Source organism: Podarcis filfolensis (genome assembly GCF_964270895.1).
Source record: "Podarcis filfolensis genome assembly, chromosome: 9".
Taxonomy (NCBI): domain Eukaryota; kingdom Metazoa; phylum Chordata; class Lepidosauria; order Squamata; family Lacertidae; genus Podarcis; species Podarcis filfolensis.
Genome location: NC_139610.1, coordinates 7,144,841 through 7,433,198, shown reverse-complemented (window position 1 = coordinate 7,433,198; position 288,358 = coordinate 7,144,841). Strand labels below are relative to the sequence as shown.

At 43.3% G+C, this 288,358-nt stretch overlaps 1 protein-coding gene across 4 annotated transcripts; it reads left to right on the top strand.

Moving 5' to 3' along the window:
* Nucleotides 1–51,546: 51,546 nt before the first annotated feature.
* On the top strand, nt 51,547–277,984 carry LDB2 (LIM domain binding 2). Of its 4 annotated transcripts, XM_083630693.1 has the most exons (9): nt 51,640–51,959; nt 142,559–142,661; nt 221,178–221,350; nt 232,811–232,933; nt 235,448–235,531; nt 265,672–265,795; nt 266,737–266,888; nt 269,427–269,569; nt 275,955–277,984. In XM_083630693.1, the coding sequence occupies exons 1-8, from the start codon at nt 51,825–51,827 to the stop codon at nt 269,529–269,531; spliced, it is 999 nt and encodes a 332-aa protein (XP_083486819.1). In that variant the 5' UTR covers nt 51,640–51,824; the 3' UTR covers nt 269,532–269,569; nt 275,955–277,984. The 4 variants fall into 4 exon arrangements, with proteins under 4 accessions (XP_083486816.1, XP_083486817.1, XP_083486818.1 ...); XM_083630690.1 differs by lacking the exon at nt 269,427–269,569 and having other exon boundaries at nt 51,547–51,959; nt 266,737–266,894; XM_083630691.1 differs by lacking the exon at nt 269,427–269,569 and having other exon boundaries at nt 51,631–51,959.
* Nucleotides 277,985–288,358: the final 10,374 nt, after the last annotated feature.

The window sequence follows — 288,358 nt, the reverse complement described above, 5'->3', positions numbered from 1 at the left end:
GAAAGTCTGGCGAAGAAATGATAGATTTTGGACTCAGCTACAGTAGTTTTTAAAAAAAATAATTTTAAATGTGTTATAACACTGGGGCACCAGATGGCGCTGTACAGTACGACCCTCATGAGTTTTACAATGTGTTTTCCTGAAACGTTTTTTTGGGTCTGTCTAGATCCAGCCTTTATTGCTGTTATTTTAGCAAGCCGCTGGTGCCTACAAAGAGCTCTTTCAAGTGGCTAATTTCAATTTTTTAAAAAATAATTAGTCTTTTTAACAGTCTCATTGATTTTTCAGTGTTGCTTCTCCTTGCCCGCATGGCTTGAGGGATGGTTCAGGTTAAAAAAATAAAAAATTATTTGGAAATGGTTCTAAATAAATGAGGAGACTGGAGCTAATTAGAAAAACAGCAGTAAAGAAGCACGGAAGCCTCCATCCGATTTTACCTCAAGCACCAATATATTTTAAAGATGTTTACTGAAATAGAAGTTGCTCCTCTGAGCTAACCTGGCGTTGCCTGCAGTGTTTGGTAACTGATTAGATGCTAGCTAGCAGCCCATGCTTGAATCACTCCTGAAGCTGCAGTTCTTCTGCAGTAAGTTATTGATAGAAAGCAAACAACATTGTGCTCCCGCATGGCCATTATGGATGCAGATATACAGAGACACTATTAGCAAAAATCCTTAAGCCAGTGAGGTCTATCCTCCTGGGTTTCTCTCTCGTACGCACACAAACATTTTTGTCTGGTTTCTCTCTCTTTACAAACCGAATGTTATATACAGGAGTTGCATGTGGTGACACTGTTGTGCTTCATTGATGCCCCCCAAATAGTTGATAACCTTACAGTCTGTGGGTGCCAGACCTCTCTAATTAATCCCTGGGTCCAGCAAGTGTTAGAATTTGATCAAGCCCAGCTAGCTTCTCATGAGACGATAGCCTGGGTGATGAGCCATTAATGAGGATTAAGGAACTCAGGGCAAGATGGCAAATGGGAAGGGCCTCTCTCAACAGATAAAGCCAACATTTAGAGTAGAGAGGGGTGTGGTGTTTGTGTGTGGGTGTAAGAAGTAAAGCAGCAAGCTACAGAGTCAGAGCATGATGTTTGATTTATCTTTGAATCCGAAGCTGTGGCTATGGGAGAAACAAGACCCTTTTGGGTTGTTGATGCTGTGCATCCCTCCATTGTACGCTCAGATTGGATATCAAAGAATAAAAGAATCATAGAGTTGGAAGGGACCCCAAGGGTCATCTAGTTCAACCCCCTGCAATGCAGGAATCTCAGCTAAAGCAACCATGACAGATGGCTGTCCAATCTCTGTTTAATAACCTCCAACGAAGGAGAGTCCACCACCTCTCATGGAAGTCTGTTCCACTGCCAAACAACTCTTACTGGTTCTTCCTGCCTCAACGCAGAACCTTACATTTGTCCCTATTGAAATCCATTTTGTTAGTTTGGGCCCAGTTCTCCAATTTGTTAAGGTAATTTTGAATTCCGATTCTGTCTTCTGCAGCATTAGCTACCCCTCCCAGTCTGCTGTCATCTGCAAATTTGATGAGCACCCCTCAATTCCTTCATCCAAGTCATTTACAAAGACGTTAAACAACAATGGGCCCAGGACAGAACCCTGCGACACCCCACTTGACACTTTTTTTCCAGGATTATGAGAAACCATTAATGAGTACTCTTTGGGTTCAGTCAGTCAACCAGCTACAAATCCACCTAACAGTAATAGTAATAATAATAATAATAATAATAATAATAATAATAATAATAATAATTTATTTATATCCTGCCCTCCCCAGCCGAAGCCGGGCTCAGAGCGTATAACAACAGTAAGAATTACAGTTTACATAAAATCACAATCAATTAAGTGAAATACATTCTAAAATCAATTCATTCTAAAATCAATTCAGAGTCAAATTAATGGCAACCATTGGGCTAGAGGATTACCAAAGGAGTGGGTCAGGCTGTGCCTTGGCCAAAGGCCTGGTGGAACAGCTCTCTCTTGCAGGCCCTGCAGAAAGATGTCAAGTCCCACAGGGCCCTAGTCTCTTGTGACAGAGCGTTCCACCAGATTGGGGCCACAGCCGAAAAAGCCCTGGCTCTGGTTGAGGCCAGCCTAACCTCCCTGTGGCCCGGGATCTCGTTCAACCCACATTTTACCAGCTTCCTTGCAAGAATATCATGGGGGGCTTTGTCAAAAGCCTTACTGAAATCAAGATACACTATGTCTACAGTATTTCCCTGATCCACCAAGTTTGTAATTCCATCAAAAAAAAGAAATCAGATTGGTGTGGCATGACTTATTTCTGAGAAACCCATGCTGGGTCTTTGTAATCACAGCATCCTTTTCTAAATGCTCACAGACCGACTGTTGAATTATTTGTTCAAGGACCTTCCCTGGTATCAATGTCAAGCTCACTGGCATGTAGTTACCTGGGTCTTCCTTTTCCTTCTTTTTGAAGATGGGGACAACATTTGCCCGCCTCCAGTCTGTAGGGACCTCACCTGTTCTCCAAGAATTTTCAAAGATAATAGACAAAGGCTCTGAAATTAGATTCGCAAGATCCTTTAGTATATCCCTTGATGTAGCTCATTAGGCCTTGGAAATCTGAATTCATTTAAAGTAACTAGGTGTTCCCTAACTACCTCTTTTCCTATCTTGGGCTGCAGCTCCCTCCTTACATCATTTATTCTGTTACCACCAGGTTGTATGTGTAAATGAACCATCTATCACAAAGACACCACTGTCTCTGCTGTGCCTCATTTCCAAAAGAAAACATGGACCCTGGGAAAGCACCTAGAACCCCTAGAACCTTGCCCTGCTCTGAGATTGCAGTGCAATGCAGCAATATCTAACTCAACCAATGTATTGATCCAGTCCACAGACCTCACAATAAAAGCTATGCATCCCTTAGCATACAAAAACAGAATACAAAGTCAACAAAATCCCCGTGAAATGTTCACGATAAAGAAGAGTGGAGTCGAGTGGAACTGAGTGGGGAGCGGAGCATAGAAACACTGAATGCTAAGATATCAGGACACAAACAACTTGGAGAGACTGGAAGCTGATCGTGCAACTGCTATTTTTGGCAACAGCCATGATAGTAACCTCTTGTTTAGCTTCAGCTTTGCAGAGAAACAAATGTTAACTTACTTCTCTTATACTCTTCTTGTAAAAACATTTTTTGGAGCTCTAAACAACCTTGTACCCCTTTGTAGACAATTAAGATAAAGAAGAGCAATGTACAAAACATAGTCCCCCAAACAAGCAAAATGTAAGTTACATGCCTCTTTTTCTGTTGTTGAATTCTGCCGCAGCAGGTATTTAATATTTTATCATCTTTGTAAAAACAGCCTGAGGAAGCAGGTCGTCCATAAGCTAATCATGATGCCAATTAAGCCTGATAGGTTGATTTAAATCGCTGGAATTTAAACAATAAATCTTAATCATTACTTAAATCAGCAATTCACAACCCTGTGTATTAATCATGCCTTTGATTTTCTGACTTGGTTATTTTCCCTAAAAAAGAATCATTCAAACATCTTGTCTTGATTATTTAGCACAATATATCAGCATTTCCTCCTGTTAACCAAGACCTGCATGTCAATGTATAAGCTGTTATAGATGTGTTTAACACACACTTATTTCAATTCTTAAATTTGCTCTCCCCCTCAAAAAAAATGGCATTAGAAATACATCTAATTAGAAAATCTAGTTAATAGAGCTGGAGTCCTGCAAAATAATATTGCAATATGTAATATAATAAATTATTATTATTATTATTATTATTATTATTATTACTACTACTACTACTACTACTACAACAACAACAACAACAACCACCTTGGGTCTCCTCCTCCTTGAGTTGTTGGACTACAACTCCCATCATCCCTAGTTAGCAAGGTGATGGAAGTTGTGGTCCAATAACAGCTGGGGACCCAAGTTTGAGAAACACAGGTGTAGCCCAGGCTTCTTCAACCTCAGCCCTCAAGATGTTTTTGGCCTACAACTCTCATGATCCCTAGCTAGCAGAACCAGTGGTCAGGGATGATGGGTATCAAATAGTATGGGAAAGGGCTTTATTAGAAAAGCTAACCAATAAACTGAAACTGACATGGGGACAAAGAGAAGAAGACGCCTTTACCCCAATTTGGTTCCTCTTTATCACATACAAAGCCCAAGAAGACAGCAACGAGAATCCCCCGACAGCATACGAATCTGGCTAACCTGATTCAAAAATACACACTCATACTCTCCTCTCACACAAAAACAATTCTCACTACAGCCAACCAAAGACAACCAACCGCACCCTAAGCCACCCCCAACATCTCTCATCAACAAGGAAATACAAGTGAATAGTAAGAGAACCCATAAAACCCCCCAACAAAGTAGAACAATAGAAGTAGAATAATAGAAGCATAGCCACCCAACCCCATCCCACTCACCTCACCTCTCCCCCCTTTTTTATTCTTCTTCTTCCTAATTGTTTAAACCAATTCATGAACCAAGAACATATACACTGACCACTAATAATGAAACATATGTTGTAGATATTTTTCCACATTTATCATGCTATTTTTGTGATATTCAAACAACACGAGGAAACTTGGTATACTTCTTTGTATAACATTATTCTTGTTTATAAAACCCAATAAAAGAAAACAGAATAAGGAAGAAGAGTGTGAGCCAGTGTTTGATTCTGAGGGAATGGAACCCAATACCTGAAGCAATATTCAGACAGGCAGTTCCTCCAGAGCTCAGTTTCCCTAAGACACCATATCCAAACATGCCAGGTCCCTCTTTCTCCAGTTTGGAAGCATACCAGTTTGGAGATGAAGTGATGGAGTGCTTGACTCTAGGCCTACTGGAGAGTTGTCCCTTTGTATGATCTCTTCTTCTCCTCCATCAGGGCAGAATGGGGCCTGGGAGGTGTGGTCAGGGCCTAGAAAGGTTTAAAGTGTGAGCTAGACATAAAATTCTGTTGGTGCTAACTGCTCACACTGAGGGATCTGTCAATGAACCTGCAAACCATCTTCTCTGGACCTCACTCTTCTGCATTTGCATGTCCGAAGGCTCTGCAGCCTTTGGCCTCTTGAGTCATGACCACCTCCTCAATCACTTTCTTTTCTCCAGAATCCCAGACTGCAGACAGGACCTCTTGCATCTTTGGTTGCCTGACCCAAACCAGGCACTGGACAGATAGAATTCCTGGGGGCTGATCTAAGCCTGTGGAGCCTGTTGTTGTTGTTGAATACTGAAGTATTTCTCTCCCCCCCCCCCAGATTTCTGTGTTAGTTGACGATTCCCCTTCTCCCTGAAATTAAAAGCCAGGGATCACTGAGAGAACAAAACTTGCAATCCTGAACATGGATCCCTGTGGGCCCTTTTATCACTGAGTGTCCCATATAATGAATCACAGGTGCCCACTCTGAGGGTCCTTTCTACTTCTGGGAATTGAGCCTGGACTCTACTGCATCGCTGCTAAGAGAACTTCCGGTGATTCTATGAAAACATGGAAAGTGTCCATACTAGCAACTGTCGCTAAAAGCATTTTAGAGAAGAGGCTCTCAGAACAACTCAGAGAAACAGAAGAGTGACAGGTGTCTGATCTGAACATGTGGACCTGCTTTCAACTAAATCAAACCACTGGTCCATCTCACTCAGTTGTCTGCTCAGACCAAAAGCAGCATTCTTCTAGGATGAACGTTTCCCCAGGTGAGAGCCTTTGTAAGCAGAGAGGTCAAGACTTGAATGTGGGCCTTTCTGCTTCGAGAAGCATGTGCCCAACCTACCAAGCTGTGGCCATGGGACACTGAGCCTGGGAGTAGAATCAGCTGAAGCGTATGCGTTGCTAAACGCCTAGGGAACTTGTGCCAAGAGGAGGCTTATACATCTGAGAAACAAGCAAACAAAACAACATTGTCACTGGTGACCCTAAGAAGACAACCTGGGGCACGGAGCAAGCAGTTGACGGAGACTGGATTTCACATATTGATTTGAACCAACTGGTAATGCTTTAGCTGCAGCTTTCCAGTTTAATTTCAACATTAGCATGACAGATGTTATTAACACCGTAGCAGTTCTGTTCTTCTTTTCTTTCTGGTGTTTATGTAGGATTGAAGTCAGCAGCCATTCCTGTAGCAACAGGAATTGTAGCTCGAAAGCGAGCTGTGTAGATCAGTGAGCCCTACAGTGACTCTCCTCCCTTGCATATCTGCCTATTTAAGTGGGCAGGCATTATCATGAGAAATCATTTCTCATTCTTTCCCATCTGCTCAAGTATAGAGCAATGTGTCAAGGATGGAGTAGAATCCAAAGTGAGGGGAAGCTACCAGTTGATAGGAGTGAGGGGGTGCACGGCAATGCCTGACAATGATTCAGAGATATATAAATATATATATAACATGTACATTCAATTCAAGGATATTAGAACAACAGTTTTGATACAAAGTATAAAAAGTAATGGGTCTATGGACATATCACTTGTTGATGCAGCCTTGACAGTGCAGCTCTGCAGAGACTCATCAGCTGTTTTGCCCAAGCCTGCAGGGAGTTCAGTGTTACCATCAGCTTGATGAAGACCAATATCTTGGGTAGAGAGGGAAAGCTGCACAGCGCCCCTTCAGCGAAGCAGGAGGAGAAACGGAGCCCCTTCCGTTTCTTCTTCCGCTTTGCTGGAGAGGCGCTGAGCAGAGAGGGAGAGAATTTCCCCCCCTGTTCTCCTCCTCTAAAACTAGGTGCATCTTATGGTCGGGGGCGTCTTATAGAGCGAAAAATATGGTACCGCCTGTGTTGGTCTCTACAGCCACAGATGGATGCCAACAACTGCACTGCAGGAGACGTGTGGAAATCAGTAGGATTTGCAAGCTCTAATTCAGGGGAGCTTGTTCCCATTGCCATCCAAGAAATCTATGAAATAAAGAAGTAAATTACTGATTCTCATTGAAGAACCAAAGAGTTCTCCAGAATAGTTTTGAGATCTGATCCTGTAGCGGATCAATCCTGTAGTCAGATTCTGGCTCTGATGCTTCTCACCTTGGGTCCTGCTTTGCAGCAACAATTTGGGGTACTTTCAACCAATTGTATCTATTTCTTAAAAAAAAAACCTGTTGAAAGATTATGAAATAATGTGCAATTTGTTTATGGCCAACACACATGAACACTTCTGTGTTGTAAAATTTTAAGGGTATACACACACACACACACACACACACACACACACACTTAATTTATGTAATTACGATTGCTAATATAAATTGTATAGCTAGTAGGAGTCTTCTTTCAGAGTCCTGCACTGCTAGTCTGGTGCTACACATAAATTATTTTCATTGTTCAAACCGGGGAAGGGAACCTTTTCTGGCTGTAATTGGTTACAGTGGAGAAATACCACCCACTAGGCAAGATCCATTAAAAATATTTCCTGCAGGTGGTGGAACGGGACACACCGCCCCTGAAAAGGCATGATAGAGGCTTACGGTTATTAATGTTGTGAAGAGAAGACCTAGAGGCATTTTATCCTTTCAGAATAAAGGTCACAAAAATGAAAACAGACTGGAAGCAGGTCCAGGACTGTCAGAATCAACAGGACTGTTGCACACAATTAACATGCAGAATTGAGGATGTAGTCACGCCCTGTGGAGTAGATGGCTTTATAAGGAAATTAGACAAATCCATGGGAGATAGACCTATGAATGACTCTTAACTATGAAAACTAAATGGAACTTCCATGGTCAGGAGCAATGCATCACTAAGTACCAGGGGATTCTACCCCCTCAGTGCCTTGTTTTTAAGATTTCAGAGGCACCAGACTAACTATGCTTGAAGAAAGAATTCTGTGCCAGGTGGGTATTTGGTTTGATCCAGCACAACAGTCCTTTTACATTCTTAACTTTATTCTATATATTCTATATATTTATTACGTAACAATTTTATGCATCAGCATCGCTCTTAAATGTGTACCGTATTTTTCGCTCTATAAGACGCACCAGACCACAAGACGCACCTAGTTTTTGGAGGAGGAAAACAAGAAAAAAAATATTCTGAATCTCAGAAGCCAGAACAGCAAGAGGGATCACTGCACAGTGAAAGCAGCAATCCCACTTGCTGTTCTGGCTTCTGGGATAGCTGCGCAGCCTGCATTCGCGCCATAAGACGCACACACATTTCCCCTTACTTTTTAGGAGGGAAAAAGTGAGTCTTATAGAGCAAAAAATATGGTAATTGAAAACCAGCAGCTTAAGTTTCCTTGTCACACATACAGATATACTGGAAATATGCATTATTAATGCTGGTCTTTTTTGACATCGCATTGCTTATTTGAGTAGCAGGAGTGACTGCTGTCTCTGAATCTGCTGGCTTGTAGGTAATGTGCGTTTATGTTGAGGTTGGTAGGGGGAGAGAGAGAGAAAGAGATGCTTGGAATCTCCTGCAGATGTCTCAAGCAATCTTTGTTCCTGCACAACCTTAATGCCACATGGCTCACCCACCCACACAAACCCTGTCACAGCCTCACATTTTCAGCAAATAGAGTTTGACAGCAAGGAAAATTGGGGAGGGAAAAATAATGTCACCAGCAGAGTAAGGGATATCCACATGCTTAAAATATATCAATTAGAGTCAGGAGGATTAGGAAGACATTTAATGAGTGCCTTTTTTTTTTTTTTTTGTCTGTTCAGAAGAACTTAGGGAACCATCTTCTGGGATGTTGTGCTGCACAAGACCCCTTTGAAAGCAGCTGTGCAAACTCATATTTATTGTACAGAGGCTAGTGCAAGAAACCTCCCTTGCACTAATAATTTAGAACTGAGATCTCTCTCACTGGCTGTGTACGGACTCCTGCTTATTCTGCATCTAGTTCATTCCCACAACTTGTTTAGGAAGCAGTGCACATACAATGTTAGTCGCAATCCAGATCTATCTGGCTGTGCCTTGTGAAATATTGCATTTGATGTGTTTTCCCCCCTAAACCAGCTTCAATCCAAATTGAAAAAAAGAACAACATAGCTGCTGTTTTAGCTGGTAGTGTGTATACTCTGTGTGTGTGTGTGTGTGTGTGTGTGTGTGCGCGAGAGAGAGAGAGAGAGAGAGAAAGAGAGAGAGAGAGAGAGAGGCCCTTTCCTCCTCTTACTTTCTGGGAGAAAAATGCAGAAGACACCTCTTGCTTCACTTATCTCATTTTTATTGCTTTGGATGAAAGCCAGGCAGTTTTCTTGCCAAGCTGTCCTGTCCACCAGTATAGAAATTCTCAAGCCAGCAAGAAAAAGAAAGATATTTAACATTGATGGTTAGACCTCAGAATCAGCCAACCCAACATCTCAGCATACTTAGTAAGGAGACCTGGAACATGGTCCAGAACTACCGGATACTGCAGCATTTATGAAACAGCTTAGAAACCTAGATGGCACACCACTGGGAGCTCCAGAGAAAATAATTATTTTTCAACAACCTAAACCCTCCTTGTCATATTAATCACTGAAAGGTTTATCAAATGAAGCCACGATTTCAAAGCGGCTGCTTCTCTAGATTTCAATTATCTGCTGCAGTTCTCCCAAACGTATTCCCCTCATGTACCCACTACAAGTGGGCTTCTCTTTTTATACCAAAAGGCATACCACCTGTGCCTTACCTCGCCGTGCTTTGCTGTTTAAAGACATTTTCTCCCTGTGTATGGAAGTGAGAGCTGGACCATAAAGAAGGCTGATCGCCAAAGAATTGATGTTTTTGAATTATGGTGCTGGAGGAGACTCTTGAGAGTCCCATGGACTGCAAGAAGATCAAACCTATCCATTCTGAAGGAAATCAGCCCTGAATGCTCACTGGAAGGACAAATCCTGAAGCTGAGGCTCCAAGACTTTGGCCACCTCATGAGACGAGAAGACTCCCTGGAAAAGACCCTGATGCTGGGAAAGATGGAGGGCACAAGGAGAAGGGGACGACAGAGGACGAGATGGTTGGATAGTGTTCTCGAAGCTACCAACATGAGTTTGACCAAACTGCGGAAGGCAGTGGAAGACAGGAGTGCCTGGCGTGCTCTGGTCCATGGGGTCACGAAGAGCTGGACACGACTAAATGACTAAACAACAACAACAACAGCTCACTTCCACGCATGAGCCTGGGCTGTAGAGGAAGCAGTGAGGAGGAAGAGAAATCCAGTTCACATTTAAAGGTGAGCCTACTGAAATGGCACTTTGCGCAACAACACATGAATTGAAACTCAGTCCGTCTTCAAAATTCAAACTTCCCTGAATTTTGTAGCGCAGTTCTCCAGTCAAGTAATGTGCAACAAAAATGCACATGCTTAGGTGGATATGAATGCGTATAATGAAAATAGCATTCTATTTGGGGAAATTGCTTTGTAAAAATGTGTTTATCAGGCAAAATCGCATACAAGAATATGTGTAGATTTTGAGAAATTAGCAATAAAATGATGATGAATTTTTGTAAAGACTTTTTTTTAAAATGCATACTGAAATGTGGAGAACCAGACTTCAGACTGGAAAGATGAGAAACTGAGATAAACTGAAATTGGCATGTTTATGTATTGCTAATGGTCAGGGAAGCTGAGTGAGGGCGGGGCTTCAATCCTCCCTCTGCAAGACCTTTTTGCTAGGAAAAGTTAAATCCCACCCACTCCATTTTTTTACCTCATGGGCAAGCAAGTGCTTAATAATCTGAGGTGACAAGGATTCTTTTCTGTCAGTTATGCTATCAGTCACTTTCCTGGAAAAAGGAACTCATTATATGAGGTAAACTTTCTCCATAAAAGCCTCACAACGGGTAATGTATAGAACAGATGTCTTAATTCCTTTAAGTATTAAAGTATTAAATGTGTTTTAGACATTTAATAAATTGATCCTCCCAGCAAAATAGATGTGGTGCTGTACTTTTATCCGTCAAAGAACCCTCTGAAGTACATTGGGCTCAGAGAGATTGGTGCAAGCTCACCTAGCAAGTTTTGCAGGTAATAATAATAATAATAATAATAATAATAATAATAATAATAATAATAATTTATTATTTATACCCCGCCCATCTGGCTGGGCCTCCCCAGCCACTCTGGGCGGCTTCCAAAAGAATATTAAAATACTGTGATACATCAAACATTAAAAGCATCCCTAAACAGGGCTGCCTTCAGATGCCTTCTAAAAGTCTGGTAGTTGTTCTTCTCTTTGACATCTGGTGGGAGGCGTTCCACAGGGAGGGCGCCACTACCGAGAAGGCCCTCTGCCTGGTTCCCTGTAACTTGGCTTCTTGCAGTGAGGGAACCACCAGAAGGCCCTTGGTGCTGGACCTCAGCGTCCGGGTAGAACGATGGGGGTGGAGACGCTCCTTCAGGGATACTGGACCAAGGCCGTTTAGGGCTTTAAATGTCAGCACCAACACTTTGAATTGTGCTCGAAAACGTACTGGGAGCCAATGTAGGTCTTTCAAGACCGGTGTTATGTGGTCTCGGCGGCCGCTCCCAGTCACCAGTCTAGCTGCTGCGTTCTGGATTAGCTGTAGTTTCCGGGTCACCTTCAAAGGTAGCCCCACGTAGAGCGCATTGCAGTAATCCAAGCGGGAGATAACCAGAGCATGCACCACTCTGGCGAGGCAGTCCACAGGCAGGTAGGGTCTCAGCCTGCGTACCAGATGGAGCTGGTACACAGCTGCCCTGGACACGGATTTAACCTCTGCCTCCATGGACAGCTGTGAGTCCAAAATGACTCCCAGGCTGCGCACCTGGTCCTTCAGGGGCACAGTTACCCCATTCAGGACCAGGGAATCCTCCACACCTGCCCGCCTCCTGTAATATCTTAACTGTGTTGTAGCTGATGCTTGTAACATGTTCTAATTTTAATAATGCCAGGTTCTAGGCAGGAGGAAAGTGCCTCATGCATTGGTTACCTAGCTCCTCATTTTAGTTTTAATTCATTTAGTTTGCAGTTGGTGAAAGAGAGGCAGGCCTCCTAAAGTGGATTAAACAGTCCACAGTTTGTTTGGGGTTTTTTTTTTGAAAGATGTAAAATTTTACTTAACATAATTATTACAAAATATAAGCAAAATATTGCAAATACATACATACATATATATTTCAGATGAGCACACATATATAAAAAAAGAACAAAAAAGAAAAAGGAAAAAAGGAAAAAAGAAAAAGAAAAAGAAAAAGAAAAAAAATAGGAGAAAAAGAAGAAGAAAAGTTGGAAGAATATCTCAATAATAAAATTTCATTGATTGACTTCCATCGTTTACACTGCACTTCCTATATACATTTTAAGCAAGATTGTATCTGTTATTCTGTATTTTCCCCATACAATCTCACACAAATATCCTAATCAATAAGTTTTCTAAATCTTTCATAAATCTATTCTAAACACAACCAAGACCTTACATTTAATCTTTGTCTACATAAATAATCATTTAAACATTTCTATTGTTTGTGGATTATATTTTTTGGTTTTTGCTTTATCAAATCCGTCAGTTTTGCTAATTCCAAGTATTTGCATAATTTATTCAGCCATTCTTCTTTGGTTAGAATGTAATTTCCTTTCCAATTATTGGCTATTAACATTATCGCTGCTGTTGTCGCGTACAAGAAAATATTATCTAATGTATGGGGAAATACAGGTACACAAAAGATTTAGGGACCATTTAGTGAGAAAGGCTCTATTTGAAGTTTGGGAGAGAACAAAGGAGAAAATCGTAGAAAAAACAGTCCACAGTTTTGTTCAACTTGGGAAAATTACACTTGCAATGAAATGATGAGGAGCACTGCCTGGAATGAAAAAAACTGGGAAGAAAACTGTCATAGCTATTGTTTCACTTCTCATTGCCACAGCTTTCTTCTTCTTCTTCTTCTTCTTCTTCTTCTTCTTCTTCTTCTTCTTCTTCTTCTTCTTCTTCTTCTTCTTCTGCCTCAGTGCACTGGAACTGAGCTCTGGCACCTCTCAGATGAGCAGTACCTGACCAGCCTCAGCAAAACTTCACTGCACATCAGCTCTGCAAACCGCCCTGTCCCTCCTGTTTGCATGCAAGAACCAGAGAGGCAGGGCTGCTCTGTGGACCAGCAGAGCTGAGGCACAGGGGAAAAGCCTCCGTGTGCCTCACCTGAACATGCCTCCCTGTTGCTTTGGCTCATGTGAGCTTTAGCAGTGGTGGTGGTTGAGCTTCCTTAAGCTGCTCAGCTGAGGTGCAGAAAGCGCCCAGCGCCCAGCTGTCAGGGACTGGACTGAAGGGGACGATATTGAGGAGGAGGAATGGTGGAGATCGCTCCCCCTTCTCCTGAAGCTTCCAGAGACAAGGAAGGCAGTACAGTCATACCTTGGAAGTTGAACGGAATCTGTTCCGGCTTCCGAGAGCCAGTGTGGTGTAGTGGTTAAGAGCAGTAGACTCGTAATCTGGTGAACCGGGTTCGCGTCTCCACTCCTCCACATGCAGCTGCTGGGTGACCTTGGGCTAGTCACACTTCTCTGAAGTCTCTCAGCCCCACTCACCTCACAGAGTGTTTGTTGTGGGGGAGGAAGGGAAAGGAGATTGTTAGCCACTTTGAGACTCCTTAGGGTAGTGATAAAGAGGGATATCAAATCCAAACTCTTCCCCCTCCTCCTCCTCCTCTTCCTCCTCCTCCTCCTCCTCCTCCTCTTCTTCTTCTTCTTCTTCTTCTTCTTCTTCTTCTTCTTCTTCTTCCAATTGGCTGCAGGAAGCTCCTGCAGGCAATCCAAAGCCCTGGGAGCCCCGTCGGACGTTCAGCTTCCAAAAATAGTTTGCAAACTGGAACACTCATTTTGTGGTGTTTGGGAGCCAAAATGTTTGAGAACTAAGCTGTTCGAAGGAAGGCGAACAGAAGACTTGGGTGGTGTTGGGAGAAGAGAAGGCAGAGACAGAGCAGCCAGCTGACATGTTATCACTGGAGAGTATTTTTTACCTCCCTTCCCCCAGAACTCGGCATTCATTGAGAGTGCAAGAGCAAAGGACTCAGAGACAATTAGTCCCAGGCAGCCACCATAAGGGGAAGTGCTGTTGCTAGGAGGGGAGGGGGAGGAGCTTAGTTGGAGCAACTCCATTAACGGGATACAGACTGCATTCCTTTGTCTCTTGCTGTGATGATTGAATAACCTTATTACAGTTGTACCTTGGTTTTTGAATTTAATCCGTTCCATGAGTCCATTCGACTCCCAGAACAGTTTGAAAACCAAGGCACGGCTTCCAATTGGCTGCAGTAGCGTCCTGCAGCCAATTGGAAGCCGTGCTGGACACTCGGCTTCTGAAAACCATTCGAAAACTGAAACAATCACTTCAGGGTTTCGATCCTTTGGGAGCTGAAACATTTGAGTTCAAAGGTGTTTGGCTTCCGAGATTCCACTGTAGTAAGAACTCGTCTTTGTTTTTCTCTGCTTCCTCCCACCACCAGTGGAGGGAGAGAATTCCCCGAAGCCTGACATCATCTGAGCAAGCTTCCATACCACTACAGAACCTCTACTTCTATCTATCTATCTATCTATCTATCTATCTATCATCTATCTATCTATCTATCTATCTATCTATCTATCTCTATCTATATCTATCATCTATCTATCTATCTATCTATCTATTTATTTATTTATTTACGGCTATTAGCCCATAAAATATGTACAAACATAAAAACACAGGGACATAAAAACAGATATATCCGACAACAGAAGGTGAACACCACGATGCAAGGGTGGGTCATTGAGCAGAGCCAAGTGGCGGCTTGGGGCCAGGAGAGCTCCAAGGGATGGATCACAGAAAAGGAAAACTAAAGACGAACTCCGACATGCACTCTCAACATAACAGTCCAATTAGTTTTGATGTTGTTGTTGTTTTTTGGTGGTTTTTGAGTGTGAGATAACCGCATTCAGAAATCTCGCCACCTGCAGAGTTACAGAAGGATCTGTATCCTGCAAAAGCAGTGCGGTGTGTATCTATCTATCTATCTATCATCATCTATCTATCTATCTATCTATCTATCTATATCTATCTATCATCTATCATCTATCATCTATCTATCTATCTATCTATCTATCTATCATCTATCTATCTATCTATCTATCTATCTATCTATCTATCTATCATCTATCTATCTATATCTATCTATCTATCTATCTATATCTATCTATATCTATCTATCTATCTATCATCTATCTATCTATCTATCTATCTATCTATCTATCTATCTATCATCTATCTATATCTATCTATATCTATCTATCTATCTATCTATCATCTATCTATCTATCATCTATCTATCTATCTATCTATCTATCTATCTATCTATATCTATCTATATCTATCTATCTATCTATCATCTATCTATCTATCTATCTATCTATCATCTATCTATCTATATCTATCTATCATCTATCTATCATCTATCTATCTATCATCTATCTATCTATCATCTATCTATCATCTATCTATCTATCATCTATCTATCTATATCTATCTATCTATCATCTATCTATCTATCATCTATCTATCTATCCATCTATCTATGCACTGAGTCTCACACTGGTTGGTGTTTCCCACTTATTCTGAACCACTGCTATTTTTCTAGAAAAAGATGTGACAGAACTCACCACGAACACCTCCCTTGTTCTCTTCTAATGGCTATGGCGCCTACCTGAGCAGTGCCGGAATTGAGTTCCAGCAAGCTCCAGTTGCAAAAAAAGCTCTGGTCTTAACTCTAGGCGTGGCACACCCCTGTCACCACTTGGGCAAAGCAGGAATCTCTTGCCGTGCCCGCGCCCTACCCAGGGCTGGATTTAGGTTTGATGAAGCCTTAAGCTACTGAAGGTAATGGGGCCCTTTATATGTCCAGCTGTCCTTTGTCAACAACAAATTGTCGCTGTTTTTATATGTTGAATATATGCTATATGGTCATTTATGGACCCAATAGGTATCTAAATCCATTCGCATTTGTTGCCATGCTACCAGTCCATGGAGAATGTAGGCACCCTACATATAGAAATGAGCAAACCAGTGATATTTTAGGGAGCAGGCTAGCAGACCTACATCATAGGGGCCTTGTTGTTGTTGTTGTTTAGTCGTTTAGCCATGTCCGACTCTTCGTGACCCCCTGGACCAGAGCACGCCAGGCACTCCTGTCTTCCACTGCCTCCCACAGTTTGGTCAAACTCATGCTGGTAGCTTCGAGAACACTGTCCAACCATCTCGTCCTCTGTCATCCCCTTCTCCTTGTGCCCTCAATCTTTCCCAACATCAGGGTCTTTTCCAGGGAGTCTTCTCTTCTCATGATGTGGCCAAAGTATTGGAGCCTCAGCTTCATGATCTGTCCTTCCAGTGAGCACTCAGGGCTGATTTCCTTCAGAATGGATAGTTTTAATCTTCTTGCAGTCCATGGGACTCTCAAGAGTCTCCTCCAACACCATGATTCAAAAGCATCAATTCTTTGGCAATCAGCCTTCTTGATGGTCCAGCTCTCACTTCCATACATCACTACTGGGAAAACCATAGCTTTAACTATATGGACCTTTGTAGGAGCCTACACAACACAAAACACTGTTGCTGTATGTAGGTTTTATTTTATTTGTTTTTTATCTTATATTTTGGTAATGTACATCCAGTGTTGTTTTTTTCCTTTAAATTTTTTGGGGGCCCCCAAGAGAGTGGAGCCCTAAGCTATGGATTGTTTAGCTTATATGTATATAAATTTTTATTAATTTTCCAACATATATTAAGACACAATACAACTGACAATACATAAACAAACAAACATATAAACACGTATAATTTCATAACCTCTTTTTCTTAAACCTTATTTCAACGACTTCCCCATACCTCCCTTTTCTGCATCCCTGTTTAAAACTTTCCCAGCAACCCCTAATTTCAATTACTTATAATTCACTTTCTTTAATCCTTTTTCTCTTACCCAATTATTTGTCACTGCAATTCTGTTTTGCATTACCCATGATATTTTAGCACTCATTAATTTTACAACAGTTCTTAAGATAAACTTTAAATTTCTTCCAATCTTCTTCCACCGTCTCTTTTCCTTGGTCACGGATTCTGCCAGTCATCTCGGCCAGTCCCATATAGTCTATCACCTTCGTCTGCCACTCTTCCAGCGTGGGTAGTTCTTGTGTCTTCCAATACTTTGCTAAAAGAACTCTTGCTGCTGTTGTAGCATACATAAAAAACGTCCTATCTTTCCTTGACACCAATTGGCCTACCATGCCCAGGAGAAAGGCCTCTGGTTTCTTATGAAAGGTACACTTAAGTACCTTCTTGATTTCATTATAGATCATTTCCCAGAAGGCCTTGATCCTTGGGCACGTCCACCAAAGGTGGTAGAAAGTACCTTCAGTTTCATTACATTTCCAACATTTATTATTGGGCGTATGATAGATTTTTGCAAGCTTGACTGGGGTCATGTACCACCTATAAATCATTTTCATAATGTTCTCTCTTAAGGCATTGCATGCCGTAAACTTTATACCGGTAGTCCATAACTGTTCCCAGTCAGCAAACATAATGTCATGACCAATGTCTTGTGCCCATTTAATCATAGCTGATTTAACCATCTCATCCTGTGTATTCCATTTCAACAGCAAGTTATACATTCTTGACAAATTCTTAGTATTGGGTTCCAACAATTCTATTTCTAATTTTGATCTCTCCACCTGGAAGCCAATTTTCCTGTCCTGTTTGAAAACTTTGTTTATCTGGTAATAATGAAGCCAGTCTCTTACTTTAGACTTCAATTTCTCATAGCTCTGCAGTTTCACTTTTCCCTCCTCTTGTTCTATAATTTCCCAATATTTTGGCCATTTAGATTCCATATTAAGTTTTTTCACTTCCTTAGCTTCCATTGGTGACAACCACCTAGGGGTTTTGTTTTCCAACAAATCTTTATATCGAATCCAAACATTATATAGTGCTTTCCTAACAATATGGTTTTTGAAACCTTGGTGAATTTTAACCTTGTCATACCATATATATGCATGCCAGCCAAACCTATTATTGAACCCTTCCAGATCCAAAATGTCTGTGTTTTCAAGAAGCAGCCAGTTTTTCAGCCAGCAAAAAGCCGCTGATTCATAATACAATTTTAAGTCCGGCAGGGCAAACCCCCCTCTTTCTTTTGCATCAGTTAATATCTTAAATTTTATTCTGGGCTTTTTGCCCTGCCAGACAAATCTGGATATGTCTTTCTGCCACCTCTTGAAACAATCCATTTTATCCACAATCTGCAATGTTTGAAACAAAAACAACATTCTCGGCAAAACATTCATCTTAATAACAGCAATTCGGCCTAACAAGGAAAGTCTCAAATTTGACCATATTTCTAAATCTTTCTTAACTTCTGTCCAACATTTCTCATAATTGTCTTTAAATAAGTTCACATTCTTAGATGTCAAATTAATCCCCAGGTATTTCACTTTCTTTGCTACCATTAAACCAGTTTCACTATGAAACCTCTCTCTTTCAGCAACTGTTAGATTTTTATCCAGTACTTTCGTTTTCTGTTTATTCAGCTTAAAACCTGCTACTTGACCAAATACTTGTATTAGCTCTAAAACTCTTCTTGTACTAGTGTCTGGCTCTTGTAAAGTTAATACTAGATCATCTGCAAATGCTCTCAATTTGTATTGTTTAGCTCCGACCTGAATCCCTTTAACCAGCTGGTCCCCTCTGATCATGTTTAATAAAACCTCCAAGACAGATATAAAAAGTAATGGGGATATTGGGCACCCCTGTCGTGTCCCTTTTTCAATAGCAAATTCTTCAGTAACCACGTTATTTACAATTAGTTTTGCTTTTTGTTCAGAATAAATTGCACCTATACCATTCCCAAAACCTTGGCCTACCCCCATCCCTTCAAGATTCTTTTTCATAAAGCTCCAAGAGATATTGTCAAAGGCTTTCTCCGCGTCCACAAATATTAATACTGCCTTAGTATTAATATTGGCTTCTAATAATTCTATAATATCTATTATGTTTCTCACATTGTCAGATAAATGTCTTCCTGGAAGAAAGCCCGCCTGGTCTTTATGAATCTCTCCCACCAAAACTCTCTTCAGTCTTTTTGCCAAAATGTCTGCTGTAATCCACATTAAGTAATGATATAGGGCGGTAGTTCTTAATCTGATTCTTCTCAGTCTCCGATTTTGGTATAAGTGTAATATACGCTTCTTTCCACGATTCGGGTGCCTTCTTCCCCTCTAAAATTTCATTACAGACCTCCTTCAGCGGTTGTACAAGCCATTCTTTCAAAGCTTTGTAGTATCTGGAGGTCAATCCATCTTGTTTAGCTTATATGTAAATCCGGCACTGGCCGTACCACTTCCGATGCTGGCAGAATGACCCCCCACTCACTGAACTCAGAAAGGTCCTTCTGTGAATCTTTTCTATCCTGTGTGCCAGAATGCCTCCTTCTTGGTGGTGAGAGGGGGGCATTTCTCTGGTGGCAAAACCGGCGGGGTGGGAAAGGTGGTTCCGCTGCCTGAGGCGGGTGCTGTGCCTCACCTCATCAGTGGGCTGGCTCTGCTTAACTAAATACAGTGGTACTTCGGGTTAAGAACTTAATTCGTTCTGGAGGTCCATTCTTAAGCTGAAATTGTTCTTAGCCTGAGGTACTGTTGGAATCAAGCCCTGTCTTCAGAGGAATTTGGCACTCTATCCAGGTGCCCGGCTTGATTTCTTGTTGGCCTCCCCCGTCAGCGACTCCCGGCAAGACAAGGCGAGGTCTTTATCGGCCGATCCTTCTTCAAACGTGAAAGAAGAACACAGCCACTCCTCCTCCCTCACTCCCTGCCATCCCCAGGGAGGGGAAAGAGACAGACAGAAATGTATTTACATGCCTTTATTTCTGTCTTTCCTCAGTGCAGAGAAATCATGTCTGCACCCTCTCACATCAGCAGCCAGAGAGAGAATAACTCCACCCATGTACTTCCAGTACAGGGTCATGTGACACTCTGAGCTAACATCCGGTGCTCAGAGCACATAATAGACTGTTCCTTCTTCCCACGGTACAGTCCCATAACATAAACATCCTGTTTGGCTTTCCAGCCATCTGGAGCACTCAGCAGCATTGCTCCTTTTTCGTAACAACCTCCCCCAAAAGAATCAATGCGTGTTGCGGCATGCATAGCGTGATCCAGAGAAGAAAACAAACAGTTGTTATACACATAACACTCCCCTGTTGTTTCAGTTCCACCCTTGGAACTCCCCGCCACTGGTTTCCCCAGTGTACCTCTCTGGTTGTCTGGCTTCCAAGGAATGAGTGCATCTGCATTACCTTGGCTAGCAACTCTCTGTTGTGTCTTTGTCTCTGACTTAGACACAGCTCCAACCTGTCCTCGGTTGTGTACAACAGCAACACACGCAACAGCTAAATTAGCATACTCTTCTGAGTACCTTTTGGGTGGTTCACCCTTTGTGACTCTCTCAGACCTGCGTATGAGGTGCTGATCCTCTTTGCTCACTGGTTCAGTCTCAGGACTCTTAGGAGAACCAGTTCCAACAGTAAACAGTGGTTCATCCTTCACTTGTGAAGGTCTATCCATTGTGTGAGACTTCCTCTCAATGACTGTGACAACTGAGCTCTCCGAGCTATCAGTGTCATCACTCTCAGTACCACTGTACTCTGTGAAATCATCATCATCAGAATCGTCCTCTGTGGGAAATGTGTGCACTATCACTCTCTCCTTTTCAGGAGCACTCTCTAGAAATTTTGTGAGAATCACCTGACCAGATTCAGACAAAATTACTCTGTAGAGACCCTTTTCATACCCCACAAAAATGCCTCTGGCATTCTTTACTCCACCTGGAGCTTCTGTCCTCACATGAGACCCAAAAACCTTGAAATGGGCAACAGAAGGTTTTCTCTGGAACAGTTTCTCAAAAGGAGAACTTCCCAACTCTTTCGAAACCTTTCTCACCCATGCATGACAATACGACATGAGTGACTCCGCCCAGAACTCATGTGGCAGATGTGAACTAAGCAATTGCGCATTCATTCCCTTTTGCAATTCTCCGTTCACCCGTACACAGACACCCCTGTTCCACGCTTCCGCTGAAACAGCAATCTTGTGTTTGATCCCCTTCTTCTGCAGGAACCTCTGGAAATCCTGTAAAAGAAAAATCTGCTTCTCATCTGTCAAAAGACAATCAATGTTAGCATCATGCATACTCTTAACCTTGTCACAAAACTCCTGAAACCTTTCTAAGGCTTCCTGTGGCTTCTTTAACACATAAACCCAGACAAAGTTAGAGAAATGATCCACACACACAAGATAAAATCTTGCATTGCCTCTAGATGGTTCTAGAGGACCAATCACATCAGCATACACCCGCTGAAATGCTCTGTCGACCCTGGCCACCTTCTTGGCGCTCGTTTTGGTCACACCTGCAAGAGAAATCAAGTTAGACTCAGAATTACATTCCATGTAATCACTTTGCTCAAAGTCCAACAAATACAGTCCACCTTTCTGTCTGGCAGAAAGATATAACTCTCCATCTTTGAAGATCTCGCAGCTCTTATCATCATAGGACAGTTTCAGTCCTTTCTTTGCAATCTGCGAAACACTCAGCAGATTGAACTTCAGTTCAGGAACCAAGTAAACATTGTTTATTGTTAAGTTCAGACTCTTAAGATACACAGAACCAACCCCAGTCGCCTCCAGCTTCTGACCGTTGGCTTGTTCCACAGCGAAGCTTTGCTTCTTAAACGTCGAAAAGAGTCCTCTGTGCGGGGACATATGAAAATTACAGCCCGTATCGATTACAAAAGAGTGTCCAACATCTGGCGTGGTTCCTTTCGCCATCAGGGCCTTTGCAGGTTCCACCATAGGCTTGGTATGACCTTTGCCTGACGCCTCAGGCTTTGCGGAGCGGCCCTTCGCTCCTTTCGGCTGGCGTGGCTTCTTGCAGTTCCGCTGAAGATGCCCAGCCTGTCCGCAGTTGTAGCATCGGACAACGTTCAAAGCTACAGCATCCTCTCCAGTAGCAACATCAGTGGGGGAATTAGGACTCCGTTCTTCCCTCCCCCTGTCCTTCACCTCCAGTGCAGCAAGCCTGTCGTGTTCATTCAAAACAACGGCACACACCCTTTCCGTGGTCAAATCGTTCGCGGGGAGGGAACCCAGCTGACTGGCAACGGTTTTGTAAGTCCGATTTAAGCTGTTAATCATCATGAAGCAAAACACTTCCTCCTGCAGACGGAAATTGCGTTCCACCATCTGTTGGCGCAGATATTTCATTTCCGTCAGGTGCGCTTGAACATCTCCATCAGGCGCAAGCCTCAGATTGGTCAGCTTCTCAAAATACAACAACGCTGAAGAGCCAGCATCTCTCTGGTGTGTTCTACGCAGCGTTTCCCAAATCTCACGCGCATATTCCAAATCCTGAATATGCACAAGTTGATCATCCGAGACACACAGAATTATAGCCGTCCTGGCCTTCACATTCTGTGATTCCCAACCTCTGGTTGGTGCTTGAGGGATGGGGTTCTCAATCACCCCAAAAATCCTCTGATTCTGCAGCAGGGCCTTCATCTTTACAGACCAAGATGAATAATTGTCATTAGTCAGGGGAGGCGGGTAAGGCAAGGCTCCCCCCTTCTTGGGATCCATTTTGAATCCAAGTCTCAGCTCTTCACCCTCGAGCTAGTTAAAATCCAAAAGCTCCTTTTTGAGCTGTTTTTCTGCCTCTCACTCAGGCAGGCAGGCAATCTCCACAGTCTCACAGTCAAAACAACTTTCGCTTTCCCAGCTCTGACTGAGCCAGCCCCAGGTGTCAGTAGTTTTCCACTGCCGACTGTCGTTGCTTAGCAACCTTCCCCGGGACGGGAATCCTTATCTACCACAGGAATTTCTGGTATGTAAGCCTTTCTTTCAGAGCTTGTTTTTCCAAACGCAGCTCTCTCGTGAACCAGAGAATAAATCAATCTGCATTCACACTTTTAGCCCGATATTCAGCATACCTTTTTAGGGCTCCGTTGCTTGGAAAACACCCCCTCTTGGGGCCAGCCGTCTGTTCAGCTTCTGGCTGCAATTTCAGACGTTATCTTCTTTCCTTGGTGCAGAGGATGGCACACGATCCATCAACCTCTCACCTCTCATGCTGATTCCCATGGATCAGATAACCAGCAGCTTCTGCTACCATATGTTGGAATCAAGCCCTGTCTTCAGAGGAATTTGGCACTCTATCCAGGTGCCCGGCTTGATTTCTTGTTGGCCTCCCCCGTCAGCGACGTCCCGGCAAGACAAGGCGAGGTCTTTATCGGCCGATCCTTCTTCAAACGTGAAAGAAGAACACAGCCACTCCTCCTCCCTCACTCCCTGCCATCCCCAGGGAGGGGAAAGAGACAGACAGAAATGTATTTACATGCCTTTATTTCTGTCTTTCCTCAGTGCAGAGAAATCATGTCTGCACCCTCTCACATCAGCAGCCAGAGAGAGAATAACTCCACCCATGTACTTCCAGTACAGGGTCATGTGACACTCTGAGCTAACATCCGGTGCTCAGAGCACATAATAGACTGTTCCTTCTTCCCACGGTACAGTCCCATAACATAAACATCCTGTTTGGCTTTCCAGCCATCTGGAGCACTCAGCAGCATTGCTCCTTTTTCGTAACAGGTACCACTTTAGCTAATGGGGCCTCCCTTTAGCTAGTGGGGCCTCCACTTTAGCTAATGGGGCCTCCCACACCGCCACCACGCGATTACTGTTCTCATCCTGAAGCAAAGTTCTTAACCCGAGGTACTATTTCTGGGTCAGCGGATTCTGTAACCTGAAGCGTCTGTAACCCGAGGTACCACAGTAGTGGCCTTTCAAGGTGCTAACACTAGAACACACAGTCTCCCTCATCCCACATGTTGCATCATAGCGGTGAGGGATTCTTCTATAGTTTTTACCGTATTTATCATATTAAAAAAAATAATCATCAGGGGAAAGTGGTAAAGGCCTACATTTGAACGTTTTCACGTAGTTGCCTCCACACCTATTTAGTTTTTCAATTATTATTTTTTCAGACGTATATAGTAATTTATAGCACTGAGCATTAATCTTTAGGGCATGTTGAAACATTCTGGAACATTGGATTTCACTGGTTTATATAACAAAATATTAATAAATGGTATTCGTGCCTTAAATAAAGTATCTAATTATTGTCTGGGAGTTTCTGGATATGTATGTTGTTAATTAATTTTGATATTTGTGGCATATTCCCATACTTCATTTAGCCATTCTTTTACAACTGGAATATTTGCCTCTAATATCTTGCAAAAACAGTTCTAGTGGCATTTCTTGCAAATGCTGATGAGGCTCCAATTCAGATTTAATTCTGAATAGACATATATAGAACCAGGCTGTAACTAATGCAGGATTTAAACACTCTTTAGATGTATTTAATAATAATAATAATAATAATAATAATAATAATAATACCTTTATTGTCACTGTACAACGAGCCTCCCCCCCAACACTCAATCTCTTATCGAACAACGCACCACCTCACAGTCAATTTCGCTATGTTATTTTCTGTTCTGTTAGGCTGAACAGCCCACGGACAGAAGCTATTTTTTAGCCTGTTGGTACTGCTGATTATACTTCTATATCTCCTGCCCAAGGGTAGAAGATTAAAGAGGTGATGGCCAGGGTGTGAGTCATCCCTGAGAATTTTTCTCGCCTCTCCTAAGGCAACGATTCCTTGCGATGTCATCTAGCGGACTCAAGGGACAGCCCATGATATCATGTGCTGTATTCACCACCCTCTGTAGAGACTTTCTGTCCATGGCTGTCAGGCCAGCATACCACACTGTGATACAATATGAAAGGACACTTTCTATTGTGGACTGGTAAAAGGAGTTCATCAGTTGTTGTTTAACATTGTTCTTTTGCAAAACCCTGAGGAAATGGGGTCTCTGTTGGGCCTTTCTGACCACCTGAGTTATGTTGATTTTTCAAGTGAGGTCCTCACTAAGGTAAACTCCCAGGAATTTATATCCCCACCACCAGTACTGCTGAACAGCATCTTTTATTTTCCTTTACAGTGTTTATGTGACTTAGATCCTTTGTGTCTCCAGCTTTTAGACTTGTTTCGAAAATAAAAATACTAGTACGTTTGCCAAAATGCCAGTTCTTGAGAGAGCCACAGTGCAGCTTCTTTCTCCATAACCAATGCTTCAATGCTATATGTGCACACTAGTAGATTCCATTAGCTACTGTTCGACACAACAAATGTTTGAAAAGGGAGAAGAGAAGACATCTTATGGTTTAGATACATTTGCTGAGCAGTAAATGGAAGTGCAAGTATACAGTTTTTTTCAATCTTTCAGAAAATAAGCCTGGTTTTCAAAGGCAGCGATATTTCAGTTTTGCACTGCAGTGCATGTGTGATGCATCTAATTAAAATGACCTGCATGGAATAATATAAATGAAGAAGACAATCAATTATGTTTCAATTAAACCTCATATTAGCACTCTGAAATAAATAGCCAGCTAATCCTTATTTACAAAGAAGAAAGAAAGAAACCACATCTGTAATTCAAAACAGATGAAATTCTGTTTAGAACAGATTTCTAAACTTTCAGCTATCTCAGGAGAATTTGTGCATTTCTAAATAAAAAGAAGAATGTCTACAATAAAGCCCAGATACTATTAAAAGTTGAACTTTTTGTGTATTTTGAATCACCCAAATATGTTTTTAAACACACACACTTTCCTCTTACAGTACTATATTGGCAAGTGCATTTGTGATTTAAATTATTTTTTTTATCGCTGGGAAAGTATTTTAGCAATAAAATAAAAAATAAAAAGGGGCTCAGAAAATGTCACCCACACACTGCATGTGTCCCAAGCTGCACAATGGCCTTACCCACAGCAGCTGTGTCAAGCACCCTTGTGCAGATGAAACCGGTAGGATATACAGTACACATGTACTCCCAATGGTGTGGAAAGTTAACTGCAATTTGATTTGGAGCTTAAAATGGTAGATGAATAATTGGGCAGGTCTAGGAGACTCCTGGGGACGTGGATGGTGCTGTGGCCTAAACCACTGAGCCTCTTGGGCGTGGTGATCAGAAAGTCGGCGGTTTGAATCCTGTTGCTCAGTCCCAGCTCCTGCCAACGTAGCAGTGCAAAAGCACGCCCAAAAGTGCAAGTAGATAAATAGGTACCGCTCCAGCGGGAAGGTAAACAGCATTTCCGTGCGCTGCTCTGGTTCTCCAGAACCAGAGTCATGCTGGCCACATGACCCGGAAATACTTTCTGCGGACAAACATCGGCTCCCTCAGCCAGTAAAGCGAGATGTGTGCCATAACGGGACTTCCGGGTTGGTTCCACTGTTTAATGGCGGATTCCCTCCGAGCTCCGGAGGGAATCGGCTCCGTAGCGTCTGGGTCTGGCCGCTGCGGCGAAGCGGGGACCCTTAAAATCACAGGCGCGGATGCCTGTGAACACAGAGACTCGGCGGGCACCATTTGCGCCCCCCCAATCCGCGACGGAGCCTTTTTAAAGGCTTCGGAACGGAGGCAGGGTAAGGCGTGGTGCTGAGAGTACTCCCTCGTCTACGGAGTGAAGCCGCAAGCCATTGACAGAGAGCGCCAACTTCTTCTAAGATTGATTGGATCCTAAAACATCAACCCGTGAGTAATACGGAGATTGGAACTTTAAAAAATTTCTTATCTTGGATTTGGAACGAGCGGGAAGGGGCTAAAAAGGAAGTCCACCCCCCCCCTCTTTGTAAACAACTTAAAGCAAAGGACTGGGCAGCTAAGGTCGAGAGAATCTGTTTCTTGCTTTTTTTAACAAAAGATCCTGACCTCACGGTCTGGACATTATAAGAAGATATTCTGGAGGATAAAAAGAATTTTGGGAGCTGAAACTACACCCCCCCCTAGACCCGGGAAAGTCCGATGAGAAAGCCTGTTGCATGGAAGATTTTGACAGCTGTCAAGTGAGCTGCTAGTCAGCTAGTTGTCAGCTGGAAAAAGAGAACATTGTTTCTGCTGTTTTTGCTGGTTTATTCGGGATAACTTGTTGAAAATAAGGTTGATACAAAATAACTGGACTTTTGGTTTTTGAGCTGAAAGGAAGATCAAGGAATTAAATCCCCCTAGAGGGGTAACAAGGATACTACATTACAAAAATGGCTGGAGTGTCTAAATTCCAAGCAGAATTGGACAGAGCACTTGTTCTCTTGGGAAACTTACAAGATGAGTACGATGCTTTGTCTACAGAGGTATCGCTATTACACTGGACAGTAAACAACAGCTTGGAGTCTGATAAGGATTTGAAACAGGAAGCCTATTCAACTGAACAAATAAATGAAACCGAAAGCGTAGACATGATGGAGCAATATGTTCTTTTTGAAGAAAACGAAGGAGGAGATGGAGGTTTGCAGGAGTCAAAGGAGAGCTACAATATGAGGCCTGACATGATGATAAAAAAGGACAATAAAAACTGGATGCGGAAAGCCTGGTTTGATTGGGAGTTTGGAAAATGGAGAGATCCTCTTTTGAGGAGATCTGAAGACCTGAGGATTATAAATTTGTTGAAGGTGGAAGCTGGAGCTGTGGGGACATTTGGATTTGAAAGAAATTTGAAACAAGAGTTGGAATACCCCATAGGCTTTGCTTTTGCTTTTAAGTATGGAGGACTGGCTAGAAGCAACACCGATCCTGTTGGGCCGGAGCCCCTCCGAGACCTGGGGCTTAACATCAAGGTCTATCAAAGAGACCGGCAGAAAGGAACTGAGAGAGACATAAGGGCCTCGGACCTGAGATCTCCAGGCTAAATAAATAATATAAAGACTGATGGATATTGGTTGGGGACTGGAACCGGGAGAAGGGTGGGTGGAGGTTGGGAATCCAAAGGCTACATAAGGATAATTTGCATTGCTTTGTTTGTTTTATATTTTGTTAGTGGTAAGGAAATTGGGTAAACCGTGGAAGGGAAATTTTGGTCGACCTTAGGAAAAAGGTTTAAGAATAAATTAATGAGGTATAAGTATTGATGTGTAATTTTAATAAGGTGAAATTGGTTTTTTTTCCTTTTTTTTTAAATTAAGTGAAAATAAGGCTGTTAAAAATAAATGGAGGAAATGGAAAAAAGAAGTAAAGTAAAATAACAGTATGTTAGAATAAATGTTTAAGTTAAGGTGAAGAAATAAGTTAAGGACTTGCTGAATTGACAATTTAAATTGGAATACAAGAAGGGGAGGTGTGAGGAGGTCTGAGAAACAAGGTTGAGGAAAATAAGTATCAGAAACTGTATGTGTTTTTTCTATTTTTCTGTTTAGTTTCGAATATGCTTTTTTGTGTTGTTTTTATTTTGTTTATTTTTTGTTTTTGTTTTTGTGTGTTTCTCGAAAATACCAATAAATATTTAATAATAAAAAAAAAAGAGATGTGTGCCATAACCCCAGAGTCGCCCACGACTGGACTTAACTGTCAGGGGTCCTTTACCTTTACCTTTTAGGAGCCTCCTATCTGGAAGCAGCCCTGGTTCCATGATCCTGATCAAAAATGTCCCCCCACTTCTTTAATATATTTTTAAAAATAGGTGATCCTGTTTGACAATTGCCCATGTCACATTTAATTTGCCCTCTACTGCCTTCAGTCCTAAAGAAGCCCACACTGGTCCCATTGGTCACAAATGCCTCTTTTCTGGCAAAGATGTTGAGGGATGTAGTGGCACAACTGCAGAGATTCTTGGGGGATACTGATTGTTAAGTTGTGGGCGAACATAGCAGACGACACAGCGATTTCTCCAGAGCAGTTCTTTACTTGTAAGCTGGACAGAACTGAACAGCAAACAGCTCAGCCAGCCTGCTTTTATAGGCAGCCGGCTGTCAACATTGTAGCAACAACAACCCAGGGTTTCCCGCCTAAAATAACTGACGTGGACCTGAGTGAAAACTATCTACAGTATCCCCCTGCTGGCCCAGGGTGAGAACTTCAATACATAACACTGATTACCTCAGAGGACTAATTTCAGACCCAAATTGGCCTTGGTCACCTTGATGGGTGCCTTTTTTGGGGGGAGAAGAATATCAGATTATGCTCTGGCTACCCCTTTACTCTTGAATTGTATATTTTCGGAATCCACCCTATTCTCTGTGTTTGCCTGCATTCATTTTGTTGCTAAGGATAAATGCATTACCATGAGTAGTCTATAGGTTTTAAACTTACTTTTCAGTCTGTAGCCTGTTTCATACCTAATTCTTATGCTTTCAATTAAAATGCTTGAGAAAATGCTGAGTGGGCTTTCTCCCATAGGAGACTTTTGAAAAAGCCTTGCAGCTGCGTTTTCTATTTGTCTCAACACACACGTGGGTCTGTAGAGGGATAAAATATAGTTAATAGATTCCCTCACCCACCTAATAAAGCCCACCCGTTTTCTGGTGTTAGGCTGAAAGACCAGGCCAGGTATACCTTGAGACAAGGTGCGTTCCAACAGTGTGTTGGCGCATGATGTTCTCTTGAGGGTGTGTTGGATTTCTCTGCTTTACGCCAGGTTTTTCTCCTGTCTCAACAACAGAGGAAAATAAAAATAAAATATTTCAGAAGGGGAGCTGAGAGGATAAGTCCATTAATGATGGATGATTGTGCAGTACTGATGATTGTGGTGAAGTGTATCCTTGAAAGAAATCAATAGTTCTGTGTACTAGGCAGTTTGAAAGGGGGTTGTAAGTGTTCTGAGTCATCAAGAGGGTCTCTAAACCAAGTTTCGCTCTGGTACTGGGCAGCAGCTTCAGACTCCCTGTTGGAATCTGGAAAGTGTGACACAGTAAAAAAGAAAGAAAGCCTATAGATGTGCTCCTTAGCTTCTATATTGAGATTCTAACAGTGATGGGCATCATTTTCCTCTGCAATGTGAGCCTGACTGCTCAGTTTGCATGATAGGCAGGCAGGCAGACAGACCAGCAAGCTGAACTTGCTCCAGCTAACACATACAAACACAGACACACACATTGTGAGGCTGCCCCTGTGCTTGATCTGGATCTACAGAATGCTGCAGCGCAATTGCTGACAGGAGTGAGGCCCTGTCAGCATAGAACACCTGTGCTCAGAGACTATACAGTGGTACCTCGGGTTAAGTACTTAATTCGTTCCGGAGGTCCGTTCTTAACCTGAAACTGTTCTTAACCTGAGGTACCACTTTAGCTAATGGGGTCTCCCGCTGCTGCCGCGCCGCCGGAACATGATTTCTGTTCTCATCGTGAAGCAAAGTTCTTAACCCGAGGTAATATTTCTGGGTTAGCAGAGTCTGTAACCTGAAGCGTATGTAACCTGAAGTGTATGTAACCCGAGGTACCACTCACTGTACTGGTTTCCGATTTGCTACCAGGCCAAGTTCAAGGTGTTACTATTAGTATATAAAGCCATTAAGAACTTGGGACCAGTTTACACCTGAGATTGCCTTGCATAACATCTGCTACCTCGACCTCTTCAATTGGTCCAGTCATGACCGACTCTTGGGTTGTGGCGCTCATCTCGCTTTATTGGCCGAGGGAGCCGGCGTACAGCTTCCGGGTCATGTGGCCAGCATGACTAAGCCGCTTCTGGCGAACCAGAGCAGCGCACGGAAATGCCATTTACCTTCCCGCCGGAGTGGTACCTATTTATCTACTTGTACTTTGACGTGCTTTCGAACTGCTAGGTTGGCAGGAGCTGGGACCGAGCAATGGGAGCTCACCCCGTTCCGGGGATTTGGACCGCCGACCTTCTGATCGGCAAGTCCTAGGCTCTGTGGATTAACCATAGTGCCACCCGCATCCCTCTCTAGCCAAGGTGTGAACAGCTCTGCATAGTAAAGACATCCTGGCCCATCAACATTTGCCCCCTCCCCGTGTAGCCAAACAGAAATGAAACTGACACCAATGAAGCTCTGCTGATGTGAACAGCTGTGTGTGTGTGTTTTGCAGGGGTGTGAGGAAGAGCTGTGAAGTGCACTCTGGGCGAGGGCACCTTTCCTGCACTCTGAGGCGATAATGTGAACACATCCTTAGTTTTTGGACCTTCAAGAGTCGGCAAGTGTGGAAGATGACAAGCATAGCAGCATTTTTGCTCTCCTTTCAACTCCGTTGGCTTAGCCACCTCATGAAAGCATCGGTTCTGTAGCACTTTAATTCCCACAAAGATTCCTGGGGAATTATAATTGGTTATGTGCTGTGTTTGTGATCTTCCCTGTCACAGAGCTGTATTTCCTAGCGTTCTCTGGGAAAAGAGAGAAGGGGGTATCAACGGCTAGTTTAACTTTGTTGCGAGGAGTTACTCTCTGAAGCAGGAGGGTTGGAAACTGGAAACCACGGAGGCCTGCGTATTGCAGATGCCAGCAGTGGCTATTGGCAAGGAATTTACTGATGCCTCTGCTTCTCCCATAAAAGGAAATGTTAATGCTTTCCATCTTCACCTATTAATACAACCATTTACATTAGTGAATGTTTAGGAAGAATCTACTGTGTGAAGATTGTTAGCTGGATTATTATTGTAAGTCATCCCCGCCCACACACACACACACCGTCCGCCCGCTTACATGGAATTTATGGCCATCTAATTCTGATGGGAAGGTGCAATTCCCTCCTCACCTATGATAAAGACATTTAGCTAGCTGTTAATTAGCAGTTGGCTAAAATAGCTTGAAAGCCAAGATTTGCCACCTGAGTCCAAAGCAGCCTTCCTGTTGATTTAAATTCAGCAGCAGGAAGGAAATTTGAAAATGCATTTCCATCTCTAGACAGGCTTTCCCAGCGTCAGGGTTGTCTGTTTACTTGGCTACTTTTGTTGATCAGGCTTCCAAACCTCTTCACTTATTTCTCTCTTCAATCCCTCTCTCCATTTTCCTGGCAAAAATGCAACCTTCTTGCAAAAAAATAAAAATAAAAAAATGCAAACTTGTCTTCTCAGATGCTGAACATGCAGGAGACAAAATGTTCCACTTCCACCTTCTCCTTACTTTGGCCTAGATTCAGGTAGGTAGCCGTGTTGGTCTGACATAGTCAAAATATATTTTTTTTAAATTAAAAAATTGTCCAGTAGCACCTTAGAGACCAACTAAGTTTGTTCTTGGTATAAGCTTTCATGTGCATGCACACTTCTTCAGATACACAGATACACTCTAAGTACTGGACATTTTTAAAATTATTTAATATATTTTACTTTGGCCTGTATTTAAACTTCATTCAGTTCCAAACCTTCCCCCCCCCCCCGTTTTGTTTTTAAAGAGGGGGAGGCATTAAGCATTGACTTTCTGAGCTCCCGTTGTTCGGTCCCAACTCCTGTCCACCTAGCAGTTCAAAAGCATGTCAAGTGCAAGTAGATAAATAGGTACCTCTCTGGCGGGAAGGTAAACGGCGTTTCCGTGCGCTGCTCTGGTTTCGCCAGAAGCGGCTTAGTCATGCTGGCCACATGACCCGGAAACTGTCTGCGAACAAACGCCGGCTCCCTCAGCCAGTAAAGAGAGATGAGCGCACAACCCCAGAGTCATCCGCGACTGGACCTAACGGTCAGGGGTACCTTTACCTTTACCTTTTTCTCTCTAACAGATGTGGTTCTGTTTGCCAAAGAAAGCCAGGAAAATGAGCAGAACAACCTGTTAGGAAGCAAAAGTAAAAAAAATCTATTCCTGAACTGGTGACGCACTCAAAACTGAGGAAAATGTCTGATATGTTATTTGAACAAAGAAGGCAAGTAGTGTAAGGGTACAAGGAAGAAGGGAAGAGAAGAATAGTGGAAGGTGATGGAGAAGGAGCCAAAATCCCAGAGTGCTTGCCACAGAGTTTGGAAACAAACCTTGACTACTAATTATGATTGATGAGGAAAGTATTGGTTTTGATTATACAAATACCAGTTTGGACGATGCAAGTATCAGTTTGGATAATGCACTAAGCCAGCCCTTGACTTTGTGCACAGGCTGTTAAAAGGATTGGGGGGGGGGGAATCAAAGTGGCTGTGAGCTGCTCTCGAGGAAACCACACATCTGCATGGTTGTCCCAGCAAGCCATGGTTTGTCTTACTGTGTCATGCAAACCAGCTTGATGTGTGATGTGAATAAGGACTTCCTTTTGTCTGTCTTGGATCTCCTGTGCTCAGTTTCATTGTAGTTGTTGTTGTTGTTGTTGTTGTTTAGTTGTTTAGTCGTGTCCGACTCTTCGTGACCCCATGGACCAGAGCACACCAGGCACTCCTGTCTTCCACTGCCTCCCGCAGTTTGGTCAAACTCATGCTGGTAACTTCGAGAACACTGTCCAGCCATCTCATCCTCTGTCGTCCCCTTCTCCTTGTGCCCTCCATCTTTCCCAACGGCAAGCTAGAACCCCCCAAATGCTAATACTGTGAGAGGGAGAGAAAAAGTCTCCCTGTACACTTTCTCCACACTGGGTTACACATCTCTCAATGCCTGCCCTTGCTTGTCTTCTGAACTAAAAATCTCCAAATGCCTTACAAATATACAAGATGAGCAGGCAGCTTGCATGTCTATCGAGAAGCAAATCCAGTGTTCTACATCTGGCTCCAGAGAGGCAGACCCCCAACCACCCCTAGGCTTTCCAAAGCTTAAAACCAGCTCTCTTATCTTTTCTCAGTGTCACTCAAATAGCTTCTTCTCTTGTTCCTTTATGCATAGACATACCTAGATGACATCATCCTTGGCTAGAGAGCTGGATGTTATGCCGCATGCCAACTTTAGTTGAAATATATTAGGTCATTTGCATTAAAGATGTTTGCTGTTTCCCACTGACTTGCGGTGTCTTCTTAGTACTGTATACCCATGTCCTTACAGAATTTCTAGAGGCCTGGTAGTATTCACCTTGCATGAACAAGTCCATGGTTTGGATGTGTGACCAACACACAGTGGTTCATAAATTTGACCAGCCCTTAATCACTGGAGGACAAATGAAATCTAGTGATGGATATCAACAGGGGTGTGCAAGGTTCAAATTTCCCATGTATCCATAAATTTCAATGGGTGACCCTTGGCAAGTCGCACTCTTTATCTTAGCCTGGCTTAGTATTGGTAAGGTAAAGGTACCCCTGCCCGTACGGGGCAGTCTTGACAGACTCTAGGGTTGTGCGCCCATCTCACTCTAGAGGCCGGGAGCCAGCGCTGTCCGCAGACACTTCCGGGTTACGTGGCCAGTGTGACGAAGCTGCTCCAGCGAACCGGCACCAGAGCAGCACACGGAACGCTGTTTACCTTCCCGCTATAAAGCGGTCCCTATTTATCTACTTGCACCCGGGGGTGCTTTCGAACTGCTAGGTTGGCAGGCGCTGGGACCGAACGACAGGAGCGCACCCCGCCGCGGGGATTCAAACTGCCGACCATGCGATCGGCAAGTCCTAGGCGCTGAGGTTTTACCCACAGCGCCACCCGCTTCCCTGGCTTAGTCTTGGTACTGTAACCTAAAACACAGATAAAAATGCACATTGCACCCTACATGAACATCACAAAATGGTGGGGAAATGTTCTCAAGCACTTTATTTATTTTTGAGATTTATATTTATTTTGAGATTTGTACTGTAAAATGGTCGTGTCACAACAAGCACGTTACATAAGATCAATCCAGCAATGTTGGATCCGTGATGATCCGGATATGTCAGAGTTGAAGTAAAATCAATCAATGTGTCTGTCCATCTGCACCAATAACAAAGTTAAAACAAACTGAACTTCAGAGGTCCTGGCAAAAAAGAAATGTTTTCACCTGGCATGGAAAGCTCATCAGGGTCAGCACCAGTCTACTTTCTGGGGGTAGACTTTGTGGTGGTGGCACCACAATTGAGGTGCCACCACCAAGAAGGCTCTGCATTGTATGCATTTAATCAGTAAAAACTTGCTACACAAGAACCTGTATCAATCTTTTGTTATTTATACTACACTTCAAGAGGCAAGGCACATTTATATGGTAAGAACACCAAGACTATGTCGTGACTGCACAATATAAAAACATTATAATATTTCTGTTTCCTTTTAATTTAAAACACTTATATTGTGCAAATAAACTGGGTTAAGACAGACATTCTGACCTTCTTCAGGGGACAGTTAGTGTAAATTAAGGCTTCACTAAATTTTCAACCAGTTCCGCTTTGGGGCTGAAAGCTGAAGGGATATATTTTCAATAGCTCATTAATGTAAACCTTTTAAAGGCATTGTTTTCCCATGCTGCTGCAACTTTGGCACATTCTTGCTTTCAGATTTTTGTATCTGATCTTCCTTGTTAATCAAACAAACATTCCCAGCCTATCAGGGATTACATAGCAGATGAGATGATGTTGCAGTGCTATGTAGCCAATCAAATTTAGTTACACGACAATGTCACTGAAGACGAAGCCTACTGAGAGTGAGGCAACTCTTCCTCATTGGATCATTGACTGCTCTCACTTCATATGCTCAAACATTTTCAACCCCTTTCAAAGGAATCCTAGAAACATCGTCCAGGGAGTGTGGTTTTTAAGGCTGTTGAAAGTGTTTGCTAAATCCAAGTGTATATGCTAGGAATTGGAAATACAGTGGTACCTCGGGTTAAGTACTTAATTCATTCCAGAGGTCCGTACTTAACCCGAAACTGTTCTTAACCTGAAGCACCACTTTAGCTAATGGGGCCTCCCGCTGCTGCCGCGCCAGCGCCACAAGATTTCTGCTCTCATCCTGAAGCAAAGTTCTTAACCTGAAGCACTACTTCTGGGTTTGCGGAGTCTGTAACCTGAAGCGTATGGAACCTGAAGTGTATGGAACCTGAGGTACCACTGTACTGGGAATTATTTTTATATTTTTACTATGAATGTTGCTAGTAGGTGGCATTGTCCATGAGAACAACCCAGATAGATGGGTGGGGTACAGATGTCATCATCATCATCATCATCGTCATCATCATTATCATCATCATCATCCAACCTGGTACCTTCCAGATGTTTTGAACGACAACTCCTGTCAGCTCAACCCAGCATGACCATCAGCTGTACTAGCTCAAAATGACAGGAGTTTCAATGCGAAAACATTGGGAGGGTATGAGATTGGGGGAATCTGCACTGGACAGTAGACAATCTCCATTTTCTGCCATTCACAATAACATACAGCTTTAATTTATTTAATGTACATCAGTTATTTGTTTAACTTCATAAATATGGGCAAAAACCTCCACATTTTTCTCCAGTGTTGTCCCATTATAAAATCAATAAGAAATTTGGTGCCTAGATTGCGGTTGCAAGATGAAGGGAAAGTGAATGGAGGCCAAGTTGTGGTGCCTGTTGGATAAACCTGGATTTTTATAGAATTAAGCAACCTGTAAATTGAGGCAGCAACCGTTACTTAGATTTTCCATGCAGTGGTGAATGTGAAAGCACTTTTGCTCTTCTGTTAAAAATTGAAGGTGCACTCTCAAACCTTTAGGGCATAATATTTATATCATGATTCATATATGTAGAGCCTTGCATAGTTTCCCAAAGCTTCTCATTGGAGAGCTCTTCTTATTATACAGTTTTGCAGGCAAAGTGTTTCCTTTGACAGACGTCTTATTATGGAAAGCTTGCAGGTTTTTCTTCTTGACATCGCTTCAGGCAGGGGTGGGTTGGAGGATTAGCCGCCATCACAGACCTGTTCCTGTGGATAATTGTCTCTTATGTCAGGCAATTACTTAACAATAGGGGGCAGGGCAGGAGTTGATAAGGTTATCACAGAAACCTCTCAACAATCCAAGAGGAGAAACTACCCGAATGCTCCGTCTTTGTCAATCAGTTGCGCAACATGTGAAGAAGGCCCGCGAAGCCTCAATCCATTAGGAATCCCCTTGACTCTAAAGGGCTCTCCGAAACAACATCCAAGTTTAAGAAGAGCAGACCCATGGTCCTCAATCTGGTATTTAATGTTGTTCCTTGCGTATGCTATCAGTTTGCCCCAGGAAAGATGGGCAAATGATACAAAATTCCTACAGAACTTTTATGTACAATAGAAATTTTTGATTCATTCCCTTATTTTGCATGCAGATATCTGATGGGGTAGGGACGCAGGTGGCGCTGTGGGTTAAACCACAGAGCCTAGGACTTGCCGATCAGAAGGTCGGCGGTTAAAATCCCCATGACAGAGTGAGCTCCCATTGCTCGGTCCCTGCTCCTGTCAACCTAGCAGTTTGAAAGCACGTCAAAGTGCAAGTACAGTGGTACTTCAGGTTAAGAACTTAATTCGTTCCGGAGGTCCGTACTTAACCTGAAACTGTTATTAACCTGAAGCACCACTTTAGCGAATGGGGCCTCCTGCTGCACCGCCGCTGCACTATTTCTGTTCTTATCCTGAAGCAAAGTTCTTAACCTGAGATACTATTTCTGGCTTAGTGGAGTGTGTAACCTGAAGCATATGTAACCTGAAGCGTATGAAACCCAAGGTACTACTGTAGATAAATAGGTACAGTGGTACCTCGGGTTAAGAACTTAATTCATCCTGGAGGTCCATTCGTAACCTGAAACTGTTCTTAACCTGAGGTACCACTTTAGCTAATGGGGCCTCCTGCTGCCACTGCGCCGCCATCGTGCGATTTCTGTTCTCATCCTGAAGCAAAGTTCTTAACCCGAGGTACTATTTCTGGGTTAGCGGAGTCTGTAAGCTGAAGTATATGTAACCTGAAGGGTCTGTAACCCGAAGCATCTGTAACCCGAGGTACCACTGTACCGCTCTGGTGGGAAGGTAAACAGCATTTCCGTGCGCTGCTCTGGTTCACCAGAAGCGGCTTAGTCATGCTGGCCACATGACCCGGAAGCTGTACGCCGGCTCCTTCGGCCAATAAAGCGAGATGAGCACCGCAACCCTAGAGTCGGCCGCGACTGGACCTAATGGTCAGGGGTCCCTTTGCCTTTACTTTTATCTGATGTGGCAGCTTTGTCCTCAAAGTCAAATGACCTTCTGCTGTGTTTCTACCTGGAACTATGTACATCATTTGCCTCTTCCCCATCTACAGCCCTGTGAATTCCAGAGAGAGAGAGAGAGAACACAAGGAGTCGGAGCTACTCCTAGACACACAACAATAGAAAATAGGTGAGGTTTAATCCAATCATTTTCTATTTGCTTTGGGGCCCATGTGTTTTTGAGTTACAGAGATAATTTCTGTTGGTAGAATGGACACATTTGTACCCTTTTGTACTAAATATGAGACTTAGCTGCTGTTGCATTCTACCCTTGTTGTTGCAATAGTTACATAACAAAGTGGCTTCTTGTTCTTAAATCTGTGTGTAAATCTGGGGGTTGTCGGCTGGAATATCTGCTGGAATAAATGTAGAAGTGGAGGGCCACGGGTGGCGCTGTGGGTAAAACCTCAGTGCCTAGGGCTTGCCGATCGCATGGTCGGCAGTTCGATTCCCCGCAGCGGGGTGAGCTCCTGTCTTTCAGTCCCAGCTCCTGCCCACCTAGCAGTTCGAAAGCACCCCTAAGTGCAAGTAGATAAATAGGTACCGCTTTCTAGCGGGAAGGTAAACGGCGTTTCCGTATGCTGCGCTGGTGCTGGCTCACCAGAGCAGCTTCGTCACGCTGGCCACGTGACCCGGAAGTGTCTCCGGACAGCGCTGGCCCCCGGCCTCTTAAGTGAGATGGGCGCACAACCCTAGAGTCGGACACGACTGGCCCGTACGGGCAGGGGTACCTTTACCTTTACCTTAAATGTAGAAGTCGCTGTATTCCGTATTTACTCTGGCACCTAGTGGATAAACCTGGATTTTTATAGAATTAAGAGTACAGTCCAAGAGGCATAAAGACGGAAGAGCAAAAGTCTTACTGGGGCAGCATCCTGTTTCCTACCTTGGCCGAACAGATACCGATACCGCACACCCAGCCAAGAAAGACGAATGGCTGATGGTTAATTCCTTATTGACAAAAGCACGGACTTACAGCAGCTCCTAAACTGCACTGGATACACATGCACACATGTTTCTAGTGTTTCTGTATCTGGCGTTAGCTTTTCTGGGTTTGTGCCTGGCGTAGCAGTTGATGTAACTGTGGGACCATGCCCCTCTTGGTTCTAGGAGGCAGCAGGGCAGGGGATAGCAAGGATTCAGCGTGTCCTGCGCCCCCTCCTCTGTCTCTGACTGCTTAGAACATCCCTTTCCCCCCCAGCCTAGCTCCTGCCTCGCAGGTGGCAACAAATCCTATAAATCTCTCCCCATCTCTCCTGGATCAGCACCCACCCTCACTTGCCTCTGTCATGCACTTGTCATGCCCCTGATGCCCTAGCTATGAAAATGACCTACAAACCTAACACTGCTTTGCTCCTTTCCCTGCTTCCGTGAGACTTGTTAATCTAAAGCGCATTCGAGGCACATTGAAAGCGCATGACTTCCCTGGAAGAATCCTGGGAAATTTAGTTTCCCCTCACAGCACCACAGTTCCCAGCCTCCTTAACAAGCTACAGTCATGGGCTTTAAATGTTTGATGGCTATTCTTTAAATATCCATGGAGTGGATCTGCCAATTGATTTCATCCCTGGGCCCTTCTACCTGTGTTACAGGTACCTGTTGTAGGCCAGTTCAGTGTATTTAGCCAGCAGCAGAAACAACTGCTTCTAAAATATCTTATAAAATAATGCTACAGGTGACTGAAAGTTTGAACAAACAACTTTGCTCAATGCCTTGCAAATGCTACCATAAATACAGTGGACGCTTGGGTTGCGAATGTGATCCATACAGGAGGTCATGATTTGGTGCTTCTGCACATGCGCAAAACACAATTTAGTGCTTCTGCGCATGCACAAAGCACGATTTAGTGCTTCTGCACATGCACGAGTGCCGAAACCCGGAACTAACCCGTTCTGGTACTTCTGTATTCGGCACGGTGCGCAACCCAAAAACGCGCAACCTGAAGTGTCTGTAACCTGAGGTATGACTGTACTGATTTTGAAATAGCTGCTGCCATAGGTTTTCCTGTGCTCTCTTCTTTGCTGGTGCTCACTAGACCTCCCTGTTTCATGCACTCAAAGTTTGCTTTGTTTCCCACTACCATTTAAACTAGCACCATGACAAGTTCTGCTAGCGCACTGCAGCACAGAAATTCCCCTGGGTTATGTGGGTAAGAGTCCTTCTCATATTTTGGCACCTTTCTTAAGAACAGGAATGTGCTGCTGGAGTTATGGGAAACTGGTTTTCTTTAGGATGCAATATCAGTGCAAATGGCATTAAATCTTTTGAGGCGGAACCCAAGGACGATTGAATATGTTTGTGAGTTGCGCTTAAGTTCAAATTAAGACCTGAAAGATAGTGGCCTGCTTTATCTAGCTTGTGTGAGTAAGCCCTATGTCATTCAGCTATAGAATACCACATTGCTACTTCCCACACAACACAGCTGAATCAGATTTCCTGCAATTTCACTGGGTTGTTTTTTTATTTTCCCTTAGCAACTCCTGAACTTCTATTTGAGCATTAATGTAATGCAACTGTGAGTGAGTAGTTGCTATTGAAGAGAGACAGAGGGAGAGAGAGAGAGAGAGAGAGAGAGAGAGAGAGAGAGAGAGAGAAATGGCCATCAGCTCTATATGTTGACTGCCAGCTGTGTCCTTCATGACAAGTATCTGGAGGAAAATACCTACCAAATAAGTCTATACTTTGATAGATGTTGTTTTGAACAATTAGACTAAATCTGCAATGCAGTTTTACCCATGATCTGATTTGAGAATGCAGTCCATGCTATATTCCAGAATACTGGTGGTCCAAAACTAAAGGGGCTCACTTTTTCCTTGTGCAGGAAATGTCAACGACATCAAGAGATGCTGTCAAAGAGTCAACATCTTCTTCAGTCAAGGAGGAAGGTGAGAGGTGGGGACCACTGGAGGAGCGTGGTAGCAACCACACCATGTGCGCACCATTGGAAGGGCAATGCCCATCAACTTTGAGGGGCCCCCTCAAATATTTTATGGCTGAAGTGCACACATTAGCACTTACTTCATATCCATTGTGCTCCCATTGCTAATTTTGAAGCCACATACAGATGATGTTAGGCACAGTTCATGCCCTTGGGTGTAGCCAGGATCTATGCTGGGGGGGGGGGGAGGACACACACCAGCCATTGTCCTTTGTCTGGCTCTGTCTAGCAGATTTGGAATGAAATATCTCAACAACAGTTGCTTTAAATTACTGTATTTTTCCGTCTATAAGACGCCCCCATGTATAAGACACCCCCTATTTTTGGAGACTCAGATGCAAGAAAATCCACCCTCGGCACTATCCATGTATAAGACGCCCCCTAATTTTGGACATAAAACCTAGTCTTATACACTAAAAAATGGGGTACAGTGGTACCTCGGGTTACATACGCTTCAGGTTACAGACTCCGCTAACCCAGAAATAGTACCTTGGGTTAAGAACTTTGCTTCAGGATGAGAACAGAAATCGTGCTCCGGCGGCACGGTGGCAGCAGGAGGCCCCATTAGCTAAAGTGATGCTTCAGGTTAAGAACAGTTTCAGGTTAAGAATGGACCTCCGGAACAAATTAAGTACTTAACCAGAGGTACCACTATACTTTCTTTTGACCCCAAGTGCTCAAAAAAATCTGTCAAAACTCTTCTACAATTTCTACTTTTAGTTAAGTATTTTTATTTATTTACTTGACTCTTGGGGGGAGCTGCCCCCTGCCATCCCCCGTGAAATATACTCAGAGTCGCAAAGTGATTCCATGCTCTTTATTCAGCTCATAGTGGTGAGGAGGAATGAATGAATGTCCCCTCAAAGTATCTGCTTTATATACATTATTTACACAATGGGCTGCACATGATTGGCAAATTCCGGAATTCTACTGTAAGCCAATCAGGTTGTGGATTCACTTCTATCTGGAGCATGATTGGGTGGTTCCTGCCAACCAATCATACTGCTGCATTGTTCTAGGACCAATCAGACTGCTGCATTCTGAATCCTATTGTTCTAGGACCAATCAGACTGCTGTCTTTTGGATCCTATTGTTCTAGGACCAATCAGACTGCTGCATTCTGAATCCTATTGTTCTAGGACCAATCAGACTGCTACATTCTGAATCCTATTGTTCTAGGACCAATCAGACTGCTGCAGTTTGGCTCCTATTCAACTCAGTACATAACACCCCGATATGCTCATGCCCATGTCAATCCTGTGTAGTTTCTTGAGAAATACTGCTGCTTGGTGGGAGGTTTTCTCAAACCAGCTCTGATCTGGATTCACTTCATACTTGAGAATGGTGTGTACCAATAGATTAAGTTGAGGTTCCCAATCTTCATTTTAAATTGTTCAACTATACTTCATATATATTATTCAGTTATGATTTCATGTTAATTCATTTTTTTGATATCTATATTTCTGTTCAAAAGCTTTTTCGTTTCCCCGTTTTCCTCTTATTTGTACACTGAACTTTGCTTTGGTTTTGCCCTTATAATACACACCTTTACTTTAACCCAAAAATTAACCTGATAGCTTCCACATTATTATATATTCAAAACAATTCAGCAAGTCTAAAAACTGATAAGCTAAAATAACATTTATCAGTCTTGTTCAGTATACTAATCAGTGTTTTTCAGAAAACGTCATTTGTTCAAATTTAAGTCAAAATTTAAGGTATGTATTATAGTTATATAATGTTTACGCACCAATTTGCTAAGTCTCAAATTCTGTCTTGCTCTCTTTAGCATTTAAAAAATATTTTTACTCTCCTCACAATCTCATACAGCCTCTTTATTTTTGTCAGGGTCCAATTCTGTTTCTAATAGACTTGACTCATGTGTACTTCCTTTTTTTTTTAGAATTCACTTCAGCAGACACCATTATTTTTCAAGCTACATTTGCAATCTCTATTTCCAGTTCACTTTCCTTTCAACTTTAAGTGCACAGTTTCTACTAAATAATAATCACCACAAATTGTTATAATCCAGCAATGCTGTTTTAATTCTATTTCAGTCCTGTTTTGGTCAGCTTCTCTTTCTTGCTAATTCACTTACACTTTTATTTTAAAAAAAATCAAAAATCAGGGCAATCTTTCACAGCCTTAACTCGCAAGACTTCTGTCACTCTTAATCACATTCATTCCCATTCAATTTAATTTAATTGTTCAGTTTAGACATGTTTTAAACTGTATGGGTGATAATCCAGCATTGCAGAAATGGATTTCTACTTGTCCCCTCTGCAAATACAGTGGTACCTTGGGTTACATACGCTTCAGGTTACATACGCTTCAGGTTACAGGCTCCACTAACCCAGAAAATATTACCTCGGGTTAAGAACTTTCCTTCAGGATGAGAACAGAAATTGTGCTCTGGCGACGCGGCAGCAGCAGGAGGCCCCATTAGCTAAAGTGGTGCTTCAGGTTAAGAACAGTTTCAGGTTAAGAACGGATCTCCGGAATGAATTAAGTACTTAACCTGAGGTACCACTGTAATCTCCAGAGGTTCCCCCAGTGCCCCCCCTTCTGAGCAGACATATGGAAGGGGGGCTGTTGAGGCAATGATGGGAAAGAGAAGCCCCATTGCCCCAGCAGGAATCAGTGAGGTTGGGCAGCCCCAAATGAATCCGGCCCACGGACGACCCAGGAATCAGCATGTTTTTACATGAGTAGAATGTGTCCTTTTTTTGTGGGGAATAGGAATTCATTCATTATTTTCCCCCAAAAAATATAGTCTGGACCCCCCACAAGGTCTGAGGGACAGTGGACCAGCCCCTGCTGAAAAAGTTTGCTGAGCTGACCCCTGTTCTATATTATAAATTCCCAGATTGCACAGCAATAACTGCTGTTATTGCACTGCCCTGGTTTTATTACACAATACATTTTGCACATGTTGCATTCAATGAGTGTGCAATCTGTGTAAACCTATACACAAAGAGCTGCGCTGCACCAGTGGCGTAGCGTGGGTTGTCAGCACCCGGGGCAAGGCAAGTAATTTGCGCCCCCTAACCCGTGGATTTGCGCCCCCTAACCCATGGATTTGCCCTAACCCCAGATGTTGCGCCCGGTGCGGCCCGCCCCCCCTGCACCCCCCACGCTACGCCACTGCGCTGCACACCTGTACTGTCATTCACATGTGACTTCTAATGTACACCCTCTCACACAAACACTCATATACGCATAGAGAGAGCTTGTACCTTGCGTCATGTGTTATTTGCATAAAGGTAAAGGGACCCCTGACCATTAGGCCCAGTTGTGGCCGACTCTGGGATGGCAGCGCTCATCTCGCTTTATTGGCTGAGGGAGCTGGCGTACAGCTTCCAGGTCATGTGGCCAGCATGACTAAGCCGCTTCTGGAGAACCAGAGCAGCGCACAGAAACGCCGTTTACCTTCCTGCCGGAGTGATACCTATTTATCTACTTGCACTTTGACGTGCTTTCGAACTGCTATGTTGGCAGGAGAAGGGACTGAGCAACGGGAGCTCACCCCGTCGCAGGGATTTGAACTGCCGACCTTCTGATCAGCAAGTCCTAGGCTCTGTGGTTTAACCCACAGCGCCACCTGCGTCTCTTGTGTTATTTGCATAGAAACTGATTATTCTTGTACTGTACTTCTTAAGAGAATAATTTTCAATGTGGGGAATTGTTTGCTGCTGTTTTTCTCTTGCCCTTGTGTGCGCACGTCCATGTGTGCCAGGAATTTGTGCATTAGCCTTGAACCAGCAACTTTCCCATGCCCTCATCCCTCCACCTGCAATATGGGGGTGATGATAATATGGATACACCTTAGAGACATTACGGGATCAAACATGTGAAGTACCCAGGGTGCTCAAATGAAAGCTCTCCATAAATGCTAAATTATGATTAAATCCGTTCATTATTTCAAATGGACCGTTTCCCTTTCATAACATAAGCCAGACTTGGGGTGGGGACTTGTGCTCAAAAGTTCTGGCTAGTTGGGTGTTTTGTTTTGATTTGATTTGTTTCTGTTTTAACCCTGCTGGTTATTATACTGTGGCGATCACACAGGGCCCCCGGACGTTTCACGGTCTGTTGGAGCCAATTTGATTCCCTCCCTCTCTCTCTTTCTTTTTTCTTTTCCTTCTCCTCCTGCGATGAGGCTACATTTTAATATTTTAATTTTTCAATATTTTAATGTTGTATTTAAATTTTGTTTTTAAGTTGTAATCATTCAACTACTTTTTATTATTGCTTGTAAGCCGCTCTGAGCGCGGCCTTGGCTGGGGAGGGCAGGGTATAAATAAAAATTATTATTATTATTATTATTATTATTATTGACCCTGTGCCACCACTGCAGTCGCATTCTTTGCTGCCACCACCCCGTTTCTCACGGGGACACACGGAGTCCAGACAGTTGTTAACATAAACAAATGATCAAGTTTATTTTTAAATGCAGGAACAAGCGTATGGATACAGTTTATTTTTCTCGTGTCAGTTTCCTAATCTTAGTTCCTAACAACTCCAAACTGATTATTCCAACTATCTATCTGACTCAACCTAACAATTCCTCTCACTCTCTCACAATACAACTCAACCAACCCACTGCCTATTCCACCCAACACCAGTGGCGTAGCGTGGGTTGTCAGAACCCGGGGCAAGGCAAGTAATTTGCACCCCTAACCCATGGATTTGCGCCCCCTAACCCGTGGATTTGCGCCCCTAACCCTAACCCCCAGATGTTGCGCCCGCTGCGGCTGGCCCCCCCTGCACCCCCCACGCTACGCCACTGCCCAACACCCAAGCCTCAACTCCCAGCTGACAAACCTCAACTCCCAACCCTCAACTGACTTTTTCAAAACCTCCCACTCTATTTTTTACTCCCCCCTTGCACTCTCACTGGCCAATCCCATCACACCCGTTTTAACCCTTTCCTTGACCCATTCCTAGGAGGCAAACGCCACATATACCAATAAGATTCCTTGGAGGATATCCAGGCTTCATTCCACAGGAGAATATCTAGGCTCTCCTACGTAATCCAGCCCCTACTTTGCTGATTTCCCTCAACAAGTGGTTTACATTCTTCTTCTTCAGCTTTGAAGGATATTTACCAAATTCATATTTCCACCAGGATCTGAGCCACGGATGAACCCCCTTTGCAACTGTCACTACTCTTAATCTGCTGCTCTGGCCACCTAAACACACACGCACAAATCCGGGGGGGGGGGGGGGCTAGAGAAGATCACATCCGCTCACCAGGTCAGATGGTGGACAGGGATTGCGGCCTGGGTTCCTGCCCAAAACTGTTTTTAAACCAGCCAGTTTGCCCCATGGAAGGTGGGCAAATTATACAAAATTCCTATAGGACTTTTATGCACAATAGAATTTTTTGATTCATTCCATTATTTTGCATGCAGATATCTGATGGGGTAGGGATGCGGGTGGCACTGTGGGTTAAACCACAGAGCCCTTGAAATGCACCAGAAGACTTCCAAGTCTAGGGGTGTCCATAGCACAAGATTAGACAGGACATTTTGGAAATGGGGCTGAATGAAGAATGATCCAATATAGAAACATGAGCTCCAAAAGAGAAGATTCACCTGCAGACGGAACAGCAGGTGCTTCAAAGTTCTGAAGTTCTGAAGAAACATTGGGGGGGGGGAGTTGGGCCCAGGGTCAAGGTGGGTGGGTTTTGCCATGGTAACAATGGCCTGCCCTCCTTTGTGACATCTGCTGCTTCTCCCTTAAAAGCCACCAACTACAGGTGTCCATTGTGGGTTCGTGAGGAGAGAGAGAGAGAGAGGTGTGTAGGTGCGGTAAGAGAGAAAGCAGAGGATTCGGATTTTCTTCTGATTTTGACTGCTTAAAGAGGAGGCGGAGCCAGCAGCAACCATGCGGTCAGTTCCAGACCTTCAGGGAGAAGGAAAGTTCAGCGGACTTGTCCTTCGCGGAACAGAGTGGCCCAGGAGACTGAGAAGCGTAATGCAGCTCAAAAAGAGCAATAAAGTGGCCCCGCTCCGGCCCAAGGAGCAGCCTCCTCTGGCACCAGTTGTGACAAAGCTCTTCGAGAGCTTTCAAGAGCTTGAGAAGGCAATAGCCCAACACCAGGCCAGCACCTGAAGAAGAGGACATAATTGTAGAAGATCTAGAATGAGCTGCTGGCGTGACGGATCAAGGGAAGGTGCTCTGCTTTGGAAGAGTTAAAAGGGAGTAAGGGAAGAAGGAGGGAGATGAAATCGAGGTAACCCTCCAGCCTCTCCTGAGCTGCAGAGGCTCAGGGCAGAGAGGTGGAAGGAACTAAGTTCCCGCAGGAGGAGTGCTTGCCTCCAGACCAGGAGAGGCGAATCACCAGAGGATCGTGGCCGCCCTATGCCTCGGGGCAGATAAAAGCCAGCCAGCCCCAGTCCCAAGATGTAGGAGCAACATTGTTGGTTGCTAGTTCCTGCCCGAACCCTATCCTGCTTTCCTGCCTGAGCTCCTGACCCGCCCTGGTTCCCTGCTTGCAAACCTGTTGCTGACTTCACCCGACTCCCTGCCCTGCAACCAGCTTCAGCTACTACGGACTGCCTCCACGTTGCACCTTTTGACTTGGACCTCGCCTCTTGGGTAACCCACGGGACCAGGACAACGGGGAAGGAGGGAGAAAGGATTGAAGAGAAATGAAAATGGTGGGGACCAAAGGCTGACTCCTGACTCACCCTTGCCGTGCGAGGAAGAAACCAGAAACAATGAAAAAAAATTAGGCCCTTTGGGGATGTCTATTTCTTTTTGTGTATCTTGTTGGTGCGTAAGCATAAATAAAGCAAAAACAATATGTTTTTCGGGTTGTTGGTTGTTTTTTTTTTGTATTCTCATTTTATATTGTTATGTTGTGAACCGCCCTGTGATCTTTGGATGAAGGGTGGTATAGAAATTTAATAATGAATGAATGAATGAATGAATGCTCTCCCCAGGGAAACATTAATGGCACCCACACGGTCAGCCTCAGATACCAGGCTGAGAAAGATGTTTAGGTAGGCTCATTAATTGATATTAGATTAATATCTGCTATGATGGTTGTTTTTTTTTGTTCAATTAACTAGCACAAAATACAAAATCTAGAATCTAATATTAATTTTCTTCTTAACTATAAGGATTTTGGTCAATATATTGAAAAATTGCACAGTGCTAAAACAGACCAGTACATGACCAACTAATTAACTAATTAACTGATCAGGAGTAGGCCTGCGTAGCCTGTGTTCTGGTATTTGCAGCCAATCTGGACATGTTTGATATATTTTTAAAAATTTAAGAAAAGTCCAGTAGCACCTTAGGGACCAACTAAGTTTGTTCTTGGTATGAGCTTTCGTGTGCATATATCTACTACATCAGACCAACACGGCTACTTACCTGAATCTAGAACCAAGTATATTCAGAAATGGATAGTGAACAGTACTACCTTGGCTCTTTGCAGATACGGGATCCTTTTACTTCTAGTTGCCATGCCGCTGCGTTTGCTAGCTGAGTTCTTGCTCCCACCACACCTCCAACAAGTATTCGCTAAATTTTTTATACATCTTCGATAGTCTTGAGGGGGTGAGGTACCATTTGTGCTGCATCTTTAACATATTTAAAATGCCATGAAATGTTAATCAGCCAAACATTTTTGCCCGTCACCTAAAGATATGAAACAAAGGCACCCAGGCAAGACTTCCGGAGGAGATCATTCCTCAAGTGGGGAGCCACTGTGGAAAAGGCCAGTTCTCTTGTTGCCACCCTCTGGACCTGTCATGTAGGAGGCACACAAAGAAGGGCCTTAGATGATAATTGCAGGGTCCAGGTCAGTTCATATTGGGAGAGGTGGTCCATTTCACGAAGCAGTATCTATTGTTTTGTGACTGACCCTGGAGCTCCTAATAATCTGCACACACCCTGTCAAATCCTGTCCAACTCTGCCCCGACCATGATTCTCTTCCACTTGCCTATCCTGACTCCATCCCCTCCTCGCCAAACCCTGATTTGAACTTCATTTCCTCAGACAAGGGATCTCAACCTTTCCCCTGAGGATCCTTATACATTGTTATAAGTGGAGAGGAGAGAACTCTTGGACATGTGCCCCCCAAAAAACTTTCAATAAATTACGGTATTTCAGGTTGCGTATAGATTGATTATATGTCCATCCCCTCGTTCTGTTGCTCTCCAGCCACCATTGCCTACTCACCTGTCCAGGCAATAGGCAATAAGTGAATGAGCAGATGACAACAAATGTTCTTTCTCCCTTTTCCACACTTGCTTGCTCCCTCTATCACTGAAGGAAAAACCTGGAGGAGCAAACAGGTGGTGATGCCAAGCAGCAATAACTGGCAGTATGACGACCATGCAGTGGGAGGGTCCTTGTTCAAGTGCCCGGCAATGCCCAACAGTGCCCTGAATCCAGTTCTCAACCTGTGGGTCCCCAGATGTTGTTGGACTACAACTCCCATCATCCCTGACCACTGGTCATGCTGGCTAGGAATGATGGGAGTTGCAGTCCAACAACATATGGGGACCCAGAGGTTGAGAAACACTGCCATAAGTTGAAATCTCAGCTCTTCCTGCTTGCACCTAGTTCTACTTCTCAATTACAAAATTGCATGAAATAAGAATGTTGGGGAATGCTGGAGAATATGGCATTCTGAGTCCTGTTCTAAGAAATTCCTTGCATATAAACCCTGGTGTCTAGGACAGCCTAGGACTTGCCGATCAGAAGGTCGGCGGTTTGAATCCCCGTGATGGGGTGAGCTCCCATTGCTCGGTCCCAGCTCCTGCCAACCTAGCAGTTCAAAAGCACATCAAAGTGCAAGTAGATAAATAGGTACCGCTCCAGCGGGAAGGTAAACAGCATTTCTGTGCACTGCTCTAGTTCGCCAGAAGCGGCTTAGTCATGCTGGCCACATGACCCGGAAGCTGTACGCTGGCTCCCTTGGCGAATAAAGCGAGATGAGCGCTGCACCCCAGAGTCGGTCACGACTGGACCTAATGGTCAGGTGTACCTTTACCTTTACCTTTATCTGTGGTGGCCTGGGGGGCAGGGCAAAGGGACTAGACCGGAAGTGAGCAGTCTTCACTCTAGTCCACTCCTAAAGAATAAAAGGGGACTTGCACTGAAATCAAGCATCACAGTTTGCCCCCAGAGCATCACCCCCCGAGCCCTCCCTGTACTTGTATCTTTTTTTTTAGGCTCACCTTTCCCTTTCTAGGTTCCTGGGCAATGGCTGCTGTCTTTCGGAGCAGGGAAGAGATTTGCCCTGCTCCGCATGTTTTCCCTTCCCCACAGCAATTGTCACAACTTTGGCGGTTTTAGGTCTTGGGCGGAATCTTTTCGCCCCATATTCAATGAGGGGTTGATGTGGCGAGTCATCCCTTCTGCGATATCAGGTTCCCCATCAAAGGGGTCTTGAGGGGAGCGGGGACGGAGCAAAGTGGGTGCGGCACACCCTGGGTGTCATCACCTAGGGGGGTGATATCCGGCGTGCTGCCTGCCCCCTCCTGCCTACCCCAAAAGCTCAACAGCAATGACAATCACAGCCAGCATTTTTATACAGTGGTACCTCTGGATACAAACGGGAACCGTTTCGGAGCTCCGTTCGTCTCTAGAAGCAAACGTAACTAGTGATGGCACGTCTGCGCACGTGCGCGTCACTTTTCACCGCTTCTGCACATGCGCGTGAGGTCATTTTGAGCATCTGCGCACGCGGCGAAACCTGGAAGTAATGCGCTCCGTTACTTCCAAGTTGCCGCGGAGCGCAACTCAAACGTGCTCAACCCTAAGCGCATTCAACCCAAGGTATGACTGTACTGTGAGTAGATCGCAGTCCCTTGGGAGTCCAACTGGATTTCAATGGGGGGGTGCGCAGTGGCGTAGCGTGGGGGGTGCAGGGGGGGCCGGCTGCACCGGGCGCAACATCTGGGGTTAGGGCAAATCCACGGGTTAGGGGGCGCAAATCCACGGGTTAGGGGGCGCAAATCCACGGGTTAGGGGGCGCAAATTACTTGCCTTGCCCCGGGTGCTGACAACCCACGCTACGCCACTGGGGGTGCGTGACAATAAATTTTCTGCACCGGGTACCACCTGACCCTGCTACGCCACTGGAGGGGAGTCTCTGGCCACAAGCCCACAGTTGTGGGTCACAGTCCTCCCCTCAGCCAGTGGCGTAGCGTGGGTTGTCAGCACCCGGGGCAAGGCAAGTAATTTGTGCCCCTAACCCGTGGATTTGCGCCCCCTAACCCTCAGATGTTGCGCCCGGTGCGGCCGGCCCCCCTGCACCCCCACGCTACGCCACTGCCCTCAGCTGTGGGGATAAAGGGGGCCAGCTGTGTAAATGCACGTTGTGCAGTCTCCAGTTCCTGACTGACCCGTCTACACGCCCAGGTTTCCTACATGCGAAACTGAACAAAGTTGTGGCCATTTTAATCCGGCAGAAGATGCTGTCCTGTGTTTCCCTTCTGCCTCCCTGAGGGACTGCGCCTGGGCAGGCAAATCAGGAAAGAAGCCAACAAACTTTGAAGGGGCAGGATGCGTCTCTCGAGGCACGTTTCTGGTCGGGGTTGCGCTTGTACCGTGTGTGTGTGTGTGTATGTGTGTGTGTGTGTGTGGTGTTGTTGGCGACTTGGCTGGGTGGGGAAGCCGGGGAAGCGCCGACCCTGTTGCCCCCCACCCTGCCCAGTTCCTCACAGGAAACCCCCTTTTGTGTCACCCTGAGGAGAAAAAGAGAGAGGGGGAGGGGGGGCAAAACCCCGCGTTGTTTTCGCAGGAGGCGGACAGGAAATGACCCCTTCTCCGCCGACGGCGCCTTGAAAAACAAGCTCCCCGCCAGTCTCGCGCCAGCCTCGCTCCCCGCCGCCCAGCCTCGCCGGGCTGCCCGCCTCGCCTTCCCCTCCCCGCCGGCCTCGCTCGCGCTCCCGCCCCGCGCAGCAGCCGCCCGCCCCGCGCAGCCCATGTGCTCGGCGCGGCTGTCGGCTGCCGCTGCCGCCGCCTCCCGCGCGCCCTGAGCCTCGCCGGCGAGCGGCGGCCAAGATGTCGAGCGCGGCGCCGCACGACCCCTTCTATTCCTCGCCCTTCGGCCCCTTCTACCGGAGGCACACGCCGTACATGGTGCAGCCCGAGTACCGGATCTATGAGATGAACAAGAGGCTGCAGACTCGCACCGAGGTGAGTCCCCTTCCTTCTTCCTCCTGGGGAACTCGGACGCGCCGCTCTCCGCCCGAGGGGCAGCGGCGCATCCCGGGCACCGCCGGCTCCTATGCGGCGCAACTCTTCGCAAAAAAGCGCAGGCTGCACGGTGGGGGGAAATGCAAGGCAGCCCACGAGGCGGCTCGCTTTCAAATGCCCCTTTTGTGCAAGCGCGCAGGTTGGGGCCAGGTAACCTGACCTCTCTTTTTTTTTTTTGGCATTTGCAATCGCAGCGTTCTCGAGGTGTTGCGTGCATTGAAGGAACGTGTGTGTGCGCTGTGCGCGCGTGTTTAAAAACAAACAAACCACGTTTCGGCGGCGGTGGAGGTTACCTGTACTTCTTCCCACCCTGGTTATCAGCACTGAGCCTACGAAGGCAGAAAAGAGGGCTGGAGTTGGACAAACTTATTGCCTTATGCTGATGGCAAATACAGACAGACCCTTCCATGTGTGTCTACTTTCCAGGGACGTCCCTGATTTAGAGAAGCCGTCCTGGTTTCTGATTTGATCCAGGAATGCCTGCTTTTCCTTAGGATGTCCCTGTTTTCATTGGAGAAATGTTGGAGGGTATGGAGGAAATCCTGTACAGGGAAGATTTTTTTTTATAAAAAAGATGTTTAATGTTTTATTATGTATTTATATGTGTTGGAAGCTGCCCAGAGTGGCTGGGGCAACCCAGTAAGATGTGTGGAGTACAAATAGTAAAATTATCACTAGGGAATGGGACATCCCTGTTTTCATTGGAGAAATGTTGGAGGGTATGTATGAATGAATGAGGTTTCTATTATTCTGTTAACGGGAGGAATAAACAGTCCGGCATTTAACCCCACAAAGGATAACAGAAACTGCATCCAGTGTTTGTCTTGCTTTGTAATGTAGAATCTGCTGGTTTTGTACCACAACATGAGTATGTGTGTGTGCATGTATGTGTGTTTGACTTGAGTGATGTATAGCTGAGTAGAGAATCTCTTCACTGAAAAGAAGAAAAGAAACATTAGGTTTGCCTTTCATCTAAAGCTAAAACTGCTTCTCTTAATCAAATGATTCAAAGAAGTCATAATTCTGGGGTGTTCTTACATGAAGAATGTGTGGGGTGATAAATCTAGCAGGAGGGCTTCATTTCTTCCCTGTGTGCCTTCAACTATGCACAGTTACTTTTTGTTTTCCTCAAGTGGTTTTTTTGAATGGGCTCAGCTGGGGAACAGAACACTTCAGAGAACTCAGACTTTTGGAAGTGAAAACGTTGTCAATGTTACTGAATAATTTTGGCGTATTTTGTGAGTTCGGCTGGTGGTTATAATAGCATAACTTTTCAAGGGATCCCAAGGTTGTTGTAAAAGAAGCATACTTCTTAATTGTTCACTGCAGCTATAGTCTGAATGTATGGGATCCAGGTAACCTGCTTTATGATTGTTGAATTGGTAGGCAGTAATTGAGTTCCAAGCACTAATAACATTACTGTTTGGATCACCCTGCTCCTGCCCTTTATGTTTTAAACTGAGGTTGTGTTTTCCATTTTGACTCTGGTTGTTGCTCCTGCAGTCTAGTTAATAGTTATTGGGTTGCTGGAAGCTTGCAAGAATGAATGCTTTAAGAAGGTGACTTGCTTTAGGATGTTGTTTGTCAGTGTTCCTTGAATTTTTATGAATTGCCTCTCAATTTTTCCTCAAGTTAAATTCTGATGTGATTTCGGGGCAGCCCCTCTGACATATTTCAAGGGGAGCAAAAGTAGTTCTGAAATTTCTCTGGGGTGTTACGCACAGGATAGCAGACTCTCCACTCCACCTCTTGGCTTCTTAAACTATAGTTTAATTATGGAAATTAAGATCAATTTTGGCTGCTGCAGTTTTCCATGATTGTAGCAAGTTTGCTTGAGTAGACCTACCCTTTCTTATGCTGGATGAATGTTGTTGTTGTTGTTGTTGTTGTTTAATAGGACTTGTAGGAAGACATTTCCCTGTAATTTGATTCATGAGAATAGATTCAAACTAAGACAGTGGCTGGCTTAATTTGTTTGCTGTGTCCACAGGTGTGCCACTTTGTATTTATGATAGTTTATTCTGACTTTCACAGACTTCTTAAACTTTGCCCTTCCTCTTTGTGGGATTTGAGGTTTACCACTACATCCGTTCCCATGTGCATGCAACTATAAAGAAACAAAGAAAAAACCCGACATGACATTCCCTGCCCCCCCAATAAATGTATATTCAAGATCATATTGGTTAAACTGAAGAACCTAGGAGATACTGCCCAACAGAAGTGGACTCAGGTCTGTTCTGTTGGAGCAACTTCATATTGCAATCCTATATTAAATGTGTGGATGCAATGAAAACATTCTAGCGAGTCATTTAAATTTTGCATCTAGTAGTGACTCTTTAAGATACACGCAGCAGCGGTTTCTTCCATGCTAAAGAATTCAGGGTACAGTGCCTTGTAAATAAAATACAGGAGTTTTTATCAGTATCTGATCTGATGTCAGCAGTAAATTCGGTTAGAGAACTCATTGTATTTTGTATGGCAAGATAAATGTTTGTCTTTTAAAAATGAGTATCTGCGCATTCATTTTATAATGGGAATTCTCCCCTGGGATTTAACTTTGGTGAATTTCTCAGAAATCTGTGAGCCCATTTTGAAAGCCCATTTCAGCAACTGACCGAGCCCTGGCTGAAATTGAGCCTCCACCCTGGTTTTTATACTGTTTTTTATGTTAAATAATGATAAAGTGTCTTTATCAAATAGCAAATAGCAAAGGCCAGCATGCATACTTCTGGAAACAAAGCTTTCTGAACCCCTGTGTCTTTTTACTTTACTGGCAAATAACGTGGAACGAAATCTGGCCAATGATACTTCATATTTTTCCTTAAAGTGTGTGCCAACATGGCTTGCCACCTAACTGATGTGCTAAACAATGGTCATAAACTTATTCCCCCATGGTATGTACCCTGTTCCAGACTTCTGGACTGCCATGTACCGTATTTTTCACTCTATAGGACGTACATTCAGATCATGACATCTTCTCTTGATAGGGGCAAGAAACCCAGGTTTACCACAGAATAGTCACTCAGGAGTGAGCTGTAGCCAATTTCAGTTCTGGAAAATAACACATTCTGTTTGAAATATTACTTAGGTGTATATCTAAGAATATTTATATTTACATTTATCTACACACACACACGACTGTATTTTTCCGTGTCTAAGACGCCCCCATGTATAAGACACCCCCTATTTTTGGGGACTCTGATTTAAGAAAATGGAGGGAGATGGACCCGTGTATAAGACACCCCCTAATTTTTGACATATTTTTTAGGGGAAAAACCTAGTCTTATACACGGGAAAATACGGTATATGCTCTTAAAACGTATACTCCTAAAAATGAAAAACATGAAGAGCTTCTGCAACAGTTTGTCATGGTGATGAGCAGTTCCAAAATATTACCTGCAGGGTCAAGAGCTGGTGTAGCTTTATGCCTAAGGTGTGGAACTGGAGAATCCCCAGGTTGAAGCCTGTCTCTGCTAAGTACCGTATTTTTTGCTCTATAAGACTCACTTTTTCCCTCCTAAAAAGTAAGGGAAAATGTGTGTGCGTCTTATGGAGCGAATACAGGCTGCGCAGCTATCCTAGAAGCCAGAACAGCAAGAGGGATCGCTGCTTTCACTGCGCAGCGATCCTTCTTGCTGTTCTAGCTTCTGAGATTCAGAATATTTTTTTTCTTGTTTTCCTCCTCCAAAAACTAGGTGCGTCTTGTGGTCTGGTGCGTCTTATAGAGCGAAAAATACGGTACTTACAAGATGATCTTTAGCAGGCCGTTATTCTCTCAGCCTTGATGCTCCCATCCCACCCGCTCCACTGCTACGTGTGGATAATAACTGATGTCATTAGAATTAGACCATCTGATGTTATTAGAATTAGACCAATCCATAGAGTTGGAAGGGACTCTGAGGATCATCTAATCCACCCCCTGCAATGCAGGAATATGCAGCTGTCCCTTATGGGGATCAAACCTGCAACCTTGGCGTTATCAGCACCACACTCAAGTGAGCTAACTGTTAAGTTGTGGGCGAACATAGCAGACGACACAGCGATTCTTCCAACAGCTCTTCTTTATTCAGATGTCAGAACAGAACTTAGCTGAGGGGCTCAGTCAGCCTGCTTATATAGAGCTCCAGAACAATGTAACTGTTGCCATTTTCTAAAACTATCCAATCACTGAACGTCACTTTTCGATCCTTCATTTGCATACAAACTATCCAATCACTGAACGTCACTTTTCGATCCTTCATTTGCATAACTATCTACAGTATCCCCCTGCTGGCCCAGGGTGAGAACTTCAGTACATAACACTAACCAACTGAGCTTTATAGGTTTGTTACGCAGAAAACAGATGGCATTTGCGAAGTGCTTTGAACACTGTATAGAAGTAAAGAATTGTGATTAAGAAAGACGTTTTAGCGATCTGTTTTAGCTAAGTATGGAACTCTTGTGGCAGAAGTGGGGAAGGTTCACGGGGGGCCCATTTATTCATGCCTTATCCCCTGACAAGTAGTGCCTCTACTCTTCATTGTCATCAAGGATTCCTCCACACCAAAATGTGCTTTGTAGTATTAAGACTACCATTTGTAATGTTGAGCATAGAATTCTGGGAACCTGTCCTACGAAGTTGGACAAAACACCTGAAAATAAGGTCAGATGGAATCAACAGGACTGGCTTCAGCCAAAGGACTTAGAAAGGAGATAAAGTTTACACCCCCCCCAATGTTTAGATTTAGGGTTTTTTTTGGTGGGTATTTTCCCCCTGGGGGGGCGGAATACAGCAAATGAAATATTTGTGTTTTTAATCTTTGTGATTCATTTAGCTAAACAATTTGGACATCGACATTGCAGTAAGCCCACAACTTGCATGAGGGTTATGTTCTGGGAATCATGCCTCAAGCCCAAATCATGTATAGTCAAAACACATTGCGTGCAGTGGTGGGTGGGATTGGCAAATTCTCCCCCCCCCCCGGACACCAGCCCCATTTCTGCCCCCCTTAATTTTTTAATTTCCCCCCCCCCAAGCACGTAAAACTGAATGTGTGCAAGTTAAATGCACATAAGTTTCAGGTATACTGTAGCAGGGGTCAGCAACCTTTTTCACCGTCCCTCAGACCACATGGTGGGCCAGACTACATTTTTTTTGGGGGGGGGAGAATGAACGAATTCATATGCCCCACAGATAACCCAGAGATGCATTTTAAATAAAAGCACACATTCTACTCATAGAAAAACACGCTGATTCCTGGACTGTCTGCGGGCTGGATTGAGAAGGCGATTGGGCCACATCCGGCCCACAGGCCTTAGGTTGCCTACCCTGGTACGGAGGAATCCCTGTTTATGTAGGCACTCTGTTCCCGACTGCCGTGCGTGTCAGCCCGTTGCACCCCTCCCCCTTTCGGCACTGAAAACGGCTCATGTGTGCACAGTTGTGCGTGACACGAATGCATGCGAGTTGGGACTTGCCTGTACTTGATATAAATTGAAGAAGAGTAAGTATTTTACCTATACAGTCGTACTTTGGTTGACAAACGCCTTGCGACTCGAACATTTTTGCTCCCGAACGCCGCAAATCCGGAAGTGAGTGTTCTGGTTTGCAAAAGTTCTTTGGAACCCGAACGTCCAATGGGGCTTCCGTAGCTTCTGATTGGCTGTAGGAGCTTTCTGCAGCCAATCAGAAGCCGCGCCTTGGTTCCCGAATGTCTGGACTTCTGGAACGGATTCCATTTGACTTCTGAGGTACCACTGTATAGGAATTTTACAAAGGTCTGCTATCCAGGCTTCACAGGAGACTTGCAAGTTGTACTAACAGGAAGTTGGACTTTGATAGAGGAAATGCTGAACTTGCTACCAATTATGGGACCACTTGTGCACTAATGCGATCTTTGCAGCTCTCCTCTGGGCGTCCTTGCCGTCTGGAGGGAGGTGGGTGACGACCAGGAGAGCATCTTCTATGTGATAGCACCACATCTGTGGAATCCTCTCCTCAGGGTTGCTTATTTGGCACTGAATGTGACAAGCCTGTGGGGAAAGGGCACGGTTCAGTGGTAGACCGCATGCTTTGCATTCGAAAAATCCAGGGTTCAGTCTCTTGCATCTCAAAGTAAGGCTGGGAGTAATCCCATCTGAAATATTGGAGATCTGCTGCCACAACACTGGCCTAGATGGTCTGATCTGGCATAAAAAACAGCATCCTCTGGCTTCAGTCCACCGTTTTGCTTTCACGTCGTTTTGTTGTAATTAGATTTTATGTTCAAGTTACCCTATTTTTCTGTCTATAAGACACCCCCATGTATAAGACACCCCCTATTTGGGGGGACTTAGATTTAAGAAAATGGGGGGAGGTGGCCCCATGTATAAGATGCCCCCTAAATTTTGACATTATTTTTTAGGGGGAAAACCAAGTCTTATACGCAGAAAAATACGGTATATCAAGAATTATTCCATACGGAAGAATAGCAAATAAATGGCTAACATAGATCAACAAATGAGAATGTGTGTGTGTGTGTGTGAGAGAGAGAGAGAGAGAGAGAGAATGAAGGGTTGATTTTTGGAATGGTTACACTCACATCTTAAGACTATGCAAGCACAAGAAGACTCTGGTGGATCAGACCAATGGGCAATCGGATGTAAAGCAAAAGGATGGCCTTGCATGTCTAAGATTCATTCTTCTTGTATTGTGGATAAGCTCACAAGAACTGCCAGCCTGCAGTTGTTTTACTAGGCTGCTTAAAAGCCTGCTAGCTTGCATTTCCACACTGGAAGGAAGAGAACCCTCTCTCTCCAGCAAGTCACATGGAAACACAGGCTGTAGCCACTGATAAAAACAAAAAGCTTCTTCCGACCTGGTGCAGGATCCCTCCTCTTTACTTGCATGTCAGCAGTTACCAGATGAGCTACTAAATACTACACAGGCTCACACGTTTCCTCCTGCTATAGTTAAGTTTGGGATAGAGGGGACATCTTTCACTAGCCACTGTTCCAAATTTTATAAACCCATTAGTAACATTTCCCCTGAACTAAACCCCCCCCCCCAAGTGCTTTAATTTAGGAATATCCCTTATACTGAGCCATGCCATTGGTCCTGCCCTTTGTCCACATTTGAAGGGCTGACCAGTTTGCTGTTGCTCATGAACAATCTGACTGGGTTGGGTGTGTGTGATCTTGGCAGTCCATATTTTCTTCTTTCTCATTGTTTGGTCAGCATATTTTACAGCTGTCTTTCCTATAGGATTTGTTGTTGTTTAGTCGTGTCCGACTCTACATGACCCCATGGACCAGAGCACGCCAGGCACTCCTGTCTTCCACTGCCTCCCACAGTTTGGTCAAACTCATGCTGGTAGCTTCGAGAACACTGTCCCACCATCTCGTCCTCTGTCGTCCCCTTCTCCTTGTGCCCTCCATCTTTCCCAACATCAGAGTCTTTTCCAGGGAGTCTTCTCTTCTCATGAGGTGGCCAAAGTCTTGGAGCCTCAGCTTCAGGATCTGTCCTTCCAGTGAGCACTCAGGGCTGATTCCCTTAAGAATGGATAGGTTTGATCTTCTTGCAGTCCATGGGATTCTCAAGAGTCTCCTCTAGCACCATAATTCAAAAGCATCAATTCTTTGGCGATCAGCCTTCTTTATGGTCCAGCTGTCACTTCCATACATCACTACTGGGAAAACAATAGCTTTAACTATATGGACCTTTGTCGGCAAGGTGATGTCTCTGCTTTTTAAGAAGCTGTCTAGGTTTGTCATTGCTTTTCTCCCAAGAAGCAGGCGTCTTTTGATTTCGTAACTGCTATCACCATCTGCAGTGATCATGGAGACCAAGAAAGTAAAATCTCACACTGCCTCCATTTCTTCCCCTTCTATTTGCCAGGAGGTGATGGGACCAGTGGCCATGATCTTAGTTTTTTTGATGTTGAGCTTCAGACCATAGTTTGCGCTCTCCTCTTTCACCCTCTAATCTGCAGTAATAAGCTTGTGGTGAATTAAACATTCTTAATTTGGTTAAGGCGGTGACATTGTTTTGTTTATTTTGTTTATTTTGTAGGACTTTCCTCCCTAGCAATTCTGTACTTGTATTTTCAACATTACCGTATTTTATACGTTTAATCAATGGGAGTTTATTGATCTCAGTTGGGCCACTCTAACAAGAATCAGATTTCTCTCCAAACTGAAAATGAGCAATTTGAAATGTTCGTAAATTCTTTCCTACCACATTCAGAGATTCTTTAAAAAAATGAATCTTAGCTGTATAAGTATGTTATATAGACTAAAGGGTAGTGGAATCTGGTTTTTCTTTTTTACCTCTGCATTCTAATCATGCTTGTTTCTGGAGTAATTCAGAAGCGAACAGTAATAACGCCACACTTGCCTTTCCAATTCCAGTATGTTTCATTGCAGTATGTTTGCATTTCTGCAACTTTTTGAACTTGCCTCCCCTTTGAATTTGCTTTTCCTGACAGTAGTACCTTGTATAAGATAAAGCACACAATCTTTGAATTGCCTAGGCTTATCCCTCATTGTACGAACACTAGGCGGATTCTAGGAATGGGATTTCTCAGATCTTTTCTTCCAAGGCTTTAGAAGTTAGCCCACACAGTTGGGTTTTTTGTGTGCAGCAAATGTGTGTGATCAGTTTGTGCACACAACCTGCTTGCCTGTGTAAAAATAAATTTTATTGTTGTCAGAATACACTCCATAGTGTGAGCACTGCTACCCTAGGACTCAGAAGAGCCCATTTCAAAAACTTCAATGTGGCCAGTCTTCCTACATAATGTAGGATTATGCAATGGCTGGAGTGGTGTCTGGCACCTTTCAGTGAAGGCAAAGCTTGCAGTTGGAATACAACTGCTGCTCTTATATCAGGATTGGGCTGGATCTAGACTCACCCATAAAGCGTTGCAGGAAAACATGTTCTAAACTTCATTAAGGGAAATCATGTTGGCGAAAGACGGGATTCGCCAGCGCCACCTGGTGTCACAGTTTTATAACACATATACCGTATTTTTCGCTCTAGAAGACGCACCAGACCATAAGGCGCACCTAGTTCTTGGAGGAGTAAAACAAGAAAAAAATATATTCTGAATCCCAGAAGCCAGAACAGCAAGAGGGAACTGGCTTCTGGGACTGTCGTGCGAAGCCTCTCCCGGGCAGCGGGATGAAGGCTCCTCTGCCCAGAAGAGGCTGTGCGGGGCTAAGCCAGAAGCCAGGACAGCAAGCAGAATCTGGCTTAGCCACACGAAGCCTCCGCAGGGCTGCGCAGCGCTCCCTCTCGCTGTTCTGGCTTCTGGGATAGCTGCGCAGCCTGCATTCGCTCCATAAGACGCACACATATTTCCCCTTACTTTTTAGGAGGGAAAAAGTGCGTCTTATAGAGCAAAAAATACGGTAAAGTGCTTTTTCTTTGTCAATGTAGTTTGAGTCCTTGGTCTAAGTCTGACCGTTGCTGAAGCAACAGCAGAGCTTTGCTCTCTGTTAGTATTCAGACTGAATGTCGCAGAAGGTAGCCTCACCACAGAGCAGAACAGGGGGGTTATTATTAGTATAATTAATCAATGAATTAAATTTGTATACAGCTTTCATCCAAAGATCCCAGGATGGGTCACAGCAGACTGTGAGAACATCCAATACTTTTACTTAATGGCGTCATTTGCTAATTTAGCAGCTAGAACATGTTACAGAATTGGAAGGAATTTATGAATTAAAATTACAATTCAGCTGTGATGGCAGTATCAGTATTTTTTAAAAACAGCTGCTACAGCTTAGTTTTTAAGATGAAAAGTTCCCCAAGTTTATGTTTGCCTTTTATTCTATAGATTTATTCTGTGTTCTGATGCCGTCACTGTGAAACTAAGGTATCCTCATGTATGGCAGTGTTAATGCTGGAATAGCATATTGTTACATAGAAAAGTACAATATTTTCTCTAGAGTGGTCATTCGTTGCTGCTGTGTTTGTTGGATGGAATGTGGTAACACAATCACCTATTTGTTTGTTCTTGTATTATACATATGGCAAATTAATAATAATAATAATAATAATAATAATAATAATAATAATAATTTATACCCTTCCCTTCCCGGTTCATAGTATAACACAGAATGGAGAGAATGGACACTCTACAGGTGGAGGATTTTAGTTCTGAGTGCAGCTCCAGATACACAATATTGTTATGATTTTGTGGGTCCCAAACCTCTCTAATCCCTGGATCCAGCAAGTGTTAAAATCTAAGCCAAGTTTGTTTATTTAGTGCTCTCACCAGAGCAAAAAATGTACTTGCTAGTGGTAAGGTAGCCACATGTGGATTATGTGGTTATTCCCCCCCATGTTTGGCCCAGTTGTAGTGATTCTACACAGTGGATGGACACTGTTATGAATGATTCAATAAGAGTTATGTTGTGAACTGCCCTGAGATCCGCGGATGAAGGCCAGTATACAAAAGAAAGAAAGAAAGAAAGAAAGAAAGAAAGAAAGAAAGAAAGAAAGGTGTGCAGGCAAAAGGCAGAATTTTTTTTTTGCTTAACAGAGTTCGTCTTGCATTGATAACAATGCTATAGGTTTCTTTAAATCCTCCCATTTCACATTGTGGAGTATTATATGTTTTCGTTTTCTTTGGAAGATAGCATGTTGGGATCTTATAATTTATTTCTAATATTTTCTTTTTCAGTAGAGATGTACAAACAGAGCACAAGTATACTCCCTTAAGCAGACTCCACAGCCACTGATCCTTCCTTAATCTCCCAAAGATGCCCCAAGGATCCAATTTTTAAATTTATTTATGATTTTCAGTTTTATACATTTCAATAACTTAACAGTCATTTTAACATTTCAAAACTTGACTCCCTCTCCCCTCTTTCTGCGGTTCCTTTATTTATTTATTTTTATATTTTCTGCATGTTCCAAATTAACTTAATTTACTCATTTTTTCATCTACTTTAAATATATACTCTTATAAAACTGCAGGTTGTTACAATAAGCCTGCCACTGCTCTTATCTGTTTACAGTTTATTTGTAAATATTCAATAAACCATCTCCATTCTTTTATAAAAAAGTTTGTTATCTTGATTTCTTCTTTCTCTGGTAAGTTTCGCCATTTCTGCATATTCCGTAACTTTTTGTATCCGTTCTTCTTTCACTGGGAATTCTTCTTCTTTCCAATATTTGGGCAAGTAGCTTTCTTGCCACTGTAGTCACATAAATGAATAAATTTCGATACGGTTTGAGTACTTCTATTCCTATAATTCCCAAAAGGAAAGCTTCTGGGTTTTGTTTTTTTTTTTTTAACAAATGTTATTTTAAACACCTTTTTCAATTTATTATATATCATTTCCTAGTAAGCTTTTACCTTACTACAAGACCACCAATGCCCCAAGGCAACTCACACCTGATGGAAGACTGGCACAAAACTTTGTCACTTCCATTTAGCCGTGCTAAATTTGATAGGTATTGGATTCCAAGGACTGGAGAGAGATTTCCTGTAATCTCGGACTACCAACATGCTGCTGTGAAATCCCTGATCTCCATCAGGCAACATCGTAGGAAATGATAATACAGTGGTGCCCCGCAAGACGAACGCCTCGCAAGACGAAAAACCCGCTAGACGAAAGGGTTTTCCATTTTGGAGGCGCTTCGCAAAACGAATTTCCCTATGGGCTTCCTTCGCAAGACGAAAGCCCATAGGGAAATCTCCAGGACAGCGGGGAAGCGCAGTGCGTCTTCCCCACTGTCCTCGGACCTCCTCCGAAGGCTGGCGGTGGGGCGGAGAGACCTCCTCCCGCCGCCAGCCTTTGGAAGGCTCCTCCGAAGGCTGGCGGTGGGGCGGAGAGACCTTCTCCCCGCGCCAGCCTTCGGATGGCTGTCCTGAAGGCTTGCGGTGGGAGGAGGGTTTTCCTTCCCACCGCCAACATTCAGAATGCTGTTCTGAATGTTGGCGGTGGGGAGGAAAAACCCTCCTCCCACCGCAAGCCCCGGGAAAAGAGGAGAAGCGCTGCGCGCCTTCCCCTCTGTTCCCGTACCTGTCCTGAAGGCTTGCGGTGGGGAGAAAAGCCCTTCTCTGCACCGCCAGCCTGGCAAGCGGTCTCCATAGGAACGCATTAATTGATTTTCAATGCATTCCTATGGGAAACCGTGCTTCGCAAGACGAAAAACTCGCAAGAAGAAAAAACTTGCAGAACGAATTAATTTCGTCTTGCGAGGCACCACTGTAGATCCATTTGCAGCAATCAAGAATCTCAAACAGTTTCATGAAATTCTCTCTTTGCTGCAAGTGGGCCCTCAGTTTTGTACGGCTGCTATTGCAAGGTTGTTGCTGGTCTTCTGAATTTATCCCAACACACTATTAGTGTGTTTACCGAGTATGGCAACCTTCACTATCGGTTTCTTTCCAGTTGTTTGGACCCCAAACAGTCAAAGGGTCACCAGTTTGGTGAATGCCACAATACAGGAACTTTAGTTTCAGCCTGAAGTTTGACATTCTTCTAACCATTACTTGCATTTCGAATAAAATATATCAAAATTCTTACAGCAGGCAACTGGCAAAAATACAGAGATTAAACAAGGACTAGTGGCGAGGGAGGGGAATTATTCATAAAGTCACAGGAGGAATCCATCAGTGGCTGTTCTGTGAGAAGAAAGAATTGAAATCTATCAAGTATGCTAATTATTCTGAATTAGGTTTCTGCTTGAATATACTTGGCACCTCAGAAGCCAGCAAGTGGGCTTTTGTTTGCCCTCCCCCCAGTGTATTTTTATAATTGCTTAGCAAGAGGACATTAAATGAGTAGATTGGGGAATAGAATATTTTCTCTCCCTCCCCCTTTTAGGTCCAGTAAATTGGTTAATTTATTGATCATATATGCTAATCCCAGAGAGATTCTTTCTGAGCGTGCAGAGCTTTGGGAGCCAAAACTGCACCCGTGCACACAACAGACAAATATCAACACAAAAATCTTTAGTGAATGGAAAGACTCTGAGGGGGCAAAACACCCGAAAGCTGCCCCATAATAATTCAGTGGCATGGACTGTTAATTGGCCAAGTGGACAAAAGACTACCAGGTAAGTAGGAAGGGTGACTCAAACAGAGTTGCTGGATAATAATAATAATACAATCATACCTCAGGTTAAAGACGCTTCGGGTTAAATCTTTTCAGGTTGCGTCCCGTGGCGACCCAGAAGTACTGGAAAGGGTTACTTCCGGGTTCTGCTGCTCACGCATGCACAGACGCTCAAAATGACATCATGCGCAGAAGCGGCAAATCATGACCCGCGCACGCGCAGACGCGGGTTGCGTTCTGCTCAGGTTGCAAACGGGGCTCTGGAACGGATCCTGTTCGCAACCAGAGGTACCACTGTAATAATAATAATACCCCGCCCATCTGGCTGGGTTTCCCCAACCACTCTGGGTGGTTTCCAACACATATAAAAACATCAAACATTAAAAACCTCATGATACAGGGCTGCCTTCAGATGTCTACTAAAAGTTATATAGTTGTTTATTTCCTTGACATCTGCTGGGAGGGTGTTCCACAGGGCAGGCGCCACTACCGAGAAGGCCCTCTGCCTGGTTCTCTGCATCTTCACTTCTTGCAGTGAGGGAACTGCCAAAAGGCCCGCGGAGCTGGACCTCAGTGTCCTGGCTGAACGATGGGGGTGGAGACGTTCCTTCAGGTATACAGGGCCGAGGCCGTTTAGGGCTTTAAAGGTCAGTGCCAGCACTTTGAATTGTGCTTGCAGCCAGTGTCGATCCTTTAGGATTGTTCCCAGTCACCAGTCTAGCTGCCGCATTCTGGATTAGTTGCAGTTTCTGAGTCTACTTTCAAAGCTAGCCCCATGTAGAGCGCATTGCAATACAGTGGCACCTTGGGTTACATACACTTCAGGTTACAGACTCCGCTAACCTAGAAATACAGTGATATCTTGGGTTAAGTACTTAATTCGTTCTGGAGGTCCGTACTTAACCTGAAACTGTTCTTAACCTGAAGCACCACTTTAGCTAATGGGGCCTCCTGCTGCTGCCCTGCCGCCGGAACATGATTTCTGTTCATATCCTGAAGCAAAGTTCTTAACCTGAAGCACTATTTCTGGCTTAGTGGAGTGTGTAACCTGAAGCGTATGTAACCCGAAGTACCACTGTAGTGCTTCAGGTTAAGAACTTTGCTTCAGGATGAGAACAGAAATCATGCTCCAGCGGCGCGGCAGCAGCAGGAGGCCCCATTAGCTAAAGTGGTGCTTCGGGTTAAGAACAGTTTCAGGTTATGAACAGACCTCCGGAACGAATAAGTACTTAACCCGAGGTACCACAGTAGTCCATCCTGCAATACACAAAGAGAGAGAGAGAGAGAAAGATTGAGATTCTCTCCGTATAAAGCACCAGCTCATCTCTTCCACATTGAGAAGCTATTTTTAAATGCAGGACTGAAAGAGAGAGCTGCCCAAAGATATTGATGAAGAATGTGGCCCCTCCCTCCATTCCCCAAAAGGCAGCGGCAAACTAACTCGGACATAGTGTGAAACGTTTTAAAAGGAAAGCCCTTGCTAAGGGAAATTCCAAGGCAAACAGAGCTCATTGTCCCCAGATTGCAGGTTCGAAGGGGCAGCTGCTGGAAAAGAGAGACTTATAGCACCCCAGCTGTGAGAGCTCGCAGGGAAAGCTGCAGGTCAGACTCACTTGTGCTGCCCAGAAGTATTAGGTTGGGTTGAAACTGGTAAAATAATGTATACAACAAACCTGCGTTGCTAAATATCTCCTTAGACCTACTTCCAGACCAAAACAAACATTTAATTGCACGCAAAAGCCTCATGCACCATCGACTTGCTAGCCGACAGGTTGCACTATTGAAATATTCGATAGCTAAAATAAATAGATAAATTTTGCACAATTCCCCCTGTTACTTTCCTCTTGCAATATCCGTGTCCTAAGGTGTACACACAGTTTGTGGAAGGTGTCAGTGAGGTTGTAGAGGTGCCCCATTTCCCCCCCCCTTTTTTTCAAATTCATTTTAAAACACAAATAAAAAACACAGACAGAAAAGACAAACAAGACAAACAAATTCTTCTCATATCCTTATTTTTCTAAATATTGTTAAGTTGGCTTCCTCAAGTCCAACCTATCTGATTTTCATTTTACTTCATCTTTAGCAGTTTACATATATCATAATTTCTAACCATCTTTGTTTGTTTAGTCATACTTAAAATAACTTCACATTTTATCACTTACAAATAATACTATTTTAAAATACCCTATCTTCTACTTCTAACCCTACAGCCTATATCCACTTCCAAAGCTATTCTAAGGTTTAAATATTAACATATTTTTTCAAATATTCCTTAAACTTCCAGTCTTCTTCCACCGTCTCTTCTCTCTGGTCTCGGAGTCTCCCTGTCAGTTCGGCAAGTTCCATATAGTCCATCATCTTCATCTGCCATTCTTCGATAGTTGGCAAATCTTGTTTCTTCCAATTCTTCGCTAACAATATTCTCGCAGCTGTTGTGGCATACAGAAAAAAAGTAACATCCTTTTTGGGGATTTCACCCCCCACTATACCAAGTAAAAAGGCTTCTGGCTTTTTAGTAAATGTGTTTTTCAACACTTTTTTCAATTCATTATAAATCCTTTCCCAGGAATCTTTTACCTTGGGGCACATCCACCACGTGTGGTAAAAGGTTCCTTCTTTTTCTCTACATTTCCATAGAAGTGCCCCATTTCAATGGGGTTTGCACTTTCGAATTTGCCTTGCAATTCTCTGCAATGTGCAAGGATTCTGTAGCAGTTGCTCAGGGGTTTGTTGTAGAAAGTGTTCTGTGAATTGTGGCAACTCTAGGTTGCAGATGACAGTTGTATGTTGGGAGGAAGGAACCTAGAGATAGAGTGGGATTGCGGTAGCAGCCACACCCAACCTACCGTATGTGGTATCACTAAATTCTCTATATAGGGCTGTACATGTCTTATATAAGTAGAACTTAGAACCATAGAATTGGAAGAAGTTTAAGGAATACTTGGAAAAATATGTTAATATTTAAATCTTAGAATAGCTTTGGAAGTGGATATAGGCTGTAGGGTTAGATGTAGAAGACAGTATACTTTAAAATAGTATTATTTGTAAGTGATAAAATGTGAAGTTTTTTTATGGTTAAAGTAAATGTGACAAAAAAAAGATGGTTAGAAATTATGATATATGTAAACTGCTAAAGATGAAGTAAAATGAAAATCAGATAGGTTGGACTTGGGGAAGCCCACTTAACAATGTTTAGAAAAATAAGGATATGACAAGAATACGTTTGTTTTGCTTATTTTTTCTGTTTGTGCTCTTTATTTGTGTTATAAAATGAATAGAACCATAGAATTGTAGAGTTGGAAGGGACTACGAGGGTCATCTAGCTCAACCCCTTGCAAAGCAGGGATCTTTTGCCCACAGTAGAGCTCAAACCCACAATCTTGAGATTAAGAGTCTCGTGTTCTGCAGACTGAGCTAAGTGCATCGTTTGGTGTGCCCTGAGTTTGCTGCAACAACCCTCCTGTCTGTAGGAGATTGTCACTTGAAAATGGTGTGACTGCTGCCCGTCCCCCATTGTGATCTGGAGACGTTGAAGCAGACACAACAGTTGTGTAGCGAATTTCAGTAGGTGTGGCTTTTTTCACTCCTGCTTACCAAGCTGATCCTGAAATTGCATTTCCTTGTCCACAACAGGCAAAGGTACAGGGAGCCTGGCTTTCTTTGCATCTGGCTGTGCTATGCTGGAGGCAGAGCAGGGGGTGGGAACTGTAGGGTAAAGGAAAGCAAAATGTCATTGCCACCTGATTTTTAATTGGGACGAGGGTGGAGCTGTGGGTTAAACCTTACATGTCTCCACTGCATACACATTTATGGTTGGGCATGATTGATAGGGTGGTTTTAGTAGACCAGGAGCTCCCAGATCCTGACCTCTGTTTGAGCAATGTTACTTTTTCAATAAGGGACGGGGGTGGCGCTGTGGTCTAATCCACTGAGCCTCTTAGGCTTGCCAATCAGAAGGTTGGTGGTTCGAATCCCCGCAACGGGGTGAGCTCCCATTCCTCAGTCCCTGCTCCTGCCCACCTAGCAGTTTGAAAGCACGTCAAAGTGCAAGCAGATAAATAGGTACTGCTCTGGCCTGGAAGGTAAACGGCGTTTCCGTGCGCTGCTCTGGTTCGCCAGAAGCGGCTTAGTCATGCTGGCCACATGATCCGGAAGCTGTACGCTGGCTCCCTCGGCCAGTAAAGTGAGATGAGCGCTGCAACCCCAGAGTCGTCTGCGACTGGACCTAATGGTCAGGGGTCCCTTTACCTTTACCTGATTTTAGGCACTTACCTGGAGGCCACTATCATGTCACATAGTTTTACCTTTACGCACAATGTTTGTATATTCCGTGGCAGCAGATGAAAGTTTCCAGCATTGAAACATCATCATTTGTAGCATCTTCCAACATGGTAAGAATTGTACTATGTCCCTGCTGCTAACCAGGCTCCTGGTGAAAATTCTCCTGGGGGGATGCTGCAGACAGCTGCAGACATGGAACCATTTAAACACGGAACCAGGCAAAACATATGGAACTGACAAAGTCATCCAGTTTGGCTCTCTCCTGCACTAGGGTGCCAGAATGAATTAGTGCATTCTTCATTGTGGCACTGCTGCTTTTGAATGCCTATCAATGCTTGCATCGCTCCACCTTTCTCTAGTTTTAGGGAAATGGTGAAAAAGATCTGCCTGTTTGGCTAAGCCTTTAGAAATACTTCGAATTTGTGGCAGCTGCTGATCTTAAATTGAGCTTTAGTTCTGTTTTTAAGGTTTGGCTGTTTTGATTTGCATGTGTCCCTGCACTTTGTACCTTGCCATGGGCAATTAGTAAAGCGGAAAAGCAATAAATAGAATTGGCTGTGTTAACTGGGGGGTGCCTGGATAGAGATTTGGGAGGTGAAGCAGGGAGGGTAATAGACCTGATAAAGGACAGGGGAGAGGAGAGCAAAAATAAACACACTCTTGAAATTTAGTAAATGTTATCCTAGACCCTTTAACAACTTTTGGATCATGTTGATCCCTGTCATAAAAGGAAATGAATTCTGTTCATCAACATCTTCCTGAGAACGTAATTTTAACTAACAGGCATTAAATGCAGCATTGTAGGAAAAATTCAAGAAGCTCTTCCCTTTCCTTTAGAAAATATGAACAGTGCTATCAATGAATTGGCAAAACGCTTCTCTGGATTTTTCCATCCAGCTCTGCCTGTGCACTTGTTCAAATGGGATTTGGAAGGCTACGTTGCTGATTTTGCATTGGCAAATGATCATTTTTGCCCGTCTTATAGCCTGCCCTCCCTCTGCTGCCTCTCTCCCTCAGTTTTCTCAGCACAGCATCCAGACACTCAGATATTTTTCAGCTTATTTCTAAGGCATCAGCCAGAGTAGCCTGGTGCTTAGCTGCTAGGGGAAAAGGCAAAATTCAATTAAATGCCTAGCTTCTTAGACTGGGGTTCAGACTTTGACTGGTAGTATCTACGGCTTGTTGCTGGTGACTTGGCAGACCCACAGTCTCTGCAATATATCAGGCAATAGACACTGTGGAATTTTCTGTGAAGTTAAAAATAGATTTTAGAAAATAGAGTCCTAGGAGTATGTATGAATTTACGTAAGATAAGGGAAACTTAAAAAAAAAAACAAGCTGATGGTTGCAGTATCAGTTTTGAATGTATTATTGAAAGGGAGTTTATGGTTGAATTTTACATTTTCACAATTATGGGGGAGGCAACCTCCTCCCAAAATGATGAAGGGGGGGGGGAGCTTCAAGGATAACCTTTGATAGGTCTAAATGCCCCCCTCCCTTCCACAAGTTCTCAGTGTGGCTTGCAAATAATTAAATCAAATTAAAATATAAACACTGAAGCAACACCATTTATAAGAGAAGTATATGCACAGCAGTTTTGTGGAAAGCAGCTTGCCGTCTTGGTTAAAATAAATTTTGTCGAGCTATCAAATGACCCCAGTGTAAAGTTGTGTTGCTTTTAATCGCAGAACTGATCAACTGATCAAATAATGCTACACTTTTACATATATGACATTTGGGGCTGTTTTAATGAACATTGTTTTGGAAGTCCTTCTACGTTTATACAGATAAATAAAACTTTGGAAGATTGCTCTGACTTCAAATCCATTTTTTTTTACCTTACAAATCTATTGCTGATTCATTGATCGGTGCATTTCACATTGCTCTCAATAGGAAAGAAAGGGGCTAAACTAAAGAAATTGATGTGTGTATGTGAATTAGTAGCATAATTTGGACACCATAGCTAAATGTAAGAGTTGCTACTTCTACCAGAGGGGTGTATGTGTATGCAGGACAGCTAGTGTTAATTCATTCACATTAATTCTCTTAAACGTATTAAAACTATAACTATTCACTGGCTGTTATAAGCTTGAAAGAAATGGTCACGTGGCAGTTCTGCTAATAGTATGATTTGGATTTCTTTGCACTGAGCTATCATTTTGTCAAGATAATACAGTGGTACCTCGGGTTACAGACACTTCAGGTTACAGATGCTTCAGGTTACAGACACTTCAGGTTACAGACTCTGCTAACCCAGAAATAGTACCTTGGGTTAAGAACTTTGCTTCAGGATGAGAACAGAAATCGCGCAGTGGCAGCGGGAGGCCCCATTAGCTAAAGTGGTACCTCAGGTTAAGAACAGTTTCAGGTTAAGAACGGACCTCCAGAACGAATTAAGTTCTTAACCTGAGGTACCACTGTATACTCATTGAGATGGAATTGCCAACATCATAACCAAGCCTGAATGTTGCCATACAGCTGTGGTTCAGCTACCTGGAGACCACATTGCTTGATGGGGTTCCGACATAACCTTTGTGGCTTCCTAGTAAGTAGACATTCAACTAGCTGTAAGTAGTTTGAATTGGGACCTTTAATGATTGTGCCTGTAAAATGTATGGCAGTTATACTTGTGCATCTTGGAGGGGTTCAACAGGGCAGGGGATACGTATGGCATACCTATAAAAGAGAAATGGGTACATTTCTCATTTTCAGGCATGATTCAGTCCGGTGGTTTGCGAGGTTTTTACACTAATTGTACCCCTTTCACATCCCTTTTCCTGCTAAGTAGTTTACCTTCCCGCCAGAGTGGTACCTATTTATCTACTTGCACTTTGACGTGCTTTCAAACTGCTAGGTTGGCAGGAGCAGGGACCGAGCAACGGGAGCTCATCCCGTTGCGGGGATTCAAACCGCCGACCTTCTGATCAGCAAGTCCTAGGCTCTGTGGTTTAACCCACAGCGCCACCCGTGTCCCATTATTATTATTATTATTACTATGTGCAAAATGTAGTTCCTCCTTCACTGAGGAGCCCAGAATTCTTAAGAACGCTGTTTGAAAATTACAGTACTGACCAAGTCAGAAATGGACTGGTTGATACTAGCTCTGTTGTCTGTGCCAAGGCAATTTCACATAGGCTCTGATGTTGTACAAACACTAGGGAAGGAAGGCTTATTTTACGAGAGGATGTGAACAAGAAGCTGACATAGTTTTGTAGGCGATTAGCAATCCTTGGTGAGAAATACGGTGTAATCGAAGGAAACTTGACATTGAGATAGGGGAAAGGAGAATTTGTGTATTAATGAGCAACGGTTACTTGTTGGCCTCTGAGCGTTGAGGAACAGAAGCTGTGTTTTTATGGATATTGGAACACTTCTAAACAATTGTACACCATGGAGAAAGAGCACAAGGTTAGAATTCTTCCTGCAAATGCTAGTGTGTATGTTATGGAAGACACTTGTAACACAACAAAATACAATGTGCAGGCATGTACAGAATGAGGATACTGGCAACATGCATGTGGATTGGTGTTTTTAAATTGTAATCTAAGTGACAACTTGACCTGTATGTTTTATGAATGTAAAACATATTTGTGACATGTTTGTGCCTTTATTTGCTCTCTTCATAACTTATTTCTGAAGCATTGTAACTTTTGCTACACTTTTTCTCATGTCTTGTTTTAAAAATTGCCATACTGTTAGTTTTTAATTTCATATACCGTATTTTTTGCCGTATAAGACTCACTGTTTCCCTCCTAAAAAGTAAGGGGAAATGTGTGTGCGTCTTAGGGAGCGAATGCAGGCTGCACAGCTATCCCAGAAGCCAGAACAGCAAGAGGGATTGCTGCTTTCACTGCGCAGCGATCCCTCTTGCTGTTCTGGCTTCTGAGATTCAGAATTTTTTTTTCTTGTTTTCCTCCTCCAAAAACTAGGTGCATCTTGTGGTCTGGTGCGTCTTATAGAGCGAAAAATACGGTAATTTAGTAGCTATTAAGTGGAGAAGGAAGAGTGCAACTTATTTCTGAAACATTGTAACTTTTGCTACATTTTTTTCATGTCTTGTTTTAAAAATTATCATACTGTTAGTTTTTAATTTCATATAATTTAGTTGCCATTAAGTGGAGAGGAAGAGTACAAATGTTGCAATAGATCAATGAAATAAACACTGCTTAACTTTCCTAGTCTTAATAGGACTGGGCTGGGACTAGGAAACACCATGCGATGGGAACTCCAGCCCCTTCATGATCACCCATGGCTAGTTTAGTTCACAAGGTTGTTAAGATAAAAGGATAATCCCACAGCTGTGGTGGCTCTGGAATACAGGATGGGAGACTTGTTAGGATCCTGAGATCAGCAAGGGAGAAGTGCATTGAGAACCTGGACCATAAACCAAGAAAGCTTTGCTTTCTAGTCTTATCTAGGATTGTTACTGACCACACTTGGGGAAAAAATGGATCCCAAAATGGTACTCAAACATCCAAAACTGTATTGTATTTGGTGTGAAGCTTGGACTGCATTGTTGAACTTGGCACATAACTTGACCAGCTTGCACAGGTTATCTGGAGAGAGTACATTCCTGTTTAAAAACTTTAACTGATGATCTTTTGTTCGAGGCTTCAAAATCTTGAAGCTGGCGTTTGCTGCCCAGATTAGTGGAATATAGATGTGGTAAATACAGTTTTTGTTAATAACAAAAATCCCTTACACATACATACATACGCCTTCTTGGTAGTGGCGCCTGCCCTGTGGAACGCCCTCCCATCAGATGTCAAGGAAATAAGCAACTATCCTATTTTTTAAAGACATCTGAAGACAGTTTAGGGAAGTTTTTAATATTTAATGCTGTATTGTTTTTAACACTTGCTTGGGAGCTGCCCAGAGTGGCTGGGGAAAGTCAGCCAGATGGGCGGGGTATAAATAAATTACACTGGTCAACAACAAATTTGTTGTCTGCGTTTTTTCAGTTGATTTAGGATGAATCTGATGCGCTGAATCCAAAAATCACATTGCTTTTGCTCAATCAGGTCAGGTTTTTGAGCAATGGCCACATGTCGTTTTTTAACGTTTTTTTTCACATGTACGCTTGTGTGGAGCATTTTAGAAGAAGTTGGTGGGGGTAAAATGCCATGTCAAATAATTGTTTTGATTGGAAATGATTATTTTAATGACAAGAAGTATTCAGGTCCGATAGTTCTGGGTGATTATGTCGAAAAGGGATCAGTTTGAAGTCATAAAACCTCGAAATCTTCCATAAATTGGTGCGGCAAAGCATAAAGTTGGAGGATCAAAACTAAGTTAATGGGGCAGCCGCCCCACGAAGTTTCCTGATCTTCAATCAGCACGTCGTCCTGTAGCTCATTGTGATGAAATTCCAGTGCCTATCTTTGGAGAACTTCCCGACATTAGTGACGAAGGTGCCTCCAGTGTTGAAGGACGTGAAGAAGAAGTGGTTCTTGAAGATGATGCTCCACATCCATTTTCCCAAAAGGAGTTGAATGATCTAGTTCGCGACCTCAGCTTGTCAAAGGACTCTGCCGAACTGTTGGCATCCAGATTGAAGGAAAAAAACCTCCTCTCTGACAGTGCTCGCATCAGCTTCTTCCGCAACAGGTATCAAGAGTACCTCCGTTTTTTCTCGGAAGAGATGGACTTGGTGTACTGTGCAGATACTGTGCAGTAAACCTGACCTGATGGAGAGAAACGGATGCCATTTCCTGATTCAACAGTGCAAAAATACCCTAAATCAGTTGTAGAAATCTAGACAACATTCAAAAAGTAAAAAATTGTTGCCGAGTGTCATCATCATCATCATCATCATTTACATTTTTATGTCTATCTGTGCATGCTTCATTACAATATCAATATCAATGTGGAAAAAGCCCTTTCTATGTTTCTTTCAAGGTGCTTCCTTGAAATTTCCCTCCCTTTTCTATCATTACAGAGTACATATAATGTTAACCATGCAATGTGCATGAACTAATGCCTATGGCTAAGCACTGTTTAGTAAATCACATATCAGATCTTTCTTATCTAAAGCGCCTTTAAATTTGGGTTGTGAGCATACTGCTATTAAAGCGATCTGTTGAATTGCTTAATTCTTAAGGGGGAAAATGTGATAAAAGCTAAACACATTCCTGATGGCAGAAGTTGTATTACTCACTAGTGACTCATAGCTGTTCCCCCACCCCCCACCCCAATCTCTGAAACATTCAGCACAAATGTGGAAAATACACTGAGCTAATTGCTAGGAAGTGTGCGCACAAACACCCTACCTCTGCCACTTTGAGATGCAGCAGGAGGAGGATGGTTATGGATTGAATCACTGAAGCGATTCTGGATTCTATGGCTCTACCCATCTCATGTTTGAGCTTTTGCATGAGATTCACTGGTTATGCTAGGAAATACTACTGTTGCAAAGAAGAACCACTATCGAAAATAGTGCTGCAATTCATCAAGTCTAGATTCTCATAAATTTGCATAATAGAGTGCAAAAGGACTTGTGTTCATATGGACAGGTTCTTGCCGATTCCTGCAAGTCATGCGTATGTGTAGCCTCACATTCTGGAGAATAGAGTTGTCTGGCTCTGGATATACCATGGTGGATTCAAAACAGTGCTGATTAGGAAGAAGGGGATCACCACATTCTTTTTCTGGAGTCCTCTACTGGGGCACACATACAGTTCCTTGCCGTGGTAAAACACCACATAAAAAGGAATCTTGTTATATATAATTACGTCCAGAAAAAAAAAAAGAATTTTGCTATGTGCTGCTATATACTTTCGGAAGCACTCTTAGTGCTAATACAGTGGTACCTCGGGTTGCATACGCTTCAGGTTACATACGCTTCAGGTTACCGACTCCACTAACTCAGAAATAGTACCTCGGGTTAAGAACTTTGCTTCAGGATGAGAACAGAAATTGGGCTCCGGCGGCGCGGCAGCAGCGGGAGGTCCCATTAGCTAAAGTGGTGCTTCAGGTTAAGACCAGTTTCAGGTTAAGAACAGACCTCCGAAACAAATTAAGTACGTAACCAGAGGTACCACTGTACAGTGAATCAGTGTTTTTGCAACTTTCTCTTCTTTACACAAAAGCTGATCTGTGGCACAGGAATCTCTGGGCGTTGCCAAGTTATTCACAACTTTGATGCGAGCTATAGCAAAACGTGATACAGTGAGATCCGTATGGAACCAGTCCGACCTGGAAACATACCCGGGAGGACCATCTTGGGGTTGGGATCAATTAAACCTGTGCGTGTGCTAATTTTATAACGTATTTCATTCCAAAGCCGAAATATGAACTTGCCTTCTCACTGCATGTGGTAAACTGTGCCAGATGTTGCACAACCCCCCAGTATGTTAATTTCCAAGTGTTTTTCTTTCTCTCAGAAGAAACAGATGCACGAGGGAGTGGTGCTAAGTGTGCTATGGACTCCGTTGCCATAGGCCTCTCTCCCATAAAGCCTTTTAAACCCATACTCCTAGTGAAAATCCTCACGTAAAGCTATTATTCAATGGCTGCCGAACCATTGGGTGCCAAGTGAGTGTATTTGTGTGAGGACACCTTTGTTACCTAGTGTCTCCTTCATCTGCCACTAGAGCCAGCAGCTAAGAGAGATGGAGAAGCAGGCAAGGGATGAAGCCATCAGAACGGCAGCTAGAATACCTGATACGTAAGGGAGATACCTTTGCTCCAAGCAAGTCTTGGCCTTTTCTTTCTTTTTTCAGTGCATTCTAAATAGATTGTGGCGCTGTGGTCTCAACCGCTGAGCCTAGGGCTTGCCGATCAGAAGGTCAGTGGTTCGAATCCCCGCGACGGAGTGAGCTCCCGTTGTTCGGTCCCTGCTCCTGCCAACCTAGCAGTTCGAAAGCACATCAAAGCACAAGTAGATAAATAGGTACCGCTCCGGCGGGAAGGTAAACAGCATTTCCATGTGCTGCTCTGGTTCTCCAGTCATGCTGGCCACATGACCCGGAAGCTGTACGCCGGCTCCCTCGACCAATAAAGCGAGATGAGCGCCGCAACCCCAGAGTCGTCCGCAACTGGACCTAATGGTCAGGGGTCCCTTTACCTTTACCTTTAAATGGATTGTAAACCACCTTGACAGCTTTTGTTAGGATGTGGGTGTAAAGTCTGACTTTGCCACAGCTGCCCTGTAATGGAGGCCAGTCATAGAATAGAACCATTGAATTGTAGAGTTGGAAGGGAGCGCAAAAGACATCTAGTTGAACCGTTCCCTGCAAGGGAAGCATCCATGACAGATGGCCATCCAGCCTCTGCTTAAAAACCTCCAAGGATGGAGGGTAAATCACTTTCTGCTTCTTCATCATCATCTTCCTCTACTACTGCTACTACTACTACTACTACTACTACTATCATTTTCTACTCTTCTTCTTCTTCTTCTTCTTCTTCTTCTTCTTCTTCTTCTTCTTCTTCTTCTTCTTCTTCTCCTCCTCTTCTTCTTCTTCTTCTTCTTCTTCTTCTTCTTCTTCTTCTTCTTCTTCTTCTTCCTACCTGCCTGGTGTGCTCTCTAATGCATTTAACATCATGTCTGAATTTGGTCCTCGAAAGAAATCCTCAACTATCCCTTCTTCGTTTATGGTTTAAATGCCTGTTATTCACCTTTAAGCAGTTCTCTGTGTGTGAAAAGAATTCCCATATTGTATCTTCATTGTATATAATTCCTGTTTAGATGTCTATGGCCTTGGTTCACAGAAGCAGATACCCGCAGAAGCAGGATATGCCTACAGTCACAGCCCGATGATTGATAAGTCCTCCATTGAACTCCATTGAACTTGCAGAGCTTTTCCTTCTTCTCTTCCCACTCTGTGTATCTTTTCCTTTTCCGTTTGACGACATCATGTGGGACTAAATTCAGAATTTTCGTCATTTGCTCTCTTCAGCTATTTAAGTTTGGCAATGAAGGGAAGGGTGGGTAGATAAATAAATGTGTGTTCTGTTCCACTTGGTCTCTTGTTTAAATGTATGTTGTTTCCCCCTTCATTTTCCTGAACTTCCTTGGGAAAGAGGAAATTTGAGGGACAGGCTTGCTGGATCGGGAACATGATTTGGTAAACATGCGTATAATATGCAATTTGCTTGAGTCTGCTGCCTCTCCTCTTCACTGCCCTCCTTTCACTCCCTCCCTCCCCCAGCAATCTCTAACACAGGAATAACAATTCTGAGCGATGTTGCAGAGTTGTTAAGATTATTGAAAAAATATATGTGAAGGACTGTGAACACTCGATGAAGCACTCTGTTAATGCTAACCATATATGTGCATGCATGGGAAAGAAGTGTAGTTACATTCCGAAGCATCGTCAAAGATTCTGCTGTAGGTGTCCATTCATGTAGCTGAATGGACAACTCATTTTGAAACAGAACCTATGCTTGCCTGTTTTGCTGTGCAAGCTACTGCATTAAAAACTCTGGCATCTCACTCCATCAAAGCTTTCAAAAATGTATAAAAATGTCTCGAACAAATGCTGGCGATGTTGGGAAAGTGAAGGAAATATGTACCACATGTGGTGGACATGCAGGAAAATCAAAGGGTTTTGGAATCTTATCTATGATGAAATGAAAAGAAAAAGATTTTTAAATTAACATTCATAAAAAAAACTTAGAAGATTTCCTGCTTGGAATCATTGGCAGAGACATACCAAAAAATGTAAAAGAAATTTTTCTATACGCAACAGTGGCTGCCCGAATGTTAATCGTGATGAACTGGAAAGGGGAAAGGGTTCCAGCAAGATTGGAATGGCAGAATAAATTACTAGGATACGCAGAAATGACACAACTGACTAATCGGTTGAGAGGTAACACAAAACAATCATTTAATCATTTATTAAAAAATGGGACATGTTTAAGAGATATTTACAAAAATACAACAGTGGTGTGACACCTATGGCTGCATTTGAATGACCTCTGTATAAAATAATAACAAAGAAATAAGGAAAATTGGTACAATACGTTGTAAGAATGTATTAGAAAATATGAAAAGATGAAGGTAATAATCATATGTACATTTGATATTAGAAATTTTAAATGCACCGGGAGTTGATGGGAAGTCTATCACACATTAGTAAGAACGTTGAACAAAAGAGACTGATAAGACTGAATCAATTTTTATTTGTATATTTACATAAGAATACTTACACAAGATTGTTTTTTGTTTATATAAGTTTGTTTTTGTTATGTATGAAACTTAATAAAGCATGGAATTTTTTTTTTTAAAAAAAGACTCTTGTAATTCATCTGCCATGTGCATGTAAGTTGCTTTGCAGAACGGCAGCCTAGGCTGTTAAGGATGAAAGTTGCCATTCTGTGCATTGAGTATCCTTCCCTTGATGCCATCACTGTCGCCTGAGGTTTTTGACTGACTTGGAAGCAGTGTATATAGTTCTCGTGCATTTTTGTTTGTAATCTCAGAGCACCTCGAAGTATGAAGTCAAGGGATATTTGGTTCAGCTCAAAAAGCAGTGCTAAAAAAAAAATCTCTAAAACGGCACTAGCATTCTATGTTTTGATGAGTAGGAGTTTGTGATTAGTTGAATATCCCGCTTTATCACTACCCCAAGGAGTCTCCAAGCGGCTAACAATCTCCTTTCCCTTTCTCCCCCACAACAAACACTCTGTGAGGTGAGTGGGGCTGAGAGACTTCAGAGAAGTGTGACTAGCCCAAGGTCACCCAGCAGCTGCACGTGGAGGAGCTGGGAGGCGAACCCGGTTCACCAGATTACGAGTCTACCACTCTTAACCACTACACCACACTGGCAAGGATGTAGACTTTTTCCTCTTCCACACTGCCGTTCTGCCCTACAGGGCCAGATAGGTTTCATGAGACCCTAAGCTACTGAAGGTAATGGGGCCCTTTATATGTCCCGCTGTCCTTTGTCAGCAACAAATTGTCACTGTTTTTTGTGTTGAATATATGCTATATGGTAATTTATGGACCTAATAGGTATCTAAAGCTATTTGCACATAACAAAATACGTATTTTGTTGAACTGAAATACAGTTAAGAAGTATATTAATAGTGAAATAATTATTAAGCTCCAACTTAAAATGATAACAAACTTAATAATGCAAACACACTGGCATTTGGCAATAACAAAAGTTCCTTTAGAAACACATTTTTTTCCTTTAATTTTTTGGGGGGGCTCCAAGAGAGTGGGACCCTAAACTACAGCTTGTTTTGCTTATACGTAAATCCGGCACTGCTGCTCTAGTTGGAACGGGCTCTGGATACAGCGATGCCTCTGGTACTTTCCTACTGCTGCCTGCCAGGGGTTAGGATGCTACCAATAAACTGGAAGTCTAATTTGGATTTGCATCACCCTTAGGGGCAGAAGGATCTGTCAATTTCTGTTTTCTCACCTTCTCATTTTTCAAGTCTTAAATTCCATTTTCCAGATTTGCAACACATTGTGTGTTTTTTAAAAAAACAAATCCTTATCAAAATTCATCAGTAGTGTGCGTTTTGCCTAAGAAACACATCTAACATGCCATTTTGACTAATGTGCACATATTTGCAAGCAACTTCCCCTTATTTACCTGATTTTTTGGGTGTTGTTCTGACCAATATATTCATATTTATGCACACTCTCCTGTATCATGTGCATTTTGGTTGGCTGGCTAATTACACAGCAAAATTTGGAGAGGTGTGAATTTCAAAGGATAGCAGCGTTTATGTTTGCATATTGTTTCACTTTAGATGAGACCTGAATCAAATTTCTTCCCCAACCTCAATCACTGTCCCAAGTGAGAAAACAATACAGATGTGTTCAGTATCATATAGGAATTAATATAATGAGTTTACATTTTCTAACATCTGGTATTGTATTAGGAAAGCCAAAAGCTAAACATGCAAGATAAAAGGAGATAAAGTTTGAATCAGTCTTCGCTTATATAATTTTTTACTAACGTAGCTAATACACAATAGCAGGTTTTGGTTTTTATTTTATCACCCTTGAATATATTCAGTTGTCAATCCCAAATTGTTTGGGTGGCTTGATTTCGTATCAAGAATAAGTAACAAAAATTCTGTAATGCGGGACAAACTGAGAGATGCAGTGGTCTAAAAGTGGGTGCTACCAAACTTAATGGCAGAATGGTTATTTAAACGCAAATCTCCCTGGTCTCATGCATGCACTGTATACATTATGTTACACTGCCCCACAGGCTGCATTAGCAGGGTGAGGGACGCGAGTGGCGCTGTGGTCTAAACCACTGAGCCTCTTGGGCTTGCCGATCAGAAGGTCGGCGGTTTGAATCCCTGCGACGGAGTGAGCTCCCGTTGCTCTGTCCCAGCTCCTGCCAACCTAGGAGTTTGAAAGCACACCAGTGCAAGTAGATAAATAGGTACTGCTGTGGCAGGAAGGTAAACAGTGTTTCCGTGCGCTCTGTTTTCTGTCTTTGTGTTCTGTTGCACCAGAAGCTGTTTAGTCCTGCTGGCCACATGACCTGAAAAGCTGTCTGCAGACAAACACCGGCTCCCTTGGCCTGAAAGCAAGAAGAGCGCGCAACCCCATAGTTGCCTTTGACTGGACTTAACTGTCCAGGGGTCTTTTACTTTTATCTTTACCTATTAGCAGGGCCTTGGGCATGGGCAGCTGTTCCAGAAGGATGCCATTGTTGGTGGCATCAAAAGGTAAATCAAATTGACAACACTTCAAACAATACCCAAGGGATTATATTTTTTAATATATGGTGCAGAAGGATGGAGAGAAGGAGAGGGAGATGGAAATGCAATAAAGTAAACATAAAGTTAAAAAGTGTAGCATGTAGCCTCTGCTATCGTAACTGTCTCTGATGGAAATAACATAATTATGACACGGTGTGATAGTGCACTTAAATTCATGAAAAGATAACAAAAAAGCAAAAGGAAAACAATGAGCTAGTCTTCTGACCATCAGGAAACACCAACAATGGTCCCACCTTTTTCCTGTGACTTACCCAGAGTTCCTTCCAGGCAATATGAATAACTGATAATACTTTGACCTGAACCGAGTGCCAAGTGGAAATTGTTTTTTAAAAAATCACATTTCTATCTGATCAACACTGGGTTTTGGCAACACCCTTTCCTTTCTGCTTTGCCCTGCAAAGAAAAGCACAGTTGGCCAACTTACTGGCTCCCTTTGTTTTATATTTTTGTCTTCCAGCTAAAATCCTGAATGCCATAGGTGTGTACTTTTAGGAAAGAATTTCCCCTATTTTTTCTCTCATGGTAATCTTTATTAGTTTTGTAATTACATACTATACATACACATATTAAATTACATTTTACATTTATACTTGCTCCTAAGAGCTGACTTCCCTCCTTCCATCTTCTGGATTTTTTATATCATCTCTAATTTTTTTGCATTGTCTTTATCCATTTTGTATATTGTTGTTCTTCTTCCATCTGTGTCCATATGGTGTCTGTATACAAATAAATCTTTCTGTATAAACGAATCTTGTTGTTTGTCTATATTCATTTACAAATACTTGATTGCACTTTACATTTTAGTTCATATTGTCATTAATGTCCAGTAAAATTTCTTTTTATTTTGCCATTATGAGGTTTGTTTCCATTCTACTGATTTCACTATTTCACCTTATCCTATATATAGGACATAAATTTTTCCCATTCTTTTTGAAATGTTTCATCGCCTTGTTGTCGAATTTCCCCCGTTAATTTGGCTATTTCTGCCTATTCCATAACCTTGTGCTGCCACTCTTCTACTGTTGGCAATTGTTGCTGTTTCCACACCTGATCCAGCAGTAGAATCGCCGCTGTTGTTGCGTATAGGAACAATTCCTGGTCTTTCTTATCAATATCCTCTCCCACCATTCCCAACAAGAATGCCTCTGGCTTTTTCAAAAATGTATGGTATACCTAAAGATCTTCTTTAGTTCATTGTATATACTTTCCCAATAAGTTTTCACCTTGTCGCATGACCACCACATGTGAAAGAAACTACCTTCTTTCACCCCACACTTCCAGCAATTCTTGTTTCCTGTTTTATACATCTTTGTCAATTTAATTGTCGTGAGGTACCATCTATACATCATTTTAAACTGATTCTCTTTTAACGATGTACACGCTGTAAATTTTAGCCCAGTGTTCCATAATTTTATCCACTTCTCATATTTAATGTTGTGGCCAACATCCATTGCCCATTTGATCATGCCACTCTTAATTTCTTCATCTTTTGTGTGCCATTCTAATAGAAATTCATAAACCTTAGACAGTATTTTGTTATAGTTTTGTATTACTGCAATTTCTAATATTGATTTTGTTTGTTCAAAACCTCGGTTTTTTGTCTTTTAAGAAAATGTCGTTCATTTTGTGGTATTCCATCCAACTTGATAGTTTATCTTTTAATTCCTCATAAGGCCTGATCTTAATTACGTTATTTTCTTCCAACAGCATGTCTCTATATGTTAACTATTCTCCTTTCATATTTAATCTTTTCACTGAGAAGGCTTCTTGGGGTGACATCCACCATGGTGTCTTCCTTTCAAACCATTTCCCCTATCTTTCAGCATGCAACGAGCTCTCCCAACAACTAACAGCCTGATCTTATGCATGTTTACTGAGAAGTAAGTTCCATGTTGCCTGCTGCTACCTGCTGTGAGGTCATAGCATTGTACCCTAACTACAATAAAACACCCAATCACAAGCATTAAGAAATATTTAGACGCTTGCTGTCCTGGCCTACTGTCTCACCAAGTTTGAACTAGGAGACATCAGCCTTGTGTATGGTTGCCCCATGTGATGAGTTACCTTGAGCCTCTCCTTGAGCCATCATTTATTCCCACGTTCTGGGCTAGCCACATCCATCAAGGCTCCAATATGGGGAGGGAAAGCTACAAAAGACCTCCTTTTGTGTTGGGCCTTTCTCTGGGCTACAGCAGTCTATAGAGACTGGCTTTGTACTGGCTTCTGGCTTGATGAATCGGGTCCTGGCTCCAGTGGCGTAGCGTGGGTTGTCAGCACCCGGGGCAAGGCAAGTAATTTGCGCCCCCTAACCCGTGGATTTTAGTAGGGGCAGAGAGCTGCGAGTGCGAGCGCCCCCCCCCAGATGTTGCGCCCGGTGCGGCCGGCCCCCCTGCACCCCCCACGCTACGCCACTGCCTGGCTCCCAGCTCTGACCTGTTTTCTAACACAGAGTGGCATTGGTGGGACTTAACTCACAACCACTAGGAACCCGAGTCGTCCAGAGAGTGGGAGAAATGAAGGAAGTGGAACTGAATGACCAGCTTAACAATTATTTAATCATTCGCGTGTTTAGAGGCACCTTTCTTTAGTGTGTCTAAACAGAAAACCTGCTCATGCATTATCTTGTTGCACTGGTAGTATCTAGCAGGAAGACAATATTATTTTTAGTATGTGTAAAATTTCAGAATGTAAATATGATTCTTCTTTGGCTATCAATTACAGTATATTGACCCAAGTTGTGGTTTTCAATATACAGTAGTCACAAGATTATTATATTATTATTTTAAAAAAACATAACTTTACTTGCGGACCCTTCTCTTGTAATAGAGAGAATGGAGCTTGCTATCTTGTTCAAAACTCAATTTAATCTTGGTGTTCTATAAATAAGGGACAATAATGTGAGAGGAGTCCCACTGGTTTTCTTGATAGTAAGAGCCAAAGTATACATTACACTAATACATGAGTCATGTCCCACTGGCTTTTTGTTTTTTGTATATAGATTTTCTTGGTTTACAAAAGTGCATGCCTTGTCTCTTTTTTCAAGTTGTACAGTCTTTTCTACAGATGAGCTACATTTGTTATGAGACATAATATGAGTGTTGAGTACAGTATAAGGTAAGGGAGAAGAGAGAGGGAAAGAAGGGGTGAAATTAATATTTTTTACAGTGTACGTGTGGGGTTTTGTGTCAGCGTCAATTAGATAGGTTCTCTTTCTATTTGCTTGTTTCCTTGGTACTGAGAGAGGTTGGGGGCCCAGGGTATGGTTGGTTGTATGGTTGGCTGCAACCAGAGCATGGGGGTGGGGCTTGTTGAGTCATGTAAGCCAGATTGATTCATATGCTGTTGGTGGGTTCTTCTTGTTGTCTTGTTGGGCTGTGTATGTGATAAAAGGGAGTCATACCAGGGTGAAGGCATCCTCTTCTATTTGTCCCCGTGTCAGTTTCAGTTTATTGGTTAGCTTTTCTAGTAAGGCTGTTTCCCACATGATTTGGTACCACTGGTCCATGTTCACCCCTCACAGGTCTCTCCAGTGTCTGGCTGTGATCCTTCTGGCTGCTGAGAGTAGGTGGGCTATAAGCTCTGTATAGTGTGAGTGGTCATTATATACAAACTACAGTGGTACCTCGGGTTACATACGCTTCAGGTTACGTACGCTTCAGGTTACAGACTCCGCTAACCCAGAAATAGTACCTCGGGTTAAGAACTTTGCTTCAGGATGAGAACAGAAATTGTGCTCCGGTGGCGTGGCGGCAGCAGGAGGCCCCATTAGCTAAAGTGGTGCTTCAGGTTAAGAACAGTTTCAGGTTAAGAACAGACCTCCAGAACGAATTAAGTACTTAACCCAAGGTACCACTGTATACATTACACTAGGATATGAGTCATGGTAGCTAGGTGGCAACTTTTGTACAGGAAGAAACACTTCCAGAGGAGACAGTTGAGTGTGGAGACTGTCAGGAGTTCAGCCTACACTCGAGTAGGACCCTGGCAGAGACACATGCCCGACTGGCATGTTCCCTCTCTCCTGGTCGATCGTTCAGGAGCTTCAAAAGCTTTCTTCAGCCCGAACATCACAGTGACTGATGCCAACTGACACCGGCACACTTAGGTATCCGCAGAGTTTGCGCATCATGCACGTGACAGACCTCAGCATTTTGGCTAATCTACTTTATTTACATATAAATACACACGGAGCACTGCAACATGGCTCCCTCTCTCTCTAGCATCAAAGAGAAAAAGAACAAAGGACAATAGTCCCACTTCACGGAACACAGTAACACAAACATCCTGTCTCCGTCACTTCCCACTCTGTGGAGTCAAAACATGCACCGTCATGTGAAAGACAACAATCCCATGACTGCAATCATAGATCAGGAATTCTAACAGAGATGTGAGAGGAAAGTGCTTGATTTCTGCCCACCTGCTATGCACCTGCTCCAAAATGATGCTTTGAAGACATGAGTTGAAGCTAGAGTGAGGAGAGGCTCTTGGGAGAGCAGCTCTGAGCAGGGCAACAAAGGGTAGGGAAAGGGTTAAGCACCCCTTTTCCTCTCTGTTGCTTAATTCTGCTCTCAACTCCCAACCACCCCCTTGGGAAGCATCCTTTGCTGTGCAAAAAAAGGCAGTGTGCTTGCCACTCTTGGATGTCGTTTGGCTGAAAGTGTGCAGTCTTACTCCCTGAACCAATTACAGTGGTACCTTGGGTTAAGAACTTGATTCGTTCTGGAGGTCTCTTCTTAACCTGAAACTGTTCTTAACCTGAGGTGCCACTTTAGCTAATGGGGCCTCCCGCTGCTGCACGATTTCTGTTCTCATCTTGAAGCAAAGTTCTTAACCCGAGGTACTATTTCTGGGTTAGCGGAGACTGTAACCTGAAGCATCTGTAACCCGAGGTACCACTGTAAGCTTATTCAGATGCCTGAAAGCAGAACACAGAGATATGGTTGCCAATATGGTCCTATCAGCCTCAGCCAGGATGGCCAATGATCAAGGATGATGGGAGTTGTAGCCGGGTAACATCAGAAAAGCAGGTGCATGTTCTGTGCCACTGAAGTGAAGAGATGCCAGCTGAAGCTGCCTCCTGTCTTCAGCTATCAGCACAGAAGTCATCAAAGTAAACCTGTTTTATTTAGACATCTGGAAAATGTACTTTGACAAAGATCCACCTGATGACTGTCAGTGTCTTTTATAAAGAGATTTTCAAATCAAAGATTCTTTAAAACCGTCGGTGTAAATCATACCATCTTTATGACACAGACTTTTCCTTCTCCCAAGCTGTGGTTTGGATTGTTTAGTCACAATATTTGCATCTATACAAATGAATTTCTTACCATCACTTCAAGTGAGTGGTTTGGGATTGCTAATTTTCAAAGCTGCTCCAAGAGGTGGACCATAACTTTGCCCTGTCTCTTTGTACATACGTTCACATATATTTTATGTCCTCCGTGGTTTTTTGTTTGTTTTGATCTATCTTGTAATAAAGCACCAAACTTTGCACACACTGTTACTTTGCTTACAGCTTCCATATTGGGATAAAGCAGATGTCTTCAGCTTCTTCAGAATGGGATCACATCTCTGATATTAGACATAGAATTCCCAACCCCGGTATACTGCTAATAGACATTTGCTGAGGATAAACAGTGAGATGCGGGAACAGACTTCTCCCTCCCTTTTGCTTTGCACAATTGATGGTAAATACATAGTGTCTTGGGAATAATGAATATGCCTGTTTCGTATCAGAAAGGCAAACTGAAAGTATTTCACTAGGAAAATACGTACTGCGTTGCTACAGTGTCAGTGATTAGAATGATTTCCTCCTCTTTTATAATTAGTACGGTTGTGTGTTAACGGTATAACACTCTTTTGTTTCCCTGGTACTTCTCGAATTTTATTTTTTAATTATTTAAAAAATGCATCAGAAGTGTTTAACTAGGGAAAAACATACACACTTTGATAAGATGACCAGAAAGGGATTATTTTTTTCTCTGCCAGCCTGGCTCAGAAACTGGGAATGAGCTGGACTGGGCAGCAAAGTGTTTGAAGAGAAGGTGTAGAAGGAGAGCTTCAAGTTTCTATCACCTGCACTCCCAATTTTAATGCAAATATTAGACTCTACCCACCACTCTGGTTTAGTCCTTGATCATGTACCAGTTTTATGCATTTTTATGTCCACATGATATACACATTTAATAAATAAGCAGGTCTTTGGAAAAAAATTTGGCAGATGCCATGACTCTGGGTGCCCAGAGGCCAAAATGGTTGATGCCAGTGCCTGAGCCAGGTTTTCGGCCTTTTGACTTTTAAGAGATGCTGCCTCCTAAAACTTGCATTGTGTTTAGAGTCCTAAGGTGAGCTGCTGGATCCCTTTCAGCTGTATGCATTTTTGGCATTTGTTCCCAAAGATCCCCTTAGCTTAAAGCCTTTAAACTTTATTACCAACAGAAGAGGATCTTGTAAATGTTGTCGTCTTACCTATCTTACCCTCTTCCCTCTCTGAGGAGGAACAAGTAATGCTGCGAACATCATCTACAAGAGAACAGGGCTGCCAAATCTCAGCTGTTCTATTTAGTTTGCCGAATATTAGTAGCTTAAATAAGAAGCATTAAAGGAAAGAATAGCATGTAAAGGTGTGCCCACAATTACAGACTCTCAACTAGCCAGCCAATCCAAAGCCTCGCCACATGATAGAAAACTATGGGGAATGAGCTTTGTGGAGAGGACAACTTTAGCTAAAAATTCCATTACAAAGCTGTATTTCATGGCTCCCCTTTATCACAAACACACAGCCCAGCAAGACAACAACAAAAACCCACTGAAAGCATACAAATCAATCTGGCTAACTTGACCCAACAATTCTCCCTCCCCCCCAAACACACACACACAAAAATCTCACTGCAGCCAACTAAATACAACCAATCATGCCCTGGCCCAGGCATAGGCAAACTCGGCCTTCCAGATGTTCTGGGACTACAACTCCTATCATCCCTGACCACTGGTCCTGCTAGCTAGGGATCATGGGAGTTGTAGTCCCAAAACATCTGGAGGGCCGAGGTTGCCTATGCCTGATCTATGACAGATGGCCACCCAGCCTCTCTCACTACCAAGGAAATACAATAAACAAGCAAAAAGAGAACCTACCCAAATGATGCTGAAATAATAATAATAATAATAATAATAATAATAATAATAATAATAATTTATTATTATTTATACCCCGCCCATCTGGCTGGGTTTCCCCAGCCACCCTGGGCGGCTTCCAACAAAATATTAAAATACAGTAGTCCAAACACTGAAAGCTTCCCTAAACAGGGTTGTCTTCAGATGTCTTCCAAAAGTCTGGTAGTTATTGTTCTCTTTGACATCTGGTGGAAGGGTCTTCCACAGGGCGGGTGCCACTACTGAGAAGGCCCTCTGCGTGGTTCCCTGTAACTTGGCTTCTTGCAGTGAGGGAACTGCCAGAAGGCCCTCGGCGCTGGACCTCAGTGTCTGGGTAGTATAAAAACCCCACATACATACCAAGTATAAAAAGCTATCATATCAACAAGGGTCCTAGGCCAGCTTTTATCCCTGGTATGTGAACCTTACAGGAGGGTTTTTTGTTCTTTCTTTTTCTACATAAGGGAGCATTCAAACGTGGAATTTCCCACTTGAACTCTGAAGTGCCATACAATTCCAGGACAGCGGGACCACATTCCATTTCTTAACATGTAGAATGACTCTAAAGACAAATGCTACGGACTTAAATTACAAATTCTTTCTTCCCAATTAATATTTGGGACTGTACTTCTAGCACTCAGAGTCACACAGACAGGGTTGTCTTAAGCATATGCAGTGCCGGAGTGCAAAGATCCGCCGCCCCCAGGTTGCCCTGTCTCAGGCGCGCAGGAGGGTGGAGCCAGCCGGCCTCCTCAACGTCTCGCTGGCTCGATCGCCCCCCAACTCGTGGTGCAGAGCTACCCGCAGAAGAAGAACCCGTTGCGGCAGTCCAACCGATGGGCGGGCTCTTTCCCAGACTCAAATCTTGGGCCCCGGACTCTGGGCCTGGTGCCCCTGTGAGCCCGGCGCCCGGGTGCCCCGCACCCCTAGTACCTAGGGGTAAGACAGCCCTGCACATAGATACGACTTCCAGGCCCTCTCTCATCCGAGCACTACTCAGATCCACCCAACACCCCCCACTTCCACCTGTGATCCACTTTAGCTTCAGCAGTTGGATCACATCATGTACCTTTGGAATTATTCACTGGTGACTGCTGTGGCAACTATCATGCTGCAATACAGCTTTGTACTTCTTTTTTTTAAAAAAAACGAAAACAAAAACAAATTTTCATTAAAGATTTTATTGGTTTACAAAAGTACGTGCATTGTCTCTTTTCTCAGGTTGTAAAGTCTTTTCTATATATCAGTTACATAGGATGCGCGACATTAGTGTTGTATACAGAATAAGGTTGGGGAAGAAGAAAAGAGGGAAAAGTAGTAAACTTACATTTCTGTGCATGAGGGAGATGCTCAAGCATATGATTTTCTCATTTCAGTTACTGCAGAATTTAGTGTCTAATGGGAACTGCTAAATTTACCACATTGTGCCAGTGGTTTTTTTTTTTTACTTTGTTTTTTTTTTTAAATTCCCTGGCTTCCCTTATGTTTAGGGCATAATTCAAAATGAAATTGAAGTTTCAAACAATATTCAGTAGAGCGCTATGTCTAATGCATTACTGTAATTCTGTAATTCAGTCTCGATTTATTGGAATGAATGGCAAGACTTCATGCCAAATGCCATGACAGCGAAGAAGAACAACTTCTGGTTTCTACATACTCAGTAGACTTAACCTTGCAAACAGATACAACCTCAGAGGTAATACTTTGCATACTTGTACCTACCTATATTAGGGATGCGGGTGGCGCTGTGGGTTAAACCACAGAGCCTAGGACTTGCCGATCAGAAGGTCGGCGGTTCGAATCCCCGTGACGGGGTGAGCTCCTGTTGCTCGGTCCCTGCTCCTGCCCACCTAGCAGTTCGAAAGCACGTCAAAGTGCAAGTAGATAAATAGGTACCGCTCCGGCGGGAAGGTAAATGGCGTTTCCGTGCGTTGCTCTGGTTCGCCAGAAGTGGCTTAGTCATGCTGGCCACATGACCTGGAAGTTGTACGCCAGCTCCCTCGGCCAATAAAGCGAGATGAGTGCCGCAACCCCAGAGTCAGCCACGACTGGACCTAATGGTCAGGGACCCCTTTACCTTTACCTGCCTATATTATATTTGCACTGTAAAAGAAAACAAAGCCAACTTTTGTAAAGAATCTCTTTCTGGTCACCTGGAGGCAATTTCTACTCACAACGCATAACAAGGCAGGCGGTTGTTTACAAGCTTGCATTAGATATCACCTCATGGTACATGAGAAGCAGTCAGCAGCAAGAAATGTTTACCACCTAAGCAGTGCGGGCTATTTAATAAGTGGTTTGTTTGCCAGGCATCAATAAATTCTGGGTTTTTAATTGTGGTCTTTTCTGGCGAAGTAGCTTGCAGGATAGTCTGTTTCACAGTGTCTCTCTAAGGGCAGTCTGGATTGTGGGTGGAGAACTTGTGGTTCTTCAAATTTTGTTGCACCCCAACTCCCATCGGCTGAGCAGCACGGTTAGGGATGATGTGTCAGGGATAGGACTGAGGAGGAATGGTGGGGACTGCCCCCGCTTCCTGAACGTCCCGAGAAGAGGAGGACAGCATAGATTCACAACAGTGGTTTGCAGAAGGTCGTAGTTCAGAGGCTGCAGAGGGGAGAAGCTGGGAAATATTGGGAGAGCGGCAGGAAGAAGAGAGACCGCTGACAGACTCAGTGTCTTTGGAAAGCATTCCAGACCCCCCTTCTCCCGGGACCCGGCGTGCATTGAGAGTAGTAGAACAGAAAGCTCAGAGGCAGAAAGCACAGATCAGCCGGCACAGGGATGATGTAGAATAGGAGAGACCAAGGGGGTGGGACTTTACTCAGAGCATTATATGAGAGGCGCCACCATCCGTCTCTCTCTGTGAATATTGAATAAAATATCATGGTATGTTTTCCCATTTCTGGGTTCCAGCTGTGAGGGAGAGGGATCGAATTCCCTGAAGCCTGACATGATGCGAGTTGCTCAACAGTGTATGAAGGGTGAAAAATATGTTGTGATTGTTTTCAGTCACAGAATCATGCCATTGTAGAGTTGGAAGGGACCCTGAGGGTCCTCTAGTCCAACCCCATGCAGTGCAGGAATCTCAGCTATAGCATCTGTCAGGGAACTGCCATCAGTGCCGGAGGGAGAGAGCAAAATCCAGAGAGATTCCAGAGAGCGTCCCGGGATTGGGAGAGGCAGCCCATCTTCTGGGGAAGAGAATCAGCGTAGCACCAGTGGAGAAGGGGGGCAGATGGGGGAAGCGGCGAGGCGGTCCCGTGACTCCTTGCCGGGGACCAGCGGGGAGAGTAAGGGTCCTCCGCTGCCTACGCCCTCCTTGCGCAGAAGGCTTTCGCGCAGGGAGAGTAGGAGGAGACTAGGCTTCAAAGAGCTTCTTTGCTGGAAGAAGTTTAAGAAACACCCACTGACGGATTCTGCCAGCGACTGAGACAGCCACGGGTGAGTGGCTGTCCGGACAGAAAAGGTTCACTCAGGCAACCCAGCCAGGTGTTTGCACCGGCTTACGCATGAGCAACCCCTAGAACCATTACAGCATCCATGGTCCCATCATGGTCTACCAGCCCAGGCTGCTGGACTGCAAGACTCTGCTTGCTGCACCACCGTTTCATGTCATGCACAGGGCTGTCCCTATATATGTTGGATAAGTACAACTATGTTTGCTTTTTATGGGGTTTTTTTCAAACCTGTAAAATCCTTACACTAATCTTCCCGTGTCTCGCTGGCTGTTTGGATTGAGCTACAAGTCCAATCTAGTTTAATACAATATTTAATCAATCCAAAATTGCGACAAAATGTCAGCATTTCCCCCTCAACATTCCATTTCCCTCCAGTCCATGTGACTTAATTTGCTTTTCTGAAGTCAAAGGGGGGGGGGGGAGAAAAGGAAATGCACAAGTTTAAATGAAACCAGCTTGTTTAACTGTTTACAGCAGCAACAAAATAGCCAGGCAAACTAGATTTCGAATAGCTTAGAACAAAAGCCTCCTCTTAAAACTGCTTGCTGAAAAGCTGAGATTAAATTTTAAACTGCGTTTGCAGAACCTGATCTATTTGTAGGATCTGCAGGAAAATGTTGTGCACCAAGAGAGAGAGGGATTTTAGTGCATGCAATTGATATTGCCCCTTGCATAACAATTTACCTGCGATTGCTGCTGCTGAATATTCATAATGCACAGTAAGGCTCTTCCAGTGTGAGATGCCATCAAGCCCTCTAGCGTTTTGTCAGGGTAGATAAGTCTCTCTCTCTCTTTTCTGATTACTCCTTAGCATCATGAACTAATATCACAGTCCTGTTCTTCAGTTACGCCTCCTGGATAGGAATAGAACCATCTCCAAATCCCTTGGCACTGACCAGCCCAAGAGATGCCATAGAAAATAACGATAGCAATACCTTGCATTTATACAGTACTTCCCAATGTTCCAAGTACTTCTCATACATTATCTTGTATTACAACAACCACGCATTAGTCCCATATTGCAGATGGAAGATTGAGAAAGAATAGCTTGTCTGAGGCCACCTAGTGATAAATGGTATCACCAAGACACATATAACCATAGCTGTCAACGTTTCCCTTTTTTAAAGGGAAATTCCCTTATTCCGAATAGGATTCCTCGCAAGAAAAGGGAAAAGTTGACAGCTATGCATATAACCGGGTACAGAAAAAGGAATATTACTGACTTCTCATGCTCACCTGAAATAAGGGGTAAGCATTGACTCCCAAATCTGGAAGTTTGTTCTTCTCCGCTACAAAAGGTGAAGGCAGTGTTCAAAATTAGCCAGGTACCAGGTGCATTTTGCACCTGGCTATCAACCATTTGCGACCGGGTGAAGATGCCAGGGCGCCAGGATGAGACCTGACATCTCTGCCATCTGGAGGTACACGCCTGGGGATCATTGGATCTGGAATGTTTTCACACACTGAGACCACATCCTGTAGAATTCTATCCATTTTATTTTATCTGCACAATCAGAATGAATTTCAGGAACCAAAACGCTTTTTCTGTGCAGCCTGGCCAGGAGCAGTGAATGATGTTATAGTTGATTGCTGTCGCTTGTCTTCACTTTCCCCCCCCACCCCACCGCCCTGCTCACAGTTGTGAAGAATATTCTTGCATTACGAATGGTCTGCATCACCATTAAGAAACATAGGTAGAAATAGGACAATATATATGTGGCCTGTCCCTGGATCAAGTGACTTCTCTTCTTTAAGTTCTCAAAGTTCTGAACCTAATTCACCATTGTCCTCTGAACCAGCCAGATGTTTAACTGAGAATCAATCACAGTCCATCCATCGTTTGAAAAATAAGACTTCAGAGCTGCCTTGCCGAAAAATGGCAGCTAGATGACTAGACATTCCATTCTGGCGTCTGTAACTTTGGCTTAAGGAGCCATTTGGCACCTTTATACACCTGATCCCTGTGGCATCAAAGCCCCCAGCGTAATACGGACATGTAACAACTATGATTCTATATGTTGAATATTTGTGTATGTTGGTGTAAGAGCAGGCCAACAAATCTGCACCCACATTCTTGCATAGTGCAGGTGAAACACAATGCCATAACTTTTCCCAGAGCTGGAGCGATAAAGGCATCTGCTGGAATACGAGGGCAGTCAATAGAATCTCTTTACTCCTGCAAGTCAAGGAGGGGATGATGAATTAGTTTCAGACAAACAAGCATACAGGAAATCATAGGATGAGGAAAACCCATAGGCCGAATACTTCTTTCTTTTTTCTTTGATAGGGTTCCTACTTTGTGCATATTTGTTTGGGCAGCGCCGTGAACTCCTGCATCTCTATATATATATTTATTAAAGTTTTACAACACATAAAAACCGAACAAATCCACAAAGGAAAAAAAAAAAAACAAAGCCAGAAAAAACCAAAGAATACACACTTAATCAAAGAAAAAAGAAAAAAAAAGAATCCACTTTTAAACTTCAAGGTTCTATAACCCTCTTTCCTGACCTCCTCACATCTCCCTTTTTTGCGTTCCTCTTTATTCCATCAGATTCAGCAAATTCTAACCCTCTTTCATATCTCATTTATAATTATATACTCCCACTTGTTATATCTCTAATTTCCCCTATTTTCTTTTTTTTTTTCATAACTCTTTTAACTATATCCCAAATGCCGTGTTACCTTTAAATCCCACATCATTTTAACATTCAAACAATTTACAGTGTTTCTGTAGATAGTCCTTGAACTTTTTCCAATCCTCTTCCATCAATTCTTCTCCCAGGTCTCGGATTCTGCCGGGAACTCCTGCATCTCTAAATGCACAAGTGCTATTGCTGTTTGAATAAATTGCTTCTCCAAAGCAAAATTCCTGCTGGTTGCTGCTGCTGCCTAATTATGAGGGCTGTGTTAAGTTGCAGGCTGATGGCTAGTGAAAAGTGGCAATAAATCCTCGCTGCCTGGCTTGCTGTTCCCCATCAACCTCTGAGCAAGCTACCACAGTATTTGGCTCTCCACCTACCATTTTGGAAGCAGGCCTAATTATTCAATTCTGGAAAACATTAGTTAATCTAATGTACATAGTTTTAAGTAGTGCCTATGTTTTGAGACCCATTATTCCATTATGCAGGCACATGGTTCTGTCACTCCTCCCTGGAAAACATTGTGTGTGTGTGTGTGTGTGTGTGTGTGTGTGTGTGTAAGATTGAAGCAATGGTACTTGGCTTTTTTCCCCAGCTAGTTTTCTTCTTCATTGCTAGCACCACTTCAGCCATTAAGGGATCAACCTATACGACCGCGCCTCTTTCCTTTTATCTCAGATGAGAAAAAGAAAGTATCAGGAATCACGTTGCACTAGTCTGGCTGCTGAGCATGTATACAGCTGTCTGCCACTTTCTCTGATCTACAGACCCACCCCCCACCCCCTGGCGTTTCCCAGTTCAGGGCTTAGCAGAGGCCAGCTAAATTACATCACTGAAGAAAGCTACAAGTAGAAAACATGCAAATGCTGTTCTTCCCCTCTTCTGGCAAAAGCCTTGCATTTATAAGCCTGATTACATAACCACGGAAAAGGTGAACAAGACAGGCTAACATGCAGATGGGATCTCTGGCAGGGGAGGTTCTTTAGTGGAGGAAAGAGGTGGACGCGGCTGTGCATTTAGGAAGAAATTATTGTTCTCTGGCTTTGAGAGAGGGAGGCGGGAATTCCAGGAGTAAAGGAAAGCACATAACCTGACGGAAGCAGAATTCAGGCTGGCTCTGGCGCAAAGACTGTAGCACATGATGTCTTGACTGGACACAGGAAACCTGTGAATAGGCCGAGAATTTTATAGTTACTGTTACGGAAATTACGGGGGGGGGGGGCACATCTTTAAAGTTAAATGTTACAAATATTATGCCTGAATGTATCCTTTCAACTTGACAGCTCAGGGAAGTTACCTGGCTTTAAAAATAATATAAAATCAACTCCTTTGCCAGTTTCCTTCATTCCAAAGCTATTTTCTCCTTGAAAAAGGACTCCAGGAAGTTCCCAGAGGTGACAATTGCTGAGCTGATCGTTGGCCAAGGAAAGCCTAATCCCATCACCAAACTTGCCAAGGGGCCAGACATGTAATGGAAGTTCTATTGTACTTTGGGTGGTGGGACTTCAGAGGTGTTTGCCTATGCTAATCTGATACCCGAGTCTTGCCCTGACATGTTTGCTTATGCTAATCTTGTACAAAGGACTTGTCTCGACATGTTTGCCAAGGTTAAACTAGTGTAACCCCTGTCTACCCCTCCCCTTTTGTGACATGTCAGTGATGTAGCAATGATGTAGCAATGATGCTGTACGAACTGTATTCTGGGATATGGTGGGAAAGTTTTAAAAGTCTTTGTCACCCCATCCTCGGGGTTCAAAATTCCTCTTTGAATCTGTTGCGCAATAAACTTTGATCTACAGCTGTTTGCTCCGGTTGGTGGCTGGACTCCATCCTTTATTCCGCAGGGACCCGCGGGCTCTGCCCGACGAGCTGGGTGACTGAGCAGCCTCACACCTAGATTTTTCAGTAACATTTACGATCACAAGCACCCTGCTTGGATTTTTTGTTTTGCAAATGATAAGACAAGATATTTTATAACAAGCAGTTTCCAGGCTGGTGCGTGTGAAACGGATGAGAAAAAACACAGAAAAATATACGCATGTGAAGTTGTTCTCATACATGCCCATTAATGGGTGTGGATGTTTGTGGGTTGCCCTCACTGAGTGACAGCTATAAATAGTAAACACTGCTACAAACTTCCAAATGCATGCTGTGTGTATGTAACTACTTTAGAGCAGCCTTCTGGTTTCTGTGAAGAAATTGTGGCATTGCTTCTTTGACCTATCCAATGCATGTGCTTACTCAGAATTAAGTTCCACGGGAGCTTCCTTCCAACCAAATGTGGACAGGGATGCGGCCTTTGTAGTCCTTCCCCCCTATTTATATAAAAGCCAGCTTCTGTCTTCTAGCAAAAGGGTGTGTTCTGTGTTCTAGCTCAGCGGTGGAATTGTGCTTTGCAGGTCTACACGTGCGGGAGAATGAGGCAGTAGCATGTGGATTGCTGAATTATTATTATTATTTCACTATTCTCCTACCTTTTAAACTCTCTGCAAGTAGAAAGTCAACAAAGCAGGCAGAAGGGAGGATGCTTTTTTAGAAAAACATGGGAAGCATTCAAAAGTGTTGTTTGCAAAAATGGGGGGGGAGCTAGCTTAATAAATAATAATCCCTGGAAAATAGGGACACTTGGAGGGTCTGTGCCCCCAAGCCTCTTCTGCCTGAGGCAGCTGCCTTACTCTGGCCCAGTTTGCACGTCACAGTAAACCATAGTTAAAGGTAAAGGGACCCCTGACCATTAGGTCCAGTCGTGGCCGACTCTGGGGTTGCGGCGCTCATCTCGCTTTACTGGCTGAGGGAGCCAAAGTACAGCTTCTGGGTCGTGTGGCCAGCATGACTAAGCCACTTCTGGCGAACCAGAGCAGCGCATGGAAACGCCGTTTACCTTCCTGCCGGAGCGGTACCTTTTTATCTACTTGCACTTTGACGTGCTTTCAAACTGCTAGGTTGGCAGGAGCAGGGACCGAACAATGGGAGCTCACCCCATTGCGGGGATTCAAACCGCTGACCTTCTGATCAGCAAGTCCTAGGCTCTGTGGTTTAACCCACATCGCCGCCCACGTCCCTACGCTTTGTTATAAACCTGCCTTTCTTGATTGTTTATCTCCTCCCTGGTTATGATCCCTGGCTTAGTGTTATACTCTAACTGTGGCTTTTCACTCCAGTATACCAGGAAGCAAAGAAGAAACTTTGGTTACAGACCATGGTTTGTTGGGGGCTAAACATGTTATGTACTGAAGTTCTCACCCTGGGCCAGCAGGGGGATACTGTAGATAGTTCAGGTTCACATATGCAAATAAGGGATCGGAAGTGACGTTCAGTGATTGGGTAGTTACAGAAAATGGTTACTGTTGCATTCTAGTGGAGCTCTATATAAGCAGGCTGGCTGAACCCTTAAGTTCAGTTCTGTTCTGGCCTGTGAATAAACAAGAGCTGTTTGAAGAATCGCTGTGTCATCTGATATGTTCACCCACAACTTAACAAAACAACCCACTGTCCTTAGTTTGGACATGATTCTGAGCCAGGGATCTTGGTGTGTACCCTTCCAGCACGAGTGGGGAGGAGCAAAGTGGCTGAGATTGACACATTCAGGGGAAACTTTTATTTCTTACCTATGCTTTACTGTGGCATGTGAACAAGGCTTCAACTGGAAGCGGCCCATTAACACCCTAACACTCTTTCAGCTTCTGCCTTCTGGAAGAAGGTACATGGTTATAAAGACTAGGACTAGCTGCCTGATAAACAGTTTCTACCCAAATGCGATTTTGGTTTTAAACGCAGTGTAAGGAGTCTCTATGGGAGTATATTGTATTTTAAAATGGGGTATCAGAGTTTTTAGGGGGCTAACCAGGTTGGGATAGCTGGGATAGCAGGCTTGTTGGTTTTTGAATGTTTTATGTAGATTTTTCAATTTTGTTGTTCTGTATGGGACAATGACAATAAAGATTATCGTATCGTATCAACACAGTAAAACACTAGCATTTAATTCTTCTGCATGTATACACTCAGCCTAGAGCATTGTACTTGAGGCTGCAGCAAGACCACAGCTTTTTCATCATCCCACCCCAAGTTCTACTAACAATGCAATTAATAGGCTCTCCACGGTGCACTTATCACAGTGGAAAACCTCTCTGGTTCCTAATGTCAATCAACCTGTTAAGATAGAGGGGCTGGAGATCTCTGTGAAATTTAACTGTTCAAGGAGTTCTAGGGACCGTTGTGCCTTTCATGATCACAACCTTGATATTTTTTGTTTCGCTTGTGGATACTTTTAGTCCTAGCTTTTACAGAAATTACCTATAATTAATTTCTATTTCTAAATTAAGTTCTAATTTCTCAAAATGTTTTGATATTGTGTTAAGTCTGCATGCAATTCTCTGTTAGATGTGCTGCTTGATTTTTTTTATTCCCTCTCTTAAATCTGTTTCAGGTTTTGTTTTGGTCCTAAAAAAAATAAAATAAAGCCAGATTGCAAAGGTTATTAAAACATTCAAATATAACTTTGAGCACCTGAGTGCCAAATCGTAACCTGTCGTTTTGTGTTTTGGAAGCCTGGTTTTCCTCCTCTTGTCAGCAAAATGTGAAACTAAACTACCAGTGGCGATGAGCTTGCCTGCTTTAATGCTTTCTCATCACGATAATTTCACTTGGCTAATTGAAATGCTTCCCTCATACAGCCTCTGTAGAGCGGGAGACTGATGAAGTCTCAAAACTCTTAACTATGAGTTCAAATGCAACCCTGCAAAGCCAGTGTAGTTGTAGTGTTTGGAGCAGTGGACTAAGATCTGGGAAACCAAGGTTCAAATCTCCACTTAGCCTTGAAGCTCACTGCGTGACCCAGGCACATTCTCTAAGCCTAACTTACCTCACTGGGTTGCTGTGAGCATAAAATGGAGAGGTGGGGAACCATTTATGCGAACTTGAGCTCCTTGGAGAAAATGTCATAAAAAATAAATAAGCCCTACAGATAGGAGTAAAATACAGTCGTACCTTGGTTTTCGAACAGCTTAGTTCTCAAACATTTTCGCTCCTGAATGCCACAAGCCCGGAAGTGAGTGTTCCGGCTTGCGAACTATTTTTGGAAGCCAAACGTCTGACGGGGCTTCTGCATCTTCCGATTGGCTGCAGGAGCTTCCTGCAGCCAATCAGAAGCTTCACTTTGGTTTTTGAACGTTTTGGAAGTCGGACGGACTTCCGGAACGGATTCCGTTCGACTTCCAAGGTACAACTGTAATGGAATTTGCTCCTTAGTAAGTGTCACCCCAAATACAGTGGTGCCTCGCAAGACGAAATTAATTCGTTCCGCGAGTCTTTTCGTCTTGCGATGTTTTTCGTCTTGCGAAGCACGGTCAGTCGCAACTGCACCTCTTCAAGCGGCTTTAAGAAAAAAGGAAACAAACTCGCAAGACGTTTTCGTCTTGCGAAGCAAGCCCATAGGGAAAATCGTCTTGCGAAGCAACTCAAAAAACGAAAAACCCTTTCGTCTTGCGCGTTTTTCGTCTTGTGAGGCATTCGTCTTGCGAGGTACCACTGTAACCTCTTCATTTTAAAAAAGCACTTTAGTTTTTCTTCAGAGAAGCGTACACCAAAACTATACAAAACTTATGTGTCATGTGTTGGTTTTTGGTAATTGGGTTAAAGAATAAAATGAGGATTCCCTGGATGCCTAGATCCAGGTTTGGGGGCAAGTGGTCTTGGGTGAAAGAGCCCCAGCAGAGATTAGAATCACAAAACACACAGCAAAGTATAGCATGGAAATATAGGCTTCTAGGTCTCAAACATTAAAAGCTTTCCTAAACAGGGTTGCCTTCAAATGTCTTCTAAAAGTCTGGTAGTTGTTTTTCTCTTTGACATCTGCTGGGAGGGCGTTCCACAGGGCGGGTGCCACTACTGAGAAGGCCCTCTGCCTGGTTCCCTGTACATACTCAAATTTCTGCTGTAAACCGCTCCTTCCATGATGTATGTATAATATGTTGGGAGACATCCTCCCTTTTTCATTATTATTCCATAAACATACTGGACAACACCTGACAATAAAAACTATACAGGGTGCAGGGGACATGTGAATGGAATTATATAATTATAAAATGACATGATACGCAATTGCACTGTACAGGGTACCTTTTGATAACCTAAGATAATGAAAAGGGAATCCGACTCTGTCACTAAGCAAACCGCAAGTGTAGGTAATTTTGCATAGGTTTGCAAGCCGCCACTTGTCTGATTGCCTATGGTGACGAAAAATCAGTTCCAGGAAAACCAGAGGATAGGCTGGAGAATAGGTGGTCCTTGTTTTCTTCTTTTTTTCTCCATTAATGTGACACTGCTATGTCCTGGCTGGTATTCTAGCCAACCTTTTTGCATTCCTAGCAACTCTGATGAATTTATTTCCGAAGTTGGCTCTGACTATCACGGTATACCGTATTTTTCACTCTATAAGATGCCCCAGACCATGAGACGCACCTAGTTTTTGGAGGAGGAAAACAAGAAAAAAAAATATCCCAGAAGCCAGAACAGCAAGAGGGATCGCTGCGCAGCCTGCATTCGCTCCATAAGATGCACACACATTTCCCCTTACTTTTTAGGAGGGGAAAAGTGCATCTTATAGAGCGAAAAATACGGTATGTCTCTGGTGAACATTTTGAATTGCTGTCAATGTTTAATAACATTTACACTCGCATGAAATCAGAGGAAGCTGCCATTGAACAACAAAACCAGTCTTTCTCCTTGATTTCCAATGCCCCCCCCCCCCGCAAAATCCCGTGGTCCTTTCATCCTGACAGAAGTGTCACTTTGTCTGGTTTCGGAGTTCAGGGTCTAAAGCTCTGTTTTATTTTGCTGCTTGTTTGATTTAATCTCATCCTTCCCCTCTTCGAGGACACAGAACGCTGAACACAAAAGGAATGAGTGGAATCTCTAATTGTACTATTAGGCTGAATACAAAACACCAGAAAACTGTATTAAAGCGCAGCTAAATTGAAAGCTAAATATTGAATGGAACAGAGCCGATTAGGGTGCAAATATTCTATTTTCTCATTAATTGCGCTTTGCTATTAAAAATTCTGAGTAATTAATCAACCTCGTAACCTTAAAAAGGAGAGAGAACGTATTACTGTATGTTATTAATAATTAGCTTATGACTGGATCACATTTTATGAAATTGGAACTGTAACTACTGCCTCTCAGCGGGGGGTTCTGTATAAATAAAACCGTGTGGTGTTGACGAAGCGGGTGCCGAGATGTTTCTGCAAATCCTAATCATACTGGAAGGTTTTTGTTTAAATAAATAAAAAATGTAATCAATTAAGCCATTGCAGGAAGGAAATGGAAATCAAGCTTGGGCAAATGCATTCTGGAGATCCTGAAGAGTTTGCTGAAAAGCATTAATCTGCTTTTGTCTTCTTTGATCCCCTAGACATTGGCCCACTGTTATGTACATATTTATGAGTATCTGTTTGGCTTTGGTTTGAGGTCATCATCATCATTTTTAATTTATATACCGTCTTTCTATCTTACAATACTCAAGGCGGTTACAAGCTGAAGAAACAGAAAATGTACACCTGATAACAATCCAATGCAATACAAAAAGGTGATAATAAAAGAGAACTTTAAAATAAGCAACCTACATCAAAAAAGTAACATTCAACAATCATTAGAATAGTATAAAATAATAATATCAACATATGAAAGTTAAACAGAAGGTCCTGCTTACAAATGCTTTCAAATGCTCTTTTGCTATATTGCATTGCTAATCTTAGAGAATCGTGATGGTTTTAAACATAGTCAATGGTGAGTAGGAATTGTCTGCAGGGGACCAGGTAAGAAGGCTTTTATGGAGAAAGTTGGCTCTTTTTCCCATGGAAGATGATCCTATCTAGTCCACCTCTGGCAGTGCAGGAATCAGCAGTTGTGCCGTATGGGGATTGAACCTGCAACCTTGGCATTATTGATGCACATAGAGACCTATAAGTTCAGCTAACTAGCCTTGTGCCTCTTGTTTCTTTGTAGTGCCTTGTCTTGTGCTAGGAGCAGCTTTACTCCCAAGGTTGTAAACACATTCCTAAGTGTCTACATTTGAAAAGGAGACAGTGCTTGGCTCAAACGTCCTAACCCCCTCAGGTAGAAAGGAATGCAAAGAGATCACGTGCAGAACTCTCTCTTAGAAAGAGTTCTTTGCTCGCTTCCTCAATGAATAGGCAATGAAGGAAAGACCATACATGGTATAATTAGTACTGTGTTGTAGCTTTAGATTGGAGGAAGTTTATGCATATGTATTGCTTTAGTAGGTAACAGCTATGTATATTAAGGAGGCCCCACCCTTTTGGGGTTTTGCTCAGCTTCTGGAGAGTGATCCCACTGAGCCATTATTGCTAGCAATAAACAACCTTTGTTTTCTCACCGCTGCGTGGAGATTTCCTTCAGCATCAAATTTTTGCAACATTTCCGTGGGTAGGCAAACAAAGGCCTGGGGGCCAGATGTGGCCCAATCGCCTTCTTAATCTGGCCCGCGGATGGTCCAGGAACCAGCATGTTTTGTTTTTACATGAGTAGAATGTGTGCTTTTATTTAAAATGCATCTCTGGGTTATTTGTGGGGCATAGGAATTGGTTCATCCCCCCCCCCAATATAGTCCAATCTGTGTTTTTGTTTTTTTTAAATAATTTTTATTGATTTTCTTTTCTCATAACAAATGTTCAGTGTCCTCATTTAACATCCATTTTCTAATTTCCCCCTCCCCGTTGACTTCCCCCAACTTCCATTTCTGGTTTATTAGACCAAATGTTACGTTCTGCTGTTTATACATAATATTCTATTATCACTAATTATATTTCTTGTTCTCTGTAAATAAAGTGGTAAATGTTTATTTAAATCCTGCTAACGAGTCTATTTTGTTTTGTTTTGTTTCTGCGAGTGTGTTGTAAAAGGTTCCCATTCTTTTCCAAGGTCACTATTGTCCTTTTCACACAGTTTGTCCGTTAACTAGTCCTCCTGTGTTTGATAAGATAGTCAGCTGTTGTGCAGCTGGCCTTGTGGGCTGGGCTTCTAGTGCCTTAAACAACATGCAGGGAAATTATTTAACTGCATGTGCATTAGCAGAGTGCTCCTAATCTTCAGATGAGACTTTTCAATTGATTGCAGGTGAGTAGTGGCGACGGTTCTCTACTGAGAGATTGGTTAAAGCTCTATTTTGGAAGAGTTTCATTTGGAAAGTGAGCCCAGCAGCCGCTCATTTAGACCATGAACTGTTTGTCGATACTGACAATTAGTGAAGTAAAGATCCCATTGACCGCACAACAAGAATCGATAGGCGTTGTACTTGTTAAGTTATTTACCGCAGAGTGTATTAAAGCTTGTAGATTTCCCATAAATCCTTTAAATCTCCCCTGCCAAGTGAGACCCTAAATGCCTCCACGGCATACACATTTATGGTTGGGCACGATTGATAGGGTGGTTTTAGTAGACCAGGAGCTCCCAGATCCTGACCTCTATTTGAGGAATGCTACTTTTTCAATAAGGGGCGGGGGTGGCGCTCTGGTCTAATCCACTGAGCCTCTTGGGCTTGCCAATCAGAAGGTCGGTGGTTTGAATCCCTGTGACAGGGTGAGCTCCCATTGTTCGGTCCCTTCTCCTGCCAACCTAGCAGTTCAAAAGCACGTCAGAGTGCAAGTAGATAAATAGGTACAGCTCCAGCAGGAAGGTAAACGGCGTTTCCATGCGCTGGTCTGGTTCGCCAGAAGCGGCTTAGACATGCTGGCCACATGACCCGGAAAAACTGTCTGTGAACAAACGCTGGCTTCCTCAGCCAGTAAAGCAAGATGAGTGCCACAACCCCAGAGTCTGCGACTGGACTTAACGGTCAGGGGTTCTTTACCTTACTTTTTCAATAGGCCAAGCTAAGCAGTTGACTCCTTACCTCTCTCACCCTGACCTAGCCACTGTGATCCATGCAACGGTCATCTCCAGGCTTGATTATTGTAACTTGCTGTACGTGGGGCTGCCCTTGAAGCTGACCCAGGAACTCCAGCGGGTGCAGAATGCCGCGGCAAGACTCCTTACGGGGTCCTCGCCGCGGGATCACATTCGCCCGGTTCTATACCAGCTGCACTGGCTCCCGGTGGAGTACAGGATCAGGTTTAAGGTGCTGGTTTTAACCTTCAAAGCCCTATACGGCCTAGGACCCTCGTACCTACGGGACTGCCTCTCCTGGTATGCCCCGCAGAGGACCTTACGGTCTTCAAATAAAAACATCTTGGAGATCCCGGGCCACAGGGAGGTTAGGCTGGCCTTGACCAGAGCCAGAGGTTTTTCGGCCATGGCCCCGATCTGGTGGAACGCTCTGTCAGAAGAGACTAGGGCCCTGCGGGGCCTGACATCTTTCCACATGGCCTGAAAGACAGAGCTGTTCCACCAGGCCTTTGGCCAAGGCACAGTCTGACCCAGTCTCTCCTTCTGTAATCCTCATAGAACTCTAGCCCGATGGTTGCCATTAATTTGATTCTGAATTGACTCTAGAATGTATTTTAATTAACTGTGTGATTTTATGTGCACTGTGCTATTTTTACCTGTTGTTAGCCCCTCTGAGCCTGGCTTTGGCCAGGGAGGGTGGGATACTAATAATAATAATAATAATAAAATAATAATAATAATAATAATAATAATAATAATAATAATAATAATAATAATTATCTTGCTGTTAGCGTCAAACTGGTGGCAAAGGACATTGTTTGTGTGTTTGTGTTTGTGTGTGTGTGATTGGGTAGTGGTTTTATATTTTAATTTTGTTCTGTGAACTTCCCTGAGACCTCCAGGTATAGGACGGTATATGAATTCAATCAATCAATCAATCAATGGAGTTACAGATAGGTAGCCGTGTTGGTCTGCCATAGTCAAAACAAAATTTTTTTTTCCTTCCAGTAGCACCTTAAAGACCAACTAAGTTAGTTCTTGGTATGAGCTTTCGTGTGCATGCACACTTCTTCAGATACTTTAAGGTGCTACTGGAAGGAATTTTTGTTTTTGTTTTAATCAATGGAGTGTTTGCCATGGGTTGCATTCAGCAGTGTCCCATTCATGAACAGCTCTTTTATCTAGGGGAGAGTTCCCGCAAATGAAAGTCGGGGAAGCTGTCAGGGAATTTGCGAATAAGGGGAATTTGTGAAAAACATCTCCTTGGCCTGTTTGTTTTCATGGAAGCGCCTCCTGAATCAAGGAACCTTCCATCAATGGAAGAGAACACAAGAGAACATAACCTGACACATGTCCCGGTTATATAGACCGTGATGAGTGAGATTTTGAATTTAAAAACCTGAGCTTTTAGACTAGTCCAAACCAAGAGTCCATCCCACTGGCTTTCAGTAATTCTCTATGGTAAATACAGTAGATTTTGTTCTCTCGGGTTTTTCTTTCACGTGGCATCAAGAGATACTGGAATTCTTTTTTTTTTTTTGCTGAAAGTCCCAATGCACACTTGAAACTCCCATTAAGTCCTGGATTTATTATAATTTCCTCTAACATCTACTTGGTTTCACAAAATGAATTCATTTATGCCCACCTTATTTCCCGTAGCTGTTGAAAATGTTTGGATTAGAATCGTCAACATCAGTTCTGGCTGTTTGATGTTGCAAACCTCAATGTTATTCTTATGAGTATAGAAACAGAGTGCATGGCTGTTTTCCTAGAAAAAATAATACACTATAGACTGTTACAGTTTTATAATTTCTTTATCAATATAGTAAAGTTTGTAAACAAAAGTTTGCAAACAAAATTTCCAGAGTACCAGAAATTTATATGCTGTTGCTCCTTATCTCATTAGGTTAATGGAAAATGTACAAAATATTGTGTTATTTTTCTAATAAATATAGTTGTCAGCCATACTATAATAATAATAATAATAACAATAATAATAATAATAATAATAATAATAATAATAATAATAATAATAATAATAATTTATTTATACCCTGCACATCTGGCTGGGTTTCCGCAGCCACTCTGGGCAGCTTCCAACAAAACACTAAAATACAATAACCTATTAAACATTAAAAGCTTCCCTAAACAGGGCTGCCTTCAGATGTCTTCTAAAAGTTTGGTAGTTATTTTTCTCTTCGACATCTGGTGGGAGGGCATTCCACAGGGCGGGTGCCACTACCAAGAAGGCCCTCTGCCTGGTTCCCTGTAACTTGGCTTCTCACAGTGAGGGAACCACCTGAAGGCCCTCGGCGCTAGACCTCAGTCTCAGGCAGAACAATGGGGGTGGAGACGCTCCTTCAGGTATACTGGACTGAGGCCATTTAGGGCTTTAAAGGTCAGCACCAACACTTTGAATTGTGCTCGGAAACTTACTGGGAGCCAGTGTAGGTCTTTCAAGACCGGTGTTATATGGTCTCGGTGGTTGCTCCCAGTCACCAGTCTAGCTGCCGCATTCTGGATTAGTTGTAGTTTCCGGGTCGCCTTCAAAGGTAGCCCTTTGGCTGCAATCCTGCGCACACTTATTTAAAAGCAACCCCCCGGGAGCTTCATGAGATTTCCATCTAGATAAGTTTGTACAGAATTGAGCAGTGTGACCTGGACAAGTTACCTAGCCACCAGCTCACTCTTGCAATTTGGATTATGAACTCCTGCTCGCTTGCGGTGTTGGGGGAAGAGGGTGAGGCATGAAACAGGTTTGCCAGTTCTACACGTGGGTGTGGACAATGTTGCAGGAATTTATGTATAGGTTTGGGGGGGGTTGCCCCTCCAGCAGATATCATGCACATGCAGCCCACTACCAAAATCAGCACAATCACTTTTGCGACTTTGGTGATTTGTCCCCACAAAACACTTCATCACAGTTTCTTCCTATATTCACAGGGCCTCTGCAGCACAATACCAAATGTAAGAATTCACTAATACATGTATCTATGTACTGGCTCACTGGGAAAACTTCAGAAATTCATATAGACATGCTCAGCTACTCAGCAGCCCCTCTGCCTGAGTGATAGTTCCTGGCATCCTGATACCTGAGTGCCAGACAGGTAGCCATTCCAGAAATAACAAACCCAGATGAGGACAAAAGGGTGTGATTAACTTGGCTGGGAAACAGGGAAATGTAAATATCTCTTTCGTTACACTTGATGGGTGTTTGGTGGAGGGCAAGGGGAACCATGGGGCAGGGTCCAGGATGCTCAGATTACTGCCACCAGACCTCCCCTTTCATGATGTAACCATGATGTATTAGTGATGTAGTTTGTGGGGGTGTAACATGGGGGTTTCTTGAGTCCCATGGACTGCAAGAAGATCAAACCTCTCCATTCTGAAGGAAATCAGCCCTGAGTGCTCACTGGAAGGACAGATCCTGAAGCTGAGGCTCCAATACTTTGGCCACCTCATGAGAAGAGAAGACTCCCTGGAAAAGACCCTGATGTTGGGAAGGATTGAGGGCAGAAGGAGAAGGGGATGACAGAGGACAAGATGGTTGGACAGTGTTCTCGAAGTTACCAGCATGAGTTTGACCAAACTGCGGGAGGCAGTGGAAGACAGGAGTGCCTGGCGTGCTCTGGTCCATGGGGTCACGAAGAGTCGGACATGACTAAACAACTAAACAACAACAACAAAAACATGGGGATTAGCAGCTAATAAAAGTTTGGGTTCTCTTTTGTTCCTGGCTTCCATCTTGTTCCACCTTGAGGCAGGTGGGAGTCCTGTCGCGACAGTCTTCAGTAAAGGCCAATCCTACTGGCTGCTGATTTGCTCTGGTATTCCTGGCTGGTGTCTTTGTTTTTTGTCTAAGGGAGCCCTCAGATTTCTCCGTTAACAACAATGAAACCTGGAATGGACACAGTTTGATTGTCCAGTGGATAAAGAAAGCAGTTGTAGGCCTCTTTAGAAAACCAACACCTGTTTTGAGATTACCACCATCTGCCTGTATAGCTTCTTGCATTTTACCTTTTCAACCTGTATGTTTGTAACCAGGCAGTTGCTAGGAAGCACTAGATAGGTCTTCTATATGCTTGCCTCCCTGTAGCAGAATCTTGAAACTGCAAACACCTGGATAACAGCAAAGATGTGTCTACTTGGCTCACCAAAGTGAGGAGCAAACATAACAAAGCCGGTCAAAATTGGGAGAACTCTGGACACTGTTATAAGAAAAAAACTGCTCCTTTTCCCTTATGGGTTATCCAAAAGCCCGCATAGAGTCCTTACGTAGGTTCCCTATCAGGAGGAGAAAATAACAGAGGCCAACCAGAGAATATTGAGAAGCAAAACAACTAGGAAGCCTGATCTTTATTAAACTGTTTCAACAGGGTCCCCCACTCACCCCACACAGGGAGGGAAGAGAGAAACCCCGAACAATGGTGTGCGAGCCCTTATATAGACTTTTGAAACTGCCCAGCCTGTAGCTCAAGACCACCCCACAAAACATCATACATACATCACAGAAGGAGGCGTTCTCCAACAAAAATCCTGTTTGTTAGGATACCTGATAATGGCCACTGGTTGCTTTGCCTGGGCAGCCTGGGCCTTCTTTTGTGATGGTAAATACAGTGCTTAGTTTTAAATCCAGGTCACAGGCTCACCCTATTCATACACAAATACACCCTTAAGACAGGATTTGTGAGCAAATAGACAATGGGGAGGTTTTCCCCATTTGCCTACCTTACTGCAGAGGAATATTTGAGGTCACTGAAAGACTGAAAGGGTCAAAATGGCTTCAGGATTGCTCTCCTGTACTATTTCAGACATGTGGTTTATATACTTATGTATGTGTTTACCTTGTACATTTATGAACATTTAATTTTTATATATAAGAAATTAGATTTCCTATAACAACACCAAGCACATTAGCAAAATCTGAGGCCACCTGATTACCTCCAAAAGCTCATGACACCATAACCCAGTTCTAAGAACTGACGTTTGTTCATGTCCTGCATTTTTTCTTTTTATTTTAATTAAACACTTTCAACATACCAAATTATCAATCCAAATAATCAATTGCATTATTTTTCCCCTCCCCCCCCAAGGATTTCCCTCATCTCCCCTCTCTGATTTCTTTGCACATATTGTTCTCTGCATGTTAAAAAAATTGTACATATCCTTGCCTTATCTGTCATGTGTTCAACTCATAAATTTGTGGATGTTTATTCAAAACCTGTCAAGGAGTCCAAGTCATTTTGTTGTCTTTTTAGATAGTTTGTAAAAAGTTCCCATCCTTCCTTGAAGTCACGATTGTCTTTATCACGCAGTTTATATGTCAATTTAGCCAGTTGAGGAAACCCCAACGAAAGAACAGTGGCAAGAAAAACTGATGAGCTATGCATTTACTGCATTTCTGTCTGATAACCAAAGTCTTCTGGGTCGTTTGCAATAAAGGTTGAAATCCTAAAGCAGAACGATTCCTAAAAATTCAGCAGAGCATAGTTTAAAAGTGCTAAGGAACAATAACACGCTTTCTAAAAAGCCTGAAAGAATAAGGAGGTATTCCCTTCATGGTGCAAAGGTGACAACTTGCGTGCTGGGCATGCCTGTCTGGAGATGGAATTCTACAGCCAGGGTGCCACCACTGAAAAGTCTTCCTCTTCACTGGCCACCCAGCTCGCCTCATTGCTGCTGTGTGACCTGTCAAACTGCAGGTCTACATTCAAGTAGCTTTCTTACACACGAGAGCATTCCAAACCATGACCCTCCACTCCAGTTCAAGGTGGCATAGTACACTCTCAGACTATCCAGCTTCTCCTATTTTCCAGGGACAGTCCCATATTTACAGAAGCTGTCCTGGTTTCTGATTTGATCCCAGAATGTCCCATTTTTCCTTAGGGCACCCCTATTTTCATCAGAGAAATATTAGAGGGTATGGAGTTATCAGACCCCCCCCAAGCCATCTGAAGGCAGCCCTGTATAGGGATTTTTTTAAAAATGTTTTATATGTTGGAAACTGCCCAGAGTGGTTCTGGCAACCCAGTCAGATGGGCAGGGTATAAATAGTAAAATAATTGTTGTTGTTGTTTCTACTCCTATTATTATTATTATTATTATTATTATTATTATTATTGAACAGGACGTCCCTGTTTTCATCAGAGGAATGTTGGAGGGGAGCTGGTGTAATTTGTGAATTAGCTAATGAATTAATTTCTGCGAGGTAGTATACTTTTTAAAACTTTTTTTTTTACTACAACGTTAATCAGTCTGTTCCTCTGGATAGAGTGCATTGTTCTCCAAGGTTGTATTTTTTTTAAAAAAAGTACTGTTTGGAAATCCGCATTTTAAAAACCATGCATAAACAGAAAGGTGTTAAAAGTGCTAATGAACACAAGGCAGATGCTGTTTCATAATATGTTAGCTCCTAAGGTTAAAGCTTTGCCTCATTTAAATTAACAGAAGGGTTTGGGTTGTTGTTTTTTATTTTAAAAAGGCTATTTACTTCACAACAGCTAACACTGCATTTCCAAATAGCAGCCCTTCCTGGAATTCCCCCACCCTCCCCGTTTCTATGCAGACACCAAGTAATGGTCCTCTTCTATCTCAATAGTTTATCATGGGTCTCTCAGCACACAATAAGAGATTCTTCCGTCTGTGTTTGGGGTTGCAAACTGAGAGGTGAGATAAGGAAAAGCAGTCGGAATGAAATCCTCCCAAACAAGTGAAGAACAGCCATTTCTGAATGAAAAACAAGGTAGCTCTCAGCAACAGATAACCCAGCCTGCCTCTGATCTTGACAGTCTCTGACAGGGTTGCTAACCGAAGGGCAAACTCCTTTAGTGGTTTCCCCATCATATCAAGGCTCAGCCTTGCTCGTTACTTTAACCAGAGCTACACTGGTCCAAGCGCTTGTCAGACTGGTATGCTGCAGCAATGACAACGTGGCTGTCTTTGGAGTCAGGCCACACAAGTAGATTATTATTTATTCTTCTTGTTTATTAAATGTGCACACTGCCCTTCACCCTTAGATCCCAACGTAAATTCACAACATGAATTGGCATGTGGGTTGAGTGGTTATCCATAGGATTTTGTATGTGGTCGTCAAGGCAATGCCATTAAAGCACACTAAAGGTAAAGGGACCCCGGACCATTAGGTCCAGTCGTGGCCGACTCTGGGGTTGTGGCGCCCATCTCGCTTTATTGGCTGAGGGAGCCGGATTACAACTTCTGGGTCATGTGGCCAGCATGACTAAGCCGCTTCTAGTGAACCAGAGCAGCGCACGGAAACACCGTTTACCTTCCCGCCGGAGTGGTACCTATTTATCTACTTGCACTTTGACGTGCTTTCGAACTGCTAGGTTGGCAGGAGCAGGGACCGAGCAACGGGAGCTCACCCCATCGTGGGGATTCGAACCGCCAACCTTCTGATCGTCAAGTCCTAGGCTCTGTGGTTTAACCCATAGCGCCACCCGTTTCCCTAGTGTGGTGCATTTGCCCAGTCGCTGAGTCTGCTGGATGTGGCTGGTTCAAGCGTTTCCTTGAAATTGTGGCTGCTGAATCTGTGGACATGGGCAGGAGTATGCACGCCAGTCCTGCCACATTATCCCTCTGCCCATTGCCCTGCCCATTCCGTCTCCAGCCTTCTGCATGTTGAGCAGTGAAGCTCTGTGGGAAGTTGTGCATGCTTGAATTTGCGCCCTTTGTGTAATTGTGAAACCTGAAAAAGTGTGTTTGTATCCCTGGTGGGCTGGGAAGGGGCTGTTTGCCCTGTCCTAGCCGTGCTAGGAGAACTGTCTTGCCAAATGCAAGGAGGTTCTTTTCAAAAGAGATTCAGAACCAATACAAAACACAAGTGAGTGAGAAGATTAAAGATTTTATTCTAAACAGCAAGCAATACAGTGGTACCTCTACTTACGTTCACCTCCAGTTACATATCCTTCGGGATACGTACGTGGCAAATCTGGAAGTATTTTTTCGGGTTTTGCCATGCTCACATGTGCAAAAGCACTAAACCGTGCCGCGCACATGCACAGAAACGGCACCTCCATTTGCGAATTCCTCGGGATCCGACCAGAGCGCCGGAACGGATCCCATTCACAACCGGTGGTACCGCTGTATATACATACCAAGCATTTAAGCACTTCCACCTGCCACTTGGGACACGGGTGGCGCTGTGGGTTAAGCCATAGAGCCTAGGACTTGCCGATCAGAAGGTCAGTGGTTCGAATCCCCGCGACGGGGTGAGCTCCCATTGCTCGGTCCCTTCTCCTGCCAACCTAGCAGTTCAAAAGCACGTCAAAGTGCAAGTAGATAAATAGGTACTGCTCCGGCGAGAAGGTAAACGGCGTTTCCGTGCGCTGCTCTGGTTCGCCAGAAGTGGCTTAGTCATGCTGGCCCCATGACCCAGAAGCTATACGCTGGCTCCCTCGGCCAATAAAGCGAGTCGGTCACGACTGGACCTAATGGTCCGGGGTCCCTTTACCTTTACCTTTACCTGCCACTTGGAAGCTGTCAAGAAGCGTCAAAGCAACTCCCCAGGTAGCCTCAGTTTGCACGGCCCTGAGGCCGGATCAGTCTGTGCACAAGCTTCTCAGAAACTATGCCCCAAACCATCCGCTTTATAGCTAGCTAGCCTGTTAGCCTGTGTGGCTTGCTGGGCTGGCTGTGTGTAGATTATTCATTAGCCACCCTCTCCCGATGCCTCACTTTCTCCAGGCAATGTCCAGCATCAAAGAAGGTACCCAGCACTATTGCTTCCTTCCAACAGATTAGGACAGGGGTCAACAAACTTTTTCAGCAGGGGGCCAGTCCACTGTCCCTCACATCCTTGGGGGGGGCTGAACTATATTTTCCCAAAAAAATAAATATGAACGAATTCCTATGCCCCACAAATAACCCAGAGATGCATTTTAAATAAAAGGATATATTCTACTCATGTAAAAACATGCTGATTCCTGGACCGTCTGTGGGCCAGATTTAGAAGGCAACTGGGCCAGATCCGGCCCCAGGACCTTAGTTTGCGTACCCATGGATTAGGACATTAAAGGCTGTTCTTGTGCCATCAAAGAACTTAAGAGATAGGCAGGGGGAAGGAACAGGGGGCAGGAAACGGTAACCATGTCAGATCACTTAACTCCTGTGTGTGATGGATGCTTTTAAGAATTAGAATTAGGACCTGATAGAGTCACACCTGCAGTGCAAACCTGTAGAACTCTATTCAGGAGTAATAGGGCTTAATCCCAGGTGAGTGTGCATGTACTAGGAATAGGCAACCCCTCCAGAGCCATGTGGCACTCAGAAATCTCCTTGTCCGCGCCACGTCTTCCAGGCTACATCCCTCACCAGCCCTGCTTTGCACCCTCCCTCTTGGCCTGCCTAAAATGTGTGAAAATAGATGCTGCTGCTGCTAGTAATGTTTGCTTGCTTTTTTTGGTGAGCTGGCCAGTAAATTACTAAAATGGCTCTGGGTCTGTGTGGATAGCACACCAGCAGGACTCTACATCCTCTCGTGATTAAAAGACCAAGGTGAAATTTTCAGCCCTATCAAGTTAGAATGTTACCAGTTGCCACTGACCACAATTTTTCTTATTCTAATTTTGAATCTGTGGTTGTAATTTAAATAATGGCCTATTAACTAGAAATCATTAAATGTGTCTTGAAAGTGGCTGACTTTGGAATTACATTTTTTGTTTGATTGCTTTATAGCTTATACAAATATCAATAGCGAACTGGGCACATTTATAGTTAGTTAAGGCACTGATGATAGTAGAAGTGTACAAGATTTTCTGGGCTAGTACACTATATGTGCACTGGCCCCGCTGACCCACTTACAGAAGAGGATATATTTGCATATAATTTGCATATGCATGTGTCATACACAAATATGTGTCCTCTTTTGCAGGTGAGATTGAGGAACCAAATATAAATCAATTGCTCACGTGTAAGAAAACGTCTGACAGAAAGAATGGGAATTGGAAAAGCTTCACTCACAATGGCTTTTCCAGACTCGAAAGGCTTGACCTGTTGAAGGTCTGCCTGCCACGCAGCTGTTAAAGGCACAACCCCCCCCCCCAAATGCCAACTCCAAATCAAATATTAGAAAATGAGACAAAAGCAAGAAAAGCCCGCTAAAGGGGAAGAGAAAACATCAGCTCTCAAGGAGCCTGGGTATTCCTCTTAACTGGTGTCCAAACAACTTACGCATCAATCAGAGCTCTGACTTTACTCATTGGCAAAAGATACAGAATGGCTGGAGCGGCCAGGCTGGCTCATTCACAGAAATCACTTAGAAATTTGCCTGTACAAATTTTCTTCCTAGGAGGGCAAGAGAATCACTGTCTTTTAAACTGGAAGCTCAGAGTTTGGGGGCTCTGTTGTGGCCTCTACATCAGTTCTTGTGGTCGCACGTCAGTGGCATGTTATAATACATATATGCTATTAATTATTTCTCTTGTTTTAGAGAAAGTCAATTTAAGCGTTTCAATTAGGAATTTAGAAAACTCTCAGTCCCTCCTTGATTCTGAATTGCCTGATCTCTTTTGCAAGGTGGCACTGGTATGTCAGCAATCTGTTGTTCTTTTCTTTCCAATTTGTTGTCTCGGTTCAGACCATTGTAGAGGCGTAGTTTGCTACGGTGTACAGCTCACATACTTCTGTTACTTATGTGCCTGCACATTTATGCTTTGATTGAATCAAGGCAGAAAAAAAGTACCCTGCTGAGAGTATGCGATCACATCAGGGTTCCTTTTTGCATAGTATATAATCAGCGCACACAGGCAGTGGTGCACATCAGTAACCTGTAAGAGAGAGAGAGAGAGAAAATGACAGCTGAATTGAAAACTGTGGCAAAGTAGGTATGCACCAATTCAGATATTAGTTTAAATGAAAAACCAGTAGACATGCAATTGCCTTTGGTAGCATTGCACGTGCTAAGTTTTTGCAGTTTCTCACAAAAGTCCACATGGCACCATGCAATCGAAGTTCTTTTGTGGTAAAGATTGGTTATTTATCTATATAGAGAAAGTAAACACACATGCTAATCCCTTTTTCTTGGCAGCAAGAATACTGCTCAACAGAAATGAGACCTTTCAACAAGTAGCTATTTTGCAAGCTGACAACATGATAGAACAGCTAGAACAGAACTTTATCCCCAGCTTTTAAAAGACAATTAATGTTTTTAAAAAGAAGAGGAAAGAAAGGGAAACCAGCACTGAAGTCCCATTAAAGCTTTAGTTAAAACTGCAAAGCCAGAAAATTCAAAAGATCAAGTTTGTAATTCTGTCTTTAATTCCTCTTCTTGCAATTATACACTTCATCTCAAGAGTCCTTAGAGCAGTAGGTGATCTTGCCTAACCTGTAATTTCCATTTACCTTTGCACAATGGGTAGGAAAAGGACAAACTTGATTCTGAAATTCCTTGCTGTTGTAGGCTTCAAGCAGCCAACTTCTGCTATTAAAATGCACTTCAAACAACTATGATCCTGTGCTTTTGGAAACAATCTAACATGCCCAGGCACTGGTTATTATTTGCTTGAAGCTATTAGCAAGGTGGATGGACTCATTAAGCTTTGCTTTTCAGCTCTGATGGGAAGCACTTTTTCATTTTAATAACATGTTACCAAATAAAAAAAATAAAATATATTGTTAAAGTACCATGGAATTCAACTGCTACTTAATTGCCCCCGTTACCAAAATCTGTATGGTGCATGCATTGAAATAGTGAACATGTGGCTTTTAGTACATTTTATTTTCCTTGAAAATACATAGCTTTTCCTTTCTCCAACCCCCTACAAAGTGTTAGAGCAGGGTGTGCCAAAGTAATGCCCTTCAGATGTTGTTGATCTACAAACCCTATCATCCTATGATGGCTGGGAGTCTGATGGAAGTTGGATTCCAACAGCTTATGAAGTGCACCCTCACATTAAACTCTAGGGAGTCTTGGGTTCAAAATGCAGCTCAGCCATTAAACAACTAATTGCACCATCATATGCATGCTTACTTAAAAGTAAGCCTCGTGTGTTCAGGTCCTACCCTTGAATCTGGAGGCACTTGGCTGAAAAAGTGGTATCAAAATAAGAGATGAAGATGAAATCTCTGAAGGAATCAAGGTATGGAAGAAAAGGCGGCTATGAGAAAATTGTGTTCTGAACTGTTACTTTCCTCTGAGTGGTTATTTACTTATGTAGAATATTTTCTTCCTAGATTTCCAGAGATACTGTAGCATTTGTGCGAAGAAACTAACCTTTGAACCAAGAGGTCTATAGTTCAAACATTATCTCTGCCATGAACACACTAGAGAAGACACCAGAGTCTTGTGGCACCCTTCAAAGACCAACAACTCTTATCATGACAAATGCTGTGAAAGATTAGAGCTTTCATGAATGTTTATTCCATAATAAAATTTCTAAATCTATATTCTCTGACTTGATACTGGTGAGAGAATACTGTACTGTATCCGCCTTGCAGATAACACAAGTGTTTGTTGTTGTTGTTGTTTAGTCACTTAGTCATGTCTGACTCTTCATGACCCCCTGGACCAGAGCACGCCAGGCACTCCTGTCTTCCACTGCCTCCCGCATTTTGGTCAAACTCATGTTCGTAGCTTCGAGAACACTGTCCAACCATCTCGTCCTCTGTTGTCCCCTTCTCCTTGTGCCCTTCATCTTTCCCAACATCAGGGTCTTTTCCAGGGAGTCTTCTCTTCTCATGAGGTGGCCAAAGTATCAGAGCCTCAGCTTCAGGATCTGTCCTTCCAGTGAGCACTCAGGGCTGATTTCCTTCAGAATGGAGAGGTTTGATCTTCTTGCAGTCCATGGGACTCTCAAGAGTCTCCTCCAGCACCAGAATTCAAAAGCATCAATTCTTCGGCGATCAGCCTTCTTTATGGTCCAGCTCTCACTTCCATACATCACTACTGGGAAAACCATAGCTTTAACTATACGGACCTTTGTTGGCAAGGTGATGTCTTTGCTTTTTAAGATGCTGTCTAGGTTTGTCATTGCTTTTCTCCCAAGAAGCAGGTGTCTTTTAATTTCGTGGCTGCTGTCAGCATCTGCAGTGATCACGGAGCCCAAGAAAGTAAAATCTCTCACTGCCTCCATTTCTTCTCCTACCTTAATACCTTTTATGAGATTATATATATATAACGGTGGCACTGTGGTCTAAATGCTGTGGCACTGTGGTCTAAACCACTGAGCCTCTTGGGCTTGCTGATCCAAAGGTTGGCTGTTCGAATCCATGTTATGGGATGAGTTCCCATTGCTCTGTCCTAGCTTCTGCCAACCTAGCAGTTCAAAAGCATACTAGTGCAAGTAGATAAATAGGTATTGCTGTGGTAGGAAGGTAAACGGCGTTTCTGTGTGCTCTAGCTTCTGTTACGGTGTCCCGTTGCACCAGAAGCAGTTTAGTCATGCTGGCCGCATGAACTGGAAGGGGATGCTATTCTATTCTGCATCAACAGAAGTCTAGTGTCCAGGTAAAAGGAAGCACAGTAATAGTACCTTGGACTATTTTGCCTTGGTCAGACCACACGGGAATACTGTGTGTAGTTCTTGGCATCACAGTTTGAGAAGGATATTGACAAACTGGAATGTGTCCAGAGGAGGGCAGCCAAGATGTTCAACGGTCTGCAAACCAAACCTATGAGGAATGGTTGAGGGAGTTGGGTAAGTTTAGCCTGGGAAAGAGGACACTGAGATAGCCATCTTCAAATATCTAAAGGACCCGAATCAATGGCTTCAAGTTATAAGAAAGGAGATTCTGACTGAACATCGGAAAGAACTTTCTGACAGTGTTAGAAAGTCAAACCTCAAGGTTCCTTCAAACCCTACAATTCTGTGATTCTACAATTCTGTTTGTTTGTTTTTGTTTTTAATGTACCGTATTTTTCGCTCTATAGGACACACTTTTTCCCCCTCCAAAAATGAAGGGGAAATGTGTGTGCGTCCTATGGAGCGAATGCAGGCTTTCGCTGAAGCCTGGAGAGCGAGAGGGGTCGGTGCTCACCGACCCCTCTCGCTCTCCAGGCTTCAGGAAGCTATCCGCAAGCCTTGGGAGCCCGATGGGAGTTTCCGCCGGGCTCCCATGGCTTGCGGATAGCAGCCTGCTTCCTGAAGACCGGGTAGCGCTTCGCAGCGCACCCAGGGCTTCGGGCAGATGTCCGCAAGCCTGGGGAGCCCGGCCGGAGTTCCCGCCGGGCTCCCAAGGCTTGTGGATAGCAGCCTGTTCTGCGGCTGGGGTCGGGGGAAGCTCGGGCTTCCCCCGCCCCAGCCCCACGCCTGGGGGGAGGAAAATAATTTTTTTTCTTTATCCCCCCCCCAAAAAAACTAGGTGCGCCCTATGGGCCGGTGCGCACTATAGAGCGAAAAATACGGTAAATTGTAGTCAAAAGAACTTTTTGGTACGTTTTACAGATTGTGAAAATGTGGAGCCAGTATTTGATCCAAGTTTGTGCTTGAAATTTTGGGCCTGTCATTAATTGCCTTCCTGAGCCAAATATGTGCTTTGCCTTAAAGACAGCAAGCGTTTAAAAAAGTTCATACCACACTTCTGCAGAGTGTGGCAGAAGGTGTTAAAGAAATATTGTTCTACCGAGGAGATGCATTTCCCCCTCAAACACCAGGCAAACTGCCGTCCAGCATGCTGAGTAACTGCCTGCAAATAATTAGGCCAGGGTGTTGGGAAAATAATATCTAAAATCTCAAGTAGACTCTGGTGTTTATAAATCAATACCAGCTGTTCCTGTTTATGTAATAGCTTGTAACAAAACAAGAGGAATTAAAAAGATGATTTGATAATGCATGCACCCAAGTTTTAGTCAGCTGCAAATACAAAGCAGACAATGTACTGAAGCTAAAAAGAAAAATGTGTGGCCTGTCCTACAGACTGGTCTGTAGCTGTGTTAATTTTGATTATAATACCTAGGGCAGTGGTTCTCAAACTTATTTCTCTGGGCCACCCTTTCAGAATAAAAATTTGCTTGCACCACGCCATTTTTAATTTTTTTGGAATAACAAATGCATTGGAAATCAGAATGAATCAACTCCTAGCAGTGCTTGATTTAGAACATAAAACGCCCTACTTTATAATATGATCATGGGACAGCCAGTGTATAACAATCCAGCTTACATAAGAACATGAATCATTCCTAAAATATAATTATAAATGAGTCTACTCCTGCAGTCTGTTTGAACGAGGATTTTGGATCGCAGGTAGGATTGTCGTCGGTCTCACTTGATACTCCTGCTCTCATTTTGAAATGTTATCTTATCTATCTGTGTTCTGCAAATAAAAAAATAAATAATAATTTGATACTATCCTGTACTACAGTGGTACCTCGGGTTACATACGCTTCAGGTTACATACGCTTCAGGTTACAGACTCCGCTAACCTAGAAATAGTGCTTCAGGTTAAGAACTTTGCTTCAGGATGAGAACAGAAATTGTGCTCCGGCGGCATGGCGGCAGCAGGAGGCCCCATTTGCTAAAGTGGTGCTTCAGGTTAAGAACAGTTTCAGGTTAAGTACGGACCTCCGGAACGAATAAAGTACTTAACCCGAGGTACCACTGTACATTGAAATGTCTAAATGCTTCTTTGATTGCCCTTGAATCTTCCCACCATACGGTGGTACCTCAGGTTACATATGCTTCAGGTTACAGATTCTGCTAACCCAGAAGTGGTGCTTCAGGTTAAGAACAGTTTCAGGTTAAGTACGGACCTCCGGAACAAATTAAGTACTTCACCTGAGGTACCACTGTACTTGCCATCCACTCTGGCCACAGCCTTTGGGAACCACTGGCCTAGGGTGGTGCAATGAAACAACAACAATGCCAATGAGAATTTCAAGTTGTCAGAATTCAGAATGCAAGCAGTTCAGCAACATCGCATGAGCAACTGGTATAGGGAAGGGCTAAGAGCAGAAACTGCACCCAGGACTCAGCAACCTTTTCCAGCCGTGGGCCAGTCCACCATCCCTCAGACCAACATGGTGGGCCGGACTATATTTTGAAGAGAGAGAAAGAAGAACAAATTCCTGTGCCCCACAAATAACCCAGAGATGCATTTTAAATAAAAGCACACATTCTACTCATGTAAAAACACGCTGATTCCTGGACCGTTTGTGGGCTGGATTCAGAAGGAGATTGGGCCGCATCTGGCCCCTGGGCCTTAGGTTACCTACCCCTGTGCAAGACCCAGCACATCTCCAGTTCACATCATCCATCTTTCAGTGACTGGATTTAGACTCTGCCTCCTGCCTTCTGCCAAACATATTGCTCTGCTTTCCGTTGGACCACATCAATGAGGCTGCCATCCGGGCAGCCCCTCCACACACATTGCCCAGGCTTGCACCCTGGGAGGCCATTTTGGTTCTGCTAGCGCAGAAATTTGACTTCATCCCTGGAGGCGCACTCCATTGGCTCTCCAGACAGACAGATGCCAAGAGCAGCGGCTTGGAAAAGGATTTTGAGCACCAAGATTCCCAAGGATTGCCATTTCCTGTGGCTCCTGGGCTTTTTCCTAGGAGCAAGAAACCCTGGTAAACTAAAGGCGACACACCTCAACTTTGCTGCTGCTACTTGGATAGTTTCAGCAAGGGGGCCAGATGCATAGCTGTCAACTTTCCCCTTTTATTAAGGGAAATTCCCTTATTCTGAATAGGATTCCTCACAAGAAAGGGGAAAAGTTGACAGTTATGGAGATGTTCTGGAGACGGCTGGTTGTAGAGAAAGGGTTGAGGGCATTGAGCTTTTTCAATTGCGCAGGCATAGGCAAACTCTGGCCCTCCAGATGTTTGGGACTACAATTCCCATCATCCCTAGCTAACAGGACCGGTGGTCAGGGATGATGGGAATTGTAGTCCCAAACATCTGGAGGGCCAGAGTTTGCCTATGCCTGCACTTGCGCTTCTTTATCTCTTTATTCATCTTTTGCAACCTTGAGAAGACGACCCGGCATTTAGATAACGCAAAAAGAAAGATTCAAAACACTGTTTTATCAATTACTGCTAATTGGGCATTCTGTAAAGGGATTTAGTAAACAAGCAGAATGTATTTGATATTTGACACCATTTGACACTTTGTAAAGATTACCAAACTACTGGGCGGATAGGGAGAAGAAAGGATTCCTAATGATTTGCTTGTCGTTGTTTAGTCGTTTAGTCGTGTCCGACTCTTCATGACCCATGGACCAGAGCACGCCAGGCACTCCTGTCTTCCACTGCCTCCTGCAGTTTGGTCAAACTCATGCTGGTAGCTTCGAGAACACTATCCAACCATCTCATCCTCTGTCGTCCCCTTCTCCTTGTGCCCTCAATCTTTCCCAACATCAGGGTCTTTTCCAGGGAGTCTTCTCTTCTCATGAGGTGGCCAAAGAAAGTATTGGAGCCTCAGCTTCAGGATTTGTCCTTCCAGTGAGCACTCAGAGCTGATTTCCTTCAGAATGGATAGGTTTGATCTTCTTGCAGTCCATGGGACTCTCAAGAGTCTCCTCCAGCACCATATTTCAAAAGCATCAATTCTTCGGCGATCAGCCTTCTTTATGGTCCAGCTCTCACTTCCATACATCACTACTGGGAAAACCATAGCTTTAACTATACGGACCTTTGTTGGCAAGGTGATGTCTCTGCGTTTTAAAGATGTGCTAGTCAAGTGTAAAAAGCAATGGCTTCATAATATTGGTAATCAAATAACGGTATCTCGGAAACGCAACCTTCAAGCTGCAGTAGCAGTTCATATGAAATCATATGTCTACAAGCTCTGGTTAGATGGTATCTTGCCATGAAACAGATACTATGACGGGCATAATATGGTGATAAAAGTGCTATAAGAGATATTGGTTATTACCATTGTTGGAAATCTTGCTATAAAATTCACTGTTGGGGAAGGGGACATGCAAAAATGGTCGCAGATACAACAGGCTATACTTTCCTAAATTTATTTTATTTTATTTTAATTCTATACCGCCTTATACCTGAAGGTCTCTGGTTGTACTTTCAGGATATCTGGAGTGGAGGGAAATGAAATGCCTTTGATATTAATATTTCACCTAGAAAAGAAACAAGGTGCTAGAAAAGAAGACATATCAAATTTCTGAAAGGGCTTAATGGTTGCCAGTACTATGGTTAACGGATGAATTAACAAAACTTATTTTGTAGGCTTAGCAAATGAAAAATACTTTTGAATTGTTTTCACCGAATGTGGGACGTGTTTCTTTTAGAGGAGAATCAATTTGTAGATTATCAAGTAGCATCGAGCGGCTCCCACACGGTCATATTATTTGTATTGTGTCATGAAATGGAAATTGTAATCCTATTTTAATATAGTAAAAAAGTGGGGTTTTAAAATCATGGTAAATTCCTTCTTTGAAAACCTTCTAGCGTGATTCCTGTGCTGGACCAAACTACACCAAAGGAAGGTTGCTCTTATTTATTTACTATTCGGCAGACTTCTAAAGGTAAAGGTGAAGTCCAGTCACGAACGACTCTGGGGTTGCGGCGCTCATCTTGCTTTATTGGTCGAGGGAGCCGACGTTTGTCTGCAGACAGTTTTTCCGCGTCATGTGGCCAGCATGACTGGCGAACCAGAGCAGTGCACGGAAATGCCATTTACCTTCCCACTGGAGCAGTACCTATTTATCTACTTGCACTTTTTGGTGTGCTTTTGAACTGCTAGGTTGGCAGGAGCAGGGACCGAACAACGGGAGCTCACCCCGTCGCGGGGATTCGAACCGCCGACCTTCCAATTGGCAAGCCCAATCGGTGATTTAGACCGTCTGTGGGCCGGATTGAGAAGGCAATTCGGCCGGATCCCGCCCCTGGGCCTTAGGTTGCCTACCCATGGACTATGATTCTGTGATTCTATGGTTCTATCATCATCATCATTTTCAACATCAACATCATCATGGCAAGTATAGGGAGTGGGTTTGTGGAGAGCTTGCTTTGATCCTTTGATTAAACTAATGTACATTAATGGATCTTGATTCAAAGAACAATGGCAGTGCTTTGCATTTCTGTTGTTTGGGTTCCTGTCTCCTAATACTTAACATCCTTCAGCAGTGGTTTAAAAAAAATAATAATGTAAAAGGGAAAGCCTTACCAAAGAGGAATGGCCAAACACATTTCATCAAATGTAAAGAAATCTCACGTGAGTTGAGCTTTCCTGCTGATTTTAACACATCTAGGCACACCTTGAGGCAGTAGGAGACTGCTGCTGTGGTGAACTGACATTTAAAATTTCATGTGATGTTTATGGACCCGGGGTGAAGTTCTAATAGAGCCTGAGACATAATGTAAAGAATTACTATTTTAAAAATATCCTGCTAAAATCTGAACTCTTGTGATCCTACATCTTAATTATGTAAGTATTTGGTAGCAAAAATGTCCTTTTCGTGTTCAGACCCAGAAACCTCCCCCCTAAATAAATTCATACTTGACTCAAATTTTGGTTTTGGTTTTTGGCAGAATTTAGGCCACAACTTTGTTGATTACAGAAAGTGTCTGGTTGCATAGGCTCTGGTTCGACTAGCTCCCTGCCATGCAGGTAGCTCTGACCCAGGGTTCCAGCATAGGTCAGCCAAGGGTGAACATCTGGATAAGCAGAAAGCCAGGAACAGGCTATCTCCGCCACCCAAATGTCCCCCTGGACTCAGGCACGGGCACAACCCCCTCACATGGGTAGACCAAACCATCGAGTCCCTGGATTCCTTTAACAGAATACCCTTCACATAGGGATGGCGAGAGTGCTCTCCCATCCCTGTCACCTGAACCAGAGCCTATCTGCAACCTTACAAGTTGAGATGATTTGCTACGCAGCAGGTGAAACCCAAATGGCAACAACCAGTCAGCCAAGTGGGGAAAATTCCTGCCGTGCCCCTGTCCCAACGACAGACAACACACGACAGCATAGCAATGTCAAGCGCAAAGCCCTAAATATAGGGAGAGGTGGGCGGGTGATCCGATGCACACACCGAAAGAGGAAGCTCTGGGTCACGTGCATGGGCATAAATAGGGGCCTCAGACCGTTTGGACTGCGTCCCATTGGCCAGATTACACCCAGCTATGAAGGACCTACCAATTGTGCGTTGTGGCTTACCAGTTGTACCCACCCACAACACAGGGTGTCGGTTTCCAGGTCTCACCACAATACGTGCCCTCTTTAAGGGAGGACCCGATTTCTGAGTGAATTTGCCAGCAAATGATTTACATTTGGCCTAGTATCATTTCTTAAAATGCCCTAGACGTTTTTCATGGTTCCTCACACTGGAACAGCGAGTAACTGAGCTTTTTTGGTAAGTAGTTTCTTGGGCTGCCGCTGTGTGAGTGGAAGGAGCTGAAGGATTTTGTGCATTTCAGTGATGGTGATAACTGCTAAAGTGGACACTTGTTACAAGACAGCTGTGTTTGGCTAGAATTTTAAGTTATTCATTAAATCATAGTTTTCTCTAATTGCTTCAGTGGCAGCCAAACTCTACCCGATGGAATGTGAGAGCAAACAGATTTGTGTCACACTCCATCTTGATGTTTGTTTTCTTAAATGGGTCTGCCCTCCAGGGACTCTCATAGAAATTTCAGGAGTTTGCAGTGGGTTATAGTATTTAACAATTGGCTTCTGTGAATGGAGGGCTCTCTGATGCCTTTGACTTTACTGTTATGACCCCATGTTGTGAAACTGAGAATATAATGAGCTGAGGCCTCACTTAGTGAGGGCCAGGGAGACTGTTGCCCGCCATCTTTGCTGGCTTCAGAATACGTGTGATTATTCCCTAGGATCGACTATATTTTTGCTTAATTAACCTGTTTTTCTTTTCATGGTGAGTGACTTTTGTTACACACATGGCCAAGCTGGAACTTCATGGATTTTGGAAAGCATTTTGGCACTTCCCTTTTCAAGATTTTCAACAACCCTTGTCTCGTCTTTTCTTCTAACCTCGCCAGTTCACGGTGCTGTCACCTAGTAACACCTGAGGGAAACCGCAGAATCCTACAGGCTGTACTCTGCCCGTATGACTGTACCAGTAGACAAAATCCTGCAGCCCGCACGTTCTATGTAAATCGAGCACGTTGAATCATTTGCCTTACTTTGCATAATTCATTCTGGTTTTCCTTATCAAGCAGAGTGTAAAGCTATTCAGGGAATAAAAGCTCCACGGTAGCTAGTCATAATCTTACTTAGCCACCTTTCTGGCTTTTGAGATTTCAACCGGCATAGCCATGCTGGTTAACTCCTTCTTGAGCATATTTTCACAGCTATAAGGACCAGAAACTAAGGATTATTATTTTTTGAACACAATGTAAGCTGAGAATTGACATAGGAAACTGCCTTATACCAAGTCGGGGTATTTGTCCCCTTAGAGTTTCAGACAGGAGACTCTCCTGGTTCTACCTAGGGTAGCTCTACCACTGAGCTTTGACTCACTGCAGGATGAACTATACTTTGAATTCTACACCTGTCAGGGACTGGGCAGATGAGGAATGGTGGAGACCACCTCCCCACCCTGACCCTTCCAGGGAAGAAGAAGAGGAAGGCAGTATAGATTTACAACAGGGGTTTGCAGGAGGTCGCAGCTCAGAGGCAGATGAGGGGAAAAGTTAGAAGATCATGGGAGAGCCAGAGCAACACTCGGCTGACACGTTGTCATTAGAAAGCATCCCAGACCCTCCATCTCCCAGAACCCGGCGAGCCTTAAAAGTAGGAGAGCAAAGAGCTCAAAGACAGAGGGCATGCAGCAGCACCCGTAGAGGAGATGATGAGAATGTGGAATGAAGAAATGGGGTGGCGGGTGGAGATTCACTCGGGACAACGCCATTATCCAAGAGGCTGGGTTCTATAGCCTCTCTCTGTAAATATTGAAATAAAAAAGGACAGTAGGAAACTTTTCCTTGTCTTTATACTTTCCTGGGCAACCAACCGGGAGCCGCTGACAGCATCTTGACAATACCCAAAACTATACCCTTCTTTTGTTATAGTGTATGAAGCTGCCTTTAAGGGACGCGGGTGGCGCTGTGGGTTAAACCACAGAGCCTAGGGCTTGCCGATCAGAAGGTCAGCGGTTCGAATCCCCGCGACGGGGTGATCTCCCGTTGTTCGGTCCCTGCTCCTGCCAACCTAGCAGTTCGAAAGCACGGCAAAGTGCAAGTAGATAAATAGGTACTGCTCCGGCGAGAAGGTAAACGGCGTTTCCGTGCACTGCTCTGCTTCGCCAGAAGCGGCTTAGTCATGCTGGCCACATGACCCGGAAGCTGTACACCGGCTCCCTCGGCCAATAAAGCGAGATGAGCGCCGCAACCCCAGAGTCGGTCACGACTGAACCTAATGGTCAGGGGTCCCTTTATGAAGCTGCCTTTAGTTGCCAACCAATAATAGGAAAGTGAATTTGGAAGCTACAGCTTTTTAGGGAAAGGATGTGTGGTGCACATCTGTTATTAAGCCTCACATCACAGCAATTTCATATTTATTCCTTGAAACATGTTGACTCCTAAAATTTTGTTGTCTAGTGTGAGTGACTTCATGGAGTATATAGGCTATAGATGGGGCTGTGAGTTTTCCTGCAGAAATTGAGGCAAGATGGAAAATCAGATTAGACCCAGCTTAGGTGTCCCACTGTGTGTCATGGGAAGTTGTGAAATGCCAACTCTTATCATTGTGTTAATTTGTCAGTTAAAGTGGCAGGTTTTTTATGTTCACAACTGTTTGTTAATGCTTCTCAGCATGCAAGTGTTCAGAACAGCATGCTAAACTCAGTGGATAACACCGGCTTAAAGATACACAAAGCAGAGTCACACCTGTGCAAATTGAACTCTAAATTACTACTTCACCACAAATACTGGGTTGTGCTTCCCCCATTTGATCTGTGCAGTGGGGGTGGTCACATTATGGAAAGGGAGAGGTTGTTGCTAGGAGTTTTTTTAAGGGGCTAGACTTGAAAGATATGACTTGTGCTGGGAGGTTCTTTTGAAATAATTTACTTATGAAAGTGTAATGGTGAAATGGGCTTCAGGTATTTTTCAAATTTTTGTGTGTGACAAATATTCGAATTAACATTTGAGTGCTTTGAGATATTTCCAAGCAAATAATCTAACCATGCAACAGTATTCCCTGACACCAGGACAGCACTAAATGTTTGCAGCATTCGATTTTTTGCTACACACACACACACACACACACACACACTCAGGGAAGAGGGAGCATTGTAAACAGAACTTGATTCTTTCCTCCCTCTTTTTTTCTTTTTTTTTGCAGAGTGGCTGCAATTCATAGCATTTTCTTCAAAACCTTTTTTTTTTTTGCTGTGATCTTTAGCAATGACTTCCTCAAATAGCAACTCATGTGAATAGACACTATGGCACCTACAGAACTGCAGGCTGTCTAGGGAAAATCTCTGTGCCATATTCCGTGGGTACCCCCACTGCTTCCACTCATGTAGACAACTTTTGCAACTGACAGCTCTAGGTTTAATCAGAGGGAATGATTAAGGAAAGTTCTTGTTGAAGTCACCTCTTCGTCTCCACCTTGTCTGTTCAGTTCCCTTTTCTGGTTCCGCTGGAAAGGAAGAAAATGCCAAACATTGTGCTTCTGCTTTGATGCCATGGGCCCACACATTCTCTTCTGTCAAATGAACATTGCATATAATTTGGCTTTTAGTGCCAGTTGAGAAGAACACAAGCCCAAAGCTGCTTTTTTCCTCCATTCATCATAACTCCCAAGCCTCTAGTCCTACATCCTTCTGATATTTTGCAGGTTATTTTTCTGGTTGCACCTCTGTGATATGTGCTATTTTCATAATAAAACAGCCGCCTGCAAAAATTGATGGAGGGGGAGCAAATCCATTTTTAATGATCCCCCCCTCTATGTCTTTAGCTGCTCTTATTTTATCTGTAAGCTGCAATGAGTCCTTGCCAGGGAAATTAAGGTAAAGTTAAAGGGACCCCTGACTGTTAGGTCCAGTCGCGGACGGCTCTGTGGTTGCGGCTCTCATCTCGCTTTATTGGCCGAGGGAGCCGGCGTACAGCTTCCGGGTCATGTGGCCAGCATGACTGAGCCGCTTCTGGCGAAACCAGAGCAGCGCACGGAAACACCGTTTACCTCCCTGCCGGAGCGGCACCTATTTATCTGCTTGCACTTCTGGCGTGCTTTCGAACTGCTAGGTTGGCAGGAGCAGGGACTGAGCAATGGGAGCTCACCCCGTCGCGGGGATTCAAACCGCCGACCTTCTGAGCAGCAAGCCCTAGGCTCTGTGGTTTAACCCACAGTGCCACCTGTGTCAGGGAAATTGGCAGGGTATAAATAAGTAAATAATAAATAAAATCATGCACTCCCACCAACCTGGCACAAAAGCTCCTGGACCTGTTTGTCTGTAATTTGGCATACAATATTCACTTAGGAGGGGTTAATATGCCTGCGAATTTCATGCATTTCCGTCAGATGGGAGAAAAATATGGCCATTTTTATTTTCCCAAAGTGACTGGGATAAGCATGAAGCTTTATTTTTCTGAATCTGGATTTAGACTCTGAGCCAAGTTGGAGAGCCTCCAAAGCATTTCAGGCAAAATCTTACTCTATTCCAAAGCACCAAAGTAAGACTGCAGTGCTATGCCCACTTACCTGGGAGTAAACCCCAATGAGACTTACTTCTGGGTAATCATCTATGGGATTTCATTGTAAATGTTGTAGAAGATAAGCTAATAGCTTTATAAACCTGGTGACTTCACTATATGCTGTCTTGTAATCTTGGAGATGTCATTTTTGATTACAGTTTCCCCCAGTTCCTTTCTAGTCCTGTTCTATTCTGTTCTACACATATGTGATTTAAAAACAATAACATCACCTTCAGTCCACTGGGGGAAAGGCACACCAAATCAAAAATAGCTTGGTCTGTGACATATGCTTTCATTTAGCAACTCAGGTTATTGTTGGTTCCGAGTAGCAGATAATTCATTCTCCTCTTGCCTGTCTGCGGCCCTGAATTGTAAGGAGTCAAAGCGTACTGGAAACCAACCTTTCTTCAGCGTTGCCCATCATATGTCTATCTAGATCTATGGCTTCATAATAAATAAAGGCAGAACTCTGTGGTATAAGAGAGGTTGCATTGCTGCCAAGAATAGTGGGCTTCTGCGGAGTTGTCCCTCCTCCTGCGTAGTCCTACTCATATCATGTTCTGATTCAAGTTTCTCACAAATCAAAACAGATAAAACCTACCGTATTTTTTGCTCTATAAGACTCACTTTTTCCCTCCTAAAAAGTAAGGGGAAATGTCTGTGTGTCTTATGGAGTGAATGCAGGCTGCGCAGCTATCCCAGAAGCCAGAACAGCAAGAGGCATTGCTGCTTTCACTGCACAGCTATCCCTCTTGCTGTTCTGGCTTCTGAGATTCAGGATATATTTTTTCTTGTTTTCCTCCTCCAAAAACTAGGTGCATCTTGTGGTCTGGTGCGTCTTATAGAGTGAAAAATACGGTAATTCTCAGCATATTTAGCAAAACAACAGGGCTACATCATGTGTAGGCAAACTAAGGCCCAGGGCCTGGATCCAGCCCAATTGCCTTTTAAATCTGGCTGTGGATGGTCCGGGAATCAGCATGTTTTTGCATGAGTAGTATGTGTCCTTTATTTAAAATGCATCTCTGGGTTATTTGTGGGGCATAGGAATTCATTCATTGTTTTCTTCAAAATATAGTCTGCCCCACCCACAAGGTCTGAGGGACAGTGGACTGGCTCCCTGCTGAAAAAGTTTGCTGACCCCTGCTCTACATCCTCCCTGAGGTTGCATTTTAGATTTTGCCATTTGGAAGATTTCCTGTTTGAAAGAGACTTAGCAAACCTAAGTGGGAATAAACCAAGAAAAGGCTATTTTGTGCATTTTTGATACTTCTTGATGGCATGTTCACCATGCCAGTTTATCAGTCGCAGAAAAGTATTACTGTCTCTGAACGTGCAGAGTGTCTGTTCCGGAAATATGTTCCATTTTTTCCATTGCATTATAGAGTACTGCTGCAGTAGTTTCCTTTGCCAGAATATGGTGATGCAACAAGCCAGATTGCATGTAATAAGATTATTTACTCCCTGAAAGGGTAGCTTGTTTCAAGCACTTGATTATTTCTCTCAGTGGTATTCTTTTTAAAAATAAAAAAGTTCACACAATACTGGAGGTTAAGTCTTTAATGGGTTGATTTGTCTAAATGTCAGTGTAATCATACTGACATTTCCGGAAACATAAATCCCTTGGAATTGCCTTTTTGGGGCAAGCACACAAATAGGGCATAAAGAGATAGTCATTCTTTGTTTTCATACCAGGTATTCATATGTACAGTTATTCTCAACATGGAAGTTCAGTTTTGTTACCACAGTGAACAGCCATTCATAAACCTAATCCCTCAAAAGGAATCAATTCCTTTCTTTAAAAATCATATAGATTAGGCACTATTGCATCTTGCGAGAATTAATTTAAGTATTCATTGTTGAAGAAGAACTTCGTTTTTTCTGCTGGTACTTATTGTCAATCCATTTCACCAGGTGATCCCAAGCTGTCGTTTTAGTTTACTAGTGAGCATGCACACAGAATTACATGCGCAGAGAATTACAGGCGATATCTCAGAGTGCTTTGAGAGATTTCATATAGTGCCGATTCAGGATTTTGTTTTACTTTTTTTTAATGAAACCTGGAACCATTTTTCTTGCAGAAAGCTCAGATGGATTCCAAGTTGGAACCTAAACAAAAATGTAAGTTAATTAATAAGGCACTTACAAAACTGGTGTTGTGTTCTGAGTATCAAGTAGATTTTCTGGCAGGAAACTGGATGAGTATCGTTAAATAGAAAACACATTGCTCCTCACGCCAAGCCTTCAGATCTTGCTGCCTGTTTAAACAGACATTGTTCCAGAGATGGCATCTAGCCATGCTCCAAAACAATATGAACCAAGCACTGGCACTCAAGCCAAGCCATATCAAGAGATATGTGGAACAATGATCAGGAGGAATATAATCCAGGCTGCTGCTTCAGATTTTGGGATAGGCCCCAAAGATTTCAGTTCACGTGTGATAAGGGATAAGTTTCAAAGACTTGCAGTTGGATGTGCTCAAGATTGAATTGCGTGTCAAGGAGCCCCAAGACACCCCTGAATAAAAACACGGTTCACACATCATTTTTCTTTTGGTTTTTGGCATAATTTTGGCCACAACTTTATTGAATTACAGTATGTGAGTGGTTGCTTAGCCATTGGTTAGTGACTATCTGTTCCCACTTGGAGGTAGGAACAGAACTGACAACCACACCTGTGTGGAAGTCAGTAAGGGTAAACAATTTTGGGGAGAAAATAAGCTGGGTGTCAGACTCACACCTCTCCCCAAATGCTCCCTGGGGCTCTTGCGTGGCCCTAGCCCCTTGACAGGGGTTCAGACAAAAGCATGGCAAGCCCCTGGATTCCTTTAACGGAATTCCCTTGCAGCAGCAGCATTGGAGGGGCAGGCACAGCCAACCCTTACCCCTCCACCAACCAAAAAATTAAACAATGCCTAACCGCAACCTTACACGTTGTGACGATTTGCTACGCAGTAGGCAAACCCAAATGGCCCCAGCCAATCAGCCAAATTGGCTACCTACCAGGACCCTACCCCAAAGCAGACGACCCCATGACAGGCATAGCAAGGTCAGCACCAACAAACCCTAAGATCATGGCCACTGGTCCCATCACCTCCTGGCAAATAGAAGGGGAAGAAATGGAGGCAGTGAGAGTTTTTACTTTCTTGGGCTCCATGATCACTGCAGATGGTGGCAGCAGCCACGAAATTAAAAGACCCCTGCTTCTTGGGAGAAAAGTAATGACAAACCTAGACAGCATCTTAAAAAGCAGAGACATCACCTTGCCGACAAAGGTCCGTATAGTTAAAGCTATGGTTTTCCCAGCAGTGATGTATGGAAGTGAGAGCTGGACCATAAAGAAGGCTGATCGCCAAAGAATTGATGCTTTTGAATTATGGTGCTGGAGGAGGCTCTTGAGAGTCCCATGGACTGCAAGAAGATCCAACCTATCCATTCTGAAGGAAATCAGCCCTGAGTGCTCACTGGAAGGACAGATCCTGAAGGTGAGGCTCTGATACTTTGGCCACCTCATGAGAAGAGAAGACTCCCTGGAAAAGACCCTGATGTTGGGAAAGATTGAGGGCACAAGGAGAAGGGGACGACAGAGGACAAGATGGTTGGATAGTATTCTCGAAGCTACCATCATGAGTTTGACCAAACTGCGGGAGGCAGTGGAAGACAGGAGTGCCTGGCGTGCTCTGGTCCATGGGGTCACGAAGAGTCGGACATGACTAAGCGACTAAACAACAAAAACAACAACAACAACAGGCGGGTAATCCAATGTGCGCAGCGAAAAGAGGAAGGTCAACGCTGCGCACAGGGACCTATATAGCACCCTCATCAATCCAACAAAATTGCAACCATCAATGTCCCCCAGCAACATTGGGAGTGCCCAATCAAATTCGTGGCCATCCAAACTAACCCGCCCGACAACAGGGGATGTCATGGTTGCTCCCACCGCAACACGTGCTCTCCATGAAGGAGAACCCGCTTTGCAAAAGCAAAACCAAACTAAAGGGAAAAAAATTAAGAGCATTTGTTGTAGTTGCTTTTTTTAAAAAAATATACTATACCTCTATGAACCCTAGCTCTTGACACAAGTCAGTCATTTACCCTTTTTAAAAGTAATGTTACTGAGACCTTGGCATGCATATTTCACCACAAAACTAGCTCCTCTTACACATCGGGCTCTGAAATAAAGTTTACATATGTATACCTCCCCCAAACCCAGTGCTTATTAAAATCCATAATTTGTTTTTATTCTTAACAAAACATAATGATAATTCTTGAAATAGTCTGGCCGTTTTCAACAATGCAAGAGCCAAGTTAAGTGGAACAGAAGCATAGAATCATGGAATTGTAGAATTAGAAGGAACCTCCAAGGATCATCTAGTCTAACTCTCCTGGTCTGCCCCGCAGAGGACCTTAAGGTCCATGAATAACCATAGTTCAGAAGTCCCAGGCCCTAAGGAAGTCAGACTATCCAGGGCCAGGGCCTTTTCAGTGATTGCTCCGACCTGGTGGAATGCTCTGTCCCATGAGACCAGGGCCCTTCAGGATTTAACCTCCTTCCGTTAGGCCTGTAAGACAGAGCTATTTCGCCTGGCCTTTAATTTGAATTCAGCCTGATCTTTTATTTCCCTTTTCTTCTCTTCTCTTATCTTCTCTCCCCCTCCCCTTTTATGAAGATTACCCGCTCTGAGACCCCACAGCTAATTCTCCCCTGGCCTCCTCGTTGGCCCAAGTAGGACCAATTCAGCCAGCTAGCCCTGGGGATTATCTAATGCTTATTTCCCCTAAATTGAATTTTGAATTTTATTGTTATTCATGTTTTCATACTGTATTTTATGCTGCTTTTTTATAATTAAGTGTTTTAAATTTGTTGTTAGCCGCCCTGAGCCCGGTTTTTGAACTGGGAAGGGCGGGGTATGAATAATTTTTTTATTATTATTATTATTATTATTATTATTATTATTATTATTATTAACTCCTTGCAATGCAAGAATCTCAGCTAAAGCACCCGTGACGTGACAGATGGACCCCCCCCAACCCAAGAAGGACACCCACGATCATATTTCCCGCTTTTAAAACAGAATAGGAGAGCACTTTGATCCACAGTGCTAGGGCAGAAGGCCCCTTACATTGTTTCCCCAAGTCATTTTCGTGATGAAAATTGCCATTCTCTCCCCAGAATTATTATTATTTATTTGTAGGGCAAATCATACAGATACAGTGGTACCTTGGTTCTCGAACAGAATACGTTCCAGGAGTCCATTCGACTCCCGGAACCATTCGAAAACCAAAGCGCGGCTTCTGATTGGCTGCAGGAGCTTCCTGCAACCAATCGGAAGTCGTGCCGGATGTTTGGCTTCTGAAAATCAATAGAAAACTGGAACACTCACTTCCGGGTTTCGATCATTTGAGAGCCGATTTGTTTGGAAGCCAAGGCATTTGACTTCCAAGGTACGACTGTACCACCAACAAGGGTTGCCCCTCACATAGTGCACCAGTAGTAGCCTACTCTGGAAATCACCAAACATGACCTTCATGGTCTTCAAGACCTTTTGCCTTGGCCTCATCCAGCAAGGGGAAACAGCCTTCTGCATGTAGATGCACACTGGAAACATATCTGCCTGTATTGTAACCAGACCCCAAAGAGCTGACTGACTGTGCCTTTTGAGTGGTACCTCTGGTTGCGAATGGGATCCGTTCCAGAGGCCCATTCGCGACATGAAAAGAGCGCAACCCGCAGCGGCGCGTCTACGCACGCGCGGGTTGCTATTCACTGCTTCTGCGCATGCGTGTGATGTCATTTTGCACTTCTGCACATGCACGAGCGGCAAAACCCGGAAGTAACCCTTTCCGGTACTTCCAGGTCGCTGTGGGATGTAACCTGAAAGAACATAACATGAAGCAGACGTAACATGAGGTATGGCTGTACATTTAAAGTCCACAGTTGTTACCCATGACTCGCAATGAGAGCATGATTGCCATAAAGAGCTCTTAAAGAGGCAACTTCTTCATATTATACATTAAGCTGAAATTGCAAAAGAAAAAAAATATGGGGGTAATTTAACAGTTTTAAGAGTCAAACTTTATATCAGCAGTGCAGAGTAATTCTGCATCATCCAGCATTCAGACGTTTGCGAAATATGGTAACAATGAAATCCAGCATTTCTCTAAAAATCCTCTAAATAATTTTTATTTGAAGAAAATTCATGACAGAAAATAAAAGGAAAAAATTAACATGGACTAAATGGAGTGCAATTTTTACGGAAGAAAAACTGACGTGTAGTAGATGTCAAAGATCACTGGTCACTTCTCCTCTCCTGACCCTTCTGTCTAGTTTCTTCTGCTCTTTCCTTCCTTTTGTCCTCTGCTTTAAATGCATTTTTAAAGTACTTTTCAAAGTATTAATTTTTTGGTCCATTATTTCAACGTTTGAGAGCAGGAGTGTGCTATGTGAAAGGAGTGTTGCCATGGTAATATCTCATTATTGCTGAAATGGAAAATAATTACTTTGCCAAAATCCCAGGTAACCTGTCAGTGCCTGAGTTGAGGGTGCCTGGGGGGGAAGCCTTGACTCTTTGTTGGAAAAGTGGAATTTTAAAAACCGTCTTTCCTCCTTATAATTATACTTCCCCACCTACCCCGGCTTGGTTTCCTACACCATTTGGCTCCGAATGCCATTTGGCATCCTGGCAAAATTCAGAACATATGATTCTAATTGGGAATAGGCCTTCCCTACCGAACTTTTTGCAGTTTCTCTTCTTCTTCTTCTTCTTTTTCTTCTTGATTTAAAGCATGCCGAAAACATCTGATTAAAAATCTGGGATAGCTTTCAAATTGCAATAGAAAATGGATGTTTATACTTTTTTCCATGTAGAACTCCATAATTGAATTACTACACTTTCCAGCCACTAGAATTTTTATATTTATGCATAAATGAAAGCAAGAAATACATGACTTGACCAGAAGCCGTGTGAGTTTTGTTTCCCCTGGGGCAGAATTCTCAAACTCTGCTGCGGAACCACCACTTGAAGGCTGCTGTGTGGTTTAGCAGACCACTTACTGATTTTCCCTTTGCATCATTCAAACCTGCGCCATATTACAGAGATCCTGAGCTGTAAGTCAGGGCCTTTGTAGCCTTTTTGATAAATTTGATCTTTGTCTTAATGAACTTGATCGTAATTGTGAGGGTGTGTAGGTGTGAAAACAAATCAAATCAAGAGCAGTACCAAATACATATACTCTCAACTCTTCCACAATCAGTTTGATAACATCTGCCCAACAGTTCTCTTTTATTTTTTAATAAATATTTTTATTGGTTTTGACAAAAACAAATCCGAAATAATAAGAAGAAAAAGCTTTTACCATATCCATATACGAGATTCTCTGAATCTTGCGACTTCCCCCCCGTCCCCTGCATGGGTCCTTAAAATAATTCTTCTGAAACTACATCTCATTACATTCTCCACATTTTCCATTTCTCTAATTTGTCCATATTTTTCGTTTCTTTACCAGTTATTTTTACAGTCCAGCTAACTTGTTGTTGTTTACAATGGTCTGCTAAGTAAATTAGAATTTCCCCCCATTTTTTTTTAAAGTCCTTATCTTCTTGATTCCTGAGTCTCCCAGTCAGTTTTGCCATTTCAGCATAGTCCAGCAATTTGATTTGCCAATCTTCCTTGGTCGAAACTGTTGGTTCTTTCCATCTTTGGGCTAGTAGCATCCTTGCAGCTGTTGTCGCATACATAAACAGTCTTTTCTGGGCTTTGGGGATATCGGAAACTGTAATTCCCAACAGTTCACAAAGCCCAATCAAACTGACTGACTGACTCTGAGAATCTTCCAGTTGTCTGCAGGACTCTGACTAGCTGAAAGACCCACACCTAGAGGTGTAAACTCTCTGGAAGTTTGAAGCCATGAGTTGCGGGGCGAGGATCAAGTTTATATTGCAAACGGAAATTTGTGGCTAATGGAAAGATATGCAATACTTGCTTATTTTTAGCACCCTTCACTTTATTTTATCATTTATTTATTTATTTTATTTGTCAAATTTCTATCCTAGGATCACAGGGTGGTTTAACAATATAAAAACACAAAAATATGACCAATAGCCACATTGTTACTTTAGGAACACAAAATGTATAAGTTGGTTTGCCCACAAAATTATAATGTTTGGTATATCAATGGTACATTTTATTCAGTCAATATTTACAAATTCAAATGACCTTCTGAATGCTTTGTTAAAAATGGAGCATCGAGCAACTGAACTGCAAGGAACTAGTGTGTCTTTGGTTTTGCCAACTTATGAGGATCGGGCAAAAAACAATAATAAAAAAGAACCTATCAATATTATAAATAATAATAATAATAATAAATATGCATTTTGAAAATCATTATCTCTTCTTCAGCGTTAAGCAACCACAAAGCACCTATTTTCATTCAAAAGTGCTGGGAAAGACTACATGGAACTTGATCAGCCTCAGAGCATCACTATCAGTTTCTGTTTCTTCATATTTGTTACCATGGACTTCTAAAAATTGAGGGTTTACCTGGATTGAAAAAAGCTTCTCTACCTTTTCGCATATCAGTTCATTTTTTGATTTGAGCATTTCCAAACATAGGCCAGTTTCTTTTATATGCTTCAGAAGATGGAAGAACCTAAAGCAGATGAGAAGCAGACAGAATCAGAGGCTGTGTTGTGCAAAGAACTTGTCACCATGTTACAATGTGTTTGGCAGAATCCCAGACTGCATTCCTGGTTATGTTCTGTGCTCTGCAATGTTCAAAAGTTTAAAACGTACTTTAGGCATATTTTTCAGCTCCTTCATGTTACTCTGTACTTCCTTTCACTCCCTGTCTTTCGGGGTCTGTTCAAGAAGACAGAAACATATCCACCTACAATGGCCACAAGCAAAAAGGCACCAATTCCTTCTCCCTTATCTTGTGACGATGGTAAGGGTAAAGGGGACCCCTGACCATTAGGTCCAGTCGTGACTGACTCTGGGGTTGCGGTGCTCATCTCGCTTTATTGGCCAAGGGAGCCGGCGTACAGCTTCCAGGTCATGTGGCCAGCATGTGAACCAGAGCAGCGCATGGAAACGCCGTTTACCTTCCTGCCGGAGCGGTACCTATTTAACTACTTGCACCTTGACGTGCTTTCGAACTGCTAGGATGGCAGGAGCAGGGACCGAGCAACGGGAGCTCACCTCGTCGCGGGGATTCGAACCGATCAGCAAGTCCTAGGCTCTGTGGTTTAACCCATAGTGCCACCCGCGTCCCTGTGACGGTGGTAGTGCCCCCTAAAAATGCATCTTCCTCTTGCATTTGAGGATTGTCATCTTCAGGACTTGCTTGTCCTCGGCATACAGGATTTGGAACGATCTGATTCTGCATACCGACGTCCCGAAAAGTCTTCCCAATTTATGAGAATCATTTTGGAGCAGTCAATTTGGGACACCTCGTCTTATTCTCATCTCATTCATCTTTCTCAAAGAAAATATTTAAACCACAGAGCCTAGGGCTTGCCGATCAGAAGGTCAGCAATTCGAATCCCCACGAGAGGGTGAGCTCCCGTTGCTCGGTCCCTGCTCCTGCCAACCTAGCAGTTCGAAAGCACATCAAGTGCAAGTAGATAAATAGGTATCTCTCCGGCGGGAAGGTAAACGGTGTTTCCGTGCGCTGCTCTGGTTCACCAGAAGCGGCTTAGTCATGCTGGCCACATGACCCGGAAGCTGTACGCTGGCTCCCTCAGCCAATAAAGCGAGATGAGCACTGCAACCTCAGAGTCGGCCACGACTGGACCTAATGGACAGGGGTCCCTTTACCTTTAAGATTTTGGGAAGGAAATGAGGGAGGAAAGCTTTCTCGTCTGATTTTTTTCTTCCTCCACCCTCAGGCCTTCACATCTGTACCCACAGCATCACACATTCAGAATGAGGTGCAGAGGTAAATTCATTAATGCCATCTAGTCTCTTAGATGCCCAAAGAGGTCTGCCACCAGCGGGATTATAGAATAGTCTTAATGGCTGTCAATACTCTAGTTCGATGTTCAACTTTATGGTAAACTCCTTTTTATGTAAGCCCTCCTCAGTTGTTACAATTTTAATAGTTTAAATATATGTGTACAGTTTGACTTCTATCATTGTTTAAATCAGGGGTAGTCAACCTTTTTATACCTACCGCCCACTAATGCATCTTTCTTGATGGTAAAATTTCCTTACTGCCCACCAGTGCTCGATGGAAGGACTTGTGCCGTAGAACCCGCTACCGCCCACCTAGAATCCTGAAACGCCCACTAGTGGGTGGTAGGGACCAGCTTGACAACCCCTGGGTTAAATGTTTTAAAATTATTTTTATGCGAAATGATTTACAGTCATACCTCATGTTACGTCCGCTTCATGTTATGTTCTTTCAGGTTACGTCCCGCGGTGACCCGGAAGTACCGGAAAGGGTTACTTCCGGGTTTCCCCGCTGGCGCATGCGCAGACGTGCAAAATGACGTCATGTGCAGAAGCGGTGAATCACAACCCGCGCATGCACAGCCGCTGCGGGTTGCGTTCTTTTCATGTTGTGATCGGGCCTCCAGAACAGATCCTGTTCACAACCAGAGATACCACTGTATAATGAATTGAAAAGGATGTTTAAGATAACCTTTGTTAAGAGACCAGAAGCTTTTTTGCTAGGCATTTCAGGTCAAGATTTGCCAAAAGATAAGAAGAAACTATTTATGTATGCCACAACAGCGGCTAGGATTCTACTAGCCCAAAGATGGAAAACTGATAAAATACTAGCAAAGGACCAATGGAAAGAAAAACTGATAGAATATGCTGAAATGGCAAAGCTAAGTGAAAGACTTAAAGATAAGGAAAATAGAGACCTTAAAGAAGACTGGGAACCTTTTACGTTGTATTTACAGAAACAGTGTAAGGAAATGGACTCACTAGCAGGGTTTGACTAAAAACACAACCAGCAAAACAATTGTCGAAAATATAAAGATGAGGTTAAAAGGATAAGAATATAACAATGGTTAATGTAAAGCTTTTTATACTTAGGGACAGATAACAAGCAGGACAAGTTAATATGTTACAAACCAGAAAGGGAAGTCGCTGGGGGTGGGGGCGGCGGCTGGGAATTTATTTTGTGATTATACTATAAGATGTAATCTTGTTAAAGATGAAAAACCCAATAAAAATGATATTAAAAAATAAAATTATTTTTATGTTTTCACTTTTATGTGTAAGACACCTTGGGGTGTAAATAAATATAACAACAACAAAAACAACAACATTGTCTGAAGCAGATTTGGTGGGGTGGGCGCTTAGTCCTGTCAGGTAATGTTGGATATCACCAGTGCTTTTTTTCTGGGGGTGGGACGTGGGGGGACTCATACCCCTAAACATTTTGTGAATCGAAGTTTGGCCTCATTGCGGGGCAGTATTTCAATATGAGTAGGAAAATGAAAGTACCCCGAAACATTTTTTTAAGGGGGGGGAGCGCTGGATATCACCCATATACTTTGTGGAGAGAGAGAGAGCTTTGATTGACAATGCACTGTCCAGGTTTAGAAAATTTATGCTTCGGAGCTGATCTAGGGTTGCCATATTTCGAAAAGTAAAAACCAGGACACCATGAAATTGTTGAGTTTTTTGTTTGGTTTTGTTTTTTTTAAAACAAAACTCTGCCTTTCCCCTCGGACGTCAATTGAAATCCTGGTAATGTCCGGGAAGATCAGGATGTATCACAGCCCTAAGCTGATCAGGAATTATTTCACTGTGGCTGTCTTCTAAGATGGAAGTGAAATTCACAAAGGGAAATAATTGTCTGGAAATAATTTTTTTCTGAAGGGTGTGTGTGTGTCATTAACATTCTTTTCTCAAGGGGGCCAATTAGTAGGGAAAATCACTGAATTTGGGATTCTAATCTTGAGATTATCATTGTAATTTTCATTGTTTTTAAGGGACGGTGGGGTGGTTAGGTCTTGCAGAAATATGTGGTTGATAGTGGTAGCGATAAATAATTATTATTATTAATAATAATAATTATTTACTAGTAGTGATAAATAATAACTGTGGGGGGGTTATTTTGTTTGTTTGATACTATGTTATATATTTTTGTGTTTTTATATTGTATAATCGCCCTGTGACCCTCGGATGAAGGGCACTATAGAAATTTAATAAATAAAAAGAAATAATATTACTTACGATGCAGATAACACCATTTAAAGTGTTATTACAGTGTTAGTGCAGTGCTTATTCTAGTGTGATTTTACATTGTTCGGTGGCAGATTATTTATAAATGTAAAAATAAATAAAAGTTAAAAGTTTTTTTTAAAATAAATAAATAAATTACTTAGCAACCTTACCTTATGCACCACAGGAACAGATTGTAGGGACAAAGTGATATGGTAGTATTGATGGTGTGAGGTAATTTTTGTGGAAATGGCAGCCAAGGCTGACCACTTGTCATACAGTTTTTACAATCCTGGGCAAAACACTATGTGACCAGGCTTAGCCAAAAATTAAGCCAAACTTTGAAGTTGAGGGATGCCAAAAATTGGTTGAGTTTGTGTCTTAAATTGTGTTTTGATTTAATGCAGAATTGCTGTTTTACGGAAGGTGCTTATTTCTACACGTTTGCAAATGAGATTCTTATTTTCAATACCCAGCTATACTGAATTACTGACAGTAGTTTTTCATAATTTTCCTTTGCTGAGAATATATTTTAAAAAGAAAGTGCACTTGAAGGGGGAAAAAGAAGGCAGATTACAACTGATTTCTTTCTGTTAAAAGAATGATTTCTTCCCTCATAGGACAGTGACAACCTCTGGTGGGATGCCTTTGCAACGGAGTTTTTTGAAGATGATGCAACCTTAACTCTTTCATTTTGTTTGGAAGATGGACCAAAGCGATACAGTAAGAGGCAAATGCATTATAATGTTCACTTTTGCTTCGTTGTATTTATACAGTCTCAGAGGGCAGCTGAAGCATGCCACTGTCATGACACTCTTTCAGTGTGTATCGAGTTGCAAATAATAGCTTGCCGTGGAGAAGAGCATTAGACTTCAGCTTTAGACTTCAACGTTTTTTGCTCAGCTACGAAGCTAACTTGGGAAAGTCACTTGCTCTTAAACGGTGTCACAGATTTGAGAATAAAATGAAACAACCCCTTGGAGGATCGGTGGGATACAGACGGAACTTTTTGCTCAGAAAAATAGGCATTTTGAAATACATACTCATGCTCTGATCGTCATCTGGGGCCATGTGCTAAATCCTCTGGATTGCCTTGCTGACCACGGCCTATTGCTATGCTGATAAAGACCTGGTTGTTGTTGTTTTATTTACATCTTTAGTTAGTTTTAAGATTTTGCTGTCTCAGTCCTTTGTTAGTTTTGTGCTGCTGAATTTTCTTAATGGATATTGTCAATTTCTTAATTTGAATATCTACTGGATTTAATTTTGAGTCTCTTTAGAGAAATGGGTATGATAGAAAATTTTAAAATAAGCCTTTCTTCTCTCTCTCTCTCTTTGGGGGAGGATGGGGCACTGTGCTAGGGAGATGTTTGATTAAACGGTTACCTGGGAATGATTGAGCATAGAATACCATACCCTCCAACATTCCTCAGGTGGAAATAAGGACATTTCTCACTCTCCTGCAACTGACCCTCCTCAACCCCCCATTTTTGCCCCCCCAGCACAACATTTCCTATTGGAAGAAGGGGGGGTCCACCAACAGGATATGGCACCCCCCCTCCACCATCCTGAGAAAACATATAACAAATATGTTATTGATGGTACAAGAAGGTAGAACCCCTGAGTGAGGGGTGGCGAACCTGTGACCCCCTTGTTTGACTACAACTCCCATCATCCTTGACCATTGACTGTGCTGGATGGAGATGATGGTGGGTTGAAGGGCATTTGAAGAGCACCCTGTTGGCTACCCCTGCTCTAAATTCGGGTCAACAGATGCCCCCACCATCAACAGATGTTGCTGGAATAATTGACCTCAAAGCAGGGAATTATGGGATATAATAATAATGAATAAATGTAACTGATATAAGTAGTTATGGAAGGGAAGGATACAATTAGTAGCTCTTGTAAGGCATAATTGGTTAACATTTTTGTTGCATTTGAATCACCAAACAAACAGAGCCATAATTATGGGCATATTAAATACGATTTGCTTAACTATACATTTGTATATAAAACACACAAACATAAGTAAAATAATATTTCTTCTTTAAAAAAAGAACAAGAACACGGAACCATCCACTGGCATTGTCGGTCCTCGTCTGAATTGAGCTTCCCCAGTTAAGGAGAAAACAAAAGCTGTACAAATCACAACAACAATTTGTTCTTAGATCACCAGCTCTCAAGGGGGTCTTGCAATTATTTCATCTTTCAGTCAGGGCTTTGGTTTACAGGCTTGCTCTGTTTTGAACTCTCCACATTTAGCAGACAGCACAGTCATTAGAAATTAGTTGTGGCGACAGGAATCTTTTTTACTCTTTGACAAATTCTGCCGTATGTAGCGGCCCTGTTTTGCAGAAGCACAGCCCTGTCCAATCTAACTGGACATTAATTGCTTTTTTACTGATATATCTTTGCCTCTTAGACTGATAATACAACTAGCAAATTTGATATCTGACAAGTTGACTCAACCTAATTGGGACAGATCAGCCACTACCAGTTTTGCTGGAGGCTGTAATTTGAAGGTCTGTACAGTTATCACTTGCTTTGAAACGCGAGAAATAGTAATTCTGTCAACAATAATCCTTTAAATGGTGTTCATAGTAGCTTTTCCTTTGCTCCTCCGGAAAGAGGCACCACTTGTCAAATAAACACCCAGAGATAACTGATAAAATGAATTAAATGTGTGTGGGTGATGCAGTGACAGCCAGTCACTACAAGAAATGTAAGAATCTTCTAAGATGTTGAACTCAAAACATGAAGGTGTTGCAGGTGGGAGAGAGGGAGAGAAAAGAAACGGGGATTGTTCCGACTGAATGTGTTGGAAAGTATTTGCTGCATGGCTTTGTAAGTTTTTAATCTGCCTTGTTTCATGATGATGTGAATCAGTTAAATACTTAAGTCATAGCAACAGAGCGACTCTGGCACTGCTGCCCAGACTTACTGCACAGATGGGCTGTTCTTCCACCCAGCTCAGGCAGCCTTTGCTAGCACTTGGGGGCCAGGCACCCCTCGACCCCTAAATGCACCTGCCCTAGATGCAGGCAGGCACAAGCGACCACTTGTAGTAGCTATCACAAATCTCTGATATGGGAAAAGGAGGGAGAGCTTCACTGGATCCAGCGGCGGAGCAAGCTGATCGGACCCCTGGGGTGGCGCATGTGCCCTGCGCCCAGGGGTGGGGTCAGCTGCCTGCGGGGCCAGCCAGGGCAGGACGCTCTGTGGGGCCTCCGAGGCGTCTGCCTGTCTCCTCCCACTCAGCCGCCCTACAGCTGAGGGGGAGGCGGCGGGCAGACCGTTTGGGGCAGCGCAGAACCTGCAGGTGCCCAAGCCACTGTGTCACTCCCAGGTGTGCTGGTCCCGGGGAGTTACCGTGCGGCGTGGTCCAAGTCCAGTCCGAGGTTAAGGGTGTGGTATGGAGGCTGAAGCAGGGTCCAAGGCAAGGAGTCAGGTGAGGTCAGGAACTCTGGCAGAAGAGCAGGGCAGGGTGCCAGCAGGAACAGGTTGCCAACAAGGTTGCTCCCGCAACCTGGGACTAGGCTGACCGGCTTTTATCTGCCCTGAGGCACAGGGCGGCCTCTGTCCACAGGTGACTCTCCTCTCCTGGCCTGGAGGCGAGCACTCCTCCTGCGGGAACTTAGTTCCCTCCGCCTCTCTGCCCTGAGCCTCTGCAGCTCAGGAGAGGCTGGAGGGTTACTGGACCCAGAGGCAACCTCACCTTCCCCTGACAGGGCTGGGAGAGGAGCACCTGCAGGCAATGGGTCCTCCATCACCTCAGGAGCCAGAGCAGACTCAGCTGATGCCTGCACCTGAGGATCCAGCACAGGTGAGGACCCTTCAGGTTCAAGTCCCAGCCTTGGCTCAGCTGGTCCTGGAGGCGGGGACTCCTGTGCAGGCTGGGATTCCTCAGGTTCAGCCTCTGAATCAGATTCCCAGGCCATCACACCAGGAGAGACACGTGGCTCAGGTGTGCTGCAGGCCCCGTGGTGAGTGTTGCCTGGCATTTTGTCACCCCCCTCAGTGATGACACCCAGGGCGGACCGTCCCCACCACACCCCCTTCCTATGCCCCTGACTGGATCCTAAGCTGGACCTGCTAATAATAATAATAATAATAATAATTATTATTATTATTATTATTATTATTATTTATATCCCGCCCTCCCCAGCCAAAGCCGAGCTCAGAGTGGCTAACAACAGTAAAATAATACAGCATTCTAAAATCAATTCATTATAAAATCAGTTCAAATCGGATTAATGGCAACCATTGGGCTAGCGTTCTATGAGTATTACCAAAGGAGGTGGTCAGGCTGTGCCTTGGCCAAAAGCCTGGTGGAACAGCTCTGTCTTGCAGGCCCTGCGGAAAGATGTCGAGTCCCGCAGGGCAGTGGCGTAGCGTGGGGGGTGCAGGGGGGCCGGCCGCACCGGGCGCAACACCTGGGGGTTAGGGTTAGGGGGCGCAAATCCACGGGTTAGGGGGCACAAATTACTTGCCTTGCCCCGGGTGCTGACAACCCACGCTACGCCACTACCACAGGGCCCTAGTTTCTTGTGACAGAGAGTTTCACCAGATCGGGACCACAGCTGAAAAAGCCCAGGCTCTGGTTGAGGCCAGCCTAATCTCTCTGTGGCCTGGGACCTCCAAGATGTTTTTGTTTGAAGATCGTAAGTTCCTCTGTGGGACATACCAGGAGAGGTGGTCCCGTAGGTACGAGGGTCCTAGGCCGTATAGGGCTTTAAAGGTTAAAACCAGTACCTTAAACCTGATCCTGTATTCCACCGGGAGCCAGTGCACTGGGTGAATGTGATCCTGCAGCGAGGACCCCGTAAGGAGTCTTGCTGCGGCATTCTGCACCCGCTGGAGTTTCTGGGTCAGTCTCAAGGGCAGCCCCACGTAGAGCGAGTTACAATAATTCAGTCTGGAGGTGACCGTCGCGTGGATCACAGTGGCTAGGTCAGGGCGAGAGAGGTAAGGAGCCAACTGCTTAGCTTGGTGGAGGTGAAAAACAAGTTCTGGGGACTCAATCTGGGCTTATTTTCTGGCCCAGTCTGAGAACTGGAGTGGCAAAATGACAAGGTTTTCAGGGGGCCCTCCTGCCCTGGGGGATATGAATGGCAGGGTTGCAGACAGAATATGGGGGGGCCACCACCCCATTAAGTCCTGATACTGCCTTGACAGAATTAGGACTGCATCTTAACTTGTCAGTGGATAAAAACATTTTTATTTTTACAATTTAAATCAGGTTTTTTTTAAAAAAATATATAGTACATATTTAAAAAGGAACCATGGAGAAAAATATCATGCTGTTTGGTTAAGCATTATAAACACTACAAGAACTCATGTATTGTATTTAGCATTGTGGAGTTTCTATGGGTACTAGAACCTAAGAGATTCCATTCTCTATATCACCAGCACCTAGATCTTGTATGTTATGGCCTTCAACTATCAGAGCTCCGCAAAATACATAGTTCTCAAATTGTGATTTATTTATTTTTTTAAATGCCTCTGCAAATGTAAAGCAAAGACATTTATTTTCCATCTTCTCCACAAACACAGTTTTGCTCAGGAACTACTAGTCCAGCGCTCCAGTAATCTAATTATTAATTTATATATGACTTAAGGCCAAAATAAGCTTATTTATTCACCAAATTCCATATAGGACTTCCAAATAGGGGCATGTAGGATTGCAGCCTTAGTTGTCATGTTTGTGATCTCAGTTAGTAAAAAGGTAAAGGTAAAGGGACCCCTGACCATTAGGTCCAGTCGTGACCGACTCTGGGGTTGTGGCGGTCATCTCGCTTTATAAATACAGGGAGAGCGAGATCTGTCCATTTCTAAGCAGACCACACAAACCTACCTTCTACACAAACACATACACCATTCATGGCCCCTGAAGGACCAGTTGTGCAGCCTAGGAGTCATTTTGGACTCACAGCTGTCCATGGAGGCGCAGGTCAATTCTGTGCCCAGGGCAGCTGTCTACCAGCTCCATCTGGTATACCGGCTGAGACCCTACCTGCCCGCAGACTGTCTCGCCAGAGTGTTGCATTGTCTGGTTATCTCCTGCTTGGACTACTGCAATGCGCTCTATGTAGAGCTACCTTTGAAGGTGACTTGGAAACTACAACTAATCTAGAATGTGGCAGATAGACTGGTAACTGGAAGTAGACACCAGTGGCTCCCGGTACGTTTCCAAGCACAATTCAAAGTGTTGGTGCTGACCTTTAAAGCCCTAAATGGCCTTGGCCCAGTATACCTGAAGGAGTGTCTCAACCCTATCATTCAGCCCAGACACTGAGGTCCAGCTCTGAGGGCCTTCTGGCGGTTCCCTCCCTGCAAGAAGTGAGGTTACAGGGTACCAGGCAGAGGGCCTTCTCGGTAGTGGTGCCCGCCCTGTGGAACGCCCTCCCACCAGATGTCAAGGAAATAAATAACTATCTGACTTTTAGGAGACATCTAAAGACAACCCTGTTTAGGGAAGTTTTTTATGTCTAATGATTTACAATTTTTTATGTGCTATAAGCCACCTAGAGTGGCTGGGGAAACCCAGCCAGATGTGCGGGGTATAAACATCATCATCATCATTACTTCTCTCTCTCTCTCTCTCTCTCTCTCTCTCTCTCTCTCACACACACACACACACACACACACACACAAGCACCAACTTGAGCAAAACAAAACCTTCAGAAAAGCTCCTCCATAGGTGAAGGGAGTGCCTGTTATCTCCTCCCCCCCATTAAAAAAAATTACAAGGACAACCCAACTGATGCCTGCCTTCAAGAAAATCTGAGACTGGGAGACTCAAATCTTGGGCACTGAATGTTGCACTTCGCTCTGCCATATATGTTCATTTAGATAGCTGACTAAAGGTGCAAGCCAAATCCTTTTTTGAGCTGGCATCAAGAACTGACCACTGCGCCAGCTGCCGTCTGGCACAATGGGTGGCCTCTCTCCCCCTCCCGCCTTTTCCATGCAGGGTTCGGATTGTGCCCAAACCCATCTCACCAATTCTTTTACCGACTTGCCTTCCCATGTGGACCTCCGTAAGTTGTCTCATTCGCATCTCATTGCAGAGGACTGCAAGGAATAAATTATCTTCCAATTTATCACCATCTATATCGGATCCCTTGAAGTTGATTTTTACTGCAAGCCACTGGAAAAGTGACTATTTCAATGCCTCGATTTATCCAAAAAATTGTTAGAAACAAAAGCCCCTCAACAATGGATACCCATATTTGCTTTCGGCAAAGCACTTCCTTCACAACTCCAGATTCTCCATGGTTAAATGGAAATAATAGTGATCCATTTTGGTGGATTGCTGGGATAAATGAGAAATTATCCCATGGCTTAGGCAATGTTTTCCTAAACAATAGATCTTAAATGTTAAATCATTGCCTAAACGCAATTTTACTTCATTTGTTGCACTCTGCTGGTTCAAAGAAATAATTATGTATGCAAAAAAGGACTGACGATAAGGTACAGAGAAGAAATCTGCAGTTATCCCAATAATAAAACATCATTTTTCATGGAAGAAAAACATGTTAAGAGTTTCCTAATCATTGTACAAGAGTAAATGCTAGACTCTGATCCACTGTTGACCAGGTCCTTTGTTTCTCAGAGACAAAATATTTCCAGAACAGATAAAAGAAGCAAGCTTGATTGACAGTCCTTAGCAGAGTCTCATCAGCTGCTGTGCTGACAGTGTATTGGCGTTCATTTTGCTGATGTGGTGAGGGCTGACAGGTGATTGACAGCCCAAGACTGTGGAGACGGGAAAAGATGAAGCATGCTCAGTAAGAATAATCTGCAGTGTTTGTGCAGCACTGCAGAGAAGGAGAACTGGGAAGGTAGCAATTTCAGAGCCAGTTGGCAGAACACAACACATGCCCACAAGTGCTGAGAATGAGAGTTTGCAAAGAATTTTCCCCCACCTCCCCTCGCAGTTGTGTTTTGTGATTTATATTTTATTGTAGGAACTATAGGTTATGTAACACTCTCAGCGAAACACAAACAAGATTAATAAATTGCTAACAATGATCTCCATAACAATTGCTGAGACATTTCTGATGCTGCTTCAACACATTGCAAGCGTTGCATCATTTTTTGTGATTGTTTTGACTGCGCTATTAATCCGTTTTCTGATTTCTGCCACATAAGCTTGAAATTGAAACTAGCCAGCAATTGGAATCAAAATTTGGATGTGATTTCCTTGTAAAGATGAGAATCCTGTTAAACAGATATGTGTCACACATGACTGCTAAGAATGTAATGTTTCTTAAAGCACAGAGATGCTAGTCTCGATGTTTTTCATGTCACGTTTTCATTGGTACTTAGAAAATTTGTAGAGCGACACCCCCTCAAAAAAATCTACCCCCCCCATCCACAGGTAGTTAATTGGAAGGTACATTTTATCAGTTTTCAGGGTGGAATTGAAATTTCTAGGATGATTTCAGAGAGACGTTCCTCCCATGGCAGCACATGGCAGCAGTTTCCTCCCTCTTTCTTCACTTTAAGCTGCTTTTAGAAGAAAAGAAAGAAAATCAAGTATTTTTGCCGCTGCCTGTTCTGCCTTTGGCAGCAGCCGGGTGTTTCTCGTCTGCTATTTCTGCCCTCAGATTGCCCCTGGGATGACACTATGTGATGTAGGGTTATTCTAGGGGCAGTCTGGCAAAGGGCCACTGGGCAGCCACCGCCATAAATAGCGGTAAAAATACTTTTCTTTTCTTTTCACAGTTTAAAGTGGGGGAAAAGAGACAGAGAAAACAACTGCTATGGTAAGTGCACCTCCCCAAGCCATTCAGGGAATTCCCGCACCCTAAGAATTCCACCAAGATTTCAAATAGTTACATTTTCAGAAACAAATGCTTTGTTTTATAGCGGATGGCTGTCAATTTCATAAGAGGGAGTGTAATGTACTTTGCATAGGATACCCAATCATTTAGCTACAAGTCGATCAGGGCATTCAAGTGAAATATATTTTCCAGTCTTATCCCTTGTATTATTATTATTATTATTATTATTATTATTATTATTATTATTATGTGTGTGGCAAGACACAGGAGCAGTTTAATGTATTCGGGTCTCAAAGCACATTCTCAATAGTACCAAAACAGCATGCTTGCTCTTTTCTGCTGCCATGAATGTGCAGATTGTGGTCGTGTCCAAGGGAAGGGTATTTTTAAGTTTCCCTACACAAGCCCCATATATAAATAGCTGGGAGAAGCAACTGCGCCCTTGCATTGCTCCCATTCATTTCAAATTTGTGTCTTTCATCAGTTTTTGTTTTCAAAGGAATGTGTGAAACCTACCCTTTTATTTCCTTGACTAATGGCTGCATCATCACAAAGATCTATATTGGCTCCCAGTACGTTTCTGAGCACAATTCAAAGTGTTGGTGCTGACCTTTAAAGCCCTAAACAGCCTCGGTCCAGTATACCTGAAGGAGCGTCTCCACCCCCATCGTTCTACCCGGACACTGAGGTCCAGCGCCGAGGGCCTTCTGGCGGTTCCCTCACTGCGAGAAGTAAAGTTACAGGGAACCAGGCAGAGGGCCTTCTTGGTAGTGGCACCCGCCCTGCGGAACGCCCTCCCACCAGATGTCAAAGAGAAAAACAACTACCAGATTTTTAGAAGACATCTGAAGGCAGCCCTGTTTAGAGAAGCTTTTAATGTTTAACAGACCATTGTATTTTAATATTTTGTTGGAAGCTGCCCAGAGTGGCTGGGGAAACCCAGCCAGATGGGCGGGGTATAAATAATAAATTATTATTTTCCAAAGATGGAAAGTACAAGATATACCAACTATTCAGGAGTGGCAGGCGAAGTTGACAGAATATGCAGAACTTGCCAAACTGTCAGGGACGATCCGGGGCCAGGGAGATCAAAGATACCAAAATAACTGGAGTAAATTTATTGAATATTTAAAGAAGAATTGTAAAGAGGTCAAGACACTAGCAGGACTGACATAATACCTCCAATGTATAATAGTACTAATATGAGAATGATGTGCGTGATGGAAAGAGGATAAATATACCAGTTGTGGGGAGGGAGGGGGGTCGCGACTCGGCAGAGTCAAAGGGAATATATTGCAATTTGTTGGAAAAGAATATGTAAGGAAAACAATAAAAATTCACTTGGCAAACAAATAATAAATTATTATTATTATAAAGTGGCCCCATGCATTGTTCATGAGGAAGAAGCAGATGTTACACTTCCATTAGGGTGGGATTTTCCCCAGTTCCTCAAATAATTATTAGTGCCCATTCTTCTCATTTCATGGACAGACACTTATTTTATTCCCCCCCCCAAAAAAACCACCCCTGTACATATGCCCCTCCAAATAAACATAAAATAAAAACAGCTGTGGGGGAAAACAACTTAATTGTGAGTGGTTTCTTATTTAAGGCACTGACACCTACAGGTTAGCTATTGCACCAAAGAATCAACTAGTAACTGGGGTACTGCATAAAATTATCACCCATGTTTCTTCCCATGGTAGTGCTTAAACTCAAATCTTTTCCGCAACTGCAACCAGGCACCTTGCTGCTGTTTGAAACTGCCCGCTCACAGATTTCTTCTAGCTCCAAACCCATTTTTTCTTAATGTATACATGCACATTAATCCTGGGAAATGCAGATGGTTGCCTTCAGCGCAAAGACTGGGACTCCCCTGGCAAGGCATATTCTGGGATTTCCAAAGATCGCATGCCAGCAGCCATCGTTCTTGCTTTTTGTACCTGCTTCCATTGTTGGACAAAACCATTTCAAGTCTCTGCCACTCATTTTCTGTCCCTGTTACATGACAAAACTGTTATCTGACATTCCTTGCATAATTTTCTAGACAGAAATTGCATTTGCCAGAAGTAATAAATTGCTACTGTTTCCAGGGATAGGCTCGTGCCTATTCCTTTTCATTTCAGCAAAGTCCCAATAATTAAACATCACTCAATAATTACTACATGGCAGAATAATTCCTCCTTTTCTACTTTTTGAGGCTATTTTCTTTGTGTTCCTACTTATCCTCACCCCCCCCCCTATTTTTTGCCATGTTTTGAGATAATTGCTGTGCAGTCTGTGTTATGTGTTGCATGCATAAAGCTGGAGTCTTTGAAAGCCGTAAAAAAGAAAAGCTGAGTTTTCTTGACCCCTTGCTGTTTTAGCAGTTGCCTCTTGTAGTAATCGTATCACAAATCCATCTATAGTGTTTATTTGTTTGAAACATACTGCTAGATCCTTCCAACCAACAAAATCTAAGTGTGCCAGGGCATTAGGAAAGAATTACGGGTGATTGTCTAGCTGTTCCGATTCCCACATTGGCTCCTGGTATCGTGTTTTCTAGCTGGCAGCGAACCCCATCATTTGCCCTTGAACGGGTACACAGTGCTTGCCCAACTCCTTCCCCTTAAGGCATTCTCTAGGTTATACATGAATTAATGAGCCTAAAGTTGCTGTATGCTGTGAGTGCACATGTTCAGAGGGATTGGTTGAATGATGGGCAAGACCATGAACTTAATGGAAGAAATAGCTAGGCTGCCACTTTTCCAATCAAATTATGCTAATAGGACTCAGCAAGGACTGATGTCTTGGGATGGGGAAGGCTGGAGTTGGGAACAAGCTGCCTGCTGTGTATACCCAAGGCAATAGTCCCCTTAATCCCTTCTGGCTACGGAAGGAATCTTGCTACTGAAGGAGCTAAAACTGGGCTATTCTTGGCTTGAAGAAGCTGGGCTCATAGTCACCAGTTGTGTGCAGGGAGTAAGAGCAAAACGGTAAATTAAAAGTCTCCACTTCCCTCAGCGGGTGGCGCTGTGGTCTAAACCACAGAGCCTAGATCTTGCAGATTGGAAGGTCAGCGGTTCGAATCCCCGCAACGGGGTGAGCTCCCGTTGCTCGGTCCCTGCTCCTGCCAACCTAGCAGTTCGAAAGCACGTCAAAGTGCAAGTAGATAAATAGGTACCACACCGGCGGGAAGGTAAATGGCATTTCCATGCGCTTCTCTGGTTCGCTAGAAGTGGCTTAGTCATGCTGGTCACATGACCCGGAAGCTGTACGCCGGCTCCCTCGGCCAATAAAGCGAGATGAGCGCCGCAACCCCAGAGTCATCCGCGACTGGACCTTACGGTCGGGGTCCCTTTACCTTTACCTTTACCTTACTTCCCTCTTACAGGAGCAGCTTATGGCCTACATTGGTCATATACATGTGTGTATGTGTGTGTACTCTGTGTGTGTGTACACATACACAAATGTTATACACATACACAAACACAAATATCCTAAAATATACATACATACATACATTCTTCTTCTTCTTCTTCTTCTTCTTCTTCTTCTTCTTCTTCTTCTTCTTCTTCTTCTTCTTCTTCTTTATTGAATTTATTTATTGCCCTATAGATCTCAGGGCAGTTCACAACATAAAAATACAAGATAAAAACACAAAATAAACAACAACAACAATAACAAAACAAAGCAATATCTCCACCTTCCCACCCTCATACAGACATATGGATTGTATATTTATTTTAGTAAAGGAAATAATGTGTGTTCCAGTTTTTTGGAAGCAATATATATTGAAACTATTCAATAGAGGAGGGTGTTTCTCTCTCCAACACATCTTTTCCCTCACTCGGTTCACTATAATACCACAACTACACACATCCTTATCTCTGAAATACCACAGTATGTCATTGCAGCGACCAAGTGTCAAGATTCTAGTACTTGGATCGATTTCAGAGTTTAAATTTCAAGGAGAAAGCTAGGGTTGAATCAAGCCTAATGATAAAACAAAACAAAAACAAAAAACGCCTGACACAGTTTTCTCCACATCGAAAAGATGCTTGTCATTGCATTGAGCAGATATCCTTTGTTGAGCTTTATAGTTCTTTGGGGGAAAACAACTGTTTCAGTTTCCAATAAAGGGGGAATTCAGTTGGCACGGGGCAGGGAACATTTTTCAGCCCGAAGAACATGTTGCCTTGTGAGTAACTTCTGCCGTCTGAATGACAGCGATGGGCAGGGCACAGACAAATTTGGACAGAGCAATGGGTGTAGCTGTTGACTTTTGTACAAGAGGCTACATTGCAGCCGCATGTTTCAACTCTGCCCGCACCTCTGTCCAAGCAAATGAGAGGCATTCAAGAACACTTGCCAGCCTGGCAAACATATTCACGGAGGGTGCAGCACGAGGGGCCTCAGCCCACTATCAACATGTCAACTGTGTTCCTCCGATTTTGGCAGAGAATAGAGGCCAAAATTTCCAGGCACAATCCATCCTGGGCAAATTTGGTGTGGCCACAAAGCAGCAACTGGGGCAAATTTCCTCCCACATCTTGGCTCCTGTGGTGCCTCACGGGAGGGAGAGGAGGGGAGAAGTCTTTATAATGCCCCCCTTCAAGATTTGGGGGGTCATTTTGCCCCGCAAGCTTCCCACCCACCCACTCTTGGGTTAGAGCTGTCAGTGAGTGACCTGGGTCACTGGTTGACAGGGCAGGAAAGAATGTTCCCCCTCTCAACCTGATTGGCCCTCGTTGGGGCTGTTTTATAATAATTCTTATTAAGTTTTCAATTTCACATTTCAAAATAAATGTTTTACAAACATATCCAATGACTTCCCTTCTTCTCTTTCCAAGGTTCGTTTTATGTATCATACATTCCTGCATATTTTACTATAACCATTCAAATCAGTTTTCCACTTTTACATCCATCAAAAATTATTTACCCTGTTGAGTTTATCTGAACGCTGCCAGCGTTTTCAGCTGGGGCTTTTTCGCCTCAGTGAAACCTTCTGGCTGCCTTCTGTTAGGAGGAACAACGCAGTGTATGTATATGGGCAGAAATGGCACTGGGCATGTAGTGAAAGGGGGTGGCGGTTCACCATCCAGGGCCTGAGGGGAAGATTGGACATAGCATGACCCATGCTCAGGTTGGGGTCTCTGCCTGGCTGGAACCCTCACCCCGATGGCCCAGTGTGACTTTACCAGCTTGCACCATGACAGGGTTCAGCACTGGGTGACTCATGTGGAACAGATTTGGGGATGGTCCAACCCCAGCAGATCCCATTCCACCAGTAAGGGACAAATGGATGGTGGTCCTAAGGTAAAGGTAAAGGGACCCCTGACCATAAGGTCCAGTCATGACCGACTCTGGGGTTGCGGTGCTCATCTCGCTTTATTGGCCGAGGGAGCCAGCGTACAGCTTCCGGGTCATGTGGCCAGCATGACTAAGCCGCTTCTGGCAAACCAGAGCAGCGCACGGAAACGCAGTTTACCTTCCCGCCGGAGTGATACCTATTTATCTACTTGCACTTTGACATGCTTTCGAACTGCTAGGTGGGCAGGAGCAGGGACCGAGCAACAGGAGCTCACCCCATTGCGGGGATTCGAACCGCCGACCTTCTGATCGGCAAGTCCTAGGCTCTGTGGTTTAACCCACAGCGCCACCCTCCTTACCCTTCCTGCTACAGTCAATAAAGATTTGGCCTGAGTTTATCCCAACACCCTGGTGTTCTGTAGGGCCATTTGCTGCTCTGCTGGGTCATAGAATGAGCCTGCCAGAGCAACAGGAACTTACCTGTGAGAGAAAAATGTAGATGATTTCAAGCTCTTAATTTTCTTCCGAGTACAGTCGTACCTTGGAAGTTGAATGGAATCCGTTCGACTTCCAAAACGTTCAGAAGCCAAAGTGTGGCTTCTGATTGGCTGAAGGAAGCCCCTGCAGCCAATCGGATGCCACGGAAGCCCTGTTTCAGATATTCGGCTTCCAAAAAGCGTTCGCAAACTGGAACAATCACTTCTGGGTTTGCGGCGTTTGAGAGCCAAAACATCCGAGAACTAAGCTGTTCAAAAACCAAGGTACTATTGTACAGACATAAAATATGTACACAAACATCTTCCGGGAGTGAGGTTGTGTGTGTGTGTGTGTGTGTGTGTGTGTGTGTGTGTGTTTTCATTTATTGCTGATGTACTTAACCTGTTTTGTTTTATATATTTACACTGAAAATTAATGAAAATAGATTAGAGTAATGAACAAAAGCAGTAAGGCCAGGCTCCTAGCATTTATACAGTGGTACCTTGGGTTACATACGCTTCAGGTTAGATACGCTTCAGGTTGCAGATTCCGCTAACCCAGAAACAGTACCTCGGGTTAAGAACTTTGCTTCAGGATGAGAACAGAAATCGTGCTCTGGCGGCGCAGTGGCAGCAGGAGGCCCCATTAGCTAAAGTGGTGTTTCAGGTTAAGAACAGTTTCAGGTTAAGAACGGACCTCCAGAACGAATTAAGTACTTAACCTGAGGTACCACTGTACTGGCTACATGTTGCGCACCCTTCTTCATATGTAAGCCTGAAGAGTGCTTCAGGACAGAGATTCACTAAAAATTTGCAAGTTCATCATCTGGGCATCTGATGGCCACTAGGGTTTCACCCATAGCTTCAGGGTTTGAACCTCCTTCTGAAGGTTAAGAAGCAGCATAATCTGGGGGGTAAGGGGGGCAGGTGTTTTGGCATCTGTTAAGTTGTGGGTGAACATATCAGACGACACAGCGATTCTTCAAACAGCTCTTCTTTATTCAGATGCCAGAACTGAAGGGCTCAGTCAGCCTGCTTATATAGAGCTCCAGTACCTTGTTACTGTAACAGCTTTCTAAAACTATCCAATCACTGAACGTCACTTTCGATCCTTCATTTGCATACAAAATATCCAATCACTGAACGTCACTTTCGATTCTTCATTTGCATAACTATCTGCAGTATCCCCCTGCTGGCCCACGGTGAGAACTTCAGTACATAACAGCATCCATTTAGCACCTCCTGTTTACCAGGCTCCTCCTTCAGGCATCAGGAACAGACAGGCTCTTCCCTGACATTTCAAACGTCTTCCTCTGCCCCAGCAGTCACCACTCAGATCTGCTGCATCCCTCCAAGTTCCACCAGTCACTTGAGAACAACAGTGTTACAAAGCTACTGTACTGACTTCATGTCCTGTCATGTGGTTGATATCTGCGGGAAAGAAGATGCAGGACTAGATAAACCTCTGTTCTGATCCAGCAGGGCTTTTCTAATACTCCTGGATCTTCAGCCGCACTTGCTTAACACCCAGGCTCCTCACAGCGAGAAGCAAAGTTAGAGGGAACCAGGCAGAGGGCCTTCTCAGTGGTGGCACCCGCCACCCATCAGATGTCAAAGAAATAAACAATTATCTGACGTTTAGAAGACATCTGAAGGCAGCCCTGTTTAATGTATTTTTAATCTTTTGTTGGAAGCCGCCCAGAGTGGCTGGGGAAACCCAGCCAGATGGGCGGGGTGTTGTTGTTGATGTTGTTGAGCTTCACGACACCTTGAAATTCTCTCCTGACTGGCAAAAATAAAGACCTGCACTACCAATGATAAATTATTATTATTGTTGTTGCTGTTGTTACAATTAATTTATTAATTGCATTCTAAACCACCATCTCAAGGTGATTTGCACATAAGGTTATTAAAAACAGTTTAAAAACACCAAAACAACAAATAAATTTAAAACAATCCTGAAACTGTAACAAGTGGACACTTGTGGTAAAGACTAATATATCCAGTTGGGAAAGCCTGGAAAGACAAAAATGTCTTCAGCTGTTTCCAGAAGCTGCAGATAGTGGGTGCCTGTTGTAGCTCATAAATGTTTTTAAGAAAAACGAAACACTAAAGAACTGTTTATTTAATCTCACACATTTAAAGCAAATTATATTTGCACTTGCAACCAGATGCCCCGGGGCTTTATTGCAATGCATCACACGTTTTGGTTTCATTTATTTACATCTAAAGCAGTTGACGAACAGATCAATATTTTGGCTATGCGTGACTTTTTCACATTTCAAATACCTCTTTTTAGATGTATTTCTCTTTCAAATACAAAATAAATACATCAGTTTTACAAGTGTGGCTTCTTATGTTCCTTCAAAGTGTCCATACAATATTTTTTTTCCCCTCATCAAAAGGTAAAACTCCCTAAAGAACGACAGCTATTTGTTGGGCTCGTTTATGATTTTTACTGCCCACCCAAGGTGTGTAGCTGCTATACAAATAACAACAAAAATAGGTCCCCAAGACCAGATAAAATGCAAACAGATATTACAAGAATAACAGAAGGATTAGAGGGAAGTTATTCATTGGACAGAAAGCAAACAGTGAAACAGTGCTAGTTATTTAATAGGCTGTGGACTTTTTAGAAAGCTGCTTATTAGAAGTGTTTTTATAGCCATTGCAGCAGAGCAAAGTTGTAAAGCGGGAGCTTTCTGAAGAATATCAAAGTGGCGCTGTGGATGTTTAAAGGGAATGCGTCCCATTACAGGATGCTGTTCACTGGCTTTCTTAATTACTCTTATCATCCATGTGGATTCTGCAAAGCCACAGAAGCCCTGGACAGACATTGGAAATGGGAACGCAAGGGAAATGAGGTTATGCCTGCTAGTGTACCCCATGCGTAGGACACTTTGTGTGTACAACCTCTTGTACAATGTCTCTGCACACAGAATTTGAATGTGTCAGTTTTGCTGGGTACAGATCTTTGCTAACATGGCCTATGCGCTCTGAGCTGTATATTCAGGAGTCCTCAGATGCATGGAACCAGGGTTAGAAGTGCAAATCCATTCCACTCCCCACCCTTCTGCATTTATTTGCACCATGTTTAAACATCTTCACAGTCATGCTGATCCTGATCAGATGAAAACATTCTGAAGTTTCAGATTCCTGACCTTGCAGGCTTCTAGCTCCTCAGGGTAGATGACTAGTTAGGCTGATCTTCTATTTCTAAAGACAAACCTGCCTATCAATGACCTTTTCAGGGCTTTTGTGGCTGTGACAAGATGAACGAGGCGCCCAACTGAAACACAGAGCACCTCGAACTCCAGAAAAACAATTTACAAAAAAAGCAAAGTAATATTGAGAGGATGTGCCATAATTTTGAGAAAGGTGTTGATGCACAGACTTGAGTCTCTTAATGGCTCCTCAGATCACCCTGCAAAGCTCACACAAATCCTTTCCAGTTTCACTCCTGGAATGTGTGACATGTATACAAACCATACGTTTGGGGAGAGGGGCCATATCTCTATGAAAGACTACAAATGATCTGTCTATTCATCCATCCATCTATCTATATGGAAATTTTGCTCTTCATTTGTTTTTACCCACCCCAATCCATACTTACCGGCTCCATTTCCTGGGTAGGATAGAAAGAAATAGGTGCTTAAATGAAGACCATTTAAAAGAATCACTCAGTTGTCTCATTTTGGTCCTAAATGGCACCATCTGTAAAGGAAACCAAGACCAGGAGGGAAGGAAAATTTGCTAGTGAAACAAAACCAGGATTAGCCAAATTCTCAAAAGTGTTATGCTGATGGAATCACACTAGACCTGCAATCAGCTGGGCAAGATGAGAATTGATGTGTAAGCAAGTAGACAATGGTGACAAAAAACAAGTACAGTCATACCTCGGGTTGAAGTAGCTTCGGTTGAGCATTTTCGGGTTGCGCTTCGTGGTGACCCAGAAGTAACGGAGCACGTTACTTCCGGGTTTCGCCACTCGCGCATGCGCAAACACTTAAAATGGCGCCATGCGCATAAGCGACGAATCACGAACCACGCAAACGCAGGTTGCGTTCACTTCAGGATGCGAACGGGGCTCCGGAACGGATCCCGTTCGCATCCAGAGGTACCGCTGTACTCTTGCACTATAAATCTGTTGCCAAACATGGTGGGAGGGCAGAATGTCAACAGAGTTTAATGCATTTCCTTTCCTTTATTACAGCAGAAGGAGAGATGGATTGATTGCATTAAATACATCCTAGTACATGATGTAACTGGTAGTAAAACAAGGCTATGCAAAAATAATCATATTTACTAGGGATGGAAGTTCATGCCATTATTTATTTCTAGTTATAATCACAGTATCCTGAGTTGAAGATTTCACTGACCTTGGTGGTAACAGTTCTAAACAGAAAAGCTTGTGGCTATATCCATTGACTTCTTCAAAGGGCTGCCTGCCTTTACGTGTGTTCTGGATCTCAGCTGGCTGTCTCACATATATTTCACCCTCACCACCTTCCCTATAAAATAAAGGTTATTGTAATTATGTAGCATTTATCATCTTGTATTAAAGTGATGTCCTCCCCTTCACACCATGGCATGCTCCCCAGATTGCATTTTATAAAGAAGTGCATTGTGTAGGCATGAAATTGTAAATGAGAATTACTGAGTTTTGGAGAGCATAGCAATTCAAATTATGTCAATTTTTTCCTTTCATGCAGTTTTGAACAATACATTCTAAGGTTATACAAGAAAAAGAGTTAGAAGCCTGGGGTGGGGAAAGGTGTCTCTTGAAAGGCTGTTTTCCGTGCACTAATAACAGGACATAATATAACATGTATAGCAAGAAACATTACCTTTTATCACATATTCAGCAAAAGTACATATCTTTCTTTCTTTTGTATTTCCACCTATTTGAGAAATCATTTCTGAGCATTGGTTGTTTTGCATTGTTGCATTTTGGAAATGACACCGTTTGATATGTAAAGCTAGAATAACAGAACTGAGAAAAGAAAAGAAAAGAGAAAGGAAGGAAGGAAGGAAGGAAGGAAGGAAGGAAGGAAGAAAGAAAGAAAGAAAGAAAGAAAGAAAGAAAGAAAGAAAGAAAGAACCAGCTTCTCCATGAACTAATAATAGCGCAAGATGAGTCAATAATGCTAGGGGGGGAATATCTTATATGTTCTGTAGTGTGAAAGAGCAGTATCAACTATAAGGGTTGTGTATAAAGGAGAGAGGTTATTGCAAACTAGGAAAAACCCAGGATAGTTTTGTGAGAAGTGCTTCTGAAATGTTCTTTTTGCAAAGTACCAAATGAATGAATTAGAATTGTATACAATACTAGCAAAAAGAAACAATCTGCTTCCACAAATTGCTCTCGATCCATGATACCTTGGTGGTACCATCAAGTGCTTCTATTAGTTTTTTGTGCTGGAATTTTTGAAAGAAGCTTAAATGTCTGTGGTTACTGGTCTTCTTCACACCAGTGTGGGAGGCTGAAGGCTTTTCTGTTGACCTGAAAACAAAATATTAAAAGAGAGCCTGTTTGGTATAATGCATAGAGCTGGATTTGAGGCTGGAGTGGGGGTTGAGGAGCAGTGAAGCTTACTGGGTGTTCCTGGTCCAATTGCTGCCTTTCAGCCTGCGAGGATAAAGTGGGGAAAATGTCCTGAGGTCCTCAGAAGAAGGCTGGCAATAAATAAATATCCTTAGATTTACAAATAGTTGCTTTTGCTTTGACAGATGCTAATAAGGAAGGCTTTTATGGAGTGAGGGAGGCTTTCAGAATAATATCTCTCATACATTTCACTCTTGCCTCCTATAGGTGAGTCAACTGTCGTAGCACCAATTTTTTAAAAAGGGATTACACTGTGTTGCCTCACACTCAGTGAAAGTGTGAGGTGGAGTGCCCCTTGAAATCAGTGTGTCCATTGGCCATGTCCATTGGTCAGTGGCGGTGCATTTATTTATTTATTTTATTTTATTTTATTTATTTCTAACCTACCCTTCATTGTAATCAATCCTAGGATGGGGTAAAGGTAAAGGTAAAGGTAAAGGTAAAGGGACCCCTGACTATTAGGTCCAGTCGTGGCCGACTGGGGTTGCGGCGCTCATCTTGCTTTATTGGCCGAGGGAGCCGGCGTACAGCTTCTGGGTCATGTGGCCAGCATGACAAAGCCGCTTCTGGCAAACCAGAGCAGCGCACAGAAACGCCATTTACCTTCCCGCTGGAGCAGTACCTATTTATCTACTTGCACTTTGACATGCTTTCGAACTGCTAGGTTGGCAGGAGCAGGGACCGAGCAACAGGAGCCCACCCTGTCACTGGGATTCAAACCGCCAACCTTCTGATCGGCAAGTCCTAGGCTGTGTGGTTTAACCCACAGTGCCACCTGCGTCCCTTAATTTTTATTATACAACCTCCCATTTTAGTAGGGAAACAAACACGTGCATCTACTTCAGTTACAGGATGATAAAATAATCTCTGAGATTTTAAAGTTATTGCCCACAATAAGTTTTCTATAAATGCTTCATGCATTAGTACTTTTAGTATGAGATTTTGCTGCTGGTTGTAAAGAAACAAATTCATAATTAAATAGGGTATTCTGAATTACAAAACTACTCACTAACTTCTTCATGAATGCTGTTTCTAGTAATGTTTTGATTGCTGTGTAAATTAATAATAATAATAATTTAATATTGTTAATTGTATTTGTATAACCAATTTAGATTAATTTTGAAACACTTCCATAAGCTGGATTGCAGACATCTAACCTTATATTTAAGCACTCACATAAAGGATTGTTATTATTTTGTACCTCAGGAACAAAAATAGAAACCATTGATTAATAAAATGTTTAGGGAAGAGATTTCAGTTGCATAAAGTAAAAGTGATTGACTTAACTCTACTGAAAGTATATCTGTGGTATACCTGAAGTCTCCTAAAGTACTATCCTGCAGTTGAATTACTATTTGACATGACCAGGTGATTTTTTTCACATTGAGTTTGTTTGTTTGTTTATAAAACTATATATTGGCAGGATGGAAGATGGATGTGGCTAACAGATTGAGGTTGAATCCTGACATGACAGAAGAACTGTTTTGGGGGGACAGGGGGCGGGCAGGTGTGGAGGACTCCCTGATCCTGAATGGGGTAACTGTGCCCCTGAAGGACCAGGTGCACAGCCTGGGAGTCATTTTGGACTCACAGCTGTCCATGGAGGCACAGGTTAATTCTCTGTCCAGAGCAGCTGTCTCCCAGCTCCATCTGGTACACAGGCTGAGACCCTACCTGCCCGCAGACTGTCTCGCCAGAGTGGTGCATGCTCTAGTTATCTCCCGCTTGGACAACTGCAATGCGCTCTACGTGGGGCTACCTTTGAAGGTGACGTGGAAACAACAACTAATCCAGAATGCAGCAGCTAGACTGGTGACTGGGAGTGGCCACCAAGACCATATAACACTGGTCCTGAGAGATCTGCATTGGCTCCCAGTATGTTTCTGAGCACAATTCAAAGTGTTGGTGCTGACCTTTAAAGCCCTAAACAGCCTCGGTCCAGTATACCTGAAGGAGCGTCTCCACAACCCATCATTCAGCCCGGACACTGAGCTCTAGCTCCGAGGGACTTCTGGCAGTTCCCTCGCCGCGAGAAGTGAGGTTACAGGGAACCAGACAGAGGGCCTTCTCGGTAGTGGTGGAACGCCCTCCTAGCAGATGTCAAGGAAATAAGCAGCTATCTTATTTTTAAAAGACATCTGAAGGCAGCCCTGTTTAGGGAAGTTTTTAATATTTAATGCTGTATTGTTTTAACACTCGATTGGGAGCCACCCAGAGTGGCTGGGGAAACTCAGCCAGATGGGTGGGGTATAAATAAATAAATAAATTACAATTATAATTATTATATATTACCCTCATAAAATACCAGGGTGGCAATAAAAATGTTGTCTTGTGGTCAATAAGAAGCTGCAGTGACTTAGCAAAATGTTTTAAGACTTGAATTTATTCTGATGTGGCAGATGTTTGCTTTGACCATGTGAGAACACATGCAAACTGCGGAGGATTTGTTGATAAATTTGGCAGCTCCTGAAATGCCCACCAAGTAGGGCTTCTGTTGTGCACACGCAGAAAGCCTTTGCCCATCAGTGGCCCAATATGTGAAGAGGCCGGGGCGGTTGACGCGTTGGCTTTGGCAGTCCCAGTTCTCATTGTGACGGCAGCACTATTTCAGACAGTGTTTTACTTGGGCCACACTTTCCGAATAAAAATTTGCTCATGCCACACTGATTTTTTTCATTGCTAAGAAATACACAATAGGACAGGGACACGGGTGGCTCTGTGGGTTAAACCACAGAGCCTAGGATTTGCCGATCAGAAGGTCGGTGGTTCGAATCCCCTCGACGGGGTGAGCTCCCGTTGTTTGGTCCCAGCTCCTGCCAACCTAGCAGTTCGAAAGCACACCAGTGCAAGTAGATAAATAGGTACTGCTCTGGCAGGAGGGTAAACGGTGTTTCTGTGCACTGCTCTGGTTTGTCAGAAGCAGCTTAGTCATGCTGGCCACATGACCCGGAAGCTGTACGCCGGCTCCCTCGGCCAGTAAAGCAAGATGAGCGCCACAACCCCAGAGTCGGTCATGACTGGACCTAATGGTCAGGGGTCCCTTTACCTTTATCTTTACACAATAGGACAATAGGATTGTCCTCAGTATCACTTGATGCTCTTGCTTTCTTTTTGAATAGATATCAGGGGAGGAATATTTTGAAACGATGCAATACAATACCATACTGAAATGCTTAAATGTTTCTTTGATTGCCATTGCTTATTCCCGCCACACTTGCCATCCTCTCATGCCACACCCTTTGAGAACCACTGCTTTTGAACATCGCCATCACAGCAACTGTCTGAGCCCCAGATCTGTTGGCGTGTTTGTGTTGCTCTGTTTCTTTTACAGAGAGCCAGCGTGGTGTAGTGGTTAAGAGCGACAGACTCGTAATCTGGTGAACTGGGTTCGATTCCCCACTCCTCCACATGCAGCTGCTGGGTGACCTTGAGCCAGTCACACTTCTCTGAAGTCTCTCAGCCTCACTCACCTCACAGAGTGTTTGTTGTGGGGGAGGAAGGGAAAGGAGATTGTTAGCTGCTTTGAGACTCCTTTGGGTAGTGATAAAGCAGGATATCAAATCCAAATTCCTCCTCCTCCTCCTCCTCCTCCTCCTACAGAGGTTGAGGGAGAGACTGGGAGGATACAAGGCTGGGCTTGCTCCATAGTGGAATGCTGGCACCAGAACCCTCACTATAGATTCATTGTCCCTTAAAAAATCAGCAATCTTTACATAAATCTACCTTGCTAAATTTCTCCTGGATTTTAGGGCTCCAAATTTAGCAGTGGCCAGGATCATACTGGGATTCTGTTTGCCAGTAAGTGTATTTACAGAATTTGTGCTACAAGTAGTCATATGTGGATTCACACAGGACGGGGAGATGCTAGTTCATTGAGCTAAGTTCTCTGGGCAAGCCTTCTGGAGTAAAAAAATTTGAAAATTTGAATTCAAAATTTGAAAAAGTACAAAGACTGGAGTTTGTCTTCTGTGGAAGTACAGACTTTCAAATGTCTTGAAACAGATATATTTTCTGGGGTTGAAGAAATGTTGCACTGCACACTTGCAGAAATATTTGTGTGTGTGTGTGTGTTTGTTTATCTCTAGATAGGTAGGTATGTATTAGTTTACCAGGAAGTTCTCTCAAAAAATGCTGTAGGGGGAAAAGGTAATGCAATATTAATTAATTATTTAATTTTAAAAGCCCTGCTTCCCCAGAAGATAATACACCTTCTGTAATTTATTTATTTATTTTAAAAAATTGTTTCTGGGAAGGGAAAGCTTTTTAAAAAAAACATTCTGGACTGCAGGTGTAGTGTAGAAAAATTTTTTGAAGGAAACTTCAAAAGGAGAAAATGTGCTGCAGGCAAATTGTGAGGGTACATGTGCAAATCCATTATCTGCAGTCCAAAATTCTCTTTTCTCGCTTGGGGGGGAAACCAGAGTGAAACCCGAGGCATAACGGAACTGTGGACTAATAATAAGGTAGGACTGGGGGAATTCATTCATCATTAGTAAAATCCTGTTTCCAGAAAGCTTTGTCTGTAAGCTGATTCGTTTGGATTTTTGAAGGACCGCAGTTGTCCTTTATGCAGGCAGTGCCTTGCTCTTTGTTGATAAACTTGAAATTAGAGTACTTTTACCATGCAGTAGGGACGTGGGTGGTGCTGTGCGTTAAACCGCTGAGCCTAGGACTTGCCGATCAGAAGGTCGGCGGTTCGAATCCCTGCGACGGGGTGAGCTCCCGTTGCTCGGTCCCTGCTCCTGCCAACCTAGCAGTTCAAAAGCACGTCAAAGTGCAAGTAGATAAATAGATATCGCTCCGGTGGGAAGGTAAATGGCGTTTCCGTGCACTGCTCTGGTTCGCCAGAAGTGGCTTGGTCATGCTGGCCACATGACCTGGAAAAACTGTCTGTGGAAAAACACCGGCTCCCTTGGCCTGTAAAGCGAGATGAGCGCCGCAACCCCAGAGTCGTCTGTGACTGGACTTAACTGTCCAGGGTCCTTTACCTTTACCTTTTAATGTCAGACTGCTGTTGTAATGATGCATTCGTGTTCATTTTTGCTGCCGTGTTGTGAGACGCTTTGGGCACATTTATGTGGAATAGCAGCTTACCAATTAAAAAATAAATAGCTAAACGTCTGTGAGTGACCTTGGGGTGGGCGGGCGGTCTTTTCGGCCAGAAGGTGCCTTTGAAATCAACTGCAGCTAACTGTGCATAGGACTCCTTTCGTCATCTCTCCCGCCGGAGCGGTACCTATTTATCTACCTGCACTTCGACGTGCTTTTGAACTGCTAGGTTGGCAGGAGCAGGGACCGAGCAACGGGAGCTCACCCCGTCACAGGGATTTGAACCGCCGACCTTCTGATCAGCAAGCCCTAGGCTCTATGGTCTAGACCACAGCACCACCCGCGTCCCACAGCATATATAAAACATAGTAAAACATCAAACAATAAAAACTTCCTGATACAGGGCTGCCTTCAGATGTCTTCTAAAAGTTATGTAGTTCTTTATATCCATCTCTTCGCCTAACCTACTTCCCAGAGCTATCGCGAGGATGAACTGAGGAGGAGAACAACGTATAGCACCTTGAGCTCCTTGGAAGAGATGAAAGAAAGAATTTTACTTCGAATATTTCTACCTTGAAATAAATTTTCAAGATTTGCTCTTGCTCTGCCCCTCCTTTCAAACCAGATAGGTAAAGGACACATTTAAATGGGTGGCTAACAGTTTTATTATAGCTTATTTGTGAAACATCTCTCTTTTTGGCCCAATATAATGTCGCCTTTCATAGAGCAGGAGCCAGTTTAACACACACACACCGGGATGAGAATCACTTCTGTGGTGGAAGCAGCAAGAAAATATAAGGCATTATATGAGCTGAGGGGCTGGGGTAACCCAGTCAGATGGGTTGGGTACAAATAATAATAAAACATTATTATTACTGAGTGCTTCAGACTTCGGCCCACACATAGGTTTCACTTTCATGATCTTTCCAGTGGAGCAACCAAGACACACCATGATAAAGCAATTTGGCACATGCTGGTTTTATTTTTATTTTTACACACACACCTTTTAAAGGGATATGTTCAGCATGCAGGACGTGCTAAATTGGGGACTCCCAAAGTCAGCTCCCAGGTAACCATTTTGGTATCCAGACCCAGCAATTTGGGTTTCAAATCAGGGGTGGCTTATACAGTTAAAAGGCAGGATAAGACACAAACTAATGAACACTTAGTTCTTATATAGCTTCGCATCAACTTTTCTACCGGTAATTAAGGTACTGTAACATACAGGTGGTTGTGAATTTCAAATGGGACCTGTGCTTTTTTCCAATGCTTTTCAGACAGAAACATTCTTACCTGTCAAGCATAGCTTCATACCAGGAAAGCAGAAGACGAGTTTGTCATTCAGGCTAATTGGACTTGTGTACCATTATCCTTTTCCTCATGTCATGCAAGATGTTCTAGAAGACAGAAGTCTATTGGAAATTAACCTAACAAGTGTGAATTACCTTGCCAAGATTCTAGTCTTCCCCTTGCGGTGGCTGATACAGACTGAATCTAATTCACTCTGTTACCACATCACATTAAGCCGATGTCACTTTTATTTTACCTAGTTATTCATTTATTTGAAGTGACTGCATAAAAATAACAGAGGGCCCAATTCATCTGTGGACAATAATTTTGGAATTGTGTGTTTAATCTTGCCATGGTTTAAGTTTCACACACACACACACACACCCCTGCTGTAATTTAAATGTTTGCATCTATATTATAACTTTGAACTCTTTCAGCAGGTGGAATCTTCTTCGGAGGAATGAAATGTTTGTTTTGCTTTTTTTCATCTATGCTGGATGGCCTGCAGAAAAAACGTTTTAGAATAACTGAAGATGTAAAACTGTATATAGTTGAATGGATAGGCAGACAGATATTTAAGTGAGCTGCACTGAGTCTTTAAAATATAAAGCTGCACTCAAGGTTTTGCAACAGCGATAAAAATGCAAATTTAAAAGGGCCAAACTAGATGAGACAGTGGGAGATCAATAATTGCATCTCTATTTAAAGATCTATAAAACTACCATTATATCAAATGATCAAAACAATTCATTAAGTATTCATTACTAACTGGAAGAGAGCGAAAAACCGTTTGGCTAGGAGTTGACAACAGTGAATTGAGACCTTTGGAGGAGCCATGGAGGGAGATGAGGCTGGTCCTCAGTCCAAGGTATAAGCTAGAGACCAAAGTGAAACACCCTCTGGCCAAGATGATAAGGGGCAAGTAGCAAAGCTTGCTAATTAAGCAATTGTAGTCAAATCAGAAGCAGCAGTTCAAACTGCAGTGGAAGGTGGGGCCCATCTTCAGTATCAGATGTTAGCAGGAATGGAATAAAACCCTCTGGCCAAGGTCGTGAACAACAGCTATAAAAGCTCTTTCCACGGGCACAAAGGGGATGGGCCAGATTTGTCAGGGCCAGATTTGATGAAGTGAAGGGCTGTGAGGGCCAACCAAAGTTTTTTTTAGGGTTGAAGTTGTTAACCCACAGGGGCCGGATTAAACCGACCGGTGGGTCGGATTATGCCCCCAAAACAGACTTTGGGCATGCCTGGCGTAAGATCACGAACATGGCATTGATTTGAATTGTACCTGTGAAGCTGTTTTCTGCCCCATGGATGAAAATATGTATTCCTTTCATATTTATACACCCCTTAACTGTAGTTTCTAAGCAGCGAACACTGAGGTTTGCGAAATATAAAACCAGATAAAAATTAACCACTAAATCAGTACCTGCATGTGTTGCGCAGTGTGTATGTTTCTGAGGCTTACTGCTGATTTATATTTTTCATTTAAAAAGGGAGTCACCCACTGAATGTGGGACTAAGCACCCTGCCCCACATCCAGTGGGGAACAAAGGATAGGGAGGTTTCCTGGTGTCTGGTGCTGAGTTCACTGATCACAAGGCTAAGGCTTCCTCCGTCCAAGGCTATCGGACAGGATGAATACACACCCTTTTGTACGTATGATAGTGGGAGAGATTGATGTCTGGATTACAGTGGTACCTCGGGTTACTGGCGCTTCAGGTTACAAACTCCGCTAACCCAGAAATAGTACCTCAGGTTAAGAACTTTGCTTCAGGATGAGAACGGCGGCGGCAGCAGGAGGCCCCATTAGCTAAAGTGGTACCTCAGGTTAAGAACAGTTTCAGGTTAAGAACGGACCTCCAGAATGAATTAAGTTCTTTTCTTTCAGAGGCTCACTATGTCAGGTTCCTACTGGAAGACCGGACAAATGTTAGAACATTAGCAGTGGCAAAGTTTTTATCGGTGGCTGCAAGATAAAATGAGCCCTATATTCTAAACAAAATGCTTGTTTAACCTGGAGGTAGGCTGTATGAATTGTTTTGTAATGATTTGTTGGGTCTCTGGCCCGTAATAAAGATTGATGGATTAAGTTCTTAACCCGAGGTACCACTGTACTTCTGGAGCAGGACGTTATGAGTTCCTGCCTCGTGTCTCCATCCCAGGTTTTTGGTACCTTTAATAAAAGCCTGAAGATAACATTCTAATGTTGTCAGTACTGGACTCTCTCAAGTTTTCCTGACAAGATGGAGATGAACCCAAATATTTGCTATGGTGATTCACTGTCTTACAAACTCCCTGAGGTGGTGCCATAAATCAGAACTGATGCCAGAGGTCTTTTCTCTTTGTTATTTTAGGAAATCCCCAGAACAAACAAGCGTAAGTTAGGGTGTGTGCTCAGCTGTGAGGCTTTGAAGACTGTGCTCTCTGGAGACACAGGAATGCATTAGATACATTTAGCTTCTTTTTAGCTACAGCCGTGTCCTCGTGTGTGTGCACACTCGCGAATGGAGTGTGTATATTTATCAGCTCTATTGGAAAGGCTTCATCTGATTTGTGCAGGGATAATAAGGAGAGACCAGTGAGCTGATTTCTATAGTCTGTTCATAGCTTAAACAAAGATCTGGGATTTTGAGGATAAAGACTGACTGAAATACAGCAGATTATGCAGCTTTAGTTTTGCAAAGATTCATTAAATTTCTCTCTGCGCCGCATTGTGGCCCCTCCCCTCCGTTAGTATTCCAGATAAGAATTTTGAGCTTCTGAAATAAGAAGTATTTCAGGACTATCATGCTGGCCTCTGCTACCTTCCTTAACTCTTTGTGCTTCGGCAGAATATAACAATTGTGCCGTTCTGAAAAGCACGTGAGGTGGGGGGTTGGGGTTCTCTGCTGCGAATGAGGACAAGTACGAATATCTGATGTAAGCCTGAACAGAGATCTGTCTTCTGTCTGGGAATTTAAAACTGAAATTAGCCTCGTCCCGTTGTAAAGCCCTCCCGCATCGCAAGAACCACCTCATTGCTAGCTTGTCTCAGTGATCACCTTTCAAGATAATTTCTAATGCAACAATTGCTCAGTTGTAACTCATTTGTAAAATGTCAATTCCCCCCCCCCACCTTAAGCCATAGTGTCATTTGTACCTATGAGTGCTCTATCTGGATTGCAGGAGTGTAAATGTTTCAAAAATGCTATCGGCAACGCTTGTGATCTTTTGCTCTATAGGATGTACCTGACCATAAGATGCACCTGGTTTTAGAGGGGGAGAAGAAGAAAAAAAATTCTCTCCCTCTCTGCGCAGCGTCCCTTCAGCTAAGCGGCAGGAGAAGCGGAGCCCCTTCCATTTCTCCTCCCGCTTCGCTGAAGGGGCGCTGCGCAGGAAAGCAACGCGAAGCCTCCGGAGCACAGCAGGAGCTCCCACTGCGCTTCGGAAGCTTCGTGCGGCTATCCCTGGAGCCAGTAGAGTCTTGCTCTCCAGGCTTCATGTTGCTTTCGCTGAAGCCATGGAGCCTGCATTCACTCCATAAGACGCACACACATTTCCCCTTAATTTTTGGAGGGGGAAAAGTGCGTCTTATAGAGCGAAAAATACGGTAACTAAAAGTAAGAATCCTTTCTTCCAACCCCCCCCCCCTACATTTTAAGAATTCTTTAGCACTACCTCACTGGAATTTAGTGTAAAAAGTCTTTCAATTTCCCCACATCTTGGTGGACTTCGTTACACAGCAAATGTGGGCTAAAATACGGGGTAGATGCTATGGTAGCCAGTGATCTGTATGGACTTTTACTTAGGGCAGATCGCATTGTGTGTAACAATGTTAAAAAGGGCCAGATAATCTGTAAACAGGGTCAAAGAGAGGTAATATGTTTGCATCTGAGCCTTGACTAGATTAAGGCAGCTTTCTCAAGTGACGTGGAATGCATGTTTTGTACCAGACACCATTGCAAATATTGTGTAACAGATTTTTTTTAAAAAAAATCCTTTATTTGGAATACGCTTCCTGAAGCTTGACCATTTAATCCAGTTGTCCTGATCTCGTACATGAATAGCTTTACATGAATTCAAAAAGATGATGAGGGTAATATTTCTAAAAGTGCAGCTACATGTGACACAAGAACCAGGATGGCAGTCAGGTCACCTGTCCACAGTCGACCTCACTGTTGTGAGATGTTGTATATTTCTATTTAAATTATAGATGTTATAACTATATTTGTATCTAGACAAATCTGGTGGAAGACAAGACTTCACCCCCGGAGGCTCATTCCATTGTCTTTTGAAACAGACGGATGCCAAGAACAATCTAGACATGTAAATTAGCATATGCAAATCAGTGTCCTTTTTTACTTTGTGCTTTGGTGATGTGGACATGAAACTCCTACACATAAGCCAGTGTAACATGATTAGAGTACAGGAATTACATAAATAACCATCTGCCTGAATTCCTTTTAGTTGCCCATGTGCCCAATAGCTGAAGTGTAATCACATATTCTATTCTATTCTATTCTATTCTATTCTATTCTATTCTATTCTAGCCTTCCTTGAAGGTTTTTAAGCAGCGGTTGGAAGACTGCCTGTCATGAATGCTTTAGCGTATATTCCTGCATCATAGAATCATAGAATCATAGAGTTGGAAGAGACCACAAGGGCCATCGAGTCCAACCCCCTGCCAAGCAGGAAACACCATCAGAGCACTCCTGACATATGGTTGTCATCTCATCTCATATGGATGGCATCTCGGGGGGTTGGACTGTACAACCTTTGCGGTCCCTTCCAACTCTACTATTCTGTGTTTCTGTAACCCACTTTTCTGCATCAAGATGTGTCATACAATAAATCATCTGGATAGGAGACATGTGAAGGTGTGCCAGCTACTGTACCACTTGAAGATGAGCACTGGTTCATGTAAATAAAACACTGATTTTCCAAAGTGCAGTAATACCTCTGTGAAAGTCTGCCTCGTCTAGCGGTCATACGGCAAACGTCTGCGGCAAACCCAGAAGTACTGGAACGGGTTACTTCTGGGTTTGCCACTCGCGCATGTGCAGAAGCACTAAATCACGCTTCGCGCATGCACAAAAGCGCAAACCGCCTCACGTGCATGCGCAGACGCAGCGCTTTGCCCAGCGTCCTTTTCGGCTAGCGTCCGGGGCTCCGGAACGGATCCTGGATGCAAAGCAAGGTACGACTGTATACTAAATCCCCACTCATGTTCTCCTAACCCGGAATGGTCCTGATATACTTTGAAGGAAGCTGGTAAAATGTAGGCTGGATGAGGTAACTGTTAGGTGGATTTGTAGCTGGTTAACTGACCGAACCCAAAGAGGGCTCACTCATGATTCCTCGTCGTGCTGGAAAAAAGTTACACAAGCTGAGTGCCGCAGGATTATGTCCTGGGCCCATTGCTGTTCAACATTTTGATAAACGACTTGGGTGAAGGTATTGAGTGGATGCTCATCAAATTTGCTGATGATGCCAAAATGGGAGAGGTAGCCAATGCCGCAGAAGGCAGAATCGGGATTCAAGATGACTTTAACAAATTGGAAGGATTAGGCCAAACTAACAAAAATGGAAATCAGTAGGGACAAATGTAAAGTTCTTAGGGAGAACTTAGGGAGGAATAGCCAGGTGTGCGTGATGACAAACCTAGACAGCATCTTAAAAAGCAGAGACATCACCTTGCCAACAAAGGTCCGTATAGTTAAAGCTATGGTTTTCCCAGTAGTGATGTATGGAAGTGAGAGCTGGACCATAAAGAAGGCTGATCACTGAAGAATTGATGCTTTTGGATTCTGGTGCTGGAGGAGACTCTTGAGAGTCCCATGGACTGCAAGAAGATCAAACCTATCCATTCTGAAGGAAATCAGCCCTGAGTACTCACTGGAAGGACAGGTTGTGAAGCTGAGGCTCCAATACTTTGGCCGCCTCATGAGAAGAGAAGACTTCCTGGAAAAGACCCTGATGTTGGGAAAGATTGAGGGCACAAGGAGAAGGGGACGACAGAGGACGAGATGGTTGGACAGTGTTCTCAAAGCTACCAGCATGAGTTTGACCAAACTGCAGGAGGCAGTGGAAGATAGGAGTGCCTGACATGCTCTGGTCCATGGGGTCACGAAGAGTTGGACACGACTAAACAACAACAACAAAGGGACTCCTAACCATTAGGTTCAATTGTGGCCGACTCTGGGGTTGCAAAGCTCATCTCGCTTTATTGGCCAAGGGAGCCGGCGTACAGCTTCTGGGTCTTGTGGCCAGCAACTAAACAACACAACTAAACAACAACAACACCCAGGTATGCAAATATAAGATGGAAGGTCCCTGGGTTGCCAGTATTACATGTGAAAAAGATCTAGGGGGTTTTAGTAGAACTTCAGCCCCCAGCCTTCCCAGTAAAGGAGGGGTGGCTATTTGAATGCATATCAGTCTGTGGTATGGATGTGCCTTGTCTGTTTTCTTTGCTACCTTGCTTTTAAAATCCTGTTCATCCTTTCTTTGTTTAAAATAAAAACTACAACAATTGCAATGCTGGGTGTTTTTTGTTTTTGTTTTAATTATAATGACACTTAATTTTTAATGCACAACCCTATTAGTGAATGTTAACATGCTGAGTGTTTGCTATTATTAAATCTTTTAACACAATATTTATCCTTTCAAATGATCTCTACCATAGTAGCACAGGCTGAAATAATTCAGTCTGAAGTATTGTAGAAACAAAGCACCCCTGCAAATATGAACTAATTATGCACATATTATTTGAGGGTTAAAAAGAGCAGTTTATTTACATTATACTCTTCTTAATTCTATCCACTGTTTCACAGTTCAGTTCAGAGCATCTGTGAGGGAAAACTGTCAATGCTCTGACAATATGCACTTGATTTCTGGTTGGAACACTTCAGACAGCTATCTTGTGAAATCATTGAGATGACAAGACTCTAGAAAACAGTGAGAAGATGTGTTTTTGACATTATTTTTTATTAACACTGTCAACTCAATAGTTTTGTTTTTTTAAAAAATGTTTTTACTGTGAATGCAGAAGATGGAGGGAAACAGAAACAGAACGATGTATGGAATGAGGGCGGCGGGAGTGTTTTTGCTTTTAAAAATATATATAATATTTTGGTCAGCAACAGTTTAACTTTAAACAGAAGGTGGTAAGCTTTAACAGCACCTATCTTCTGAATTTAACCAGACCCGAGGGGCCAAAAACACCACCCACCACCCATCAAGAAATTCAAGTCGTTTGCCCAGCTTCCATTTACCGTATTTTTCGCTCTATAAGACTCACCAGACCACAAGACGCATCTAGTTTTTGGAGAAGGAAAACAAGAAAAAAAATATTCTGAATCTCAGAAGCCAGAACAGCAAGAGGGATTGCTGCACAGTGAAAGCGGCAATCCCTCTTGCTGTTCTGGCTTCTGGGATAGCTGCGCAGCCTCCATTCGCTCCATAAGACGCACACACATTTCCCCTTACTTTTTAGGAGGGAAAAAGTGAGTCTTATAGAGCAAAAAATACGGTATCTCCCGAATAGATTAGTTGGTTAGAGTGAGCTGCTCTTAGCACAGTGGTGTCCAAACTTTTTTCAAAGAGGGCCAGATATGATGAAGTGAAGGACCGTGAGGGCCAACCAAAGTTGCTAACCTTTTTTTAGGATTGAAGTTGTTGAGGTCTTTTTAACGATTGTACCCCAGGAAATAAACTGCCACGGTTTGGCCAACCTAGCAGTTTGAAAGCACGTCAAAGTGCAAGTAGATAAATAGGTACTGCTCTGGCGGGAAGGTGAACGGCGTTTCCATGCGCTGCTCTGGTTCACCAGAAGCGGCTTAGTCATGCTGGCCACATGACCCAGAAGCTGTACACCGGCTCCCTCAGCCAGTAAAGCGAGATGAGTGTCGCAACCCCAGAGTCGGCCACGACTGGACCTAATGGTCAGGGGTCCCTTTACCTTATATATTTTAGCTAGTTTGCTAGAGGTTAAACACCAACGATACATCATTTTCATACCATTTTCTTTTAAAGTATAACATGCTGCAGACTGAGTCTGATGCAAACCAAGCCTGCACACAATCTCTTATCTTTCTTAGACTTTGCCTTGACATAGCAGTGGGAGAGTTTGTGGCCAGTACTGTAGTAGGGCTTCTTTTAAGCCCTGCACACTTTTGCAAGTGTACATAAGTGCATGTAGGGACATCAGCGGCCACAGATACTACTACTCTCATGTTCCTGGCTGTCCTGGATTCTCAGCAACATTTATAGCTCAACAGAAGCTATAGCATGGTTCTCACCTTGAACCCTCTCTGCTAGAGAGCCAGTGTGGCGTAGTGGTTAAGAGCGGTAGACTCGTAATCTGGTGAACCGGGTTTGCGTCTCCGCTCCTCCACATGCAGCTGCTGGGTGACCTTGGGCTAGTCACACTTCTCTGAAGTCTCTCAGCCCCACTCACCTCACAGAGTGTTTGTTGTGGGGGAGGAAGGGAAAGGAGAATGTTAGCCGCTTTGAGACTCCTTCGGGGAGTGATAAAGCGGGATATCAAATCCAAACTCTTCTTCTTCTTCTTCTGCTACCCTTTGCATATATCTTCAACAGTGTGTAGACAGTGGTTGTTGTAGAGCTGTTACAAACATATTCTTACCTCCTCTGTGGCAGCTTAGAGCAAATTCAGCTCTGGAGAATGGCGAGGTTAGGCATTTGCCAATGCCTGATAGCATTTGCCTTTCACATGGAACATGGAAGAAGGAATGATGAAGATGGTGGTGGTGATAATTTATTATTTATACCCCGCCCATCTGGCCGGGCCTCCCCAGCCACTCTGGGTGGCTCCCAACAGAATATTAAAAACACGATAAAACATCAAACATTAAAAACTTCCCTAAACAGGGCTGCCTTCAGATGTTTTCTAAGAGTCAGGTGGTTGTTTATTTCCTTGACATCTGATGGGAGGGCGTTGCACAGGGCAGGAGCCACTACCAAGAAGGCCCTCTGCCTGCTTCCCTGTAACTTGGCTTCTCGCAGGGAGGGAACCGCCAGAAGGCCCTAGGTGCTGGACCTCAGTGTCCAGGCTGAACGATGGGGATGGAGACGCTCCTTTAGGTATACTGGACTGAGGCAACACAAAATGAGTTGCACAAAATGGAGTTTCATGTCCCATTTGAGGGATCTCACAGAGGATGCCTTACCAGGAGGCGTGCAAAATGCTGGAATCAACAGCAGGTGAGAGAGGATATGCCTTTGTTTTACTTGCCTCATAGCACAATCCCACAAGAACAACTGGAGATGGTTAAGATCAAGTTACAGCTTTTTACACAGCACTTGTCTTACATTTTCCCCATCTTCCAGGCATTTCCAGGAGCTCAGCCACCCTATTTTCCCCTCCCCAGGGGGCGCTGAGGCAGCTCTCAAACCCCAGGCTTAAGGAAACTCACCATCAAGCTATTCAACTATCACTAATCTTAAAATGTTTAAAATAAATAAATAAGGGAGATCAGAGTGAAATAATTTAGTAACCCACAGAATTCATTTGGTTTAATTTATGCTAATCACAGCCTATTGGTGGTTCTGGCAGATAAAATAAAGCTGGTGGAGAAGATTGCATTGAATAAGCTGCAACAATTAACCCTAGAAATTATCGCTGGGAAAGTGGGTTCATCTTGTTCCTGAAAATAATATGGCCCGTAAATTCCGTTAATTGCTGGTGATTAAAGTATTGATTAAATGCTTAGAGTGGAAATTATATGTATATAATTACATCTATGTATATACTTAATCTAAGATATTATTTACTTGAGTGTGTGGATATATATATATATATACCAATATTTCTATTTGTATAGAAACCGTATCATAATTCATAAGTGAATTAATTGCTATTGCATCTCTCTCTCACACACATACACACAACCTTGGGATAGTTAGTTGTCAAAGTGATCCAAAAAAATGTTACTCACTACATTTATATTCTTCCTTCAGGATGGTATACATGGGATCATGCAACTCAGTTTTATTCTCAAGACAACACTGTGTGAGTTGAGTTAGGGCTCATAATAATAATAATATAATTATTATTTATTATTTGTACACTACGCATCTGACTGGGTTGCCCCAGCCACTCTTTTTTTTTATAATATTTTTATTCAAGAATTTTTTCCATATAAACATAACATACATAAACATACAAAGACAAAAACAAAACAAAAAACATGTACCATTTCATATCCTAATTTCTTATACCTTTCTTCCCCGACTTCCTCATGCCTCCCTTTTCTGTATTCCAAATTCTTATCGATTACTCAGCAAATCTTCCCTTATTTTAATTTAGATTTAAACTAATCTTCCTTATTCTCCTTGTCTTAACCATTGCTAATAGTAACCATTTACTTTCCAGTCCAACATCATTCTACCTTTCATTAACTTTGTGATATTTCTTTAAATAGTCCTTGAATTTTTTTCCATTCTTCTTGCGCTGCTTCTCTTCCCTGGTTTCGGATTCTGCTCGTCATTTCTGCCAAGCCCATGTAGTCTATCACCTTCATCTGCCATTCTTCCAGTGTGGGTAGTTCTTGCGTCTTCCAGTACTTCGCAATGAGTATTCTAGCTGCTGTTGTAGCATACATAAAGAAAGTTATATCCGTCTTTAACACCCCTTGGCCGACTATACCCAAGAGAAAGGCCTCTGGTTTCTTGGGGAAGTATATTTAAATACCTTTTTAAGTTCATTATAGATCATTTCCCAGAATGCCTTAATCTTCGGGCAAGTCCACCAAAGATGAAAAAATGTACCTTCAGTTTCTTTACATTTCCAACATTTATTATCAGGCAAATGGTAAATCTTTGCAAGCTTGACTGGGGTTATGTACCACCTATATATCATTTTCATAATATTTTCTCTTAAGGCATTACATGCCGTAAATTTCATCCCGGTGGTCCACAACTTTTCCCAATCAGCAAACAAAATATTATGACCAATGTCCTGAGTCCATTTAATCATGGCTGATTTAACCGTTTCATCTTGTGTATTCCATTTCAGCAGCAAATTGTACATTTTTGACAAATTCTTAGTACTGGGTTCTAACAGTTCTGTCTCCAATTTTGATTTTTCCACCTGGAAGCCAATTTTACTGTCTAGTTTAAACGCTTCATTTATTTGATGATAGTGCAACCAATCTCTCACCTTCCCTTTTAATTTCTCAAAGCTCTGCAATCTCAGTTTGTCCCCTTCCTTTTCCAAAATTTCCCAGTATCTTGGCCACTTGGACTCCATGTTTAACTTTTTAACTGCCTTAGCTTCCATTGGCGACAGCCACCTTGGAGTTTTATTTTCCAGCAAATCTTTATATCTAACCCAAACATTTAATAGTGCTTTTCTGACAATATGATTTTTAAAACTTTTGTGTGCTTTAACCTTGTCATACCACAAATATGCATGCCACCCAAAAATATTGTTAAAACCTTCCAAATCCAAAATGTCTGTGTTTTCAAGAAGCAGCCATTCTTTCAGCCAGCAAAAAGCTGCCGCTTCATAGTACAATTTAAAGTCTGGCAGGGCAAACCCCCCTCTTTCCTTTGAATCCGTTAATATCTTAAATTTAATTCTGGGCTTTTTGCCCTGCCAGACAAATTTAGATATATCTTTTTGCCACTTCTTGAAACAATCCATTTTGTCCATTATTTGCAATGCTTGAAACAAAAACAACATTCTTGGCAATACATTCATTTTTATAACTGCAATTCGGCCTAACAAGGAAAGCTTTAAATTAGACCAAGTCTCCAAATCTTTTTTCACTTCTCTCCAAGTTTTTTCATAATTATCTTTAAACAAATTCACATTTTTAGCTGTCATATTTATACCCAAATATTTCACTTTTTTAACCACAGTCAACCCTGTCTCGTTCTGAAACCTTTCTTTTTCTATCTGTGTCAAATTTTTCTCCAAAACCTTTGTCTTTGACTTATTCAATTTAAATCCTGCCATTTGACCAAACTCTTGAATTATTTCCAAAACTCTTTTCGTGCTAGCTTCTGGCTCTTGCAATGTAAGTACTAAATCATCTGCAAATGCTCTCAATTTATATTGTTTAGCTCCGACCTGAATCCCTTTAACCAACTGGTCCCTCCTAATCATATTAAGCAAAACCTCCAGGACCGATATAAAAAGTAGTGGGGAGATAGGGCACCCCTGACGTGTCCCTTTTTCAATCTTGAACTCTTCTGTAACCACATTATTTACAATAAGTTTCGCTTTCTGTTCAGAGTATATTGCACCTATACCATTCTCAAACCCTTGGCCTACCCCCATCCCCCGGAGGTTCTTCAACATAAAACTCCAAGAAATGTTGTCGAAGGCTTTCTCGGCATCCACAAATATCAGAACAGCCTTAGTGTTTATATTCACTTCCAGCTTTTCCAAAATATCAATTATATTCCTTACATTGTTCGACAAATGCCTTTTTGGGAGAAAGCCCGCTTGGTCCCCATGAATCTCCTCCATCAAAACTCTTTTCAGTCTCTTTGCTAAAATATCAGCAAAGATTTTGTAATCCACATTCAATAACGAGATGGGTCGGTAGTTTTTAAGTTGAGTCTTTTCAGTCTCTGTCTTTGGTATAAGTGTGATATAGGCCTCACTCCACGTATCAGGTGCCCTTTTCCCCTCCATAATCTCATTACAGACTTCCTTCAAGGGCTGTATCAGTCCTTCCTTCAAAACTTTATAATATTTGGAAGTCAGTCCATCCGGCCCGGGGGATTTGCCCAGCGTCATGCCTTGAATGGCATCTTCTATTTCTTGTGCTGATATCTCCTGATTCAAAATTGCTTTACTTTCCTGCGAAACCTTTTTCAGCCCGTTTTTCTCGAGGAATTGTTGTATATCCATTTCATTCTGCGGCCCTTGTGTGTAGAGTTGTCTAAAGTAGTTCTGGAAACAGTTCCTAATTTCCACTGGGTTGCTTATATTCTTTCCTTCCACTTCAATATTTGTCACCGTGTTGCCCCAGCCACTCTGGGCGGCTTCCAGTATATATAAAAACATTGTACAATTTTAAACCTTAAAAACCTTCCCTATACAGGGCTGCCTTCAGATGTTTCCTAATTACTCATCTCCTTAACATCTGATGGGATTCCACAGGGTGGGCGCCATTACCGAGAAGGCCCTCTGCTACCACAGTTAACTGTCTTCCACTCTTTCCAGGCATAGCTTTTTCTTTCTTTTTTCTTTTGCTCCAGAGCTTCCCCCAGAAAAAACTGCTCTGTAAAGCTGAATTGGAGCAAACCAATTCAATTCAGGAGCAACACTGAATTGATGTTTGCTCCGATTGAGTGCAAAAGAGTGGGGTTTTTGCAGTGAAAGCTCAGGGCAAAAAAACTACACAACCGGACATGGAGCATTAAAGCTCAGAGCTGTGGCAGGAAAGAGCAAGGCAAAAGATAAGTGTGGATAAGTCAGTCATTCACCACACTTGCTCAGGAAGTGGTCAGGTAGGACTAATGGATGACATCTGATGTAACAGAACTGGGGGCTGATCTAAACTCAGAAGAGCTTCCTAGCCCAGGAATATAAATTGCCTCTCTACCCTACATAAAGTAACTCCCTAAGACCCACTGGGTCAATTATAACACAATTTTGATCTCTTGCAGGATAAGAGGTTAAATAAAGGGGGAAAGGATTTTGGGAGTAAAGAATGATGAGAAATCTAGAAAAACAATTGAAGGAGAAATTTAATTGGAGAAACGATTGATTTAAAAATCTAGTGATTACCAATATGATGAAAACAACTACGAGTCTTTATTTACTTAAATAATGTACGCCACTCATATCACAATGGGGAAAAGTTATATTTGTACATTTTAGGAGGAATCTCGACAGTTACAGTGATAATATTAACTAAGATAAACTTTCTGTGATTATCAACTAGAATATCAATGTAACTTTATTTATTTAGTCAATCAGTCAGTCACTTTGTTTTGCCCAGGGCAAACCAAAGTGACAAACACACAGACACAGAGAGAGAAAGTAAACCTCATATAAGTACATTAAAACCAAGAGTAAAGGGAAATACATTTTAAAAATCCGACACACTGGGATGGCAACAATTAGTGCTGGAATTCATTTGGATAAATAAAAAAGGGAGAATTATGATGAAAAAGACAGAAAGAGGGGCTTAACAGTTCTACATGAAAGGTGATATTGCACTGATAACTGTATCAATTAGCTTTTAGAATGTGTGGCAGATCTGTACCCATTATCTAAATTTGAGAGAAATTTGGTGAAGGTCCCATTACATAAAATATTGCAGGATGAGAGCAAAGTTAGAATGAAATATACAAAACAAAATGCATTGATTTCAAACTGGTTCAGAATTTGGGATGAATTCAAAAGGCTGTTGAGCCCCAATAATGATAAAGAGATAAGAGAATATAAGTGATTTCAACAAATGAATCTAGTGTGTTCAAAAAGTAAAGGAAGTTTAAAAGAAGGAAATTCTATCATCATGAATACTTTCAAATGAGAGCTTCTGTAAATAATTATCTGAGAATTAATCAGCCGGTAAGAAACCTAACAGAATTTGAGAAAATACTAATGCAGAAGATGGATTGCTTGCTGTCGACGATATATAAGCAGCTGCTTAAATATACTACTGCAATGACAAACATAGACAGCATCTTAAAAAGTAGAGACATTACCTTGCCAACAAAGGTCCATATAGTATAAGCTATGGTTTTCCCAGTAGTGATGTATGGAAGTGAGAGCTGGATCATAAAGAAGGCTGATCGCCGAAGAATGGATGCTTTTGAATTATGGCGCTGGAGGAGACTCTTGAGAGTCCCATGGACTGCAAGAAGATCAAACCTCTTCATTCTGAAGGAAATCAGCCCTGAGTGCTCACTGGAAGGACAGATCGTGAAGCTGAGGCTCCAATACTTTGGCCACCTCATGAGAAGAGAAGACTCCCTGGAAAAGACCCTGATGTTGGGAAAGATGGAGGGCACAAGGAAAAGGGGACGACAGAGGACGAGATGGCTAGACAGTGTTCTCGAAGCTACCAGCATGAGTTCGACCAAACTGCGGGAGGCAGTGGAAGACAGAAGTGCCTGGCGTGCTCTGGTCCAGGGGGTCACGAAGAGTCGGACACGACTAAACGACTATAAACAACAACAATAAAAACAACAAATATAATACTGAACCTGAACAGGTGAAGGAATTCATGATTAAAGAGGCAAGTCATGAGACAGAATTTATATCCTCATGGTGCTAAGGGAAAACTTGTTAGGGGGCGGATCTTACAGGTTTCTCTAAGTATGAGTGTAAGAGAAGATATCAGTATGCTGATATTAACACACCACAGGGAATAAACAGAATAAATAAGAATTATTTTAGTGATTGCTGGAAATGTCAGGAAAAGAATGGAAATTATAATGTGATTGGACTGTCAGTTGGTTAAAAAGGGGCGGGGCAGGAAAAAGGTTAAGGAGTTCGGAAGAACTATAGGATGTGAGATTGTGTTAGAACAATTTTTTTTTCTTATATGGACAGTTCAGCAACGACTGAATATAAGAAAGACATTTCATATATGTTGTTAGCAGAAAGAGCACTACATACCAGTAAGTGGAGAATGCAAATGGTACTAACAGCAAATCAATAAATTCATAAATGCTGGGATTGCATTAGTAGTAAGATTGAATATAAGAACAAAATAAAAAAGATAGCTTTTTAAAAAGCTAGAAGCCATGTATTGATTATTATAAAGTAAATGTGTTACTTTCACAATCAAAGAGAGTTTTAAAGATTATTTTGAATTATTCTGAAAGGACTGAGCAAATGTCTTAAATTTTAAGGATAAAATCTTTTTATTTAAGCAGTGGATTAGATCTCTATTCATGTTGTATGCTGTGTTCTTCTGTTGCACTTACAGTAGGTTATACAGTATATGCTATACAGTATGTTAGTAAAGGTAAAGGGACCCCTGACCATTAGGTCCAGTCGTGGCCGACTCTGGGGTTGCAGCGCTCATCTCGCTTTATTGGCCGAGGGAGCCGGCGTACAGCTTCCGGGTCATGTGGTCAGCATGACTAAGCCGCTTCTGGCAAACCAGAGCTGTGCACGGAAATGCCGTTTACCTTCCCGCCGGAGCGGTACCTATTTATCTACTTGCACTTTGATGTGCTTTCGAACTGCTAGGTTGGCAGGAGCAGGGACCGAGCAACGGGAGCTCACCCGGTCACGGGGATTTGAACCGCCGACCTTCTGATCAGCAAGTCCTAGGCTCTGTGGTTTAACCTACAGTGCCACCCGCGTCACATATAATATGTTATACAGTGCTATTTTTCTAGAAAAATAGGTGCTGGAACTCACAATGAACACCACCCTCGTTCTCATATAATGGCAATGGTGCCCACCTGAGAGGTGCCAGAACTGAGTTCGGCTTTAAAAAAACCCCTGCTTTTGAAATGTATCATTAAAAAAAAACAACTTTCTGCATACTATATAGAAAACTAACACCAGGAGGAAGATGGCTACACTAAATCCATCTCCTTAATGTGCTAAAATTACTAGTTTATTTTGTTCTATACTATTGCAGTAATATAGCATTTATAATAGATTAACTGCCATGGCTTCGCCCGAATTAATCCTTACAAATTAAGAATGTTATGAATTACAGACACCCCATTCACAGAACTACAAATTCCAGGATTCCATGGGGACAAGGACAGAATACTGAGCCAGTTTAAACCAGTGGCATAGGCATCACTTCCTATGGCCATTTTTGCAGCCGCTACTGCAATGTGTATAAATTCTGTGAGCATTCTGTAAATGATCAACTCATTTCACCATTTTAAAGTTTGACAGCGTTACTAATTAGTATCTGGAACTTAATGATTAGTTTAGGATATTACGTTTGTCTTAAGTTCTTGAAAATCATACGGACAGTTCGTATGGTTGTTTCTAAGTATTTGCAAGTCAAAGGCGGAAGGCTGCAAATTCTTTCAGGTAAAAAAAAAATGACTCCTTTCAGGTAAAAAATAAAATAAAAAAATAAGGAAAGGAATGGAAAGGAAAATTCCAAACTAACAAGAGCTTCACTTTCTGCAGTGATGTGCTTGGGGGAAAAACTGTACTATTTCTTTCTAAGGCAAAAACGAAAAAATTAAAGTTGTATGAATGTCATAAATATTACATGTGCCAGGGTACCAGGAGTACCTGTAGTTCTCTGGTTTCTGAGGGTATTTTTTAAATTAACCCTTTTGTACATCTCAGGATTTTGGCACAAAGTATATATAAATATTCACATGCTGGGACTAAGGGACATCCTCTTTGAAAAATGCATTCATTCATATGAGGGGGAAACAAGTACACTATATTAAATATTCCTCTTTTGCTGCTGAATCTTGCAACTTTCAACAAATATTAATTAAGCTTCATTCTATCTGTTCTTCCCCTGTTACAGAGCCCTATGTTATTTTATTTTATTTTTAAAAAAACTACTTGTCTTAGCTGAGCGTCGTATGTTGTTGAAAGACTACCATACCACTAGTCCCATGTTAGTATTTCCAGAATCGTAATGAGATAACATTTCTCACTACATTTCAGAGTTACATTTTGAAATAACTTCTTGTTCTTCTTTCCTGGTACCCAACTCCCTGTGTGGACACCATGGCAGTGAAAACAAGCCAACTACAGCTAGTAAACCATTCTGAACTAGATTTTCTTTTCCTTCTTTTTTTGTTTGGCTTGCTATAAATTCTGGGCTTGACCTAATTTTCCCCGGAGCTTGGTTTCCTGCGGTGCACATGCTCATTTATTAAATCCCATCTTCATCCCTAGCAAATAAGTTTGACAGGTTTTTAAAGTCCCGCAAAATCCCTCCACCTGGGGACGATGGTTTCATATTACATGGAAAGCAGTAGAAAAACCAAGGCACTTTCAAGAGCATGAGTAGGCAAACTAAGGCCCGGGGGCTGGATCCGGCCCAATCGCCTTCTATATCCGGCCCACGGACGGTCCGGAAATCATTGTGTTTTTACATGAGTAGAATGTGTGCTTTTATTTAAAATGCATCTCTGGGTTATTTGTGGGGCATAGGAATTCGTTCATTATTGTTTTTTCCAAAATATAGTCCGGCCCCCCACAAGGTCTGAGGGACAGTGGACTGGCCCCCTGCTGAAAAAGTTTGCTGACCCCTGTTCAGGAGTCTGAAAACAACTATTCACTGGGAGGGGCGCTTACCCTCTATGGGAAATCACACCTTGGTTCTGGAACGCTTTGGTTTTGGAACGGACTTCCAGAAAGGATTAAGTTTGAGAACCAAGGTACCACTGTAATGGGCTGCGAAAGCATTTTAAAGTTCACAACCACATTTGCGAGGCAAACCATTCAAGGCGAAACCAAAAATCATCACCTCAAGCATGAAACTCCCAGAGTGGCTAGGCATACTCTTTGTTTTTTGAGGTTAGGCCTCATAGTAAAATGCGGAGCACATTTTCATCTCTCTGTATTCAGGGTATATCTAACAGTCCATGGAAATGACCCCTTCATGAATTTAATGAAGTCAATTTGGCCCATGAAGGCTTCTGCCCAAAGTACAGTGGTACCTCAGGTTACATACGCTTCAGGTTACAGACTCCGCTAACCCAGAAAGAGTGCTTCAGGTTAAGAACTTTGCTTCAGGATGAGAGCAGAAATAGTGCTTTGGCAGCGCAGCAGCAGCAGGAGGCCCCATTAACTAAAGTGGTGCTTCAGGTTAAGAACCGTTTCAGGTTAAGAACGGACCTCCGGAACGAATTAAGTACTTAACCCGAGGTAACACTGTAATTACCTTACAGGTTTCCGGTTCCTCCCCGCCTGAAGGGAGGCAGCTCCCCTCAACACCACAGGGAGACACAGACGAAGGAAAAGAGAATGATAGGAGCTACCGTATTTTTCGCTCTATAAGACGCATTTTTCCCCCTTCAAAAATCAAGGGGAAATGTGTGTGCGTCTTATGGAGCGAATGCAGGCTCCTTGGCTTCAGTGATAGCAATGCGAAGCCTCCGAAACGCAGAGGGAGAGCTCCCCCCATGCTCCGGAGGCTTCGCATTGCGTTCGCTGAAGCCGCCTGAAGCCCCCGGAGCGCAGCGCGAACTCCCACTGCACTCCGGGGGCTTCAGGCAGCTATCCGCAAGTCTTCGGAGTGCAGCAAGAGTTCCCGCTGCACTCCGAAGGCTTGCGGATAGCTGCCTGAAGCCTGGAGAGCGAGAGGGGTCAGTGCACACCGATCCCTCTTGCTCTCCAGGCTTCACTTCGCTGGAGAGGCGCTGCACAGTTTTCCCTCTCTGCGCAGCGCCCCTTCAGCGAAGCGGGAGGAGAAATGGAAGGGGCTCTGTTTCTCCTGCCGCTTTGCTGAAGGGGCGCTGCGCAGAGAGGGGGAGAATTTCCCCCCCTGTTCTCCCCCTCCTATGGTCCGGTGCGTCCTATAGAGCGAAAAATACGGTAACTCACTTTCTGAAATTCCTCCCATGGATGGGAAGAAATGGCTTCATCCACAGATCGTCTCAGTACCTGGCTCTCGCATGGAAAGTGGGGGGCAGGGAGGCTCTGGGTGCAAAAAGCAATTTCAGACCACCATTCAGAAGCAGAGGTTCTCCTGTTATTTGAACTTTCTTAATTGTCTTAAAGTAAGGCATGCTCTGGAGAAGATGCGATTGTCAGAAATGCAAACTATCCAGCTGCATTGATTTGAGGTTTGAAACGGAGAAAGGATTTCATTCTGTGTGGGAGGTGGTTGGCGGAGAGGGATGCCTATGGCTATTGTTGATTCTGAGTTTTTATATTTATGATTCAGCAACCCTCTCCAAATGTGTGCTCTAAAAGATATACAAGCGAGGATGGGTTGTTGGATGGATAACATTGACATTAGAAGAATAACTGAAGGTGTGTGTGGTTGAAAGAGATGGAACGGGGGTGGGGGGAGCTTTATGACTCCCACCCCCACTGAGAGCCAGTGTGGTGTAGTGGTTAAGAGGGGTGGACTCGTAATCTGGTGAACCGGGTTCGATTTCCCGCTCCTCCACATGCAGCTGCTGGGTGACCTTGGGCCAGTCACACTTCTCTGAAGTCTCTCAGCCCCACTCACTTCACAGAGTGTTTGTTGTGGCAGAGGAAGGGAAAAGGAGATTGTTAGCTGCTTTGAGACTCCTTAGGGTAGTGATAAAGCGGGGTATCAAATCCAAACTCCTCCTCTTCTTCTTCTTCTTCTTCTTTCTTAAAAAAAACAAAAAAGAAAAGAGACATAGAGGAGTTGAGATACCATCTAAGAAGAAGGACACTGACCAAAAACATAGTCATGAAGATGAAAGGAATTTGGGGCTGTGGACAAAACCGGCGCTGGGGTAAGGAAGATGGTGGTGAATCAAAATGAAAGTGCTGGCAGATTGTCTGCGGCTGGGCTTGAGTTCCCCCTTCCCAGGCTGAGGCAGCTTTGAGTCTTTGACTGATCAGCAGGAAGGAGTGGATTATTGGATTATCGGAGTCTGTTGCTTGTCAGGAAACGTAGGATGGAAGTATTATGGGATGGAGCTATTGAGAACTCTTGAGGAAGCATTGGTTTTCTCACCTGCTTCACCCCTACCGTTAAGATCATCAGGCAGCAGCAGCGCCAGATTTAGGGCAGTGTGGGCACAAAACAACAACAACATTGCCTATATTTATTTGGGTATCTACTGAGAAGATCAATTTAAAAAGCAACTGTACCAAAAATGAATGATTGTGAAAATAAGAAATATTTAGTAGGGTCCTGGACCATCCACGGGCTGAATTGTGGAAATTTTTGTCCTCGCTCAGGGCACCGTCTTACCAAAGTCCGCTACTGACAGCAGGTTTTGGCATGTGAGAGAGGCACTGGCTCCAGATCTTTGGGCCATTCCTTCTGAGTCCCCCTGTCCCAGCCTGGCACTCTCCTCTCTGTGCCATTCACTAGCCCTTTGCCTCCTGATCTAGTTGGCTGTCTTCAGAACTGGTGGAAGATACTGTTCCATCACTACTGTTGATTTACTTGTCAGTCCAGTTGGCCACATTGGGGGTCCACATTGTCATTGACCTCAGACCTCTTAGCTTCAGTTAAGTTGTCCGCCAGCTGTCACCATAAGACCACCTCAGAGCCATCTTGTCTTGTGGAAAGAGAGGTTTTGTAGTTAGTTGGTACACTATAATCTTGAAACGTTATGTATATAGAGTCATACCTCATGTTAAGTTTGCTTCATGTTACGTTTTTTCAGGTTGCGTCCCACAGCGACCCAGAAGTACTGGAAAGGTTTACTTCCGGGTTTCGCTGCTTGTGCATGTGCAGTAGTACTAGTGTGGTGTAGTGGTTAAGAGCAGTAGTCTTGTAATCTGGGGAACCGGGTTCGCTTCCCTGCTCCTCCACATGCAGCTGCTGGGTGACCTTGGGCCAGTCCCACTTCTCTGAAGTCTCTCAGCCCCACTCACCTCACAGAGTGTTTGTTGTGGGGAAAGAAGGGAAAGGAGAATGTTAGCCGCTTTGAGACTCCTTAAAGGGAGTGAAAGGCGGGATATCAAATCCAAATTTTTCTTCTTCATCATCTTCTAAATTGCGCCGCGCACCTGCACAGATATGGCGCTTCACGTTGTGGGCTTTTCATGTTTCGAACGGGCCTCTGGAATGGTTCCTGTTCGCAACCAGAGTTACCACTGTATAATGGTTGTTAACAGCTTTGATATTTTTTATGAAACAGTGGTATATAAGTATTTCTAAAAATAAAGTAAAATAAAATGGCTTGTGAGTCACCTACCATCCAGTTCCACATGTTCCTTCTGAGGCGGCATTTCCCTTAACTATCCACCCCAAGGCTACTCAAAAAAAAATCTTGTTTTTAGCAGGGAAGAGATCTAGCTTAAAAAACAAAACCAGAAGACCATATAGTTTGTCTCTGTTGTTTTACTATATATTTTTAAATTTATATTTATTGTATTATTGTTGCTAGTTCAGTTGTTGTAACTGATTACTGCTGCGTTGCATTTTATCATTTTCTGCACGGCCCTGTACTCCGTCAGAGGAAGAGTGGCATATACCATATTTTTTGCCCTATAGGACGCACTTTTTCCCCTCCAAAAATGAAGGGGAAATGTGTGTGCGTCCTATGGGGCGAATGCAGGCTTTCGCTGAAGCCTGGAGAGCAAGAGGGGTCGGTGCGCACCGACCCCTCTCGCTCTCCAGGCTTCGCGGACCTCTCCGCAAGCAGCGGGAGCGCTCCCGCTGCTTGCGGAGAGTTGCCTGCATGCCGAAGCCTGCGCGCGCTGAGATCAGCGCGTCCAGGCTTCGTGGACCTCTCCGCAAGCCGCGGGAGCCAGCGCTGGGCTCCCACGGCTTGCAGAGAGCTGCCTGTTTGGGGGCTGGGGTCGGGGGAAGCTCGGGCCTCCCCCGCCCCAGCCCCGCGCCTGGGGGGGGGGGAAAGAATTTTTTCCCCTTTATTTCCCCCCAAAAAAACTAGGTGCGCCTTATGGGACGGTGCATCCTATAGGGCGAAAAATACGGTAAATTAAACATCTAGTACTGCTACAAATTTTATGTTAACTGTTTTGTGAGTTTTGCCTGAAAAGTGAATATCGTAAATAATAAAATAACAATTCTGAGTTAAATCCTCCATGATTTTCACATTTTAGACTGTTTTTAGAGCTGATCTGAAGATATCTTTATTACATGTCCCAGCTATCCTTTATTTCAAAACCCCCCTAAATTGCCACCTAAAAGCAAATCCTTTTGTGGCTCCTTAGACCAACACCTCCCTGTTTGCTAATTCTGCTCTCCCTGCTCCTAATCGACCTAAGAGATGAATGCTTAATTACAAGCTGAAAATGTGGCATTTGCAGAATGATTCCCTTCCCTGCAAATGTCTCCGATGATACTGTTTGAAACTCATCTCCATATGTCTTTACTATCTACTAACAACAGAGTCCTGCAGCAGCTGCTGCCTAAGCAGTTTCTGCCTTCTTTTTTTAATAAGCAGAAAGCAAGTCTTGCAGCTCATTTCCCCAGTAGTGTAGTATTAAAGAGGGGGGGGGGAGAGAGCAGCAAACAAGGGCACAGATTAAATTCTTTTAACCCCTTGATCACTTGCCTTCCGCCACCACTACCCATTTTAATTTTATAATTTGGTTTCCAGTCATTTGAGCTGGGAGACTTTCTGCTACATTTCTCCCATCTCCCTCCCCGCACCCCAGGCCTCCAGGAAGCAAGAAGCAGCCGACAAGAGCTTTGCATTTCTTGCCACATTTCAGCTACTGCATTTTAAACTGGATTTTTTTTCCGGAATCATGCAGCGGCCATGGCAGAAGGATGGGATTTGTTCGAGCCCTGTTTGGGAGTTAGGTGAAGGAGGAAGGGAATGACGGAAGGCTCCTGATCTGGGTATATCTGAGATGAGTGCAGACGCATGCACACCACTTGGGAACCTTACGTTTTCCTAGGCTTTGAAATGAATGCATGTAGCTCAGGAATCGAGACTGCCTCTCTCACTTCTCCACGGAATAATGTTCAAACAGGACTTCAGTATATTTGCATGAATGAGGAATGACTCTTTTTTCCACAGTAGTCTATCACACTGGTAAAGTAAAGGTAAAGAGACCCCGACCATTAGGTCCAGTCGTGGACAACTCTGGGGTTGCGGCGCTCATCTCGCTTTATTGGCTGAGGGAGCCAGCGTACAGCTTCTGGATCATGTGGCCAGCATGACTAAGCCACTTCTGGCGAACCAGAGCAGCGCACGGAAATGGTGTTTACCTTCCCGCCGGAGCAGTACCTATTTATCTACTTGCACTTTGACATGCTTTCAAACTGCTAGGTTGGCAGGAGCAGGGACCAAGCAATGGGAGCTCACCCCGTCGCGGGGATTCGATCCGCCAACCTTCTGATCACCAAGTCCTAGGCTCTGTGGTTTAACCCAAGCGCCACCCGCGTCCCTATCACACTGGTAAAAAGCAGCAAATATTTATTGATCTTGGATGCTTGTCAAATGGAGAGCGACAATTGACTCTGGCATTCAGGTGTTTCTGAAAATGAGTTAAGTTCCTTAGCCACACTGTAGTGCATGGGTAGGCAACCTAAGGCCCTTGAGCCGGATCCGGCCCAATCGCCTTCTCAATCCCGCCCGCAGACGGTCCAGGAATGAGCGTGTTTTTACATGAGTAGAATGTGTCATTTTATTTAGAATGCATCTCTGGGTTATTTGTGGGGCATAGGAATTTGTTCCTTATTATTTTTCAAAATATAGTCCGGTCCCCCAAAAGGTCTGAGGGACAATGGACCTGCTGAAAAATTTGAGGACCCCTGCTATAGTGTGTTGTCAGAGGGCTATTTTTAGATATACTGTGCAACCTCACAAGTAACCCTACAAAAGTTAATAGCCCATACATATTATTGTAAGTTATTTCTGTTATATAGACATCCTGGGGCAGGGTGTGTGTGTGTGATGTTAGGGGAAGGTTGGCACCTCTGATGGGGGGACACGTTGTGCTCTTTCTAGGTCAGTTTGTCAACCTTTGGTCAAAATAAGATTTTGAAGATTTCTACTGAGGCAGAAAGGGACGCGGGTGGCGCTGTGGGTTAAACCATAGAGCCTAGGACTTGCCGATCAGAAGGTCGGTGGTTCGAATCCCCGTAACAGGGTGAGCTCCCGTTGCTCGGTCCCTGCTCCTGCCAACCTAGCAGTTCGAAAGCACGTCAAAGTGCAAGTAGATAAATAGGTACTGCTCCGGCAGGAAGATAAGCGGCGTTTCCGTGCACTGCTCTGGTTTGCCAGAAGCGGCTTAGTCATGCTGGCCACATGGGTAATGCTGGCCAATAAAGCGAGATGAGCACCGCAACCCCAGAGTTGGCCACAACTGGACCTAATGGTCAGGGGTCCCTTTACCTTTTACTGAGGCACAACACCCAGGAGGTTTGATAGAAAGCTAAAAAATTGTGACTGGGCTAGCTAGTAACATTTCTCAAGCGAGGCTGTTGTTTCACACGGGCCTGTGTTATGACGTTAAAAAGAGCTTCATTAAAACTAGCAAACAAAGGGCTTCCGACTATCAAATTTGACCCACCTTTTCAGTGATGTTCTTGTTCAGGTAAATTAAGGAATTTTGGAGAAAGCTAGAAGTTTTTTGGGGGAGGTGTGGTGAGGATTGCCTCCCCCCAATAACCAGGTTTTGTAATCTTCCAATGACACAAGGGTCACAAAGCAGAGATGCCACATACGTTATATTGTCCCTGTATGCATTGGCCCCTGTTTTCCCATTTTTCTTACATTCTTTGAAGTCTTTTGACCTGGTTCACAGTCACTTTAAGTCACAGTTAAGCTCACCTATGGCTTAAAGATGAACATGTAACATGCTGGCAAAAAATTACGGCCAGTTTGCTTCTCTCTGCATGACCAGAAGCTAAGATGTGCTTTTGCTTAGCATTCTGTCCCATTTGGGCTCGTGGTTTGCTTCCCCTAGACAAACCACAAGTGGTAAGCCAAGAGCAAATCTTGGTTACACCTCATGGAGATGTGTAAATTGGAGAGGTGGAGGGGAGACAGGTTCAAAAGTCCTCAGATCACATCTAATCCTTGTTGGCATCGCCTGCTCCTGTGGAGCTCTCCGTGGTGCTGCCTTACTCCCTTGTGGGATCAGAGCATCCTCCTTGCTTGCCAGGCAGAATTGAAATGAACAAACAGGGGTGGCATCCATTGCGTCTCTGTCCCACCAGCAGCAGCACCTACTGAGTTTGAAAGGAATAGGCTCAAATCAGGCACTTGATGAAACTACTAATTTATTATTTCAGTCATGACCTGTTCTGAAGGGTCATGATACCAGAAACCTGTTGAACCTAAGCAACCCAGTCAGATGGGCTGCTTATTATTATTATTATTATTATTATTATTATTAGCCTTAAATGTTGCTCTGCTGCGATGGGAAGCCCAGGCACACTGAGCTCCCTGAAGGAAAGGTAGGACATAAAGGTTATTAATAAATAAATAGCCTTTTAACTAATTTGAAAATATAAATAAATAGCCGGAAAAAATGGTGTACTACTACCCCTTTTTAAAAAGAAAGAAAGAAAAGAAAAAGAAAGAAAAATATTGATCTTTGGGGGCCTATCTGTTTGTGCTGGCTTTCATAGACCTGTTCTTGAAAGTATGGCATAGAAATTTCATGGTACCCACATAGTCTCTCCTTGGTGATCACTGAAAACATTGTTGTGCAGTTCTCCTTCAAGGGTCTACTTCTGCAAAACCTTTGCAGTGCCTTCTGTGCAGTGCTCGAAGAGCCCAGCCATCTGCTTTCTCATGAAAATATAACTCCATAAGCCAGATGGATGTTTTGCTGCTGCTACTCTTATTATTCACCTGGAACCTTTAAAAACTGCTGTGCAGTTTGAATAGTTTGAGAGTCGTGAACATTGCACACTGACGTCTGTATGCTCCTTACTTCTGCCATAATGTGTGTATTTCCTCTCTCTCCCAGAAGTGGAAATATGGCTGTTGCTGTGCTGGCATCAGAATAATCCATTGTCCTTAATCCTCAGTAACAGATTAATTGCTAACATTAGAGCCCAAAGCTATTCTGCACACACACACACACACACACACGCGCACACACACACCTCTTCCTCTCCCCCTCCTTCAGCCAGCAGGCTGTGAGCTTTGAAGAGATTTTGTGTCCTGGGCTTCAGATGGGTAGAAAACAGTTCAACTTTGCAAAAAAATAAATAAAAGGGTCGTGGTTTTTTTGAGATTATTGACATTCCCACATTTGCATGTATCTGTTTGTCACATGGCAATTTGAGCATAAAGTGAGGCTGTTGATTACTTGCTTAAAATAAAATGAGTATAAAGAAGTTGACAGTAAGACTGAAATGATTTTGCCAGGAACTTGCAGGGCATAAGCTTCAGGCACGGTTTTTGCCATTTTTTCATCACCCCAAACCTGTGACATAGATTCAGCTGGGTGGGAGGTCTGGGCCAAGTTCAACCCGTGAGATTCATAGCTGAGTGGAAATTTGAACCCGGTCCAACTCTGGCGCTTTGCTTGCCACGTTACGCAGAACCCGTTATTGCAGTCGGTATGCAGTGGTACCTCAGGTTAAGAACTTAATTCATTCTGGAGGTCCGTTTTTAACCTGAAACTGTTCTTAACCTGAGGTACCACTTTAGCTAATGGGGCCTCCTGCTGTCGCCACACGATTTGTGTTCTCATCCTGAAGCAAAGTTCTTAACCCGAGGTACTATTTCTGGGTTAGCAGAGTCTGTAACCTGAAGCGTCTGTAACCCAAGGTACCTCTGTGCACGCATGGGTTGCGATTCGCCGCTTCTGCGCATGCGCGTGACATCATTTTTCGCATCTGCACATGCGCAAGTGGCGAAACCCAGAAGTAACCCTTTCTGGTACTTCTGGGTCACCGCAGGATGCAACCTGAAAAAACGTATCATGAAGCAAATGTAACAAGAGGTATGACTGTACTGGCTTTTGGAATGAATCAACTGGGCTGACCCCATTCCTATCACCAGACATCATAGAATGCCAGCTGTCGTGTGTGTGTGTGTGTGTGTGTGTGTGTGTGTGTGTGAGAGAGAGAGAGAGAGAGAGAGAGAGAGAGAGAGAGAGAGAGACTCAAGACAAAGGAAAACCTTCCTATATACCTGCTCCTTGATCCAGAGAGATTGTCCCCTTCTACCATAACTTCCCTATTCTGAGAAACTAATTCTTCTCTCTGATTTTTAAGATCAGTATTTTAAATATATATTTCCTTGGGTGTGTTTCTTTTGTATTTAGATACAAGGCGCTTTCAGGTAACCATTTTTTAAAAGAAAAATATTGTTTGCTTGCCCATGGTTAGTGATGATAACAGAAATATTCAGATGTCCAATAGTAGCTGACAGCCAGCATAATTAACTCTTGCTAGAGCAATGGGACTTTCCCTTTTTATCCTCTCCCCTTTCCGCCCCTCCAGAGGGTCCCCCAATCTTGCAACAATAAGCAGGGGAACATTATTTTCCCTTCCAAAAAGCTGCACCCACTCCATATTAAATTTCAGCTACTGCGTCACTTAAGACAAAATGCTGGTGGGGAAATAAATTCTACCTTCCTAGCAACTATTTAAGGAGAAAATTTGGATAGTTCTGAGGACAGTACTGCGTGGATATGTTTGTCAAAAGGTAGTTTATTTAGTGGAGCAGACATTCCTGCGATAAGTCCCTTGTGGCCAGTTCAGACTTGCAGACCAAGCTAGCGATGTCCTTTTTTCAAAGGAAGGCCGTGGTAGGTGATGTGTCTCTCCCTACGGCTTTGTAGATGGGGTTGCAGACAACGGATTAGATCCTCAGCCCGTTTAAGTCACCAAAGATCTATCGGCTGCTGTGAAGCCAACCTGACTGACACCTAAACAAGGGAGCACTCTCATTATTTCTAGGGATCAAGACAAACTGCACGCTCAAAGGTTTTCCTGGGCCCTTGACGGGATGAAATGCAGGGTTCTGCCTTAGCTTGCTTTGTATGGTCCGGTACTTCTGCTCCTGTACAGTGTGCACAGGAATGTTTTGGTATTTCAGGACAGGAAGAGAGGAAGTGCAAAATCAGTGGAGAGTTTTGGAATTATTTATAAGCTCCCAACATACCGTATTTTTCGCCCTATAGGATGCACTTTTCCCCCTCCAAAAATGAAGGGGAAATGTGTGTGCGTCCTATGGAGCGAATGCAGGTTTTTGCTGAAGCCTGGAGAGTGAGAGGGGTCGGTGTGCACCGACCCCTCTCACTCTCCAGGCTTCAGGCAGCTATCCGCTAGCCTTCAGAGCACTCTGAAGGCTTGCGGATAGAAGCCTGAAGCCCAGGGAGCACAGCGCCAACTCCTGCTGCTCTCCCGGGGCTTCAGGCAGCTATCTGCAAGCCTTCGGAGCGCAGCAGGAGTTCCTGCTGCGCTCGGAAGGCTTGCGGATAGCTGCCTGTTCTGGAGGCTGGGGTCGGGGGAAGCTCGGGCTTCCCTCGCCCCCAGCCCCGCAAGCTCCAGGAGCGGCAGCGAGGTTGCACGCAAGATTGCCGCCGCTCCTGGACCTGTTTTGGGGGCTGGGGTCGAGGGAAGCTCAGGCTTCCCCCGCCCCAGCCCCGCAGCTAAAAACGAAGCCAAGACAGCGAGCGGGATCCATCCCGCTGGCTGTCTTGGCTTCTGCCAAAGCTGCGCGCAGCTTCTCCCGGCTGGAGAGGTTGCGCATGGCTAAAGAGGAAGCCAAGACAGCCAGCGGGATGGATCCCGCTCGCTGTCTTGGCTTCTTTGCTCTTTGGGGTGGCGGGGGGGGAATACATTTTTTTTCTTTATTCCCCCCCCCTAGAAATTAGGTGCGCCCTATGGTCCGGTGCACCCTCTGGAGTGAAAAATACGGTAATAACAGAGCAACAATTCTTCTTATATAAGATCTGAAACTGTAGCATCGTGACTGTATTTTGTACCTCTTTCAGGAGCCATTTGGGTAGTTAACATTATACTATGCAGCCATTAAATTTTTTGGGCGTTGAAAACAAGAAAATGAACGAGATATCAAGGAAAGGCATGCATGGGATTGTAGGCAAACGATATAGTTGCCTTCAGATGAGGTGTGTGAAAAACAATAATGAAGATTTTTTTCTGCTGGGAATGATCCACCCAAATCTCCTACAATCACATGCAGGCGCTTAAGGCCCAACTGCATGTCTGTAATTAGTTTCTGTGTTTCACTTTTCAATACAAATTCTCAGCATGGCTCCCAGTACAAACTGAAAACAACCATAATCGGATTAAATGAACTAAGTGACAAATCATTACAAAGCAGAAAAGCAACATCAACAGATAAAGGCAAAGTTTAAAAAACGCAGACCAGAAAGTCAAAGGGAAATAAAAAAGGGGGTTCTAGGTGAACTTAATGGGGCAGAAAGTTTCAAAGCCAGGATCTCTCTCTCTCTCTCTCTCTCTCTCTTTCTTTCTTTCTGAAAAGCAGCTTCAGGAGATGGCTGTTTGGAAAGGAGAAATGTCAATTAAGGAACAGCCCTCGCTTTGTCACTTTTTGGTCCAAATCTTGTACTCGCTTTTTCTTAAAAAAACAAAACAAAACTCTATTCTATCATGAAGTTACTCCTCACTCACTTAACACACAACACAGGCTAATGTTCATTCATCCATTTTTTAAAATTTCATAAAATTTAGATAGTTGTGCCAGCTACAACACCTCTGTTCTCCTTTCTTATGGTTCTTCATCTTTAAACTGAACAGATCAGACAGCCATTCAGCAGATGATATTTTTTTCCATACAGAGATGCTGTCCTCTGTAAATTAGGACGTATGACCACTCTAAGAGTGAGCTGTCTTGCCACATTTTGAAGTGAAGTAATATGCATTATCAACTAAGTAGTGGGACCTTCTTCAAATTATAATTGCCTAACTGTGCCGCTTATAGATAATATTCTGTTTTGCAAATTGTGACAGGGAGGCATAACAAGTTCGCATTAAAAAATGATTACAGTGGTACCTCGGGATGCGAACGGGATCCGTTCCAGAGCCCTGTCCGCATCTTGAATGCGACAGCACGTCTGCACATGTCGTGTTTTGCCGCTTCCATGCACGCGTGTGACGCCATTTTGACTGTCTGCGCATGCGCGAGTGGCAAAACCCAGAAGTAACACGCTCCGTTACTTCTGGGTCGCCGTGGAGCACAACCTGAAAATACCTACGGGACCGCCTCTCCTGGTATGCCCCACAGAGGAACTTACGGTCTTCAAATAAAAACATCTTGAAGGTCCCAGGCCACAGAGAGGTTAGGCTGGCCTCAACTAGAGCCAAAGCTTTTTCGGCTGCGGATCCAACCTGGTGGAACGCTCTGTCGCAAGAGACAAGGGCCCTGCAGGACTTGACATCTTTCCGCAGGGCCTGCAAGACAGAGCTGTTCCACCAGGCCTTTGGTCAGGGCGCAGCCTGACTCCCTCCTTTGGCAATCTTTACAAAACTTTAGTTTATGGTTGCCATCAATTTGAATTTGAATTAATTTTTATAATGTTTTTATAATGTTGCACTGTTTTAGTGTTGTTAGCCGCCCTGAGCCCGGCTTCGGCTGGGGAGGGCGGGATATAAATAAAATTTATTATTATTATTATTATTATTATTATTATTATTATTATTACTTATCCTGAAGCATATTTATCCCAAGGTATGACTGTACAATGAATACGTAAGAGAATGAGAAACTTGCAGAGACTTTATGGAATTGGTAGAGTTGTCCACAGGAGAGCGGTGAGTTGAGAACCATCTCTAACATTCTGATTATTAGTTACAGATAGGTAGCCGTGTTGGTCTGCCATAGTCAAAACAAAAAAAATTTTTTCCTTCCAGTAGCACCTTAAAGACCAACTAAGTTAGTTCTTGGTATGAGCTTTCGTGTGCATGCACACTTCTTCAGATAGCAGATGTTGGGAAAGATGGAGGGCACAAGGAGAAGGGGACGACAGAGGACGAGATGGTTGGACAGTGTTCTCAAAGCTACCAGCATGAGTTTGACCAAACTGCGGGAGGCAGTGGAAGATAGGAGTGCCTGACATGCTCTGGTCCATGGGGTCACGAAGAGTCGGACACGACTAAACAACAACAACAAAGGGACTCCTAACCATTAGGTTCAGTTGTGGCCGACTCTGGGGTTGCAATGCACATCTCGCTTTATTGGCCAAGGGAGCCGGCGTACAGCTTCTGGGTCTTGTGGCCAGCATGACTAAGCGGTTTCTGGCGAACCAGAGCAGTGCACAGAAACACCATTTACCTTCCCGCCAGAGTGGTACCTATTTATCTACTTGCACTTTGACGTCCTTTCGAACTGCTAGGTTGGCAGGAGCAGGGACTGAGCAACCGGAGCTCACCCCATCGCGGGGATTCGAACCGCCGACCTTCTGATCGGCAAGTCCTAGGCTCTGTGGTTTAACCCACAGCGCCACCCGCGTCCCTCTGTCACAGAGCTAGGGGCAATGAAATGGGGAGCGCTACAGTAAGAGGAGGAAAATTGGTATGGAATCCAACTAAACAAGGGGGGGAAACTGCTCTGGAATGTTTCCTCTGGTGGTGAAGGTGGTGAAACGATTCTGTTTTTCTTCCACCGTCGTGTAGGCTCACTGTAATTCAGTATGTTTTTCTGTGTGGCAAGGAGCCTTGAACCAACTGTGATTCATTGGTGAAACGCTTTGGGGATAAAATCACAAACATCCACTCGGACTTGGACTGTGCTTTTTATGTGACCTCTGATGGATGCATTCCCCCTTACTGGATTTCTTTGAATATTTTTGTTACACCCAAGGATGTGGGAAGGATTCTTGGACAGGCGAGGCCTGCCAACTTGACTAAAATATTGGGGGGGAGGGATCAGATAAGCCCCCCCTAGAATCAATCACATGATGCAGGGCACGCACACCATTTGAATGGCAATACCCATTAACCTTAGGGGGGATCAGCTCCCTCAAATATTTTAATGGGGGGGGCAAAGGGACCTTGACCCCTAGGAGCTGACTCCTGGGCTGTACACATTTGAGCCTTGCTCTTCCTGGCTATTTAAGGCAGCATAGTTGAGTTTTGCTAATTAAACAGCAACCGCCACTAATGCCTTAATGAGAGATAGTGTCATCCCCACTGTTGTGAAGAAGGCATTACCGAAGTGCCCATTACTGAAGAAACCAGCTCTGATGTAATTAAGTAATGTTTGGCCTCAAAGGTGTCTGAGCATGTCATGATGGCATAGATCCAAGTTTCCCTGGAGGAATCTGAATATCTTGATCCCATTCAGTCTGGCTCCTGGTCAGGTTATGGGATACCTTTCTCCGAGTTGGACAGGGAAGTGCAAACCTATTGATTTTACTGAACCTATGTTTTTGTTCAGGCAGTGCTTTAAAACTTATTGGTTCTGGTAGGCCAGGCCTAGGCAAACTTGGACCTCCAGATGTTTTGGGACTACCAACTCCCATCATCCCTAGCTAACAGGACCAGTGGTCAGGGATGATGGGAGTTGTAGTCCCAAAACATCTGGAGGGCCAAGTTTGCCTATGCCTGTGGTAGGCCTTTGAAACATCAGGGAAGTGGTAAAACCCTCTGTACTCTCCCCAGCAAACGTTTATAGATATGACATTTCTTATTGTCATTTAAATATTGTTTTAATTTTTATTATTGTTAGCTGCCTTGAGCAGTCACAAGAAGAAGGATTGGGAATCATGTGTGGTGGTGGGAAAGAATGAGTTGGTTTTATTTTGCTTCATTGCGAATCAGTTGGTTTCTTTAAAAAGTGAAATTTAGCACAATTTAGCACAATACTTTTCATTTTTAATTATTTTGCTGCTTGGATTTAGTCCTTTCCTATGGATTTTCCTTGCATTTTTTTGCAGCTGATTTTTATGTGGCAATGTTTATTTTGACGCTGATAAGGATGCTGTATTTAGTTACGTTATATAGAACATAGAAATTCTCTCCTTTTTGTTTTGGTATTTGCTGTTTAAGATGTTTTAACCTATGTTGTAAACGGCTTAAGAGTTTTGCTTAACTACGAGCAGTATATAAATGGTCCAAATAATTTTATTTTATTTTATTTTAAAAATCATCATCGTCACCCCATTTTTTCAGCTGAGGAATATTTCCCTTCTAAATTACATACAATTTTTGTATCTACTACTTTTGAAGTATGGGTACTTAATTTTTCTGTAGATTTTTTTCTGAATAGTGATTACAAACAGTATATTTTAGAACGAGTAAATAAATCTATTATTTATTATTTGATTGGGATTATCAGGTGTTGCCTAAAGCTGTAACATAAAGAGTACTTTTAAATCATTTTGTCCATGGAAATCCATATTTCACTGGATGCCGGGCTGCTGATGAATCTGGCATCCCTTGTTTGAATTGCTTCCTCTCCTGTGTAATATAAAGAATAATGTATACCTTATATTATAGCAATATTGCATTATTTCTGTACCTCCCCTTTGCCACATCCTTAGCTGCAGATGGCATGTGTGGAAGAATTTGTAATGTGGAATAGGAGAATGATACCACAACATGGGGTAGTCAACTCCTCCCCGTTATAGATGAGAGGAAGAAAATAGGGTTTACCTTATTTGGCTCTTAAAGCAATCTAAATATGGTATGACAGTACAAATATGAGCATGTTTTCACTTCATATTCTTACCAGAGCTTTATTGGAATATACCGTATTTTTCGCTCCATAAGACGCACCTGACAATAAGACACACCTAGTTTTTAGAGGAGGAAAACAAGAAAAAAAATATTCTGAATGAAACAGTGGGTGTATGATTTTTGTGGTTCATGCTGTGGCCACAGACATGATATGTGATATGACGGTGAGTTTGGGGTAGCCCAATGCAAAAATCCTGAGGATCCATGTGGATCCGTGCTTTGTAACCACGTTTTTGCGCCATTGTGGCCCCACAAAACAGTGGATGTGTGATTTTTTTTGTGCAGGCTGTAGCCATGGACATGCTATGTGATCTGATGGTGAATCTGGGGTGACCCAATGCAAAAATCCTGAGGATCCATGGGCTTTTACCTTCCCACTCCCAGGCAGCCTCCTTTATCGCTAGCCTCCCTTATCTCCCTCCCGATCGCTTGCTGATCAGCTGTTTGCTTTCAACACCACCTTCCCTCTTGTTTGCCTTAGTGTCTTTTCCTTAACTGGAGCAGTTTTTTGCTCCTCCTTTTCTTCTAACTTCTCTCCTCATTGCTTGTTTAAGTATTCCTGTCTCCTCTCCTTTCAAGTTTGCTGTCTTTACCTCCTCCCCCCCCTCCCCGGCAGCCTCCTTTACCAGCAGCCTTGTCTCCCTCCTGATCGCTTGCCAATCAGCAGCTTTGTTTCAACACCCAATTCCCTCTTTCTAAAAAAAAAGAAGAAGCATGATCTGCTTTTCACCCCTGGGCAGTTCGGCTCCAGGGACCACACATTCGCTCCATAAGATGCACAGACATTTCCCCTTACTTTTTAGGAGGAAAAAAGTGTGTCTTATGGAAAGAAAAAAGTGTGTCTTATGGAAAGAAAAAGCAGGCATACTTTTGGATTTAGGCTAAGCTTGTTGCCCTTAGTTCCCACGGAAGTCAGTTGGTTTTAAGGTGAGTCATGATTTAAGTTCAACTGTCTTAATCTGAATCCAAGCCATACACTTTCAGTATTCCTTTCACTTCTTCCATCTACAGAGGGCAGTCTGCAAGAATTTGATAGGCGTGCATCAATTTTTGTATCTGTAAGATGATGTACAATTATACATTTCTCAAAGATAGCTGAGGAAGGAAAAGAAGATAAAATGTGTGGGCGTGCTAAAGTATACTGGTTGATATAATACTGTGTTGGGTGCAATATTATTGAGGTTGCAACTGTGGGTATATGGAAGTATTAGGCTTCTGGGGGCGCTAGCAGATGCGCAAGTTTCTGGCATCTTCTAACAGGGTCTTAGTGGAAAAGAAGCCCATAATTCTAATTATGCTTAATAGTTAGCATAATTATCTGGCTGCAGAAAATCAAGACAAAATGTTCTTTAGGATGAAAAGTCATGAACCTGTGTAGGGTAGTGTTATACCTGAATCAGTCAAATCTCTTCAATCTCCGGTAACTCCTCAATTCATTGGTAATCTTCAGTCAGCCACTGGCACGTTAAGCCAAAAGTTGGCTTAATAAGACAGTGCAAACATGCAGTTTCCTAGAGAGAAGCTGGTCCTTTTTGCTGCTGTACTAAATCTAAACACTAAAGCAAACCTTGACTTAGTTTAGTGCAGTACAACAGCCAAAGGGACATGGTGCCCTCACATTCCCAACATCTCACTAAACCAAGGTTTGCCTTAGCACATTGTTGGGGTGCAGCCGCTGTGTCTCAACCCTAACTTACTCCGCAAAACTTTTCTGAAGCTAAAATAAGAAAAACTCAGTTTACTCTGAGCCGCTTGGAGCATGGGTGGAATAAAAAATGCGACAGATATAGGTAGGTAGATCTAATAACCACATGAAAAGCACCGATTCTGAAATATTGCTCAACTGAAAGCACCAGTTGCCCATACAAATGAAACACATGCAGGACTGAGATCAGTTTGTTTTGTCTGTCGTCTGTCGTCTTCCAAATGGTAAGGACACTTTTCATACAGGGGCTGGTTAAAATTGCGTGTCGAGGTCCCCAAGCCACCCCCTAAATAAATCACAATTCACACAGAATTTTTGTTTAAGGTTTTTGGCATAATTTTGGCCACAACTTTATTAAAATACATAATGTGAGTGGTTGCTTAAGCATTGGTTACGACTATCTGTCCCCGTCCAGGGACAGAACTGACTTCCGAATTCCAGCAAAAGGCAGTAAGGGAAAACAATATTGGGGAGAGAATGAGGTTGGGCACCATACCATCACTCCTCCCCACATACTCCCAGGGGCTTGCACGGCCCTAGCCCCTTGCCGGGGATATGGACAAAAGCATAGCAAACCCCTGGATTTAACGGAATTCCCTTGCAGCAGCAGCATTGGAGGGGCAGGCACAGCCAACCCTTGCCCCTCCACCAACCAAATTTTAACCAATGCCTAACCGCAACCTTACAAGTTGTGACGATTTGCTAGGCAAAAACCAAAAGCTGCGTGCCAAGAATATATGACCTTCGGGCCAACCCTCTAAATGGTAACCTCAAAATCTCCCCAACAACCCAAATTGGTCCAATCACGGTCATGGCCATCCAAATGGTCCCACCCTGTAACGAAGAGGGGGTGTCCTGTTAGACCCCACCACAATACGTGCTCTCCATGAAGGAGAACACGCTTTGTCATCTTTCATCACCCATTGATTTCTTTAGCCCAGGTTGTGGCGCTTTCTTAAATCCTACTTAAATCAAATATTACCGTCAACAGCAATACAAGTTGTATCCAAGTACAGTGGTACCGCGGGTTACATACGCTTCAGGTTACACACTATGCTAACCCAGAAATAGTGCTTCAGGTTAAGAACTTTGCTTCAGGATGAGAACAGAAATCGGGCTCCGCCGGCGGCGCAGCAGCAGCAGCAGCAGGCCCCATTAGCTAAAGTGGTGCTTCAGGTTAAGAACAGTTTCAGGTTAAGAACAGACCTCCGCAACGAATTAAGTACTTAACCCGAGGTACCACTGTAGTGGCTTCTTGTTAGATAAAGTTCATTGTTTTCTTTTCTTGGTATACACTTGGTATATGCCTTCTTTCTGCTTTCCATTCCGTTAGCAAGCCAGCCCTGAATAAGGCAACGTAATAAACAGTTGTCCCAGTATGTCCAGATGCGGAAGGAGGTTGAGCTACTTGTGCGCAATGTTTTGTGACTGGGACGCGGCATGTGCAGCATCCCTAATAGTCCACCTCCAAGACTCAGCCATCTTCAATCAGTCATTGCTGCCCCTGGGAGCTGCTGCTAAAACAGTGTGTCGCAGCCAATCGCAACACTTTACTTCAAGCAAATTTTCACAGTTCTTTGGCTCGAAATGCTGGCAGCCTTCCTAAAGACTCTGAGGAAATAATTCCACAAAGTGGCATAAATTAATGTGACTAATTAACATGATGTTAATTATTTGTAAATTGTATGTTTGGATACACATTACTTGAGAGGCATATGTTACGTTCAATGTTTACTGAAACAAGCAACTGCTAATCGCGTCTCCTGAGCGTTCTTTTCAACACACTAAGCAAACAGAGGCCTTTTTTCCAAAAACTAAAATGGGACCCTGAGGGTGGTAGGGGTACGTAATGAACTGTGGTACATAATGAAAGGAGCAACTGGAAAGTTATCTTTTAGAGGTAGCTGTAATCTTTACAGTTGCAGGTGTTGGTCTGCTGTAGTCGAAACAAAATAAAAAAATTCCTTCCAGTAGCCCCTTAGAGACCAACTAAGTTTGTTCTTGGTATGAGCTTTCGTGTGCATGCACACTTCTTCAGATACACTGAAACAGAAGTCACCAGACCCTTATATATAGTGAGAGGGTGGGGAGGGGTATTGCTCAGAAGGGTGGTGGGAATGGGTGATTGGCTGATGGGTGCATAGCAGTCAACGTTTCCCTTTTTTTAAGGGAATTCCCTTATTCCGAATAGGATTCCTCGCAAGAAAAAGGGGAAGTTGACAGCTATGGGTGTGGTAAACCTGTTGACGACTGTTAACGACTGCAATTGTTTTTACAAGGGGTGAGATGGCTAAAAATAGCTTTATCGTGTATAATGAGATAAGAATCCAATGAATCCAATTCAGACCAGGTCTCTCCATGGTTTTAAGTTTGGTAATAAGTTGCAATTCAGCAACTTCTCTTTCCAGTCTATTTCTGAAATTCTTTTGTAATAAGACAGCTACTTTGAGATTTTGTTTAGCGTGTCCTGAGAGACTGAAGCGTACTCCTACTGGTTTCTCTGTCTTGTGAATCACAATCATACCAATCATATCAATAACAAACTTAGTTGGTCTCTAAGGTGCTACTGGAAGGAATTTTGTAATTTTGTAATCTTTACAGTACAGTCATACCTCGGGTTGAAGTAGCTTCGGGATAAGTAACGGAGCGCGTTACTTCTGGGTTTCACCGCCCGCGCATGCGCAGACGGTCAAAATGACGTCACGCGCATGCACGGAAACGGCGAATCGCGACCCACAGACCTGGGTTGCGTTCGCTTCTGGGTGTGAACGGGGCTCTGGAACAGATCCCGTTCACATCCAGAGGTACCACTGTATTGGATATTGCATGGCCGCAACTTCCAGGATGAGTAGATTTCTCTGGCCTGTACATGGTTTTGTGGCTCCCTACTTACTCAAGTGAAAGGGTTTTCCAGGGACAACTGCTATAGGAAAATATTGAGGACTTACAGACTTGGGTGCTTCCAGACAATTTGTTTATTTTGTTTTCATCATAGGTTCCCATCTGCATTATGCATTTAAAACAGTATCATCCCTCTTTAACATTCAGGTAGTTGCAGGGGTCAACAACCTTTTTGAGCCATGGGCCAGTCCACCGTCCCTCAGACCATGTGGTGGGCCGGACTATATTTTGAAAAAAATATATGAATGAATTCCTATGCCCCACAAATAACCCATAGATGCATTTTAAATAAAAGTGCACATTCTACTCATGTAAAAACACGCTGATTCCCGGACTGTCCGCAGGCCGGATTGAGAACGCAATCTAGCCCCTGGGCCTTAGGTTGCCTACTCCTGGTTAAGAGTGTGGGGACCTCATATTTGCCTCACAATTCCCATACTTCCCTAAGAAGAGGGATTAATCGTTAAGCCACTCTGTGAATTCTCATTAATTCCACTGTAGGTGAAATCTGACCAGAAAGTGAGTGATGTAAAAACTCAACTAGCTTTAGCAAAACTGTTCAGGCCTCCTTGAACATTTTTGGGATGAGTTTCCCCTTCCATAATACATATTATTTTGTGGTCTGATTTCAACATAGCTACTTTTCCATTGTGGGAGATGGGCCGGTGGAGGGGGGAGGGGAATAATATATTGAATACAAGCTGAAACATCTCATAATCTATTGCCATTCATTAAACATGAACTACCGGGCTGTGTTCTGTCTCACAAGCAGCTATTTCAAAATACAAGTTCCCAAAGAGCTTGGAAGAAATCTCAGAGGTGCTGTTTTTAATGGCTCTCCTAGATGTAAACAGAGCAGCTGGAAAGAATCTATCTACCATATTTAATAACATCTCCGTTGGAAGTCTACAGGCCGAACAGTGGGATGTTTAACAGAATGTGTGTACAGTTTGCATGGCGTTAGTTTCTAATATATTTTAATTATTGGCAGCTTATTTTGGTATCTGTGAAAATCCCATGCCTTCTTTTGCGAGTAATTGGAACTGGGATGAGGTCCTTTTCAGCTTTTCAGGTCACTTAGAATCATAGAACTGTAGAGTTGGAAGGGACCCTGCAGATCATCTAGTCCAGCCCCCTGCGATACAGGAAAATGCAGCTGTCCTATGTGGGGATCGAACCTGCAACATTGGCATTATCACCACCATGCTGAACTATCCAGGCTGCTACATGTTCACTGATTTGTCTCCAGCTTGCCAACAGTAGTGGCTTCTGTACAGGGCCACTTCAGGCTGAAATGAGAGGAGGGAGTGTTTTGTTTTGTTTTAAAAGATACCCTGACATACATGTCTCCCTCACTGCAAGAATAAGAATAATAATATTTTTTTATTTATACCCCGCCCTTCCCAGTTCAGAAAACCAGGGCAGCTAACAACAAATTTAAAACACTGGTGTAAAAGCCGCATAAAAGACAGTAAAAAGACATGAATACAGTGGTGCCTCGCAAGATGAAAAGAATCCGTTCCGCGAGTCTCTTCGTCTTGCGGTTTTTTCATCTTGCGAAGCAAGCCCATTAGCGGCTTAGCGGATCAGCTGTTTAGCGGCTTAGCGGCTTGGGAAAAAGGGGGGGAAAGGGAGAAAACCCCGCAGGAACTCGCAAGACATTTTCGCCTTGCGAAGCAAGCCCATAGGAAATTCGTTTTGTGAAGCACCTCCAAAACGGAAAACCCTTTCGTCTAGCGGGTTTTCCGTCTTGCGAGGCATTCGTCTTGCGGGGCACCACTGTAACGGTAACATTCAAAATTCAGAAATCAGTTTAGGGGAAATAAGCATTAGATAATCCCCAGGGCTAGCTGGCTGAATTAGTCCTACTTGGGCCAGCGAGGAGGCCAGGGGAGAATTAGCTGTGGGGTCTCAGAGTGGATAATCTTCATAAAAGGAGAGGGGGAGGGAAGAGAAGGGAAATAAAAGATCAGGCTGAATTCAAATTAAAGGCCAGGCGGAATAGCTCTGTCTTACAGGCCCGACGGAAGGAGGTTAAATCCTGAAGGGCTCTAGTCTCATGGGACAGAGCATTCCACCAGGTTGGAGCCATCACTGAGAAGGCCCTGGCCCTGGTGGAGGATAGTCTTACTTCCTTAGGGCCCGAGACCTCTAAACTATGATTATTCATGGACCTTAAGGTCCTCTGCGGGGCATGCCAGGAGAGGCAGATCCGAGAAGTGAGGTTACAGGGCCTTCTTGGTGGTGGCACCCGCCCTGTGGAACACCTTCCTATCAGATGTCAAGGAAATAAATAACTATCTGACTTTTAGAAGATGTCTGAAGGCAACCCTGTATCGGGAAATTTTTAATGTCTAAAGTTTTACAATTTTTTATGTGCTGTAAGCCGCCCAGAGTGGTTGAGGAATGTCAGATGTCCTATCAGATGTCAAGGAAATAAATAACTATCTGACTTTTAGAAGACGTCTGAAGGCAACCCTGTATCGGGAAATTTTTAATGTCTAAAGTTTTACAATTTTTTATGTGCTGTAAGCCGCCCAGAGTGGTTGAGGAAACCCAACCAGATGGGCGGGGTGTAAATAATAAAATTATTACTGTTATTATTATAACTGAAAAGGGATAGGAGATGGAGTAGGTGCAGGCTTAAAGACCAGCCTACACCAGCACAGTGGCTGGAGAATACCAGGTTGCGCACTCTGGCTCCTGTCACCCACCTAGCTACAAGTTACACACCCAGCAGCTTTGTGCCAGCTGTTGGAGCACTTAAACTGTGCCACATGTATAATCTGAATTACAGTGGTACCTCAGGTTAGGTACTTAATTCGTTCCGGAGGTCCGTTCTTAACCTGAAACTGTTCTTAACCTGAAGCACCACTTTAGCTAAAGGGGCCTCCTGCTACTGCTGCACCGCCAGAGCACAATTTCTGCTCTCATCCTGAAGCAAAGTTCTTAACCTGAAGCACTATTTCTGGGTTAGCGGAGTCCGTAACCTGAAGCGTATGTAACCTGAGGTACCACTGTAGCTGAAAATCAGTCCAAAATACTGACTTGGAGTAGGAAACTTTCCAGTACCTTACTATTTTATGCTGGGGGAAAATTTCCGCTTTTAGAAATACATTGTGGTTTTTTTTGGAAAAAATTAATAAGTAACACAATGAATAAACACAATGCAAGTTAAACTGAGCCTCTGGAATGGAGATCTAAAATCAAACTTGTAATTAACTTTATTTTTAAGGTGACTATCCCCAGGAGGTGCATTTTTGATTGTGTGCACGTTTTCAGAAATGCTGAAATAGGTATGTTCACAAGTTTCAGTGCCTTCATCCCCCGCCTCCAAAATCAAAACTGTAAGAAAGATATATGCTATTCAGATGTCAAGCCTTTAAATATGTAACAGTATTCAAATAGAAATAATCTGAAGCTTGGAAGTGTTTGAATATGACATTTAAACCACACTAAGTGCACTTTATTGATTTTTCTTTCCATTACAGTTCAACTACTTTTGGCTGTTGGAAAAACTTCTCAGATATTTATACTGCACCTAGCATTAACATGGCATACTTTTTTTTGTTTTCTTTACTCATTTTCCACATGCAAATCATGTGTCTGCTGAATTTATCTTATGCCCTATGTACTCTGGGTATGTTCAGCAAAGCGTGTTCTCCTTCATGGAGAGCACGTGTTGCGGTGGGGGTGCCAGGACACTCCAAAGTTATGGGGCGGGCTAATTGATTGTTGGCCACTGATCCGATTTGGCTTCCCTTGTTGTTGGGAAGAAGTTAATGTTGCCATTTGGTGATTGACAGCCAGAAATGCTAAAACTCCTTGCACGAGGCTAGGGCTTCCTCTTTTTGCCCGTGCATCGGATTGCCCGTCCCCCCCTCCCTAGAATTAGGGTTGTTCGCTTTGACCTTTCTATGCCTGTCATGGGGTCGTCTGCTTTGAGGCAGGGGCCTGGTAGGAATTTTGTCCATCTGGCAGATTGGCTGCGGCCATTTGGTTTTTGCCTACTGCGTAGCAAATCGTCGCAACTTGTTAGGTTGCGGTTAGGTATTGGTTTATGGTTTGGTTGGTTGAGGGGCATGGATGGGCTATGCCTGCCCCTCTAATGCTGCTGCTGCAAGGGATTCCGTTAAAGGAATCGGGGGCTAACTATTGCTTGTCCACCCTGTCAAGGGGACTCGGGCCACTGCAAGAGCTCCTGGCTGCATTTGGGGAGGGCTGAGGGCAGCTTCCCTGCTCCGTCGCTACCCCCAAGTGTATTTCCCTTTTCTGACTTTCGCAGGCGTGCGGAATGTCAGACTGTCCCCCATGGTGGGGGCAGCTAGTCGCAACCAATGGCTAAGCAACCACTCACATGTTTGTATTTTAATAAAGTTGTGGCCAAAATTATGCCAAAACCTTAAACTAAAATTTTGGTGTGATGTGTGAGTTATTTGGGCTGGCCCTGGGGACTTCGACACACAAACATGGCTATCAAGTAAAATGTGAATTGGCCCTATCTCAGGTATTATACCTTCAGCCAGTCATGGGCTACCCTGACCCCCACAGTTTAATTCATAAATAAACTCGGGAAATTAAACTATTCCTCCGGAATATCAGAAAATATTCCAAACCAATTACAAACTGAAATCAGACTGATTGCACTTGAGGCTATGATCTTTAAGCCACTTACTTGAGAGTAAATGTTCTTTCTCTCTTACTTGTTACTGATGCATACCAGTGCATATGAACATTGATTAAATATCAATATAAAAGTGAATTTTGATATGTTTGAATAAAGTTTTATTTTGTGATTTAATCACTGTGCTCATGCTCTGGCACACATTAGTAAGCAGAAAGACAAGAAAATTGTGGCCAATTGCTCACATGCCAGCTTTGAAATTAATTGGATAAATTCTTTCAAATAAATTTAAAGACCGGCAGAGTAGGATGTATGAAAAGGAAAAAGAAAAGGAGAACTGATTTGGGAAAATTTACCCATCAATTACTTGCCCTTTTTGTTTACAGTTTTGTTTACAGTTTGGTAACACATTCTAACCATGTATATTTATATTCGAAAAGCTTTATTGAAACAACCATTTCTCAGTTCAGGATAAAGTTCACAAAGGATATATTTCGACCTATTAAAATCAAATGCATATTATCTGGGGGTAAGAAACAGTTTGCTGAAATCAAAGTTGAGTAATCTTTGCAAACTGCGGTGTTTGGCTGCAGGAACAAAGTGTGTGTGCGCGTCTGTTTGTAATCCTTCTGTTTCGATTTTCCACATCATAGGCAAAACCATCTCTGCAACATCAGTGAAAACAATTAACTGCCGACTGATGAATTATTGCACCCATTTTGCTTCACACCACAGGACATTATAGGAAACATCATCAGCACTTTGAAATTCATTCTCACATTTCTCAAAGGAAGATGATGACAAACGTAGTAACACTTCAGGGAATATCAAAACCTTGCTATTTCATTTTAGAATCTGGCTTATCAGTGAAATGAAACATTGACACAATGATATGGCCCAACGATATACCTTTCATTCATATTGAAATATGTTCATCCTATTTTCCTTTTCATTATTTAAAACCCCATCCACAATAAATTAGATAAGAACTGCAGTGCTTTGTATGCTCAGAAGTGGTAAAAAATTATTATTATAGTAATTAACCACAATAACGCTGCTACCGCTTAGCATTCATTGTACCACTCTCGAATGATCAAAGCAGGTTGCATTCATTATATTATTTAAAAATACTGTAAGGTAGCCCAGAATTATATGGGTAAAAAGCTGTCCAGCAGAGTTCTTTCAGGTACGTCTAAGGTTTGCCGACTCCCGCTGTAGGGGAAGGACTTGCTGTAACCAGCTAGCTGTACATTTTGAGGATAAACTTGCTCAACTTCCGAGAAACCTTGATTCTACACTTGCAGCCGTTCCTGTTGAAGTGCCCGGCGTCCCAGCCTGCGATGTGTTGTTGAACACTTTATTCAGTTTATTCAAAATGATGACGTGGACAAGGTGTTTGCAGATCTATGACTGACCACATGACCCCCTTAATCCCTGCCCCGCTTGTCTGGGGGATTTGACTGGATTACTGCTGGATTACTGCTAATGCATGCTAGGTCTGTCGTGGGCTGCTTGATTCAGTCAGGATCAGGCAAGGTTTGGTGGCCAGGAGGCAGAAGAAGCAGGAGGGGACAGCTTGAAGGGGGGGGGTAGTCAGGAATGGAGGGTGGCAGTTCTCCTGTTGCAACACTATCCTGACAAGACAGAAGTATTGTTTTGGGGGGACAGGAGGCGGGCAGGTGTGGAGGACTCCCCGGTCCTGAATAGGGTAACTGTGCCCTTGAAGGACCAGGTGCGCAGCCTGGGAGTCATTTTGTCCATGGAGGCGCAGGTCAATTCTGTGTCCAGGGCAGCTGTCTACCAGTTCCATTTGGTACACAGGCTGAGACCCTGTCTGCCTGCGAACTGTCTCGCCAGAGTGCTGCATGCTCTAGTTATCTCCTGCTTGGATTATTGCAATGCGCTCTATGTGGGGCTACCTTTGAAGGTGACCCGGAAACTACAACTAATCCAGAATGCGGCAGCTAGGCTGGTGGAATCCTGCCAGCATATTACACCTTTGCTGAAAGAATTGCATTGGCTTGTTACTGGCCAAGTTCAAGGTTTTACAATTAGCATATTAAAAACAGCCTTGTACTAGTTTATTTGAAGGATCGCCTTGTCCCATGTGTGCCTACTCAAGCTCTTCAAACTTTTACAAGTGCCACATCAAGTTTGCTCCACTTCTGTTAGGAGTCGATTAAGATTTAGGCACTCTTGCTGCAGTTTTAGACACCTGTTAAAAACTTCTAAAAAATTTAAATCAAGCCTATCCAGATATATGTGGTGGTATTGAACTAAGTTTTACCCAGACTAAGTCCATTGAGATTAATGTTAGGTCAATCAATGTCAATAGATCTACTCTGAGTAAAACTTAGTTGAATCAAATCAAATCAAATCTGATTTGATTTGTAGTTGAATACCACATATAATTTAGTATATGCTTTTACATCTGTTATTGATATAATTATTTTATATTGTTTCGTGCATTTTTCTAAATAAAGTCTGCTTTTTTTATTATTTTCCAATATAAACCCAATTACACAAATTAATTCCAAATTAATGCAATTTCGTTAAGAGGCTTCCTGCACACCGTTCTTGATGGGTTCTTATTCATTTCTGTTACATTCCATTTTTTAAAATTATCACATAATTAACAGCTGCACTCTTAATGATTTCTATTTGTGTTATTATATTATTTAACTTCCAAAAAAAGGCTCAAAGTGAGGAACAATAGCTTTTCCCTTTTCATCCTGTGTGCACCACATCCAAAAGTCAGTTGTTGGTTTCTTGGCCTTATATGGCTCTCTAATATTTTCCTTTTTCCTGCAGCATTTGGGGTTGGTTGGGGCGGAGCTGCAACTTCAAGGTTAAACCCTCTTCTTTCTCCGGCTCAGCTCCTTCCCATAATACTCAAGCCATTCCAAATCGACAACAGCAGATCCCTCCCTTCTACTGGCACCGAGTCAGCAAGTTCCAGAGATTCACTATTTCTTCCTCTGGCTGAGAAGGGAGGGGAAAGGCGATGCTATTCCTCTTCCAACATCCAAAAAGCCCTCCTGCCGCTTTCCTTTCACCGCTACTGTAGCATTTTGCTTTTTAAGAAAATATAGTGATACCTTGGTTTACAACCATAATCCGTTCCGGAGGTCCGGTTGTAAACCAAAACAGGTTGTAACCCAAGACGCGCTTTCGCCAAAGTCTCCAAAAAAAAATGGGTTGTAAGCCAAAAAAGGGACACACACTTCAGGGGTTGACGTGGTTGAAATTCAAAATAGTTGTAATCCAAAATGGTTGTAAACCAAGGTGCCACTGTAGGTTATATCTCAACATCTCTACGATCTCTTTCAGTCTTTTTTTTGGAGGGGGGTAGACTCTAACTTTCCAGTGACATCTTTCCAAACAAAGCAACCAGGCTCTCTTCCCCCTTTACTCCTTTCAAGCCACACACAACTTTACATCTTCATTTAAATCTCAGTGTTACATCATACATTAAACCATCCTCCCTTGTACAGTCATACCTCGGGTTAAATATGCTTCAGGTTTAGCGCTTTCAGGTTGCGCTCCGTGGCGATCTGGAAGTAACGGAATGCATTACTTCCAGGTTTTGCCACTCGCGCATGCAAAATGACGTCGCGGCGAATCATGACTCATGCAGGTGCGGGTTACATTCGCTTCAGGATGCGAATGGGGATCCGGAACGGATCCTGTTCGTATCCAAAGGTACCACTGTATATCTTAAAATTCAGTATTAGGAGAAGGTTGCCAAATCATAAATGTAAATCTCCCCCTCTCCTCCATCCACCTCCAACACAAAATAGAATCTTCTCCCAATTTCAAACCTCAATTCCATGCAGCTGGTGGTCTGCAGTTTTAATGTTCATCTCCTCTGGTGCTTGCCTATTCTTAACAGCAATTAGAACCCGATTATTAGGAGAACGTCTGCATCCAACAGCGATTTGGGGGTTTCGCATCAGGTGAATTGCGTGGCACCCAGCGCCTTTGCCCGTCCCCTCTCTGATCCATGCGGGGGCGAGCTATTGAGGCGACTGCAGGTCGCCAGTACCTCCCATACCCAAAGAGGTTTATAGCGATGGTTTAACAAATTCTGCTGGAAAAATGGTTATGTCCCTGTGGAGATGGCAGTATTGAGTCAGTGGCTCATGTGCTTCTGGCTTGCACTCTTTATAAAGATTTCAGGAGTGAGGTTCTTATTCCTCTACTATTGTCCATGCCTGGTCACTCAACCTATGCTACTGTGTCCTTTTAACTAGCAGATCGAGATGATCAGGTGACAGCAAAAACTGCAAGGTTTCTAGCGGGGGCAATTAGAATAAGATCTATTATCTGATAATAGATGTAAACCTTCAAAATATATTTTGCATAGTTAAGTTTTTACCTCTGTCTTCAGTACATTTTATTTTATTGCTATAGCTAGTGGCTGGTGCAAATAAAGATTCTTCTGATCTAAGAATACAGCCCTCCAATCCTATTTGTTTCTTCTGGGCTGGGATCATATATATGAAGATTCATATATATATATATATATATATATATATATATATATATATATGAAGATTCCTATATATATAGGAGATTCATATATATACAGGTGAGACTTGAAAAATTAGATTATTGTGGAAAAGTTCATTGATTTCCGTAATTCAACTTAAAAGGGGAAACTAATATATGAGATAGACTTGTGACATGCAAAGCGAGATAAGTCAAGCCTTTATTTGTTCTACAGGTGAAACTCGAAAAATTAGAATATCATGGAAAAGTTCCTTGATTTCCGTAATTCAACTTAAAAGGTGAAACTAATATGCGAGTTATGTTTGCCTTGATTTGTTATCATTGTGATGGTCATGGCATACAGCTGATGAAAACCCCAAATTAACAATCTCAGAAAATTAGAATATTCAAGGAAATCAGCAAAACAAAGATTGCAAATGGAGCAAGATTGGACCTCTGAGAAGTGGAAGCTCATCTCACTTTGCATGTCATGAGTCGATCTCATATATTAGTTTCACCTTGGAAGTTGAATTCCTGAAATCAATTAACTTTTCCACGATATTCTAATTTTTCGAATTTCGTGTGTGTGTGTGTTCCATTTAATATTATACATTCACGCCATCCTTATCAACTTTGGCTCTCTAGAGCCTTCAGTAAGTGAAGATTCATTATGCATTCCCTGCGGACACTGTTGTAGCGGTGCCAAAACTTGCCCGGTCTTTACTTACAGAGGTGAGGTGTGATTTAGAGTTAATTGTCTCCTGGCACTCAGGGCCAGAGCCTATGAGCTAAAGAGTGATGGTCGGTGGATCAGGGGGTGGAGTTTGGTAGATTAGGGAGCCTAGTGACAGCAAAAGATAGTACCTGGTCGATCAAGGTAAGAATCTTCCTCCACTCCCTCATCAGCGACTTTCATCTTGAGAGATCTGGTACCCTGTGTTAATGCTGTGGATACGAAGAAGGTGTTTCTTTGATTTGGTATCCTGCGCATCTCAGCAAATGAAAGTCGATATCAAATGACAGGGCAGAAAATAATTTTCCTATATGTAGGGAGATTTGCAAGACAATTTGATGATGTCTCTACAGGTTATAGGTGAATTCAGCAAAATGGCACCTGATTCTTTTTCTATACCTTTGCAGGCAAAATGTACTCCGTAGCAATGGGGTGCCAATATTTCAGGGCCTTTTATTTTAAAAAATTACACCAATATAGAACTAGTATTATTTCTTATGCTGTATTGTTTCTAATGGATGTAAGGAGAAAGGGGGGCAGTATTCTTTTACCTCCTGAGCTCAACTATCACAAACTGTACACTTTTTCTTTTTATAAACCACACAAATGTATTTAATTCTATCAAAACAAATTCAAGGTCTTCTGTCACATGTTAGCTGTACAAGATGATTAGCATGAAATTTAATTTGTGCTGATTAGCCTTAGGGGAGCAAGGAATTAACTTGATGGGTTAATTTCATGTTTGTTGTATATCGCAAAAAAAGCAATGTATGAATCTTTTAACACTTTTGAAAAACAAATGCGTGTACACTGGACTTCTAGTTTCTCTCCCCTCATTAAATTATACTCTATAGAGGGCACACACAGAAGTTTTAATGAGGATTGCAAGGAACTGTATTTGTTTGAAATGTACAGTGCTTAACGAACCATATCCAAGTTCTTCAGTTTGCCTGCCTAGTATGCAAACATTTATTTCTGCTTTTGCTTCTTTGAAATATTTACACCCCTCTTACTAACTGAAGTTCTCAAGGTGCGTCGCAATATATTTAAAATGCTATAAAAAAAAGGACAATCAGGGTTTCTCACTGAGCGAAGATTTCCTTACACAGACTGCTGCTGGTCCTGCCTTCCAGCAGCCCATAGAAGGTTTACTGGGTTTGGGGCAAAGGTGTATACCAGTGATGGCCAAACTTGGCCCTTTAGCTGTTTTGGGACTACAATTCCCATCATCCCTGACCACTGGTCCTGTTAGCTAGGGATGATGGGAGTTGTAGTCCCAAAACAGCTGGAGGGCCAAGTTTGGCCATCACTGGTGTATACAAACCTCCCCCCATCTCCACTCTCACATCTTCCAGCTGCCGTTTTGCTGCTGAATCTCCTCGGCCCTCCATGGCTTAATCCTCACTGAGGCAGATGTTAGAATACCAGATGTTAGAATACCTCAAAGGTGGAACTTCCTCACCTGGGCTGCTGCTCTTGCCGTCTCATCAGACATGCACCTGATTGGGCATGCACCAAAGTGCATTTTATCTATAAACTCTCTCTAGATGTAAAGGTAAAGGTAAAGGTACCCCTGCCCGTACGGGCCAGTCGTGTCCGACTCTAGGGTTGTGCGCCCATCTCACTTAAGAGGCCGGGGGCCAGCGCTGTCCGGAGACACTTCCGGGTCACGTGGCCAGCGTGACGAAGCTGCTCTGGCGAGCCAGCACTAGCACAGCACACGGAAATGCCGTTTACCTTCCTGCTATAAAGTGGTACCTCTTTATCTACTTGCACTTAGGGGTGCTTTCGAACTGCTAGGTGGGCAGGAGCTGGGACTGAAAGACAGGAGATCACCCCGCCGTGGGGATTCGAACCGCCGACCATGCGATCGGCAAGTCCTAGGCGCTGAGGTTTTACCCACAGCGCCACCCGCGTCCCTCTCTCTAGATGTAGGAGGACTTAAAAGTAACCTGGGTCTCTGTAGTAAAGTCCGATGAAATATTACATCAAGCCCTGCATGCAATGATGTTAGATTATGTCCACCTGCTTGTGCAGTGGAAATCTGCTTCCAGAGCAGGACATCTGGTTCCTCATCTCCCACCAGGGCGGATAAAAAAGCAATGGTTTTTTAAAAAATAAAAATAAAAAATTTGGGTTTTTTTTTTTTAAAAAACCAGCTTTTAAAAAAAAACACATCAGATTTTTAAAATAAAATGTTTTTGGAGGAAAAATCTTTCTAAAGATAGTTTTCTGTTTAAGTTACATTATAGTCCAAGGGCTATTCATCAGGGAATATGGATTTGTTTAAGTTTTTCATGTGTGCTAAAACTCAGTCTAAGGTTGTTGTTTTTTTTAAAAAAATCATTTATCTACATCAGTTAACAAACATGGGAGACATATGCTACAGTGTTATTGTTTTAGTTAAATAAATTGTTTAAATTGTCATTAAGGAAATGATTATTTTTCTCCTTCCAATAAAGTACAGCAGAAAAGTTGTCCAAATATAAACAATATTTTCATAATTACCTGTCTTTGTATTTCTGATAGTATAACCAAATCAGTAATTTTTGATATAACTGTAAAAACTACTCTGAAAATTTATTATTCCAAAGATGAAACCTTCATCTGGTTGTAAATATTAAGATTATACCAGCAAGAATGAGTCTTTCTGTAAAAAAAAGATTTAAATTAAGTCTTACTGACTAGTGATTTAAATTGAGTCTTACTGACTAGTGATTTAAATTGTGATTTAAATCAATTTGATTTAAATCAAATCCACCCTGTCTCCCACCACCACCACCACCACCATCTACTCCAGAAGGTCCCCAACCCATCACAAAAGTGTCCACAGATGGCAATAAGGACAGTAATTTTACAAGGGACAATAAGGGATAGCAGAATGGAGATGGAGATTTAAGTCAATAGCAAAACCTCCACCAATATTATCCTCATTGAGGTAGTATCAATCTATGGTGGTATTTTTGCCGAAATAAAGTGATCTTCTAACAGGCGGAATAAACCCATTTGTGTTAGAATAACATATCAGATGGTGAGCTGGCCCTGGAAGAAAACACGTCTCTGAGAGGCAATGCATACCAGCCGCCACACCTGGAATGGTTAATCTTTGCTACATAGACTGAATGATGGAGGCCAGAAAATCCAGCTCTACAATTTTCTAATTTTACCTAAATTATTTATCCACATGCTAAAATGCATTGTCAATTGCAATTTCTCTCTCAAAGATATATGAGGACCAAAGGAGCATTTTGAACAAAATATTTAATATAAATAAGTAAAATCTTAATTATTCTGAAAACTATTCCATCCTAAAATTCTACAGATTGTCTATTACTACTTAATGTTTCTCACTTAATTTTAAGAAAAAGACATATTTAGGGACAGCTGGAAGGATCCCTACATAGATGCCTGACTCTGACCCAAGGCTTATATTTATTTCTTCACCTATTGCTAATGCTATTAGTAGGTATTTGACTGCTTTAAGTATGCCAGTATTTGAAAATTTGAAAATCTGATATACCTGTTTGGGGCCCAGTGAAAGTCTAGACTGTTCTATTTCATTTGGAATGGTTTTACTTTTATTTTTCTACTTTTACTTTTTACTATTATTGAAACGGATTTATTTATTTAGGTAGGTAGGTAGGAAGGAAGGTGAAGGTGTAGGAACAATTTTTAGCAGACCCAGAGCCAAAACCCAGGAATTAGGGTGCATCTAGGGGGAGAGCTGATGACCTCTGAGCAGATTCTGGGGTGCAGCCTGTCATCTGTTCTGGATTTGGTCACCATGGTGAATGACCTGTGCTGGGAAAATGGCAGGCGGAGCCAATCCTACAAATTTTTCTGGACCTCTTCTGGACCTCCATCATAATATCCTTTTGGACCACATGTCTATATGTGAAGGTCTCCAGTTTGTTGTTGTTGCAGGTCTCACTCTCCACAGGGAACAGTGTAGTCTATTTCTTACTGGTTTAATTGGAATCTGCATTAAGTTTTGATCAGATTTTACCATTGTTCTAGTAAATGAACAGCAGTAAACAGCTTAAAAGTGTTCTGTCTAGTGCCCTTTGCTCATGTGCTTTGTATTTTCCCAACAGCCATTGGAAGGACCCTCATTCCTCGTTATTTTAGCACTGTCTTTGAAGGAGGTGTGACAGACCTGTATTACATCCTAAAGCACTCAAAAGAATCATACCACAACTCCTCCATCACAGTGGACTGTGATCAATGCACCATGGTCACTCAACATGGAAAACCAATGTTTACAAAGGTAATAGGAAAGATTAATATGAAACATGAAATTGTTGTTGGGTTTTCAGTGTCCCTTTCCAGATTACATTAGAGATTAATAACTGGTGGTTTGGTGGGGGGGGTTTTTTATCTGTGGATGGTGGAAGTGATTCCAGATATCTTGAATTTTAATTTGCTAAAACTGAAACACCATTGAAGTGGAAGTTCTGTTAAATAATACCAGAAAAAGAACTTATGTGAAAATTCACAATATTGTACACAAACTTCAATCTTCAGCTCATTTCTGATTTATTGCTTATAACCATAGGTCCATTGGCATATAAAGAAAAGATGGACATAATATAGCTATTAAGATAAGAAACAAAACAAAATTAATTAAGTGGAAATCAGTAAAAACCAAAACCTGGCAGTCGAGCCAATGAATGAAATCACAAAGTCCAACTCAACCAATTATATAATACAGTTAGATAATTCATATTTATATCCATCCAGACAGTTATAAATAAATAGTACTTAGTCATTAACTTCGGGTAGAATTCAATCTTTGAACATTTTTTTGTTTTTTTACTGCATGACTAGATCCTTGGTCATGAATCACAAACTGGGAGAAATCACAAGTACTTTTTATATTCCAAAAGAAACACAGCACTGTGCAACTCACATATAGCAAGAAAGCCTGTGCTCCAATGGAGTATGAAAAAACAGCTAATAGTCACACATAAAAGGTGTGTTCATACAGACACCAGATTTTCATGATCTACTTCATTTTTTTAATTATTTTAAAGAGGGAAGAGTCACATTAATTGGGCCACCACACATGGCGTGTGTTCATATTACTGCCTTGCAGACATGTTGTTTGCCAGTGTGAGAGCAGGATGCTGGACTAAATGGGCCTTTGGCCTGATCCAGCCATGTTGTTCCTATGCTGGATTTCAGTTCCCATCAGCACCAGCCAGCATGACCAATGGTCAGGGATGGTGGCTTAAAGTTTGGAGGGCCTCTGCTACAGCAGCAAAGTAACACAGGTAGGTTTTCACCCCCAGGCAGTGTGAGAGGTGAAGCTATTACATCTCTCATCATATACCACTAGCATTCTCCAGCGCATGTCCCTTGCACCTTCTTCCAAATTAAGGATGTGCTATGGCTCCAGGTGTTGCAGCCAATACGATTTTCTCTGAGGTTATGTTCCAAAGCCAAAATGATGTATAATCCAAACACATTGGGTTCAGTGGCAGGTGGGATTGCCCTCCCTCTTTCCGTCCCCTTTTTACATGTTTAAATTTTTGGTCACTCGCATAAAACTGAATGTACACAAGTTAAATGCGCGTAAGTTGCGAGTTACCTGTAGCTGTCTTTTCTCAGGACTCTGGAATTTGGTTTGAGTGCTGGTAATTCACTGCTAGCAGTCTGACATTGGTAGATCGTTGGGCTTACAGTCTTCCCATTGCAACCATCAAGTTTTAGGATTTTGCCTATGAACCACTCCATCTAGCTCTGACCTATGACATGGTTCTTGAAGCAACCTTGTTACTTCCATGTTTAGCCTTCAGACTGAGTAGCACTAGCTTCAAGATTATGGCCCAGTTGACTTAATGCAATATTTTGTAGGAAATTGGTTCTCTGGAATGTTTAACCCTCGATTAATAGAATAGTTGAATAGATATTATCCTTCAATGGCCAGGCTCTGAAGTTTCTCAGGGAGTATATAGATTTCCCTGTCCCCGCACATCAGAAGATAACACGCTGTTTTATGGGCCTTCTTTTACCAATGTGAGACCAGTTTAGGCAGGGCCTCTGCTTTAGAGCATTTTTTCCAGGGGACAGACCTATCAAGCCATGTTCTGCCGGCTGAAAAGACTCCCATTCTTAAACATTCTTCTTTGTTTCTGATATGGTGCCACCCAAAATTTCTTAAATTATTTTCTTGTTTATTTGCACCTATGAAGCTTCTATATAGACAGCAGTTTTTAGCATTCTTGTTTTGCATGTTAATTTCCGTGTTCCCTTCGGGAGTGAAAAAGCACCAAATAAAATAAAGTAAGATAAAACAATAATAATTAACTTCTGCTGCATCGGTCAGCATGTTGTCTTCTCTTTAGTAAATAACTACCCAACTGATTGAAGCAAAACTAAACTGGACTTTGGTTGGGTGGGGGAAGAATCTTTCCGAAACAAAGTGTTTAGAAAATTGCAGTGGTTCGTCTCAGCACCTGAAATGTAGCCTAATTTTCCCCATAGAGAAGGGCATCATGTTAGATTTCGTAGCATTCAGGGAAGCAATGTTTTTTCAACCTGAAAAATTGCATGTTTAGCCTATAGCAGCCCCAGTAATGAAAGATGGAGGTCACATTTATGGGAAAGTTCTCCTGTTCCAAAGCATTGAAATGAATAGGGACCACCAAGTCCAGCATTCTTAGCAGTTATGCTGGAGACAGGCAAAGGGTATAAAAAACCAAACCAAACGAAAATGGGTTGGAGAAGAAGTATTGCTTCGGCAACTGTGCTGAATTTTCACGTTCTAGCATTTTCAAGGCGAAAACTGCCTACCGTTAGCACAAACAGCAACAAAACTAGTTATAGAATTGTGGAGTTGGAGGTTCATCTAGTCCAGCCCCTTGCAGTGCAGGAATCTTTTGCCCAATATGGGTCTCAAACCCACGACCCTAAGATTAAGGGTCCCATGCTCTACTGACTGAGTCATCTTGTCCCTCAGTTCTCAGTTTTGTGTGTGTGTGTATGATTTGCAACCCCCAAATAATGCTGCTTTGGTGCTTTTTTAATGCCTTTTTTCTTAGCTATGTAATTCCAGCTAATAGATAATGTAAACCTTATTGCCATGCTCCTCTCAATATATGGCGGGCTGCAGGATTCTGATCTCTGCCCCTGCCTCCAACCACTACAGATAGGCTAAAAGGTCAAAAGAGTCCATACACACCTACAGTTGTACAAGTATAGGAGCCATTCTCACCTTCTGGAGAAATATCCAGAAACTGGTGGCAGACCTTGTGAGCGGTCACTATCTCACTTGCCTCCAGGTCTTCGGTTTAGTGATGGCATCATGGCGCCACATGCCAAGGCCCCTGGCAGGAGTGGAATCTACCAAAAAAGGAGAAAGTCCAGGGTTGCAAAAATAGGGCTGCCATATGCCCAGAATTTTCCACATATAGCCAGGATTCGTCCTTCGAAAACGGCGTCAAGGCAGAATTTTCGGAAACCAGTTAAAATGTCTGGGGAAACCCTGGCAGTCCATATTGGATGTGTTGAATTTTTGGTGAATTTCTGGGGAAATCGCTTCGTCCGTCTGTCCGTCCACCCAAAAGAAAGCTCAGCAACATTTGTGTCCGGATTTTCACTTCTTGAAATATGGCAAGCCTATGCAAATACATTTTTTCAAAATGAATTCCCTCATTCCCATTCACCTCTAATTGCTTTCCACCGTGTATACAACACTTCTTTTGTCTCACTGTCACTTTTGGTCAAAAGGGTTCACAGGCTTTTATTTTATTTTTAACCCTGCATAGCCTTTTTACTAGAATCAATGGTAAGATGAGTTTCCACACCATGAAGTGTAACGCCTGCCTTCATGTTTAAAACAACTGTCTCTTTCCAGCCCTATCTGACTTTGATGCATGGTAGAAATGGTTTTTATTTAAGGCTAGTAATACTTGTGTTTCCTTATAGCGCCACATAAATGCATAAAAGATCAGCATTGTTAAAACTGTAATAACAGCCCGTGTGCATAGCTGAAATATACTTTCCCCTCCTGCGCATTTGAATCAACAGTCTGTGTCTCAGTCTTGGACATAACACCAGTGACCAATTTATGTTCCTTTACCTTATAAAAAGTAAAGGAGCACGTTACTTTTATGAATTTACACAAACCATCTATCAAATAAGGATATTGGGCAGATATAAGAAACTCTAAGCAATAAAAACTGAAGGTCAGGGAAGAATTTATTACTTTGTAAAATTTACATTTTGTGCAATAATAATAATAATAAAAATAATAAAGCTAAAGTGATGCTGTTCTCCCTCCTGGTGGTGGAAGTTGCAGAATCTTTGACAATTAAGCAAGACAAAGAAGGGGTTAAAAAGCTACTGGTTAGTTTGAGAAATGTTCTTTTTTAGTTTTCTTTCTTTTTTTCCCTGGCCTAGTCTGGAGTTGCCACGTGATCTCCTGAATGCCTGCCAGCTTCTTTCTTGTTGATCCTCCAGAGACCATCTGTGCTGGGGGCATTGATTAGACTGTGTCTGCCGGGATTACATCTTTTCTGTTGCCATGCCAACTAATCAGCTGATTTTGGTTACCACAGAAACAAAATGTCAGAGCTCACAGCACGGTAACATGAATGCAGCACAACAGAGAATGTTTTCTTAATTGGAGACCTTTTCATTTTGGATTTTATAGGAAAGGCAGCTTTGGGGGCAGGGAAGGGAGGCAGTTTTGAGTGAGATTTTGGCTTAATTGATTAGAGAGAAATAGTTTGGTTTAGAATTAGAAAAATTAGAAAGTTAAATATCATCACATAGTGTGTTTGTTAGCTGTTACAATCTGTGAGTGTATGTGGTCTCTTTAAAAATAGTCATACTTGAAATCATACACATGGGCATGATCCATTGATTTTTAATGTAGGTTTGCCACAACCCAGAGCTTGTATTTCTTTTAAATCTGTGAGTTTACAGTAACTGTTGGGACAGGAGACAGAACTAGGTCTCATCACCTGGTGGGTACAAAGGAAGAGCCGAAAAACCAATATTCACATTCACTATTGTGACTCACACCCTTTACCAGAACCTATCTTTAATGAATTTCTGGTCCTTTCAAAAAACCAACCTAAACTAGCAGGCACCGCCACATTTAACAAATTCTGGCAAGTTAATGACATGTGGCTATATGAGCCTGAAATTTATTTTCTTACTAAATACAGCAAGAGAAACTCATTGAACGGGCTTGTAGGGTATACACGGTGACAACTACAGAGGGAAAAGCTTATAAGGTTTTCAGAAAATTGCATTTTATACTTTCCTAGATAATGTCTCGTTAAACGAAAGTCCCAGAACACATGAGCTCTAGGTTTTAAACAGTATGTTAATGGTATTCAAACTACAGAGAGATCAGCCATTGCACTGAAACTTTAGACACTAAACAAATGTACCATTAAAAAAAAAAACCGTGGAGAAATTGTGGATCATTTTCTAACAGTGGCTTTGTGCAAAATGCAAGTGCTGCTTCTTACACAGGGCCTAGCCAATTTCTCCTTACCTATCGCAGCTCCCAGAGGGACGCAGGTGGCACTGTGGGTTAAACCACAGAGCCTAGGACTTGCCGATCAGAAGGTCGGCAGTTCGAATCCTCACGACGGGGTGAGCTCCCCCGGGACCCTTGCTCGGTCCCTGCTCCTGCCAACCTAGCAGTTCGAAAGCACGTCAAAGTGCAAGTAGATAAATAGGTACCGCTCTGGCGGGAAGGTAAATGGCGTTTCCGTGCACTGCTCTGGTCCGCCAGAAGCGGCTTAGTCATGCTGGCCACATGACCTGGAAGCTGTACGCTGGCTCCCTCGGCCAATAAAGCGAGATGAGCGCCACAACCCCAGAGTCGGTCACGACTGGACCTAATGGTCAGGGGTCCCTTTACCTTTTTTTATCGCAGCTCCCTGTGCAAAATCCTATACTATTCCAGAAGCTCCTCAACTGTCAGGGAGGACCAGGGTCAGAGGAGGGGGGGGAATGAATTTCCTGGCATGTCCTGTATAATATTTGTAGATATAAATAAAATTCACATCATGTCCAATGATTGTCACTGTTAGGCAACTAACATCTATCAGAATTACGAGCAAAAGCGATGGGAGTAAATTTTCCATCTAAATATTTGACGTGAAACTATGTAAAGTACATTTGGTCTGCTGAGTTATCTAGTCCAGTATCACGCAGTGGTCAGCCTGTAAGCCCATGAATGATGCTCATGAAGGCTACATCCCTGTCCCACTCGGTTGCCCACCAGGAAATGTATACTCAAAGGCATGCCTATGCCTCTAAACCTGGAAATCCTGTTCAGCTGTCATGGCATATAGCTGTTGATAGACCTATCCTCCGATACAAAGCCATCAGATCTTGTGGCAGTGAATTCTGTAAGTTAATTATGCACAATATGAAAAAGTACTTTGTCTATTGAATCTACTGCCAATCAATTCCGTAGTGTGTTCCTGAGTCCTAGAAGGTTAATCAAAGCTCAGATCTTTTGTCCAGTGTCCACCACTCATTTATAAATACCCTCTGCTCTTATGTATTTTATTACTATTCACTTACAGTATTCATCGCTTGCTCTTGATAGAATATTTCCAGTCCCAGGGCAGGGGACAAAGTAATAAAAAAATAAACTGAGAAACATAACAATATACAACAATTAGGTAAAGTTAAAGGGACCCCTGACCATTAGGTCCAGTCGTGACTGACTCTGGGGTTGTGGCGCTCATCTCGATTGGCCGAGGGAGCCGGCGTACAGCATCCGGGTCATGTGGCCAGCATGACTAAGCCGCTTCTGGCGAACCAAAGCAGCGCACAGAAACGTCATTAAGCTTCCCGCCAGAACGGTACCTATTTATCTACTTGCACTTGATGTGCTTTTGAACTGCTAGGTTGGCAGAAGCTGGGACAGAGCAACGGGAGCTCACCCCGTCACGGGGATTCGAACTGCCGACCTTCTGATCGGCAAGCCCTAGGCTCAGTGGTTTAACCCACAGTGCCACCCGTGTCCCAGGTCATATAAACAGGTCCAATAAATAACAAATTGGCAATTCTGTCACAGGATAAGCAAGCAAACCTGTGATGACGATAATCACATTTTCAATTAAAGCAAATAACTAGGTAAAAAAACAAGCACAAGATGAACAAACAGATTAAACAACCTATGGTCTTGGCAACAGCTCCCTCTCCATGTTTCATGTTTGGTAGCCCGCCGCTCTGTCCCTCGCACAAAGAAGGCCCCACTCTGAGCCAATGGACTCTCCCTCTGTGGCTTTCCACACTCTGCAGCTTATCCAGGCCTCATCCTGACAGGTCTGAATGGTTGCCCAAAAGCATCCAGAGCAAGAAACTCCCACCTCTTGTCCATAGCAGGAACAGAACAAAAACAGGCACACATACACAAGGAAAAAATTGCAAACAATTGTGGCACATTTTTCCACCCTAGAAAAACTTTGCTAGCAAAGTCTCCTTGCTTTAACAACTCTTAAATATACGAGAGCCCTGTGCTCCTTAGCATCTGATCACGCTAGCCATCGTATAGAGTTGCTAGTTCCCCCGGACACTCAAGGGGCAGGAAACTAAGGGGTGCTGCCTCCTGGGTCAGGAAGTGGATCCTGGTGATCAGGAGACAGAATGAACGTGGGATTTAAGATAATTCTGCTTAGGCTGGTATTTAATTGTATCTTAATTTGGGGTGTCGTATGCATCCCAACTCTTCTGCAGATGGATGGTTTTTATTTGTTAAATAATTAAAATAAAAACAGCCCTAGTATACGACAGCAGAGGAGAATTGCTTTGGGAACAAGCAAAATAAAAGCTCTGGGAAATACCTGAAGCCAAGCAAGCCCTGGTTTTGCTGTCAGGAACTGTCAGTGGAAGAACGCTGCCTTCTGTCCAAAGAGAACACTTTTATTCTTCCAAGGTAGCCATAATAGCAGAGCTGTGCTTTTGGGTACAGCACAGAGAGCTACTTACTGTATGAGCAGCAGCTACAGATTCCTTCCTGTTACAACACACATAAAAGTCACTTCTATTTTTATTTTATTTTATCTATTATATTTGTATACAGCCCTTCATCCAAGCATCTCAGGGCGGTTCGCAGAATAAAAATACACAGTAAAAACATAAAAACAAGGACCGAAACGAAACAAAGCAGTTCTAATTTCTTGGGGTTGCATTCACACTGTTATTCTTGTGGTTCTCTTGCTTCTCTTACTCAAGGAGGGCATGTAACTTCAAGGAGGAAGACCCAATTACTGTCAGTGGATGCCCTCCTGAGGCACAGGCCATAGCAGACATCAGCCCTAGTTCTAGAGCAGGGGTCAGCAAACTTTTTCAGCAGGGGGCTGGTCCACTGTCCCTCAGACCTTGTGGGGGGCCAGACTGTATTTTGAAGGGAGGGGGTGAACGAATTCCTATGCCCCACAAATAACCCAGAGATGCATTTTAAATAAAAACACACATTCTACTCATGTAAAAATGCTAGGCAGGCCCCACAAATAACCCAGAGATGCATTTTAAATAAAAACACACATTCTACTCATGTAAAAACACGCAGATTACCAGACCGTCTGCAGGCCGGATTGAGAAGGCGATTGGGATGGATCCGGCCCCCGGGCCTTAGGTTGCCAGCCATGTTCTAGAGGCCTCCTGTCAAAGACTTGGAGGGACTGGCTTTGTTTTTTTCAAATAATTATGTGAAATTTCATCCCGCCTCATCTCTGCAGCTCTTGGACCTGTGTGGCTCTCTCTCTGTGTCCTCCTCTCATGCTGCTCTCACTAGTCTCACCCATATCCCTCTGGATCACAGTCTCTTCCAATCCCTAGCTCTCTCTTTTCCTATGTCAAGCAGTTTCCCTTGCCTGGTTGTCTTCCCAGGCTCCTAACCTAGGGCTAAGGTGCTTTTCTCCCCCTTCTTATGCTGACCAGTATAAGCTCAGCCAACAGTAACCAGAAACCCTTCTGACTGCCTTACTGCTTTGTGCTATTAGGGCAAGTTGCTCCCAGAAACTTCACCAACATCATTACTACTACAGCTTTTAATGCAGATTTTTTTAAAAAATAAATAAATCACACACACTGTAATGGCCAGATTGGTATACACCAGGCCTGTCCAAGCGGTCGATCGCGATCTACCGGTCAATTGAGGCCTGTCCCTGATTGAACCTGGTCTCTCTCCCCAATAAAAGCTCAACAACTCTGGTCAAACCAATGGGTAGATCATTCCCAGTTTATTTATAGTGGGAGTAGATCACAATCTCTTGGAAGTCGGAGACCCCTAGTTTACACTAATTAAGAATATGTTTTTAAATATTGCCATAAACAACAGGGGTGCTTCTGTAAGATATAGGTAAAGGTAAAGGGGCCCCTGACCACTAGGTCCAGTCGTGGCCGACTCTGGGGTTGCGGCTCTCATCTCGCTTTACTGGCGGGTTTCATGTGGCCAGCATGACTAAGCCGCTTCTGGAGAACCAGAGCAGTGCACGGAAACACCGTTTATCTTCCCACCGGAGCGGTACCTATTTATCTACTTGCACTTTGACGTGCTTTCGAACTGCTAGGTGGGCAGGAGCTGGGACTGAGCAACGGGAGCTCACCCCGTCGCAGGGATTCAAACCACCGACCTACTGATCGGCAAGTCCTAGGCTCTGTGGTTTAACCCACAGTGCCACCTGCGTCCCTCCACAGCACCACCCGCGTCCCTTCTGTAAGATATGCTATTCTTAAATTACCAAATCAGGTTCCAGAATTTGTCAGGGCTCCAAAGTAAATAAATGTTCCCTTTGATTATGTCCTCCTCTGAAATTCCCCACTTCCTGTTCCTGATCAGCCACTGGTTCTGCCCTAGAGCCACTTTGAAAAGCCAGCCCAGGACACAGAGAGAAAATGTGCCATCATTCCTTTCCTATATCCACAGGTCCCTCCAGACTCTTCTTTCGCCCCTCATTAGTTCCATGGTTCACCCGTCTTACAATATCCCTCACTATGAGGAATCTGACCTATAAAAGAATTATCTGTCGGGTATGCTATAAATTCTCCTCTGGCTCCGATTGTAACGTGGGAGAAGAATTCAGGGGCTCCACAGTACTCCTTTTTATGTGAATTAAGCATTGTGGTTTCCTGGTGCTCAAAGTAAGCCCAAGCCTAGAGAGCTTTGAATGCAACTGCGAATACAAATCAGGCAGACAGAAATGTTTAAACAAAAAGAATCAGTGAAGGAAATTGGGGCTAAAACTTTTTCAGAATTGAGAAGCGATTGGTGTGCAATCCATTATACAAGCCCTGGGGCACCAGGAGGAGATGAGAAGGAACCCCCAAAAGGACAAAAAAAGGATTGAAAGATGAAACAGAAAGCAAAAAATAGATAATGGGAAGGATGAAAATAACTATCCGAAGAATGACTACCGAATGTGACACATACCAGAGTAAACCTAACAACCACCTGGAACATGTAGAACTTTTATAGCTCAGCCTATTACACAAGATTGTTTAATGTCTATTACATAAAGAATACAGGACCCTCTGGTTCAGCAACTAGATATTATATTTGCACAATTGCAGCTGTTATCTAGAGTGAAAGGTGAACAGAGCAAAACAGATCTCTGGTTGGGAGCGATGGAATGCAAGCCCACCACCATATCTGAAGCCTTGCCACCCAGGCCAGCCAAGGCAGAAGGTGGGGTGGCTTTCATACATGGGTTTGCTGCAGCCGATTGGCCCAAGAATCCAACTCCATGGGGGAATCCATTCTCTGAAACAGCCTATTGGGGGGCTGTCTGCTAGCCGCCGCCAGTGGCAGAACCACAGGCAGCAGCTTCCCACCTGCCACGGTGAAGTCCCCACTTCTCCTGTGGCAATCACATAGGGTCCCCGGACATTTCACCATCTATTGATCCCTGTGGCACCACTTTATTTCTCGCTGCCACCACCCAGGCCCTACCTGGTACAATACTGAGTCCAGTCAGGGTTAATTGGAACATAAACTTCTGTTTATTTATTGCAGTTTAACAAGCGTGTGGTTTCATAAACAGTATCGGTCAATTACAATCATGGGGTGCCTATCCAGACCTATAACTTCCGCTACCTGCTCCCCCTCACTAAACCACCTCTCAGATATTTACTCGTCTTCCTAGCCCCTAACTGTTCCTGACTCAGCTTATTTCGCTACACTAACTCAACCTACCCACAGACTCTATCCCAATTCACTCCCACTCCAACCAACCAACCATTCAACTCCCAACAAACTCCTCCCTTCGCCCCTCCCAGAGCTGGTTTTATAGTCCCTCTGACTCCACCCCCCGGGTTATGATTGGGTAACCTGTTTAATTATTTCACCTCCAGCATCTCCTCACCCTATGATGCTCCTCTCCACCAGCAGAGAGGAGCCTGCACATCATGCTACCCCACCACCCACCATCAGCGCAGGGGGTTAGAATTATGCCCTTTATGCCATTAATCATCACCAGCCATTTTGGAGGGAAACAAAAAATAGGATTTAGATTGCACAGACCTATAAAATCCACAGCCTGCTTATTTAATTGTTCATTCTTAATTCCCCTCTTTTTCCAGAGGGGATACAATTTCCCCAATAAAGCTGAATAACAAAAGTATATTGGCATTTATTTAGCCTGCTTAGGACTGTATTTTGTTTGGTTTCTTTTAGTTTTATAGAGGCTCCTCAAAGAAGTGTGTGTGTGTTTGTTTATTTTCCTTCCTTTTTCTTTATTTCTCCTAGGTGTGCACAGAAGGACGTCTTATCTTGGAATTTACATTTGATGACCTTATGAGAATAAAAACCTGGCACTTTACAATTAGACAATACAGAGAGTTAGTCCCTCGCAGTATTTTAGCCATGCATGTAAGTAATTGGCCAGAATTGCTTTTTTTTTTTAATCCATTAAATTTTGACTAACAATCCAAACCCATCATTTGCTGTCACAGCCAGTTATCTTAAGAGTTATGCGCATTGTAAACAAGGATGTTATGTTGGTGTGTCACAAGCATTTGTGGATGTAAATAAGTAGACAGTGTCTCCCCAACTTAAGCTGATGCACACTTTCTTTCTGAATTAAATCCGAAGGCACATTTCATTCTTATATCCATTAAAGTTATTTTTAAAGAGTAAGAATACGCCACCTTGGTTTTAAATTTATTTTTTTTACATTTTGGGGGGCTCCATCTGCACCATACCTTTAAAGTGTACCACTTTAAACAGTTCCCTCAAAGAATCATGGGTACTGTAGTTTTTTAAGGGTGCTGAGACTGTTAGGACAACCTCTTTTTGCCCCAGAGAGCTACAACCCCCATATTTCCCTGGGAAGTGGGGGTTGATTGTCAAATCACTCTGAGCATTGTGAAAATAGTTAACAGACTACAGCCCCCAGAATTCTTTGGGGAAGCCATGGCTATTTAAAGTACGATTACCAGATTTTTTTTCAATGAATCTGGGGACACTTTTTTTTTTTAGCTGAGTAGCAACAGGGAGTCATTAGTGGGGATGGTGAGGCAAAAGACCCTGGGCCCAAGCACACATGCATGGTGTATAAAGGTGCAAAGCCCTTCTTTTGCACCCTGTGAAACATAAATGCACAGAGTTTTTTAAAAAAACTGGGCAACAGTCCCGAACCTTCCCCAATCTCGTGTCCCCTTTCTCTGCCACGTTTGCCCAGTTTTAAGAAAAACTGCGCGTTTATGTTTCACTGGGTGCGAAAGAAGGGCTTTGCGCCTTGCCTGGCAGAGAAACCATGCGCCTTGCGCCCCTCCTGGGCAATGGCCGCCCACCCACAACTCCTGAGCCTCCCCCGATCTGTCACAACGAAGGGGGAAGGGTCAGGAGATCTGTACTGCTGGACATCCCGGTTCCCCTTTGGCAGTGGCGGCAGCAGCGAGCAGCTCCTGAAGCCAGCCAGAGCCAACTGTGCTACCAGGCTGGCTCCGGGCTGCTGAGGCTGCCGCTGCCACGTTTCCCGGGGGCAGATTTGCAAATCCGGGGACTGTCCCGGGGAACCTGGGACGTCTGGTAACCTTAATTTAAAGTGGTACGCTATAAATGTGTTGTGCAGATGGGACCTTATTTGCTTGTTACACATATGTCGGCAATCTCTGCATGAGTTACCTTTTGCCCAGCTGGGCTCCAAGGGTACATCAGCACATGTCAGAAACAGTTTTGAAGTACATTGGTTAATTGCATCCTTCTGAGCTCTGCAGCACCCATATAGGGTATCGCCAGCATTGTCCCAACTGTTACTCCAGGCCCAGGTTACTCCTCTGTACAAAAAAGGGATCAGTCCTTCTTTCTCTTCCTGTGCATTTCACGTGCTTTCCGTTGGTGATACCATACTACACCAGTAGATGAAATTTAGCATCCCGACGTTGTCTGTATGTTTGCTTTTGCTCTCGAGCATATTAATTAGGGAGTTTCTTTTTTCCATTGGTAATTTGTAAGGCTGTAACTATTTTTATAGTCCCCCCCCCCCGATTTGTTTCACTAACCCTTAGTTGCTATGCTACTGTGAGGTAATGTGTGCAAGAAACCCTTGAGGAGAATGGGAATTATTCCCGCAGTGGAATTAAAATCCTTGCTCTCGTGCAGCAGAGTAAGCTGTGATCCAAGAAAGTCCTAGTTCAAACCTTGCCCTTACCATAAAAGAACTAATAAAGGTAAAGGGACCCCTGACCATTAGGTCCAGTTGTGACCAACTCTGGGGTTGTGGCGCTCATCTCGCTTTATTGGCCGAGGGAGCCGGCGTACAGCTTCCGGGTCATGTGGCCAGCATGACTAAGCCGCTTCTGGCAAACCAGAGCAGCACACGGAAACACCGTTTACCTTCCCACCAGAGCGGTACCTATTTATCTACTTGCACTTTGATGTGCTTTCGAACTGCTAGGTTGGCAGGAGCTGGGACCGAACAACGGGAGCTCACCCCGTTGCGGGGATTCGAACCACCGACCTTCTGATCAGCAAGTCCTAGGCTCTCTGTGGTTTAACCCACAGCGCCACCCACATCCCTTATAAAAGAACTAAATGACCTCAAAACAAGATACTACTCTCATTTTTAGCCCCTTTACTTCAGTGTGGAGATGACAATGCTAGTAAGGTTGCCTGATATAACGACTAATCTAAAGTATGATTTTCGAAAAGCTTAGCAGTACCAATGCTAATAACCCAGTGTTTGGAATGAAATGGGCACTGCACTCTCCTTCCCTCAGTGAATTAGTGTCTAATTTTCAGTATAAAATCTTGGATGCTTTTTATAAATTGGCAGCTTGCTTTCAGATAGGATTGCCAATTTTTTAAGCATGTCCTTGATTTATAATTTTACTGTTGCATTTCCATGAGCATGAGAGACTGTCTCTTTGTTTTCCGTTACAGGCACAAGACCCTCAGGTGCTGGAACAGCTGTCCAAAAACATCACCCGCATGGGTCTCACTAACTTCACCCTCAACTACCTCAGGGTAAGCTTACCATGAGCAATTTTTGAAAAGGTTACTGTCACAGCCCTCAGAAGCTCTTCTGTAGCCTAAAGACCATGCGAGTTTTGTCACGGCCTGCCCCATAATTTCCCTTCATTTTCAAACCAGTTTCCTGGGGAACCTGGGATCTGTTCTGCTCAGCAACTCTTCCAGGGTCTTGTCTAGCCAGGTAAATATGGAACAGAAGTGAACAGAAAGAAGGCAGTCCCTTGAAGGTTGGGAGTAATGAAAACACTAGTTAACTTTGCCTGAAAAGTCCTTGGCGAACACAACAGTATTTCAAAACTATAAGTCTAGAGAGACCTGCAGCTCAACATCTGGCTGATGATTTCAGATCAATATTTAGCACATCCACCCACATACCAGCTCTTGACCTCCTGCCCCTCTATTATTTTATCAGCCACGTATGGGAAGCGGTTTGCTATGAGTGCTGTCAGCCAGCAATGCAGTGCAGTTGTGGATGGAGGAAAATTCATCAGGAATTTCTTGGGTCTTGAAATCCATCAGGAAACAGCAGTGGAGGTAGGGGATGCTTCAGTTAGCACTGTGACGGTGTGCTGCTGCTGGATAGCTGGCTAGCTACCATCAATGCTATCCACAAGGTGCAGCAAGCCATTTGTCGACCACATCCCCTGCCCACAACAGTGAGCAACATCGTTGTGTGCAGCTGATTTTTTTAAAAATAAAAGTATAATAATAATAATAATAATAATAATAATAATAATAATAATAAATAATTTTATTTATATCCCGCCCTCCTCAGCCAAAGCTGGGCTCAGGGCGGCTAACAATAAAATAGTACAACATACCAAAATCATTCATTATAAAATTAACTCAAATCAAACTGATGGCAACCACTGGGCCAGAGCTCTGCGAAGATTGCCAAAGGAGGGAGTCAGGCTGCGCCCTGACCAAAGGCCCAGTGGAACAGCTCTGTCTTGCAGGCCCTGCAGAAAGATGTCAAGTCCTGCAGGGCCCTAGTCTCTTGTGACAGAGTGTTCTACCAGGTCGGAGCCACAGTCGAAAAAGCCCTGGCTCTAGTTGAGGCCAGCCTAACTTCTCTGTGGCCTGGGACCTTCAGGATGTTTTTATTTGAAGACTGTAAGTTCCTCTGTGGGGCATACCAGGAGAGGCGGTCCCGTAGGTACGGGGGTCCTAGGCCATATAGGGCTTTAAAGGTTAAAACCAGCACCTTAAACCTGATCCTGTACTCCACCGGGAGCCAGTGCAGCTGGTATAGCACCGGGTGAATGTGATCCCGCAGCAAGGACCCTGTAAGGAATCTCGCCGCAGCATTCTGCACCCGCTGGAGTTTCTGGGTCAGTCTCAAGGACAGCCCCACATAGAGCGAATTACAATAATCCAGTGTGGAGGTGACCGTCGCATGGATCACAGTGGCTAGGTCAGGGCGAGAGAGGTAAGCCAGCCCTTGATTCCCAAAGCAATTCCGCACAGAGTACTTTAAAATTAGCAACAACAGAGCTTAAAAACAAGGCAGGAGATATTAAAACACACCACCAATAGTTAGAGCAATTGTGAACAGCCTCAGGCACTAAGACCTGAATCTTCAGATGGTGCTGAAAATTCATAAGAGACCATGCCAGTTATATCTCAGAAGGGAGGGGTTTCATCTATGCTTTGCCCCATGCTTTCTAGACGCAGGTCCACACTTTCACAGTCCATATCTGAGCAATGGTTCTTTGCCTCACTGCTTTCCCCAGGAAAACCCACTCTTTAATGTCGAATTGGAACAAGCAGACCAATTTGGGTTTTCCATGGATCATGGAGAGCGTTTCACCAGGATTTGCCTTCCTTGTGACTGGCCTATCATATAAGCAACAAATGGCCACCACAGATATCATAGAATTGGAAGGGACTCTGAGGATCTTCTCGTCCAACCCCCTGCAATGCAGAAATATTTAAAAGAGAAAGTTTTTGTGAGGAAAGCTGTAGGGCACCCCCCCCCAGTGCCGGATTTATGTATAAGCTAAACTGGCTATAGCTTAGGGCCCCACTCTCTTGGGGCCCCCCAAAAAATTTAAAGGAAAAAAACCTGGATGTACATTTCTAAAATATAAAATAAAAAAACAAATAAAATAAAACCATACAGCAACAGTGTTGTGTAGGCTCCTATTTGTTATGTGCAAATGGCTTTAGATCCATAAATTTAGGTCCATAAATTACCATATGGCATATATTCAACACAAATAACAGTGACAATTTGTTGTTGACAAAAGACAAGTGGACTTATAAAGGGCCCCATTACCTTCACTAGCTTAGGGCCTCATCAAACCTAAATCTGGCCTGCCTCCACACACACACACACACACACACACACCAAAAAAAACTTCAGGCATGGACTGGGAAAGTGCAGACTTGTGCCTAGAAAGCTCTGAGGAAAATTAGTGTAGATGAGCCCCGAGAAAACCCTCCCCAGTACTGCCACATAGCAACGTTCAGCTGGGCTTTATGTCTGAGGTAGACTCGCTTTCTCGGTTACTCAGATGCTAAGCTTGGTTATGTCTAAAGAGGGCCATGGTGCGAAGGCAAAGCTCAGTTCTTAAGGCAGGAGCAACATTCCAAAACCATTTCTCCTTTCTGGTCCCTTCCCTGAGTTTGTACTGCATTGGCTGTAATGTGTTTATGGTGGTGAAAAATATATTTTCTACCATTGCAGTTTGATCCTTGCAGAGCACCTGAAGTTTTCTCTTTTACACACTAAGGATGTTCCCTTCTCTGGTCTCACCATGTACATACCGAAATGTCAATTTTGGGTTCGTGTGGCAAGGTTTAAAATGCAAATTGTCTGCAGGTGCAGAATACTGTGAAGCAAATGCAAAGTGGCAGATTAGCTAAAGTCTTAAGATATGCCAAATAGATTGTAAAAAAAGAAGAAGGTACAGTAGACAAGTCATAATTTTAGCAGCACGCGCAGCTCCACGAGTATTAACGATCCATACTCAATTCCAGTTGCTTTGCATGGTCACCTTCTATGTCCCTGTTAAAACTGGATAGCAAGAATTAGAGAAGGGTGGGATTAGCAACCTTAAGGCATCTTTAATCCTAACTTTCCCCAGTTGAGGACTGAACTAGGTGTTCATTCTAGATGTAGACTTGGAACATAAAGGTAAAGGTACCCCTGCCCGTACGGGCCAGTCTTGCCAGACTCTAGGGTTGTGCACTCATCTCACTCTATAGGCCGGGAGCCAGCGCTGTCCGCAGACACTTCCGGGTCATGTGGCCAGTGTGACAAGCTGCATCTGGCGACCCAGCGCAGCACACGGAACGCCGTTTACCTTCCCGCTGGTAAGCGGTCCCTATTTATCTACTTGCACTTTGACGTGCTTTCAAACTGCTAGGTTGGCAGGCACTGGGACCGAACGACGGGAGCGCACCCCGCCGCGGGGATTCGAACCGCCGACCTGGCGATCGGCAAGTCCTAGGCGCTGAGGTTTTACCCACAGCGCCACCCGCGTCCCTTGGAACATAGCAGGGGGCAAGACCTTATGCAGTGTGGGTGTGTATCTAGGGCAGGCATAGGCAAACTCCAGATGTTTTGGGACTACAACTCCCATCATCCCTGACCACTGGTCCTGTTAGCTAGGGATGATGGGAGTTGTAGTCCCAAAACATCTGGAGGGCGAGTTTGCCTATGTCTGATCTAGGGGATGACATATCTAGGGGAAAAGCAGATGATGGACCTCAGTGTTGAAGTAGTCTCCGTGTCACACAAGGACCTCACATGCTGGGTAATCAGAAACTTAGATAAATGCAATACTGTTTATATAACGGCAGGGGTGGGCAACTTCTGGGCTTCTAGAAACTTCCATCAGACCTACCCAGCACAATCATTGATCAGGGATGATGGGAGTCTTCGTTCAGCAACAGCTGGAGAGCCACTGGTTCCCTGACACAGGGCTACATAAACACGGAGGGGAATTCAGATAGTGAATTTGGAGGACTGGGGTTAAGGTAATTGTATATATTTTGGGGAAGGGGAGCCAGCGATTTCATTTTATGTACTTGGAAGCAAACATTCTCCTCAACTCACATACACAAAGCTATATCCTGCACAGAAGCGATTTTTAAAGTCAGCACTTCACATTATTTTAGTCAAATATTTTTGACTTGTTAACATTGTTTAATATGCTTTTAAATAGGTTTTTAAATTTATGCAAATAAAAGGCATCAAATTTTCTTTCACTGCATATTGCAAATGTTGGTCATAATCCTTAAGAAAAATTCCACTGATGGCCAGAATAAATCATTTTTATTCTCCAAGCCTAAAGTAGTTAACTATGCAGAAGCAGAAGCAACCAACCGCAAAAGCAATAGGAGATAAACTTTGGTTGCCATAGGGAACTGTTAAGCAAGTGTAGACTATAGCCTTCATTCTGTATCTACAATACAGTTGTGTACACTATATTTGAGACAATTATATCTGGGAGCATTAAAATTTTTATTTGGGGTTGTGCATAATTTCTAAAATATGAGGTGCTCCATGGACATCATATTCTTTTAACTGGGAGTCCCATTCACCTAATCATAGGATGCAGAAATAAACGAAGAAGCATTATTTACAGAAAGGGGGGGACACACAAAATTTTAAGCCCCTCAAACCATTTTGAAAGTCATTTCAGGTGTCAGCAGAACCACCTGCCACCCCATAAACAAAAAACTAACCACCCCGTTTTGCCATTTGAGTGGTGGTGAATTGGGGGTGGCCGTTTGAGCCCACTCCTAGGGGAAAGCAATGGTCCTAGTCTGTAGCCCCTGAAGGTTTTGGCAATATTCCTTCAGAGCCCCAAGGTCTTCTCAAGATTCTTCTTTGTTAAGGAGGTCTGAGGCTCTTGTCATTGTAAGGTTCCTGAGAACCTTAATTGTACAGATTTTATCTCTATCTGAAGTTTTCTGGACAAGGTTCCGTCTCCTCAGGGTTTCTTCAGTGTCCAGAACTATGTGGTTGTTCTACTTCCAGTCCTCTATTTTAACCGTCCTCACTTTAAATCTGCCTCTTCGTGTTCTTTGCTGCTCTGAAGTTGCGTTGATGTTATTCCTAAAGCTCCCTTCTTCGTTGTTCCAGAGTTTGCAGCTGCTGCTTCTTGCTTCTCCTCCAGCATCCCACCCCTTGCCTTCTGTGCAGGTGGGGGCCGTGTTGTCCTCTTCAGGCTGCTTTTGCAGCCCAGCTGTGTTTGCATCCAGCTGTGTCTGATCTAGTTAGGTGCAGTCGGGGCTTGTGACAGTCTGTTGCTTAGGCTGGGTGTGACTGAACAGATCCATCTAAGATGGGTTATCTAGGTCGTAGATGGTACCCCCAAAAAAATTCAGAGCCCAAAACTTAAGAAAGTTAATTCATAAATATTTCTAATGGATAACCTGAGCTAGAGGGAGAATGAGATTGTTGTTGTTGTTGTTTTGTCGTGTCCGACTCTTTGTGGCCCCATGGACCAGAGCACTCCAGGCACTCCTGTCTTCCACTGCCTCCCGCAGTTTGGTCAAACTCATTCTGGTAGCTTTGACAACACTGTCCAACCATCTTGTCCTCTGTCGTCCCCTTCTCCTTGTGCTCTCCATCTTTCCCAACGTTAGGGTCTTTTCCAGGGAGTCTTCTCTTCTCATGAGGTGGCCAAAGTATTGGAGCCTCAGCTTCAGGATCTGTCCTTTCAGTGAGCACTCAGGGCTGATTTCCCTAAGAATGGATAGGTTTGATCTTCTTGCAGTCCATGGGAATGAGATAGCTTGGAGCAAATCAATGGAAGGGTTTGGAAATTGATAGGATTTGGGTTTGGGGGTTTTATAGTAATGACTCCTCGAATGATCTTTCCTGCTTTTTTGACACCAGTGTAGTTGGGAAGCTATGCTGGCAAGTAATATAATTCCGAGAATTATATAGAATCGCTACAGCAGAAATAAAGCTGTTTGTTAAGGGCATTAAGGATACACAACACAAGCAGGAATGAAATCTATTGCCATTTCTGAGGCAGGCTTTGATAGGCAGGATATTGTGAAGGGTGCAGAGGTCTTGGTTTAAGTTGCCCCCCAAGACAAGGTATATTGTGTAGGAGAACCCAAGCTGATTATAGGTGAACTCTGGAGGTCAAAATTAAAGAGGATGACACTGAAACTACAGAAGAAAAGAATCTCTGAAGCATTCAGTAGAAGCAACCAAGAGAATAAGAAGGTGCAATTTCTGTCCCCACACACACCATTGAAAAAAAATACCAAAGGCAACAAAATTGTGAGAAAGGTCTGCTTTACTGTTACCATGTATCCATGTTTAAGATAGCCGTGAATTTATTTTAGAGAAGAGCATAAATCAGAACAACAAACTCTTAGGTTTCAAGAAAGTGGAACTTTCTTCATAGGATTGCACTGTTAGAATATTTTATGTAAGGCTCAGTTTATCTAGGACTGGCACAAATCCCACTGAAATATACTCTTAGTCGAGTGTGAATTTCATGCTCTTTATTCAGCTCGTAGTAGCAATGAATGAAACTTTCCCCAAAATGTCTAGCTATATATACATTATTTACGCAATGGGCCCTGTGTGATTGGCTAATTCTAGGCTGCTCCTATAGGCCAATCAGGTTGCGGATTCACCTCCTCCAGGAGCCTGATTGGCTGCTCCTGGAGGCCAATCAGGTCGCTGATTCACTTCCACCTGTAGCTCGATTGCGTGGCTCCTGCGGACCAGTCAGACTGCTGCATTCTGGATCCTATTGTTCTAGGATTCAGCTCAGTACATAACACCCATATTTTTCTCTAGGTTCAGGGCAGTATGATTGAAAGAATTCCTCATTTTATTTTCATGTTTATGGTAATCAGGTGAAGTTTGGACTTCCTGGCGCAGGAAGGTTAGGGTGGTGAAGTTTGAGCCAGGAAGTCCCCTACTTCAAATCTTACTTCAGCCTCAAACTCATTAGGTACCCTTAGGTAGCCCATTACTCTCTCTGCCGATTAACATATTTAATGTTTCAAATCTTATTTCCAACTGTTTAAGGAGGCAGGGTCTATGTAGCAGAGACTGGGCCAGTGCAAACAGGAACTGAGCAGGAAGAACCAGCAGTGCATTGTGGGATTTTGATGGGATGTTTAATGAGACTTTTTCCCCAGCTGCCATCTTGGTGTTGGCAACCCCTGTGTTACGCCGTGTCTTATTCTCACTGAGGAGTTAAATCAGTTCTGCAGGTGGACAGATGAACATGACTGAATGTATCTACGTATAATTACTATTTTTAAAAAGCCCTGTATACAGCACTAGATACCCAGGAGAAGGTTCTAGCTCAGCCATTTCCCACAGATGCATGTTTGCTGTGCAAAGCATCCTCCACAAACACACTCGCTCCACGATCCATCCACCTTTAGCCTATAGAGGTACATTTCAAGCTCAAGTTTGCATTTCCACTGGAGAATTAGACCCCCTTTTAAGCGTCTTGATAAATTACTTTGAAATCATGGGTGTCTGAGTCCCGTTAGTTCTGCCTCTATACCAGGGGTCAGCAAGGCTTACCAGCCATGGCCTGGATCACTCCCACAGAGATCGTCTATGGGCCAGACCGGCGCAGCACAACACCGTAAATTGCGTCTGCACATGTCCGCAGTGCCGGAAATTGCTTCTGTGTATGCCCAGACACCGAAAATAGCACCTGCGCAGAAGCGACTTTTGGTGTCTGGGCATGCACAGAAGCGATTTCTGGTATCTGCGTGTGCGCAGACGCAATTTCCAGCGCTGCTCAGCATGTCCCTGCGCCGTGCGACGCCGGTTTAGCGCAGCGCATGGGGGACTTGCCGAGTGGGCGGCTCGGTTCTGGGGCAGCTCATGGGCTGGTAAAACGGTCTTCGCAGGCCGGATCTGGCCTATGGGCTGCACGTTGCTGACCCCTGCTCTATAAAGGCAAAGGTAAAGGGACCCCTGACCATTAGGTCCAGTCATGACCGACTCTGGGGTTGTGTGCTCATCTCGCTCTATAGGCTGAGGGAGCTGGCGTTTGTCCACAGACAGCTTCCGGGTCATGTGGCCATCATGACTAAGCCGCTTCTGGCGAACCAGAGCAGCACATGGAAATGGCATTTACCTTCCCATCGGAGCGGCACCTATTTATCTACTTGCACTTTGACGTGCTTTCGAACTGCTAGGTTGGCAGGAGCAGGGACCGAGCAACAGGAGCTCACCCCGTCGCGGGGATTCGAACCGCCGACCTTCTGATCAGCAAGTCCTAGGCTCTCTGTGGTTTAACCCACAGCGCCACCCGAGTCCCTGCTCTATACATTACATTAAATGTGTTTTCGCTGGTTATAATTCAATTATAATTAGCACTGGTCATGTCTCTTTTCTTTAAAAAAATAAGGGGGGTGGGAGGGCTATCTGAGCTAGGACTATAGTGGAGTAGAAGGGGGAATTCAACCTCTCTCTCTCCCCCCAGTCCAGTTAGGGAGTGGGTCAGCACACAAGAGGTAGCCAGCACAGTTTTGTCCCCTTGTGCCGTATGTAAGGGATTGCTTTCACTCTGAGCTGGAGAAATTCCCACACGAACATCGCTGGCGGTTTATGCAAATTAAATTGATTTTGGAGTTTGGTATTCAAGGCCGTGCTTCCACCTTCTGCAGCAGCGAAACATTTACCTGCCCCAGCGGCCCAACTGGCAGGGGCCTAGACTCCGTCTGCAGTATGTATCGCCAAATGAGGAGACACACAGAATCCTGAGGAGGCAGCAAGGACTGTAGCGCTTCAGACCGCATGCTTAAATTTCCACTTGCAGTGTAAACTTTGTAAAAAGTGCTGAATAGCTCAGTGTTGCACCCGAAACCAAATATGGAAACAATCAAGATTTAAATATATTTTACCAAAGAATTGGGTGATGTTTTTTTCTGGTGTGCTAACTAGAGTAGCATATTGATTAAAACACTAAAGCTAGACAAAAACATGGGACTGAATCCTATAAAGTAAAGGTAAAGGGACTCCTGACCATTAGGTCCAGTTGTGACCGACTCTGGGGTTGCGGCGCTCATCTCGCTTTATTGGCCGAGGGAGCCAGAAACACCGTTTACCTTCCCACTGGAGTGGTACCTATTTATCTACTTGCACTTTTGACGTGCTTTCGAACTGCTAGACTGGCAGGAGCAGGGACCGAGCAACGGGAGCTCACCCCGTCGCAGGGATTCGAACCGCCGACCTTCTGATCGGCAAGTCCTAGGATCTGTGGTTTAATCCACAGCGCCACCCGCGTCCCTAAAGAATCCTAAAGTAGTGGCATCAACTGCCCCTCTTCAAGCAGCTGGTTGGGGTGCTGCTTTTGAATTCTTTACTGCATTTTTTTTTGTGGGGGGGGGGAATCTCATTGCCAATTAAAAAAAGCCCCTGTCATATGAATAAGAGTACTTCCACCCAAGGCTGCTCCCTGATGTGCTGGTTTTCCACTTATAGATCCATGATCACTCACCAACAGTCTAAAGTGGGACACTCCATTCTAGCAGCTCAGGATTCTTAGCAACTTATTGCATCCTCAGTTCTGCAGCACCAGCAGTCTCACATGTGGAGTAGATCAGCCTAGCACAGGGGTAGGCAACCTAAGGCCCGTGGGCTTCTAAATCGCCTTCTAAATCTGGCTCGCGGATGGTCCGGGAATCAGCATGTTTTTACATGAGTAGAATGTGTGCTTTTATTTGAAATGCATCTCTGGGTTATTTGTGGGGCACAGGAATTCGTTCATTTATATTTTTTTTTCAAAATATAGTCCGGCCCACCACATGGTCTGAGGGACGGTGGACCGGCCCACGGCTGAAAAAGGTTGCTGACTCTTGACTTAGAATGTTGTCCAAACAGCATTAGGTTCAAAGCACTGGAAGTACAGTCGTGCCTTGGTTCTCAAACTTAATCCATTCTGGAAGACCGTTCCAAAACCAAAGCATTCCAAAACCAAGGGGCACTTTCCCATAGAAAGTAATGCAAAATGGATTAATCCATTCCAGACTTTGAAAAACAACCCCTAAAACAGCAATTTAACATGAATTTTACTATCTAATAAGACCATTGATCCATAAAATGAAAGCAATAAACAATGTACTGCAATCACACAATCAATCAATCAGTAGCTGAACTGGGTTCCACACAGTCACAAAAACAAAACAAAAAACCTGCAAAAACAAAAACACAAAATAAATAGCAAATACAGACAGACTTCAGCGTAACACTCAAAACGGAAGTGTGGCACTCAAAACAGAGCATGTTCGGCTTTTGAAAAAAGTTTGCAAACTGGAACACTCACTTCCTGGTTTGCAGTGTTTAGGTTCCAAGTTGTTTGAGTACCAAGGAGTTTGAGAACCAAGGTACCAATGTATATTTGAAACTGGCCCTCTGAAATTCTTCAATTTCCCTCTTTTTCTGAGGCTATGACTGCTTCAGTATTGCAACATTTGAAGTTAAATTTTTTTAATAGAGTTCAGCCCGGCTTCTGTTGAAGTCAATGAGAATATTTCCTCTTATCCCAATGTCCCCACAGTTAGTCATTCACTCTGAAGTCTTTTGTACCCACAAAAATCCAATTTCTTGAAATTAATTTCACCACTCCCTTGAGCTATTTTCTCACTGTGGAAATGCCATACCGCATGCGGGCAAAAGAAAAGTTGTTTTGATTATGCATTTTATTTTATTTTTTGTAGCAAGGTAAACATTATTTCAATTTAGTCATAGATTCTGGCTCTATGGTGAGCCCAAAGCAATGAATAGGAGCTTTCAGGATCCGAGAAGAAGAAAACAGAATTGTTACTGCGAGTGGGGTGGGTGGGAAATGTAACTCATCTAGACCAAGAAAAACAGATTTAAGAGCAGAAAGAGAGCGTAGAGGGCTGCTTTAATTAACGGTCCACAGCCTCTTTTTCTGTTGCAGATCAGACTGTTTCACATAAAATATGTATGAGGGACATTAAGTAACTCCTGAAGCCATCCCATCTTAGACTTTGATTTTATTGTATCTTAAAAACAAGGGATGGTTAATCCTGATCAGTAGTTGTATGGGGAAATCTTTTAAGAAGCACTCAAGCAGATATGTAAAACCTAGGTCTGCCAGGTCTGGGGGTTTCTCCTGATGTGTCCAGGTTTTAGCCTTCTCCAGGATGGGTGAGTTTTTGCTCTTAGCTCTTCTCCCATGCCTGCTGCATCCATTCTTCAGCTTCCAGTTATAGCCGGGCTATGCTGCTGCTGCTGATCCATCAGGTACCATTCCCTGTGTCCACCGAGTGTCTCTAGTTTCCACCCAGTCTGCTAGGGGACTAGCATTTTCCTTCTCCCATAAATCTCAGACATTGGCAACCTAAGCTTTTGTGGAGCTTTGCTGTCTGATGCTAGAGAGAGAGGGAGCCATGTTGCAGTGCTCTGTGTGTGTTTATATGTAAATAAAGTAGATTAGCCAAAATGCTGGGTAAGGCTCTGGGTAAGGCTCTGGGTCATTTTTGATGTCTAACATGTCTAACCCATATCACCATACTGAATTCCACATAATTTTCAGAGCCAAGAAGCCACAAATGTCTAGCCAGCTTCTTCTTATCATTTCAATCACCCTAGGCATCATTTTAGTTTTTAATGTATATAATAATAATAATAATAATAATAATAATAATAATAATAATAATTTATTATTTATACCCTGCCCATCTGACTGGGTTTCCCCAGCCACTCTGGGCGGCTTCCAACAAGTATTAAAATACAGGAGTCTGTTAAACATTAAAAGCTTCCCTAAAGAGGGCTGCCTTCAGATGTCTTCTAAAAGTCTGGTAGTTGTTCTTCTCTTTGACATCTGGTGGGAGGGCGCTCCACAGGGCGGGTGCCACTACCAAGAAGGCCCTCTGCCTGGTTCCCTGTAACTTGGCTTCTTGCAGCAAGGAAATGCCAGAAGGTCCTCGGCGCTGGACCTCAGTGTCCGGGCAGAACGATGGGGGTGGAGATGCTCCTTCAGGTATACTGGACCGAGGCCGTTTAGGGCTTTAAACGTCAACACCAACACTTTGAATTGTGCTCAGAAACGTACTGGGAGCCAATGTAGGTCTTTCAAGACCGGTGTTATGTGGTCTCGGCGGCCGCTCCCTGTCACCAGTCTAGCTGCCGCATTCTGGATTAGTTGTAGTTTCTGAGTCACCTTCAAAAGTAGCATTGCAGTAGTCCAAGCGGGAGATAACTAGAGCATGCACCACTCTGGCCAGACAGTCTGTGGGCAGATAGGGTCTCAGCCCGTGTACCAGATGGAGCTGGTAAACAGCTGCCCTGGACACAGAATTGACCTGCGCCTCCATGGACAGCTGTGAGTCCAAAATGATTCCCAGGTTGCGCATCTGGTCCTTTATTTATTTATTTGGGATATGCAAGGGTGACCTGCATCAAAATGTTGCAGCACGGAGTGCTCCTTCAACTATTCCATGATGCTCCATCCCATTCCATCTCCGTGTGGTCCTCGGCCCCCCCATAGACATATAGCATAGCCCCTACAGAAAGGAGCTGCAGCTCATGGTTAGTGAGGAGGGAGCTTAACCCAAATTCTGAGCTTGGACAACACACTAAGCCCTACCTTAGCTTTGTTCAGTATGGCACAAGAGTCAACAGGACCACAAAGCAGCTGTGAGCTGCAGACCTGGTAAACCATAGTTTGGCCCACCAACTTGTTAGAATTCCTGCTCCATGATTGCAGTCATAGGATTGTTGTCTTTCACATGACGGTGTATGTTTTGACTCCACAGAGTGGGAAGGGACAGAGACAGGATGTTTGTGTTACTGTGTTCCATGAAGCGGGACTATTGTCCTTTGTTCTTTCTCTTTGCTGTCTGATGCTAGAAAGAGAGGGAGCCATGTTGCAGTGCTCTGTGTGTGTTTATATGTAAATAAAGTAGATTAGCCAAAATGCTGGGTTGCTGAGGTCTGTCACACAATGCTGTGCAAACTCTGCGGATCCCTAAGTGTGCTGGTGTTGGTTGGCATCCATCGCTGTGATGTTCGGGCTGAAGAAAGCTTATGAAGCTCACAAACGAAAGACCAGGAGGGAGAGAACATGCCAGTGAGGCATGTGTCTCTGCCAGGGTCCTACTCGAGTGTAGGCTGAACTCCTGTATGAATCTGGCTTTTAGAAAAGCAAGACATGATGGTTCCTCGCCAGTCATCTTAAGTCACCATTGTCCTTAATTTATATACCACCTTTCTATATTACTTTACACAAGGCGGTTCACAAGCTGAAGAAACAGGAAAGATTACACACCTTATAACAACCTGTTCCATTCCAAAAAATGTCATAATAAAACTGTAACTTTTAAATAAACAGCTTATTTCAAGTAAGGTAATATTCAATAACCCATTAGAATATAATGGTACATGATAAGATTAAATATCAGCAAATAATAGTTAAGCAGAAATTCACTCATAACAGTTACAATAAACAATTTCTAGACTATAATCAATAAAAATAACAGCAAGTTACAGGGAATGAATGAATGAATGAATGAATGAATGAATCTTTATTTGCATCAGCCATCGGCCATAGCAATAAAACAACAATACAATATACAAAGAATAGAATTAAAAATAAAAAGGGAATAATATAACAAAATGCAAATTGAAAAGCAAAGACGCACTCTATATATATATATATATATATATATATATATATATATATATATATAAATTTAATACCCCTGAACCCAAGATCTCTTTCCTGTTTATTTACCTCATGTTCAATTTCATTGTTCTGCATGGGACAATGACAATAAAGATATCGTATATATCGTATATGTTCAGATTCTCATCATAGTGTATGTGTGAAATGCACATTTTGTTCCAGTGGCCGTCACTTTGTACATACTTACAATGAATCTCTTCTGTCACTTTCTGACTATCAGTTATTGCTGAATTCCTCCCCCCTCCTTCTGTCACACACTGTATTTCACTGATAAGTTCTCCCCCCCCCCCCAGCCTGTAAGGGAGTATCAGAGAAGATAAATTGAGCTACACCTGCAGACTTGGGCTTTGCATGTTCTTCTGGTTCAACAACCAATCTTGAAGTACTTCAGGGAATTTGTCCATCCTCTCGGCTAGCTCTCTGCCCAGGGTCAGAACATAGCATTCATCAAACTAACATATCTGGACGGGGGGAAAGCAGTCTGCTAACTTAAGGGGAAACGGTCTTGTTTTTCCATGCTGCAAGAACCAAACCTAATCCTCTACTTCATGTAACAATGCATTCGTGTCTTTATTGACTCATAAAAGAGAAGGAAGTTATAGTTAACTTCCTGGTGTGCCTTCCTGGTGAGTGATAATGGTGATTCGATGTGCATAGGTGTGGTTTGCGTGGCAAGGTCCTGAACCCTCCCCTGTTGTAGAATAAAGACACTTGACACCAGAATTTAGGTTAATGGGCTGAAAAAGGCCACAACTTTATTGATTACAGGATGTGAGTGGTATTGGCTTAGGCATTGGAACCAATGACTATATCTGACTCCTGCCCGCCTTCAGGGAGTCTAATAAGGGTTAACCACCAATAGGGGGAGCCCTGTTGATGCACATCAACTAGGAATTCCCCCAGGGTCACCACTAGGGGTTGTGGTAAGGTCCTTGCCCCCATCTGGGCTTCGGACAGAGGACACACACCCCAGATTCCTTTAATGGAATACGCTTGAAATAGGAGGAGTAGGTGATGGCCACCACCTCCCCTCCCCTCCAACCGAATACTCCAATGCCTAAACGCCACCCAGATTCATCCACTGGAATTGAAGGAAGAGGCTGTAATGGTAGATAAACTGCAAGATCTGATGTTAGACCAAAGCACTCTGGAAAGTACAGCGCCCCTACTTAAGCAGCCACAGCTGCCAGGCAGAGATAACAGAAGCAGAGGGAGTGATTAAATGCCACTGTACCGAGTTATAAACCAGGGTTATAAACCAGCAGCTCTGAATCGGATGAGAAGGAGCCGTAGTCTCACCTGCTCCTGGGCCCCTGATGCAGGAGTACCTCAAGGCTGTATTCCAGATTGACCAGGGAAGGTTGAACCAGCAGGCTTTGCTCTCCCTAACAGCACAAACCCATGACTACGAGGGGCGTTCATTAAAGATTTCCCCATGGACTGAGACAAATGAAACTGGGCACAGTTTTTAGTCCTTCTCTACATAGCTACCAGCAAGAGTCACACACTTCTTCCATCGCTTTATGCAGCTGTGGAGACCTCATCTGCAGAAGTTGGCAGGTTGTGTTAGAAGCCACGACTTGACCTCAGAAATCAGCATTTCATCATCTGGAAAAAGCTTGCCCATCGTCATGGTTGGAAAGAGGTGGAAGTCCGATGGTCAGGAGAATAAGGGGGGTGAGGAAGGATATCATAGCTACAGGACCGCGCTTTCGTCTGAGCAACATGCGAGTTGTGAACCGGGGCGTTATCCTGCAGGAGGCGGACACCTTTGGCCAGTATACCACACCTCTCAATTTTGATGGCCTTCTACAATTTCTGCAGCAGTGAAGCGTAGTATGTCCCAGTAATTGTGGTACCCTTTGCCAGGAAATCCATCATCATTACTCCGCACTGGTCCCAAAAGACCGTGAGCATGACCTTGCCCACTGATGGTTGGACATGTGCCTTCTTTGGAGGTGGTGAGGCAGAGTGCTTCCATTGTTTGGACTGGGATTTAGTCTTTGGGTCATAATGATGGACCCATGTTTCCTCCTGAGTAATTAGTCTGGCGAAGAAGTCATCATGGTTTTCGTGACATGTGACCAAAAGAGCCCGTGAGCATGTGACTCGTTCCTGCTTCTGGAAGGGTGTCAACAGCCAGGAAACCCATGGTGTGGACACCTTTCCCGTTTGCAAATGGTCATGGATGATTTTTTCTGCAGAGCCCACACTGATCTTGACATCTGCAGCCAGTTGACGAACTGTTATGCGGTGATCCTCCAAAATGGCGGCCTCCACTTGCTGGATGGTGTCTTCATCAATGGCAGACTGTGGTCGCCCAGGAATGGGAGCCGTTCCACCGAAGTCCGACTACATTTGAACTGACAATGTCAGTGCTTGACTACGTCATACGATGGGGCATCCTCCTCATAAGCCCCTTGCATCTCATCGAACATCTCCCATGGTGTTCGGCCTTTCAAGTACAGGAACCTGATGACCGCTCTGCATTCAACTGGTTCCATTATCAGACGTTACTCCACGTTAGCACCAGTAACAGAGAAACTGTTAGGAGTGCAGAGCTACAAATTACCACAGTACCTATGGAGAGATGTAGAATTATACATGTGCAATTTCATCCTCCTACAATAACCGGAAGTGGGTCAGGTGAAATCTTTAATAAACAATCCTCGTAGTACATTTTTACTTGGGCTTCTCACCCAATCCCCTGCACTAAATCCTTCTTCTTCTTCTTCTTCTTCTTCTTCTTCTTCTTCTGCAGGCTTTGGGTGGGCATGGAGATATGCAGGTATTGTATCGGGGGCAAGCTGTAGTCTGTATTCATATATCCGATATGATTCAGTGGAAGAGAAAGGTAGCAGGAGAGAGAGAGAGAGGGAGGGAGGGAGGGAGGGAGCCATAGTCACTTGGAATCCTCCTCTTTCTGTCCAGCTAATTCTTTTGCCTGCCAGTTCCCCCTGGATTTAGCAATGATGGGAGGGTGCAGAGTTCATCTAGGCTGCTGTACAGAAATATGTGGTCCAACAAAGTATTCAATAGCAGCTTCAGTCTCTGCCTGAAATTCTAAGCAGAAAAATAAATGTCCATTCTGTTTGGATGTCTGCAGAGTTTCCTTCTGCACTGTGCATTAAAGGAAAGGCCTGCATGTTAAAATGTCCTCTTCCAGGCTATAAACCAATATTCTTTTCTTCTAGATTGGAGTGTCTTTTAGAAGTGTGCAGAACCCAGCCTATTAGATTGACATTGTGCAAAACAAGCAAAAATGAAATATCCCCTGGCTTTGTTATGAGGTCATAGCAGGCCGTTAAGATGTGCAGCTCTCAGTTTTCATAGGGCAGGTTTTTTTTTTGCAGAGACGTGCGCACCTACAAATCACACATTAATTTCTTAAAAATAGTCTGAAATGTAAAATAAACAATCTGATGCTTGGGGAAACCCACATACTGCATTCATTGTCATGTGCATTCAAATAATAATTTTTTCCCCACAAGGTTTTTAGTTTTGGATTGAAGAACTGTATTGACATTATTGTTGTAAGCATAATATAGGACAGAGATCAGCAAGTGGTGTTTCCACCAGAAGGGTGCTCTTGGCTACCAGCTTGCAAAGGTGGTCCTTGCATAGGAGAAGCATCTGAGCCATGGTGTGGGCCAACAGGTCATGGGAGGGGGGTAAGTTGAGGTGTTTCCCACACCTGCTACCCACCATGAAGTGACCATCCACTAAAAGGACTTTGCGTGTTCAGACCCAGAAACCTCCCCCCTGAATAAATTCACACATGACTCAAATTTTGGTTTGGTTTTTGGCATAATTTAGGCCACAACTTTATTGACAGAATGTGACTGGTTGCATAGGCTCTGGTTCGACTAGCTCCCTGCACCGTTGCAGGTAGCGCTGACCCAGGGCACCAGCGTAGGTCAGCCAAAGGTGAACACCTGGATAAGTGGAAAGCTGGGAACGGACTAACTCTGCCACCCAAATGTCCCCCTGGACTCAGGCACGGGCACAAACCCCTCTCAGGGGTTGACCAAACCATCGAGTCCCTGGATTCCTTTAACAGAATACCCTTCACATAGGGATGGCGAGAGCGTTCTCCCATCCCTATCACCTGAACCAGAGCCTATCCGCAACCTTACAAGTTGCAACGATTTGCTACACAGCAGGCGAAACCAAAATGGCAACAGTCAGTCAGCCAAGTGGGGAAAATTCCTGCCATGCCCCTGTCCCAACGACGCACGACGGCATAGCAAGGTCAAGTGCGAAGCCCTAAAAGTAGGGAGAGGTGGGTGGGTGTTCTGAATGCACGCGCTGAAGGAGGAAGCTCTGGGTCACGTGCATGGGTATATATAGGTCCCTTGATCCATTTAGCCTGTTTCCCATTGGCCTGATTGAACCCTGCATCAAAGGACCTACCAATCAGGTGTTGTGGCTATCCAAATGTACCCACCCACAACACAGGGTTTGGTTGCCAGGTCTCACCGCAACATGTGCCCACTTTAAGGGCGGACCTGATTTCTCACTATGACCTGGAGTTTAAGGCATAATTCAGTACAAAGAATATCAGTACTGGAAAGCACTACTGACAAACAGTAGGATTGCAGCTTTGGTGGGGATGATTCATGGCTGTAAGCATTAAATACTCTCCTGCTTTAAAATCATTAATCCCTACTTCTTTCAAATACATTTAATTAAAAAGTTCCATTTTCCAGTAATTGCTCTTTTATTTTATGTAACCTCGAAATGGACTTCTGTTGCAGTGTAACTGTGTTTATGTAAACATCCATCTGGCCACAGGGCATGAATCTAGAGGTTTGTTATGAAGTAGAGGAGATTAAGAAACTATGAACTTACGTCCTTTTTAAAACAAAAACCAAAGAGCGTTTGTGTTTGCTTATAAGTATAGAGCCAAGCCAAATTCCAGGAAAGTGAGAGAGAAAAAGCTCATGGCAGAGATAAGATTTGAACCCGTGTCATCCAGGCCTGATGCCGTTGGGTGATGGCAGTGAGTCTGACTCAGGATCCAGTGGATCCCAGGCAATCTCAGCCCTGTCCTTGGAACACCTTGTGTTAGCCATTTTGTTACTCTAGGTTTTGGTGTATTCATGGTTTTAAAGATTCGTCTTTCTTTCTTTCTTTCTTTCTTTCTTTCTTTCTTTCTTTCATTCATTAAAAAAATTCATTTTGTTTTATGAGGCGTATGTCACTCTCAAGGGACGTGGGTGGCGCTGTGGGTTAAACCACAGAGCCTAGGGCTTGCTGATCAGAAGGTTGGCAGTTCGAATCCCCGCGACAGGGTGAGCTCCCGTTGTTCGGTCCCTGCTCCTTCCAACCTAGCAGTTCGAAAGCACGTCAGTGCAAGTAGATAAATAGGTACCGCTCCAGCGGGAAGGTAAACGGCATTTCCGTGCGCTGTTCTGGTTCACCAGAAGCGGCTTAGTCATGCTGGCCACATGACCCGGAAGCTGTACGCCGGCTCCTTCGGCCAATAAAGTAAGATGAGCGCCGCAACCCCAGAGTCGTCCGCGACTGGACCTAATGGTCAGGGGTCCCTTTACCTTTACCTATGTCATTCTCAAGCTGCTTTCTATCTGAGTGAGGACTTCTTTGATGTAAACCATGGGTTGGCATGGGATCCGGCCCAATCGCCTTCTCAATCCGGCCTGCGGACGGTCCAGGAATCAGCATGTTTTTACATGAGTAGAATGTGTCCTTTTATTTAAAAGGCATCTCTGGGTTATTTGTGGGGCCTGCCTGGTGTTTTTACATGAGTAGAATGTGTGCTTTTATTGAAAATGCAACTCTGGGCTATTTGTGGGGTATAGGAATTCGTTCATTATTCTTTTTCCAAAATATAGTCCGGCCCCCCACAAGGTCTGAGGGACAGTGGACCCCTGCTGAAAAGGTTTGCTGACCTTGTTTACATGGTAAACAGATTTGGTGTAGCTGAAAAATGCCAAATCACTTAAAAAAACAACAACCACATTTATCAAGGGTTTGGCAGCTTATTAATCATTCCTTTAGAAAATCTGTTTTTACTTGCAGGGCTTTGACGGCAAACAGTACTTGATTGGTTAAAGGCCAGGGCTACATTTCACTACCACATTACTAGCCAGTGTAGTCCTGTGCTTTTCTGCCATTTATTAATGCAGCAAGTTTCCTACAATTCAGTCTAAAAATAGAACCAGTTATGTGAATTACATGACATTTGTGCCTGAGCTGAAGTGAAGAAATGAGATTATTTCGTATGGACCTAGAAGATGTGTTACAGAAGCAGTTTGTTGATCTTCACCTTACATTGTTACTTCTTCTTTTCTTACATGATTGCAGGCATGTATATTATACTTTAAGTTGCAAGCTTTAATCAGTTTAACTGATAGATGAATCAACTAAACTTCAGTTGATTAATTGACAAGGCCCAGTTTCATCCATTGAGCACATAATTTCATCAGAGGGCTATCATTTAAGGACACATTCATGATAAATGTTAAAGACTGTTTTGTTTTGGTGCATTACTGTTAATGTGAGATGAAAAGGAAAATATTCAAGAGAGACGTGACTTATTCCTACTGGTTGGTAGTTTTTTAAATAGTTATCTTACATTTCATATGTATAACATTTACATGATTTTATTTATGTACTTATTTTCTTATTTAAGTATTTGTATATCACTTTTCTTAAAATAATAATAATCAGAAAGCAGCTTCTATAAGTCCTACAGCAAAATTAAAGAATAAAAAAACAATGAAATGTCAGCAATAAAATACAATAAAAATCCTATTATATAAACATCATAGAAGAATTGAGCAGTATTAAAATGTAAACATACATAGATCAGAGAGCAAACCATTTCCATCAAAAGCTTCATTGAGTATGAATGTCTTAAGACTCAGGGGGTCAGCAAACTTTTTCAACAGGGGGCCAGTCCACTGTCCCTCAGACCTTGTGAGGGCTGGGCTATATTTTGGGGAAAAAATAATGAACGAATTCCTATGCCCCACAAACAACCCAGAGATGCATTTTAAATAAAAGGACACATTCTACTCATGTAAAAACACACTGATTCCTGGACCGTCCACAGGCCGGATTGAGAATGTGATTGGGCTGGATCTGGCCCCTGGGCCTTAGTTGGCCTACCCATGTCTTAAGTGGTAAGAGAAGTGCATCAAGGATATAGCTGTCCTTGCCACTAGAAGAAAGAAGTTCCATAACCAGGCACCACCACCAAGAAGTCCCTATCTCATTCTACACACAATGAGCAACACTTGTTTGGGGCTTCCTCTGCTGATCTCAAGGCAGGTTAGTATTGGCAGAGGAGTTTTATTGGATATTTGGATCCCCAGTCTTCCCGGGCTTTATATTTTTACTTCATTCCACTTTATATATGTCAGCATAAGCACCTTAAATTGGACCTGCTGACATACAGACAGCCTGCACAGATCCTGCACATGAAATTTCATCCATTTTGAGACAACATTGCCTCTGGCAATAGGGCATGCTGATTTTTTCAGCTTTCATATTTCCAAAATTTCCAAAAAGTTGTAACATGGCTTGGGAATTCAAAAGATATTTTGGTTAAATTAATATAATTTAGTAAGTAAGTGCTTGGTAAGTAAAATGTGTGTAAAATTGCATAGAAATCATTAAAAACAATTGCCAAGTACTTGTAGTTATATTCTATTCTATTCTATTCTATTCTATTCTATTCTATTCTATTCTAATTACCTGACTTTTTCAGAAGGTAGAATTAAAATTCTTTGGTTTCCCAAAAGCAGTTTATGTGCTTCTTCATAAAACATAGACTTGCCAAGCCAAATGTTGCCCCATAATTATAGCAGATTTGAATTCCTCACACCCAATATTGTTAAGACTCCTCACTGAAGAAATTTGCTATATATCCTACTCTTGACAGTGCATGTGTATGAAGGTCCCAGAACTGAATCTCAGTTCTCAGGCAGGGAGAGGTCATATGAGAGAAGGTACCCTGTACTCAGGCCTTAAAGGTCGAAACCAGCACCTTTAATTTAGCCCAGATATGAATTAGAGTAGGGATGCGGGTGGCGCTGTGGGTTAAACCACAGAGCCTAGGACTTGCCAATCAGAAGGTCGGCGGTTCGAATCCCCACGATGGGGTGAGCTCCCGTTGCTCAGTCCCTGCTCCTGCCAACCTAGCAGTTCAAAAGCACGTCAAAGTGCAAGTAGATAAATAGGTACTGCTCCGGCGGGAAGGTAAATGGTATTTCCGTGCGCTGCTCTGGTTCGCCAGAAGCGGCTTAGTCATGCTGGCCACATGACCCGGAAGCTGTACGCTGGCTCCCTTGGCCAATAAAGCGAGATGAGCGCCGCAACCCCAGAGTCAGCCACGACTGGACCTAATGGTCAGGGGTCCCTTTACCTTTACCTTTATGAATTAGAATTAAGTGTCGCTCTTGCCACATTGGTGCCATAAGCTTCTAGTGAGATGGCCATGGACAGAGCTGCAGTCTGTACCCGATGAAAGCTCTGTTCTCCCCACACAGTAGCCAAGGTGAGAAGTCTTGTAATTCATTATTTGATGAATAAAACGGTTAAAAGGCAGATTGCCTGAAAGTTTTATGTGATCAGTCGGGAGGCTTAATTGTACCCTTAATTGCTTTTGCTTTTTGTCGTGGTATTTGGGGAATTCATATTAAAAAGATCACCAAGTACCGTATTTTTTGCTCTATAAGATGCACCAGACCACAAGACGCACCTGGTTTTTGGAGGAGGAAAACAAGAAAAAAAATATTCTGAATCTCAGAAGCCAGAACAGCAAGAGGGATCACTGCGCAGTGAAAGCAGCAATCCCTTTTGCTGTTCTGGCTTCTGGGATAGCTGCACAGCCTGCATTTGCTCCATAAGACGCACACACATTTCCCCTTACTTTTTAGGAGGGAAAAAGTGAGTCTTGTAGAGCAAAAAATACGGTACCTGAAATAATAGTGATGCATCTTTTTATGCCATGTGGTTGCAAAGTGAGTGCCTTCCACCTTTAAAGTACGGCCGTGTGTGCAGGTCCTGCCTCCATGTTACAGATGCTCGTCTGAAGAGAGTAATTTGGAACTCCAATAATCCTTCAGATCAAATCCACAGCTTTGGGGCTCCATGTGGCTTGAGGGAGAGGTCACACTTAGGGCACACCTGTTGCATCCCCTGTCTCTCATATGCCTGTAGAGCGAGCGCATTTCATCGAAACGTTTTAAATTTGCCAAATTTCACTTTGCCTGAACGCTTTGAAGTGTGCTTGAATTATTTTATTTTTTTATGACTGTCATTTGCTTTGGATCGGTGATGACCTGAATCAGGCGAGCCGCTTTCTGGAGTCCTTCCGCACTTCAGCAGGCTGCCAAGGACACACGTCAAAAATGACAGTGGGAGCGTTTTTATAGTCGGAGTGGAAAGCTGCAAACAGATAAAGGTCTAATTGTTGCACAAATAGGAAAAGCTGGCAGTTTGCATATCAGAAGCATCAGGTGTTAGGATTTGAGTCAGAACTGCTGAATAGCGGATTGTTTGCCTTTTGGAGAAATGGAGAGGAAGGAAATGTCACACACGGACACCATGTGATGGGAAACAGCACGCAGGGAAACCAACCTTTTTCCCGTGCTGTTTCCTTTAGATACCGTTTGCACGGGAATCTCTGATAGGTCACAAAACATTTCCAAAAGGGAGTAGAAGAAAGCTTTTTAATCTGTAAAGGTAATCTGGATGCCATCGCTGAATGGTGATACTTTGAACCAGCTTCGTAGAAGAAAGGAAAGCACTGGTTGTAGCAAATTGAAAGGACCAAAGGCAAGTTTAAATAAATATTATCTGGGGACCAATAAATAAGCTTCTGAATTTTGCATTCTGGTCAGACTTACATTGCTTGTATCAGCCAAGTCAACAGTAGGTTTCAGATTTAGGGCTTAATTCCACAGAAGAGTCCCTATTGTCTATGCAAGTGATCTGAGGTTCAGCTCCAGATATCTCTAGTTAAAAGGAAGTCAGGCAGCAGAGCGAAGACATGGGCCTATTGGACCATAGGCCGTGCACAACCTGAGGGACACCTGTGTGTCATGTTCACACTTTAAATTTCCAGATCATGTACACCAGGGGTAGGCAAACTAAGGCCCGGGGGCTGGATCTAGCCCAGTCACCTTCTAAATCTGGCCCGCAGGCGGTCCGGGAATCAGCGTGTTTTTACATGAGGAGAATGTGTCCTTTTATTTAAAATGCATCTCTGGGTTATTTGTGGGGCATAGGAATTCGTTCATTTCCCCCTCAAAAAATATAGTCCACCCCCCTACAAGGTCTGAGGGACCAGTGGACTTTACCTCTGCTGGTAAAGTTTGCTGACACCTGATGTACACTTAAAAATCGTATGTGTACAACATCAAAGTACATAATGTGAAGAGGCCTTTATGATATGTTACTCCCATGCCTCCAAACGCTGTCTGTCTGTCTGTCTGTCTGTCTGTCTAATCTTTCCCTCTGTCTACTCTGTCTCCCAATCTATTTCAATTTATACATAAAGCACTCAAGGCAGAGTGTGTGTGTGTGTGTGTGTGTGAGAGAGAGAGAGAGAGAGAGAGAGAGAGAGAGAGAGAGAGAAATCATTTCCAACCATCAGTTCCATGCAGCAAAATCCAGAACTCTATAATATCATGTAATACAATTATACATATCTAATCTGGTTGTGATATTAACTGCTCTGTAAGGTAGGTCAGTATTTATATACCCAAACTGCAAATGCAGAACAGGGATGAAAGAGTGGGCTATGGTCTTGTTTCTTTATATTTTATATATTTTAGGCTTTCTTACCTCACTTTTCCAACTCCCACAAGCTGTCCAATGCAGCTTACAACTAAAATACTAAAATATAACCATACGCATTTGCTTTTCCAATAGCTAAACAAGCATTTCAGCACACACAGAGAAGGAGAGAGAGAGAAAAGGAAAGGATAAAAACAAATGAGGCAGCAACCAGGCCTTGGGGCTTGTCAAATTGTAAAAGCTTTCAGGGGATGTTTAAAGATGGTCAGCATGAGAACTAAAGAAACCTGGATGAAGAGTTTCACACTGTACACTCTGCTAAAGAGAATACCTCCTCATGTGCTATCATTAAAACTGAGCCTTGAAAGGCAGTGAAATGCAAAGAAGGGGTCTCTGCTGATGAAATATATGGATTGATCAACTGGTTCATAGTAGGGAAGATGGCACTTAAGTATTCAGATCCCAACCTCACGCAAATTAAAAGATGGTAGCCAACACTTTGAATTGGGCCTGGAATTGGAAGCCAGGATTGTTGCAACAAAAACACAGAAAACCGATTCAGTCAGAATTCTCACTGCTGCATTCTGTCCCAACTGAAGACCCTCCAAGTGTCCCTATTTGCCAGGGATAGTCCCAGTTTTACAGAAGCCATCCCAGTTTCTGATTTGATCCTGGAATGTCCCACTTTTCCTTAAAAAGGTAAAGGTAAAGGGACCCCTGACCATTAGGTCCAGTTGTGGCCAACTCTGGGGTTGCGGCGCTCATTTCGCTTTATTCCTATTTTCATCAGAGAAGTGTTGGAGGGTATGGTGTTATATGACCCCTGAACCAAGGAGACAAGTAACTATACAACCTTTAGAAGACAGCTGAAGGCAGCCCTTATAGGGAAGTTTTAAAATATTTAATTACGTTTTTCCCAGACTGGCTGGGGCAATCCAGTCGGGTGGGGTATTATTATTATTATTAATTATTATTATTATTATTGACGTATATGTTTTCATTGGAGAAATGTTGGAGGGTATGATGGCACTGTACTCCAAATTTCCAGATGGTCTCCCTCAGTGGTTTTGTGCAAATATTTAAGAGCAAGGAGGGCAGGACAGAATTCTGCAAGTCAAGCATGGCCAAAATGTCTGGAAATTCACCAGCACCACTTTTGAAATCTAGTCCCTTTGCAGCCAATTTACAGTAGGATAATATAGTCTGAGAAGTTCAGCAAATCCAAGGCCCTCTACCTACTTTCTGGCAAAGATCTCAGAGTGGCCAATGCCATTTCAGTCAGAAAACTGCACTTGAAACTGGAGAAATGGATCTAAATTCTGTCAGAACCACCTAAAGTTGGAGTAGCCGCCACATACTTGAGCATGTTGATCTAACATGGGGTATTGGAGAGCTAGTGAGATTCATAGCAAATATTACGATGGAGGTAAGATTTTAAACTAGTGTCTTACCAGCTACAATATACAAGCTATTTTAAAGTTTAAATTGAAGCTTTCAAAATGCAGTTTTAAGCTTAAAGTGCAGTTTGAGGATAGATGCATGTTAAATCCATACCCTCCAACATTTCTCCTATTCAAATAATAATAATAATAATAATAATAATAATAATAATACTCCGCCCATCTGATTGAGTTGACCCAGCCACTCTGGGCATCTTCCAACAGATCTAAAAACATAATAAAACATAGAACATTAAAAAACTTCCCTATACAGGGCTGTCTCCAGATGTTTTCTAATGGTAATTTTGTTACTTATCTCCTTGGCTCGGTGGTCACATAATTCCATACTCTCCAACATTTCTCTGATAAAAATAGGGACAGCCTAAGGAAAAGCGGGACGCGGGTGGCGCTGTGGATTAAGCCACAGAGCCTAGGGCTTGCCAGTCAGAAGGTCGGCGGTTCGAATCCCCGCGATGGGGTGAGCTCCCATTGTTCAGTCCCAGCTCCTGCCAACCTAGCAGTTCGAAAGCACGTCAAAGTGCAAGTAGATAAATAGGTACCGCTCCAGCGGAAGAGAAACGGCGTTTCCATGCACTGCTCTGGTTCGCCAGAAGCAGCTTAGTCATGCTGGCCACATGACCCGGAAGCTGTATGCCGGCTCCCTCGGCCAGTAAAGCAAGATGAGCGCCGCAACCCCGTGACTGGACTTAACGGTCAGGGGTCCCTTTACCCTTTACCTTCAAGGAAAAGCAGGACATTCCAGGATCAAATGAGAAACTGGAATGGTTTCTGTAAATTGGGGACTGTCCCTGGAAAATGGGGGAACTTCGGTGTGCAATGCCTATGCTAAAATTTAGAGCCTAGATGGCTTGTTAAACATCTGTCTGTTTCCACATTCTGTTTGTGATGTACAGAATAGATAATCAGTGGTTTAGTCTGAGAAGATAATCTTACATATTTCTCTGAACTCTGGTTCAGAGGCTTCAACTATCTGATGTTGTGTATATGAAAATACAGTTGTTAAATTGTTTTCACATACACAACTGTTAAAACAGTTGTGTATATGAAAACAATTTAACAACTATGTTTATTTATTTATATAAACAATTATAAACAGCACGCATACAGAACCAACTCAAGTCTAACACAGTTACCAACTGGAATGAAGATCTCCATCTTTATTCCAGATTCTGCAAAGACATTAAAGAAGATTTCTGCCAGGAAAATAGTCCTTCTTAGGGCAATCTTGGTGTACTGTAGTTTGCATCCCTTAGTAGGAAAAACTTCATAGATACACAATCCATACACGCTTATTGGTATGATCCAGCTCATGCACTGCCAGTAAACTGCATCTAGTTTAAGCAATATACAGAATTATGTCTTTCTTTGATGCTTTTTTTGGATTTAAGGGCTGTTTCCATTCTAGGTTTTCAATTTAACAACTTACAGGATTTCAAGGGGGAAATATACTTTCAAGAAATATGCTGAATATACTTGCCATATGGCATGCATATTACTTTTAAAAAAACCCACTGTATTCCTTGCTTAAAATGCAAAGGCCAACCAAAATGAATTAGCTCACTTGAAAGTAATTTTCATTTCGCTTCCACCATAACAAACCAAGTGAGGGTTTAGGTGCCTTAGCTGAGTTAGTTGTGCCACCTGGTGCCCAGAACTGGTAGAATTACAGTAGCTCTCTCTTTGGCAGTCTTGCTTGTAAAAAATGTGTCTGATGGAAATATAGGAATGATTGAAGACAACCAAAATATGAATGAATATAACCAACCGAGAATGTAAATATTAGTTGTGTACTCCAAAAACTGATCTATTCTTATATGAAATCCCAACTGAGTACAGAAAAACTAGCAGACATAATACATTCCAAGATGGATCTGTTTATTAATTATAACTCCAGAGCTGAACATTTTTATTATGGCGGCAAAATGTGTCTCTCTATATATCTGTAAATAAAAGTTAGTACATAAACTTGGAGATGTGGGTTATTTTATTATCTGAGTTTCGCTCATGTGATATGTTTGCTAATCATAAATGTAGCATTAAAAAAAAATGTTCGGCAACAGGCAGGGCAAAAAACACACAATTGCTATAAAAATACAAAACTGCCGATCCAGCACTGCAACCATACAATCTAAATTTAAAGAGAAAAGTCTGCAGCAAATACTAGGCAACATTTCTCAAGTGAATGCTCCAAAGAAGGATTGCTTTGAAGTACCAAATTGATTTTTCTGAAATGGGTTCCCTCAACTCAGAGGGCCTAGGTAGTCACCACCTACCTCACCTCAGAATATGGAGGCACTCACACCTGTTGAATGGGCAGCTTTCTGCCAGAGAAGACCATCTTTCGAATCCCAAGACATTAGGACTTAAGGGCAAAACAAATGCTGCAGAACGAGGGTCAAAACCTGAGGTGATAGCATAGATTGCACCATCACTTCAGGTTGCAGGTGAGAAACCACCTTTAGTTATTAGGTAACAAGAAAAGAAAAGTAGATTTCTAGATGTTTCAAAAAGGTTCAAAGCAGAACATCCCCCCCACCCATGAACATCCAGGGATCCTCTATTAGGCTGAAATCCTCCTCATAATGGGTGAGTTAAAATCTGAGGCTGATGAGGAATAGCTGGAATGGCTAGATAATAATAATATTTTTTTATTTATATCCTGCCCTCCCTGGCAAACCGGGCTCAGGGTGGCTAACACCAAATATAAATACAGTAAAAATGTTCAAAACAAAACAAAAAACATATTGATTAAAATATAAGTTAGAATACAGTTTAAAATGCAGCTTAAAATGCAGCCTCGTTTTAGTGGTAGCCTATAAATCAAAGCCATAAGGGGAGAAAAATGTCAAATATTCACCAGGGCCAACTATCCATGCTGTTCCTACATGGGCCAGCAAAAAGAGCCGAGAGAAAATTTATATACAAATCCCATATAAGGGGTTTCATTTCTAAATAAATAAATAAATGAGTGAGTGAGTCAGTGAGTGGGTTAGACTGAGTCCAAACCAAAGGCCAGGCAGAACAGCTCTGTCTTGCAGGCCCTGCGGAAAGATGTCAAGTCCCGCAGGGCTCTAGTCTCTTGTGACAGAGTGTTCCACCAAGTCGGGGCCAGTACTGAAAAGGCCCTGGCCCTGGTTGAGGCCAATCTAACCTCCTTGGGGCTCGGGACTTCCAAAGTGTTATTTGTGGACCTTAAGGTCCTCCATGGGGCAGGAGAGGCGGTCCCGTAGGTACGAGGGTCCTAGGCTGCATAGGGCTTTAAAAACGAAAGAAAAACGAAAATGAAGCCCTCTTCACTCCCTAGAACCCCCATGTTCCTTGTATGTGTGAGCCCTGAGCAAACCAGCACCTCCTCGCTTCACCCCACTTCTGGTGTGCTCAGCCTTCTGGCATCCGTGAAGTTAGAGTGGGAAGAATGGTGAAAGCACAGATTGCGAACAGAAAGAGATGCATAAGCCTGTGTATAACAAAAAGTAAGATGAAAATTGTAGAGGAAGAGAAATAAGTTAGCCTTGAGGTATGAAAATGTTATATTCTGTATGTTTCCTTCCATTCTTTATACACCTGTACAACAGATTAACACAGGTTACAGTATTCCCCAGGAGATACAAAAAGGATGCATTTCCATAAGAAAAAAAAACACCTCCCAAATCCTCAGTTGGGCAATAAATTTATTTGAACCAACCAAAATGTCACAAAATAGGGAGCAAACATTTGAGTTTCCAACAACTCTTAATCTGTTAAGACATTGCACAAAGCTGGAAATGGGGGGGGGGATAAAAAGCAAAAAAGTTATGGCCATAGTGTCGGTTTTTAGACTCAGTTCCAAGATGAAAACTGCAGAGCATAGAAGTCTCCATGTGCTGCATGTGCCAGCTTGCACAGCTAGAATTCTGGGACAAAGAAGCAATGGCTACTGCCTGTTTTTGAAAGCACAAGCGCTGGCTGCTACCCCAACCTCATCTGCTCAGAATACAACTCAAGCCAGAGAAGAAATTGAGTTGTCCTGCTCACCTCATATTTGCAGCAAAGCTGCATTCTAGATTCCTGAGCCCAGAAATGTGAGCTTCAACAGCGTCACTGCTTGAAATGCATATCACATAACTCTCTGTTTAGCAGAAAGCATAGGAACCAGAGACTAGGGCGATAAGCTGAGTTTCAATTCAGACTAGAAGTATGTTTTTCAGCAAATGCAATTCCTTTTAAATTTGCTTCCCTGCCTTCTTTCTTTTTGCAGTTGTGTGTAATATTGGAGCCAATGCAAGAATTGATGTCAAGGCATAAAACCTATAATTTAAGTCCTCGAGATTGCCTGAAAACATGCTTGTTTCAGAAATGGCAGAGGATGGTGGCACCTCCAGGTATGACACTGTACATTTCCCATAGACCTTTGAGAGAGTCCTCACCACAGAAATGTTAGCTCTGGCCAGATCCATGTCGACCCATCACTTGGTCAGCTAACACTATGCATTGCCAGACAGTGGCGTAGCGTGGGGGGTGCAGGGGGGGCCGGCCGCACCGGGTGCAACATCTGGGGGGGCGCGCTCGCACTCGCAGCTCTCTGCCCCTACCTGGCTCACTCACTCTCTCTCACTGCAGTGCCGGCTGTGCGAATCCGATCCGAGCCGCCGGGTCGCCGCCCACTGTGGAGGGGGTGGGTGCCAGGCGTGCGGTGTGGAGAGAGAGCGAGGGACTATCTGGGGGAGGGACAGTGCAGCGGCCGCCCAGCGCAGCGCTGAGCGCAGGAGAGAACCACACCAGACCAGACCAGGCAGCAGCAAGAAGAAGCTGGCGGCAGCGGCAGGTTAGGGGTTAGGAGGCGCAAATTACTTGCCTTGCCCCGGGTTAGGGGGCGCAAATTACTTGCCTTGCCCCGGGTGCTGACAACCCACGCTACGCCCCTGTTGCCAGATGTAGTAATTAATTGGCTGAAGGTGTCAGGATCAGGTCGCCTTGGCAGCAGAATCAGCAGCAGCCATTGTCCCAGTGGAAGATGACTGATGGGTGTCTGTGAGGAGAATCTCCTCTGAAGAGGAGCTATGAGGTAAACGACTCCACTTCACACCACCTCAGGGAGCTATTTGGGTTAGAGATCTATGAACGGTTAGAATTCTATATCGGAATCATACCCCGTAATTTAAATTTGCTTTGAGTTCCAGGCTAACGTGTCCAGTGTTTAGCAGATTCGTTCAGCACGCGGGAATTTTAAACCAGGGGAGGAGAATGCCGTTGCTTGTCACTCTCGTTTCCCGGCCCGCACTGAGTGCTGTCACTCATTTTCTCTCCCATGTGTCTACTGTAGCAGAGCCTACAAGGCAGCCAGCAACCAAACGGAGGAAAAGGAAAAACTCCACCAGCAGCACGTCCAACAGCAGCGCCGGGAACAATGCCAACAGTACCAACAGCAAGAAAAAGGCGGCGGCGGCAGCTACAAACCTGAGTCTTTCAAGTCAGGTACCTGTAAGTCTCACCTTCCTGTTAGGCCTCCATATAAGATGACAACCACACACACACACACACACACACACAATTCACATAAGCCAAGAGCCAGGCAACCATGAAATGGTTGCTGCATGTGTACTGCACTTTTTAGTCCGCCCTCTCTAAACGGCATTTCTGTATTCAGCCCAGAAATGCCTCCATTCACTTCTCTGTAAATGAGGAAAGTAAAGCTGATAAATGAAAAGGCAATCCATAGGCTGCAGATGACCACTTTGTGCTAGAAAATTGGCTCCTGATCCTGGACAGTGCTGAGTACTGTGAGAATTCTGTTCTTTGCATGTGCCATATACAGGTGTTCCTGTGAACATTCAGCAACAGCCTCTGGTGTCTGAAATTTCCCCAGGCGTTACCTAAAAGTACTTTTAAACTTAGCTTTGGAACCATAATCACTAAAAATTCACTTAAAAACAAGGAAGTCGACATTATCAGGGAAGCGTTTTCTGCACCTAGAGCTATGTTTTTCTTGCCTGGAACTGAGACACATCTGCACTCCTGGCATTACTGGTCAGCCCTCCTTCTCCTTCCAATTAGTCAATGATTACCCCCCCCCCGCAAGAGACACGGGTGGTGCTGTGGTCTAAACCACTGAGCCTAGGGCTTGCCAATCAGAAGGTCGGCAGTTCGAATCCCCGCAACAGGGTGAGCTCGTTGCTCGGTCCCTGCTCCTGCTCACCTAGCAGTTTGAAAGCATGTCAAAGTGCAAGTAGATAAATAGGTACCACTCTGACAGGAAAGTAAATGGTGTTTCCGTGCTCTGCTCTGGTTCGCCAGAAGTGGCTTAGTCATGCTGGCCACATGACCCAGAATCTGTACATCAGCTCCCTCGGCCAGTAAAGCGAGATGAGCGCCGCAACCCCAGAGTCATCCACGACTGGACCTAATGGTCAGGGGTTCCTTTACCTTTACCTTTACCCCCCGCCCCCATGACAAATTATGAGAAGAGAGTCTCCTTCTTGCCAGTGATAGCTGCAAAGGTATGCCACAACAACAACAACATATTATTTATACCCTGCCCATCTGGCTGGGTTTCCCCAGTCACTCTTGGTGGCTCCCAACAGAATATTATTATTATTAATAAAAATAATAAAGCGATAAAACATCAAACATTAAAACCTTCCCTAAACAGGGCTTCCTTCAGGTGTCTTCTAAAAGTCAGATAGTTGTTTATTTCCTTGACATCTGATGGGAGGGCGTTCCACAGGGCAGGCGCCACTACCGAGAAGGCCCTCTGCCTGGTTCCCTGTAACTTCTCTTCTCGTAGTGAGGGATCCGCCAGAAGCCCCTTGGAGCTATTTCCCAGTGTCAGGGCTGAACGATGGGGGTGGAGACGCTCCTTCAGGTATTCCCATGAGGAGCCTGTTGGACAAAGAGGACATTTCAGACATCTAGGAAATAATCTGATCATGGAAGAAAGTGACTTCCCAACCCCCATCTAGGAGCTTCAGAAAATGAAGCTTTAGTTCTTTTTAAACAATCTAAGCCTCTCCCAAGATTTTGTTTGTTTTACCTTCTATAATGAATATATTGTGGAAACTCTTAAGTCAGGTTTGCATCACACAGTGGTTGACCAACTCCATGAAATGTGTTGCTGTTTATGAAAAAGCTTTTTTAAAATTATAGTGCGTTTAGAAACTGATGGTATTTTGAACTGTTGCCTGTTGTCCCATTTAGTTGGTTTGTCCTTCATTTGTTCCTTGATGTCCTGGCGTAAGCCCTTTGATATTCCCCATTGCTGGTCTGAGCAGGTGCCCCAGTCTCAATCAACTCCACATCCTCAGCTGTTTTGTAATCAAAAGCTGGCAACTATTTCCCCCAGATGTGTATTTTCCATGCTCCAGGGATTATGGACCTGCTCTTTGAATCAGTTTGTTTTGGGTGGGGGATAACACTAAACATTACTTGGAACAGGCCATTTTCAAGTTCATCATCCGTACACAGATAGTGATTTTAAAAGTAGAACAGAATGGAAACATAATAATATTGATTATATTCATGAATAATCCATTCACCTTACAAGGTGGTTGTGTGCCATATTTACGATGGACCTGCACATTCTGTTTTTTATAACTCAACAAGCTGCCATGGGGTTGTTTAAGGGTAAAAACAAAGAATTTTATCCACAGGTGTGGTAACGTAGAGAGTTCCAGCAGTACAGCTGCCTTTGGCCACACTAAAGCAAGCACAGCCTTCAAGTGGGGTCTTGCTCATAGCTGTCAACTTTTCCCATTTTTTAAGGGAAATTCCCTTATTCCGAATAGGATTCCTTGCATGAAAAGGGAAAAGTTGACAGCTATGGTCTTGATGTGCTCCAAATTTTGCAAGTGTAGACCCACCTGTTCGTACACTGACTATTGCTGTTTGTAACCATGAAATGAGCGGATGTAGCTGAATCTTGCAAGCTGCTGTGACTAGCCCTTAGCTGTGTGTGTCCCCTACAAAAGAAAGCCCTAGGGTTTAATTCTTGGATTCTGCTTCTCAATCCATGAGCAGGAGCTAGGAGCACTCCAACGCTGCAGCCTCAACCCTGGGAGGGATGGAGCCTTGTGTCATTCGACAACAGTAAACCCTACTGGCCAGTTTAAGGAGAAGCATTGAGGGGCTGTAAAAGGAGTCACTTCCAGTCCTCTTCAGAGGTTGGTGGCTATTGCACTAGGGAGTTGAGATGACTTGGTGTGGAATATAATTGGCGGGTGTCTCTGGCGTTGCTTTCCAAGGAGCAGAGGGTCCCACCGTGGGGCAGAAACAATGCAGATGAGCCAAAGAAGTGGACAGAGCTTCACTGAAATCAACTGGAACATTGAAATCCAGTTGATTTCAGGAGGACTTGACACAACTGGTTTCTCTGGATCAAGACCACAGTGTGTTTTTTTCTCTTTCTCTCTCTTGATTGGTACATGGGATGAACACAGGGCATTTGCATCTTGTAGCGAAAGCTTTGCTATCTTTATAAGATCATATGCCAAGATGCAAAATAAAGCTGTGGTGTAGCTCCAAGGTGGACAATATAATCTAGCTAATGCAAGTAACCTGCTGCCATTGATTGTGGAAGTTAATAATACAAGTGGTTAAAATAAATCCTTCCGATAACCACTGGCAGTTGACAAGTTATGAAATGATCTATTCATTTAGTGGTACGTTACCATTCAAGCATCCCTCAAAACTTTAGATTGTAAGGTAAAAAGGTAAAGGGCCCCTGGGTGGTTAAGTCCAGTCGAATTTGACTATGGAGTGTGGCTTTCAAACCGAGGGAGCTGGCGTTTGTCCACAGACGGCTTTTCGAGGTCATGGGGCCAGCATGACTAAACCACTGCTGGTGTACAGAGGACCATGATGAGTTCCAGAGCACACAGAAACACTGTTTACCTTCCCGCCAGAGCGGTACCTATTTATCTACTTTCACTGGCATGCTTTCGGACTGCTAGGTTGGCAGAAGCTGGGACAGAGCAACAGGAGCTCATCCTGTCACGTGGACTCGAACTGCTGACCTTCTGATCAGCAAGCCCATGAGGCTCCGTGGTTTAGACCACAGTGCCACCCACTCCCTTGGTTTCGATTATGGACCTTGGCGGTGCATAAATGCTGTGGTTTTTGAGCTGTGTTCTCCAGAAGAGCAGTAATGACAGATGTGTGTCTCTGAAGAAACTTGCCCATCCATCTTCCCCTGCAATGTGTAACCACAGGAGAGTGTTGGTGTGACCTCTCTGGCACACTCACAGTTGCTTGCGAGGGGCCTAGTTAGACTGCCAGGGCTGCACATGAACTGTGTGTACTTCAGAACTTCCTGGGCAGTCTAGTCAAGGCAGAAAGGATTCCCGGAAGTTCGGAAGTTTGAAAACCACTGCATTCATGTATTGCTGTGGATGAATAATTCCATGTTTTCCCTCATAAGTTCTTGAAAGGGGCTGCCTCAGTGGGCATAGCTCCAGCTGCTCTCCAGCCTCAGTACCCACAACCTGCCCCCCTCCAGAAACCCACAGAATGAGACATGAGTGGCAACAATTTCTGCTAGATAAGTGAGCAGTTGTGTGCCCTTCCCTCCACCGGGTATTCTGTATGGACTAAACTGGTGGTCACGGGCCTAGGTGCCTTCAAATGGGGATTAATACCAGAAACACCATAACCAGACACTGGAGAGACCTGTCAGGAGTAAGTATGGACCAATGGTACCAAATAGTATGGGAAACAGCCCTACTAGAAAAATTAACCAATAAACTGAAACTGACACGGGGACAAACAGAAGAAGACGCCTTCACCCCAGCATGGCTCCCCTTTATCACATACACAGCCCAACAAAACAATGACAATAATCCACCAACAGCATACAAATCAATATGGCTGAACCTGATCCAAAACACCCACCCACCCCACTCACACACGAAAACAAAGACCACCACAGCCAACCACAAATGAACAGCCACACCCTAGGCCAACCCCAACCTCTCTCAACCACCAAAGGAACACAAGTGAACAGCACGAGCAACGCTGACATCAAACCCTACATACATTAAGCAAAATAGAAACATCGTCACCCGACCCCACCCCACCCCCATCTTCCCCCCTCCCCCCCCCATGTCTCAACAAATGAAACTGATTTGTAAAAATGTTACATGGAAAAAATACAAGAGACATTACACATACTTCTGTAAAACAATCAATCAATCAATGGGGATTAATACCATGCCCAAGGAATACAGAGAAATAAATCACAGACTGAACGACTCTGTATGTGGTTTACAAAAATTAATTAACAAATTATGGCATTTTGACACCTTCTGATACATGAAATCTTAATAATATGTACAATGCCCAAATAATAATGACATGCGCAACTCAGTATCTCAAAGACAATCAGTCAAAATATTCCTGAAATAAGTCCATGAGAACAACTCTCTATATGGATACTTGTGCTGGTGTGATCCCAAGGGAACTTTGAGAACGAGATACTCAGATTTCGATCTCTGCTTTGTGAATCTTCTGGTTGGCCCGAAAAGGAACTCTAGATTACAGTATATATAGCATGTGTATAAGAACCTCATTCAATGCAAACTTCAGACAATGACAAAAATTCTCAGCGTAAGGAAACCTCAGTGCATTATTACACTTGCCTACAAGGGCAATTCAGCGCTCCACTAAATAATTCAGCTCCAACCTTAGAATGGCACTGTGGGGATTAGGCAAATTGATGGAGCCACAGAGCTATGAACCACAAAATCAAAATGAAGCCTCTCTTCTGCTCACAGGCAGGGCGCCATCGAATACCAGTTTCCAGGGCTTTAGCAGGAGAAGGCAATTGCCTTCAAACTTTGTTTGAGAGGACAGCTACTGTTTGAAACAGGATACTGGACTCCAGCAAGGCTATTCTTATGAAGTCCTATGTGCAAGGAAGTCCTGATTCACACGGTACTACCCTCTCTCCTTTTTTGAGAGGGAAGGATTGTAGAAGACCTGAGTCATCTGCCTTTAAACACATGCACCTCTCACTTTTGTTTGGCTCACGATTCCTTTTCACTGTCTTTTTATATACGGTAACCACCACCACCCCCCGTCCTTCTGATGAAGGGCCAGCAAAAAAATCATCATCATCATCATTTTAATGCAACAAACCATGTGTTTTTAAATATTGCTCCATCTATCGGTCCTTCTAGGCTTGTTAATTAATTTTCATGCCTCCCTCTGATTTCCTACCCTCACACCACAAAAAAAATGTTTCCACTCTGGGTTTTTGTTTTGTTTTTAAACTATTTACGAACCTTCAATCTTGAAATCACATATGCTAATATTGTAATTAATTCTAGATATCCTGAATTTTAGAAGTAAGCCACCGCCACCTTGCAGTAGTTTCCAGAGAAAAGAAGAGCATGAAAGCAACTCAGAATCACTCCTTTGTGATGCTGGTTTGGTCCTTGCACAGAATTTTCTCTTCTCTCTGCATTGAATCTCTCTACAAACTGTTGCAAACTGGTGGCAAGACTGTACTTTAATTAACCACGCCCCCTGTTTAATTAGTTGTTTAGGGTTTTGTTGTTGAAAATAGTTTTGGTAAAATAAAATAAAAAATACTTTATTTACCTTGAAGACATTTTATAACATACAAAAGAAAATACCCACTCACCCCCGGTGGGACTTTCTGCCTCTGCCCCAAGACACCCACAGTCTAAATGTCAACAGAGGGGTTGAAGAAATGTCAACAGAGGGGTTGAAGAAACTTTCTTCTTCTTTTTCATTTTTTTTTTACTGATTTTCCAAAATTTTAAAACAAACAAACATAAATCTTAATTATACGTAATCCAATCTTAGTAACCTTGTTACGTGACTTCCTCAAATCCCCCAGCTGAATTTCAATGTATATCATTGTAACAGTTTTCCAAAACTAATTTTCTCATAAAATTAACTTAATCACTTAACATCTTTCTTTTCATTTTAAATTTAAACATGTTATTCTCTAACATTGCATATTTAAATCCTAAGCCTATCTGGCATTTGCAAGTTTTTCCAATTAAGTTATCTTAACATATTTGACTAAATACTCTTTGAATTGCATCCATTCCTCCTGGTATTCCTCCTCCTTCTGGTCGTGGACTCTTCCAGTCAGATCAGCTAGCTCCGAAAAGTCCATCATCTTCATTTGCCATTCCTCCACTGTTGGGACTTCTTGTGTTTTCCAATTCTTAGCTAACAAAATTCTAGCTGCAGTTGTGGCATAGAAAAACAATCTAACGTCTTTCTTGGGCAATTCCAAACCTGTTATTCCAAGAAGAAAGGCCTCTGGTTTCTTAATAAATATATATTTCAACATTTTTTCCAATTCATTATAAATCTTCTCCCAGAAGTTTTTCACCTTGGGGCAGGTCCACCACATATGATAAAAGGTACCTTCTTTTTCTTTACATTTCCATCATAGATTATCACTATTATGATATATCTTTGCTAATTTTACAGGAGTTAAGTACCATCTATACATCATTTTCATAATGTTTTCCTTTAACACCGTACATGCAGTGAACTTGAACCCCTTCCTCCACAACCTTTCCCAATCTTCAAACATTATGTTATGTCCCACATCTCTTGCCCAATCTATCATTACAGATTTAACTTGTTCCTCTTTTGTATTTCACTCCAACAATAGATTAAACATTTTAGACAAGTTTTTAACTTTAGAGTCCAACAACTCTTAAGACTAGTTTGAGATATCTGTGGGGTTTTGGGCCTAGAGGTGGCACCTCAAAGATGTACTGACTGAGAGGGAGTTCAGGACATAAAAGGGCAAGCAGGGACAATAGGTAGAGTTGTTATAGATAATACTAAGATGTTCTGAGGCAGTTGGGGCTGACAGTATTGGTGAGAGGTCCAGACACTATTACACCTTCCCTTGCTTTTAACACAGCATTTACAACTGAATTATTTTCACCATTCAGTCCCTTGCAGGGTTTGTTAAAATGTCTGTGTACAAATATGAACTTCAGCGAGGGCTGAATCACAAGAGGCTTGCCAGTGACGCTGCGCCAAAAGATGTGCCCCATAGATAGGTTCTTTCCACTGAATGCTGTGGTTAGAGAATCTCCTTTAAGCCGTGAGCTCCAGAAATCCCTCTAGTTCCTGTCTGGCACTCTGTCTTAGTACTCCATGCTAGCTAAAGATCAGCGGAAAACCATTGATGTGCAGTTGTACTTGTGGTTATGTGAAAGGACTGTTTGCACTCACAGCAGCAATGGGACAGATCCTTTTCTTCTTGCCCCTTCCGGCTTTTGACAACTGGTAGCTTCATCGGTGTAATTATAATTAGCGTTCCTGTCTTCCTTTTCATGATACCAGCTGGACAGATTGGTCCCCTCATCGCACAGATTGGCAGCAGCATTGCCTACACACAGAGAGGTGACAAACACACCACAAAATAGCAGATGGCAGATCCAGGGCTTGTTGGCAATCAGGGTTTCTTTTTCCTTTTTGCTAATTACTTAATTAGTAATGCAAATTGTCAAATCAGTGTGAACATTGTTTTTGTGGGGTTTTTTTAAAAAAGCTCTACCTAAATTAATTACCATAATTAAGTGGTGAGATGTCAAGTGGTTGCTTAGGGATAAGAGGTGCCGAGTTCTGTGTTCCAATGGCTGGTGCATTCAAAGCAGCATTTGTGAGCTTCATTTTAGCTGCTGTAGTCAATGGCTAGAGAAATAAAGCAGAGAACCTCTAGCATAATCCATCTGGAAGTTCTCCTCCACAAGCCCCCTTGAAATGAATGGGAGTATACATGAGGACAGCAACGACTCCTCTTCATTTCAAGGGTATTTTGTGTGAGGGAAACTTACAGATAAAGTGTGCCTTTAATTTGAACGTCTAAGTGTTGACGCTTTACTCCTTTGTTGCTTGAAAACCACAAAACCTGAAATAGAAATAATTTACTGAATTTGAACAGGGTCGCCGAAATCATTTTAAGCAACTGTTTAAATCCTTTCGGTGAAAGATTTTTTTAATGCACATTTTTTCCTCCTGTTACCTGCTATTGTCTGTATTTTAAACTTGAGAGTTAACAACAGACAAGAGATCTGAGCAACAGAGTAGAATCATACCACAAGTTTCTACATGCATAGGAAGAACACTTTGTTCCAATTTTTTTGTATAATAATTTTAGTCCATTTTAATTACAATAATCCAATAGTTGCCGCATTAACACAATACCGAATCAAAATACAATCGAAAGAGCCCATTATCCCAACGAAATTAAATAATTTTGGGTGACTTCCCGTGTGCTGGGTTTCAGGGTACAAAGTTCTCATTTATTTCAGGTTCCATAGTCTTGCTTAACCCAATTCCAGCGGTTCTGATCTTGATCCTTTATTTCACTTTGTTCCATTTTTGAGCCTGGCTATTATGAAGGTCACGAAATCAGTGCCCTGTATCAATGGGGCTTGCGTTCAGGGATACTTCTATGAAATGGGTCACTGATAGACCAATGACTATGTTAGGCGTGGGCTTTTTTTCAGGCATTTTTATATAACAAGTGTTGGGTGCTTTTCACAGGATGTGATGGTAGTCGGGGAGCCAACGCTAATGGGGGGAGAATTTGGAGACGAAGACGAGCGACTCATCACAAGGCTAGAGAACACGCAGTATGATGCAGCAAATGGCATGGACGATGACGAAGATTTCAACAATTCACCTGCGTTGGGGAACAACAGCCCGTGGAGCAGTAAACCTCCTGCAAACCAAGAAACCAAGCCTGAGAACCCAACACCTCAGGCTTCCCAATAAGTTTCCTGAAGCAAGTCACCATTACTATATCGCAGCATCCTTTATGACGACAATAACTCCCAGTTTTCAACAGATATAGAACCTATTTCTAAATGTGTACAGCTCTCTCTCTCTTTTTTTAAGTTAGGAAAATAATTTATAAGCTTCCAGATAGGTACCTTGGAAGCTCTTGCACATGACATGATCCTGACACTGACCTCAGTGAAAAGAACTGAATATGTAAGTAGCACCTCATGAACATTGATTAAGACTCACATTTCAGTGGAAGATTCTTCCCAACTATGACCCCCCCCCCACTTTATCCTTTAAAGGCCATATCTAACAGAAGACCATTAGTGATCAGGATCTATTGGCCGTTTTAAAAACATGGTGAACAAAATACATCCTCTTTTCCAACTTGCTCCTGAGGAGGGGTGTGTGTGTGTGTGTGTACCTTGGATCTCAAACACCTTGGCTCTCGAACAAATCAGCTCCTGAACAATCGAAACCCGGGAGTGTTCCGGTTTTCAAACGATTTTTGGAAGCCAAACGTCCGGCGCAGGTTCCCACAGGGACACTCCTGCAGCCAATCAGAAATTGCACCTTGGTTATTGAACAGTTCCGGGAGTCAAATGTACCTCCCGGAACGCATTCTGTTTGAGAACCAAGGTATGACTCTGTGTGTGTGTGTGTGTGTACACACACATGCAGTTTCCTTCCCAGGTTAGCCATTTTAAAGGGAGGAAACAAGATAGGATAGAATTTCATTAAGAAGAAAAGCTGTGCCCTAATAGGTTTTGTGTTTAAGACCATGAGAACAGTGTCCCTGAGACCATGTCCATGAGAACAGTGATTCTGCCTCTTAAAAATACGTCCCATAAAATGTACAAATATGAGCTTCCTGGAGTATCAGTGTTACAAATCCAATCGCCCACACATTGCTTGTTACAAAGTACAATTCGTGAAATTAAAAATTATAAGACCAGCAACTGATCAGAAGAAAATTTAAATCTGATCCAGACTTGGTTCTGATCCAAAGAAAATTGAAATCCCACGGAGGAGCTGTTTGGCAAACAGCATCCTTTAGACAAAGATAACGGGTGAGATTTCAGATTTCTGTCATGGGCTACGTGCATGAAAATCTGGCTGCTGGATGGTAAAGAGGAGGCAGCTAGGGATATAATGGAGTATTGCTCTTACCCAGATTGGGGCCTGTGCTGCTTTAGTGGTCCCTGGAGAATTAACTTCTTAATTGTTTCCTGGCACAAATTGAGGCTCTCTCTGCCCTTGTTTCTTCCCCTCATTGGTGCTGCCCTCCATTTTTTATTCTAGCAATTTTAAAAGCCCACTGCTTTACATTAGCAAATGATTACAAAAGCACCAAGACAGCTAAAAATGTAGTTTTGTTTCATCAAAGACCGGAGTGGGGGGAATTGTGTGGAGAAAGACACCCATTCTATATGAGAGTTTATGCTTTGTAAAATTGCTGTGGAACTGAATTTTGAAAGCCATGTAATCCATTAATTTTGTGAGCAGTTTAAACAAAGACTATTTTTTGTGTTTTTATTATATCTTAAGTTTATTTTGTTGTTCTTTCATGCGATATTTCTTGTATAATACTTTTGTAAAGCCCTCCAAACTAATTTTTGATTCCAGTATATTTATGTGAAACTTTATAAAATAAACTAATTTTTTTCATTTACATATTAATATGTTCAATTCATCATGTAAAAAAAAATACAGCGAGTCAGTGTGTTATACGATACAACTGTATTTTATGTATGCTTTGCCAATATGTGTGCCAATAAACTGTGTTAACAGAAGGGCTTTGTGTGCTTCCTTATCAACAGAATACACACGCGTTATTTTACCAGGGTGAAATATTTGAGCCACCCATTTTCGTTTTTGTATAGCACATGTTTCTTCTAATGACTTTTATGAACTTACGGAAGAGAATCAACCATTAAAATGTGAATTTATAACAGTATTACAAAAAGTAGGATGCTGCAGAGGAGAGTTCAGATGAGAACTCGCCGTGCGTTTGTCATTTGAATTCTACTCAATATTGATCCACACATAGCTGTCAAGTGTCCCTTATTTGAAGGGACAGTCCCTTATTCCAGCGCCATGTCCTGCTGCTGTCCCTTATTGATAGATGTCCCTTAAATGTCCCTTAAATGATGTCTCTTAAATTTCAAAGGAAGCAGCTCCTCTCCCTCCCTCCCTGCCAGCCAGGGAGGAGGGAGGCTCCAACTGTGTTGCTTGGCTGTGTTGCTCACCCAATAAGAAGTCTAAGAACGACTGGGGGGTGGAGCTTGCATGCCTTGTGTGTGGCTAGTTAATGCAAGCTGAGGGGGGTTTTGAATGCTGGACGCCATTTTGTTGCACGTGCTGCTGCAAACTTTGCAGTGCAAAGCCAGGCCGGGGAGCCATCTTAAGTTGAGGCTGCATAGGCCTTGTGGTGCATGTGATTCAGATTCTATTCAGTTGAACCTCTGGTTACAAAGTTAGCTGGACAGTGTTCTCGAAGCTACCAGCATGAGTTTGACCAGACTGCAGGAGGACAGGAAGACTGGAGTGCCTGGAACAGGTGAGGCTGCAGGTCCCTTATTTTGGCTGCTGGTCCCTTATTTTCAAATCTGTAAGTTGACAGCTATGGATCCACAGTAGATTCCAATGTATAGTTAGCAGAGTAAAAACTTAAACACGTTCCAGGATTCCCAAAAAATAGACCAGAGGCAATTGTATTTAATCCAGCAGAGCTTTACTGCTGCTGAAGGCAAATGAGCATAATGGTCACAAATCCAATACGTTCAGGACTGGCACTGTCCATAAGAAATCCATTTGCAGCAGACTTAACTTTAACTTAAAATAACTTATTGTAAGTCTAAACCTTAACACTAAGCATACTACGTACAGAACACCCCACCTGAAGGAAAAGAGATAGAAAGAGAAATTGAAACTCAGGCTCCTTCTGGCCTTGCTTTTATAGTCGGCAAGACCTTTGCAAAAGAGATAAGCCAACCAGTTTAAGCCAGCTGTACTCAGCTTCTCTGACGGAATATCCCAAACATCATGAACTTTCTGCTTGTTTCTTTCACACCAAGAAGCTTCCAGAACCCTCTTGAATTAAGTAGAATAGGAAAGATCTCCACACATCAGATCAAAAGAAATGCAAACTGACAGCATAACCTATATGTAATACAGGATCATGAATTGAAGCCACACAATGGATTTGCAAAGGACTTACATGTAAAGTCCAATGTTTATAAGTCTCAGTATATCCTGGTTGTAGCCCAGATTATTTTTCCTTCGATTTTTAGCTTACTTTTTTAGGTTGATTCCAAGCTTGGGCAATCTCACACACACCCTGGTCAAAAGCAGGGACTGGAGAGAGGCATTAATGGTTATCCATAATGTGGCAGTATTGAGTTTGCATTGAATTGCAATACATTGTATTGCATTGCATTGTATTGAGTTACAGGGAATCAGGTAGAGGGCCTTCTCGGTAGTGGCACCCACCCTGTGGAACACCCACCAGATGTCAAAGAGAAAAATAACTACCAAACTTTTAGAAGACATCTGAAGGCAGCCCTGTTTAGGGAAGCTTTCAATGTTTAAAAGGTTATTGTATTTTAGTGTTCTGTTGGAAGCCGCCCAGAGTGGCTGGGGAAACCCAGCCAGATGGGCGGGGTATAAATAATAAATTATTATTATTATTATTATTATTATTATTATTATTATTATTATTATTATTATCCATTCTCATTTTCCATATGTTATCTGCACAACAACTTTGTGCAGTTGGCTGGGCTGAGAGATGGTGACTGTCTCGAGGTTTCATGGCTGACTGGTGACTTTAACCCTGATATCACAGGTCCTAGTCAACTTAGCAACCTTCCACCTCATTCCCTGTTCTGGAAAGAAGATGCACAAGTAAATAAGCTACAAGGAGGAGAATAATCTCTTCCCATAGGTTTGGGCATTTGTGGAGGCCCTTGTTAAGAATCCTGTGTTGCACCTTTAAGATTAACTATTTCTGGCTGCAATTCTGTACATCCTTACCTGGAAGCAATACCTGTGGACTCCAGTGAGCCTTTCATCTGAGTAATGTATAGCTTTGGGGGCATGAACCTGCACTAGAAATTGTGGCAGCAATTCTGAGACAAGGTAAGATGCTTAGCTAGGTGTTAACTGGAATGTTTAAAAAGGTAAAGGGACCCCTGACCATTAGGTCCAGTCATGGCCGACTCTGGGGTTGCGGCGCTCATCTCGCTTTACTGGCCGAGGGAGCCGGCGTACAGCTTCCGGGTCATGTGGCCAGCATGACTAAGCCGCTTCTGGCAAACCAGAGAAGCACGGAAACGCCGTTTACCTTCCTGCCGGAGCGGTATCTATTTATCTACTTGCACTTTGATGTGCTTTCAAACTGCTAGGTTGGCAGGAGCAGGGACCGAGCAATAGGAGCTTACCCCGTTGCGGGGATTCGAACCGCTGACCTTCTGATCGGCAAGTCCTAGGCTCTGTGATTTAACCCACAGTGCCACCCACGTCCCTTAACTGGAATGTTTAAGTGTCCAATATTTCTTTGGAAAGGAGAGGGACAGCAAGACAATGAGAACAGGTGGAGACAACAAAACTTTCCTCCCAGCAGAGAAGCAAGTGAGACGCCAGACACTTCTGCTGAACCAATGTTAAGTAATCCACTTTTCAGTTTAGTTACGAGCTACATTTTTGTACAACTGCAGTGCTTAAGTGGCTACGGGATCTTTGCAAGGGAAAAAACCAGAACTGTTCATGTCCCCGTGACCTCATTGGCCATGCCCCTATGACTTCTTGCATCCTCTAAGCTTAAAAAACAAAACTTTAAAATTCCACAAAAGTAATTCCATGCCTTGTGGCACAAAAAGCTGACTTCTGAGATCTGTATGAATAATGCAAGTTAAGCAAATCTATATATTTATCCTATCTTACATTTGTAAAGCTTGTTCTGCTCATTGAGAGGTCTAAAGCACTATGAAAGATTCTGAAGCCGTGCCCTACTAGAAATCTTACCTGGCTTCTAAGTTTTCATCAGACATTCATTGCCCATACATTTCCAGGCTTATTTGCAAACACAAAGGATAGCATATTGATTTAAAGCAATCATGACAAGTTGAGATTCTCAGGAAGTTGAGTTTGCCACATTCCACATGTTTTCTAGAGATAGAGGCAAGGTTTGGCTACGTCTTGATTCTAAACAAAACCGTTTGCAGGGTATTTCTGTTCTGTGTGTTAGAATCATAGAATCATAGAGTTGGAAGAGACCACAAGGGCCATCGAGTCCAAGACCCTGCCAAGCAGGAAACACCATCAGAGCACTCCTGACATATGGTTGTCAAGCCTCTGCTTAAAGACCTCCAAAGAAGGAGACTCCACCACACTCCTTGGCAGCAAATTCCACTGTCAAACAGCTCTTACTGTCAGGAAGTTCTTCCTAATGTTTACGTGGAATCTTCTTTCTTGTAGTTTGGATCCATTGCTCCGTGTCCGCTTCTCTGGAGCAGCAGAAAACAACCTTTCTCCCTCCTCTATGTGACATCCTTTTATATATTTGAACATGGCTATCATATCACCCCTTAACCTCCTCTTCTCCAGGCTCTTCTGTTCCAGGGGTGCTTTCATTCCAGAGGGAGCCAGTGTGGTGTAGTGGTTAAGAGCGGTGGACTCGTAATCTGGTGAACCGGGTTCGCTTCCCCGCTCCTCCACATGCAGCTGCTGGGTGACCTTGGGCCAGTCACATTTCTCTGAAGTCTCTCAGCCCCACTCACCTCACAGAGTGTTTGTTGTGGGGGAGGAAGGGAAAGGAGAATGTTAGCCGCTTTGAGACTCCTTCGGGAAGTGATAAAGCGGGATATCAAATCCAAACTCTTCTTCATCTAATTTCTAAGAGACAAGCTGCACATTATGTAGATTGCAGTGGGTCGAAAAAACGTGAGAATTCTGGATTTGCATCACTTCAGAATTCAGGTGGAAAGTTAAAAAAAAAATAGTCCCAACAATAAGAACAGCACCATCACAAACAAATCTGCATGTAGAAATCCAGAAGAACAGAGCTCTCTTGTCTTTGTACTCAGTACTTTGGTTGTAGAAATTGTTGTAATTGAATCCATAAATAGTAAGTATTCTTCGAGCCTAAACCCTGTAGGCCACATTAAGTGTAGTGTAACATTTTTTTCAAACATATTTGAACCCATTCACAAGAATGGAGCTAAATGTCAGTAATAGGTGGGGGGTGGGAGTGAACATGACTTTATCAGCTATTCTAACCTCCACCCCCACCACAATAAATTATTAAGTCCCAGCCCAAGCCCATTAATGGCTCACCATTAACAGGGCAGCCATGAAAACGTTCCAATTATTATAATCTTTTCAAAGGCTAATAATCTGCATGTGCACACATTTAGGAAGCCGTCTTTTATTATGCATTATGATGACTGACGACACCTTTTGAATTTTTAAAAAGATTTAAAATGCAATGTTGCCGCTGCACTTACATTTCAGGGAGGCTGAAAATGTGGAAACATAGCAACTTTTCGAAATGCGCACTTTTAATCAACCTGTAAGAAGACTCTGCCATCCTTCCATAATATATCAGGGATTAGGGACTGACGTATTTAGATGTCAACTTAAATTTAGGTGCCCAAGACAAACCCCCTTTGGGGGTAGAAACTGAATTAGCAACCTCACCCTTACGAATCATTGTTCTGAACTTCTGCACAGACACAGCAGGTCAAAAACCAGACTGAGGAATATGCAGGAGCAGAGTGGAATAGCCCAGTCGTAGAATACCTGCACTGGGAGCAAAAGATTCCAGTTTCAGTTCTTATTATCTCCTGCTAACAAGATCCCAACCAACACCAGCACAGCTCAGAAAGACCTTGCACCTGAGTTCCTGCAGAAGTGCTGGACACCTTTTATGATGCAGTTGGAGGAAGCACAGCAGCAGCTATAGGTGCACTCAGGGCCTAATAATAATAATAATAATAATAATAATAATAATAATAATAATAATAATTTATTTATACCCCGCCCATGTGGCTGGGTCCCCCCAGCCACTCTGGGCGGCTTCCAACAAAACACTAAAATACAATAACCTATTAAACATTAAAAGCTTCCCTAAACAGGGCTGCCTTCAGATGTCTTCTAAAAGTTTGGTAGTTATTTTTCTCTTTGACATCTGGTGGGAGGGCGTTCCACAGGGCGGCCGCCACTACCGAGAAGGCCCTCTGCCTGGTTCCCTGTAACTTGGCTTCTTGCAGTGAGGGAACTGCCAGAAGGCCCTCAGCACTGGACCTCAGTGTCCAGGCAGAACGATGGAGGTGAAGACGCTCCTTCAGGTATACTGGGCTGAGGCCGTTTAGGGCTTTAAAGGTTGGCACCAACACTGAATTGTGCTCAGAAACGTACTGGGAGCCAATGTAGGTCTTTCAAGACCGGTGTTATATGGTCTCGGCGGCAACTCCCAGTCACCAGTCTAGCTGCCACATTCTGGATTAATTGCAGTTTCCAAGTCACCTTCAAAGGTAGCTCCATGTAGAGCGCATTGCAGTAGTCCAAGCGAGAGATAACCAGAGCATGCACCACTCTGGTGAGACAGTCTGTGGGCAGGTAGGGTCTTAGCCTGCGTACCAGATGGAGCTGATAAACAGCTGTCCTTAGCGTGGATGGGGTAAAGGAGATGCCTCATTCTGGTCTAGGGAGCCCACACCTGAGCTTCAAACCCTCTATTGTGAAGGGGGGAAATTGAGGTTATATTGTAAATAATGCTTGACTGAGTCAATGGTGTTGTCCAGGTCATGTGAGGCTTGCTGTGGAGCCAATCAGAAGCAGAGCTGAATGTCGCGAACCACATTCTGAACAGTGAGCTGCTGGCACAAGCCCTCATTTTAGGATACCCTCCAAAATGCTGCACTCCCACATGAGTCTTGTGATGTGCCTGAGATTGTGGCCCCAAACACACACATTTGCGGGGCATGCGCTAGTGGTGCCCTAAAACCCATGCTTTGGGGGTGCCATGCAAGATTTCAGCCCCCGCCCTAAAGCACTTTTTCAGGGTGAGATTGTGACGCCCCTAAACAAGTGTTTTGGTGCTGTGCTTTCACGCCAAAAAATGGGATGTCCCAGCAGTTGAGGGCTATGCATTCTTATTTACCCATGAAGTTAGGGGAAAGCCGAACAAAATGTCTTCAGGCATGGAGTATCAGAGTTGTGTGGGTGAACGTGCTGTCGCCACACCCCATTCATGTAACCTCCTCCACCTGCAGGGCAAAGTTGTGAAGTGGGGGGGGGTGCTCCTGTTGTCATGGAGGATCCTGAGCACCATGGGAAAATATGGGTGTAAAATGTGGGAAGTAACCTTGTGCAGCAAGGAAGTTACCCTTAATTTTGGTAATTCCAAGGCAAGCTGCCTCCTAGCGTAGAGGCAGAACACAGCCTACTCAATTTATTTTGTATATTTCCTGCAATGATACTTCTGTGCTGCCTGATGGCACTTCTTTAACGCAAGGTTTCTTTTCCTTTTCCCCCAACATGCCAACACACAAAGGATAACTGAGGAATTTCAAGCAAAGAGTTCAGATTTTGACCACAAGAGCTTTTTCCGGCAAGCAGAGCTTCATTATCTCTGTCCAGGCTAGCGTTTGAGTATACACAATTATGTAACCTTTTGGTCACGCTTGCAATTTATGGACCTCTGGTGGCAATATTTTCCAGCTATATCAACTCATTGGTGGCGATGTGCCAACTCAGAACCATTTGTTTGCAATATCGCATTCCACCATTGTACATGTTGCCACAGCTGTGGCTTATCCAACATGCACTCTGACTGAAGCAGAAGAAAATATATAAATGTCCCACGAGGGAGCAATTGCTCAAGTATTAGTCATCGGGCAAAGTCCTTTATTCTTCATTTTTATGGCAAGATTACCCCATATAAACGCTTGCCCAAGTTTCAAGCCATTTGGTTGTTATTTGCAGGAATATAGTGGCTTGAGCTTTGGTTACAAATGGACAATTCTTGCTTGCAATTTAAGTCCATGATTGCACATGCTACATTTGACCCAAAGAAAGATAGCAGTCCAGAATGGGTGAGTGAGCACAAACATAAATTCTCTGGGCCAAATTGTAAAACACCCCTCTATCACGCAATCCCTTGGCTGCTTTGAAAATTTGACAAGGAGAGCTTTCTTTTTTTCCTTTCTCCTCCTGTGATGAGGCTGCATTTTAATGTTTTAATGTTGTATTTCACCTTGTTTTTTAAGTTGTATTTCAATCAACTTGTTTTTATTATTGGTTGTTAGCTGCCCTGAGCCAGCCCTTGGCTGGGGAGGGCGGGGTATAAATATTTTTTTTAATATTATTATTATTATTATTATTATTATTATTATTATTATTACTCCCAGCCCATTCCATCTTTCAAGGTGGTGGCGACTCTGAATGTGTTTCAGGTGGGGGATCAGAGACTGCAGTACACAATCTCATTTTGGGTGCTGAGGAGAGCCATTGGCCTGAACTAAAGTTCAGTTTCTTTAATTTCCAAGTACTGGGACGAACTCTGGTAATTTTTTTCTAATATATTTTGGGACAGACACCCACAAGAAGGGGGCGGACCAGACTCTCTCCATGCAGCAGAGGTTGGATGGCCTCTGTCAGGTATGATCTAGTTGAGTTTCCTGCATTGTTGTTGTTGTTTAGTCGTTTAGTCGTGTCCGCCTCTTCGTGACCCCCTGGACCAGAGCACACCAGGCACTCCTGTCTTCCACTGCCTCCTGCAGTTTGGCCAAACTCATGCTGGTAGCTTCGAGAACACTATCCAACCATCTCGTCCTCTGTCATCCCCTTCTCCTTGTGCCCTCCATCTTTCCCAACACCAGGGTCTTTTCCAGGGAGTCTTCTCTTCTCATGAGGTGGCGCAAGTCTTGGAGTCTCAGCTTCAGGATCTGTCCTTCCAGTGAGCACTCAGGACTGATTTCCTTCAGAATGGATAGGTTTGATCTTCTTGCAGTCCATGGGACTCTCAAGAGTCTCCTCCAGCACCATAATTCAAAAGCATCAATTCTTCGGCGATCAGCCTTCTTTATGGTCCAGCTCTCACTTCCATACATCACTACTGGGAAAACCATAGCTTTAACTATACGGACCTTTGTTGGCAAGGTGATGTCTCTGCTCTACAATTCTGTGATTCCACATCATGTGGTAGTGAATCCCAAGTGCAGTGTGAAGGAATGCTTTCAACCTGTCTTTGCTGCCCATCTCTTTCATAGGGTACCCCTGAATTCTAGTGTTCTGACCTGGGGAGAGTTAAGAGAGCATTTCTCCCTGCTATCAACTCTATTCCTAATTGTGCAAACCTCTTCCATGTTCCTCCTTAGTTGTTGTTTTTTTATAAATCAAAAGCCTGAAATGCTTCAGTGTATTGTAGCTTTCAAATACTAATTCTAAGAGGTCACAGCAACAAGCAAAGCACAGTGAGAGAGCAATTGGCAAAATATACAAATGCCAATGCCAACCAATGCTTTTGAATCAAGCCTGCTTGCTTGTCTCGTCCCTTTCCGGAAATGGCCAAAAAATTGTATTTACTCTTAACTAAGTTCTTTGGCAAATTCTCCTCCTTCGTCCCTGTCTCCGAGCTTTGACACAGCTACTCCCCTCATCTCTATGCTAATTTGGCTATGTCTACTTCAAAGAGAGAAAGTGTTTATTAAAAACCGCCCACTCCCTTCTCTGTTCAGAACCATCTTCTTATTTACCCATGAAGTTAGGGGAAAGCCGAACAAAAGGACTGTTTCTTTTATGAGCTGTTCTTTAGGTGATCAAAGGCAGCCATTTAACCAACTCCGATGATCAAAGACTGTCCGGCTGACAGCAGTGAGCGGAAGTCCCTCCAACACATGCATAATTAAATAATAGTTCAGCATTAAACATTTTGATTACAAATAGGTGGGGGATTTTATTCTGATGTTCTCTTCACCTCAGTGGTGCTGAATTTCTCCTCATCGCCATACTAAATATCTTGATTATGCATCGAGTAGTAATCACCATCAAGGAGTAATCAGGCATCCACATTCCTTGCTTAGCTTATATTTCACCAGCCTGGAACATCACTTAATAAATTGCTAGTAGCATGCTAGTAGTCCGCGGGCCGGATTGAGAAGGCAGTTGGGCCTAATCCAGCCCACGAGCCATAGTTTGCCGACCCATGGACTATACCATACCAGCAGGGAGAGTTTTGTTGTTTTGGTACAGATACAGAAACCATGTCCACTTTTAATACTAAAGCTCTGGTGGCATATGAGAAAGTGTGTGAGCCCTGCTCTGCTGTCCAGGCTAAATTCCAAGATGGATAATTAAATTCTGACTGTTTACACCTCCCCTGGCACTTTGTTTGGCTCACATACTCTAAATTTTCCTCTTTAAAATATTGCCTAGTACTGCAGAGTTGCTGCCTCTGTTGCCAGAAACCAAATTTCAGCATAGCAATTTCCAGGCTGTATCCTGGCAATATGTGAAATGATTCCATATGCAGCTAAGCTTTGGTGTGTGGGAACCCCCTAGAAAAGGCATTATCTGTTTGCCCTTTCCTTGATACAAGTTGAACTTCGCTAGAGAATTGCATGAAGGTTGTTGTTGTTGCCCAGAGAAACAAATGGAGTGCACCTGTAGGGGTGAATTCAAACTGCTGGAGAACCAAAGCGGCTGCAGAGACTGATAACTTGTAGCTGCTGCCTCCCACGTTGTTTTTGCTGGGTCAGCAGCACCAAAGTGACCTCTCCAGGGCTCAAGCCTAGGCAGTGTGTCTGGAGGTCCTGGACCACCCAGACAACAAGGCGTTGCTGATGCGGTCCAAAGGAAAGCAGAGCAATACATTTGGCACCAGCTTGGCTGCAGGAGTTGCGTGTCGAGGTCCCCAAGCCACACACACACACACACACACACACACACTCAATAATCCACACATCACACATCAATTTTGGTTTGGGTTTTTGGCACGATTTTGGCCACAACTTTATTTAAATACACACAAGTGAGTGGTTGCTTAGGCATTGGTTCCGACTATCTGTCCTTGCCCAGGGACAGAAGTGACTTCCGGATTCCAGCAGAACCCAGTGAGGGAAACAATTTTGGGGAGAAAATGAAGCTGGGCCTCAGTCCCT

What these genes read in the sequence shown, in the direction of transcription:
- LDB2 (XM_083630690.1), top strand. Translation starts at nt 51,825, where the DNA reads ATGTCGAGCGCGGCGCCGCACGACCCCTTCTATTCCTCGCCCTTCGGC. An exon ending in GCAGTATTTTAGCCATGCAT is followed by an intron (nt 232,934 to 235,447) that starts GTAAGTAATTGG and finishes TTTCCGTTACAG; the next exon opens with GCACAAGACCCTCAGGTGCT. An exon ending in GTCTTTCAAGTCAGGTACCT is followed by an intron (nt 266,895 to 275,954) that starts GTAAGTCTCACC and finishes TGCTTTTCACAG; the next exon opens with GATGTGATGGTAGTCGGGGA.